General features: G+C 41.6%; 3 protein-coding genes across 4 annotated transcripts; 2 read left to right on the plus strand and 1 right to left on the minus strand.

The window, feature by feature from the left end:
* Nucleotides 1-17,967: 17,967 nt before the first annotated feature.
* On the plus strand, nt 17,968-52,873 carry cthrc1a (collagen triple helix repeat containing 1a). Of its 2 annotated transcripts, none has more exons than XM_043689410.2 (4): nt 17,968-18,263; nt 26,037-26,261; nt 47,590-47,806; nt 52,642-52,873. In XM_043689410.2, the coding sequence occupies exons 1-4, from the start codon at nt 18,150-18,152 to the stop codon at nt 52,785-52,787; spliced, it is 702 nt and encodes a 233-aa protein (XP_043545345.1). In that variant the 5' UTR covers nt 17,968-18,149; the 3' UTR covers nt 52,788-52,873. The 2 variants fall into 2 exon arrangements, with proteins under 2 accessions (XP_043545345.1, XP_043545346.1); XM_043689411.2 differs by having other exon boundaries at nt 18,031-18,263; nt 26,040-26,261.
* A 4,431-nt stretch (nt 52,874-57,304) lies between these two features.
* On the minus strand, nt 57,305-105,698 carry LOC122549124 (solute carrier family 25 member 32-like). Its single transcript, XM_087986302.1, has 7 exons — nt 105,453-105,698; nt 97,000-97,150; nt 94,970-95,055; nt 85,932-86,092; nt 68,051-68,164; nt 61,294-61,439; nt 57,305-58,373 (listed from the first exon to the last, which is right to left on the minus strand). The coding sequence occupies exons 1-7, from the start codon at nt 105,619-105,621 to the stop codon at nt 58,244-58,246; spliced, it is 957 nt and encodes a 318-aa protein (XP_087842428.1). The 5' UTR covers nt 105,622-105,698; the 3' UTR covers nt 57,305-58,243.
* Nucleotides 105,621-180,878, plus strand: dcaf13 (ddb1 and cul4 associated factor 13). Its single transcript, XM_043688437.2, has 11 exons — nt 105,621-105,943; nt 107,916-108,115; nt 117,077-117,184; nt 117,772-117,861; nt 123,305-123,460; nt 128,068-128,145; nt 128,256-128,338; nt 130,975-131,139; nt 155,425-155,560; nt 172,930-173,093; nt 180,318-180,878. The coding sequence occupies exons 1-11, from the start codon at nt 105,874-105,876 to the stop codon at nt 180,403-180,405; spliced, it is 1,338 nt and encodes a 445-aa protein (XP_043544372.1). The 5' UTR covers nt 105,621-105,873; the 3' UTR covers nt 180,406-180,878.
* Nucleotides 180,879-259,947: the final 79,069 nt, after the last annotated feature.

Below are 259,947 nucleotides of genomic sequence, written 5' to 3' on the forward strand. Positions count from 1 at the left end.
TTTGCTTTTGTGGGTCATCTGATGAATTCCCTATGCAGCAAGTCTTCATTGCTGCCACTATGTGGCCAAGCAGGAAAGTTGTATTTTTCTTACTATTTGCATATTTGAAGCATTTTAAAATTGCCAAAAATGTAGGTTTCTAAGAGGTTTTGATCTGCGTTGAACCAAATTAAACATTTACTGAAGGAAAATATAATTTCCTATTATCTTTATGCCTCCAAAGCAATAAGGTATCAAGAGTACAAGATAAGCAAAATGCACTGTATGACTGCAATCAGTGTAATTCTTGTACAGTGAGAACTGGAAACATGACTGAATATCTCTGATCTAAAGTGGATACTGGACACTGGATCTGGTTTTAAAGGGATGTTTATAAGCCAAAAGTATTGATTACAGTGTTAAAAGGGCACAAGAACTGCTGGCAACTGTGTGTATATTGAATGAGCCAAACTACCAATTCTTCAAGTTAAGCTATTTTAAAGAAACACCTGTTTTTTTTTAAATAAAGTACACATTTAGTAAATTGTATGAAAGTTGAAACTTTAAGGATGTATGCCCTGAAAATGAGTTTTACTTTGGTATTTATTAGTGTGACATAGCCAAAATCACTGGAGACAATTTCACCGTGCAATCATACTTATTTACTCTAAGTATAAATAAGTCTGCTTGATTAATGGAAAGTCACTGGAATGCATATTTTAGTTACTGGATGTTTAAATGGACACACTGGAAAACAATAAACACCAAGATTCTTTCTTGCAAATGCGGCTCAGACAAGTGCAGCTGAATAGTACAAACTGTCACTGGAATGTTTTTAATTTCTTATTTATAGTTTTTCTTTTCCAAATGCAGTTGATGTTTGCTGCTATTTTATATATTTAAAGTGTTTTCTTGATGGTGGTGGCTGGTGATTCACATGTTTTTGCACAAGTTTGCATTTTTTTGTTCATCACTCTATAATCTGATTACTAATTATGTGCTTTTGAAAATAAAGTACTTGTTGTGTAAAATGATTTTAATAAAGTTACTGCTAATTTAAAAAAAAGCAGGTTTGTGCACCTGTCTAATAATTAAAACATTTATTACTGCTTTGAGTTATTTTTGTGTGGAGCTAACCTGTGCTAGCAACTCTATTGTGAAAAGACTGAGAAATCTTCAAACCACAGTGGCTATTACCAGTCTTTCAATTAGTGTTAAACCTGTAGCTTGGTCAATATAGAGATCAAGGATATTAACATTTCAAGTGTAACCCTTCATTAGACCTGAATTAATTAAACAAATATTTAAAAGTAGAATAAATATTAGAAGTGAAAGATTATTTTGGATTATTTGTGAAACAAAAGAAGGAAATAATTGGAAAGATGAAATGACTTATGCATCTGTTCATTGAAAGAGCCTAAAATGAATGAATGAATGTTACTATGAAGCCTGTCCAAGGATGCCTACCTTGAAGAAGTTCTCCTCCTCTTTCTCAAGGATCTCAGTGAGTCACTCTCTCACTGCACCCCCCCAGATTGGCTGAAGAGCTTCAAGGAAGAGGAGACAAATAAATGGCATCAATGCAGATTTTGCCAGTTTGCTCATTTCCCCTCTCCCAGCTTATCCCAGATCCAACCTTCCACCCCGGCAACGCCCTCATGTCCTGTCCTACCTGTCCGTCTTCCTTCCCACCTATCCACGCCACGTTCTTCTCTGACCTAGGATAAATAGACAAGGTCTTTTCCCTGGGGTGGGGGAGGCCAGAACTAGAGGGCATAGCTTTATGGTGAGAGGGGAAAGATACAAAAGAGACCTATGGGGCAACTTTTTCATGCAGAGGGTGGTGCATGTATGGAATGAGCTGCCACAGGAAATGGTGGAGGCTGGTACAATTGCAACATTTAAAAGTCATCTGAATGGGTATATGAATAGGAAGGGTTTCTAGTGATATGGGCCAGGTACTGGTAGTTAAACGAGATTGGGATGGGATATCTGGTCGGCATGGATGAGTTGGACCGAAGGGTCTGGTTCTGTGCTGTACATCCCTATGACTCTATCACCATTACCCCACCTTCATCTACCTATCACACTCTCAGCTACCTTCGCTCTCAGCCGCAGACCCCTCGCATTTATCTCTCCACCCCCTTGTCTCACAAGCCTCATTCCTGATGAAGGGCTTTTGCCCGAAACACTGACTCTCCTGCTCCTCGATGCCGCCTGCTCGGCTGTGTTTTTCCAGCACCATACTTTTAAACCCTAAAATGAATGAGCAAAACAGAATATGTGACTATGGAGATTGTGCCTCAGTCTAGAACTGTGGAAGAAAAGAAGCGGGCAAAACAAAATTAAACAGAAAGCCTCGGTGATGGAAAAATCAGCTTCACCCTGAGAAGCTGACTCTTCTGGCAGCACAGTGGTTTCACAAAAATGTTCAACACCTAAGTACCACTTTTGCTGTCTCATCCCCACGCCACATCAACTGTGCTTACAATGGATCAGACTTTAAAGGGTTGGAGTGCTGAACATAAATGCTCAGTTTAAATGAGATTATATTGTCTGTACTTTTGGATGTAAGATACCTCCATCAAACAAAGGCCTTAGCTATGCATTAACGTAAAAGATCCAGTGATCAGGTGTCCTGATGTTCAGGTCAATATTTATATGTAACTAAAATCACCATTACCTGCTGAATTGGTGAGTTGTTTTTTGTGAACTGTCCGTAAAACAGTACCAATAGTCTAGAGTATGTTACAGGTTAATGATGGTGCCATAAACAATTAAGTCATTTCAGCCTTGAGTGATATTACTGCATAAAACTATCATGGGTTTGTCATGTTGCCTCTCAACTTCTTGAGTAAGCCTTTCCATACTCCAAACGGCCCATCCAAAATGCCACTGCTGCACTTGGAACCCCCAGTATGCCATCCTACACACTTATAAAACTCTTGTTTTCAACTCAACCTTCATTTATTCTCTGTCACTATTTCCCAATGTTTGCAAATTCTTTCTCTGCACCTCTTTTTGTTTATGGGCTGAAATTTATGAGGGAGGGTGTGATGAGGAGAACATTGTTCATTCATCCCTCCAATATTGAGTTGACTGACTTAAAAAAAAGCTGCCCAGCAATAATGAGTCATTCTATTCTCAATCACTTTCCCTTTTCTCAACAGCATTAATGGAGTAATGTCAGCTGTTTGTACACTGAAAAATACTTAAAAATTATGATTTAAATGTTCCTGGGATGAATCTGACCTCAAGCTCTCAAAAGGTTCTGTAAACTTCAATCAGAGGCATGATGTTATGATGTCATTGTCCATTTAAGGATCTGTTTCTGCATCTGGCAATAATACATTCAAATACATAAAGCAGAATGAAGGGGCGTACATTCTTTCACACCAATGGTTAAGGCAGGAGTGAGGGATTATCTCCTTTGGGCTATCATTTGTGTCTACGATGCTAAACACCCACCCACCCCCCCACACCCCGCCTTGTCTGACAAAAGTCCTGACCTACTTGTCAATCCAGCATCCATAGATCTCACCTCCAGACAGCATGTGGTTCTCACTGTGGCTACACAGTTCTGGTACTCCAGAGACCACTCAGATGCTAACTGATCAGAAGCCCTAGTGTCAGCTGCTAAAATTGTTCCCAGCACATTATTGCTGGGCAGCTTTTTTTTAAGTCAGTCAACTCAATATTGGAGGGATGAATGAACAATGTTCTCCTCATCACACCCTCCCTCATAAATTTCAGCCCATAAACAAAAAGAGGTGCAGAGAAAGAATTTGCAAACATTGGGAAATAGTGACAGAGAAAAAAGAATTGGAAAGTGGGGTAGCTTGTGTCTTCAAAAGAGAACATTACCTTTGCTTCTTCTGCCAAGTCATGCACCACCCTAGTTTGGAAATATATCACTTCCTACACTGTTGTTCAGTGGAAAATCTGATTCAGTGTGCCTATAGGTACACCAGACAAACTGCAGTGGTTTAGAAAAGCAGTTCAGCATTATCTTGGACATTAGGAATGGGTAACAAATGTTTGTCTTACAGGCAATGTTCACATTTGATTAAAAAAACATTGCTTTGAACATATAAAACTTCAATGCATATACAGTTGTAATTTTGAGTCTAAATTGCCACAGGAAGAATTAGAATCTGAAATTTTCGTGAAATTGCAGAGATGATTTAGAGAATCGGGCATATAGGTTTAATGGGTCTTTATGATGAGGATAGTTTCCACAAGCTATAGTTATTTGATAGAAATGCAAGCTTGGATGGTACAAGATTAAATTATTATTCATGGATTCAGTAGACTACTTGAGGAAGGTAGGTATGGTAGGAGTAGGTACCATAAAACCTTTAATGAGTGTTGCAGGAAAGTGATTGACTAACTAGTAGAAGACAATGAGTTGGGATAAGAGGATATCTTCAGGATGGCATCCTGTGTGCCACAGGAACCAGTGGTGGAGCCATAATTATTTACAAGAGATATGAATTACTTGGTTAAGGAGACTGAATGTGTTTGTAGATGACACAAAAATATGTGGGAAGGCAATGGTGAGAAAGATACAGAGTGATACAGATACAGTGGACAAAACAACTTGACAGATGGAATATAATGGAGGAAAATGTGAAGTTATACAATATGACAGGAAGAACTGAGGAACAATTATTAAGTGGTGAATAGTTGCTGAAAGATATAGAACAAAAAAAACTAGCACACAGGTTCAGCAGGTTATAGGGAAGTCAAATAAGTTACCCTTATTTCAAAGGGAATGGAGAATAAAAATAAGGAGGATTTGCTAAAGCTGAAGAGTCAGAAGTGTGGTACTGAAGAGGGAGGAGGCTGAGAGAGAAATAGGGAGGTGGGGATGGTAGCTGGGAGGTGATAGGAGGGTGCAGGTGGGGGATAATTGTATAGGTCATTGGGGAGGTTGGATCTGAGATGAGGTGGGGAGGGGAGATTTGGAAACTAGTGAAGTCACTGTTGATGCTGTGTGGTTAAAGAGTCTCAAGGCGGAAGATGAAGCATTCTTCCTCCAGTTGGCAGGTGGCTTTGGATTGTTGGTGGAGGAGGCCCAGGACTTGCATCTCCTTGGGGGAGTGGGAGGGGGAGCTGAAGTGGTCGGCCACAGGACAGTGGGGTTATTTAGTGCATGTGTCCCAGAGATGTCCCTTGAAATGCTTCGTGGCTACAGATGGAGCCCAGAGAGAGAGAGAAAACAGCCCCAGCCTATTCAGCCTCTCCCTATAGCTCAAACCTTCCAACCCTAACAAAATCCTTGTAAATCTTTCTGAACCCTTTCAAGTTTAACAACATCCTTCCTACAGGAGGGAGACCAGAATTGGACTCGTTATTCCAAATGTGGCCTAACCAATGTCCTGTAGAGCCGCAATATGACCTCCCAACTCCTATATTCAATGCTCAGACCAATAAAGGAAAGCCAACTAAACGCCTTCTTCACTATCCTATCTACCTGAGACACCACTTTCAAGGAACTATGAACTTGCACTTCAAGATCTCTTTGTTCAGCAACACTCCCCAGGATCTTACCATTAAGTGTATAGGTCCTGCCCTGATTTGCCTTCCAAAATGCAGCTCCTCATATTTATCTAAATTGATCAGCCCACTGATCAATCTGATCAAGATCCAATTATACTCTGAGGTAACCTTCTGATCTTCTTAAAATGTTTTGAGGGAGTCTGGCCTGGTCCATAACATTAGTAAATTAGTGAATCAAATGGATTTTTCTGACAACATGGTCAAAAATAGAGTCCTTTACTTTGTCAATTATTTGTCAGTGGGTCATGACTTTGAAAAAAAGGCCAATTTTTCCCATTTTCCAGCTAGGTATCATTTTCAGAGAATTTCATGAAGAATTTCCTTGGCAACTTACACAATCTTCTATTGCTCACCTCATTAATTATGCACTATGGCTCCATAGCACCCTCCTCCATCAATCGTGCTGGTGCCATAGTTCAGTACTGCTACTACTAAGATCATGGCTGAGAAAGGAAAATTAGCACCATAATTTGGACAGAGGGACGTGAAGGTCCTGGTGAATGGGGCGATGGACAGAAGGGCTGTCCTTTTTCCTGTGCACGAGCAAAGGAGGCTATGCCATCAGACATAGCCAGCCCACCAACAGATCATGCTTCCACTCTTTTGAGATTCAATTTGGGTGAACTTAAGGTTGAGGAGGCAAGGATCAGACAAGGCTCTAAAGAGTTACAAGGTAGTCAGGAAGGAACCGAAGAATCGACTTGGAAGAGCTGGAAGGGGGCATGAAAAAGCTTTAGCAGGTAGGATTAAGGAAAACCCTAAGGCATTCCACACTTATGTGAGGAGCAAGAGGATGGCCAGAGTGAGGGTAAGGCCAATCAGGGATAGTGAAGGGAACTTGTGCGTGGAGTTGAAGGAGGTAGGTGAGTCCTTAATGAATACTTCGCTTCAGTAGTCATTTCTGAGAGGAAGTGAGGACTGCAGATGCTGGAGATCAGCGCTGAAAAATGTGTTGCTGGAAAAGCGCAGCAGGTCAGGGGAAGAAGGGCTTATGCCCGAAACATCGATCCTCCTGCTCCTGGGATGCTGCCTGACCTGCTGCACTTTTCCAGCAACACATTTTTCACTTTTGAGAGGGACCATGATGTTTGTGAGGACAGCATGAAACAGACTGATATGTTAAGAAGGAGGATGTGCTGAAAACTTTGAAAAACATAAGGGTAGATAAGTCCCCTGGGCCAGATGGGATATACCCTACATTAGTACAGGAAGCGAGGGAAGAGATTGCTGCATCTTGGTGATGATCTTTGCATCCTCACTGTCCACTGGAGTAGTGCCCGATGATTCGAGGGTGACAAGTGTTATTCCCATGTTCAAGAAAGGGAATAGCAATAATCTTGGGAACTACAGACCAGTCAGTCTTACATCTGTGGTGAGCAAACTATTTGAGAGGATTCTGCGAGACAGAAATTATGATTCCTTGGAAAGCCATAGCTTAATTAGAGATAGTCAGCATGGCTTTATGAGGTAAAAACAATGGCTGCAGATGCTGGAAACCAGATTCTGGATTAGTGGTGCTGGAAGAGCACAGCAGTTCAGGCAACATCCAAGGAGCTTCTAAATCGACGTTCTAAAGCCCTTCATCAGGAATAATGAGAGCAGGTCATGTCTCACAAACCTTATTAAATTATTTGAGGATGTGACAAAACACATTGATGAAGACTGAGCAGTGGAAGTGCTGTACATGGATTTTAACATGGCATTTGATAAAGTTCCCCATGGTAGGCTCATTCAGAAAGTAAAGAGGCATGACAAGCAGGGAAATCTGGCTGTCTGAATATAGAATTGACTGGCCCATAGAAGACAGAGGGTGGTGGTTGATGGAAAGTATTCAGCCTGGAGCTTGGTGACTAGTGGTATTCTGCAGGGATCAATTCTGGGACCTCTGCTCTTTGTGATTTTTATAAATGACTTGGATAAGGAAGTGGAAGGGTGGGTTAATCAGTTAGCCAAATACACGAAGGTTGGTGGAGTGGTGAATAGTGTGGGGGGGTTGTTGTAGGTTGCAATGGACATTGACAGGATGCAGAACTGGGCTGATAAGTGGCAGATGAAGTTCAACCTGGAAAAGTGTGAAGTGGTTCATTTTGGAAAGTCGCATTTGAAGGCAGAATACAGGGTTAAAGGCAGGATTCTTGACAGTGTGGAGGAACAGAGGGATCTTGAGGTCCATGTCCTCAAAAGTTGCCACCCAAGTTGATAGAGTTGTTAAGGAGGCATATAGTGTGTTGGCTTTCATTAGCAGGGGATTGAGTTTAAGAGCCGCAAGGTTATGCTGCAGCTCTATAGAGCCCTGGTTAAACTATACTTGGAATAATGTGTTCGGTTCTGGTCGCCTCATTATAGGAAGAATGTTGAAGCTTTAGAGAGGTTGCAGAGGAGATTTACCAGGATGCTGCCTGGACTGGAGGGCATGTCTTATGAAGAAAGGTTGAGGTAGCTGGGGCTTTATCTCATTGGAGCGAAGAAGGATGAGAGGTGACTCGGTAGAGGTGTACAAGATGATGAGAGGCATAGGTAGAGTGAATAGTCAGAGACTTTTTCCCAGGGTGGAAATGGCTATCATGAGGGGGCATAATTTTAAGGTGATTGGAGGAAGGTTTACAGGAGATGTCAGAGGCAGGTTCACAGAGAGTGGTGGGTGTATGAAATGCATTGCCAGCAGTGGTAGTAAAGTCAGATATATTAGGAACATTTAAGCAACTCTTGGTTAGGCACATGGAAGTTAGTAAAATGAAGGATATGTAGGTTAGTTTGATCTTAGAGCAGGATAAAAGGTTGGTACAACATTGAGGACCGAAGGGCCTACTGTTCTATGTTCTAACAATTTGGTGACAACATCATTGCCATGTGTCCACAGTTGACAGAGAAAGGAACACCCCAGGTCACTGGCACTTGGAGGATTGCCATATATCAGGCTCCTGATCAGGTCAAGGCAGAAAATGGCCCATGCTGTCAGCCACTATTATCATTGTGCAAATGCACAGACAGATACAGGAGCAGCTGGCACGTTTGTCAGATACACTTGGTAAATGTTACTCATACTGTACAGGATCTGACATTCATATGCCTTAACGCCTCCATGGACAGATTGGCAACTTGCAAGGAAAACCAGATCCAACAGAATAATTAGTGTCTACCAGAGATCCCGCAGACCTGCACTCCATCACTTTAGCCATAAATGCTCAGCATCAGTGGCAAATGAGTGATGAGGGACCCGAGAAGTCCCTTCCTTTCAAGGTAATGAAAGGGAGAAATCAAAGGGAGTAGGAACCACACACAGACCCAAACAAATTTTCTGTCAGGAACTCCAAAGACCCTGCCCCCTTCATCTTCACTCCGCTGGCACTCCCAACACTACAGAAATTACAGCCATGGAGGGTAAGCCTTTCTATTGGTAGGACACTCTCAGCAGATGTGGGTTATCTGGCCACAAACACCCCAGAGCTTTCAGCTTAAATCTGCCAGGCCAACCCAGTCCACTACAGAGCAGGCTCAATCAACCCTAGCTCCGGACCCCAGGACTAAACCTAGATGTAGTATCAAGGATACTATAAGGACAAAAAAAAATGAGAGCACATAGGAAGCATGAGTGACACATCATTGCAAATACACTTTCACATCTGTAAAAATGCATGAACCTTCAATCATCATACATCTGATCGACTGTGATTTTAGCTGTAGGACCAGGTTATGCGACAACTGTGTCAGAGTTAAGCAGACTCTTCATTCATCCTAATGAGTAAAGAAGTTAAATAAAATGTAAAGAACTACGAATTTAGGAAATCTGAAACAGAAATTGCTGGTGAAACTCACCAGGTCTGGCAGCATTTGTAGGGAGAAAGAAGAGTTAACATTTAGAGTTTGGTGACTCTTCATCAGAAGCTAGCAGGTAGGAAAAAGTGGTACTTATGTTGAAGGTGAGATTGGGGATGGGGAGGGCTGGGTGGGAGGGCGATGAGTGGATGGCTACAGATGGAGCCCAGAGAGAGAGAGAGAGAGAGAGAGAAGGCAATAGGCAAACAAGGGGTTATCGCTAGTAGGCAGGACTGAAGGGAAGCTGAATAAGTGGTATTGAGAGCTGAGAATAGGAGAAAATGGGAAGGCTGTGCTAAAAGCAACCCTTGCAACCTGGTAATAGGCCTGAGAGTGGATGAGAATAGGTTGGCGGACTTAAAAACAGCCATGTGTGTGGGGGTCGGTAAAAACATGCAAGGACAGAATCGGACTCTAAAGTTATTGAACTCAATAGAATTTTTAATTTGGTGAGGCATTGTTCATCTCTGAGAAGCATTCTGGAAAGTAGTAAATATTAGTCATCCGTTAACCTTCATTATTGCAGCCAAAATGTAACCCTTTGATGAGGAAATCAAACATAATGAGAGAGCCTTGTAATAGAACTTTGTCTCTACTCATTCCTCTCTTCTGTCCACCATAAGATATAGGAGCAGAATTAGGCTATTCAGCCCGTCGAGTCTGCTCCACCATTTGATCCATGGCTGATATGTTTTTCGAACCCATTCTCCTGCCTTCTCCCTATAACCCTTGATCTCCTTACTAATCAAGAACCTATCTATCCCTGTCTTGAACACACTCAATGACTTGGCCTCCACAGCCTTTTGCGACAATGAGTTCCATAGATTCAATACCCTTTGTCTGAAGAATTCCTCCTTATCTCAGTTCTAAAGGGCCGTCCCTTCACTCTGAGACTTTGCCCTCAAGTTGTAGTCTCTGCTACTCATGGCAATATCTTATCAATATCCTCTCAGCCTTACATAGTCTCACTGAGATCCCCCGAACTCTTCTAACTTCCATCAAGTACAGACCCAGATCCCTCAACAGCTCATCATATGACAAGCTCTTTATCTTGGAAGTAAAGCTTGTAAATCTCCTCTGGACCTCATCCTTCCTTAAGGGGCTGAAAATTGCTCACAATATATGTGTGTGGCTAATTGATCATTCATGAGTGCACTCTTCTCTGGACAAAAGGTTCATGCAACCTAGTGTCTTCCAAGGGATTGCACATTTATTCAGGGATGGATTATGTCCATAATATTTGATCCTTGGAATTAGGTAGAGACTTGTGAGTAATCAAGAATATTGACGTCATGGCAGCTCCCAGGATATCTGGCACAGATCTCCAAAATGTGGAAATGGTGATCGCAGATAATCACAGCACATTGAAATCCCTTCCTGTAAATAAATTCAGCATTGTTAAAATTTGGTTTTCTCAAAAAAATGTATTTACAGTCTGCACCTTGAGGAAGCTACTAATGTTGCAAAATCTACTGTCCAGATTGTAGCACCAACCTGGTCATGAGGGAAAGAGGTGAAGAGGTGTGATCCTGCACAAATTACATATGTAGCATCCTTGATACATTTGTGAATTAAGGATTAGTGATTCCACACATGTCCCGAAGGGATTTTTGGAATAATATAGTCTCATAATAATCAAACACTGCTGTTTCCTTTACAGCCACCAGGATGGGATGACTACCTATTCCTTCAGAGTTCAACAGAGGAAACAATTCCATTATAGTGTCCCAGGACTTCCTCAATCTGTGTCATCCCTGTGCTTCAGTTATCTGGAGGAAATTACAGCAAGATTGGCAAATTCTGGCACTCTTCATCCTCTTTTCTGGGCACCTCAGGAGTGCAATTGAGTAGAAGTGGAGATGGTCCTACTGAAATCAGTCATTTCTTGGAGTTTATGTATTGCGACTTACCATTTGTCATACTCCTGGATGTTACCTGCATTCCACTGTATTAGTGCAAGTGCTGTGAGTAGAACTGCTCTTTAGAATCATTACCAATTGACTTCAGTTTTCCTGGAGCTCCTTTGTGACATTGTTTTGGAGGGCAGTGTAGACATTGATGGTGGTTACTTTATCTTCTCTCTCCCAGGATACCATATGGTTACTATGATGGGAAACAATATATGTAATTTTGGGGTGACCATATCTGGTTGCAGGAAATTTATCGGTCTCATCATCCATGCAGTTATTTTCATCTCTGCATAATGTCACTCAGGAGCTGAGCTGTTAAGTTTAGCCAGTCACATGAACAAGTAATTTCAGTGTGCTTTTAACTAACATCTTGTAATACATGACCCGACTAAACCTAATTATAACTAAAATACTTCGATGAGGTAGGAATGTTTATGGCCAATAAATATGGATTTTGATTATACAAAATCATAATCACCACTGAATGGAGTACAGTGTTGTATTTTAAAATACAAATACTTCATTTCAGACATGTACGTACTGTAAGATGCAATGCATTGTCTACTTGCAATAGGTGAACTTGTGATGCAGTGGGTAATCTCCCTGTCTCTGAACCCGATGCTCCAGGTTTGCATCTTAATTCAGGACCTAATGGCCATGGAAGATGTGTTGATAATACAAGCAACACATTGATTATCAACCTGTAAGTTCTTCCAACACACATTGAATGGCAGGCAGTAAGATGGGAGAGATTCCTGGTCAGCAGTGTGATAATAAGAAATTGGAGCCACTACCATCATTCTCCTTAACTCCATGTCACAAACACGCATGCAAAACTATATATTACTTTATTCACTTGTCGGAGATGGGTGTTGCTGGCTGATCACCATTTATTGCCTATCCTAGTTGCCCTTGAGAAGGTGGTGGTGAGTTGCCTATTTGGAACTGCTGCAGTCCATGTGCTGTAGGGAGGGAATTCCTGGATTTTGCCTCTGTGACACTGAAGAAATATATACAGCTCAAGATCGTGAGTTGAAAATGTGTTGCTGGAAAAGCGCAGCAGGTCAGGCAGCATCCAGGGAACAGGAGAATCGACGTTTCGGGCATAAGCCCTTCTTCAGGAAACCCGAAACGTCGATTCTCCTGTTCCCTGGATGCTGCCTGACCTGCTGCGCTTTTCCAGCAACACATTTTCAGCTCTGATCTCCAGCATCTGCAGTCCTCACTTTCTCCTCAAGATCGTGAGTGCCTTGTAGGGGAAATTGAAGGCAGTGGTATTCCCATATATCTACTGCCCTTGTCCTTCTGAATGGTTGAAGTCAATCGCTGGTTTAAAATTTGCTATTGACGGAGGTTTGCTGTGTTACTGCAGTGCTTGTAGATGATTTTGCTCCCACTGTATATCAGTGGATGAAGGAGTGAATGGTGAAAATGGTGGATGATGCATCAGTTAAGAGGGCTGTTTTGTCTTGGATGGTGTCAAACTCTTGAGTTACTTGAAGCTGCACTCATCTAGTCAAGTGGAGAGCATTCCATTGTACTTCTGACTTGTGCCTTACAGATGACAAGAAGGCTTTGGGCAACCAGTGCAGAGATGAAGAGACATTTTATATGCAACATGTTACTATCATCTGAATGTATCAGTTGAAAGGATGATGAACACAGATTCAGTAGTGAATTTCAAAAAGCCATTGGAGACACAGTTAAAAAGGCAAGTGTAGTCACCTTTGCAAAAAAATAGGGAAATAGGATTGATTGGCTCTGTTCTGTAAGATTCTATGATTCAACTAAACAGGGGCTTTGAGTGTTCAAATAAAATTTGAAAAGATGGTGAATGCCCACCTAGTAAAATATGGGTTTATAAATGAAAGACAGCACGAATTTGTTAAAATTAAATCATGTTTGACTAACTTGATTAAGTTTTTCTTTAAGTAATGCAGATAGTGTGATTGATATTGCAAAAGGGATTTGAATGAAGTACCGAGATAATATTAAAACTAAAGTCAATGATATCACAGAAGCATAGGCAGTCTAGATATGAAACTGGCTGTAGGCCATAAAGTGATGAACAGCAGTTATTTCTAATGGGAATGAGGTGGCCACCATAAAGACTTGAGTTTATAAAATACAATTTCAACCTTTCTAAATAACACTAAACTCAAACATAGTAAACAGAGAAGAGGACATGGATAGACTAAAAAAAAGGTTCATCTTGATAGGAAGAATAAGGAGGGTGAACATTAACTTAATGGCACAATATAAAAGGAGTGCAGGAGCAGAACACTCTGTGGGGGTTAGCTGCATGCAGCAACCAAAATGTGACACTCCAAGTTGACAAGGCTAATACAGACAAATGTCATTATGAAAAGAGGAATATAGTTCATAATCAAGGGAATTGTGTTCAACTGTTATGATCAGTAGTTAAGCCTCAGCTGAAGGATTGTCATGATGGACCTTTCAGAAACTAAAACTTAAGAAAAATGTCAAGGCTTTAGAGAAGATGCAAGAGAATTTAGCACGATGGCACAGTGGTTAGCACTGCTGCCTCACAGCACCACAGACCTGGGTTCAATTCCCACCTCAGGCAACTGTCTGTGTGGAGTTTGCACATTCTCCCCGTGTCTGTGTGGGTTTCCTCCGGGTGCTCCGGTTTCCTCCCACTGTCCAAACATGTGCAGGTTAGGTGAATTGGCTATGCTAAAATTGCCTATAGTGTTAGGTGAAGGGGTAAATGTAGGGGAATGAGTCTGGGTGAGTTTCTCTCCGGAGAGACAGTGTGGACTTGTTTGGCCAAAGGGCCTGTTTCCACACTGTAAGTAATCTAATCTAATCTTTATTGGGGTTTTTCAAGGAAGTCTCAACCAGAGTGGGTAGAGGGAAATGAGTAGATATGTTGCATTTGAATTTCCAGAAGGCATTTGACAAGGTACTTCACAGCAGATAAAGTCATAAAATAGAAGACTATGGTTTTGGAATTAGTATACTAGCTGGAGAGAGAATTGGCTAATGAACAGGAAACAGAAAGTGCTCATCATGGGTTCTTTTACAGGTTGGAAACTAGTAACCAGTGGGATTTCACAGGGATCAGTGCTGCGAGTGCAAATGTTTACAATATATATTAAAGACATGGAGGATGGATGCAGATGTACTTTAGCCAAAATTGCAGATGATTCAAAAATAGGAGGAAAGACAAGTTGCAAGAGGGATACAAACAGTATACAGAGATATATTGATAGGTTATATAAATGGATAAAAAAATGGCAAATGGAGTATAATGTGGGAAAATGTGAAATTGTTCATTTTGAAAGGCAGAACAAAAGAACAGATTATTATTTAAATAGACAAAACTGCAGAAAGCTGTAACACGAAGGAACTTGGGGGTACTTGTGCATGAAACAGAAAACCAGCACACATTACAGCAGGTAATGAGAAAGGCTAATGGAATATTGGCCCTTATTTCAAGGGGGTTGAAGAATAAGAGCAGGGAACTCTTACTGCAACTGTACAAGGTGTTGGTGGACCACATCTGGTGAGCAGTTTTGGTCCCCTTATTTAACGAAATGTATTATTTTATTGGAGGTAGTTCAGAGAAGGTACACTAGGCTAATCTCTGGTATGGAGGGATTGTCTTATGAGCAAAGGCTAAACAGGTTGGGATTCTACTCACTAGAGTACAGAAGAGTCAGAGGTGATCTCATCGAAATATATAAGATTCTTCAAGGGTTGACAGAATAAATGCTGAGAGGACGCTTCCCCTCATAGGAAAGTCTAGGATCAGAGTGCAATGACTCAGAGTGACCTCAAGTTCACCTGGACCACCTCAGACACCTCCCTCCCCTTCCTGGACCTCTCCATCTCCATTTCTGGTGACCAACTCAACACGGACATCTATTTCAAACCCACTGACTCCCACAGCTACCTGGACTACACCTCCTCCCATTCTGCCTCCTGTAAAAATGCTATCCCTTATTCCCAGTTCCTCCTCCTCTGCCACCTCAGCTCCCAGGAGGACTAATTCCACCATAGAACACCCCAGATGTCCTCCTTCTTCAAAGATCATAATATCCCCCCCCCCCCCCCCCCCCCACACACACACACACACACACACAATGCAGTCGACGATGGCCTCAGTGCATCTCCTCCACTTTCTGCACCTTCACACTTGAACCCCATTCCTCCAATCACAACAAGGACAGAACTCCCCTAGTCCTCACCTTCCACCCGACCAACCACTGGATATTTGGCATCATCCTCTGCCATTTCCGCCACCCAAAAACAGACTGCACCACTCGGAATATATTTCCCTCTCCACCCCTGTGTTCCAGAGAGACCATTCCTTCCGCGACTCCCTTTAGTTCTTGCTCCCTCACCAACCCACATCCTCCACTCAAGGCACCTTCTCTGCCACCACAAGAAGTGCAAATCCTGCATCCCCACCTCCCCCCCCTCACCTCCCTCCAATGCTGCAAAGGGTCCTTCCAAAACCGACAAAGATTTACCAGTACTAACACACATACCATCTACTGTGTCCATTGCTCTTGATATGGTCTCCTCTACATTGGGGAGGCAGGATGCCAACTTGCAGAACATCTCAGAGACCATCTTTGGGACACACATTAAACAACCCTACCACCCTGTGGCTGAACACTTTAACTCCCCTCCCACTCCACCAAGGAAATGCAAGTCCTGGGCTCCTCCACCGTCAAATGTTCAGCACCCAACACCTGGAGGAAGAATGCCTCATCTTCCACCTTGGGACCCTCCAACACACGGGTTCAAAGTGGATTTCACAAGTTTACTTATTTCCCGTCCCATCACCTTATTGCAGATCCAACCTTCCAACTCAGCTCCACCCTCTTGAACTGTCCTACCTGTCCATCTTCCTTCCCACCTATCCACTCAACCCTCCTCTCTGATCTATCACCTTCTCCCCCACCTTCATCTACCTATCACCTTCCTAGCTACCTTCCCCTCAGCCCCACACCCTCCTATTTATCTCTCAGCCCCCTTAGGCCACCCCCTCATTCCTGATGAAGAGCTTATACTGGAAAAGTTGACTCTCTTGCTCCTCGGATGCTGCCTGACCGACTGTGATTTTCCAGCACCACACTTTTTGACTCAGAGTGAGGGCCGCCAATTTAAGATTGGGAAAGTGATTTTTTTTCTGTCAGAGGGTTGTGAGTCTTTTCAACTCCATCAATAATCTATGATCCTATGAGCTGTGCTGGCAAAGTCCTTGTGAATATTTACGACTGAGACAGATGGATTCTTGATAAGTGGGAAGTCTAAGGTTATGGGGAAAATGCAGAGAAGTGGAAATGAGGAATGTTGGATCAGCCATAATCCCATTGAATAGCTGAACATGCTCAAGGAACTGAATAGCCTATTCCTGTTCCTATTTCTTATAGTTTTATGGTCGAGCAGAGTGAATGTACTTCAGTTATGTGGACAGATTTGGTGTTGTTTTCTTGAGAATAGCAAAGGCTAGAGGGCGACATAATCAGGGTTCTTATAAAGTAACGAAGGACAAACAGTTTCCAGTGGGAGAGAGCCAGTGACCACAGTTTGAAAGTACTTGGCAAACCAATAATGGCAAGATGATGAGATTATGTTTTTAAGAAGAACATTCGTGGTGTTTTAAAAGGACATTAAGAAACTCAAGTTGTGTGGAAGGTAATGGAAGGTGGTTTGCAAAGACAGAGCAGTCAGAGTGACTTTTTACAGATGTATTTATTTATAATGTGGCTGGCCGAGCGAGCATGTATTGTCCATCCCTAATTGCCCTGAAGATGGTATTGAATTGCTACAAACATGGGGAGAGGAGGTCAGCGTGTACACTCTCAGTGCTGTTGGGAAGGGAATTCTAGGATTTTAACTGAGCAACGCTGAATAATCCCATTGTTTTATATACTGTTTTCATTTTAGATTCAAAAATTCTGTCTGGCTAATACATCTTCCTTGTGAGCCACTGCATCTAAATTGCATTTACCCCACAATCCATTGTTTGATTTGCTTGGAGCAAGTTTGGTGTAGTGTCCCTATTTCTGAAGTTCACGTCCCACCTGCTCAAGAAGTGTGCAACACTGTCTGCACAAGCTGATTAAGAAATATCATGCGGACGTGTAATGGTTCTGTGGCCAAACCTTAGTCTCAATTCCGCCTCAGGAAATGGGGAAGAGAGGACTGAGGCTCGCTGCGCTTCAAGCCAGATTGAGCAGATATTCAGCGCCCACTGTAGACTCAAATTCAGGGCAGCCGCCGCCAAGGGTCGGGTAAAGAGCCACACTTGTGCAAAGCAACTACAGTCTTTGTATAATAAAGCATGTTTTGTAATGGTGGCTGGAGAGGAATTGGGGGGCATAGTTTGTGGTTAAAATGCTATTAGCACAAGTGGAAACTGCACTAAGATGCATTGAAATTCGAAGAGCAGCTTTGGGCAACAATATTTTTTAACTTTTTTAATGCTTCTCCATAACATTCACGCGTTGCAATCTGTCTAAAACCGCCACGTTTCAGACTGCTGCGTTTGAAACCTGCGCTCTGTAACTGTAACGGAATAAGGCACAGATCCCTCTTTGTCCCAGAACGAGTTTTTAACGTGCCTGCAAACCACAAACTTGTTTTTCCAGCTATGTCTTTATTTTCATTTCGCCAACTAAATGTTTCAGACAAAGATTGAATCTGTAGTTTGGAGCATTCCGAAGACCCCTAATTTAAGTGGGGCTGGGCGCGCACACACACAAACACAGGGCAAGTGAGTGAGTGTTTAGTCTGGGGCATTCCTGAAATCCCTGTAGATTGTTGATGATTCCTGGTTTGGAGCAGACGGGTGGTGAGAGGCTGTGAGTTCAGGGCTTGGTTTTCAAGTTCCCACTGTCAGATATGGGCTCGCTATTTCGGCTGCTGTTCCTCGCCTGGCTCATCCTGCCTTTACTGGGCGCAGAATCAGGCAGGAAACGCGGGGCTCGTCAACGCGAAGAGGAGTTCATGGACCGGGTAACAGTCATCTTTTAATCCATTTTCTTCTTCTTCGAGAAAAAAAATGACCTGTACTTTTAGGGAACTGGGAAGGCTAAGTCCGGAGAGGGGAAAATAGCCACTTGTTGCGATAAGGCTGAGTATATAACTCCTACGCCCCTGTCGAACACTGTAAGTGCTCAAAACACATCTAAATGTGTGCCATCCCATTGCCTGGAAAGAGAAGGGGATGAACGGTAAAGGAGAATGCAGCTTTGGTAATTAGTGGGATGTTTTGTAAAATATAGGGGACTTTATTTCGCTTGGAGCTGGAACTAAAGATTATGAAACAAGTAGGCGAAGCTACATTATATTTAATTTAGACTGTTATTTTTGCAAATATATTTTCTTATTAGAATCTTATTAAATATGAAACTGCCCGTTAATTTTACATGTTGGAATGTAATGTTTTATTATTATTCGGTCCTGTGGTGTGGCCAGCTGAGCCAGCATTTTTGCCCATCCCTGGATGCTTTGAGAAGGTGGTGGTGAGCTGCTTTCTTGAGCCGTTGCAATGCAAGTGCTGTAGGTAGATCCATGATGCCCTTAGGAAGGGAGTACCATGATTTTGAGCAGTGACACGGAAGGAATGGTAATATATTTCCAAGACAGGATAGTGAGCAGCTAGGAGGGGAACTTGGTGGAACTCCCATGTATCTGCTGTCTTTATCATTCTAAATAGTAGTAGAAATTGGTTTCCAATTTAGGAGCCTTTATGAATTTTTGCAGTGCAACTCGTTGATACTAACTGTAGCTACTGAACATTGGTGATGAGTGATTGTTATGCCAATCAGATGGGCTGCTTTGCCCTGGATGGTTCAACTTCATGAGTGTAATTGGAGGAAGTATTGCATCACATTCCAGTCTTGTGCCAGGGAGATCGTGGACAGGTTTTGGGGGTCAGGAGGTGAGCTATTCAGATTTCTGAGCCTTTGACCTGCTCTTCTAGCAATAGTATGGCTAGTCTAGTTCAGTTTCTAGTCAATGGTAACCCACAAGATGTTAATATTGGGGAATCCAGCAATGGTAATGCCATTAAATGTCAAAGTGTGATGATTAGATTCTGCCTTAGTGGAAATGGTCATTGTCTTGCATTTGTATGGTGTGAATATTACTTGTTATTTGTCAAACCAAGTCTGGGTGTTGTCCAGATCTTGCTGCATTTGGGCATGGCCTGCTTCAGTAACTGAAGTCACTAATAGTGATGAATATTCAGTTAATGTGTTGTCAACTTTCCAAGATTGGCCTGAGTCACGAGGAATTGAAGATCCCAGAGACAAAACACAGACACATTGAAACAGATTGTGGTTTTTTTGTTTTTGTAATTTTCTTTGAACATTTCTTTGTCAGTGAGACATTGTAAAGTTAAGAATTTTGAAAATGGGAGAGGTCTTGTTATTTTTGCTTTCCAATTGAGAAGCCATTGCTTCACCAAGGTTATGAGGATGGGGTTGGGTAAAAGGCATTATTGAAGTGTGTGATCAGCCATGATCATGCTGAATGTCAGGGCAGGCCTATTGGGCTGAATGGTCTACTTCTTTTCTAAACTGCAAAGATGGGTGTATTGGCTGACCAATTACTGGAGGAGTAAGGGGTGCATGTCATGTGATGATGCCTCTAGGCATACATCTTATAAGAGTTGGCAACCCTAGTTATATTAGAAGTACTCCTTTGGAATGACTAGGAGTGTATCACTAACATTGGGAAATATATTTAATTTGTATTCAAAAACAGAAGTTGCTGGAAAAGCTCACCAGGTCTGACAGCATCTATGAAGAGAAATCAGAGTTAACGTTTTGGGTCCGATGACCCTTCCTCAGAACAGATGGTAGCTAGCTCGGAAGGGTCACTGGACTCAAAATGTTAACTTTAATTTCTCTGCACAGATGCTGACAGGTCTGCTGAGTTTTTCCAGCAACTTCAGTTTTTCTTTCTGATTTACAGCATCCACACAGTTCTTTTGGTTTTTAATTCAGATTGTTTATATAGAGTTAGAATTAGTGCTGAGGTAATAAAATGTCATAATCTATATGCTTCTCTATGAAAGCATTTTGTTTCTGGCTTGAATGTTGTAGGAGTAGAAAACAACATTAACCTAACTTCAGCATTACATTAACTGTAACAAAATATTTGTATATTTTGGCAAAGTTATAAACTTAAATTTCTGATGAACCTTTACATTTTTGCAATACTATATTAGATTGGAATCAGCTGATCAAAACTGTGCCATTGAAAATTCAAGGAAATAGTCCCAAATGGTTTCCTTTGAAGCATGGGGAAATTATTTCTCGGTTATTGCTCGAGCGGATAGAGCTTAATCATTTCTATCAGACATGTATAAAGTGCAAAATACTGGGGGAGGAGTCGACTGTTTCAAAGTAAGGGCAGTGAGACACAGTCAACAGACATTGCAAAGGCCTGAGGGATGTACAAGTAGCGGAGGATTCTCAGAATTTCTGATATAATGATGTCAACAGCAAGTGCAGATGACCATCTCTGAGGATCAGGTGAGTGAATAGGAAATAATTTCTTTATTTAACGAAAGTGGTTTTCAGTGGAAGAACGTAGAGATAAAGGAGTATGAGATGTATAGTCAGTAGCTGGTGAAATGTTTTTGTTCATATTAAGAACATGTCTTACATTTATTTCAGGTAAGTTAATTTAGTTATCTAATAAATAGACACGCAAAAGGACACCACAGTGTTGTGCAATGGTCATCCTGCTCCATGTAGAAACTTCCAGACCATTCTTGTGCCCTTTGAGTGAAATAATTTCTCCTCACCTCAGTCCTAATTCATCAACTTCTTATCCTGAGACTTGGCTGCTATTTAGATTCTCAAATAACTGTCAATGATGTTTTTACCATGTCAAGCCCCTTCAAAATCCTACATGTCTCCCTAGCATCACTTCTCATTCTTCTCAACTCCATAAGAAATAGGCCTAATGTTCTCATGAGCAAAGTGAATAACCTCAGACCTCCCTTACATTGCACTTCTGTCACCTTGTTTGCTGTTTATATCTCTTTACAGCTTCTCTATATCCTCCCACAGTTTACATTTTCACTTAGCCTTCTACCAACAACAAATGTAAACACATTAATCTCTGTCTTCTCATCTAATTCATTAATATAGTTTATAAATAGCTGAGATCCCAGCATTGACCCTTGTAGCACTCCTTGCTCATTTTCTGCCAAATTGAAAGTGCCCTACTCTCTTCTATCTGTTACTTATTATTTATTACGTGCAATGCCATGATTAACCCTTTGTCCAGCACATTATGCAATGTCTTTTGGAAATCTAATTACTGTATTTACTGGTTTCCCTTTATAAAACATTCTAGCTATATCTTCAAAAACTCAACTGAACCAGTTCAGCAGGATTTCCCTTTAGTAATACCAAGTTCACTTGCTCTACTGATGCTAAGCTTTATTCTTAGAATCATACATTGAGTCTGCAAGGACTTGAAAAACACCTGACCTTCAACCTAATACAATTTACCAGCACTTGGCCATAGTCTTGAATGCTATGATGTGCCAAGTGCTCATCCAAATACTTTTTAAGGGATGTAAGAAAACAGGCCTTACCGTCCTCTGAGGAAGCGCATTCTGGACCATCAGTGCCATCTGGGTAAAAAAGCTTTTGCTCACATCTGTCCTCAACCTCCAGCCTCTCACCTTGAACCTATGACTTCTTGTGACTGACCCTTCAACTAAAGGGAACAGTTGCTCCTTGTCTATTCTGCCCACATTCTCATAATCTTGTACACTCCCATTAGATCACCCCAAAGTCTTTTCTGCTCAACAAAAACAATCGAAGCCTATCCAACCTTTCCTCATAAACTTTTCATTCCAGGCAGAATCTTGGTGAATCACTTCTTCTAGCGGACTCACATCCTTCCTGTAATGCAGCAACCAGAACTACGTACAGTAGTCTCACCAAAGCCCTATACAATTTCTCCATGACAAATAAATATCAACAGTAGGAAAAAAAACACTCGCCATTTCCTGAAGCTCTCAAAATTATTGAGTTTAGTTTGACAGCCCAGCTTCATGCACACACATTTCCTGACATCAAAATCCTTATTGACCTTATTAATATCATGATTACGGAGTCAGTAGTAGTGGTCAGTGCAGCAAAGGTTAGTCACTTCAGAGATACAATGTGAGCATTTAATTCAAAGTTTGGGAGAAGATTTGTAGCTCGGGTGCTCGTTGTTGTGGTTCTGTTCGCCGAGCTGGGAATTTGTGTTTCAAACGTTTCGTCCCCTGTCTAAGTGACATCCTCAGTGCTTGGGAGCCTCCTGTGAAGTGCTTCTGTGATGTTTCCTCCGGCATTTATAGTGATTTGTACCTGCCGCTTCCGGTTGTCAGTTCCAGCTGTCCGCTGCAGTGGTCGGTATATTGGGTCCAGGTCGATGTGCTTATTGATTGAATCTGTGGATGAGTGCCATGCCTCTAGGAATTCCCTGGCTGTTCTCTGTTTGGCTTGTCCTATAATAGTAGTGTTGTCCCAGTCGAACTCATGTTGCTTGTCATCTGAGTGTGTGGCTACTAATGATAGCTGGTCATGTCGTTTCGTGGCTAGTTGGTGTTCATGGATGCGGATCATTAGCTGTCAACATGCAGCTAATTAGCCTGCAGACATGTCTTGAAGCTGAGATGACTGACCTCCAACAACTACAACCATCTTCCAATGTGCCTGGAATGACTCCAATCAGCACAGAGTTTACCCCTCATACCCATTGATTGCAGTTTTGGTAGGGCTCCTTGACACTCAGTCAAATGCGACCTTATCACTTCCACCTCATCTCTGGAATTCAGCTGTTTTATCCATGTTTGAACAAAGGCTGTAATGATGTCAAGATCTGAGTTCTGGTGGAACCCAAACTGGGCATCACTGAGCAGGTGCTGCTTGATAGCTGTATTGATATCTTCTGTCACTTTACTGATGATCAAAAGTAGAGTGACAGGGTAGTAATTGGTTGTGTTGGAGTTGTCCTGCCTTATGTGTACAGGACACGTCTGGGCAATATTTTACATTGTTGGGTAAATGCCAATGTTGTATCTGTATTGGAACAGTTTGTGTAGGGGAGCAACAAGTTCTAGAACACAAATCTTCAGTACTCTTACTGGAATGTTGTCAGAGCCAATAGCCTTTGGAGTATCCCGCAGCTCCAACCTTTTTGATAACATGGAGTGAATTGAATTGGCTGAATGGGTAGGTCATGGTGGCTCACTGGTTAGCACTACTGCCTCTCAACACCAGGTACCTGGGTTTAATTCCAGCCTCAGGCTACTGTCTGTGTGGAGTTTGCACATTTTCCCTGTGTCTGCGTAGTTTTCCTCTGGGTGCTCTGGTTTCCTCCCACAGTCCAAAGATGTACAGATTAGGTGGATTAGCCATGATAAATTGCCCATAATGTCTAGCGATATGTAGGTTAGGTGAGCAGGGGGGTGAGTCTGGGTGGGATGCTCTTTGGAAGTTGGTGTGGACTTGTTGGGTCAAATGGCCTGTTTTCACACTGAACGGATTCTATGAAAAGACCATTTCTTCAGATCTTCAGAAGGGTCACTGGACTCAAAACATTAACTATGTATTTTCTCCGCAGATGCTGCCAGACCTTCTGAGTTTTTCCAGCAATTTCTGTTTTTGTTTGTGGCTGAAGACAGGTATCTGCCAGCTTCAGCCTTATGTTTTGCACTTGTGTGGTGGACATTTTTATCATTAAGGATGCAGATATAAGGAGGCTCCACAATGAGTTGTTTAATTATCCATTACCATTTAAGACTGAATGTAGCAGGACTGCAGAGCTTAGATCTGATCCATTGGATGTAGAATCAATTGCTGTTTATGCTGTTTAGCAAGCAAGTAGGCTGACATCTCATTTTTTATGCCTAGTGCTACTCCTGACATGCCCTCCTGCACTCTCCATTGAATTAGGGTTGATCCCCTGGTAATAGTTGAGTTGGGGATATGCCAGTTCATGAGGCTGCAGAATGTGTTAGAGTATAATTCTGCTGCTGTTGACAGCCCACAATTCATCATGGGTGCCCAGTTTTGAGTTGCCAGATCTGCTCAAAGCCTGTCCCATTTAGCACGGTGTTAGTACCACAAAACACAATGGAGGGAAACTCTCAATGAGTCTCCACAAGGACTATTCGCTTGTCACTCTTATCAATACAGTCATGGATAAATGAACCTCCAGTTGGCAGATTGGCAAGAATGAGATCAGATATGCTTTTCCCTCTTTTTTTTGTTCCCTCACCACTTGCACATGGTGAGCTAACCTCACCAATCCTTCTTGTCTCATGGCTGTACCCACCATTGCCAGTTTGAGCCCTGGCACCATATCCTTCATCACCCAGTATCACCCACACCCCTTCCCACCTTCAACAGGTCCGTTGACTGTCAAACAAAACCTTCATCTTACCCAACTTTAATGTAGACAATTGCATTGATGTCATTGTTCTGGTTAAAACTTGGCTCACAGGATTTGTTGCCTAACCGTCTCCCCCTCTCAAATCATTGAGGTCACCTGGCCATAACTGCAAATCTCTCTCTTGTTTCCCTACCTCCTTCTATGACAACTTTTGCTTTCAGCACTTCACCTTGTTTCATTTTCCTTACCTCTCCTTTACAAATCTTATAATCCATTGCTCCCATGAGGTTCCTCATTGAATTTTCTCAATTCTTCTTCCTTACAACTCAGGGGAGACAATGGTATTATCACTGGACTGTGAATTTAGAGATACAGATAACATTCGAGGACCTGAGTCCAAATCCTGCCATGAAAGATGGTGGAATTTGAATTCAATAAAAATATCTGGAATTAAGAATCTAATGATGACCACGGGCGTCACAGTGGCTCAGTGGTTAGCACTGCTGCCTCACAACACCAGGGTCCCAGGTTCGATTCCAGCCTCAGGCCACTGTCTGTGTGGAGTTTGCACATTCTCCCCATGTCTGCGTGGGTTTTCTTCGGGTGCTCTAGTTTCCTCCCATAGTCCAAAGATGTGCAGGGTAGGTGAATTGGCCATGCTAAATTGCCCATAGTGCGAGGTTCATTAGTCAGAGGAAATTGGTTGGGGTGGGTTACTCTTCGAAGGGTCAGTGTAGACTGGTTGGGCCGAATGGCCTGTTTCTGCACTGTAGGGAATCTAATCTAATGAATCGATTGTCAGAAAATCCCATCTGATTCACTAATGTTTCTTAAAGAATGAAACTGCCATCCTTATTTGGTCTGGCCTATGTGTGACTCCAGACCCACAGCAACGTGGTTGATTCTTAACTGCCTTCTGGGCAATTAGGAATGGGCAATAAATGCTGCCTAGCCAGTGATGCCCTCACCCCATGATTGAATAGAAAAACTCTCGGATTAAAAATCAATGTGTTGTGTAGTCATTATGTTTATCACCTCATCTTGCACTTTCTCCTTCAGATTAATTGAGGTCCTGCAAGCTTTCCCTTCAGCCTCTTGTCACGTGGCCACCCCATCAAGTTGCCATCTTGTGAATTTTCCACTGCAAATCTCAAGCATAGACAAAATTATCTCCATCCACTTCCTTGTATTTCCCATTGCCCACATCTCACTTGTTTGTGTATCTGTACCTCTTTTAAACCAACTCTGTTACTTGTGATGAATCCCAGTAGGAGTAATATGATGATTTTTTTTGCTGCATTTATTGTAATGGGTTTTCCATGTGGCCAGAGAAGCCTGACTAAAACTGATTATCTTTGTTCTCTCTCCTCAAAGCAGCACAATGATGTATGTGTGCAGGGTTCACCAGGTATTCCTGGCCGGGAAGGTAATCCTGGAACAAATGGGATACCAGGAACCCCAGGGATCCCAGGTCGAGATGGAGCTAAAGGAGAGAAAGGCGAGTGTATGCAAGAACGCCTTGAGGAGCCCTGGAGAATCAACTACAAGCAATGTGCCTGGAAAGCACTCAACTATGGCATAGATCTCGGCAAAATCGCAGTAAGTGTGGTTATGCAGACTAGATGTAACGCTGAGTCACTAGCTCACAATATTCCACATTAATTTGTTAGTCTAGCAATTTGTGGCAAAGAAGAGACAAACCATAAATCTTGACTCTTCACAAGTTCCCAAACCCAAAAAGAATCACGTTCTACCTCCCCAGAAGGGAAATAATATGTCTCATTCCAGCAGTTCCTCATGTTTTTCTTGTTATCTGTCTGGCAAGATAGGCTACATTGTCAGGCAGCATGCTGCTGCAGACACAGCAACATCCAGCAATTTACAGTTCACTGTTGTATTTAGGTTACTGTGGCTCTGCGTGCAAACAAAGGCAACTTCACCTTATTCTCTCCTCACGGAAACAAGTCAGCAGAGTGAGCCTGAAGGTTTAGAATAGATTGTGGGCTTCTCCAATTCTGCATACAATCAGGGACTGTACATAGGCTTGTACTGCACCTCATTTCAACTCTGCTATTTTCTTGATCTGAAGAGAGTTTAGTGTGTCTTACTGTGAGCACAGGAAAATGCATCCTGCAGGCCAATGCATGGTAGTCTGACAGTATTAACAAACAAACAAGGCACAAGAGTAGGCCACTGGACCCTTGAGCTGCTTCCCCATTTAATGAAATCATGAAATGTGTGATGTGATTGCAATCTCCAATCTATAGTCCACCTTACTACGACTAACCTTTTAACCCTTTGCTTGCCAAAAATCTAACCACTTCTGTCTTTAAAAAATATTCAAAGTCTGTGCCTCCATAGCTTTTCCAGGAAGTAAATTCCAAAGAATTAGAGACTTGAGAGAAAGCAGTTTTAATTACTTTTACAGAGTGATCCTTAGTTCTACATTCTCACATAAGTATACACGTGCACATTCTGATATACAGTGTCTCTCTCTCCCTCACACACATTTACTCTGATGTACACTGTTGTTCTCATGCACGCTGATGTACATTGTCTCTCTCACACACAGACACGCAATCTGATGTACACTGTCATACATACATTCTGATGTACACTTGTTTCTCTCTCACTCACACACACACTCTGATGTACACTGTGGCTCTTTCACACTCACTCTGATGTAAACCGTCTCTCTCTCTCTCTCTCTCTCTCTCAAACACTCTATCTGATGCATACTGTGTCTCTCAGACACACATACACTCTGTAACTCTCACACATATACTCTGATGTACACTGTCACACAGACACACTGATGTACACTGTCTCTCTCTCTCTTGCTCACACACTCTGATACACAATGTCTCTCTGTTACACACACACACAGATGTACACCGTGGCTTTCACACACTCACTCTGATGTAAACTCTCTCTCTCTCTCATACACTCTTATGTACACTGTTTCTGAGACACTAACACACACTTTGATGTACACTCTCTCTCATAGACACACATTCTCTGTACACTTCCTCACACACACAGACTCTGATGTACATGGTCACAGACAGACACACTCTTATGTAAACTGTCTCACACACACTCTGATATGTTCTCCCATAACAACTGGAATCAGTGAGTGGTAAAAATAGGCTCTTCTATTCAGCAATCACAGCACAAGTTTGAGGTGGCAGTAGAATCCAGAAATACAGTTCTTACAAGAACTCCTTTATACACACTTCGTACATATATTAAAATTCCATTACTATGGTGTTACATTGTTCTATCTATAGTACACAAAGATTTGAAGGGCTTCTGTCATGGGAGACAGGAGAAGTTGTTGGAAGGTATCCTGAGGGACAGGATGTACATGTATTGGAAAGGCAAGGACTGATTAGGGATAGTCACCATGAATTTGTGTATGGGAAATCATGTCTCACAAACTTGATTGAGTTTTTTGAAGAAATAACAAAGAGGATTGATGAGGGCAGAGCAGTAGATGTGATCTATATGGCCTTCAGTAGGGCATTCAACAAGGTTCCCCATAGAAGACTGGTTAGCAAGGTTAGATCTCATGGAATACAGGCAGACCTAGCCATTTGGATACAGAACCAGCTTGAAGGTAGAAGACAGAGGGTGGTGGTGGAGGCCTGTGACCAGTGGAGTGCCTCAAGGATCGATGCTGGGTCCCCTACTTTTCATCATTAATATAAATGATTTGGATGTGAACATAAGAGGTACAGTTAGTAAGTTTGCAGGTGACACCAAAATTGGAGGTATACTGGACAGTGAAGAATGTTACCTCAAAGTACAACAGGATCTTGATCGATGGGCCAATGGGCTGAGGAGTGGCAGATGGAGGTTAATTTAGATAAATGTGGGGTGCTGCATTTTGGGAAAGCAAATCTTAGCAGGACTTCTACACTTAATGGTAAGGTCCTAGAGAGTGTTGCTGAACAAAGAGACCTTGGAGTGCAGGTGCATAGCTCCTTGAAAGTGGAGTCACAGATAGATAGGATAGTGAAGAAGGCATTTAGTATGCTTTCCTTTATTGATCAGAGTGATGAGTACAGGAATTGGGAGGTTATGTTGTGGCTGTACGGGACATTGGTTAGGCCACTTTTGGAATATTGTGTACAGTTTTAGTCTCCTTTCTATCGGAAAGATGTCATGAAACTTGAAAGCGTTCAGAAAAGATTTACAAGAACTGTTGCCAGGGTTGGAGGATTTGAGCTATAGGGAGAGGTAGAATAGGCTGGGTCTGTTTTCCCTGGAGCGTCAGAGGCTGAGGGCTGACTTATTGCGATTTGTAAAATCACGAGGGGCATGGATAGGATAAATAGACCAAGTCTTTTCCCTGGGGTTTAAGCTGAGAGGGGAAAGATATAAAAGGGACCTAAGGGACAACCTTTTCACACAGAGAGTGGTGCATGTATGGAATGAGCTGCCAGAGCAAGTTGTGGAGGCTAGTACAATTGCAGCATTTAAAAGGCATCTGAATGGGTGTATGAATAGGAAGGGTTTAGAGGGATATGGGCCAATTGCTGGAAAATTCAACTCGATTAGGTTAGGATATCTAGTCAACATGGACAAGTTGGACTGAATGGTCTTTTTCCATGCTGTACATCTCTGACTCTATGACTGTATGTGCTAAATGCTGGCTGCTTGTTCTGATGGGTTTAAGAGTGTCTGTCCCATGTGCTGGCGTAATTCGGAGTTGTTAGCCCTTTAGTCTTTAATTTAGTAAATGTTAGTAAAAATACTAAGCCTAGAAATTGTACCTGTACTTAATTAAAGAATAAAGGATATTAAACTGATCACCACAGCTGGGTTGTGAGATTTGTTTACTATTTGCCGGTGTAAGTTTCATTCTTTCCTGCAATTTCATGGGAGCACTGTTTTGTCAGTTTCTGAAAGGGATAATATGCCAATTACTAATTGGGGAAACTTTTTGATGTTCTGTAATTTATTCAGGTCCACACGATGGTTGGTAAGGGCTGATTAATATGAGAAGGTTTCATGGAGACTTAATGGGGCTGGTGTTGTTTACGGTATTAACGCCTATTCAGAGGTAGCTCAGCCGAAACACTGCTTGTAGCAAAGGGTGGTAAAGCAGTAAAGGTGGAAGGGGTTGTTTTAATTTGTTCTATCCTATGATAGTAAAATATGCTACAAAACTGCAGTTTTGAGTGAATGAATGAAACTATGTTATCATAAATAACATTCTGGATTAGTGGTGCTGGAAGAGCACAGCAGTTCAGGCAGCATCCAACTAGAGCAGTTGATCTTCTGTAATTACACCGGCACCACTCCCCACCTCTTCCTCCGCTACATTGATGACTGCATTGGCGCCACCACGAGGAGGTTGAGCAATTCATCAACTTCACCAACACATTCCACCCTGACCTTAAATTTACCTGGACCATCTCTGACACCTCCCTCCCCTTCCTGGACCTCTCCATCTCCATTAATGACGACCGACTTGACACTGACATTTTTTACAAACCCATCTCTTCCCACCCTACCTCTTGCAAAAATGCCATCCTGTATTCCCAATTCCTCCGCCTCCGCCGGATCTGCTCCCAGGAGGACCAGTTCCACCACAGAACACACCAGGTGGCCTCCTTCTTTAGAGACCGCAATTTCCCTTCCCACGTGGTTAAAGATGCCCTCCAACGCATCTCGTCTACATCCCGCACCTCCGCCCTCAGACCCCACCCCTCCAACCGTAACAAGGACAGAACGCCCCTGGTGCTCACCTTCCACCCTACCAACCTTCGCATAAACCAAATCATCCGCCGACATTTCCGCCACCTCCAAACAGACCCCACCACCAGGGATATATTTCCCTCCCTACCCCTTTCCGCCTTCCGCAAAGACCGTTCCCTCCGAGACTACCTGGTCAGGTCCACGCCCCCCTACAACCCACCCTCCCATCCTGGCACTTTCCCCTGCCACCACAGGAACTGTAAAACCTGCGCCCACACCTCCTCCCTCACCTCTATCCAAGGCCCTAAAGGAGCCTTCCACATCCATCAAAGTTTTACTTGCACATCCACTAATATCATTTATTGTATCCCTTGCTCCCGATGCGGTCTCCTCTACATTGGGGAGACTGGGCGCCTCCTAGCAGAGCGCTTTAGGGAACATCTCCGGGACACCCACACCAATCAACCACAGCGCCCCGTGGCCCAACATTTCAACTCCCCCTCCCACTCTGCTGAGGACATGGAGGTCCTGGGCCTCCTTCACCGCCGCTCCCTCACCACCAGACGCCTGGAGGAAGAACGCCTCATCTTCTGCCTCGGAACACTTCAACCCCAGGGCATCAATGTGGACTTCAACAGTTTCCTCATTTCCCCTTCCCCCACCTCACCCTCGTTCTAAACTTCCAGCTCAGCACTGTCCCCATGACTTGTCCAGACTTGTCCTACCTGCCTATCTCCTTTTCCACCTATCCACTCCACCCTCTCCTCCCTGACCTATCACCTTCATCCCCTCCCCCACTCACCCATTTTACTCTATGCTACTTTCTCCCCACCCCCACTTTCCTCTAGCTTATCTCTCCACGCTCCAGGCTCACTGCCTTTATTCCTGATGCCCGAAACGTCGATTTCGAAGCTCCTTGGATGCTGCCTGAACTGCTGTGCTCTTCCAGCACCACTAATCCAGAATCTGGTTTCCAGCATCTGCAGTCATTGTTTTTACCTCTATCATAAATAACAGGTTAGTAAAGGGTTATGAATGTGTGAACAGGAACCTGGTATTAATGAATATAGTGAGCTGGTGAGTGAATTAATAAAGATAACACAGTATCTCTCACTCACTCACTCACTCACTCACTCTCACACACACTATCTGTACATGGTCTCTCTCACACACTGATGGATACTGTCTCTCTCTTTCTCTCTCTGTCATAGACACACACACACTCTGATGTACACACTCTCTCTCTCTCTCTCTCTCTCTTTCACACACACACAAGATGTACACTGTCTCTCACACTGATGTACGCTGTATCCCTCACAAACACTCTAATGTACATTATCTCTCACACACGCACTCTGATGTGTACTGTCTCTCTCAAATGCACTCTGCTGTATGCTGTCTTTCTTTCACACACTTTGCACCCTGTCTCTCTCTCACGCTAATGTACAGTGTCTCTCACACAGTCTTTCTCAGACACAAACACTCTCTGATATGCATTATCTTTCACACACACGCGTGTACACTGTGTCTTACACATGCAAACACACCCTGATGTGCAGAGTCTCACACACGCAGTGCACCTAGTAATGTAAATTCACACACATGCACAAACTAAAACACAAATGTACAGTATCACTCACACTGTCTCAAAGACATGAAGGAACACATGTCCCTCACACATATACACATGGATGAAAACAGGTCACTCTGCAATGTACAGTGTTGTATCCATACACTGATCCATGTGGGCAAGTAGATTTTATTCCATGCCGTGACCCCCACCCCCCCACCCCCAACACACAGTCTCTCTCTCTCGCTCTTTTCTCTCTTTCTCACTCTTTTTCTCTCTCTCTCTCACACACACGTACACACACACACACATCACCTACATGTAATAAATACAGACAAACCCTCAGAGAGAGACGCATACACATACATGCACATTCTGACACACTTAAATTTCTCAATCACTTGGCAGCCTGTAACTCACTCTCTGGCATCTGTCATCTCAAACTCAAATACAAATACAAACATCACAGCTACTCATTGGATACCAGTCCTGAGTATCAGTTAATCAATTTATAAACCCCCTGAACCCCTCAGTTCGATTCCAGTCTTCATGGTATACACGATAGTGAAAAAGGCATTTGGTACGCTTGCCTTTATGGGAGTTGGGACATTGTTACGGCTGTACAAAACATTGGTTAGGCCACATTTAGAGTACGGCATTTAATTTTGGTCTTCCTGGCATAGGAAAGATGTTGTTAAACTTGAAATGACTCAGAAGAGATGTACAAGGATATTGCCAGGATTGGAGGGTTTGAGCTATAGGAAGAGGCTGAATAATCTGGGACTATTTTCCCTGGAGCAACAGAGGTTTTTAAAATCTTGAGGATAGGGTGAATATTAAGGTATTTTCCCCAGAATAGAGGCAGTTAAAACTAGAGGGCATAGGTTTAAGGTGACAGGGGAAAGATTTAAAAGGGACCTAAAGTGCAACATTTTCACGCAGAGGCTGTACGGAATGAACTGGCAGAGGAAATGATGGAGTCAGATACAATGACAATATTGAAAAGGCATTTGGATCAGTATATGAGTGGGAAGGTTTTAGGGATGGGCCAAATTCTGACAAATGGGACTAGATTAATTTAGGATATCTAGATGGCATAGACGAGTTGGAGTGAAGGGTCTATTTCCATGTTGTACATCTTTGTAACTCTTAGTAACATCCCCTCCATGTTTACCCTTTTGAGACCCCTCAGGATCTTAAATGTTTTGATAGTCATAATTCATTCATTTTATGGCATTCCTCTCTGATACTTCAAATGATCCACTGCTGTCCTTTAGGGAAGGAAGCTATTGGCTTTACCTGGTCTGGCTTGCATGTGACTCCAGACCTACAGCAATGTGGTTGACTCTGACTCTTACCTGTCCTTCAGGCAATTAGGGATGGGCAATTAATAATGTTGGCCTAGCTAGTGACACCAACAACCTGTGAATGAATTAAAAATAAAATTGTTGAGAGGTTACTAGGCAGCAAGACCTGTTCCCACGCGGTACCTGACTGTAATCCAGAAACCGAACTAACTTGTATAGCAGACATTCATTGAGAGCCTTTTGCCACAGGTAATACACCACCCATGTCTACAGACAGTGTTTTAGCTGCTTGCTTTGGCCTGGAGGAGACCTGTAATATGTGGCCAAGCAAATAAATGGGAACAATCTTTGTATGTAGTGAATCTGAGGAGTAGCAACACGAAGACAGTGTAAAGAAACAAGTGACCAATTTTCTCTCTTTGGTTTTACCTTTGTTCAGTTTTTTTTCCATTTCATTTCAATATATTATCTATTCCAATTCCACTCTGAATTTATTTAACTTCAGTATTCTTTATTTCATGCTTCTACATCTTCGGTTGTAGGTTTAAACTTTTTTATTCTTAACACAAAATTTGTTTTTTATTCTTATTTGCCTTTTTCATAATTTCACCTTTTTTTTCTGTTTAATTCACTTTTCTGTGACTAGTGTTTGAATATTGCTTAAAGAAGACAAATGTCATTGGGAGATTCACAATAATACCAATGAACAATGTCTTATTACTGTATGGGGGAAGAGTGCTGACTGGAAGAAGGGTTGCCATGGAGAATGCACCAGTAAATTAATGCCACGCATTGTTGAAATTTAAAACAGAAAATTAAACCAAATGTTAACTGCCAATCATCAACTAACTGGCGAATTCTCTACGGTTACAGCTCGACCAATCATACTCTACATGTCAATTGAACAGCACTCTCTGCTCATGCAGTACAAAAACATTGCTCCCCTTAAAGTTCTGCATCAATTAGCTTCTGTTCATTTGCCATTGTTAGTCTTTTAATTTGAGCTCCTTCCCTTCCTTTTAAATTTTAAAAGGCTGCACTTGAGATATTTCTGATTTTTGTAACTTACTAATAATGCTGTATTTCTTCCTATCATTAATTTTTAAACAAACACCAGCACCAGTCTTTGAAACTGGAAGGATATTGAGAAAGCACATCAGACTATGTACTTCATAAACAGAGGCACTGCATAAGAATGTAATAAATGTGCTATCACACTTTTATATTCCACTGGTTCAGCCGAGTCCAGTTCTGCACTCCACACTTAAAGAATAGTGCTATTTTAAGGCCTTGCAGGAGATGCAAAGAGACTTAGTAGAATTATGCTAGCAACAAAGGGCTTCTGTCATATGGTCAGAAAAGATTAAGGGGAGATTTAATAGAAGTGTTCAAAATTATGATGGGCTTTGGTGAAGTAGATATAAATGAACTGTTTTCACAAATACAAACATCACTAATGAGGACACAGATGAAAAATAATTGACAGAAGAGCCAGACAGGAGATGATAGGAATTTTCTTCATTCAGTGAGATGTTATAATCTGGAATGCAATGCCACATTCCAAATTCTTGCAAATTCCAAAGCAACTATCAACAAGGAAGATGTATACTTGAAAAGGATATTTTAGCAGAGTTATGAGAAGAAAACCAGGAAATAGACAAACAGGAAACAGACAAGCTGTACTGGACCATGCTATGAATCTAAGAAGAAGGCTGTTAAATTTCCAGCTATTTTGACAGCCTTCAATAAAGTGTTTAGACTTATCAAAGTGAGGTCGAAGAATATTGTGCCATTTTACACCTTTGGGCTGTGAAAATTAGCTTAGTTATATGAATGAGGGGAAGGATTTCCTTCAAGTTTTATTCCTCAATTCCTTTGATGTGTCAAGAAGAATATTGTTTAATATACATCTGGTCAAAACTATAGCTATGCTTTCACAGAAACTTGGTCAAAATAATACTGGTGAGTACTTATCCTGTTACAAATTGGTGGAGAGATGCTTTTTGTTGCTAACACTATGCCACCTTAAAAAACTAAATGTAGCATAGGTTGAATGAAAAAAACATCTGACAGAATGGTAACTGCTGAGGTGCAGTAGATTCAATGCTCTCTGATCCTAAAACTGAAGATATGGCACAGATTTGCAACCTGACACAATCCTGTCCACTTCTGGGTTTAATCAGGAATTTTGTAAGTGAGTGAGAAATCCTTGTGAAGCTTGGCAAGTAAGTCTAGTATTTGAAATTGGTACCTAATTGTGAGTTCAACCCAAGATTCTGGCTTTGACAGCCACATCACGTTTCCCAACCTGCGTAACTCACTCGAGGCAAGAGCACATTGGAGAAACAGTGTTCAATGAGTGCGGCAAGTGGGGAAACCTTTAAGCAGTGAAATGCTTTTACTGCTTCCTTGCCAATATGAAAAGCTGTGCTCACAGCACTTGTGCTGCAGCCCTGATTTCAATCATTCAAGATGATTTCCAATTTCTTGAAAACACCTCATCAGGCACAGCAGGAGTATCCAGAGGCCTGGGTTCAAGACTGGCCTGCTCGAGAGGTATTTAATTACATCACTGAACAAGTTGATTGGAAAAATAGTTTCACGAACTGTGGATTTGGATCTTGACTGCTGTCAGCATTCACTGAAACACGAGAGTAGCTCATGAAGCTGTAACCTGGATCTCTGAAGAAGGGCAAGAGGAGCAGCTACACAGACAGAACAAGCACCAGGGTCAACAGTAGGAAGCTCTGCTGCAATGCCAGTTGCCAAATCCTCAGTTACTAACGCTGTGCAGGCCAAGAAGACCCAGGTCAAAGGGTTCGATAGCCCTAACACAGTCAATAGCCCAGAAACTTCTCTTTCTCAACTTGTGTGAATACCAGTGCCTCATGAGGTTCAATTTCTAACAGCAGGTTATTGTTGGCATCTGTAGCCTGAAGAAAATGGGCCGTTTGGGCATGCGTTGTCAGTGGGTACTAAAAATGCTATCACTGGAGGGTTATCTTACCTTCTTTTCCCACCCCAACAACCCTCAACCAACAAATCTCTGTCTCTTTCTGCAGTTCTGTACTCTCTTCACCCACACAGAGGGAAAGCAGGGACTAATGAGCATTAGAAATGACTTGTAGGGAGAAGATGGAATGACACTGTGGAGTATGTTGAGTAATGGTTGTGAGCTATCAATAAGAGTGAAGACACTGTTCAGATGGGAACAGTGAATGCCTGGAGAGAGAGAGAGAGGAATGAGTGCAGCTGCAAGGTGTGTTTTGCTGGGAAGTCAGTGAGGTTTGGCACCTGCCCAATTGCATTTTCTACCTCATTGGTCATTGAACCTCCTGTGGAACCCCTGTCTCTGGGTTTGAGGGATGATATTCCTGCTGCTGACTTCCTCCTCCAACTCCATCCATGTCTGCTTGATTTTAAGAGGGCAACTGTTTCCACCTATTGGTGAGAAGCAGCACTTCACTGAATTCCCTAGAACTTCAGGGAAGAATGAGAGAGCCAATGACAGTGTTCCCAAAAGTCGCTTCTCTCTCTCGTTGCCAATGTCTCAGGAAGCAAAGTAGAATTCACCCACTTAGGGACTGCCAGGGTTCCTTTAACTGGAGAAACGCCCTTTGACAAATTGTACCTTTACTCTAAGATTGGCTCTGGAAACCTGAAAGAGAGATGCTAACGCTGTGGCTAGTTAAAGAGCCTGGGCAAAACCTACTTTCCTAAGAACAACTTTCCTAATTTGCTTTCCATCCCTCTGTCCCCAACTAACTAACCAATTACAAGAAGATCTGGTTTTTTAAAAATTACTTAGTGTGGAAACAGGCCCTTCAGCCCAACAAGTCCATGCCGAAGCGCAACCTATCCAGACCCATTCCCCTACATTTGCCCCTGCCCCTAACACTACGGGCAATTTAGCATGGCCAATTCACCTAACCTGCACATTTTTGGATTGTGGGAGGAAACCGGAGCACGTGGAGGAAACCCATGGGGAGAATGTGCAAACTCCACACAGTCAGTCGCCTGAGGTGGGAATTGAACCCGGTCTCTGGCACTGTGAGGCAGCAGTGCTAACCACTGTGCCGCCCACAAATGCATTCAAGCTCATCATTAGATTCTTAATTCCAGGTTTTTTTATTATTGAATTCAAGTTCCACCATCTGCCATGGTGGGATTTGAACCCAGGTTTTTCGGTCATTATCTGGGTTAACAGTCCAGCAATAATACCACTAGGCTATCACCTCCCTATATTAAAATTCAGTCCATATATTACATAGTAATGAATGGTGGTAAGAAATTTGTTGGCCATAATTTTTGAATTTGGAATTTGTTATTTACAATCGCCTATGTCTGCTCAGAATGAGTGGCTAATACAGAATTCATAAACCCACCTCACCTGAATGATTATTATGTTAACTGGTGTGCTCCCCAGCTCTCTCTCCTTCACAGTGCTGACATGTTCTGCACACAGTAGGTGGCCTCAGCAGCATTGTTTGATCATCACATAGTATTGACAATCCGTTCTTTTTTAAGGGCATACTGTCTCTTAAAGGGAAGCTGAATTTTAAAAAAAAGTACTGACAGATATTTTTAGGAACTGTATACCAGGACAGACTGAGGCTTCTGTAGTGATGGATGCAACACTGAAGGTGGACATGAAGAGACACGCCCTGGTTCTGAGGTCGTCAGGATACTCTCAGGAACCACCTTCAGAAGTTAATGGGACCACATGACGAAGAATGTCAATTCCTGAAGTCTGGCATCATTTTCACAAGAGCCAATAATGCAAAAGATACATTTTGTTGAAGCTGTTAAACTTGCAAGAAATATCAAAGTAAACTGAAAAATAGTACAGTATGAACGTTGTCATGATCACTGAGACTAAAAGCTTTGAAAAATATTTTTTTTCAGCAGTATTCACTACCAAACAAATATTTCACTAAGGATCTAAAAATCTCATACTTATGGTCAACTCCTGTGAATTTATCTTTGTGTGATATTTTTCTGCTCACCACAACAGCATCTGTCACCCATCCCTCAATTCAACTGGCACTCAGGACTCTCCTCTAACATAGCTGTACTACAAACAGCAGCTAGCCACTAAACACCATGACCAGCTGTCCCTATTAGCTATACACTTAGAGAACAAATTTGACTGGGACAACACAACGATCATTGGACAAGCTAAACATAAGACAGCCGAAGAATTTCTAAAGGTATGGCACTCAGCCACGGACTCCACCAACAAGTACATTGACCTAAAGACAACATACCGGCCACTACAATGAACAACAGGAACCGGCAACCGGAAGCATCAGAAACCAGAAGACACAGTACAGCAGCGCTTCGCTGGAGGCTCCAAAGCACAGAAGATGTCACCTAGACTGGTGAGGAAATGTCTGCAAATCAACTTCCCAGCTCGGCAAACATACCTACAACCATGATATCTTTACTACATCTAAACCCCACACACGCGCACGCCCAAACACACATGCAAACATGCACACACAAACAGCCAGAGACATACATACACATTTAGTCATGCATATGCCTGCACACAGACTCATACAAATGCAAACACACACTGACAAACACATAGTCATATACATACACACACATGCAGTGATATATATATATATATATATATACAGACATACACATGCACACATACATAATTGTTGATCATGTCAGCTGTGCACACTACTCTCCAAACTTCCAAAAAGCTACAGCTATAAAAGGCACACCCACCAGCCAAGTGCAGTGCTACACAACCATTAACATCTGTCTTCCCTCTTGCAAGAGAAGTCAAAGCTAACAACAGAGTACTGCAGCAAGAGACCAGGATGTTTGCATTTCCTAAGCTGTTGGTTCTGCACATCATGGGACATGCTGCACATAGGACAAGCATCGAGGAGTACATTAAAGATTGGAGCATTGCCTTATGGCCCTCCTCAATTCCCAGAGTACCCTAAACTTGGGCATGAAGAGCAAGCCACACTGACAAGACAAAGAAGTATGGAGGGATCTGCTCCAACTTGGCAGAAATAATTGCTCTCTTGGCAATGTCTGCCCTGCTATCATGCTGCAGAGTCACCATACTTGTGAGTATGGAGCAGTGTTCTCAGGCAAACGCAAAGCTCAGCAGAACACGTCCACAGACACTCCAGAGTATTTTCAGATGTGTTCTATTAGAAATTCCAAAGGTTTAATTGAACAGTCATCAAAGTACACACCCCTTTAACTAATGCTATTGTGCGGTCACTTCTTTTTAACTAGAATGGACTGCTTCGACATTGCAAGGACTTTATTGCTCAAATTTAGGATCCTGACATTACATTTGCCGTTTGTCTTTTTGACATCTGGGTAGCATCAATTTGATGTGCTGAGATATATACAGGGGATGTATGTGCCCTTTTTCATGGAGAATGTTGGACAGTCTAAGTTAGACAATACAAGCAGCAAATCCGATAGTGTTTCACATCCAGAATTTACAGAACAGAAATAGGAAAGCAGGTGGACATAAGAACATAAGGAATATAGATAGAAGTAAGTTGGCATCCCTTTGAGTCTTGTCACAGTCTTCTACCTGACACCAATTTCCTGATCCATTTCTATATATCACTGTATTCCCTTCTTGTGAATTTGATGCCTCAAAGATAAAATAAGAGGGAATGTTCTACATTGAGGGAATAGACAATTTTATTAGCTTGAGGAAGAGTTAGCAAAAGTGGAGTAGAAACAGCTACCGGAAGGTACATGGGTGTCAGAGCAATGAGACATGTTCAGCAAAGAAACTTGAAAGGTGGATTTTTTTGTCATCTTTCCTTTAAGTAATACAGATAGCTTGAATATATTGTGACATCTGTGACTTTTTCCAGTGGAAAGTCTGTAAACTCTGGCTAAAAGTAATGCATTTTGTCTTTAATGAAAATTATAGCATAAACAATGCTCCACTTTTCTCCACGTTAGGAACTCTTTAAAATTTCTTCTTTTTTTAAATCATCTATGTGATGATAAAAGGAAACACTACAAGAATACTCCAAAGGTTTCGTGTAGAAGTTTTCATATTGACCTTGAGTCCTAAGAAAAACGCAACCAGAATCCCTACACTTAGTGCAACCAAAAATGCTCTAGCTTCCTTCAAAAGGTTGGCAGCGAGAAAATACAAGGTGAGGGAATCCAGAGTTGAAACTTTATTGCTGGAACAGCACAGCAGGTTAGGCAGCATCCAGGGAACAGGAGATTCGACGTTTCGGGCACAGGCCCTTCTTCAGGACCAGCAGAACCAGCAACTCACCTGAAACAATCTTTTATAGTATCCTGCCTAATTTGCTGCAGAAACAACCACTTGTAGATTATATTTAACAGTCACTTACAAATCCAATAGAGCCTCATCAAAACCCTCAAATGATGAAAATGATCGTCTTAATTCAAAGACAGGACGTCTTGGGACAAGAGGGGGTTTGAGGCTTTCAAAGTCCTGAGTGAGCTCGATAGAGTAGATAAGGGGAACGCTATTCCAGTTGAAGTGATGTGCAAGCAAAGCAAGGATAATGTGAGAAAAACCTTTTACGCTCAGTAAGTAGTTAGGGTATAGAATGCCCTGCCTAGAAACGTAGTGGAGGTTGGTTCAGTCGAGGCATTCAAAAGGGCATTAGATGATTACTTGGATAGAAGTAGTGTGTGGAAAAATCAGTAAAAGACATGAGATTGACACTAGAGAATAGAACTGGTGCAGGCACAATAACCTGAGTGGCAATCTTCTACACTGCAACAATTCTATGATTTGGGGATAAAGATTATGATATTTTCAGATGATACAAGTTTGACCATGTGATTGATTTTGAGAAAGAACATCTGAAGACATCAGCAGACTGGTCAGAGATAGAAAAGTGCCAATGCGATTCACTCATTAGAAACTCTGAGGAAATAGATTTGAGGAGGACAAACAAGACAAGGGAATAGTACAATACTGAGAAGTGCAGAAGAGCAGCAGGGCTTTTGAGTATATGTCCCTGATGGAAGCACGATACATAGACAATGTAGTTAACAAGGTATAAGACATATTTTTCTTTCCTAACCAAAGCAAGAATATAAGAGAGCTTATTAAGAGCCATTGTCACAGAGTGGATCATGCACAAGTTGTAGAAACTGTCCATTGTTGTCAATGGGAGGAAATTGGCAAGATTCTACAGTGGTCCAGCAATCCATAGTTTTTTCAATTTATTTGTTTGTGGGATATAGGTGTCGCTGGCCATAATCGTTTCATGGTCACCATTTGTCTTTTAGTTTCAGATTTGTTTTTGACTTAAAATTGCAGCATCTACCTGACAGAATTTGAACCCATGTCCTCAGAACAATACCTGGGTCTTATGGGCCAACAGGCAAAGGATAAAACAACTCTACCATCACTTCCCCAGCTCAGATTATTGCCAAGGCAACAAAGGTGAAAATTAATCAATGATCCACTAATCAGCTCTTAGTGCAGAAATTGCATTCAAAAAATGGCCTGGATTCAAGTTAATAACATAAAGCCAAAGATACTCAGGGGAATGTAGCACTGACAGCCCAGTTTCTGAGACTGGCTATACTCTAACAAAGGGCACGCAGGGTTGCAAGAGTTCAATTGTGACAGGGGATTCTCTAGTTAGAGGCACAGAGGGATGTTTCTTGGCCAGCAATGAGATATCAGAATATTGTGCCTACCATGTGCCAGGGCCAAAGATGTCTCAGAGATGGTGCTGAATATTCTCAAAAGGAGGGAAGGACCAGCAGGAGATACTAAATGAATATTTTACATCAATGTTTATGTGGAGAAGGGCATGGAAATTAGAGAACTTGGGGAAATAAATAGCGCCATCTGGAAAAGTGTCCATATTACACAGAAGAAGGTAATGGACATCTTAAAGTGCATAAAGGTGGATAAATTCCTGCGACTGGATGAAATATACATCTGAACTTTGTGGAAAGCTAGGAAAATTGTTGCTGGGCTGCTTGTTGAGATATTTGTGTCATTGATAGTCATAGGTGAGGTGCTAGAAGACTGGAAGCTGGCTAATGTAGTGCCATTATTTAAGAATGGTGGTAAGGAAAGGCCTTACATTAGTGGTGGGCAAGTTGTTGGAGAGGATCCTGAGGGACAGGCTTTACATGTATTTGGAAAGACAAGGGCTGATTAGGGATAGTCAACATGGCTTTGTGCGTGGGAAATCGTGTTTCACTAAGTTAATTGAATTTTTTGAACAAGTGACGAGAATTGATGCAAGTAGAGCAATGGATGTTATTGAGACGTACTTCAGTAACGCGTTTGACAAGGTTCTGCATGGTAGACAGATTGATTAACAAGGTTAGATCACATGGAATCCAGGGAGAACTAGCCAACTGGATACAAAATTGATTCGAAGGTAAGTGATAGAAGATGGTGGCAGAGGGTTGCTTTTTGGACTGGAGGCCTGTGACCAGCAGTGTTGCATAAGGATCGGTGCTGGGTTCTCTGACTTTTGTCATTTATTATAAATGATTTAGATGTGAATATATCAGGTATGGTTATAAATTTGCAGATAATGCCAAAATTAGTGGCTCAGTGGTTAGCACTGCTGCCTCACAGTGTCAGGGACCTGGTTCGATTCCAGCTTTGAATGAATGTCTGTGTGGAGTTTGCACATTCTCCCCGCGTCAGTGTGGGTTTCCTCTGCGTGCTCCAGTTTCCTCCCACAGTCCAAAGATGTGCAGGTTAGGTGAGTTGGCTGTGCTAAATTCCCATTGTGTTCAGTGAAGTATAGATTAGGTGCATTAATCAGGGGGTAAATGTACAGTAATGGGGCATGGGTTTGAGTGGGATGCTCTTCAGAGGGTCAGTGTGGACTTGTTGGACTGAAGGGCCTGTTTCCACACTGTAGAGATTCTAATGGTATAGTGGACAATGAAGAAGGTTACCTCAAGAGCACAAAGAGACCTTGATCAGATGGGCCAAGGAGTGGCACATGGAGTTTAGTTTAGATAAATGTGAGGGGCTACATTTTGGAAAGGCAAATCAAGGCAGGATTTATATGCTTAGTGGTAAGGTTGGGGAGTGTTGCCGAACAAAGAGACCTTGAAGTGCAGGTTCATAATCCCTTGAAAGTGGAGTCGCAAGTAGACAGGGTAGTGAATAAAGCGTATGGTATGCTTGCCTTTATTGGTCAAAATGTTAAGTACAGGAATTGAGAGGTCATGTTGCGGCTTTAGAGGACATTTGTTTGGCCACTTTTGGAATACTGCGTTCAATTCTGGTCTTCTTGCTATAAGAAAGATGTTGTTAAACCTGGAAGAATTTAGAAAAGACTTACAATGATTTTGCTAGGGTTGGAGGGTTTGAGTTATAGGGAGAAGCTGAATAGGCTGGGGCTATTTCCTCTGAAGCATTGGAGACGGTTGGGTGACCTTATAGAGGTTTATAAAATCATGAGGGGCATAGATAAGATAAATATCTTCTTTTCCCTGGTGTGGGGGAGTCCAGAACTAGATGGCACAGGTTTAAGGTGAGAGGGGAAAGATTTAAAATCGACCTAAGGGTCAACTTTTTCACACAGAGGGTGATAAATGTATGGAATGAGCTGCCAGAGAGAGTGGTGGAGGCTGGTACTATCACAACATTTAAAAGGCATCTGGATGGTTAAATGAATAACAAGGGTTTAGAGGGATATGTGCCAAGTGCTGGCAAATCGGACTAGATTAATTTAGGATATCTGACCGGCGTGCATGAGTTAGACAGAAGGGGCTGTTACCTTGCTTACATCTCTATGGCTATGACTCCAACAGTGAATACTGAAAATCTGAAACAAGAACAGAAATTGCTAGAGGAAACTCAACAGTTCTGGCAGCATCTGAAGAGAGGAAGGAGAGACAACATTTCAGGTCCAGTGAATCTCAGAATCAAACAATGATACAGTGCAGAAAAGGCCCTTTTGCCCATTAAGCCTGCACCAACACATGAGAAACACCTGATTTTCAACTTAATACAATTTACCAGCACTTGACCCCAGCCTTGAATGTTATGATATATCAAGTGCTCATCTAGGCGGTTTTTAATGGCTGAGAGGCAATTTGCCTTTACCAACCTCCCAGGCAGACCATTCCAGACTGTAACTGCCCTCTGGGTAAAAAGGCATCCCTCCTAAACCTCCTGCCCTTCACCTTAAACCTGTGATCTCTTGTGACTGACCTTTCAACTAAGCAGAGGCAACTGTTCCTTATCCACTCTGTCCATGCCCATCAATCTTGTACATCTCAATCAATTCACTCCTCAGTCTTCTATGCTCCAACATAAATACCCCAAGCCTACCCAACCTTTTCTTATAACTTAAATGTTCCATCACATGCAGCATCCTGGCAAATCTCTGCACCCCCTCTAATGCAATCACATCCTTCCAGTATTGTGGCGACTAGAACTGCACACAGTATTCTAGCTAGTAGTCTCACCAAGATTCTATTCAACTCCAACATGATTTCCCTGCGTTTTTAATCTATGTCTCAATTAATAAAGGCAAGTGATCCATTTGCCTTTTTCACCATCCTACTAACATGTCCTTCCGCCTTCAGCGACCTACGGACAAACACTCCAAGGCCCTTTTGTTTCACAGAACTTCTTAGTGTCATGCCTTTTATTGAATATTTCCTTGTCAAATTACTCCTTCCAATGTGTATCACCTTACACTTCTCAGGGTTAAATTCCTTCTGCCACGTATCTGCCCATTTATTTCTTCTTGTAGCCCAAACACTCAAACTCTTTGTTAACCACCCTACCAATATTTGTGTTGTCTGCTAATTTACTAATCCAATCCCTTACACAGTCATCTATGTTATTTATAAAATTATGACTAATTGTGACTCAGCATTGATCCCTGTGGTACTGCTGGACCTTGGTTTCCAGTCACTATAGAAGGCTTCTGTCATCCCCTTTGTCTCCTACATCTGAGTCAATCTTGAACCCACTTCATCAAATTAGCCTGTATCCTACATGCATCTGCCTTTTTGATAAGCTCATGGGACCTTGTCAAAGGCTTTGCAGAAATCCATGTGAAATATATCAACTCCACTCCCTCATCTACACACCTGGTCACTTCCGTCAAATTTGTTGGGCATGACTTCCCTCTGATGAAGCCATGTTGACTATCCCTGATCAAGTCTTGCTTCCTCAAGTGGAGATAAATGCTCTACTTCTGAATTTTCTCCAGTAGTTTCCCAACTGTTGATGTGAGTCTCACTGGTCTCTAGCTCCCTGGCTTCTTTCTGTAAATCTTCTTAAATACGAAACAACCTCGGTTACCTGAACATCAATTATCCGAATTTCGGATTATCCGCACAAGATCTCAAGGTCCTGTAAAAAGGTTATCCATTATCTGAACAAGCAGTTATCCAAACAAAATACTCCCTGCCCGTCTCGTTTGGATAATTGACGTTCTGTATTGGAACCATATTAGATATTTTCCAGTCCTCTGGCACCTCCCATATGGCCAGAGAGGATTTAAAAATGACGTGAACCTTCTTCAGAACTGGAAGTAGCTAGGAAAAGGTGTAACATAAGCTGAAAGGATTTGGAGGAGGAGGGTGGGGGTAAAGAATTTCAGATAAGGTGGAGATAGAGCCCAGAGAGAGAACAGCACTTAGCCAAATAAAGGGATGAATAATGGTACACTCAGGAAGGAGAAAAGGTGATAATGGGAACTACAAGTCGATGAGAGTGATATGGCTGTGCCAAAAGCAGTTCATCTGATGACGAAATCTGATACATGGGGAAGAGTAAAGATATGGAAGAAGTGTGAAGGCCCTAAAAATACTGAACTCAATATTGCAGGGTCCCCAAGCAGAAAATGAGATCCTGGTCTTCCAGTTTTCGCAGAGCCTTGCTGGAGCACTGCAATAGGCCTGAGAGAAATGTTGGCCAAGGAGCACGGTGGTGTGTTGAAGTGGCAGGCAACTTCAGAAGCAATGCCATCTCACTTTCTTGCTCGTGCTGCAAAGATGTTCTCTGGAATGTATATTTTCTTTTCATACACACAACCAAAGACAAAATATACTTCTTATATACATGTCTTCACGAAATGTAACATCTGAACTGATTTGATGTGAATTGTTCAGTTGGAACAATCTTCCAGATGTCTATTGCCTAAAAATGGTTCCCAAGATATATTGGGGGAAAAAAAACAGTTCTTTCTTTAAACTGAACACTTTGTGAGTTGATCTAACCCACTGGAAAGGGAATACATTGGGTGAAATGCCAGAATCCCAACCATCCCAATGCAAGTTTCAACTGACTACAGTAAGATCAGCTATATTGTAAAACCTCCATTACACTCAATCTTGTCATTTTTACAACAGCTGTATCAGATTAAATTGACTTCAAATTTATGTCTTCAACTCCTAAGAGATTTTAGACCTAAAATACAACATATCAAATCAACATGTAACTTATAACCAAACATACATTTTGTAACTGTGCAATCTGAATCTGGAACAGTTTTGAAATCTGTAGTCAACAGATGAAGTACATTAACTTCATTTCTTGCTCTTAAATTAATCTTGTAGCAAAACAAATTACAGTAATTAATGTTTGGATGGTAAGTACTAAATAAGAGTTCGTAATAGTGAAATGCAGAATATCCAATGCATTTTATACCCTTTGGATAATGAATGTTTTCTTTGATTTTTGGACTCTTTGCTCCAAAGAGTGTTGGAAGTCGGGTCATTGAATATTTCTTGTACTGATGTGGATATATTTTGGACTAGCAAGGGAGTTTATGGCCATCAAGGATAGATGGGAATGTGGAGTTGAGATGATGTCAGATCAACAATGATCGTATTGAATAATAGAGCAGAATATGAGGGCCAAATCTCAGATTCCTCCTCGTAATTCTACATTCATAAGCCCTTTTCCGTGAACATTTATTCTCTTTAACTTTTGTCAGACATTAACATATTGTTGGACACATTTCCAGAACTACTGCTTTACCTGATTAACCATTTTGTTTTCATTTTTATATCTGATTTCCAGTATCTGTCGCACTTTGCTTTTATTTTGGTTTCTTTGCATTCATTTTTGTGATACAGTTCCTTTCTGTATTAACATATGGAAAACCGGGTGTCTTTTTCAGCTTTTATTGATGGTTAAACTTCACATATGAATAGGTGAACTTCTAATAGAAAGGAATGTGATTTACAAAATCATATGTCAAGAGAGCGGCAGTAAACAAAATGCTCATTTTGAAAGGTGGTGCAATGGCCTCCTACTGTGCTTTAACATTCAGTGATACTAATATATATAGGATGTTTTGAGAGTGTTGACTTTATGCCTGTTTGTGTTTTATCTCAGGAATGTACATTCACCAAGCTGCGCACAGACAGTGCCCTCAGAGTATTATTCACTGGTTCCTTGCGTCTGAAATGCAAAGGTGCCTGCTGTCAGCGCTGGTACTTTACATTTAATGGGGCTGAGTGCAATGGTCCATTGCCGATTGAAGCCATTGTCTATCTAGATCAAGGAAGCCCAGAATTTAATTCAACCATAAATATACATCGCACATCTTCAGGTTTGTTTTGAGACATACAGTACTTATGATTTCCTTGTTGCTAATTATTTTCTCTGTAAAGTTATACTGTGTAAGAAGTTATGATGGGTTGGGTTATGATCCTAGCTGATGTTACTACTGGACAAGTCAGATCACAGATTGAAGACTGAAACTTGGCTTGACAAGAAGTTTTGTTATTTAACAAGATATTCTTTCAAAGAAACATGAGTAAACAATGCTGCATATTTGGTTTTAGCAAAAGAAATGATCACATATAAGAAATGAAGATAAAACAGAACAAATCAAGCTATTTACACATAACACAATTTGAAATACAGTCTGTTCTGCTATAACACATGCTTTTTCAAAGCAAATTGACTTTAACATGATTGAAGAATTTAGATGGTTATTTGTAGAATACAAACTTTCCTAATTTGTATTGGCTATAACGTGATTCTGGCCCAATTAGTTTAAATAGCTCATCCATTGCATGATTTTCTTATAGTGCAAGATCAAATGAGAACAGAACAGTCGTGTTATAGCAGCACTGACAGCATTTTGGCACACATGGCAGGACAAAACTTGTCTATCCCAACACCATCACTTTACCAGACAATTCCCTTCTCGACCACATCTGTAGGCGTGACAAAACTGTTCTTTCAATTATTTATCTTGAGAACTTGGCCTTTCCCTTGACACTAAGCATTTCAAATAACTTCTTTAGGTTCGAACCAAACAGTTCTGGTCTAGAAGTTTAAAATGAAAACCTATTGCCTAATTGTTATAAACTAACTCCCTTCTCCAGGAGAAATTGTTCTTACATCTAGCCCCAACCAAAGTCCTTTCCAAACTAAAATCAAAATCTTTGCAATTTATGGGTTTCTCCTAAGGTAAAAGAATCAATTTTTAAACAACAGCAAGCTAATCTCTTTCACTATTTGTTGTCTCCAATTGTGAGGCTCTCTCAATGTAAACACACTATCATTATCTCTCCAGAGTAACTCTAGCCGCCTGCTCTCTGATGTGCTGGGTTAAAGTAATAGCTCCAGAAAAATTGAAAAGTGAATTATCAAACTCTTCATTCACAGATTGTATAAATCAAGCACCTTATATTATACATTTACCAACATTTCAAATTAAAGGTCTAATTTTTTCAGCAGGGGCATAAGCAATACTTTAGAGTTGCACAGATAGTGAGGAAACAAAAATTATAAGCCTAGAATTGAATCTTTGAGTACCATTCAGCAACAAACAAGCATTAGAGGGTTTATGATGGTACATGCAACCACATTTACACAAGGTGTGTCATTCACTCCTTGTTGACTTGGACCCCCTCTGAAATAATTCCTGCCAATGATAATTGAGGCCTAAAAGTGGGAGAATCCAAAGGGATTCTACAAATACCTTGAGGACAATAGAGTATCTAGACAGAGAATAGAGCACCTTAAAGATCAGGATGTCCACCTATGTGTGGAACAAGAGGATGTGGGGGGATATTAGATGAGTATTTTGCACCAGTGTTTATGTGAAGAAGGACAAAGAAGCTAGAGAACTTGGGGAGATAAATAGCGCCATCTTGAAAAATGTTCATGTTACAGAGGAGGAGATGTTAGATGTCTTAAAATGCGTAAGGGTATATAAAGCACTGGGACCTGATCAGGTGTACCCTAGAACTCTGGGGGAACCAGGAGAAGTGATTGCTGGGCCCCTTGCTGAGATATTTTTGTCATCGATAGCCACAGGTAAAGTGGAAGGCTGGAGATTGGCTAATGTGGTACCACTATTTAAGAACGGTAGTAAGGAAAAGCCAGAAAACTACAGACTGGTGAGCCTGATGTCAGTGATGGGCATGTTGTTGGACGGAATCCTGAGGGACGGGATTTACATGTATTTGGAAAGGCAAGGTATGATTAGGGATAGTCACCATGGCTTTGTGCGTGTGATATCATGTCTCATGAACTTGATTGTTTTGAAGAAGTAACAAAGAGGATTGATGAAGTCAGTGTGGTGGACATGATCTAAATGGATTTCGGTAAGGCTTTCGACATGTTCCTCATGGTAGACTGGTTAGCAAGGTTAGGTCACATGGAATACAGCAAAAACTAGCCATTTGGAGACAGAACTGGCTCGGAGGTGGGAGACAGAGGGTAATGGTGGAAGGTTGCTTTTCGGACTGGAGGCCTGTGATCAGCAATATGCCGCAAGGATTGGTGCCACGTTCACTGCTTTTTTTCATTTATATAAATGATTTGGATATGAATATAGGATATATGGTCAGTAAATTTGCTGATGACACCACAATTGGTGGTGTGGTGCTTAGAGAAGAAGGTTACCTCAGAGTACAATGACTTTGATCAGATGGAACAGTGGGCCGAGGAGTGGCAGATGGAGTTTAATTTAGATAACTGTGAGGTGCAGAATTTTGGAAAGGCAAATCAGGGCAGGACTCATATACTTAATGGTAAGGTCCTGGAGAGTGTTGCTGAACAAGGAGACCTTGGAGTGCAGGTTCATTGTTCCTTGAAAGTGGAGTCACAGGTAGACAAGACATTGAAGAAGGTGTTTGGTATGCTTTCCTTTGTTGGTCAGCGCACTGAGTATAGGAGGTAAAAACAATGACTGCAGATGCTGGAAACCAGATTCTGGATCAGTGGTGCTGGAAGAGCACAGCAATTCAGGCAGCATCCGACAAGCAGCAAAATCGACGTTTCGGGCAAAAGCCCAATTCCTGATGAAGGGCTTTTGCCCGAAACGTCGATTTTGCTGCTCATCGGATGCTGCCTGAATTGCTGTGCTCTTCCAGCACCACTGATCCAACACTGAGTATAGGAGTTGAGAGATCATGTAGTGGCTGTATAGGACATTGGTAGGCCACTTTGGAACACTGCATTCAATTCTGGTCTTCCTGCTATAGGAAGGATGTTGTGAAACTTGAAAGGGTTCAGAAAAGATCTACAAGGATGTTGCCAGGGTTGGAGGATTTGAGCTATAGGGAGAGGCTGAACAGGCTGGGGCTGTTTTCCCTGGAGCATCGGAGGCTGAGGGGTGACCTTATAGAGGTTTACAAAATTATGAGGGGCATGGATAGGATAAATAGACAAAGTCTTTTCCCTGGGGTCGGGGAGTCCAGAACTAGAGGGCATAGGTTTAGTGTGAGAGGGGAAAGATATAAAAGACACCTAAGGGGCAACTTTTTCATGCAGAAGGTGGTATGTGTATGGAATGAGCTGCCAGAGGATGTGGTGGAGGCTGGTACAATTGCAACATTTAAGAGGCATTTGGATGGGTATATGAATAGGAAGGGTTTGGAGGGATATGGGCCAGGTGCTGGCAGTGGGACTAGATTGGGTTGGGATATCTGGTCGGCATGGACGGGTAGGACTGAAGTGTCTGTTTCCATGCTGCACATTTCTATGACTACAGTCCTTTATTACAAGAGGTTTTGAATATAATGATAAGGATGTAATGCTTCAGTTATGCAGGGCATTGGTAATATCACAACACCAATACTGTGTAATTGTGTTGGAGTGGTTTATAAGGGTTTTACTCGATTAATAATTGGAGTGAGTGTGCTGTCTTTCAAAGGAGAGCAAGGGTTGATTTGATTCAAGTTTGTAAGATCCTGAATGGTCTTGACAAAGTGAATGCAGAAAAGATTGGATGTTGGCACTGAATCAAGAACCTTTGAGCACTATTTTAAAATTAGGGATCATCCTTTTAGGGCAGAGATGAGAAGTATTGTTATCTGTCAGAGAACTGCACAACTTTGGAACAGTCTGCCTCAGAATGCAGTGGAGGCAGAGTCAACAAACGTTTTAAGCAGAGTAGAATGATTCCCTTGCCAAACAAAAATATTATAATTATTAGGGGTGGTTGGAAGTAGGGAATTTAGAACACAAACAGGTCAACCTTAATTTTATTGTATGATGGAACAAGCTTGATATGCTAAATAGCCAGTTGCGCTCCTAAGTAATATGTTTGTAGGCCCATTCTTTAAATTGTTGACACCAGAGAAGTGCTTGATGCAATCAGTTCACTCAGGCACTGAACAGCTGAACCCAGATCTCCCATTAAAATCCTAAAGCCATTTTAAATTCATCCAAATGTGCAGTCAAAGCTCTTCTAGTTTCCACATTAAAAGTGCAGGTTTTGGCAGACGCCTGCAATCTCATTCCTCCGTCTCTCAACCTCATGGTTGTTCCCATGTTTGCATCTTGCCTAATTAGTTTTTTTCCCACAATCATCAGTGCATGTGCTGTACAAGTGGGTCAATTTTGCATGGTTTTCTAGCTCATGAATTTCTAGGTTTTCCCAATGCCCTGTCCCTTCAATTCCAAAGCAACAACATATTCAATTCAAAACATTAACTATTTTTCTCTTCACAGATGCTGTCAGACCTGCTTTGTGTTTCCATCTTTTTTTTTGTTTTTACCCTAATTTGTAAGTCCAGGTTTCTCATAACCCACTCTCTAAACTCCATTTTCTCACAGTCAACTGTCCAGGCCCAGCTTTTTCACTGCTGAATTTCTAAGCCTGGGTTTCCAGCTCCTGGTCAATCTTCAGTGATAGACAAAATTCAAGAATGTGGAAGTCAGAATTAGGATTTGCAAAGAGGTACATTTTTCCTGCCAATAAATTGCATATGAACAACTGCATTCTTACTGCCAGATGAAAAATAGCAACTTGGATAATGCTTCAGTGGTCTTCACATAATTTTGGAGCCAATGGGAAATCTTAATGTGCTTTATTATGTAACGTATTGCTTCAAAAGAAAATACTTATATTGCAGCTTTGCTTAAAACAATCCTTGGTCTATTCTTTGCAATGTTCTAACAGATTTCTATTCCTTTTTTCAGTGGAAGGGCTCTGTGAAGGAATCAGTGCTGGACTGGTGGATGTTTCAGTCTGGGTTGGGTTGTGCTCCGATGGCTATCCACAAGGTGATGCTTCTACTGGTTGGAACTCAGTATCACGGTTGATAATCGAGGAGTTACCAAAATAGTTTTGTCTCTACAAAATAAAAACAAACAAGAGCCATTCTTGTTCTATCAGTACAATTTAAATAAAATCTGTTAACTTTCATCAAAATCTATGTGGAATTTAAGTAAATTTTTTGGAAATCTTAAAACACCCAATAAAATTAAAAATAAATAGGAAATTCCTTTCACTAAATGGTAAAGACATGTGACAGTTGTACCTTGTGCCTGAACTTTCAGTGTGGAAATACAAGTGATATTTAGACTACACAGAATAATTTTCATGTGAGATGACTATTGTCCTTATATAGCCAATTTTTATTAAATATAGTAAATGACTTAATGGATATCATTCAAAGTCATTTTATTAATCTTCTGGTTTAATTTGAACAAAATATACCTTCTGAACTAATTTTAAGTATTGTATTGCTTAATATTATAAAATTGTAAAGACTCATTATAGCATAAATGCTGTCCCCTCCACACTTCATTTCAGGTCTGATGAAGAATCATTTAGACTCAAATAGTTAGTTTGCCCTCTCTGCATGGATGCTGCCTGACCCGCTGTGATCTCTAGTATTTGTTGTTTTCATTGTTGAACTGTTTTTCCGCTGCCTTCAATTCCATGTTCACTTCTTCGGGCAGGAATACCCCCTCGTTCCACTGATCCCAATACCAGTCTTCAGTATTCACCCTCCACTTGTACCCCTTCCACAACCCTTTTACCTGCCTTTGATCTCTTCATTGAAAACTGCCAATGTGACAGCGGCTGTCTCAGTTTCTCTGCTCCGCTAACCCACTCTAAACCGTCCTCTTCCCCATTTTGCTCTTGTAAGTCCAACCTTAACTTTGTCATCAAAACGGCTGACAAAGGTGGTGCTGTTGTAGTCTGGCACACTGATCTTTACTTTGCGGAGGCTCAACACCAGCTCTTGGACCATAATCCCACATCCGAACATCAAGCCAGTGATGCCAGGACTGTCACCGACCTCATTACCTCTGGAGATCTTACCCCCACTGCCTCCAACCTAATAGTCTTCCAACTCTGAACAGCCCACTTTTACCTCCTTCCCAAAATCCACAAACCAGACTGCCCCTGTAGGCCCATCATATCAGCCCACTCCTGCCCTACTGAACTCATTTCCTCCGACCTTGACTGCATCCTCTCTCCACTTGTCCAGACTATGCCCACCTATATCTGCAATTCCTCTGATGCCCTCCATAGTGATAATTTCCAGTTCCCTGGCCCTAACTTCCCATGACCATGGTTTCCCAGGGCCCTAAACTACATCTGGCCTATCACCTGTTCTTCTACCCTTGCCCCTTCCCATCATTTAGGAGAAAGTGAGGACTGCAGATGCTGGAGATCAGAGCTGAAAATGTGTTGCTGGAAAAGCACAGCAAGTCAGGCAGCATCCAAGAAGCAGTAGAATCGACATTTCGGTCTTGAAGAAGGGCTCATGCCCAAAACGTCGATTCTACTGCTCCTTGGATACTGCCTGACCTGCTGCGCTTTTCCAGCAACACATTTTCAGCCCTTCCCATCATTCACAACAATGTGATCGGGTTCCCCTTGTCCTCACTTTTCATCCCACCAGCCTCCACATTCATAGAACATAGAACAGTACAGCACAGAACAGGCCCATCAGCCCACGATGTTGTGCCGACCATTGATCCTCATGTAAGGTAAACCTAATGTATGAACCCTCAAATTTCTGTGACCATATGCATGTCCAGCAATCTCTAAAATATCCCCAATGACCTCGCTTCGACAACTGCTGCTGGCAACGCATTCCATGCTCCCACAACTCTCTGCATAAAGAATCCGCCTCTGACATCCCCTCTATACTTTCCGCCAAACAGCTTAAAACTATGACCCCTCGTGTTAACAATTTCTGCCCTGGGAAAAAGTATCTGGCTATCAACTCTATCTATGCCTCTCATTATCTTGTATACCTCAACTAGGTCCCCTCTCTTCCTTCCTTTTTCCAATGAAAAAAGTCCGAGCTCAGTCAACCTCTCTTCGTAAGATAAGCCCTCCATTCTAGACAGCATCCTGGTAAACCTCCTCTGAACCCTCTCCAAAGCATCCACATCTTTCCTATAATAGGGCAACCAGAACTGCTCACAGTATTCCAAGTGCAGTCTAACCAAAGTTTTATAGAGCTGCAACAAGACCTCACGGCTCTTAAACTCAATCCCCAAGTTAATGAAAGCCAAAACACCATATGCTTTCTTAACAACCCTGTATACTTGAGTGGCAATTTTAAGGGATTTATGTACCTGCACACCAAGATCCCTCTGTTCCTCTGCCAAGAATCCTGTCTTTAATCCTGTACTCAACTTTCAAGTTCGACCTTCCAAAATGCATCACTTCGCATTTATCCAGGTTGAGCTCCATCTGCCACTTCTCAGCGCATCTCTGCATCCTGTCAATGTTACGCTGCAGCCTACAACAGTCCTCTATACTGTCAACGACACCTCCAACCTTTGTGTCATCTGCAAACTTGCTAACCCATCCTTCAATCTCCTCATCCAAGTCATTAATAAAAATTACAAAGGGTAGAGGCCCAAGAACAGAGCCCTGTGGAACACCACTCACCACTGACTTCCAGGCAGAATACTTTCCTCCCACTACCACTCGCTGTCTTCTGTCGACCAGTCAATTCTGTATCCAGACAGCTAAATTTCCCTGTATCACATTCCTCCTGACCTTCTGAACAAGCCTACCATGAGGAACCTTATCAAATGCCTTGCTGAAGTCCATATACACCACATCCACCGCTTGACCCTCATCAACCTGTCTAGTAACATCCTCAAAGAACTCAATAAGATTTGTGAGGCATGACCTGCCCCTCACAAAGTCGCGCTGACTGCATTTAATCAAGCCATGTTCTTCCAGATGGTCATAAATCCTATCCCTCAGAATCCTTTCTAACACCTTGCAGACGACAGACGTGAGACTGACTGGTCTGAAATTGCCAGGGATTTCCCTATTTCCTTTCTTGAAGAGAGGAATTACATTTGCCTCCCTCCAGTCCTCAGGTACGTCTCCGGTGGAGAGCGAGGATGCAAAGATCTTCACAAGCGGCAAAGCAATCACATTTCTCACTTCCCAAAGCAGCCGAGGACAAATCTGGTCTGGCCCTGGCGACTTGTCAATCTTAATGTTTGTCAAAATTTTCAGCACATCAGCTTCCTCAATCTCTATCCGTTCTAGCATGCTTACCTGCTCCTCAATGGTTTCATTCACTACAAGGTCCTTTTCTTTATTAAAGACAGAAGCAAAAAACTCATTTAAGGCTTCCCCCACCACCTCAGACTCTATATTCAAAGGCTCATTCTCTGCCATTTCAGACAACTCCAGCAGAACATGACCACCAAACACATCTTCCCAGCTCTCCCCACATCTGCATTTTGCAGGGATTGTTCCCTCTGGGACACTGTAGTCCATTCCACAACTACCACTACCATCCTTCTCCACAGTACCTTCCCAAGTAATGGCAGAAGGTGCCACATCTGCCTCTTTACCTCCCTAATGCTCACATCTCATGTAAGTAGGGCCTAAAAACAGTCTTTCCAGGTGAATCAGCATTTCACCTGTACCTCCTCCAATCTTGTATATTGTGTTTGCTGCATCTAATGTGGCCTACTTTACATTGGAGAAACCAAACACAGACAAGGTGACCTCTGGTCTGTGCTCAAGCAGGAACCAACTTTGCCGTAGCTGGTTATTTTAACACAGCATCCTGCTCGCATGCCCATGTCTGTCATCAGCATGCTGCAGTGTTCCAGTGAATCACAGCACAAACTGGAGGATCAACATCTCATCTTCAGACTAGGCTCTTTACTGCCTTCTGGACTTAATGTTGAGTTTAATGCTTTTAATTTATGAACTATTTCTGCCCTTTCTTTTAGCTTATCATGTTATCCCCTCCCATCCCAGTTACTGTCCTTCCAGATCTGGCAGGAGACACACCATTGGTCTGCCATTCTCACATGCCGATCACTCAATCTGAACCATCATCTTTTCTCGAACAGCTCCCCTACACCCACTACTCCCCTCCTTCCACCCCCACCCCCACCAAATCATAGCATAAGTGCTGTCCTCTCCAGACTTCAACTCAGCTCTGAAGAAGGGTCATCTCGACTCGAAATGTTAGCTTGCCCTCTCTCCATGGATGCTGTCTGACCTGTTGTGATCTCCAGCATTTGTTATTTTCAGTCCAAAGACAGGCCAGTTAGATGGATTGGCAATGGCAATTGCAGGTTTACAGTGTAGGATGCTCTTTGGAAAGTTATTATGGACTTGATGGGCCAAATGGCCTTCTTCCACAGTGTAGGGATTCTACGATACTATGGCATAGTTTGCATATTACGGGAATATTTGTAGATGACTCATTAAAATACTGAATTTTCATTGTATTAAAAAATCTTGGAAAATTTGAATAACACGAGTTTACTGTAAAATGAGACTTATCAAATTCAGTCTGGATACACAAGCCTTGGTGAACTAACTAGAGATCAGATGACAACACAAGTAGCAGTTTAAATGTTAAGATTTATTCTACATGAACCTGTTCATACATCTTAAACATTTGTATTTGATTCAAAAGGATTATCCATTAGTGCATTTAATGCTACTCATTTCAGACCAGGAATTAAATAAGTATTTTAGGCAGGAATAAGCTTCAATGTATGAATTCTTAAAATTATAATTTGGGAGCTGAAAACCATCAACACCGGATACTCAGACTCTAAGCTTCATTCCTTTGTAATGTAGATGTAATTACACAGGCCCAAAAATTAACTTCTTTATTTAGCTCTGCCACTTGGTGGAAAGTTCACCACATTATACAGATTTAGCAGGATTACATTACATTCATATACAGGCTTGTAAATTTTCCAGAATACAGTACATAAACTTTCCCCATTTAATCATAATTAACTTCTAATAATTTATTAAGCAAACATATAAATCTCCATTAAAAGTGCATTATTATAACAAATGTACTTTATTACAAAAGACCATTGCAAGAACACAAAACCACTATCAATTCAACTTGACATCAATTGCTGTGTAATTTGCTGATTTTAGTTTCTAGAAATTGAATTCTTTATAAAGTAAAATGTTAAGTATTAAGCATTTTACAGAGGTAACATCTGATACTCAGAAGTTTACCTTTGAATTTGAGGATGGACAATAAATGCCAATTATATCTACTCATGTCATAAATTAAAGAGATTGAACTTTTAACAATATCTGCTGGCTATGCAAACTTATACAATATGAAATAAAATAAATAATATTTTTAAGACCAGTATTTAGAAATACTACTACAGCTTGGGGGAGGGGGTGGGAAAGACAGTAGGAAGCTGAAAGTGTTAACTAGATAGTATTTGATCATCTTCTCATGCCTGCAGTTTTGGTTGGTGAAATGATAAGTCTCGGTGATTCAAATGCTGACAAACAGTCCAAAGTTCAGCACTGACGGAAACTAAGTAAAAATTGAGATACATTCTCATATACCAGAAATGTGATGCAACATGCAGGTGTCACTTTAAGCACATTTGGAACAACTCCTTTATAAAATCCATGAACTCCTTCATTCCTGAAAAAGAAAGTGGCAATTTTCAATTTCATAATTACACATTGAAGTGTAACCTTCCATTTTCTTCTAAGAAATTATTTTAGTCACAACACAAAAAAAACTTAGTTTTCCATCCATAGTGTTCTTTCTGTTATATTTTTAATGTTGGAAGCTAACATCAGGTACTCTAAATTTCTTGCCCTTACTAATCATCGAGTCAAGATGGCTTGTAGTTCTTCACAACTAATTAGAATCTGTTCTACCTTTTACTGTTATGGAGGCAAAAACAGTTCTGAATTTAATCAGGCATATCACACAGACAGCAAATAATATCACCGATTTATCTGATATTAAGTGAAGGAAAAATATTAGGATATCAGGATTATGTCTGTAACACCCAATTCAGTGACTGAAGTGCCCGAACATCCCATCTGAAAGATGGCAACTCTGATGACAGCATTAAAAACCAAAAGAACTGCAGATACTATAAGATGTCAGTTCTTAGGAAGGGTGACTCAACCGGAAATATTAAGGTTTGTGTAAAGATTTGTAGCTCAGGTGCTGGTTGTCGTGGTTGTGAGGATATTCGTCGAGCTGGTAGTTTGATTTACAGACGTTTCATTCCTTGTCTAGGTGACAACTTCAGTGTTTTACAGCCTTTTGTGAAGTCCTGCTGTACTGTCTCTTCTGGCATTTATTTGGTTCCATTCTTGTTATTTCCGGTTTGTTGTAGTGGCCAGTATATTGAGTCTAGGTCAATGTGCTTGTTGATGGAGCCAGTGGCTGCGTGCCATGCTTCTAGAAATTCTCTGGCTATCCGATGTTTAACTTGTATTTGATCATTGTGTTGTCCCAGTCGCATTTGTGAAACATTAACACTGATTATTCTCCACAGATGCTGCTAAGACCTGCTGTGATTTTCCAGCAATTTCTGTTTTTATTTGGTTATGGCATTCCCTTGGAGGACTTAAAATTTAACACTGCCAGGTTCTTAATCATCTGCCTTAATTTTGGAAGATTGGCTGAAGCAGCTTTTAGGCAAAGAGATTGAGAAAACCTTGCAGAAATTGTACTTGCATATATACTCAAGTCTTGGAATAGTGCTTGCACCTGCAAACCTTTACGCAGTTGACCCATGCCAAGTTGAAGAGTGGAAGTAAGGAAGCCATATGCTCAATGAAAAATGTTAATCCAGGTCAATATGCTTGCTATATGACCAGCAGTTATACGATCTGCAAAAGATCCTTTTAATTGGACTAACGTATACATTAAAAGTGTGCACTGGCCATGTTAAATTGCCCAGTGTTAGGTGCATTAGTCAGAGGGAAATGGCTTTGGGTGGGTTACTCTTCGGAGGGTCGGTGTGGAGTTGTTGGGCCAAAGGGCCTGATTCCACACTGTAGGGAATCTAATCTAATTTGTAAACAGCAACATTAATATAAATGAAAATTTAAAGGCACTCTTTTCCCCCAGCAATCCAGTCTATTAAACAATTGCTACCTCAATCCCACACTCACCATAACTTACCCCGTCACTGGAGCTGTCAAAGTGGCTGGCTGTGCTGCTGGATTTTAACTACTACCTTGGAACAAAAAGGGCTTGGTTTTGTTTCTCCCAATTATCCTGCACTATGAAGGAACAGTTGAATTTCAGGTACTTCTGCATTTCAAAAGGAACTGGGATAAGAATTACAAGTCAGAAATATAGAGCTCAGTCCTAACAGAAAATCAGGCAATCTGTGATTGCCACTCCTCAGAATATTTGGGCTACTATCTTTGGCATCCAGTGCAAAATATTCATCAAATCCAGAGTTTCTTTCGCTCAGAAATTCTGGTCTCTAGATAGCTGGAGACCGGATGTGCCCTGAAAGCAGGATATCAGAATACTTTGGCAGTTCAGGTGCAATTGCTATGCAGTAGTTGGCCAGCAAATTTAAACTGGGGGTGATGATACATCTGCCAACTCTACCCTCCCTCATCCACCCATCTGCCAGCATACCCCCTTATCCACCAGCCCACTACCTTCTCCTGTTCCTATTCACTTTCAGCAGCAGTCAACATTGTTTTAAGATCACTAAAAAATGGGGCATGGTTTGTGTCACTCCATTTTAGTGCTGCCTGGGTAGTTTGCTGGATTTCATCTGTTGTGATGCATCCTGCATCTGAAGTCCAACTAAAAAAATGTCTGGGAAGGCAAGTAGGTGACATTTTAATCTGATCTAGTCAGAAATTGGGATTCTGACTCAGATCAGACCAATTCATTTCAGGAGCTTATTGATTTGTTAGCTTTATCTGCCAACATTCAATTCCAATTTATTTGGGACAGATCCAATCTCACCCCACTGAAATCATCTCATCTCCAATTAGTATCTTTAAACTAGATTGTCTGCTATTCTTCTTCGTCACTAACTTAAATCTTTGATACTATGATCACTGCTCTGAAATACTTCTCTTGATTCTCCTGATCCCTGCCTCAATCCCCAGAACAGGTACAAGAACATCTCTTTTCTCATTGGACTGTAAAAATACTGATCAAAAAAATTATTCTGTCACATTGTGGAATCTCTTCCTCTCTCTGCCCTTTACTGTATTATCTTTTATATCTACGTTAGGATAAATGAATTATTGGATAATTTTTGCGCTTCTCAATTTCTTGCAGATTCGCTTCTTTATATTGTTCCCATCAATTGGAATGCTTAGGGAGAGGATTGTAAGCCCCAAACAATTATAAAAGAAGGGTAAAGGAAAAGAAAATTTGGATGATCAATTTGTTTAGCATTATTCCAGTCAATTAATTTTCCAGTGATAATGCTGCATATCTTTGGCTTAACAATTTTATCTTCCAGACAATGCATTTCTCATTGGCAAAACAAACAGTATAGCACAATCTTGAGTACAACGTAATATATAAATGCAGTTTTATTCAATCTTTATGACTTTACCTCCATGTTCTTCCTATAGCATTCATTACTCCAGAATACTGGGTATGCTGATCCTGTAGCCGAGCACGCACTACTTGGTATGGATATGTTGCTGTTACAGCAAAAACTTTGGATAATGCTGCCATTGTTACATATTCTAAGGGATTCTAGGAAGACATAGCAGAAAAAAGATAGAAGTTTTACAATTACAATAAAACTGACACAGGCCTACTGATTAAACTATATTACATTATATCATTTCAATTAATTGAATGCTTTAGAACACTCAGATGATTTAACTAGAGTTTGAGGTAGTTCAGATTTTTATGTTCTTCTTTTAATTTATTGCATATTAAGAATGGACATTGGCAATTCTGGTGTAGATGAAGGAAACCAGAATATCTGATGGATCCTGATCACTGCAATTGAATTGCTATTCAAATTCTAATTAGACAAAACTTATTTACAATGCAAGAATATCACAAAGTCTGTTGGCAGCCAGTTAACTCTACAGTTATCTGTTTTTAACTAAAATTCAACTATCAAATGAAAGAATAAAACAAAGAATGAGCTTGTTGGCAATCAAACGAACAAATACAGAAATTGCTAGCAAAACTCAGCAGCTTGAAAGCATCTGTGGGGGAAAGCAGAGTTAATGTTTCAAGTCAAGTGACTGTTCTTCAGACTGGATTCTAAAGAAAGGTCAGTGGAATTGTTGTTAAAACTCTGTCTTCTCGCCAAAAGGGACAAAAATGCTGAAAATTCTATTATAGACATCTTGTGTTTATAAATCCCATCTTTCATAATAGCAGAAAGTGTGGACTGCAGATGCTGGAGAGTTGGAATCAAAAAGTGAAGTGCTGGAAAAGCACAGCAGGTCAGCAGGATCTGAGGAGTAGTAAAGGTGAAATTTCAGGCATAAGTCCTTCATCAGGAATGTGGAGGATCGGGGGGGCAGGGAGGAAGTGAGTGGATGTAGGTGGGAGGTAATTATGTTAGGTCAGTGGGGAGGGTGGAGTGGATAGGTGAGAAGATGGACAGCTAGAACGGTTCAAGAGGGTAGTGCCGGTTGGAGGGTAGATCTAGGATGAGGTGGGGTGAGAGAAACTGGTGAAGTCACACACTGTCAATGCGGTGTGGTTGTAGGGTCCCAAGGCAGAAGATGAGGTATTCTTTCTCCAGTTGGCAGGTGGCTTTGACTTGGCGGTGGAGGTAGCCCAGGATTTGCATGTACTTGGGGAAGTGGGAGGGGGAGTGGAAGTGGTTGGCCACAGATTAGTGAGGTTATTTGGTGTGTGCGGACCGGAGATGTTGCCTGAACAATGCGCAAGTTGGCGTTCTGATTAGATTAGATTACATTACAGTGTGGAAACAGGCCCTTCGGCCCAACAAGTCCACACCGACCCGCCGAAGCGAAACTCACCCATACCCCTACATTTACCCCTTACCTAACACTACGGGCAATTTAGCATGGCCAATTCACCTGACCCTGCACATCTTTGGACTGTGGGAGGAAACCAGAGCACCCGGAGGAAACCCACGCAGACACGGGGAGAACGTGCAAACTCCACACAGTCAGTCGCCTGAGGCGGGAATTGAACCCGGGTCTCAGGCGCTGTGAGGCAGCAGTGCTAACCACTGTGCCACCGTGCCGCCCACTGATTTTCAATAGAGGCCCGTCACCCCGATGTAGAGAAGACCACATCAAGAGCAACAAATGATGAGTTGGGTGGACGTGCAGGAAAATCTCATCAGATTTGAAATTATCCATTACAGCCTTGGACGAAGGTGAAAAGGGAGACATGGGGCGCAGGTTTTGCACCTCGTGTGGTGGCAGCGGAAGGTGCTGGGTGTAGAGGGTGGGTGGTCAGGTGCATGGATTTAATGAAGGAGTCGTAGAGGAAATGGTCTCTATGGAACACAAGTAGGTGTGAGGAGGAAAATATATTTTGGTGGTGGGGTATGACTATAGGTGACAAAAATGGTGGAGGATAAGGATAATGCCCTGTATCCGCAGATTCAAGGGGTGGAAGGTGAGGGGCGGTGGGGTATCCTTATTGCGGTTAGAGGGGTGGGGTTCGAAGGTGGAGGTGTGGGAAATGGAGGAGATGCAATGCAGGGCATTGTTGATTATGTGGAAGGGAATATTGCGGTCATTGAAATAGAAGGACATCTGGGATGCCCTGGAATGGAATTACTCCTCCTGGGTAGAGAGAGCGCAGAGGGGGGAGAAATTGGGAGTAGTGGATTACGGTTTTACAGGATGTGGGGGTGGGAAGAGATGGCTTTAAAATATGTGGCTGGCGACAGACGGAGAGGTCCAGGAAGGGGAGGGAGGTTTTGGAGATGGTTAATGTGAACTTGAAGTCAGGTTGGAAGGTGCTGGTGAAGTTGATGAACTGCTCAACCTCCTCGTGGGAATGTGAGGTGGCGCCACGACAGTTATCAATGTAGTGGAGGAAAAGGTGGGGTATGGTGCCGGTGTAACTCCGGAAGAGGAACTCTTACATGTATCCTACAAAGAGGCAAGCATAGCTGGGGCCCATGTGGCTACCCATGGTTACCCCTTTGGTAAGAAGAAAGTGGGAGGATTCAAAGGAGAAGTTGTTGAGGGTGAGGAACAGTTTTGCCAATCGAATGAGAGTGTTGGTGGAGGGGGATTGGTTAGGTCAGTTGGAGAGGAAGAAACAGAGGGCTTCATCTTGGGGAATGGAGGTGTTTAGGGACTGGATATCCATGGTGAAGATGAGGTGTTGGGGGCCGGGGAATCAAAAGTCATGGAGGTGGTGGGGACTGGATAGTGTCTCGGATGTATGTGGGAAGTTCATGGTCCAAGGGGGACAGGATGGAATTGAACTATGAGGAGGTAAGTTCGGTAGGGCAGGAGTAGGGGGAGTCAATTGGTGAACTGGGACAGTCAGGTCTGTGGATTTTGGATAAGAGGTAGAACTGGGTGGTGCGGGGTTGGGGAATGATGAGGTTGGAGACTTTGGAAGGGAGATCTGCTGAGGTGATGAGGTTGTGGATGGTTTGGGAGAGGATGGTTTGGTGATATGGGGAGGGGAGAGTCATCAGTGAGTTGGTGCCTGGCTTCAGTGAGGTAGAGGTCTGTGCATGTTACCATTGCACCCCCTTGTCAGTTGGTTTAAAATAGTATCAAGACATTACCATAAGAATCAATTTCTCAACAGTGCATTAAAATGAAATATATTTACTTTACCTGTATCAATTTAAAAGGCTAATTAAAGTACCTTAGATACAGGATTCTGGATGCAAATACTAGCAAATAGATGAGATTGTTGCAGACATGCTAGTTTTCACAAATTTTCTGAATGTGATGCAATTTCTAACTTTAACTTTGTAAGTGAACTCAAAGTTTTCCCAGGTATTTCTTATGTCAATGCTCCTCTGCATTGACTTTTAAAGAAGCACTGTTATAATAGAAAAGTCAGTGGTAGATTTCATTATGAGAATGAATAGGTGTAATGTCAATAATATTGCACATGATGCTGAAAACACCAATATCATGCAAGAAAACTATTTTGCAAAAAGGATAACTGGATATAGAGGCCCAAATTTGAAAGTTGCTGACAACTGACCTCAAACTCAGAAAACCTTGGATTTTGGTTAACTGAGATCAGGAGAATAAAAAAAACCAGAAAAGGTAAACCTAATGTGTTTTAAAGGAAATCAAGGCTTATGTAACTTAATGAACAAACCAGCTGAAAAATGCAATAACAACACAACACATTACAAAAATAATCTAAATGAGATTGGTGACAGAGCAGAAACCATTAGTTCTGGAACAGAGCCCAAAGTTTTTCGACGCCCCCTTCCTTACAGGCGTAACTTGACATTTTGTTTGGGCCACGTCTGATATTCAGGGATGTTTTTTCATTCTCACCAACCCATTTATTATTATATGATGCAGCCATGGGGAGTAATATTACCTTCTACATTTACATTGACATGTGGGTTAACTGGACTCGTAAAGAAGAATAAGAATTCATAAACATCCTGAACTGCCCATCAAATTTAAATCCACAACACTCCAGGTAAGCATTAAAATTCCTAGAAGCCACAGTATTTAAATTGACACAACAGGCATAAAACAGAGACAGGGATCACACCATATGAAAAAAAGCCCTTCTGCTCATCACATCCGCACAAAACCACCACCTAACTATTCTAATCCATATTTCCAACATTTACCCTCAGCCTCGTATATCTTGGCATCATAGGTGCACATTATATACTTCTTCAATGTTACGAGGGTTTCTGCCTCTACTACCCTTACAGGCAGCGAGTTCCAGATTCTGACGACACAGTCAACCGTCACCTTCCGCTTCCTGCCCACAACTAATTGTGGTTCTAACTTACCAAAGTTCTTTGGATCGAATGGGGTCTGACCTTGCTATTAGTCTACCATGCTAGGCCTTGATGAAGTCTAAGTAAATTTCATCATACATTTCACGTCTTCAAAACATTAAAATTCGTCAGACATGAACTCCCTGAACAAAACCATGCTGACCATTCCTGAGATTGATCCTTCCCTCCTCATATACAGATTAATTCTGCTCTCCTTCTGTAGTGCCTCCACTGACTCCCCCATCCACACATCTTACTTTCTCTCTCTCCCATCCCCTTTTGGAGCCTTCCTCTCTTTCCTCCTATGCAGTCTTTTACTTTTTCCACCTCTCAATAAATGCAAACACCCTCCATTGCCACCTCTGCATGCAGCCACCCTCCACAATTCCCACTGCTGCAACCCTCCCTCTTCCCTACCATGCAACTCCCTTCTATCTTGCAGAGAAAAGTAACTGCACTAGCTAAGGCTGTTGAGGTGATTGTTGACCAGGCAACAGCAAAGGCTTTGGCCGAGTATCAGGGCTTGGATCTCTCCCCTGAAAGGAGAGGAAATTTATGTTCCACAGAGTCATTGTTACTCTCCCAAGATAGCACTGCAGCAATTTACTGGATTTATTGGAGAACATGTTGGTGACTCATGTGCGGTGTGGGAAGGTTCATGGAACAATGTTATCCATTCCCCTGGCACCTATTGCGGTGACAGCAGCAGTCTAAGCTTCCAACAGAACATTCATAGTTTTGATACAAGTTGCTTTTTTTTCTTGATTTGGAGATGCCGGTGTTGGACTGGGGTGTACAAAGTTAAAAATCACACAACACCAGGTTATAGACCAACAGGTTTAATTGGAAGCATTCGCTTTTGGAGCGCCGCTCCTTCATCAGGACGTTGTGGAGCACCACCTGATGAAGGAGCGGCGCTCCGAACGCTAGTGCTTCCAATTAAACCTGTTGGACTATAACATGGTGTTGTGTGATTTTTAACTTTTTTTTCATGAAGCTGAGATTTTGGCAATCAGCTGTCACATTGTGGGTGTTCCAGGGTATTCTGGTAAAGGTGATCATCTGTTCCACATTAGAAAGGACAAGTTTGAAGCTTATCCAAAGTTGAAGCTGGACTCATCTTTGGACTATGAACTGGACATTTCCTGTCCTTGTGTGTAAAAGAGGTGCAATGATTATTTGAGAAGGGTTGGTCCAATTTCCCTCCCATAAAATAAAACAAATTAATCAGGTAATGGAAAGAGAAGATGGAAGAGAGAAGTAAAAGAAAACTCAAGTCACTGAACAGGTGGATTTCCCTGACGTACTCCAAGGAATTTTTAGTTCCTCTATGGTGCAATGACTATTAAAATAAAAAAGAATTTTAAATTTCCCAAGCAGGCCTGCATTTGTGCTTCATTTTTGTTCCTTCAGTTGACATAGGGTCTTTCTAGATAGTGCCACTTGACCATGATAAGAAACAGGAAATTCAAAAGGTGTGGGACTGTATTAAGCATTATTCACCTTTATCACCAATCACCGCAAATTGCTGGAATTATTAACTCATCATAGGATCATACAGATGTACAGCATGAAAACAGACCCTTTGGTCTAACTCATCCATGCCAATCAGATATCCTAACCTAAGCTAGGTCCCATTTGCCAGGACTTAGCCCATATCCCTCTGAACCCTTTCTATTCATATACCCATCCAGATGCCTTTAAATTTAAAAGCCTCCACCATTTCCTCTGGCAACTCATTCCATATACTCACCACCATGTGTGTGAAAAAAATTGGCCCTTGGGTCTCTTTTAAATTTTTCCCCTCTCACCCTAAACATATGCCTTCTAGTTCCCCCTCACCCATCCCAAGGAAAACACCTTGTCTATTTACCCTATCCATGCCGCTCATGGTTTTATAAACCTCTAACGTTACGCCTCTGACGCTTCAGGGAAAACAGTCCCAGCCTATTCAGCCTCTCTCGATAGCTCAAACCCTCCAATCTTGACAACATCCTTGTAAATCTTTTCTGAATCCTTTCAGGTTTCACAACATCCTTCCAATAGGGGGGAGACCAGACATGCGCACAATATTCCAAAAGTGGCCTAACCAATGCCCTGTACAGCCACAGCTTGACCTCCCAGAAAGAGGATGAAAAATAAAGACTATATTATTTTGTGAAAGCATTGTACTGAAATCAGAGGGAATACTATGCTATATCTTGATAAGAACTGTGCACAAAGATTAGAAGAAATCAGCATTAATGCACACTAATGCTTTAAAGAAATTACTAAATCTACATAAATTAAGCCTTAATTAAGTGTTCTCAGATCTGAAGAGAGATTTCTGGTTGCAACAAAACAGACCAGAATGTTTTAATAATGTAATTTACTGTACAATTACAAATTAAACTTACACTTAACAACTCACCAATTTTGCATCTACTGCCACATTTTTATGAAAGCTGTATTCTTTCTTTAGTTCTTCATAAGCCATAAACTGAAGAGCACCATGTGATGTACCAAAAAGGCCAGGCACAAATCCCTGAAGAAAAAGAGACACACAATTCAATCATAGTATCTCCGTTTATGTATAATTAGCTTCATATAACCAAGACTTGATAAACAGCTAAAAACATGTAAATAAAAACAAGGACTCCCATTTGTGGCCCACACGGACATGGACAAAGATGGCGGCGCAGCAGCAGAGCTGAACCCAGGGTTCGGTTGCTACTGCCTGCTTTGTTTTTCGTCTTTTTACTTTTTTTTTAACCTTTTCTCTTTATTTTCATTTTTTTAAAAGCTTGGAAAGTGGCAGGTGAAGGTAGTCTCCGGCAGTACAGCAACAAGGTCATGACAAGCCCAACACAGCTCCACCTCAGCCCAGGGTCTCCCGATGAGCAAGTGCAGGTTGTCTTCCTGCTGAGCTCTTGTGCTCCAGGCCAGTCAATATTCTTTTGCTCTCTGTCCTTTTCATCTTTTTCTCCTTTTCTTCATCTTCCCATTGTTGCAGGGAAGTTGGAGTGGTGTTGGCACAGCTTCCTGGATTCACATGCTGATGCGTGGACTCCTGGAATGGTGGTGAGACGTCAGATGCAGTGATGGGCAGAGCAGGGATTTCTTGCTGTAATAGGCCTGGAGAATAGCAGCATGATAGGTTGTCGACTACAATGGTGTCAGTGGCTCAAGTGTGGTCTCCTGGATGCAGTACATCCAGAGTAGGAATCTTGCCGAAGTCCTGGAGCCTTGTTTTAGGACCCTGGCCAATGAAGATGAAGTCTGTTTATGTATTTTCTTTTATTCTTCCTGTACCTCAAAATAGTGCTGGATTGTGGCGAAAGAACACTTTTCACTGTATCTCCCTACATACGTGACAACAAATAAATCATTGAATTGTTCATTTGTTCAGAAGTGCTGATATTGGAAAACTGAAAGAATATACCAAGTGTTGAAGAAACTCAGCAGATCTGGCACCATCGGTAGAGTGAAAAGCAGAGTATCTCCACTGATGCTACTACACCTGCTAAATTTTTCCAGCACTTTGTTTTAAGAACATTTAGCAAATTAACCACAGACAACAAACCTTCACCAATGTATCCAGTTATGCTTCTAAATAAAGGAAACTGGGTTGAGTTGTATACAAACAAAATACAATATCAGACTTACATTAGGCAAACATTACCAATAATGAGGTCTGAAAGAAAACAGTTTATATGTTGTAGGATTGTATTTCATTCTCTTAAGAGGCTTTGATAGTGAACAATAAAAATAGATAGATCGGTGATGCTATTAGGCTTTTAAAAACAACTTGAGACTTATTACCAGCACTACAACTCCCTTCCAAGCACTTAACAAAGGTCTCAAGATGCTTCACAAGAATGCAATCAGACCAAAACTCTCATTCAGTCAAAGAAAGAGACACTTGCCCAGCTGATAGGACAGTCTTAAGGATGCAAGTGATTGCGGAGGAATTTCATAACTTTGAGCCAGGCAGTAGAAGGCACGACCATCAATTTAGAGACAGAAGATGTAAGGAACACACAAGAGATTTGAATTAGAGAAATGCAAACTCCTTAGAAGGTTGCGGGGCTAAAGGAAGTTAATGATAGTGAAGGATAGGCCATGGAAGGACCTGAACATAACAATCTGAATTTTAAAAACTAAGTTACTATTGGACTGGAAGCTTATCTTGGCCAGTGAATATAGGGATGATGAGTGAATGGGCTTTTGTAAGAGCTGAATACTGGCAGAGTGATTCAGCAGAATTTAAATTAATGGCAGTAGGGAGTCAGTCATGAAAACACTAATAACGGGAAACTCTAGATGTAATAAAAGCATGTTTGAGATTTCAGCTGATGAATTGAGATAGATCAGGTATGGGTAACGTCAGGGTGAAAGTAGATAATCCTTTTGAGGTGAGAGGATATGTATAGGGTTTGAAGTTAAGCTTTGCATCAAAGAGAACACAGAACTGTAAGCACTAATCTAAAGCAGTGGACAGATATTGTTTGGAATCAGTAGCTAGGGGATATTTACAATGATGACCAAAGACAATGGCTCCCAATGTTTAAAAGGAGGAAATTCCAGTTCATCCAAGCTGGATGTTGGACAAGCAGTCTGAGATAGTAGAGGGGTCATGGGAGGAAGTGGTGAGATGAAAATTGTGTATCACCAGCATACACTATATAAGGGACAAAATATTTTTCCCATTTTTGACTATAAACTAAAGTGGTAGTTGGACTGCTATTTAGATGAAATACAAGGAAAGTTTCGCAAATTGGAATAATCAGGTAGTGCACATTTTTAGCTGTAGAAGACAACGTTACTTTCTGAAGCAGTGAGAACACCACCTTTAAGACCAAGAGGCATTTGGACTCTTTGAGTTAAAGAAAGGCTGCCTCAGAACTGCCCTTGGATTGATAGAGCTGCATTTTGTTCATATCTCTACATAAAGAGTAGTCAAAGCACTCCAGACCTCACAAACAGAAACATGATTCACTTTTATCAGTATCAGCAAAAAGGGACAAAAACCAAGAAATTTTAAAAGAAGGACTGTTAATATAAAGAAGGATATAGTTACAATTGTAGCAGCCTACAACTGCTCAAGGGAAATAAAAATCATTAATAAATGGAGGCCAGAAATACAGGTGCAGCAACTGAATGAAACAGGGCATCAAAATTGGCCAAAAAGAGACATATGCTGGGAACACCTGAGCTAAGACAGTACACAAGAGACAATTCTGCCGGTGGCAACTCCTTACAAGATCCAAGCCAAGAAAATTGAAACCAGAAAGGCACATGTACACATCAGGAAGTGTGAAAGGGTAATTCAACCCTTCCTGACACACAAACACCACTAGATGTACGGAGCAGATATTGCCTCAGTAAAGCAAAAGACCGGGATTATATTCTGGGATAAAACCAGACTTCCAGGCCCCAAGAGCAGACACATCAAAGATTAAGCAAACCATTGAAAGCCATTAGTAGCATTTCAAGGTGATAAATCCATTTAATGTAATATGTATAACACCATAAGACATAAGTCATAGGAGCAGAAATTATGCCATTCAGCCCATTGAATCTGCTCTGCCATTCAATCATGGCTGATATGTTTTCTCTCCATAACCCTTGATCCCCTTGACAATCGAGAATCTATCTATCTATCTTCATCTTAAATATACTCAATGCCCTGGTCTCCACAGCCTTCTGTGGCAGTGAATTCCATAGATTCACCACTCTCTGGCTGAATAAGTTTCTCCTTATCTTCTTTCGAAAAGGTCTTCCCTTTACTCTAAGGTTGTGCCCTGGAGTCCTAGTCTCTCTTACCAATGGAAACATCTTCCCAACATCCACTCTGTCCAGGCCATTCAGTATTCTGTATGTCTCAATTAACTCCCCCTCATCCTAAACTCCATTGAGTATACTCCCAGACTTCTCAAACATTCCTCTTATATTAAGCTTTTCATTCCTGGGTCCATTCTCATGAACCTCTTCTGAACATGCTCCTGGGCCACTACATCCTTCCCGACATACAGGGCCCAAAACTGTGTTCAATACTCCAAATGTGCTCTGACCAGAGCCTCAGAAGTACATCCCTGCTTTTATATTCAAGTCTCGCAAAATAAATGCCATTAGTGCATTTGCCTTCCTAACTACTGACTCAATCAGCAAATTTACCTTGAGAGAATCCTGGACTAGAACTCCCAAGTCTCTTTGCACTTCAGACTTCTGAATTTTCTCCCCATTTAGAAAATAGCCCATGCTTCTGTACCTGCCTAAATCCTTTTACAGCCTCCCCACCTCCTCAATACTATCTGCCCCTCCACCTACCTTTGTATCATCTGCAAACTTAGCCAGAATGCCCTCAGTTTAATGTACAAACTAAAACGTTGTGGTCCCAACACGAGCCTTGTGGAACACCATTTGTCATTGGTTGCCACCCTCAGAAAGCCCCACTCTCTGCTTTCTGCTAGGCAGCCAATCTTCTATCCATGCTAGCACTTTGCCTGTAACACCATGAGTCCTTATCTTATTCAGCAGCTTCCTGTGAGGCACCTTGTCAAAGGCCTTCTTGAAGTCCAGGTAGATAACATCTATTGGTTCTCCTTAATCTAACCTGCTTGTTACTTCCTCAAAGAATTCTAGTAGATTTGTCAGACATGAACTCCCCTTGATGAAGCCATGCTCAATTTGCCCTATTTTACCAAGTATTCAGAAAACTCATCCTTCAAAATGGATTCCAAAATCTTACCCACAACCGAGGTTAGGTTAATCGCTCAGTAATTTTCTATCTTTGGCCTTCTCCCTTTTTAAATAGGGGTATCACATTAGCAATTTTCTAATCCTCTGGGACCCTCCCTGAGTAGTGATTCCTGAGAGATCACTACTAACGCCTCCGTTATCTCTTCAGCTATCTCGTTTAGAACTCTGGGGTGTAGTCCACCTGGTCCAGGCAGTTTATCCATTTTCAGGCTATTCAGTTCTTCTAGCAACTTTTCCTTGGTGATGGCCACCATACTCAGCTCTGACTCTCTTGAATTTTTGGCATATTACTAATGTCTTCCACCGTGAAGACTGGCACAAAGTAATTCTTCAGTTCCGCTGCCATTTCCTTGTTCCCTACTACTATCTCTCCAGCATCATTTTCCAGGGGTCCAATGTCCACTTTTGCCCATTATAAATCTAAAGAAACTCTTACAGTCTTCCTTTATGTTACTGGGAAGCTTACCCTCATATTTAATCTTCTCCCTCCTTTTTTTTGTTGCCTTCTGTTGGTAAGAGAACCCAGCCTGGCAGCACTCAGAGTACCCCCACTCTCCAGGCTTAGCTCAAGGGATGATGGGATACAGCAGTGGGAGGGAGGGAGCAGCTTGCCCTCCGACCATAGAGAGTGAGAGAAAGTCCTCCATGAAGAGAGGAACAGACTGAACCATTTATCAGACCAGCAAAGTTATGAGCATCTGGGTAGTATTTCAAGTTTCTAGAGATACCGGATAGTTAGCAATTGAGCTGTTAAAAGTGTAAAATTTAACTCTTAACCTTTGTTGTCTTCAAATGAAGTTGCAACCTGGTTCACTGACTATAGACTTGTACTGTGTAGTCCTTTCTTGATACATGCTAAGGTACTTGGGTAAATTAATATTATGTACACTGGCTGAGGAATCTGCAGGGTCTTAGAGACTCCCTGTTCCAGACAACACAGTGCACCAACTATCAAAGAGAACAACCACCACTGGCATACAATCAACAGCACATCATTGTTAGAAAGAAGCTGAGAGACAACTTAACACACTCTTGGGACTTTTGATCTTCAAAAATTTCCCTTTCCCCATCTAAAGTTTTCCACCATAATATTTACATCAAACTGCCTGCCTTTTGTCTATTGTATTCATAAATGAAGGAATGTGTACTTGAAGTTTTAAATGAGTATGGTTTAAGACACTTGATAGATCAGTTTCCTTTTTATGTCATTTGTTAAGGTTAAATATGTTAACATCAAATAGAATTCTTTAGTCAATGACAAAACCTGGCATGAATTGTTTTTGCCATAACGTCAACCATCTTGGTGGCTTAACTGAAATTTTCCTCAAGCCATCAAATGATGTGTAATGTGGTGTTTAATTATTCACTTATTCCTATTGGTTCAGTCGTGACAACATACAGAATATGACTCTGCTTTTCACAGCAGAGAGCGGGGCGAGCTGGGCGGAAGTGAAGTTGGAGCGCAGAGCTAGTCGGGAAGGTAAGTGATTGATATTTGAGTGGGTGTGTTCTAGACCCCAGGCCCTACATAGTAGGGCCTCCCTCCCATCCTCCTCCGCTAACCTAACTTTAAAGTCCACAGGTAAGCTATTCAGTGTTCTTGTTTTGGAGACGAAGTGTAGAGTAATGGCAGCGCAGGCAGTGGAATGTTCCTCCTGCAGGATGTTTGAGGTAGGGGTGACCACCGATACTCCTGCCGACTTCATCTGCAGGAAATGCAGTCAGATCCTGCTCCTCACAGAACGTGTTAGGGAACTGGAACTGGAGTTGGATGAACTGAAGATTATTCGAGAGGCTGAGAGGGTGATAGATAGAAGCTACAGGGACATAGTTACGCCAGAGAACAGAGGTAGCTGGGTAACAGAGGTGGGAAGGGGAGGAAGCAGGCAGTGCAGGGATCCCCTGTGGTCGTTCCCCTCAACAATAAGTATACCGCTTTGGATACTGTTGGGGGGGGACGGCCTAGCAGGGGTAAGCTGCAGTGACCGGGTCTCTGGCACGAGGTCCGGCTCTGAGGCTCAGAAGGGAAAGGGGGAGAGGAGGAGAGCGCTAGTTATAGGAGACTCTTTAGTTAGAGGGACGGACAGGCGGTTCTGTGGACATGGGCGAGACTCTCGGATGGTTTGTTGCCTCCCGGGTGCCAGGGTCCGAGACGTCTCGGACCGTGTCTTCAGAATCTTTAAGGGGGAGGGTGTGCAGCCAGAAGTCGTGGTGCACGTTGGCACCAACGACATAGGTAGGAAGAGGGGTGGGGAGGTCATTCAGGAGCTCAGGGAGTTAGGCTGGAAGCTAAAAGCTAGGACGGACAGAGTCGCCATCTCTGGGTTGTTGCCGGTGCCACGTGACAGTGAGGCAAGGAATAGGGAGAGATTGCAGTTGAACACGTGGCTGCAAGGATGGTGTAGGAGGGAGGGCTTCAGGTATTTGGACAATTGGACTGCATTCTGGGGAAGGGGGACTTGTACAAGCAGGACGGGTTGCACCTGAACCAGAAGGGCACCAATATCCTGGGAGGTAGGTTTGCTAGCACTCTTCGGGGGGGTTTAAACTAATTTGGCAGGGGGATGGGATCTGGACTTGTAGTCCATCAAGTAGGCTAGCTGTTTGTCAGGATGTCCAAGAATGTAGGGAAGCTGTGGAGAAGGTAGCACTGACAGGGAGTACTTGCGGACACAGAGATGGGCTCAAGTGTGTATACTTCAATGCAAGGAGTATCAGAAATAAGGTGGGTGAACTTAAGGCGTGGATCGGTACCTGGGACTACGATGTTGTGGCCATCACGGAAACGTGGATAGAAGAGGGACAGGAATGGTTGTTGGAGGTTCCTGGTTACAGATGTTTCAGTAAGATTAGGGAGGGTGATAAAAAAGGAGAGGGGGTGGCGTTGCTAATTAGAAATGGTATAACGACTGCAGAAAGGTAGTTCGAGGGGGATCTGCCTTTGGAGGTAGTATGGGCTGAAGTCAGAAATAGGAAAGGTGCAGTCACCTTGTTAGGTGTTTAATATAGGCCCCCCAATAGCAGCAGAGATGTGGAGAAACAGATTGGGAAACAGATTTTGGAAAGGTGCAGAAGCTACAGGGTCGTAATCATGGGTGATTTCAACTTCCCAAACATTGATTGGAAGCTCTTTAGATCAAGTAGATTGGATGGGGCGGTGTCTGTGCAGTGTGTACAGGAAGCTTTTCTAACTCAGTATGTAGATTGCCCAACCAGAGGGGAGGCCATATTGGATTTGGTACTTGGTAACGAACCGGGACAAGTGATGGGCTTGTTAGTGGGTGAACATTTTGGTAATGGTGACCACAATTCTGTGACTTTCACCTTGGTTATGGAGAGAGATAGGTGCGTGCAACAGGGTAGGTTTTACAATTGGGTGAAGGGTAAATACGATGCTGTAAGACAGGATCTGAGGAGCAGAAGTTGGGAGCACAGGATGTCAGGGAAGGATGTCGTGGAAATGTGGAACGTTTTCAAGGAACAGATACGACGTGTCCTTGATATGTACCTACCTGTCAGGCAGGAAAGAGATGGTCGTGTGAGGGAATATTGGTTGACGAGGGAGGTTGAATGTCTTGTAAAGAGGAAGAAGGGGGCTTACATAAGGTTGAGGAAACAAGGTTCAGACAGAGCATTGGAGGGATACAGGATTGCCAGAAGGGAGCTGAAGAAAGGGATTAGGAGAGCTAAGAGAGGGCATGAAAATCTTTGGCGGATAGGATCAAGGATAACCCCAAGGCATTTTATGCGTATGTGAGAAACATGAGAATGACGAGAACGAGGGTAGGTCCGATCAAGGACAGTAGTGGGAGACTGTGCATTGAATCAGAAGAGATAAGTGAGGTCTTGAATGAGTACTTTTCTTCAGTATTTACAAACGAGAGGGACCGTATTGTTGAAGAGGAGAGTGTGAAATGGACTGGTAAGCTAGAGGAGATACTTGTTAGGAAGGAAGATGTGTTAGACATTTTGAATAACTTGAGGATAGACAGGTCCCCCAGGCCTGACGGGATATATCCTATGATTATGTGGGAAGCAAGAGAGGAAATTGCAGAGCCGTTGGCAATGATCTTTTCGTCTTCACTGTCAACAGGGGTGTGGTACCAGGGGACTGGAGAGTGGCGAATGTTGTGTCCCTGTTCAAAAAAAGGGAATAGGGATAACCCCGGGAATTACAGGCCAGTTAGTCTTACTTCGGTGGTAGGCAAAGTAATGGAAAGGGTACTGAGGGATAGGATTTATGAGTATCTGGAAAGACACTGCTTGATTAGGGACAGCCAGCACGAATTTGTGAAGGGTAGATCTTGCCTTACAAGTCTTATTGAATTCTTTGAGGAGGTGACCAAGCATGTGGATGAGGGTAGAGCAGTGGATGTAGTATACATGGATTTTAGTAAGGCATTTGATAAGGTTCTACATGGTAGGCTTATGCAGAAAGTTAGGAGGCATGGGATAGAGGGAAATTTGGCCAGTTGGATAGAAAACTGGCTAACCGGTCAAAGTCAGAGAGTGGTGGTAGATGGTAAATATTCAGCCTGGAGCCCAGTTACAAGTGGAATTCCGCAGGGATCAGTTCTGGGTCCTCTGCTGTTTGTAATTTTTATTAATGACTTGGAAGAGGGAGTCGAAGGGTGGGTCAGTAAATTTGCAGATGATACGAAGATTGGTGGAGTTGTGGATAGTGAGGAGGCTGTTGTCAGCTGCAAAGGGACTTAGATACGATGCAGAGCTGGGCCGAGGAGTGGCAGATGGAGTTCAACTCTGCCAAGTGTGAAGTTGTCCATTTTGGAAGGACAAATAAGAATGCGGAATACAGGGTTAACGGTAGGGTTCTTAGTAAGGTGGACGTGCAGAGGGATCTTGGGGTCTATGTTCATAGATCTTTGAAAGTTGCCACTCGGGTGGATAGAGCTTGTAAGAAGGCCTATGGTGTATTAGCGTTCATTAGCAGAGGGATTGAATTCAAGAGTCGTGAAGTGATGTTACAGCTGTACAGGACTTTGGTTAGGTCACATTTGGAGTACTGTGTGCAGTTTTGGTCGCCTCACTTTAGGAAAGAAGTGGAAGCTTTGGAGAGGGTGCAGAGAAGATTTACCAGGATGTTGCCTGGAATGGAGGATAGGTCGTACGAGGATAGGTTGAGCGTGCTAGGCCTTTTCTCATTGGAACGGAGAAGGATGAGGGGTGACTTGATAGAGGTGTATAAGATGATCAGGGGAATAGATAGAGTAGACAATCAGAAACTTTTTCCCCGGGTACAACAGAGTGTTACAAGGGGACATAAATTTAAGGTGAAGGGTGGAAGGTATAGGGGAGATGTCAGGGGTAGGTTCTTTACCCAGAGAGTGGTGGGGGCATGGAATGTGCTGCCTGTGGGAGTGGCAGAGTCAGAATCATTGGCGAACTTTAAGTGGCAATTGGATAGGTACATGGATGGGTGTTTAAGCTAGGACCAATGTTCGGCACAACATCGTGGGCCGAAGGGCCTGTTCTGTGCTGTATTGTTCTATGTTCTATGTTCTCATCCCCTAGGTACAGCACTTAGAGAAGAAACGGAAGGGAGATCCTTAGGGATAGCTGCATGTAGCTGTGAAGAAATGGGAAGAGAAGCTACTGCAGCAGGATCTCTGACTTTTACTAGACAAATCTAAGTGGAAGCTGGCACAGCTAGACCCACACAATTAGAGAACAAATGAGATATTGAAAAAGTTGATGAAGTCATCCACATCAAGAGCTTTGAGCATATTGAGAGGATGAGAAAGAGGAACCAGGTGAGTTGTAAAGAAGGGCTACTGTACTTGAAACATTAACTCTTTTCTCACCACAGATGCTGCCAGACTAGCTTAGTTTCTCCAACAATTTCTGTTTCTGTTTGTTTCAGATCTCCAGCTTTCACAGTTCTGTTTTGTTAATCTGAGGAAAAAAGGATGAGGAAGCTATGTCTAACTTTGAAAAGAGTTACTTTGGTACTGATATATGGAGTTCAAATACAAAGTTGCAGGAAAGTTGCACAGATTTGGAATGAAACATGTTCAAGGACTTTGAAAAAGTAAAGATTTCTGCCACCTACAGAGTTGTTAAGAGTCTGTTTTTGAGAAGGGCAATGACAACACCTGAAAAGTAACAGGCTAGTACTTGAGTACGTGGGCGGCACGGTGGCACAGTGGTTAGCACTGCTGCCTCACAGCGACAGAGACCCGGGTTCAATTCCCGCCTCAGGCGACTGACTGTGTGGAGTTTGCACGTTCTCCCTGTGTCTGCTTGGGTTTCCTCTGGGTGCTCTGGTTTCCTCCCACAGTCCAAAGATGTGCAGGTCAGATGAATTAGCCATGCTAGATTGCCCGTAGTGTTAGGTAAGGGGTAAATGTAGGGGTATGGGTGGGTTATGCTTCGGTGGGTCGGTGTGGACTTGTTGGGCCGAAGGGCCTGTTTCCACACTGTAATGTAAGATATGGAACTATTAAAAATATCAACTACCAAGATGGCCAGAAAGAGATGCTCAGTAATTTATTGCAAAATAAAGATCAAGAGCAGTAGAAGATATCATGGATTAGATGACCTCGGAAAGGACATGATTAGATTAGATTCTCTACAGTGTGGAAACAGGCCCTTTGGGTCCAACCAGTCCACATCGACTCTCCAAAGAGTAACCCAGTCTGACCCATTTCCCTCTGACGAATGCATCTAACAATATGGGCAATTTAGCATGGCCAATTCACCTGACCTGCACATCTTTGGACTGTGGGAGGAAACTGGAGCACCCAGAGGAAACCCACGCAGACACTGGGAGAATGTGCAAACTCTACACAGACAGTCGCCCGAGGCTGGAATTGAACCTGGGACCCTAGTGCTGTGAGGCAGCAGTGCTAACCAGAGCCACCGTGTCGCCATGAAAGGAGAATCTAGATAAAAACATGGAGTTTGGGTTCGGGAAGAGGGGAGATTTGGGAAAGTTTGGCTCAGTGAATAAACAGAGGTATATATTAGAGGGAACTGAAAAGCCACTCTCAACTTATGTGACAAAGAACATTGAACTTTGATCGTTGAGTTTGAGCCCAAAATGATAGTACAGAGAAAATTACCAGTTAGGGGAAAAACAGGTAAGGTTACATTTAAGTTCCAGTTTTGGCAAATGAAAACATAGCCCTTGATATGATTAATCGCTAAACTAGTTGTGCACTATAAATGTATTTGGCTTGAGGAAATGTAGTTAAGAGTCATATCAAGGGAAAGAATAGAGTAAAAGGTTTTTAAAGAAGTAAACTAAAGGTTAAAGGTTTTGGACAAAGCAAAGATGGAGGGAAGCTACTGTTTGAAAGGAATCACACTGCAGTCGAAGCACTGTATGAATGACATTTTGGATTCTGAAAATGTTGCTCAAAGTGACTTGGAGGAAATAATCTGAATTGCCCTTATTTATATGCCACTGAACATAAACAGTGTCTTAAGCAGATTAAATAGACATCTAATGATGGGTGCTCATGATTACTCTGTAACAAGCTGTCCAAGAAATCTCTTCTGGGTGCTGGTAAATATTCTTGTGTAATAGAACATTATTCCTGAAAATGAGATTTGCATTTGGCATGCACTAAATTTATGACATGTTGAATTCAATCTAAATCCTGACTGGTTAGTGAAAACATACACAAATCAATTAGTTTACTTCCAAAATGGATAGAACAGCACAGAAGGAACAAGTAAATTAAAACAAAGAACTGCAGATGCCGAAGATCTGAAACGAAAACCAGAAATTGCTGTAGAAACTCAGCAGGTCCAGCAGCAGTTGTGGAGAGAAAACAGAGATAACATTTGAGTCTTGCAACTTTCTTCAGAACTTACAGTAGCTAGTAAAAGGTGTTATTTAAGGTGAATGGTGGGGGGGAGGGGAATGCCCAGGTAATGACAGCCCATGTAATGACAGGTGCCAGTATGTAGGAGTGGATAAAGAACATGAAAAGTGGCATCCAGTCCTTAAAATTATTGAAGTCAATACAGACTCCTGATGGTTGCCGGGTTCCCAAGCAGATGACCGACTGTTTTACTGTTTTTCAGATTCAAAATATCCCGTTTGGAGGTACCAGTCACTTCCTCTTCGCCAATGATATGCAGTCCCTCTACATAGCCATCCCCATCAGGATGGTCTCAGGGCTCTCCTCTTCTACCTGGAAAGAAGCCAACCTCCTCAGCTTGGTCGAGTTCATTCTCACTTTGAGCAACTTCTGCTTTAACTCCTCTCACTTTCTTCAGATCAAAGGTGTGGCATAGGCCCCAGTTATGCCACCATTAACCACTTTGTGGGGGTTATGGAACATTGCTTGTTCTAATGCATTCACCGCTCACAATGTGATCTCCTTTTTAATGGAGAGACGACACACAGACTGCATGACTACTTTGCTGAACATCTATGTTCTTTCCACAAAAACAGCCCCAAGCTTGCCACTTCAACCATGCTCCCTGGCCAACATTTCTACCTCAGACCTGCTGCAGTACTCCAGAAAGGCTTAACACAAGCTAGAAGAACAGCATCTCATCATCCACTTTGGAACTCTGCAGCCATCACGATTCAATAAAGAGCTCAATAATTTTAGGGCCTGCACAACTCCTTTCATGTCCTTTTGCCCTATAAAGAACACGGGCTGCTTTCAGCATAGCTGAATCGTTTTCATCAACTCATAGTGGCTACAATCAATTTTCTCCTTCCCTGGCCTAATATCAACCATCCATCAGTCTAACAGTCTATCTTTCACTCTGGGATCAATCTCCACCTATTCACTCACTCTTGTCATCAGCTTAAATACCACCCTTTTGGAGTTATCATCAGTTCTGAAGAGAAATCACTGCATTTGAAATGTTAACTTTGCTTTCTCTTCACAAATGCTGCCAGCCCTGCTCAGAAATAAGTAATTTTGTTAAATCTTTTAAAATGTGTGTTTTTAATTGTTTGATTTCACAGAACGGAATACAACCTATCCTCTCTCTACGTTTGATTGTGTCTAAACTAAACTATCAGAAAAACTAAGAATATCAGTGATAATTCTTTGATGCTTTTTTTCCCAAACTATTGGTTATTGATTGCTCAGTGGTAGAATGCAATAGCTACAATGAGACTTTGGAAAGTTAGTTGGTCTTAGCTCAGAAGGCAGTGATGTGTTAAAATTGACTACTGTCACAGTACATGAGGAGTCCTTTGGTAGCACTGACAGACATCTTTGTATCCTCTTTGGCCACAGGTGAGATCCCACAGAACTGGAGAATAGCTAATAATTTTGAATTGTTTAAGAATGGTAGCAGGGATAGTCCTGGAAATTACAAGCCGGAATCTCACGTCAGTGGTAGGGAAATTTGAGGAAGTGACAAGGTTGATTGTTGGCGCAAGGGCCATAGATGTCATATACATGGATTTCCGTGAGAGATTTGATAAGGTTCCCCATGGTAGGCTGATGGAGAAAGTGAAGGTTGCAGGGTGTACTAGCTAGATGGATAGAGAAATGGCTGGGCAGCAGGTCACAGAGAGTAGTAGTGGAAGGGAGATTCTCAAAATGGAGCACTGTGACCAGTGGTATTCTATAGGGATCCATGTTAGGACCACTGTTGTTAGTGATATACAATACAAAGGGAGGAAGGTATAGGTTGTCTGATTAGCAAGTTTGCAGATGGCACTAAGATTGGTGGAGTGGCAGATAGTGAAGGGGACTGTCATAGAATACAGCAGAATATTGATAGATTGGAGAGTTGGGCAGAGAAATGGCAGATGGCGTTCAATCCGGGCAAATGCAAGGTGATGCATTTTGGAAGATCCAATTCAAGCTCGAACTATATGGTAAATGGAAAAGCCCTGAGGAAACTTGATGTACAAAGATATCTGGGTGTTCAGGTCCATTGTTCCCTGAAGATGGCAATGCAGGTTGATAAAGTAGTCAAGGTGTCATGTGGCATGGTTTCCTTCATTGGATGGTGTATTGAGCACAAGAGTTGGCAGGTCATGTTACATTTGTACAGCACTTTGGTTCAACCACATATGGAATATCGTGCACAGTTCTGGTCACTTTGCCAAAAGGATGTGGATGCTTTGGAGAGGGTGCAGAGGAGGTTCACCAGGACGCTGCCTAGTATAGAGGATGCTAGCTATGAAGAGAGATTGAGTAGATTAGGATTATGCAGAGAATCTACATGTTCAGATCCACACATCACTGAAGGTGGCAGCATGGACAGATTAGCTATGCTGTAGCTGTAGCTTTACGGAACTTTAGCTAGGCCACATTTGTAATTTTGTGAACAGTTCTGGTCACCTCACTATCAGAAGGATGTGGATGCTTTGAAGAGCATATAGAAAAAGGTTTACGAGGATGTTGCCTGCTATGGGGGATTTTAGCTATGAAGAAAGATAGACTAGGTTTGTCTTCACTGGAATGCAGGATGGTTGAAGGGCAACCTAATTAAAGTTTATAAGATTGTGAATGGCATGGATCATGTGAAAAGTGTGAAGATTTTTCCCCATGGTGGAAGGGTCAATTACTAGGGGACACAGGTTCAAGGTGCAGGGTGTGTTTAAAAGAGATGTGCGAGGCAAGTTTTTAAACACAAAGAGTGCAGAGTGCCTGGAACGTGTTGCCAGAGGTGGTGGACGCAGACACATTAGCAGCATCCCCACCTGCTCGAATACATGAATATGAAGGGAATAGATACTGTAAGTGAAGATGGTATTAGCATGGAAGGACAAAATGTGGCAGCACAGCCTTGAAGGGTCAAAGGGCCTGTACCTGTGCTGCATTGTTCTTTGTTCTACTTTACTTTGAGTATTATTTATGAAATAATTTCTATAGGCATTACAATAATTTAACCAATGTCTCATGTTCAGTTTATTATTGTGAAAGCAAGTTAACATTACCAAAAATACACACCTTGTTAATCTTGATTTGCTACCTAGGAACTCCAGCTGTGAGCAAACAGCTGTGAACATTAAGCCAGGATAAGCTCCCTAAGTTAATTGACTTCAGACACTGCTTTGTTCATTTTTACATAATCATGGCTGATGGGTGAGATACGGCAATGCAACTGGCATCCTCATGGAGAAATACAAGGTAAAGTATTATAAGAGCTCAAAAAGCACTACATTAGTAAATTTATTGTGTTAGAATCCTCACTAATTTTGCATTATTGTTTTATTTTGTTTTATCAATTTCAATAATGCCTATGGAACTGTGAACTGATAAATGAGAGCTGAAAATGACCTTTAGACTGTGGGCAGCTGCTTGCATTAAAAATAAATACAGGTCATTAACGAGGTCAGTAATTAGGAATTAGTTATAGCAAGTCAAGGAGAAACTTTATGCTCAAACAGATGGCAGAAGTTAAATGAAAACTGAACTTTGTGGGGAGATGATCAGTTTGATGGGAAGACACTAGAGTTTTGAACTGGATATTGGACTTTTTTTGTTTAAAAAGTGGTGTTGATGCGACAGCATGAAGATTCAAAAAACTCCCTGCCTAACATCCTATTAACAGTTAATTTCAGAGAACAGATTCCAAGTTGCAAGTATTATTGACTTCACCTAAATGAGATGAAAAGGTGTCCCTGATCGGCATCTTCAGAAAATCAATTAAAAACCAATCTTTGCTGTGGAACAATGCATCATGAAAACCACTTACGTAATCTGACTAGTTTTACTATTATCTTTTATTTATCCTTTAACTATGTTTGTCTGTCTTTTGTGTGAATGGGGATGAAGACAAACTGGCTTTAAACACAGACTTCAGTTAGATTAAACAACAAAGTAATTTTGCTTTGCAAAAGTTACTGTATTATTGTTCTGGTTCTGTTCACCGAGCTGGGAATTTGTGTTGCAGACGTTTCGTCCCCTGTCGAGGTGACATCCTCAGTGCTTGGGAGCCTCCTGTGAAGCGCTTCTGCGATCTTTCCCCCAGCATTTATAGTGGTTTGTCTCTGCCGCTTCCGGTTGTCAGTTCCAGCTGTCCGCTGCAGTGGCCGGTATATTGGGTCCAGGTCGATGTGATGGTTGGTTGAATCTGTGGATGAGTGCCATGCCTCTAGGAATTCCCTGGCTGTTCTCTGTTTGGCTTGTCCTATAATAGTAGGGTTGTCCCAGTCGAACTCATGTTGCTTGTCATCTACATGTGTGGCTACTAAGGATAGCTGGTCGTGTCGTTTCGTGGCTATCAGTTATACTTAGTAGCCACACACTCAGATGACAAGCAACATGAGTTCGACTGGGACAACACTACTATTATAGGACAAGCCAAACGGAGAACAGCCAGGGAATTCCTAGAGGCATGGCACTCATCCAGAGATTCAATCAACCATCACATCGACTTGGACCCAATATACCGGCCACTGCAGTGGACAGCTGGAACTGACAACCGGAAGCGGCAGAGACAAACCACTATAAATGCCGGAGGAAAGATCACAGAAGTGCTTCACAGGAGGCTCCCAAGCACTGAGCATGGGCACCCAGACAGGGGACGAAACGTCTGCAACACAAGTTCCCAGCTTGGTGAACAGAACCACAACAACGAGCACCCGAGCTACAAATCTTCTCACAAACTTACTATATTGTTTAATAAACTGTTAAGTCTTTTGTTTAAACAACAAGCTGGCATTGGGAATTGATTATTCACAGAATTTGGGATTGGTTGTTCAAAGTAAGTCTGGTTAAGAACTGTTGGAGTCAATTCTGAGGGTTTTTGAAGGTTTTAATTTTATAGTATTGCAAATACAGAGGGAGATAGGCTGATTTGGTTTAACTGTCTGTCTTTGTGTCATACAACTCAAACTTATACTTATAGCTATTAAAAAGAAAAAGGCCAAGTTTTTGTGATCAGCAGTAATAGAACATGCTGGCCATTGTTAATACTTACACGTCTTCACAGACTTTAAGGGATTTTGCAATCAAAATTGCAGTTATTACACATCAAAAATTGCAGTGCACTAACAGTGGAACTGGGATCTCAGTGTAAAATGTTAGGTTTCCTTAACTAGCCAAATTCAAGAATTCTTGTGGAGATTCTAAGTGTCAAGCCAGGAAATGTAAGATTCAGTCAAATTCTTTACAGAAAGTGAAATAAAGAAAAGGAAAATGAAATAAGGTTAAAGAGCTAGAAAAAAAAACTTAGAGCTCTAAAACGTCCCAACAATAATTGAAATCTGAAGGAATGAGACTCCACATTTTATACAAGTTAATTTTCCATGTCAGAGAAGGTGTTTGGTAACTATAAAGACTTATGCAGGCTTCAAATATTTACAAACACTTGAAGAGGTAAGCTCTAACTTTTATTGTGTTTCATATGTAAAGTTTCCATGTTTTGACTGCTGAGTCTCTCAACAAGACATAAGCATAGCACAACTTGAGGATCAGGGCAACTTATACACCAACTTCCTGTTTTCTGGTTTTACTGTGCACATGTAGATTCTGCGATCCAATTTACTCCTTGATAACCATGAGTACTAATCACGTCATCATTACTTTCACTGCAAAATCCTGGCTGGTCAACTTTACAATTTCGGGATCCAATTATTAGTTCTATTACCTCACCTTGTAGAGTCCACGAACACCTTCATTCTGATATATTTTCAAAAGGGCATGCACCATGCCTCTGTACTGTTTCTTTGATGGATCAATCCCTGCATCATACTGCAGGACTAACCGAGTCTTCGTTACCCAAATTGGATTTGTAATACACAGCGTCACTGCACCTGAAAAATACATGTACCTGGGCTGAAGGAGACAAATAAGTACTAGTCTAAAAGAATTCCTTAAGGAGATTAAAACTTTAGAAGGTGACTTCCTCAACATCTGCACTTTAAATAATCTGAATAGAATTCCATTCTATACTTTCCAAAAACGTTTTACGTCTAGCACAATGAACTCACATAAAGCGTTGCAGTTGTCTACCAGAAATACTTTGAACTGGCAAAACACTTAAAAGGTCTTTCCACTTTTGTGGTTGTTTTTGCAGTTTTCAAATCTCTTTGGGCGGCACGGTGGCACAGTGGTTAGCACTGCTGCCTCACAGCGCCAGAGACCCGGGTTCAATTCCCGACTCGGGCGACTGACTGTGTGGAGTTTGCACATTCTCCCCATGTCTGCGTGGGTTTCCTCCGGGTGCTCCGGTTTCCTCCCACAGTCCAAAGATGTGCAGGTCAGATGAATTAGCCATGCTAAATTGCCCGTAGTGTTAGGTAAGGGGTAAATGTAGGGGTATGGGTGGGTTGCGCTTCGGCGGGGCGGTGTGGACTTGTTGGGCCGAAGGGCCTGTTTTCACACTGTAAGTAATCTAATCTAATCTAATCTTTTCACAAAAACATACGAGATGCATTCCATGAAGTGTAAGACAATAGGATTGGAAGCACCATTGATAAACAGAAATAAAACATCTCTAATACTGGACCAATTTCCTCCTTGCTCCACTAATTAGATTAGATTACTTACAATGTAGAAACAGGCCCTTCGGCCCAACAAGTCCACACTGACCCACCGAAGCGCAACCCACCCAAACCCATTCCCCTACATTTACCCCTTCACCTAACACTATTGGAAATTTAGCATGGCCAATTCACCTAACCTGCACATCTTTGGACTGTGGGAGGAAACCAGAGAACCCGGAAGAAACCACAGACACAGGGAGAATGTGCAAACTCCACACAGACAGTTGCCCAAGGCTGGAATCGAACCTGGGACCCTGGTGCTGTGAGGCAGCAGTGCTAACCACTGAGCCACCATGCCACCCCAATAATAATGGAACAATTTCCTCCTTGCTCTAATTAGAGGCTCTATATTTTCCTCTATGTAAAATATTGTTAAGATTGCAAAGCTTGTCAATATTTCTCTTAGCAATAGTTATTTGACACATAACCGCTGGTACTGTAACAAATTCCTACAATGATCGCTCATTTTAGAGAAAACCTCAAGCTGTGTTAGAATGATATTAAGCATGTTTGAATCAGAAAAATTAATTTTTCACTCAAGTAATTCTAAACTGTGTTTTTGTGAGGGTGAGACAGGTGAAGTAAAAAGAGAACTAAACTGAAAGGGTATTTCACCAATGAAAATACAACTAATTGCCATATATAGGGAAGTGCTTCCAACAGGGCACTTTTTAATATACAGCATATCAAAATAGTGTCCAATTACAAAACAGAGATAGTGACAGAACAGTTTAATGCAAGAGTTTACATCTTGCAGTCAAATCAAACATGAATGTAAAAATATTGGTTGAGTACAATATGTTTCAATATTACATTATTCTATGAATATCATTACTTTTTCTTCCTAGCATTATCATTTTAATCAGAATACAATAAGCTACTTTCTGACAGATCAATTTCAAGTTATTTATCGATCACACAGAACACGCCAGAATCATCAACTCAAATGTTGCACTTGCAATGATGGCAAATCTGACTGCATTTCCATCATTACCCTGTAGAACTGACAACAACTTCTGGCATCCACCTACAAGGTGCACAGTTGCAGTGCATGGAAAAGGCAAACTTGAACTGATGAGACCTTTATAAAATTCACTTACTAAAAGGAAATTTATAAGTTCCATTAACTAATGAAGACACAGAAATATCAGCTTTTGTAACATCAGATAGGCTTTATTAATGAAAAGTGATACTATTTGGAATGAGAAATGCACCAGCAACATTCCATAATTAACCAACAATGTAACTAAGAGACTGTGTAACTGCACAGTTTAAGAACGTAGAACAGTACAGCACAGTACAGACCCTTTGTGCCGACCTTTTATCCTATTCTAAGTTCAAACTAACCTACATACCCTTCATTTTACCATTATCCATGTGCCTATCACTTGAGTCACTTAAATGTCCCTAATGTATCTGACTCTACTACCACTGCTGACTGCATTCCACGCACACACCACTACCTCTGACATCGCCCCTAAATCTTCCTCCAATCACCTTAAAATTATTTCCCCCTCATGATAGTCATTTCTACTATGGGAAAAAGTCTCTGGCTATCAACTTGATCTATTCCTCTCATCATGTTGCACACTTCTATCAAGAGGCCTCTCATCCTTCTTCATTCCAATAAGAAAAGCCTCAACCTTACTTCATAATACAAGCCCTCCAGTCCAGGCAGCATCCTGGTAAATCTCCTCTGTACCCTTTCTAAAGCTTCCACATCCTTCCTATAATGCAGTGACCAGAACTGAACACAATATTCCAAATGTGGTCTAACCATGGCTTTATAACCTCGTGGCTCTTAGACTCAATCCCCCTGCTAATGAAAGCCAACACACCATACGCCTTCTTAACAGTTCTATCAACTTGAGTGGCAACTTTGAGGGATCTATGGTCAAGGATCCCAAGATCCTCTTGTTCCTCCAAACTGCCAAGAATCCTTCCTTTAACCCTGTACTCTACATTCAAATTTGACCTTTTAAAATAAATCACTTCACACTTTTCCAGGTTGAACTACATCTGCTACTTCTCAGCCCAGCTCTGTATCCTGTCAATGTCCCATTGCAATCTACAACAGCTTTCCATACGATCCACAACTCCACCAACCTTTGTGTCATCAGCAAACTTACTAACCTAATTGAAGGGAAGTCCACATTTGATATATGGGAAGCTTTCAAAGATAGGTTAAAGATAGTGCAGGATAGGCACGTCCCGTTGAAAGCAAAAGGATAGGGAAGGCAAGATTCGTGAACCGGAGAAATCATACGACATAAGGTCCAGGCAGCTAAGAACAGAACGGACCCCAGAGGAATATCGGGAGAGTAGGACCAATCTTAAACAAGGAATCAAGTGGGCTAAATAATTTTATTTCAAATAGAATTAAGGAGAATCCCAAAGTCTTTTATTCTTATATAAGAAGCAAGCAGGTAACTAGAGAAAGGATTGGTCCACTAAAGGATAAGGATGGAAGGCTGTGTGTCAAACCTGAGAAAATGGGTGAGATTCTGAATGATTACTTTGCATCAGTTCACTGAGGAGAGAGACATGATGAATGTTGAGTTTAGAAATAGAAGTTTGATTACTCTGGATCATGTTGACATAAGTAGGGAAAACGTGTTGCGTAGGCTAGAGGTTATTAAGGTGGACAATTCCCCAGGATCGGATAGGATCTCTCTCAGGTTGCTGAGGGAGGTGAGAGAGGAAATAGCTGGGGCCCTGACACATATCTTTGTAGCATCCTTAAACACAGGTGAGGTGCTGGAGGACTGGAGGGTTGCTAAGGTTGTCCCCCTGTACAAGAAGGGTAGTATGGATATTCCAGGTATCTACAGACCAGTGAACCTGATGTCAGTGGTGGGAACGTTGCTGGAGAAGGTACTGAGGGATTAAAATCTATTTATATTTGGAAAAGAATGGGATTATCAGTGATAGGCAACATTGTTTTGTGCGGGAGAAATCATGCCTTACCAACTTAATACAGTTCTTTGAGTAAGTGACCAAGTAGATAGATGAATGAAGGGCTGTAGATGTCACATACATGGAGTTTAGTAAGACGTTTGATAAGGTTCCCCATGGTAAACTCATGGAGAAAGTGAAGTCACATGGTGTGCAGGGTGTTCTAGCTAGGTGGATAAAGGTGGCAGTTGGAGTTCAATCCAGGCAAATGTGAGGAGATGCATTTTGGGAAGACTAATTCTAGAGCGAATTATACAATAAACAGAAGAGCCTTGGGAAAAGTTGATGAGCAGAGAGATCTGGAAGTTCAGGTACATTGTACCCTGAAGGTTGCTGCACAGGTGGATAAAGTGGTCAAGAAGGCATATGGTCTGCTTGCCTTCATCGGACGGGGTACTGAGTATAAGAGTTGGCAGGTCATGTTAAAATTGTGCAAAACATTGGGTCGGCGGCATTTAGAATACTGTGTGCAGTTCTGGTCGCCACATTACCAAAAGGATGTGGACGCTTTGGAGAGGGTGCAGAGAAAGTTTATGAGGATATCACCTGGTATGGAAGTGTTAGCTATGAATAGAAGTTGAGTAGGTTCGGATTGTTTTCATTAGAGAAAGGGAGTTGAGGGGGAACCTGATTGAGGTCTAAAAAAAATCATGAAAAGAATAGAGATAAGCTTTTTCCCAGGATGAAGGATTCATTAACAAGAGGTCACGCTTTCAAGGTGGGGGGTGAAAAGTTGAAGGAGAATACATGCGGCAAGTACTTTACACCGAGGGTGGTAGGGTCCTGTAACACATTGCCAGCAGAGGTGGTAGAGGTGAGCACAGTAGATTTATTTAAGATGCTTCTGGACAGATTCATGAGTAGGTGGGGAGCCAAGGGATACAGATGCTTAGGAATTGGGTGACAGGTTTAGACAGTAGATTTGGATCAGCTCAAGCTTGGAGGGCCGAAGGGCCTATTCCTGAGCTGTAAATTTTCTTTGTTCTAACCCACACTTCCACTTCTTCATCCAAGTCATTTACCAAGTCATTCCTGAAGAAGGGCCTGTGCCCAAAACGTCGAATCTCCTGTTCCCTGGATGCTGCCTGACCTGCTGTGCTGTTCCAGCAATAAAGTTTCAACATTTATCAAAAATCACAAAGAGTAGAAGTCCCAGAACAAATCCCTACAGAACACCACTGGTCACCGTGCTCCACGTTGAATACTTTCCATCTACTACTGCCCTCTGTCTTGTATGGGCCAGCCAATTCTGTGTCCAGACAGCCAAATTCCCCTATATCCCATGCCTCTTTACTCCCTGAATGAGTTTACCATAGGGAACCTTATCAAATGCTTTTCTAAAATCCAAATACACTACATCCACTGCTCTACCTTTATCAATGTGTCTTGTCACATCCTCAAAGAATTCAATAAGGCTTCAGGCATGGCTTGCCCCTCACGAAGTTATGCTATCTCTAATCAAGCTATGTTTTTCCAAATAATCATAAATCCTGTCTCTCAGAATCCTCTCCAGTAATTTGCCACCACCCATGTAGGACTGACTAGTCTGTAATTCCCAGGGTTATCCCTGATCCCTTTCTTGAACAAGGGAATAACATTTGCCACCCTCCAATCAAGTTACATCAATAACTTGGATGTGTTCTGCTAAACGTGGGAAGAACGTTCATGCCACTTACCTGCACTGTTTGGTCAGCTACAAAGAACCAATCTGGTTATAAATCTGTCAGAAAAGTAGCATATAGAAACGTGAAATTAAGGGATCTTTGGATTTTCGCATGACTGGTACAAAGATGCGATGCTTTGCAATATATTGGCATGAGTGCACCTTATCCAAACTTCTGTACTGTAATGGCTCTTTTGACAAATATGTTTAAAAAAGACAAATTTTGAATGGACCCAAGGATGTCAAAGTCAGTCAACTTAAAAGTTGTGTTGAGAACGGTACCTATTTTAGCAGCACCAAATTATGACAAGCCATTCAAATCAGTAACATCAGTGCCATTCCATTATAAGATGGTGAATGTGGATCAACGGACTACCTGCTTTTTTTTGAAGAAATTGATTGCATGCCAACAAAAATGTTCAATGTTGGAGAAAGAGATGTTTTGAAATATAGATCACTGGATCACTTACTATGCCAAAGAAAAATGAAAATGGACCACAACCACTTGAATTTATTTTTGGAGAAATTCCAAGACAAAACCTATGATTGTCTCCACTGAGTTTAATCCTCCGGCTGTACAATTTTAAAATGTTTCATGTGCCTGGAAATGACAATGTTGTATCTGATACTTTATCATGAGCACACATGAAGGAATCAGAATGCTGTGATCCAAATGGACTTATGTAAAATATGGTTGCTATGAAATCCATTTTATATTTAATGTCAATATACTGTTATTGCTAATATAATATAAAAGCTGTGTTAAGCATTTTTGATGGGGGCTGAGAAAAGAGGAGACAGTTAATGGAAAATTGTTTATTCGGAGCTGGTCTATGACAATTGGTGCAAACATTGCAGGTCATACAGTCAGACAGCACGGAAACAGACCCTTTGGTCCAACCTGTCCATGCCGAACATAATTCCAAACTAAGTTAGTCCCACCTGCCTGTTCCTGCCCCATATCCCTCTAAAATAGACAGGCAAGAGGCTGGAAGAACATAGCAAGCCAGGCAGCATCAAGAGGTGGAGAAGTTGACGTTTCAGGTATAACCCTTCTTCAAGGCACCTTTCCTATTCATGTATCTGTCCAGATGTCTTTTAAATGTTGTAATTGTACCAACACCCAGATCAATATCATCCTTCTTATAACTGGGTGATCAGAACTGTACACAATATTCCAGAAGGGGCCCCACCGATGTCCTGTACAAAGTCAATATGACTTCCTGACTCCTGTACTCAAAGGACTGAGCAATCAAGGCAAGCGTGCCAAACATCATTTTAACCACCCTACCTACGTGGTGCAAACTTCAAAGAATGACGTACCTGAACCCCTAGGTCTCTCTGTTCTACAACAATGCCTGAGGCCCTACCATTAATTGTATAAGCCCTACCCTTGTTTGTTGCACCAAAATGCAATACCTCACATTTATTCAGATTGAACTCAATCTGCCATTTTTCAGCCCATTTACCCATTTGATCACGTTCCTTTTGTAATCTTAGAAAATCTCTTCACTGTCTTGTTCTTGGTGTCTTCACTTGGTGTCATCTGCAAACTTACTAACCATGACATCTATATTCTTGTTTAAATCGTTTATATAAATAACAAACAAAAGAGGGTCCAGAACAAATCCCAGTGAATCACCACTGGTGACAGGCGTCCAGTCTGAGAAGCAAATTTCTGCCACCACTCTCTATCTCCTGCTATTAAACCAATTATGTCTCCAATTGCTAAGTTGACCTTGAATCCCATGTGTCCTAACTTTACTAATTAGTCTACCATATGAAACCTTGTTGAAGGCTTTACTAAACTCCAAGTAAACAACTTTCATTGTTCTGCTCTCATCAATCCTTTTTGGTAACTTCCTCAAAAAACTCAACCAAGCTTGAGACACGTTATTTTTCTAGCGCAAAACTATGCTTACCAGCACAAATCAAGTTTTGCCTCTCTAAACGTCCAGAAATCCTATCTTTTAAAATCACCTCCAACAATTTACGCACAACTGGTAAGACTCTCAGGTCTGCAGATCCCCGGTTTCTCCTTACAACCTTTCTTAAGCAATGGTATATTTCGGCTATCCTAACAAGGGCTTTTATTTAATTGAGATTACGAACCTGGCTGGCCCGGGGCCCCTTGGGAGAGGAATCCCGCATATGGGTTTTATTACATTTGATGTTAACACATTCCGACCATGTACCTCACTACCCAATTTCTGTGTTTTCCTTTTTTCTTTTCCTCTTTCTCTTATTTGAATAATGTAAGAGACTTAAATATACACTCTGGTTGGTTGTAGGTTAGATTAGTTAGATTAGTAATTAAATTTTGGTTATTATATATTTAAGATTTAATTGTATATCAATGTTTGTACTTGAGAGTTTTGTTTATTTTTGTAAACTTGTAAAAATGTTAAATTTCTAATAAAAATATCTATTAAAAAAAAAAGCAATGGCACAACATTATCCACTCTCCAGTCATGAGACACCTTACCAGTAGTTATAGATGATGTAAATATTTCTGCTAAGGGCCTCGCAATTTCCTCCCTTAGTTCCCACAATGTTCTGAGACACATTAGATCAGGTCCCGGACATTTATCCACTTTTATATTCTCTAAAACCTCCCGAACTTCCTCTTCTGTAAGGTTCTCTCCGGAATTGTTTTTACAACATGAAAAATCTATTTCCCTGCATTCTCTAGCCACTATTTCTTTATCCACAGTAAAAACTAACGCAAAATATTTATTTAGTGTCTCTCCCATCTCCTGGAGCTCAACACAATGATTTCCTTGATCTTTAAGGAGCCCTACTCTCTCTAGTTACCCTCTTGCGCTGAATGTATTTGTAGAATCCATTAGCATTGAAAGATAAGGTTCTCTCTCATCCCCTCTTTGCCTTCCTGATTTCTTTAAGAATGCCCCTACAGTCCTTATATTAATTAAAAGATTCAATTGAACCAAGTTGTCTACATTTAAAATAAGATTTTCTTTTATTCTTGACTAGAATCAATATCTTTGTTCATCCATTGTTTATTAATCTTACCAGTCTTGCCCTTCACTCTAACAGGAACAAAATGCCTCTGAACTCTCATCATCACACTCTTGAAAGCCTCCCAGGCATTCTTTTATCTGCAAACTCCAATCGTACTCCAATCAACTTTTAAAAGTTCTTATCTTATACCATTAAATTTGTTTTTAAGTTTATACAATAGGATTAATGAAGAATGAAACAGCTTTATGATGAGATAAAAATTTATTTTGGTGAAAAAGTGATCAACTCTTAACTGATGAAAAATAAGAAACTGATTGATAGTTTGCTGGTCATAACACATTTGACAAATTCTTCACCATCCAAACCTTTAAGACTATAGTAGCCCCAGAACAATTGAGAATTGATTTTAGCTTATGAAACCCAGAAACTCAAATTTGACATTAAAAGGCAATGCATGTTTATGAACAAATGTAATATTGAAACATCAATTGGTAACCTTACTTCTGTCCCCTAGCCAAACCAGTTTAATTCTTCCAGCTACTTACCGGCTTCAGCCGCTGAGATAAGGTGTTGAGTAGCACTAAGTTGTTCTGGATGACCATTCTGTTTGTAGGCCTTGATAGCATTATAACTGAAAGCAACATATCTATGTTTAGTAATTTGGCAGTGACTGCCAACAGAGAGAATGTTACTATTATTACAGATTTTGAAAATACTTCATTTCACCTACTTCAATATAACCTACTCAGTTTTAAGAAATCAAAAATTACTTGAGTAACTATCACTGCAAGAGCCAAATTACTCACTTTGCCTTAACTAATTTGATTAACGCAGAGGAAAATAAATATTTTAGAAGTTCTTCTGCTGTAGCAATTATCAATTGCACACATGCACAGAACGTAAAGCATTTTCAATAATTTGCAAGTGATTCTGAGACTTCCTTGTATTTGTTTGGTACTTTTATCTAATCATTCAACTGCAATGAATCTGGTTACGGCACCCAAGTCTGAGAGTATAATATAGTACTATTTGTGGATACACTGAAGTGTGGGTTGGACAATACACAGACACATTGAAATAGCTGAAATTGTCTGGCTTAGAACATCAGATTCAATTCTGTGAACTGGACAATGCACACTTGGGAAGATTACATCCAGGCAAGAGTCTGACAGATGGTTGGCCCTGCTGCAGAAAGGAGACTTTTTTTGGATTGATTTTAAGATTTGTAATATTTTCCTGCATGGTTGAATTCTACTAAAATGTGATTACAATAGATTTTATTTTTAAGTTTATACAATAGGATTAATGAAGAATGAAACAGCTTTATGATGAGATAAAAATTTATTTTGGTGAAAAAGTGATCAACTCTTAACTGATGAAAAATAAGAAACTGATTGATAGTTTGCTGGTCATAACATAAATGGCAGTTTTACATCCATGGTAGCCACAAGATATTATTGCAGAAATTCAGGCTTTAAATGAATAAGCCACACCATCAATCAGGTTTATTTGTCATTTATTCTGTTCATATTTTAGAAGGAAAAAGACTCTCACCTTTCATAGCCAACAGACATCTCAATTTGTTTTAGTCAATGAAGTACTTTTGAAACACAGCACACAGGATACAGGAATCATCAATTCCATCCTCACCTTACTGCTCGTCTTCAACATAGTGCCACAGAATCTTTTACAAGCACCTGAAAGTTCAGACCATGCCTCAGCTAAACCCTTCATCTGAAAGACGGCAACTTTGACAGTGCAGCAGTCTTGAGGGAATGCACTGGAGTGTCAGACTTAGGTTTTTTTTCCTGAGCCCAAGTCCTGCAGTGACTGACACTTCAACCTAGAACCTTCCGATTTGCAGATACAAACAAATATGCTGAATATCTGCATACATTTCAAATTTTTGGCTCAGATCTGCATCGTGCTGCTTATCAATCACAGCTGCATCTCAGTGGCAAGCTGCTGAGTATTAGCCAGGAATTTCTTTATAGGGAAGGGAACTTGTCAGAAGGACTGTCTTAGGACACCCTCACAAATCCCAAGTATCAAATTTACAGGAGGGTTGTGGGAGCATATGAATAAGTCATCCAATATTTTGTCCAAACAAGCATCCGATTTTCTTTTTTTATTATTCTTTCAAGTGATATGGGTATTGCTGGCTAGATTTATTATCATGGAGAAGGTGTGAGCTGTCTTCTTGAACCACTGCAGTCCTCTGCAGGTCGTGTACCTATGATGCTGTTTAGGTACGGAGTTCCAAACTTTTAACAAAACAATGGAGGAATAATATAATTCCAAGTCAGGATGGTATGCAGCTTAGTGGTGGAGTTGTCCATATGTACCTGCTGCCCGAGTCGTTCTACGTGTTGGATGATGGTACTAACTGGCCCTGGAACTGCTGGATTCACTGATGGTCATCTTGCAAAATTCTACACTACAAGAATTTTGAATGAAGGTTGCGATGGTCTTTGACAGTCAATGGAGACTCAGTGGACTGAATGGCCTCTATCTGCACTCAATGGTTCTGTGAATTCTAGTTGAGCCTAGTGGTAGTAACATTTCTAGTACTTACAAGAAGAAGTATAATCCCCAAGATAAACCTGCACCCCAGATATTTGGGGTTACTCCTTGGTAAAGGCCTCTAATTCCTTCCTGTTTCCAGATACTTCTGACACAATGAACAATTCCATTGTATTTTGGCCTCATCTGCAACCCATCACTCACTGCAAAAAGAAAAAAAAACACATTCCACATTCAAATAAGTTAGGTTTCCAGTTCATATATTATTTGTTAGTCTTTTATCAAACTACTGAACATTTCTAATATAATAAGTGACAACTTACAGTCCTCAGGCAGAACTCATAAATGTTCATCATTCAGTTAAACACTTCTACCTCAGTGGCATGAGTTAATCACTCTAACCCTGTTGACATGTTGGTCACACTGCTCTTTTTCTCTGTGGATAGTTAGCTTGCACATTCCAATAACCTCTTGATCAATATTACCTGGAGCTGCTTGGTCAATCATTGGGGCAAGGTCTAAAGAGATGCCAAGCAAAGTGCAGTCCATAAATCCACAAAAGCTGGAAAGAAAGAAGAAACTGCTTCTCACCCACTATCAAGGTGAAAGAAGGCTGAAATAGAGCAATGGGTTCTGGTGATCATGGATTGACATGTTAACAAAATCTGACACCAATCAACCATTTTTTTATCACAAAAATAGTATTCCACAGGGTGGTTCCCCAGCCAGGAGAGACTGTGACCGTCTGACATCACCAAACCCGGATGATGAACCTATCTAAATCAGGCGGACAATGATTCTGCCCCAAGGTCCCAAAATTAAATAATGTCAGGCACATGCTTCTCAAAGTCCACCTTCAAAGTCTGCGATGATCAAGATTGCAGGCAGAGATAGGGCTGCAAAAGCGAAGTCCCTAATCCACAATCTGCACAAACAGGTCAGATGCATGAATGCTACTGGGACACCAGTTTTGGGAAAGAGGAGCCCTTTGGTACCATTAACCTGTAACTGAGCTATTTTTGTTTGGGATATCCACTGCTCATCACAAATGGCAAGGGAGCAAGGAAGGTTAACTGAAAATAGGCAACCCCACTTTCTCCTGAGAGAACTCTGCCCAATAGGATCATCACATATTCAGTCAAACAAAGAAAACTCTAAATTTTCCAACTTGTGATATCAGGATGGTCAAGGATGATCTTGAGAGTGACCATCCCTAAAGATGATCTGTAATCCTTTCACACAAATTATCAAGACTCCAAATTAACATCCCTACCGACAGTGAGACCCACATTCTTGGGGATGAGTAGCTGAAAGAACAAGAAAGGGGGTAAAACCACCTGGAAAGATTAACAGCAACCCTCACATCCACAGAAATGGTTGCCCTTGGATCAACCTTCCCCCTACATCCCTATTGTACAAATGAAAACGTCATGATATAAGGACCATTAGCTCAAGCATTTAACCATCATCTGCACTTATGCCTAGATCTTTGACCAAAGATGTTGTTGTTATTATAATAAATAATATTTTCTACCAGAAAGACAAAAACAAAATCACATGGAGCGATCAAAACTCTATGGTGTCATGCTTGGGGTAGCAAGCTGAAAAAGAATGCTTGTCCCCTTCCCCAATTTCGGGAATGAGGAAGCCATAATTACTTTAAAAAAAAATGAAGAAAACGATGCTGGAGAAACTATCAAGGTGTTTTCATCTTATCTATAGCAAGGAAACTCCTGACAAGTAATTTCCTGAAATACGTATTTTTGGTGGCTGAAGAAATCCTTCCAGAACAAAGATGTTTTTTGGAGGTGATGGGTTTCATGGCCACTGGCTGGAGAATTGGCAAGAACCAATCTGCCTCTTCAGAGAAGGCCTGCTGTGCTGCATACCAATCAGACAGTTCAACAACAGGTCTTCAACAGCAAGATCCCAGTGGCAGGTAGTCCAGACTGCCAAAGGATACTGCTCTCCAAAGAGGAGGCAGGGATTGCTGCAGAAACAGATTCGGGACTGGAAGAAGTGATGGCGGAAACAGTTTTGTAGGGGAGGGCACTGAATTCATTCTCAACTCCGACCACCCACCCAAAAGGCCACGAAAATTCAATTGGGACAAAGGTGCTCCTGTGTGTGTTGAAGTGATAGAATCTGTCAAGAGCTGATTTGCCAATCACAACTGTTTCTTCCACAGTTGATAGGTTACTTGATATGATGCAGTTGAGCCTATCAGCATCAAGTACAAAACAGAAACTGCTTACTTTAGGAAGTGGTATGGGAAAGTGAGTGTTATCTCTTCAGTCATCCCCATCAGGGTGCACCTCTAGTATGCCTGTGACATAAGCACAAGCAACAGATCCAGAGTTTCCACTATGGTGGTTTGTGATGGAGGGTGTGGGGAAGAATGAGTGAAGTTACATATTAGCAATCAGGCAAGCCAATCCTCCCACTTGTGAGTTGGTATGGTCAGCTAAGCTGCCATTCACTGGGGCCAGGAGAAGTTTCCCTGTGCAATGTGATGGTTGTATCTTCCATCTGAGTGGATATTGCTGCTCTGACACTTACTGTCAAAACATTAATGATCCCCTTGCTTACTTTAATTTATACATTTATGTTAAAGAAAATTTCAACTTCACTAGAATTTTTTTCTCCTTAATTGAGTTTCAAAGTTATTTCGTTTCTGCAAAACAAAACCATTAATAATCATCTGCACAGTTTATTTGTGGGTGCGATACAGAAACATGTTACGCTTCTTTGAGTGTGAATCTTCCAGTCTGCCAAACTATTTGATTGACATGCATATACTTAGTTCTTTCCATCAGATTTAAGGTTCATACTTATAGACAAAAATACTAAGAGTGTTGTTTTTAATTTCCTGGTCTTTTTATAACATTGAACAATGCAACTATTTTTCATTCATTTATGGATTGCAGGTGGGTAGGCCAGAATATATTGCCCATATACTGCCAATTGACATAGCTGCCATTTGGTCATCTCTCTACTCCAGATTTAATGGACTTTACAATTCACCATTTGCTGTGGTGTAATTCAAACTCATGTTTTTCTATTCATTCATAAGCTGTGGGAGTCAATGGCTAGGCCACAATCAGGGCAAGAAGGGACAAGGTAGGACTAATAAATTAAACTGCATTTATTTCAATGCAAGGTGCCTAACAGGGAAGGCATATGAACTCATGGTTAGGAACATGGGACTGTGATATCTTGGCAATTACAGAAACACGGCTCAGGGATGGGCAGGACAGGCAGCTTAATGTTCCAGGATACAAATGCTACAGGAAGGATAGAAAGGGAGGCAAGAGAGGATAGCATTACAGCTGTGCTGAGGGAGCATATTCCCAGAAATACATCCAGGAAAGTTACTTGGGTGGAACTGAGAAATAAGAAAGGGACGATCACCTTATTGGGATTGTATCATAGACCCCCTAATAGTCAGAGGGAAATTAAGAAACAAACTTGTAAGGAGATCTCAGCGATCTGTAAGAATAATAGGGTGGTTACGGTAGGGGATTTTAACTTTCCAAACATAGACTGGGACTGCCATAGTGTTAAAGGTTTAGATGGAGAGGAATTTGTTAAGTGCGTACAAGACAATTTTCTGATTCAGTACTACTAGAGAAGGTGCAAAACTTGACCTAGTTTTGGGGAATAAGGCAGGGCAGGTGACTGAGGTGTCAGTGGAACACTTGGGGGCAGGTGACCATAATTCTATTAGATTTAAAATAGGGATGGAAAAGAATAGACCAGATCTAAAAGTTGAAGTTCTAAATTGGAGAAAGGCCAATTTTGATGGTATTAGGCAAGAATCTTCACCTCCATCCCCCATCACGAAGCCCTCCGCTTCTTCCTTTTCCACCGACCCAACCAGTACCCTTCCACTGACATCCTCCTTCGACTGACTGAACTGGTCCTCACTCTGAACAACTTCTCTTTCCAATCCTCCCACTTCCCCCAAACCAAAGGAGTAGCCATGGGCACCCACATGGGCCCCAGCTATGCCTGCCTCTTCTTCGGATATGTGGAACAGTCCATCTTCCGTAGCTACACTGGCATCACCCCCCACCTTTTCCTCCGCTACATTGATGACTGTATCGGCGCTACCTTGTGCTCCCATGAGGAGGTTGAACAGTTCATCTACTTTACTAACACCTTCCACCCCGACCTCAAATTTACCTGGACCGTCTCAGACTCCTCCCTCCCCTTTCGAGACCTCTCCATTTCTATCTCAGGTGGCCGACTCAACACGGACATTTACTATAAACCGACCGACTCCCACAGCTACCTAGATTACACCTCCTCCCACCCTGCCCCCTGTAAAAATGCCATCCCATATTCCCAATTCCTTCGCCTCCGCCGCATCTGCTCCCAGGAGGACCAATTCCAATACTGATCAACCCAGAGGGCCTCCTTATTCAAAGACCGCAATTTCCCCTCAGACGTGGTTGACGATGCTCTCCACCGCATCTCCTCCACTTCCCGCTCCTCCGCCCTTGAAGCCCGCCCCTCTAATCGCCACCAGGACAGAACTCCACTGGTCCTCACCTACCACCCCACCAACCTCCATATACATTGTATCATCCGTCGTCATTTCCGCCACCTCCAGACAGACCCCACCACCAAGGATATCATTCCCTCCCCTCCCCTATCAGCGTTCTGGAAAGACCACTCCCTCCGCGACTCCCTTGTCAGGTCCACACCCCCCACCAACCCAACCTCCACTCCCGGCACGTTCCTCTGCAACCGCAAGAAATGCAAAACTTGCGCCCACACCTCCCCCCTCACTTCACTCCAAGGCCCCAAGAGATCCTTCCATATCTGTCACAAATTCACCTGCACCTCCACACACATCATTTACTGCATACGCTGCACCCAGTGTGGCCTCCTCGACATTGGGGAGACAGGCTGCCTACTTGCGGAACGTTTCAGAGAACACCTCTGGGGAACCCGCACCAACCAACCCAACCGTCCTGCGGCGGAACACTTTAACTCCCCCTCCCACTCCGCCAAGGACATGCAGGTCCTTGGCCTCCTCCATCGCCAGACCATGGCAACACGACGCCTGGAGGAAGAGCGCCTCATCTTCCGCCTAGGAACCCTCCAACCACAAGAGATGAATGCAGATTTCTCCAGATTCCTCATTCTCCCCCCCCCCGACCTTATCTCAGTCCCACCCTCAGACTCAGCACCGCCTTCTTGACCTGCAATCTTCTTCCTGACCTCTCCACCCCCACCCCCTCTCCGGCCTATCACCCTCACCTTAACCTCCTTCCACCTATTGCATTCTCAACACCCCTCCCCCAAGTCCATCCTCCATACCTTTTATCTTAGCCTGCTTGGCACACCTTCCTCATTCCTGAAGAAGGGCTTATGCCCGAAACGTCAATTCTCCTGCTCCTTGGATGCTGCCTGACCTGCTGCGCTTTTCCAGCAACACATTTTTCAGCAAGAATCTTCAAAAGCTGAATGGGGGACAGATGGTCGCAGTTAAAGGGACGGCTGAAAAATGGGAAGCCTTCAGAAATTATATAATGAGAATCCAGAGAAAGAATAGTCCTGTCAGGGTGAAAGGAAAGGCTGGTAGGTATTGGGAATGCTGGATGACGAAAGAAATTGAGAGTTTGGTTAAGAAAAAGAAGGAAGCATATGTAAGGTATAAACAGGATAAATCAAGTGAATCCTTAGAAGAATATAAAGGCAATAGGAGTATACTTAAGAGGGAAATCAGGAGGGCAAAAAGGGGACATGAGATAGCTTTGGCAAATAGAATTAAGGAGAATTCAAAGGGCTTTTACAAATACGTTAAGGACAAAAGGGTAACGAGGGAGAGAATAGGGGCCCTCAAAGATCAGCAAGGCGGTCTTTGTGTGGAGCCGCAGATACTAAATGAGGATTTTGCATTAGTATTTAGCATTAGTATTTACTGTGGAAAAGGATATGGAAGATATAGACTGTAGGGAAATAGATGGTGACATATTGCAACATGTCCAGATTACAGAGGAGGAAGTGTTGGATGTCTTGAAACAGGTAAAGGTGGATACATCCCCAGGTAAAGGTGGATAAATCAGGTGTACCCGAAAACTCTGTGGTAAGGTAGAGAAGTGATTGCTGAGCCTCTTGCTGAGATATTTGTATCATCGATAGTCACAGGTGAGGTGCCGGAAGACTGGAGGTTGGCAAACATGGTGGCACTGTTTAAGAAGGATGGTAAGGACAAGCCAGGGAACTATCGACCATTGAGCCTGACCTCGGTGGTGGGCAAGTTGTTGAAGGGAATCCTGAGGGACAAGATGTACATGTATTTGGAAAGGCAAGGATTGATTAGGGATAGTCAACATGGCTTTGTGCATGGGAAATCATGTCTCACAAACTTGATCCAGTTCTTTAAAGAAGTAACAAGGAGGATTGATGAGGGCAGAGTGGTAGATATGATCTATATGGACTTCAATAAGGCGTTCAACAAGGTTCCCCATGGGAGACTGGTTAACAAGGTTAGATCTCATGGAATACAGGGAGAACTAGTCATTTGGATACAGAACTGGCTCATAGGTAGAAGACAGAGGGTGGTGTTTTTCAGACTGGAGGCCTGTGACCAGTGGAGTGCCACAAGGATCAGTGCTGGGTCCTCTACGTTTTGTCATTTACATAAATGATTTGGATGCGAGCATAAGAGGTACAGTTAGTAAGTTTGCAGATGACACCAAAATTGGAGGTGTGGTGGACAGCGAAGAGGGTTACCTCAGATTACAACAGGATTTGATCAGATGGGCCAATGAGCTGAGAAGTGGCAGATGGAGTTTAATTCAGATAAATGCGAGTTGCTGCATTTTGGGAAAGCAAATCTTAGCAGGACTTTTATACTTAATGGTAAGGTCCTCGGGAGTGTTGCTGAACAAAGAGACTTTGGAGTGCAGGTTCATAGCTCCTAAAAAGTGGAGTCACAGGTAGATAGGATAGTGAAGAAGGTGTTTGGTATGCTTTCCTTTATTGGTCAGAGTATTGAGTACAGGAGTTGGGAGGCCATGTTGCGGCCATACAGGACATTGGTTAGGCCACTGTTGGAATATCGCGTGCAATTTTGGTCTCCTTCCTATCGGAAAGATGTTTTGAAACTTGAAAGGGTTCAGAAAAGATTTACAAGGATGTTGCCAGGGTTGGAGGATTTGAACTGTTGGGAGAGGCTGAACAGGCTGGGGCTGTTTTCCCTGGAGCGTTGGAGGCTGAGGGGTGACTTTACAGAGGCTTACAAAATTATGAGGGGCATGGATAGGGTTAATAGACAAAGTCTTTTCCCTGAGTCCAGAACAAGAGGGCATAGGTTTAGGATGAGAGGGGAAAGATATAAATGAGATCTAAGGGGCAACTTTTTCACACACAGGGTGGTACGAGTATGGAATGAGCTGCCAGAGGAAGTGGTGGAGGCTGATACAATTGCAATATTTAAGACGCATTTGGATGGGCTAATGAATAGGAAGGGTTTGGAAGGATATGGGCCGAGTGTGGCAGGTAAGACTAGATTGGGTTGGGATATCTGGTTTGACTGAAGGGTCTGTTTCCATGCTGTACATCTCTATGACTCTAATGCCCATCCCTAATTGTCCCGAGGGCAAAAGAGAATCAACCACATCACTGTGGATCTGGACTCACTTGTACCTGGGTCTCTGGATTAACAGTCTAGCAATAATAGCATTGCCTCCCATAGAACACAGGCCTGGACTTCTGGTGTGCTCCTATGGTGACATTACCATAATACCATCACTTTCCTTGTAATGCCAAAACAGAGAGTGAAGATGAAATTATCCTTCCTCTTGGCTGTTTTATGCATTGTGTAACTGAAAACGGGAAAAAAATATTTGGGGAAAGGAACATGTCAGATTTATTACAATAAATCAGCAAAAACAACTGATTTATAAATTCTAAATTAAAAGTTGCATCTTATCCACATTGGGATTTGTGCTACCTTATCTAAAGGAAATCCTAAACAAAAACCAAGCGACGCTCCGAAAGCTCGTGTGCTTCCAATTAAACCTGTTGGACTATAACCTGGCGTTGTGTGATTTTTTAACTTTGTACACCCCAGTCCAACACCGGCATCTCTAAATCATGACAACTTCACTCCCAACACTTGAGCAGCGGTAGAGGCGGAACGGAAGTCAAACCCACACTCTGGATGCGAGGGTTCGAGAGGAGAAATGTCCTACCCCATCTGCTGGAAGGTGGGCGGTTCGGTAAGTGTCCTGTTTGTTCGCAACCCACCTAAGGATTCGTCCGGCAGTGACATTCCCCCATCCCCTCCCCTGTTCATTTTCAGGCCCACACCAGCCAGGCCACCCTGTTCTGTCTCGTCCACTATCCTGCCACATGTCGTCCTCCGAGGCTGGGTAACACCTCGGACACCCCTGAGTGTAGATGGCAGACTGTCTGCTGGTCACTATCCTTTTCTGCTTTAACGGAAAGTGTGGGTGAGGCACGGTGAAATTCAGGACTCCCTTTTACCTGCGAACCTGATCTTGACCAGATCGAGCGGATGCAACGCCAGCGTAGAGACCACCCCGCCGCTGATACCAGCTACCAGGTTCTCATATTTCACCAGCTCCAAGAACTTCAGCAGGGCAGCTGTCCAGCTCAGCTCAGCATTGGGGGCCTGCCCGGCTCCTGAGGACATTCCTCTTCTCGGTGAGAGCCCCTTGGAGCCAAATAACAAGCGACACCAATAGAAGAGGGGGCAACTGCCAGGCACGCGCGTCAGAGGGCAAAGGGCAAGGCGCCGCCATCGCTCCGCCCCTTGCGTCAACGTTTTCACGGCGGGGCCTGGTAATTCGTGGCCTAACGAATAGACGGCGGTCACGGCTAAATTTGAAAACGAGTTGGAGGATTACATAGTCGTTGGGCGAGACTGGAATTGGCTCCCCGTACAATGAAGGTGAAAATCCTCTCCCGCAATCCGGACGATTACGTTCGAGAAACGAAGAATGATATTCAGAGAGGTAAGCAGGCTGGAGGTCGGTCTCCTCATTTACTGTCACCACAACAACTGTGGGCTCCCACAGTCCAAAGATGTGCAGATCAGGTGAATTGGCCATGCTAAATTGCCCGTAGTGTTAGGTAAGGGGTAAATGTAGGGGTATGGGGGGGTTGCACTTCGGCGGGTCGGTGTGGACTTGTTGGGCCGAAGGGCCTGTTTCCACACTGTAATGTAATCTAATCTAATCATTTCTTGTGGCACACGACTTGGTTAAAGGCCTCCAGTCTGAAACATAACACTTCGCCGCCACCACCTCCTACTTTCAAGCCAATTTTGTATCCAATTGGCTAGTTCCCCGTGGATTCAATGTGATCTAACCTTATTCTACCATGCTGAACCTTTTGCAGATTTGTGCATGGTGCTGAAGATATGCATCAGCAAACATCCCCATTTCTGATCTTGTGATGGGATGTATTATTTAATATATAATATTTCATCTGATTCATCTGAATATCTGAAAATGGTTAAGCATAGAATATTACCTTGAGGAGCTTTAGCACTTTAGTTGTACAGTGATAGCATCCCCACCTCTGGACCATTAGACTTGAGTTGAAGTCCCTCCTGCTCCAGAAGTTTGTGATTAAAATCCCTGAATGGGGTTGATTAGAAAAGTCTTATCCAGTAGGTTGTTGGCTTCTGGACAGAGAAGAGATCCAGAAAGGAAAGATGGAAACAAGTGTTACAGACAGACAGCATGACACAAAGGAAGAATGAACTCCTTCTGAGCTGTCATCATTCTCTGGAACTTGGCAGGTCTCAGCATATATATAAATCTCCACTATAAAATATACCTTGAGAAACTTGAGAGTTCTTGAGGTCAAGTGGTAGTATCCCTATCTCTGAGCCAGAGTTCAAGTCACACCTGCTCCAATGGCTTATCATAACATCTCTATACTGAAAAATATCCGCAAATTCAAATCAGCTCTCGCCTTACTCCTGATAGGTTGACTTGGGAAATTCAATCGTATCTTGAGGAAATTTAGGGTATTGTGCAGTGGTAGTGTTTCTTGTGTTGTGGGCCAGGAGGCCTGGGTTCAAGTTCCAACTGCAAAAGTGTGCAATGACACATCTGAACAGTTCTTCGACTTATTAACTTTGTTTTCTTTCTTTTTCTGCTTTCCACCAGATTCTCTCCCTAAGTATCTTTGTACCTAGCATGGTGCTGTAACTGGCAACTTTAAACTTTTCACTGTACATGTGATAATAAACCTAACTCAATTCAGAGGTTGAGTAAAATAAACCTTGTCTCTACTGAGACATCCTTGGACACAGTGATAGTGACCCTCCATCTGAGCTAGGAGGCTGAATCCAAGTCCCACTTGTCCCAGAGGTACTTTATAACATTTCTGAAAAAGTAGATTTTTTTTTAAAAAAGTCCTTTAGGAATTATTGCAGTAATATCCTGGAAATGAGAGACTGACCTCCAACACCTGCTGCTATTGCCCTTCTTTCGTGGTGGCTCAGAAAATTGTACATTCCTTCATGACAAATGGTAACTGGAAATCAGGAAGTGACAGACTTAGTAAATGCAACTTTTGTCTTTCACAGTGGAACAAAATTCCAGTAATGATGGAAACTTAAAATAAAAATACAACTTTTTTGTACTAGTGTCCACATGGAGAAGGGCATGTGCCCGAAACGTCGAATCTTCTGTTCCCTAGATGCTGCCTGACCTGCTGTGCTGTTCCAGCAATAAAGTTTCAGCTTTGATCTCCAGCGTCTGCAGACCTCACTTTCTCCACATGGAGACCCATGATTGCGTGTGTGATTTGGGAAGGAGGTGCATCATATTAAAGGAAGGTTATTGGTGTGTGGTCTAATTACATGCCACTACTGATAGAATATGTTTACTTTAATAACATATACTCTAATAACTTTGTCAAAATAATTGACTTTGTTCTCATTTGTTAAATCTCCAATTTTTATATGCTCAGTTCCAAGGAATTATGATCCTGTACTGCATCCTTTCGAGGTACCAAGGGAGTACACGAGAGCACTGAATGCAACCAAGCTGGAACGGGTTTTTGCTAAACCTTTTGTAGCATCATTGGATGGTCATGGAGATGGAGTGCATTGTATGGCCAAACACTTTAAGAGTTTGTCCAGAATAATCTCTGGAGCTTGCAATGGCGAGGTGAGTGATGTATGATTTATTGTCATAAAATACAGTTTGGTTTATGGTGGCAGAGTAGAGAGAACTTAAGTTGGTTGTGGGCAGTGACAAATAGATTTGTCATAGTCTATGGTGTGATTTTTATTAATTCATTCATGAATGTGTGAAAGCCTGGCTAGGCTAGCATTGATTACCCATCCCTAATTTTTCAGAGGGTAGTTAAGAGTCAACCACATTGCTGTAGTCTGGAATGGCGTGTAGCAACTAAAAACATATAACAAAGTACAAATACAAAGCAAGCTTAAAGCAGTACAGAGGAACCTTCTGGATGTAGGGTTGCTCGCTGAGCTGTAACGTTCGTTTTCAGACGTTTCGTCACCATTGTAGGTAACATCTTCAGTGAGCCTCTGAATGAAGCACTGGTGGCGTAGCCCGCTTTCTATTTAATATTTGAGTTTCCTAGGATTGGTGATGTCATTTCCTGTTCTTTTTCTCTGGGGTGGTAAACGGGATTCAAGGCAATGTGTTTGTTGATAGAGTTCCAGTTGGAATGCCATGCTTCTAGGAATTCTTCTGAGTGTCTCTGTTTGACTTGTCCTAGGATGGATATGTTGTCCCAGTCGAAGTGGTGTCCTTCCTTATCCATATGTAAGGATACTAGTGAGAGAGGGCCATGTCGTTTTGTGGCTAGTTGATGTTCATGTATCCTGGTGGCTAGTTTTCTGCCTGTTTGTCCAATGTAGTGTTTGTTACGGTTCTTGCAAGGTATTTTGTAAATGACATTAGTTTTGCTTGTTGTCTGTACAGGGTCTTTCAAGTTCATTAGCTGCTGTTTTAGTGTGTTGGTGGGTTTGTGGGCTACCATGATGCCAAGGGGTCTGAATACAGAGGAACCTTTGATTATCCGGCATTCAATTATCTGAATATTGGATTATTCGGCAAGATCGCAAGATGCTTGGCTAAACTATTTAATTAGATCTGATTAGATTAGATTACAGTGTGGAAACAGGCCCTTCGGCCCAACAAGTCGACACCCACCCGCCGAAGTGCAACCCACCCATACCCCTACATTTACCCCTTACCTAACACTACGGGCAATTTAGCATGGCCAATTCACCTGATCTGCACATCTTTGGACTGTGGGAGGAAACCGGAGCACCCGGAGGAAACCCACGCAGACATGGGGAGAACGTACAAACTCCACACAGTCAGTTGCCTGAGGCAGGAATTGAACCCGGGTCTCTGGCGCTGTGAGGCTACAGTGCTAACCACTGTGCCACCGTGCCGCCCATGCAATCTGGCATTCAGTTATCCAGAATTCGATTAACGGAATGCAATACTTTCTGTCCATGTCCTTCGGATAATCGGGGTTCCTCTGTACATTATTGTCCATTTTAGCACCTAATTTCCAAATCGTAATAATGTATCAAACCTTCATGTGTACCTACTGTGTGAATGGTTAAATTTTGAGAGTTCAGGCTGTTCAGAAAGGGAGGCTATCTGAGACAAAGTCAAAAGCTTTCTATCCTTTTTTTTGTGGAGATTGGATCCTGGAAGGGGACACCAAAATAGGTCTCCATTTCCCATGTTTTAACTTCAAAATCACTAAGCACATTTTTTAAATTTTCTTAATTTTGTTTTCTGGACTTTAATTCCTTTGTTTTCATTTTTATTTGCTAAAAAGTTTTTTTTAAATTTTATTTCTTTTTTTGATTCACTATATCATTCAAAATGCATTCTAATAATATAACCCTTACCATTATTTGATTGTACTCCTCTGAATTTGGCTCCTTTCTCCTCCGCAGACCAGCCTTGTTCCTGCTTCATGTTTGTCTGTACCTATCACTATTATTTCACAATTTTACTAGCTTGCTACAATTCCTTGTGTGCTATGTGAGGCATCAATTCAAACAACAATGTTGAATACAACATAAAGAGCCACATTATGGCACATTGGAAGAGATGAAGTGTAAAATAAATACTTTCTCGTTAGATGTATTATTATAAGCCCCTTGTAATTATGTTCAGTGACTGATTGATTGTTTGATTAAACTGAAAAAATAAATAAAATGCGTGGTCTATCAAGCCAAATTTCACTCTGCAATCTCAATTCCAGATTTATCATCAGCTGAGATTCCAACACAAAATCCACTGCTTTGTGAAGTTTTGATGTGAAGGTCCCAGTGTTCAAAGTCTGAAATCAAATGACACCAGGTTACAGTTCAACAGATTTATTTGAAATCACCAAGCTTTTGGAGTGCTGCTTGTTCATCAGGTGAAATGGAGGAAAGTGTACAAGCACAGAATATATAGACAGAGAGATAATGGCAAGATGATTCCAGGCAATTAAGAGTGTCAACATAAAAGTACAAATAGTGGGAGTGGTGTGTCAACAAGTTGAATAACAAGTCTTTGCAGGTGATCAAAAGTGTCAAATGGTGTAGTAAAGTGTCACCAGCTGAAAAACAAGTGAACGGATGACCTACCAATTGATTAATTGGGGCAGAGAGATAATTACAAAATATCATTGATTACTTATTATTATCTTGCTACATTAATCAGTTTATATAGTTTTCCATTACTTGTTATTTTGGTTAGACCCTCACCATGCAACTCTGATACCTATTTATGTTATTCCAGCCATTTGGTTTGTCTCTAGCACCGTCTTATTTTTGATTAATTGCATTTGTCTCTCTGCCTTAATTGATCGGTTCATAGGTCATCCCTTTGTTTGTTATTTAGCCTGGCAACACTTCACTCATACTATTTGTACTTAGGCCGTAAGACATAAGAGCAGAAATTAGGCCATTCAACCCATAGAGTCTGCTCTGCCATTAAATCGTGGTTAAAAGGTTTCTCAACCCCATTCCCCTGTTTTCTCCCCATAATCCTTGATCCCACATGACAATCCAGAAACTACCTATCTCTGTCTTAAATATACTCATTGCCTGGCCTCCACAGCCTTCTATAGCAGTGAATTTCACAGATTCATCACTGTCTGACTGAATTAGTTGTTTCTTATTTCCATTCTAAGGCTGTGCCCTCGCGTCCTAGTCTCCAACCAATGGAAACATCTTCCCAACATCCTCTGTCCAGGGCATTTAGTATTCTGAAAGTTTCAATTGGATCTGCAACTCCTCATCCTTCTACACTCCATCGAATGTAGACCTAGAGTTCTCAAACGTTCCTCATATGTTAAGTTTTTCATTCCGGGTGGATTCACTAACTTCCTCAGAACACACTCCTGGGCCAGTACATGCTTCCTGAGATATGGAGCCTAAAACTGCACACAATACTCCAAATGTGGTCTGACCAGAGCTTTATAGAGCCTCAGAAATGCATCCCTGTTTTTATATTCAATTCCTCTCAAAATAAGATTAGATTAGATTAGATTCTCTACAGTGTGGATACAGGCCCTTCAGCCCAACAAGTCCACACCGCCTGCCCCTCCGAAGACAAACCCACCCAAACTCATTCCCCTACCCTATATTTACCCCTGACTAACACTGTGGGCAATTTAGCATGGCCAATTCACCTGACCTGCACATCTTTTGGATTGTGGGAGGAAACCGGAGCACCCAGAGGAAACCCACGCAGGGAGAATGTGCAAACTCCACACAGACAGGCGGGAATCAAACCTAAGATCCTGGTGCTGTGAGGCAACAGTGCTAACCACTGAGCCACCATGCCGCCCCTAAATAAATGCCAATGTTGCATTTGCCTTCCGAAATACTGTCTCAACCTGCAAGTTTACTTTTGAGAGAAGCCGAGACTAGAACTCTCAAGTCTCTTTGCACTTCAGACTTCTGAATTTTCTCCCCATTTAGAAAATAGCCCATGCTTCTATTCTTCTTACGAAAGTGCACAACCTCCCATTTTCCCATGTTGTGCTCCATCTGCCACTACTTTACTCACTCTCCTAACCAAATCCTTCTGCAGCCTCCCTGCCTCCTCAATACTACCTGTCCCTCCACCCGTCTTTGTATCATCTGCAAATTTAGCCAGAATGCCCTCAGTTCCTTCATCCAGATTATTAATGTATAAAATGGAAAGTTATGGTCCCAACACTGACCCTGGCGGAACACCACTTGTCACCGGCTGCTATCCTGAGAAGGACGCTTTCATCCCCACTCTCTGCTTTCTGCCAGACAGCCAGGTTTTATCCATGCTAGCATCTTGCCTCTAACACCATAGGTTCTTATCTTACTCCGTAACCTCCTGTGTGGCACTTTGTCAAAGGCTTTCTTGAACTCCAGATAGATAACATCCATTGGATTTCCTTGATCTAACCTGCTCATTACTTCCTCAAATAATTCTCGCAGATTTGTCAGGCATGGCCTCACCTTGATGAAACCATGCTGACTTTGCCGTATTTCACCATACACGTCCAAGTATTCAGAAATCTCATCCTTCACAAAAGGATCCATGATCTTAGCCATGACCAAGGTCAGGCCGGTCTGTAATTTTCCATCTTTTGCTTTACTCCCTTTTTAAACAAGGGTGTCACGTTAGCAATTTTCCAGTTATCTGGGACCCTCCCTAATTCTTGCAATTCCTGAAAGATCACCACTAATGCCTCCACTATTTCTTCAGCTATCTCCCTTAGAACTCTGAACTCTGTAGACTCTCTGGTCTTAGTGATTTATCCGCCATTCAGTTTTTCTAGCACCTTCTGCTTTGTGATGGCCACCATTGTCAGCTTTGCCCCCTGAATCTCTGGAATCTTTGGGATATTACTTGTCTTTTACCATGAAGGCTGATGCGAAGTAATTGTTCAATTCCTCATCCATTTCCTTATTCCATACTACTCTCTCCAGCTTCATTTTCCAGTGGTCCAATGGCCACTTTTGCCTCTCTTTTGCCCTTTATATATCTAAAGAAACTCTTATAGTCTTCCTTTATATTACTGGCTAACTTAACCTCACACTTAATCTTCTCCCACCTTATTTCTTTTTTTTTTGCTGCTGTCTGTTGGTCTTTGCAAGCTCCAAATCCTCTGGTTTCTCACTGCCCTTCGCCACATTATATGCTTTCTTTTTTGCTTTTATGCTGTCTCAGTTTTCCTTAGTCAGCCATGATTGCCTCATCCTCCCTATACCATGCTTCTTTTTCCGAGGGATGATTTTTAGCATGTGTCTCCTGAATTATTCATAGAAACCCCTATTCCACTGTCGTTCCTGCTAGGGTCCTCTACCAGTCTATTCAGATCAGGGCCTCCCTTGTGCTTTTGCAGTTGCCTTTATTCAGCTTTAATACCATTACCTCTGATTCTGTGTTCTCTCTCTCAAATTGCAGAGGAAATTCAGTCATGTTATGCCTCTACAAATTCTCTACAAACCAGCCTCTACAAATTCTCTGGTTGTCCTCTGTTTAGCTTGTCCAATTATATCATAGTGTTGTCCCAGTCAAATTTATTGTCCTTGTTATCTGTGTGTATGGCTACTAGGGACAGCTGGCTGTGGCGTTTAGTAGCTAGTTGGTATTCATGGATGCGGATGGCTAGGTGTCTGCCTGCTTGTCCTATATAGTGTTATGTACAGTCTTTGCATGAAATCTTATAAACTCCTTTCATCTTGCACATGATGGGTATTGGGTCTTTTGAGAGAAGTCTGGCTGTTTGTTCTGAGATGTTTTTATATAAAGTAGCAAGTTAGATTGTGGCAGTCCTCCTCATGTTTGTCTGCAAGGCATCAGTGGATGAAGTTGCGGGGATTTCCGTTCTTGGCAAAGACTTTGTAGAAGTGTTCTTCTCTTCACCTTTTGAACAGGGTCCTAATGCAGCTTCTCCTGTGTGTGTTTGGATGGTTGCTGTTGTAGTTCAGGATGTGGTCTGTATGGCTATCTGTATGCTTTAATTGTGCATTCACCGTTCTGTGTTCTTTCTACCATCACATCCAGGAATGGGAGTTGATAGTTTGTTTCGCTCATATATTTGATTCCTGTGAGCATGGATTTGATAATCTGGTGTGTGTTCTTGATCTCTGTTCTCTTATTTATTTAAAGAGTATCATCCACGTATCTGACCCAGACTTTGGGTTGGATTTGTGAGAGGGCTGTTTGTTCCAGTCTTTGCATCCAGTCTTTCCAGTCCAGCTTCTGTTATGAGCCTGGAGATGGCTTAGCCCATAGGTGTCCCATTGATTTGTTCATGTTTCTGGCTGTTGAATATGAAGTGTGTCATCAAGCATGGGTCTAATAGCTTGAGTATGCAGTCCTTGTTGATAGGTTCCCTATCATGTCGTCTGTTCTGTTTGTCCAGGAAGTTGGCTTTTGTCTCTCTGGCAAAAGTTTTGCCAAATTTGTGCCTGTGTGCTTCCTTCTGCTTCACATGATAAAGGAGCAGTGGTTTGAAAGCCTTGATCTCACACAAGCCTGTTGGATTATACAGGCTTGGATTATGTGACTTCTGACTCTAAGAAGTATTCTAAAACACCAACTTGTGCATGATGAATGTCATAAAAGCAACATTATTTGAAACGCAGAAAAATAAAATACTGTAGATGATAGAAATCTGAACATCACACAAAAAATACTGGAAATATTTGTCAAGTCTGGCAAATCTGTAGAGAGAGAAAATGGAAAGGCTTTTGAGATAGAAACAGAATTAACATTTCAGGTCTGTCAGATTCAGGTCTCTTGAAAATTCATAACCAATGAGAGAGAAATCCTATTCTCTGACTATTACGCAACTCTCTCTATGTTGCTACATTCTTTGTCCTGATGGTTCTTCACCCCATCTTGAGCTGTTGTTTTGCACTGCTTCTTTTTGTCTCATAATGTATGTGTGGCCTCGACCTCTCATAACTAAGAATCTGTATTTTCTTCCTCATCCCCATTCTCTTGTAGACTGACCATCTTTGACCTGGAAGCAGTACAGCATGAAAAATGTGTAATTTAAGATGTCAAAGAAGTCTGTCATTGTTTTCAATAATGTTTGGAAAGGCCATTATATGAGTTTGCCCTGATAGTAGTTTTCTTCCAAGTGAACAGGAAAAAGAATTTTGTAATAAATGTGTAATCTTTGTTAGCAAATGTAACGAGTGAACCACAGATTGGTGCCAGGGGCTCCACTATTGGTGATCTATTTTGACAACTGAATGAAAGGACAGACTGTAATGCAGCCAGATTTGTTGATGTAAAGTTAGGCTGGAAAGCAGTTTGAGGAGGATACAAAGAAGCTTTAGAGGGATATACATAAGTTAAGTGAGTCAAAAAAAATGGTAGATGGTGAATGATGATGTAGGAAGATGAGTTTGTTCATTTTGGCAGAAGAATAGTAAAGCAAAATATTATGTAAATGGGAAAATAAAACAATGTGACACTGTACATAGATAAAGATAGCCCTTGCACATGATACAAAAAATATTGATGGTGTAGTGAGGAATTCAGAAGACCAATGGAAAGCTCGTCTTTATTTCAAGGAGAAAGGAGTACAAAGTAGGGATGTCTTGCTTACATTCGTGTAACACCTTTGGAGGATATCAGTAGTGTTACAAGCAGTTCAGAGATATACACTTAATTAATTCCTGAGGTGAAGACGTTATCTTCTGAAGAAAGCTTGAGCAGATTTGGCCTATGTTCATTGGACTTTAGAAGATTGAGTGGTGATATTATTAAAACATTCAAGATTCTGACGGGGCTTGGTAGCATCTGTGCTAAGAGGTGTTGCGGGTGGGGGGGTGCTGGAGGGTGGTGTAGGGTTAGTGGGGTTGGGGTGGGCGGGGAGTTTGGTTGCGGTGCGGGCAAGAGGCGGTGTTGGACGGGGTTTGTGAGGCTGTCTTGGGGGTGGGCAGCGGTGGGGAGAGCGGTGTTATGGGAGGGAGAGCGGCAGTGTGCTGCTGCCTAGTCTGAACTGGGAGCAGACTTAATAGAACACTCCGAACCCCAGAGGAAAGACATTGAATCGATTAACTGAATAATCAATTATCTGAACACAATAGTGCTCGCCCATCATCATTCAGATAATCGAGGTTCCCTGTAAGTGGTTTTGAGGAGATTGGAGAAAAATATTTTTCACCCAGAGGATGGTAGAAATATGCAATGTGCTGCCTGAGAGGGTAGTGGAAGCCAGTACTCCAGCAATACTGTATTTTAAGAAGTATCTGGAGGGGCATGCCAGGGCATACACTATTGACCAAGTGCAAATAATTTAATATTAATGTAGTCTGGTGGTCGGCATCACACATGGGTCTTCGTTCTCTGCTATCTGACTCTGACAGTGAATACTTGACCATTGATTATGTTCATGGATGTGTTGGTTGAATGTTTTGACATCGAAAGTTGTGGGTTTTTGTATGAGGGTTGGGGGAGAAGGTGTAGGAAAGAAAGTGCCACATCAGTTTAGCAATTAATATTTTCAGGCTGTGGAGGAGATTTAAAGGGCTGAATAGTCGACTCCTCCTCCTATTTCTTCTGATAATATTCATGTTACTGAGCACATCAGGAAACACTTGTGGAGAGAGGCCAGTAGTTAATCTTTCACGCTGTGATTGTTCGTCAGAAGTGTGCAGCTGGTCTGTGAGCAAGCATGGTTTTGTTGTGGATGTATAGTTAGTTTTGTTTCCTCAATCAGAATGTAGATTGAAGAGATGCCAAAGCTATAAGCAACTTCATGAACTGAGCTGAGTGCATTTTGCAGCTACAGCATTCTTTTTTGGGGCTAAGAGAAATCCATTTAAATCATTATTCATATGTGAACATTGGTGCAGATGTTATTCCAATTACCTCCATCACTCTTTAAAAATAAATTTTGCGATTTATAGCTCTCGTTTATATGACATTAACTGGAGATTTTGCAATTTGTTACATTATCTGGTTGTTATACATTCTGTATGAACTAAATTGCAATTTTAAGAATTTCCAACTCGTCAAACTTTTCAAATAGATAATTGCACTCAGTTTTTTTTTATTTCTGTCTGTTCCTCTGAGAGTTTTTCCCTCTCTGTTTTTGATATAATTTGGCTCTTATTTGTTCTCGCATAGATTAAAATTTGGAACTTAATGAATCGTCAATGCATCCGCACTGTACAAGCACATTCTGGTTTTGTCAGAGGGCTCTGTTCCAGATTCTGTGGTACATCCTTCTTCTCAGTAAGTATTATGGTATATCTTAAGTGTTTTGAGAGCGAAATCAGATGAGACTTAAGACTGTATTCTCTTTGCAAAATTATTTCACCTTTTTTAAATGTGTGATTCATTAGATATTAAGTAAGTATCTGCTATTTTGAACCTTTGATTTAAGTTTTTAATTGTACAGAATAAAAATAACTTTGTTAAAACCTATTTGAGATTTGGTCAAAATTCATGGTTGTATGCCTCAAACCATAATCAGCTCTCTTCTTGTCCCTCAATCAATGACTTATACTAGGTCAAGTATAACATGACGCCCTATGTCATGGATTTAATCAATCTTCAAATTGGAGTAACTGCAAGCACTGAAATATCTTTGAGGGAATTTTGAATTAACTTAACCTTGAAATTTTTCAAAATATAAAATACACTATGAATCTCCTGTTTCGACTGATATCATTTTCATCTATATTATCTGTACTGCAGTTACAAAAAAAAATTTTTAGCTCTCTAAATATGTACCTCACTCGTACAGGACAGATGATAATTATATATTTTTTTTGAAAATTACCTAATTCTAATAACTTAACCTAATTACTTTTTTAAAGGTTGGTGATGATAAGACCATCAAGCAATGGAAAATGGAGGGTCCTTCATTTGAGGAGCAAGAAGAACCAATACACACAATACTAGGCAAGGTGTGCCACATTTTATTAAAGTTATATAGGAAAAATTCATGGCTGGCATCAATAACTTAACGAAATTGATCATTCTTAGTCATACAGTCATAGAGTTGTACAGCATGGAAACAGACCCTTTGGTCCAACTCGTCCATGCCGACCAGTTATCCCAACCCAATCTAGACCCAACTGCCAGCACCCGGCCCATATCCCTCCAAAACCTTCCTATTCATATACCCAGGAGAAAGTGAGGACTGCAGATGCTGGAGATCAGAGCTTAAAAATGTGTTGCTGGAAAAGCGCAGCAGATCAGGCAGCATCAAAGGAGCAGGAGAATCGACGTTTCCAGCAACACATTTTTAACCTCTATTCATATACCCATCCAAATGCCTTTTAAATGTTGCGATTGTACCAGCCTCCACCACTTCCTCTGGCAGCTCATTCCATACCCGTACCACCCTGTGTGTGGAAAAAGTTGCCTCTTACATCTCTTTTATATCTTTCCTCTCTCATCCTAAACTTATGCTCTCTAGTTCTGGACTCCCTGACCCCAAGAAAAAGGCTTTGCCTATTTAGCCTATCCATGCCCCTCATAATTTTGTAAGCCTCTATAAGGTCACCCCCTCAGCCTCCGATGCTCCAGGGAAAACAGCCCCAGTCTATTCGGCCTCTCCCTGTAGCTCAAATCCTCCAATCCTGGCAACATCCTTGTAAATCTTTTCTGAACCCTTTCAAGTTTCACAACATCTTTCTAATAGGAAGGAGACCAGAATTGCACGCAATATTCCAACAGTGGCCTAACCAATGTCCTGTACAGGCGCAACGTGACCTCCCAACTCCTGTACTCAATACTCTGACCAATAAAGGAAAGCATACCAAACGCCTTCTTCACTATCTTATCTACCTGCAACTCCACTTTCAAGGAGCTATGAACCTGCACTCCAAGGTCTCTTTGTTCAGCAACACTCCCTTGGACCTTACCATTGTATAAGTCCTGTTAAGATTTGCTTTCACTTCGCATTTATCTGAATTAAACTCCATCTGCCACTTCTCAGCCCATTGGCTCATCTGGTCTAGATCCTGTTGTAATCTGAGGTAACCCTCTTCGCTGTCCACCACACCTCCAATTTTGGTGTCATCTGCAAACTTACTAACTATACCTCTTATGCTCGCATCCAAATCATTTATGTAAATGACAAAATGTAGAGGACCCAGCACCGATCCTTGTGGCACTCCACTGGTCACAGGCCTTCAGTCTGAAAAACAACCCTCCACCACCACCCTCTGTCTTCTACCTTTGAGCCAGTTCTGTATCCAAATGACTAGTTCTCCCGGTATTCCATGAGATCTAACCTTGCTAATCAGTCTCCCATGGGGAACCTTGTCGAATGCCTTACTGAAGTCCATATAGATCACATCTACTGCTCAGCCCTCATCAATCCTCTTTGTTACTTCTTCAAAAAACTCAATCAAGTTTGTGAGACATGATTTCCCATGCACAATGGCATGTTGACTATCCCTAATCAGTCCTAGCCTTTCCAAATACATGTACATCCTGTCCCTCAGGATTCCCTCCAACAACTTGCCCACCACCGAGGTCCGGCTCACTGGTCAATAGTTCCCTGGCTTGTCCTTATCACCCTTCTTAAACAGTGGCACCACATTAGCCAACCTCCACAGCATCTCACCTGTGACTATCGATGATGTAAATATCTCAGCAAGAGGCCCAGCAATCACATCTCTAGCTTCCCACAAGTTCTTGGGTACACCTGATCAGGTCCTGGGGATTTATCCACCTCTACCCGTTTAAGATATCCAGCACTTTCTCCTCTGTAATCTGGACATGTTGCAATATGTCACCATCTATTTCCCTACAGTCTATATCTTCCATATCCTTTTCCACAGTAAATACTGATGCAAAATACTCATTTGGTATCTCCCCCATTTTCTGCGGCTCCACACAAAGGCCGCCTTGCTGATCTTCGAAGGGCCCTATTCTCTCCCTAGTTACCCTTTTGTCCTTAATATATTTGTAAAACCCCTTTGGATTCTCCTCAATTCTATTTGCCAAAGCTATCTCATGTCCCCGTTTTGCCCTCCTGATTTCCCTCTCAAATATACTCCTACTTCCTTTGTACTCTTCTAAGGATTCACTTGATTATCCTGTCTATACCTGACATATGCTTCTTCTTTTTCTTAACCAAACCTTCAATTTCTTTAGTCATCCAGCATTCCCTATACCTACCAGCCTTTCCTTTCATTTTAACAGGAATATTCTTTTTCTGGATTCTCATTATCTCATTTCTGAAGGCTTCCCATTTTCCAGCCATCCTTTTACCTGCAGAACATCTGCCCCCAATCAGCTTTCGAAAGTTCTTGCCTAATACTGTGAAAGTTGGCCTTTCTCCAATTTAGAACTTCAACTTTTAGATCTGGTCTATCCTTTTCCATCATTATTTTAAATCTAATAGAATTATGATCGCTGGCCCTAAATCGTTCCATTGACACCTCAGTCACCTGCCCTGCCTTATTCCCCAAAACTAGGTCAAGTTTTGCACCTTCTCTAGTAGGTACATCCACGTACTGAATCAGAAAATTGTCCTGTACGCACTTAACAAATTCCTCTCCATCTAAACCCTTAACACTATGGCAGTCCCAGTCTATGTTTGGAAAGTTAAAATCCCCTACCATAACCACCTTATTATTCTTACAGATAGCTGAGATCTCCTTACAAGTATGTTTCTCAATTTCCCTCTGACTATTAGGGGGTCTATAATGCAATCCCAATAAGGTGACCATCCCTTTCTTATTTCTCAGTTCTACCCAAATAACTTCCCTGGATGTATTTCCAGGAATATCCTCCCTTAGCATAGCTGTAATGCTATCCCTTATCAGAAATGCCATTCCTCCTCCTCTCTTGCCTCCCTTTCTATCCTTCCTGTAGCCTTTGTATCCTGGAACGTGGCCAGTCCTGCCCATCCCTGAGCCATGTTTCTGTAATTGCTATGATATCCCAGTCCCATGTTCCTAACCATGCCCTGAGCTCATCTGCCTTCCTTGTTAGGCCCCTTGTATTGAAATAAGTGCAGTTTAATTTATTAGTCCTACCTTGTTCCTGCCTGCCCTGATTGTTTGACTCGCTTCTGTTCTCAACTGTACCAGTCTCAGATTGATCTCTTTCCTCATTATCTTCCTGGGTTCCACCCCCAACCTTACTAGTTTAAATCCTCCTGAGCAGCTCTAGCAAATTTCCCTGCCAGTATATTAGTACCCTCCCAATTTAGCTGCAATCTGTCCTTCTTGTACAGGTCACTTCTACCCCAAAAGAGATTCCAATGATCCAAAAGTGTGAATCCTTCTCCCATACACCAGCTCCTCAGCCATACATTCATCTGCTCTGTCCTCCCTATTTTATTGCATCGTTTTGGAATTTTGGGGAAAAAAAAGTCAAAACAACAGCAGTTTTAAAAGGAAGAACAGATAAAGGAAGCACATTGTGAGGGCAGTGCAGGAGAGAGAGAGAGAACATGCACAGTCACTGCCTTTACTGTTTTGAATTTATGTATTGCTGAACATCTGAGTGCATCTGGGGAAATTAACAAACAGTGAAATTCACAACTAATCTTGGAGGAACCTGTTTGGCCGAAGTTCACAGCACAGAATCAGATAAGTTAATCATTGTTTAAAGTGTGTCCAGTAGAAAGGCTGCAGTATTGAGTAGAGTGGGTTCTTTCTCGATTATATGTTTTTGGAGATATGTCTCTTGATTAGACTTAAAATATAAGCCATAACTGTTAATTTAACCTGGGGCAGTGTATTGTAGGGGAATGAGACGGTGTTATTTTCTGGGTCTGTAGATTGTGATGGAGCAATAATGGCCTTTAGTACAGTGATGTGTACTTCTTGTCAGATGTGGGAGTTTAAAGAGAGTTTAGGGATCTGTGTTTAAAAAGGGAGTAAGGCAAAAGATGGAAAATTACAGACCGGCCTGACCTTGGTCATGGCTAAGATCCTGGATTCCTTTCTGAAGGATGAGATTTCGGAATACTTCAAGGTGTTTGGTAAAACAGGGCAAAGTCAGCATGGTTTCATCAAGGTGAGGTCATCACTGACAATTCTGCGAGAATTATTTGAGGAAGTAATGAGCAGGTTAGACCAAGGAAATCCAATGGATATTATCTACCTGGAGTTCAAGAAGGCCTTTGACAAAGTGCTGCACAGGAGGTTACTGAGTAAGATAAGAACCCATGGTGTTAGAGGCAAGATGCTAGCATGGATAAAACTTGGCTGTCTGGTAGAAAGCAGAGAGTGGGGATGAAAGGGTCCTTCTCAGGATAGCAGCCAGTGACAAGTATATATTAATGATCTGGCAATGAAGGAACTGAGGGCACTCTGGCTAAATTTGCAGATGATACAAAGACAGGTGGAGGGACAGGTAGTATTGAGGAGGCAGGGAGGCTGCAGAATGATTTGGATAGGTTAGGAGAGTGGGTAAAGTAGTGGCTGATGGAGTCCAGCATGGGAAAGTGTGAGGTTGTACACTTTGGTAAGAAGAATAGAAGCATGGGCTATTTTCTAAATGGGGAGAAAATTCAGAAGTCTGAAGTGCAAAGAGACTTGAGAGTTCTAGTCTCGGCTTCTCTCAAAAGTAAACTTGCAGGTTGAGACAGTAGTTAAGAAGGCAAATGCAATATTGGCATTTGTTTGAGAGGAATTGAATATAAAAGCGGAGATGCATTTCTGAGGCTCTATAAAGCTCTGGTCAGACCACATTTGGAGTATTGTGTGCAGTTTTGGGCCCCATATCTCAGGAAGGATGTACTGGCCCAGGAGCGTGTTCTGAGGAAGTTCGATAATCCACTCAGGAATGAAAAGTGTAACGTATGAGGAATATTGGAGGATTCTAGGTCTACATTCGATGGAGTTTAGAAGGATGAAGGGTTGCAGATCCAATTGAAACTTTCAGAATACTGAATGCCCTGGACAGAGTGGATGTTGGAAAGATGTTTCCATTGGTCGAACAGATCTAATTCATCAACCTTATGCCACATTTCTTGAGAGAAGAAACCTTCTCAGGATTGTCAGCAAACAATGTTCTTTCTAGGAACACCTATCCCATAAAAAAATAAAGGAAGAAGCAGGTTGATGGTTTAGTAAATTAGCTTCATAGTTTGTAAAACTGTTTGAGCAGCGAATAAGTGTGAAAATGCAACTACTTTGTCACCTACCTCTATTGAAAATAGTTTGAATCACTGCCTTCTCCAATAAACTGTAGATCAAACAGAACAGGAGTCACACTAAGAAATATGTTGGAAGTTTCATACTGCCAGCAGTCAGCAAATGACTATTTTCACATTGTTAAAAGTACAATGCATTTTACAATGGCATTGTGCTGTACCATTTTTGTGCTGTGTCCATGTTTAGTATTCCAAGTAAACACGATGACTATATTTGTGCTTAGACTGTTTACACAGGAATTGATCACCATTGGAAGGATGGTGTGTTTGCAACTTGTGGACAGCAGGTGGACATTTGGGATGAGCAGAGGACCAGCCCAATCCGCTCGTTTACTTGGGGTGTGGACAGTATCAGCAGTATTAAATTCAACCCAATAGAGGTAATGGTGGTACTTCTGAGAAAAACTGTTATTTACTGACAGTATGCAAGACAACATTTGACTAAGAAAATAAACATTTTGTTTAGATGTTATCATGCAAGAAATTGTGCTGTGCTTGCAAAATTTGTGAATGTATTATTGAACTAAATTGGTTTTGAGCCTTCCTGTTATCAGGCTATAACTACTATTATCTGCTGCTTTGAAAACTGAAATGTGTGGAACACTGTTCAGTAGGGGGCAGGAATGATTTGTTTTCAAATACTAGTCATACACTGAATTGTTTGGAGAGCACACTAAACCTATACTGTCATCCCTAGGAGACTATCTTTTAGTTTGATACTTGTTAATACATTTCTCAAACCATAATTTGAAAATTAAATGCTGTCTCATGTTCTTGATTCAACTTTCTTACGTTTGATGTATGTTTAGTTGCTTTGAGTAGAGCTAATGCTGGTTGTTGTAGGGACCAGTGCTGTATCCATTCTGGGTTTTGACATTTGCCAGTTTAGGTCAGTTAGTATGCTGTGATTTTAGGTACCTATTTAATCCAATGGGACCATTTTGACTGAAGTAGTAATAACAAGCGATCGTATAATAGGGACTTGTAAAAGTTCAATTAATTTTAATTGACTTATTTACTCCTATTTCTGCTGGTTAGGAAGTCATGGACTAAGATTGTGAGCTTGAAAACATTGGCTAGAATGACTTCATTTCAGGGACGCCTTTTGAAAGATCATTCACTCCGCCCTTCTGTTGTACAAGAGTGTGGGCCCAGGTTGTCTGCTCATTTTTTTTTTAAGAAAGGACTTTTTTAAGAAATAGTAAATAAGTCTATTAAAATTATTTGAACTTTTACAAGTCCCTATTAAACGATCGCTTGTTATTACTACTTCAGTCAAAATGGTCTCATTGGATTAAATAGGTACCTAAAATCACAGCATACTAACTGACCTAAACTGGCAAATGTCAAAATGACTTCTGACATGTATAGTCTTATTTGAATGGTTACAGCTTGCTTCCTTGTGGGATCATAGTGCTTTTTTAAATTTGTCATAAGATGTGGGCACATGCTGGCTAGACCATTATTCATGAACAACTTCTGGCAATTGTTTTAATGCTTGGCTCAATCAGCTCTTAGCCAAGCACATCTTAAAACCTATTATTTATAAATTAAATGTTGCCACTTTATTTGGTTCCGGATATATTGTAAATGTGGATAACATGGGAATGCAACTTCATGGACATAGTTAGCTTCCAGAAAATCAGTATAATTTTACACTTATTCCTCTGCCTCAAAATTGCCTCGTATTGCATTTGGGGAAGGTGCTGTGAAATCAGCAGCAATAAAATTGTCATTAGCCATATCACAGAAGAATTCATTGACATTTGGCATATAAATAAGGAAAAATGTTTGACTTATTAATCTTAATTGAATTTATTATTTCCTTTTGATCCTCACCTGACTACATATTAGAAAGCATAAGCTTAATAACAGATGTTTGTAAAAAGATGATCTCAAGTTCCTTGTAGTGACCATTACCACATGAAATGCCAGTCACAACAAAATTAAAGAGACATTAATTACTCGGATGTTCATATATCTAGTTGTTTTTGCCAATGTAACTTTTTTTTTGCAATTAGTGACTGCAAGATTAATTTTTAAATAGCAGAATTTAATAGCTGGTTTCTTTAATTCACTTACTCTAATTCAGTTAAAGTAAATGCATAGCTTTATGAAACTCTGAACATTTTTATTGCTTGATGCATTATTTTCATTTGAGGTTGTCAATAGTTTGAACTGATCCAATCTCAAAGTGAATTATGTTCACGAGTCCAGAAGAATGAAGGGAATCTCATAGAAACCTATAAAATTCTAATGGGGTAGACAGGATAAATGGAGGAAGGGTGTTCCCAATGAGTGAGGAGCTCGTGGGGGTCACTGTTAAAGGATACAGGGTAGGCCATTTAGGATTGAGATGAGGAAAAATTTATTTCTTCCATATGTTCTTCCAGTTTCCCTATTAGAATCATAGCGTTGTACAGCACAGAAACAGACCTTCCAGTCCAACTTGTCTGTGCCGACCAGATATCCTAAATTAATCTAATCCCATCTGCCTGCATTTGGCCCCTATCCCTCTAAATCCTTCCTGTTCATACACCCATTCAAATACTTTTTTAAAACTCTGTAGTTGTATCAACATCCACTACTTCCTCTGGCAGCTCATTCCATACATGCACCATCTTCTTCATGAAAAAGTTGCCACTTAGGTCCTTTTTATATCCTTCCCCTCTCACCTCAAGCCTCTGCCTTCTAGTTTTGGATTCCCCTACCCAAAGACCTTGGTTATTCACCCTATCCATGCCCCTCATGATTTTATAAACCTCCATAAAGTCACCCCTCAGTCTCTGATACTTCAGGGAAAATAGCCCTCACCTATTCAGCATCTCTCTTGCTCAAAACCTCCAACCCGGGAACATCCTTGCAAATCACTTCTGCACCCTTTCAAGTTTCACAACATAGTTCCCATCTGTTGTATCTGTGTAGCAATGCAACCTGGTACTCTAATGTTTATGATAGGTCCCATTTTACTTTAGCTGAGGATTCATCTCTCCGCTCCTCACCACCACCCTAAGAGCAACTGTGGCACCATCTTGCTCTTATTTCTTATCATCTTATAACCCAAAAATCAGGCTTAGCATCTCAATGTAAATGTTTTGCCAATAGTATGGCTGCTTCAGTTTTTGATTGACCAGTGATATTGGTCTTCTTTGCATGAGCCATGCAACCAGGTGATATCCTCAAGTTACTTAAGATTGTCATTCTACAGTGTTCAGCACAATTCTCAGTTCCTCAGATGATGAAGCCATCTGTGGTTACTTGCAGCAAAGTTTTTTCGTTGCTGTAATGAAAGTGCATTGAATTTGAACCAACAATGTGAAAAGAAATTGTATAAGATACATCCCCTTGTTCTGGGAAAGCTTCTCTGATTTTCACATTGAGACAAGTGATGTTCTTCAGTAAACTGCAGTCAATTTTGCATCATGTACATTATTTATTTGAAGGAAGCATGATATTAAAAATTGAAAGACGTATAATAGTAATAAAAGTGTAAAATGAGAGCTCAACCAGTAAATAAAATCAGAAATTTCTCAAGTGTAATGAAAAATCTGAAATTTTGTTCCAAATGTCTCTGAATGCCAAGGACACTGTACTTGAAATTGCCAAGACTGTGATTCAGTGAGTGTTTTGAGAGATGGAGTTGAGATATGAATGATCAAAATCAACTTGACTTTATATGTTTTTTTATTTCTAAAATGTCACCTCTTTCAGTGAGAGCTACTTTTTTATCCTAGCACTTCAGCTGAATTACTTGTTCCTGTTTCTTTGTAAAGTCCAAACCCATTACAGTGGCTATTGGAACAAGCTAGAGGCTGGGAATTCTACAGTGCAGAACTCTCTCATCAAAGTCTGACACCATCCAGTACAGAGCAGCCTGCTTATTTAGTACATCATCACATTAAACATTCGCTACTTCTACCTGTGATGTACAATGGCAGCAGTGTTTGCTGTCTACAAGATGCAAGGCAGCAGCACAGCAAAGCTCTTTCAACAAACCTTCCACCTTTTGTCACCTTGAACAAGGGCACCAACTTATAGGAACATCACCACCTACAAGCATCACTGCAAGTCATATCATCATGACTTGAGACAATAGTGCCATTTCTTCATGGTTCCTAGATTAAAATCCTGGAACTCCCTTCCCAACTGCACTGCGCATGTACCTGCACCAGATGAACGGCAGCAGTTCAAGATGGTGGCTCACCACCATCTACTCGAGTATAATTGGTGGGCGGCACGGTGGCACAGTGGTTAGCACTGCTGCCTCGCAGCGCCAGAGACCTGGGTTCAATTCCCGCCTCAGGCGACTGACTGTGTGGAGTTTGCACATTCTCCCCGTGTCTGCGTGGGTTTCCTCCGGGGGCTCCGGTTTCCTCCCACAGTCCAAAGATGTGCAAGTCAGGTGAATTGGCCATGCTAAATTGCCCGTAGTGTTAGGTAAAGGGGTAAATGTAGTGGTATGGGTGGGTTACGCTTCGGCGGGTCGGTGTGGACTTGTTGGGCCGAAGGGCCTGTTTCCACACTGTAAGTAATCTAAAAAAATTAAAATGTTGGCCTTGCCTACAATGCTTATGTCCCAGAAGTGTAAAAAAAAAATTGGCAGTAGGAAATACTAACATTGAATAAAAAGAAGCATCATAATTCAGTCACTATAAACTAGTGACATTTGTTGATCTTTAAATCTGGCCATTTTTCAGTTATCAACTTTTATGGGACTGTTAAGCTTTTTTGTAGCTGTAGTTCAGCATTTCCTAATGTGTCTTGTAAGTTGAGTTTTCTCCTCTGAGAAAATTGTGCATTAAATTCAGTTGCTACATATACTTTAAACATATTTTGCAGTACAAATGATAAATACTTGTCTTTTTGTTAGCTATGCCTCATGGCTCATCTTGATTCTTGAATAAACTTGATTACATATTGCGAGTTTTGGGGATGGCAATGATATCGAATGGTGTTAAATATTGTATTAATTTGTGTTCCATCTTAGACTTACCTTCTTGCAAGCTGCGCTTCAGATAGAAGTATTGCTCTGTATGACATGAGACAGGCAACCCCCTTGAAAAAGGTATAGTATTTCATTTTTCAACTGTTATATTGAATAGAATTAAATTGCCACATACCTATGTTTGTTTTGTTATGTCTTTTATTTTCTCTCTCTCTCGTATATTTTAACAGGTAGTCATGGACCTACGGACTAATGCTATATGTTGGAATCCCATGGAGGCCTTTATTTTCACTGGAGCAAATGAGGATTACAAGTAATTCCTTTTGCAAAAATATTATCAAGGTTTAAAGTCAAAAGCAAGGAAAAGAGATTCTGTGAGAATTCCATGACTGTTTTAATATTTAGTCCTAGAAAATCATACACAAGCAATCAATACAGTTACGTTATAAAGGAGGATGGGATGCAAGGAATAGCAAGTCATAACGATGTACAGCATGGAAACAGACCATTTGGTCCAACTCATCCATGCTAACCAGATGTTCTAAATTAGTTGAGTCCCTTTTGCCAGCATTTGGTTGATATCCCTCCAAAACCTTCCTATTCATTTATCCATCCAGATGCCTTTTAAATGTTGTAATTGTACCACACTCCACCACTTCCTCTGGCAGCTCATTCCATACAAATGCCACCCTTTATGTGGAAAAAGTTGTTCCTCATGTCCCTTTTAAATCTTCTCTCCTCCCCGCTGCACCCCAAATCAGGTAAAATACTTTGTCTATTTATCCTATCCATGCCTCATGATTTTATAAACCTCTATATAAAAAGGCTGCTCCTCATTCTCCGACTCTCCAGGTAAAACAGCCCCAGCCTATTCAACCTCTATAGCTCAAACCCTCCAACTCTGGCAACATCCTTGTATAGTGCTGGTTGGAGGTCCTGTGCAGCAAAGAAGTCTTGTTTAAACTAGTGCTTGAAAATGTTGGCATATTGGGGTGCAAATGTGGTTTCCCTGTCTGTTCTGTGTGTCTGGATGAAGAACTGGTTGTCTAAGGTGAAGATGTGGTCGAGGATGAAGTGCATGAGTTGTAGGATGGTTCTCAGAGATTGGCAGTTGTTGGTATTGAGTACTGAGGCTGTCACAGCGATGCTGTCATCACGAAGGAAGCTGTTGTAGAGTGCCGAAACGTTCATTGTGACATTGCAAGTTCCCGGTTCGACTAGTCCATTGGTGCTGGGTTTCTGTAAGAAATCTGTATGTCGTGACAGAAGCTGAGGGTCCTTGTACAATGGATTTCAAGATGCCCTCAACATAGCCAGAGAGGTTCTCTTGGAGTTCCGTTGCCTGACATAGTGGGATGACCAGGTGTGTTGGCTTTGTATATCTTCGGAAGGCAGTAGAAATCCCCTGTGTGGGAAGTATGTGGGATGAGTGCATAGGGAGCTCTACATGTCTGGATTAAAAGTCTTGATCAATCTGTTGAGTTCATAGGTGTGTTCTTTGGTTGGATCGGTTCGTAGTTGCCTGTAGTGTTCCTGGTTGTTTAGTTGTTGGTACACTTCCTTGCACTATTCTATTCTGAATGATGATAGCTCCTCCTTTATTTACTGGTGTGATGACAATGTCGTGATTCGTTTTGAGAGCATGGATGGCATTGCGTTGTGCTCGGGTGATGTTTTGCTCTACCTTGTGGGTGCAGCTGACGAATCTGGCATTTGCACATTTCATGACAGTTTAAGCATACATGTGAAGCCCAGGACAATGGCCCTGTGGAGGGGCCCAAATTGACTCTACTTATGTAGATATGTCAAAGTACTCTTAAAATGTGTTGCTAATTTCTGATAGGAAAGTCAAAGCAAAGGAATAGGAACTAAAGAAGTAGATCGAAGTGCTGAAAATGTTTTTCTAGCTGAAGGAAAGCATGCTTAGGTTTGCCAGAGTTTGATGTTAGGTCCATGTCTTTCTGTAGTATGTATAAGCAGACTTGGATTGTAGATGGAATTGTACACACTGTGTGATGCAGTGAGCATGATAAAAGCAAGCTTTATGTGAGCATTGGCAAATCCAGTTCAATGCAGTTAATTTTGAAGAGATGCACTTTGAGAGAAATAACAATGGAATGGAATATCATTTAGTTGGTATTATTTTAAGAGGAGTGCATGAACCTGGTGGTGCATGTTCACAAATCTTTGAAAGTTTGAAGACAGTTTAATATGCATATTGAATAACCTATCTGAGAATAATTGAATACAAAGGTAAGGGAGTCATGCTAATCCTTTACATCTGTTTGATTCTACCTCAGGTGGATTATTATGTAAATATGGGTCACCCCACAGTACTAAAGGTGCTGAGGCCCTAGCAAAAGAACAAACATTTAAACCAATTATTCTAGGGTTGGGGGAGTTGGTAAAGTTATTCTCAAAGCACAAAAGGTTAAGGTAAGTGATAAGTAAAATTTGCATTAAAGCAAAGTAATGTAGGTGCTGGAAATCTGAAGCAAACACAATGCTGGAGAAACTCAGCAGTTGTAAAAGCATTTGTGGAGAGAGAAGTATTATTCAGTGTGACTTCAGAACTGATGGTTTCTTTCACTAAAGTGAAGAACTTCAAAAACTGCAGAACTTTCAAATGGGAAGGTTCACTACTAGAAGTATTAGTGATGGTGAAGCAAGATCAAAAGAGATAAATGACTTAAAGAAGAACTTGGCAGATAGTGTTTAATGTCAAGTTGCATTTTTGTTGATTAATGTCTGTAGTCATCTTTAATCTGTGTGAAGAATGTGTAATAGTCTTTTAAATGCTGCTGATTTTATTTTGTTTTTTTCCCCCAAAAACACAAGGGCAAATAGATTTGTATTTTCCTTTTCCTTTTATTGTATTTTTAAAAAGTATCTAAAATTCAGTATCTGATGGCAAACTGATTCTTCATCAATTTTCTTTTCTTGATACAGTTTATACACATTTGACATGCGCTATCTTGATAGCCCTCTAACAGTGCACATGGATCACGTTTCAGCAGTACTTGACGTTGATTACTCTCCAACAGGAAAAGAATTTGTCTCGGCCAGCTTTGATAAATCCATACGTATTTTCCCTACAAACAAAGGGCATAGCAGGTTGGTGACATTAGAAGTGTTTTTTTAAGTGTTAATGCATTGATTCAGAATAGTAAGTTTCTGCATGTTAATGCTGTGTTTTTCTGTGTTATTTTCTATTTTCTTTTATTCTGGACCATCAGTTTGGGTGTGCTTCTCAGTATCAAAGATTAAAATTCTCCAGAGTAATGTGTATAATAATATCATGTGAAGCTATTTTGCTTAGCTGTTGATTCAGGTCTATACTTTGCAATTCAATGTTTCTTTATTAAACTTTTTTTTGTAAGTATCACTTTTTATTCCATTACTGTTTACTTGACACATTATCCTTTAACAATGGAGTTGGAGTTGAATGAAGTTACACTGGGATACAAGTGACCCTGTAAATTTGAGTACTTAAATTCATGGAGTCTGAGTCAGTTGAAATTTTCAAGACTGAAATAATTGATTTTTATCAGGTTATCAAGTAATCATCTAATTGACAGTGCTTCTCTGCCAGTTCAACTTTTCTAGTCTGTGAGAGTGCATCTCTGAATCTCTCTCTCTCTCTCTCTCTCTCTCTCTCTCTCTCTCTCTCTCTCTCTCTCTCTCTCTCTCTCTCTCTCTCTCTCTCTCTCTCTCTCTCTCCGGAGTTCTACAGGGGCACTGTGTTAGATCTATGGTTCTAAAGCAGGTGTGGATTTAGTGGATGAAGTGTCAGTTACGAATAGTACTCATGAAAGAGATGCTTTGTGAATGAGGCAAACTCAATGACCCGTTATCAGATTTCTATGAAGAATAATGACCAGTGTGGTGGATAAAAAAACGGGGCAAGTGAGGATGTAATATTTGAAAGTAAATGCTGCAGCAGGAAAGAAAACTGATTTGTGAGGACTGATGTAAATGAGAGAGGTAAACTCCAGAATATTAACCAATTTTGACTTTTCTCAAACATTTCTGAAAAGTGCTGGAAATGTACAGGTCATACAGCATCTTTGAGGAGAGAAGAAGAGTTAATGTTTTGAATTCAATGACTTCTTCAGAAGTTTGACTTTTTTACTCTCCTTTTCTGACCTGGTTATTGAAATGCAACCTAACTTGATCTGGGTTCATATCGTAATTGTCCTGTCTGATTACTTTTGTTCTGGATTAGTGGTGTTGGAAGAGCACAGCAGTTCAGGCAGCATCCGAGGAGCAGTAAAATCGACGTTTCGGGCAAAAGCCCTTCATCAGGAATACAGGCAGAGAGTCTGAAGGGTGGAGAGGAGGGTGGGGGTGGGGAGAAAGTAGCATAGAGTACAATAGGTGAGTGGGGGAGGGGATGAAGGTGATAGGTCAGGGGCAAGGATGGAGTGGATAGGTGGAAAAGAAGATAGGTAGGACAAGTCATGGGGTCATTGCTGAACTGGAAGTTTGGAACTGGGGTGAGGTGGGGGAAGGGGAAATGAGGAAACTGTTGAAGTCCACATTGATGCCCTGGGGTTGAAGTGTTCCGAGGCGGAAGATGAGGCGTTCTTCTTCCAGGCATCTGGTGGCGAGGGAGCGGCAGTGAAGGAGGCCCAGGACCTCCATGTCCTCGGCAGAGTGGGCAGGGAAGTTGAAATGTTGGGCCACAGGGCGGTGTGGTTGATTGGTCCGGGTGTCCCAGAGATGTTCCCTAAAGCGCTCTGCTAAGAGGCGTCCAGTCTCCCCAATGTAGAGGAGACCGCATCGGGAGCAACGGATACAATAAATGATATTGGTGGATGTGCAGGTAAAACTTTGGATGTGGAAGGCACCTTTAGGGCCTTGGATGGAGGTGAGGGAGGAGATGTGGACGCAGGTTTTGCAATTCCTGCGGTGACAGGAGAAGGTGCCAGGATGGGAGGGTGAGTTGTAGGGGGGGGCGTGGACCTGACCAAGTAGTCATGGAGGGAACGGTCTTTGCGGAAGGCGGAAAGGGGTGGGGAGGGAAATATATCCCTGGTGGGGGGTCTGTTTGGAGGTGGCGGAAATGTCGGCGGATGTTTTGGTTTATGCGAAGGTTGGTAGGGTGGAAGGTGAGCACCAGGGGCGTTCTGTCCTTGTTACGGTTGGAGGGGTGGGGTCTGAGGGCGGAGGTGCGGGATGTGGATGAGATGCGTTGGAGGGCATCTTTAACCATGTGGGAAGGGAAATTGCGGTCTCTAAAGAAGGAGGCCATCTGGTGTGTTCTGTGGTGGAACTGGTCCTCCTGGGAGCAGATACGGCAGAGGTGGAGGAATTAGGAATATGGAATGGCATTTTTGCAGGAAGTAGGGTGGGAAGAGGTGTAATCCAGGTAGCTGTGGGAGTTGGTGGGTTTGTAAAAAATGTCACTGTCAAGTCGGTCATCATTAATGGAGATGGCGAGGTCCAGGAAGGGGAGGGAGGTGGCAGTGATGGTCCAGGTAAATTTAAGGTCAGGGTGAAATGTGTTGGTGAAGTTGATGAATTGCTCAACCTCCTCGCGGGAGCACAAGGTGGCGCCAATGCAGTCATCAATGTGGTGGGCGGCACGGTGGCACAGTGGTCAGCACTGCTGCCTCACAGCGCCCGAGACTCTGGTTCAATTCCCGCCTCAGTGACTGACTGTGTGGAGTTTGCACATTCTCCCCGTGTCTGTGTGGGTTTCCTCCGGGTGCTCCGGTTTCCTCCCACAGTCCAAATATGTGCAGGTTAGGTGAATTGGCCACGCTAAATTGCCTGTGGTGTTAGGTGCGGGGTAAATGTAGGGGAATGGGTCTGGGTGGGTGCGCTTTGGCGGGTCGGTGTGGACTTGTTGGGCCAAAGAGCCTGTTTCCACATTGTAAGTAATCTAATCTAATGTAGCAGAGGAAGAGGTAGGGAGTGGTGCCGGTGTAATTACGGAAGACCAACTGTTCTATGTAGCCAACAAAGAGACAGGCATAGCTGGGGTGGAGGAAGTGGGAGGATTCGAAGGAGAAATTGTTTAGGGTGAGGACCAGTTCGGCCAAACGAATGAGGGTGTCGGTGGAAGGGTACTGTTGTGGACATCGGGAGAGGAAGAAACGGAGGGCTTGGAGGTGTAGAGGGATTGGATATTCATGGTGAAGATGAGGCATTGGGGGCCGGGGAAACGGAAGTCTTGGAGGAGGTTGAGGGCGTCGGTGGTGTCTCAAACATATGTGGGGAATTCCTGGACTAGGCGGGATAGGACAGTGTCGAGGTAGTTAGAAATGAGTTTAGTGGGGCAGGAGCATGCTGAGACAATGGGTTGGCCAGGGTGGTCAGGCTTGTGGATCTTGAGAAGGAGGTAGAACTGGGCAGTGCGGGGTTCCCGGACTATGAGGTTGGAAGTTGTGGGTGGGAGGTCTCCTGAGGTGATGAAGTTGTGTATGGTCTGGGAGATGATGGTTTGGTGATGGGGGGGTGGGGTCATGGTCAAGGGGGCGGAAGGAAGAGGTGTCCTTGAGTTGGCATTTGGCTTCAGTGGTGTAGAGGTCAGTGCGCCAGACTACCACTGCGCCCCCTTTATCTGCTGGCTTGATGGTGAGGTCAGGATTGGAGCAAAGGGATTGGAGGGCTGCGCGTTGTGAGGGTGAGAGGTTGGAGTGGGGGGGAGGGGTAGACAGGTTGTGGCGGTTAATGTCCCGGCGGCAGTTGGAGATGAAGAGGTCGAGGGCGGGTAATAGGCCAGCGCAGGGTGTCCAGGTGGATGCAGTGTGTTGGAGGTGGGCGAAGGGGTCCTCGGAAGGTGGGCGGGAGTCCTGATTGTGAAAGTAAGCTCTGAGGCGGAGGCAGCGGAAGAAGTGTTCGACGTCACGGCGTGCATTAAATTCATTGATGCGTGGCCGGAGGGGGATGAAGGTGAGTCCTTTGCCGAGGACTGATCATTCGTCCTCGGTGAGGGGGAGGTCTGGAGGGATGGTGAAAACTCGGCAGGGCTGGGAGCTGGGATCTGGTGTGGGTGTGGAGCTGGGAGTGGGGGCGGAGCTGGTAACTGGAGTGGGTTTCTTGTCTTCCTTGTTTCATGTCTTTCCCACAAGATGAATCATCTGTTTAGCGTTCACCCAGTGGAGTCCACTTATGGTCTTGTACTTTTCAGAAAGATCACCCCTCATTCTTTTTAAATTCCAGTGGATACAGGCTCACCATGCACATCCTTTCTTCATAAGACAACCTCCCTAATCCCAAGTACACCCTCTCTGAATTGTTTCTCATATATTTAAGTACTTTTTTAAATAAGGAGACCAAATCTCTATACCGTACTTGAGATCTGGTTTCGGAAAGGTCCTGTACAACTGCAATTAAACATGCTACTTTTATAGTGGGTGGCACGGTGGCACAGTGGTTAGCACTGCTGCCTCACAGCGCCTGAGACCTGGGTTCAATTCCTGCCTCAGGCGACTGACTGTGTGGAGTTTGCACATTCTCCCCGTGTCTGCGTGGGTTTCCTCCGGGTGCTCCGGTTTCCTCCCACAGTCCAAAGATGTGCAGGGTCAGGTGAATTGGCCATACTAAATTGCCCGTAGTGTTAGGTAAGGGGTAAATGTAGGGGTATGGGTGGGTTTCGCTTCGGCGGGTCGGTGTGGACTTGTTGGGCCGAAGGGCCTGTTTCCACACTGTAATCTAATCTAATCTTTTATAATCCATTTCTCCTTGCAAGATGTGGCAACATTCTATTTATCTTCCCAATGAATTATAGCTGCATGCAATGTTTTGTGATTCATGTACCAAATCCCTTTCTACCTCAGAATTTTGTAATCTCTTGTGCTCTCTTGCAATGTCTCTACAGAAACATTAACGGGGAGGTGCTGGAGAAGATAATGTGTAACATCAGAGAGAATAATATATGGTATTTTGTCACATTAGAATGGATGTTACGTAAAGACATTTACTGGAAGGAACAATGGAGGGGAAGTATAGTAGATTGAAGCAAAGAGAAAATGGATGACAGATTAATTGCATCAATTCATTATATCTTTGTGTAAGGGAGCTAGGGCAGATTGTGGTGAAGATCCAAGGCAGTCAGTCAACTGGGACGAACGTGATAGCAGTGAACAAAATACCATTGATGACAAATTGCCATTGTCAGTCCAGCCCATGGGAAGTATGTGACTAATCCAGACTTTTGAAGGCTATGTTAAAGGATAATGAGTTCAGTTTGAAATCCCATATGGATTCCAGAGATTACTTATCAGTATGATTTCAAATTCAAGGTTCACATTGTCCACAAAATACTGTATCTATACCCTGGGTGCATTGGCCATTAATGATGCTGTTTCTAATCCAATCACTTCGCTGAATCATAGTCAAAAAAGTGTGGTGAAGGCAGATGAAATAGAGACATTCAGGAGAGCTTTAGAATTATAGAGTCCGAGAGCTGTATAGGATGTAACATACCCTTTGATCCAACTCATCCATGCCAACCAGATATCCTAAATTAATCTACTCCCATTTGCCAGCATTTGGCTCATATCCCTCTAAACCCATCCTATTCACATACCGATCCAGATGCCTTTTGAATGTTGTAATTGTACCAGCCTTCACCACTTCCTGTGGCAACTCATTCTATACACGCACCACCCTCTGCGTGAAACCTTTGCTTCTTGGGTTCCTTTTAAATCTCTCCCTTCTCACCTTAAACCTATGCTATCTATATTTGGACTCTGCTACCCCGGGGAAAAGACCTTGTCTCTTCACCAAATCCATGCCCTTCATGACTTTGTAAATCTCTATAAGGTCACTCCTCAGTCTCCAATGCTCCAGGGAAAATAGCCTCAGCCCATTCAGCCTTTCCCAAGAGCTCAAAACTTCCAACCCTGGCAACATCCACATAAATCTTTTTTTCTAAATACTTTTAAAGTTTCACAACATCCTCCCAATAGCAGAATTGAATGCAATACAGTAGTTCAACTCCCCCCCCCCCCCCCACACACACACACACACACACACACACACACACACACACACACACACACACACAAAATACCTGCAGGTGACACATTCCAAGACCTACCATGGAAGCCAGAGACCACAGATAATAGCAAACCCATTCATTTAAATGGGAGACTTATCTCCCCAGCAACCCCATGGTCCCTGGTTCTGGAATGTTCCATGTCATCTGTTTAGGCCGCAGTAAATACAGATAACAGAAATCACGGAAATGGACTCCGTCGATAGGGCGGTCACCCTATATTCCAAAAGTGGCCTAACCAAAGTCCTATACAGCCACATGATATCCCAACTCCTATACTCAATGCACTGACCAATAAAAGCAAGTACACCAAACACCACCTTCACTATCCTGTTCAGCTACACCTGCACTTTCAAGGAACTGTGAACCTGCACTCCAAGGTCTCTTTGTTCAGCAACACACCCCAAGACCTTACCATTAAGTATACAAGTCCAGCCCTGATTTGCCTTTTCAAAATACAGCACGTCACATTTATCCAAATTAAGCTCCATTTGCCACTCCTTGGCCCATTGGCCCATCCAGTCAAGGTCCTGTTGAACTCTGGGATAACATTCTTCACTGTCCACTACACCAACAATTTTGGTATCATTTGCAAACTTACTAACTATACCTCATGTTCACATCCAAATAATTTCTATCAGTGACAAACAGCAGTGGATTCTGCGTTGATCCTTGTGGCACACCACTGGTCACAGGCCTCCAGTCCAAAAAACAACCCTCCACCACCACCCTCTGTCTCCAACCTTCAAGCCAGTTCTGTATCCAAATGGCTAGTTTTTCCTGTATTCCATGTGATCTAACCTTGCTAATCAGTCTACAATGTAGAACCTTGTCAAACGCCTTACTGAAGTCCATATAGATCATGTCCACCACTCTGCCCTCATCAATCCTCTTTATTACTTCTTCAAAAAACTCAATCAAATTAGTGAGACACTCTATTCCCTGCACAAAGCTGTGCTGATTATCCCTAATCAGACCTTGTTTTTCAAATACATGTACATCCCGTCCCTCAGCTCTTTCCCCAATAACTTGCCCACAACTGATGTGAGGCTCACCAACCTATAGTTTCCTGGCCTGTCCTTAACATGTTTTCTTAAGTAGAGGCACCACATTAGCAAGTATCCAGTCTTCTGGTACTTTACCTGTGGCTATCGATGATACAAATATCTCAACCAGGGGCTCAGCAATCACTTCCCTAGCTTCCGACAGAATTCCTGGATACATCTGTTCAGGTCCTGGGGATTCATCCACCTTTATGCATTTTAAGTCCATCTCTTGTATAATATGGGTATGTTTCAAAAATTTGCTATTTATTTCCCCACGTATCTGGCTTCCTTCTCCATTAAACACTTATGCAAAATACTCGTTTAGAATCTCCCCCATCTCCTGCAGTTCCACACATAGGCAGCCTTGCTGATATTTAAGGGGCCCTATTCTCTCCCTAAGCACTCTCTTGTCTTTAAAGTATTTGTGGAAACCTTTTGGATTCTCCTTAATCCGACTTGCCAAAGCTATCTCATGTCCCCTTTTTGTCCTGATTTCCCTCTTAACTATACTTCTAGGGATTCACTCCTTACCTGTTGTCTATACCTGACATATGCTTCCTTCTTTGTTTGACCAAAACCTCAATTTCTCTTGTCATTCTGTATTCCCTACACCTACCAGCCTTACCCCCTCACCAGAAAGGAATATATTGTCTCTGGACTCTTGTTATCTCATTTTTGAATGCTTTCCATTTTCCAGCCTTTCCTTTACCTGCAATTATCAGCCCCCAATTGACTTTTGAAAGTTGTTACCTAATACCATCAAAATTGGCCTTCCTCCAATTTAGAGTTGTAACTTTTCGATGCTTTTCCATCACTATTTTAAAACTATTAGAATTATGTTCACTATCCCCAAAGTGCTTCCCTGCTGACACCTCAGTTACTACCCCTGCCTTATTTCCCAAGATTAAGTCAAGCTTTACTCATTCAGTAGGTAGATTCACATTGGACAATGGATTCATGGTCATCATTACACTCTAATTCCAGATATTTGTTGAATTCAAATTCCATCATTTGCCATAGCGGGATTCAAACCTTGATCGCCAGAACATTACCTGGGTCTCTTTTTATTATCACTGGACAGTTAACCCATTGGCCATCGCCTCCCCTACTATTCTGACAGATAACTGAGATCTCCTTATAAATTTGCCTCTTCATTTCCCACTGACTATTGGAAGGTCTGTTGTATGATCCCAATCATCCCTTTGTTATTTCTCATTTCCAATCCAAATAACCTCACCTCCCTAAGTACAGCTGTAATGTTATCCCTATTCAAAAATACCAGTCCCCTTCCTCTCACTCCCCCACCCCTGCCCCCACAACCTTACTGTAGCATCTATACCTGTGAACATTAAGCTGCCAATCTTATCCAATCCTGAGCCAAGTCTTTCGAATCGCAATGATATTAAAGTCCCATGTCCCCAAATGTGCCCTGAGTTCATCTTCCTTACCTATTAGGCCTTTTGCATTAAAATAGATGCTGTTTATCAGTCCTGCCTTGTTCTCTGCTCTGCCTTTTTGACACGCTCCTTTTCCCAAATATGCCAGTCTGAGACTGATCTCTTTTCTGACTATCTGCCCGAGATCCCCACCTTCTAGTTTTATATCCTGCCAAGCAGCTGTAGCAAATATCCTTGCCAATATATTATTTGCCTTCCAATTCGGGTGCAATCCATTTTTCTTATAACAGTCAGTTTTACTCCAGAAGAGATTCCTATGATCCAAAAAATGTAAATCATTTTCCGCTGCACCAGCTCCTCAGCCACGCATTTATCTGCTCTATCCTCCTATTCCTATTTTCACTAGCATTTGGCAGGGGGAGCAATCCAGATATTACTACTACCCTCGTGGACCTGCTTTTTAAATTCCTGCTTAATTTCCTGTATTCTCTCTTCAGAACCTTGTCCTTTTCTCTTCCTGTGTTATTAGTTTCGATGTATACAACAATCTCCTGCAGGTCCCCCTCCCTTTTTGTGAATATCCAGCACCCTCTCTGTGATATCTTTGATCCTGGCACCAGGGAGGCAGTGCACCATTCTCATATCTCATTGCTGGCCGCAGAAACTTATGTCTCAGCCTCTGACTAGAGAGTTCCCTATCACAGTCGATTGTTTGGAACCTGACATACCCCATGTTACAGTAGAGCTAGTCTCGTTACCAGAAACCTCGCTGATAGTGCTACATTCCCGAGAGTCCATCACTCCCTATGCTTTCAAAAATAGTTTACTTGTTTCAGATGGGGATAGCCACATTACGCCTGCATTACCCATCTACCTCTCCTACATTTTCTGGAGGTAACCTGACTGTGTATCTGTGGTTTTTCTACCTTCCTGCAACTGCCATCTATTGCACCCTCTCCCAGCTCCTGTAACTTCCTCATTGCCTCTAACTGCTACTCCGAATGAACCATGCAATCTGACATGATTTGCAGCCAAACACACTCCTGCAGACCTAATCATCAATAACATGAAAACTTTCCCTAATCTCTCACATCCACGGGAAGGGCATATCACTCTACTAAAGGCCATCTTTGCAGCTGAACAATCTATAGACTCAGAAAAAAGCACGGTCTCACTGCTGTATAAGCACCTCTAGGATAACTTAGTCCACATGTATTATATTTTTAAAGTTTAACCAAGAGGCAGATCTCAATAAAACATATCATCATAAAAAATCTTCACTCGACTCGCTATTTTAAATTTACAAAAAGTAAGCTTATACATTTTTAGAAAATGCCACTTCATTACTCCCCTGCTGTAAGCTCTGTCACACAGGTTTCTCCAAGGTCAGCTGTGAATTTCACAGATTATTTTTCTGAGAAAGAACTCCAATGTTCAGAGATATTTGAAACTAAAGGTTTCAAAACAGGAGAGGCAGACAGCTGTGCAGGTTTACTGCTCCATTTATTTCACCTCCCACATGGTCAGTATTGTGCTCTTGCTGTCGTGCTCCCCTGCTCGCACTCTCTCGCTCATTCTTACAGCAGTAATTGAGAATACGAGGAAATCAGCTACAAGACTGAAGATACCACAACAATCTCCATCCTAGTTTACCCAGAATCCTCTTAATCAAAAATGTTTAGTATTCGAGGGAAAAGTCAGAAGAATGTCACTAGAATGGCTCAATCAGAGTGTCAGTGCAGACTTATCGTCCATCCATAATTGCCCCTGAGAAGGTGGTGTAAGCTGCCTTCTTGAACCACTGCAGTCCATGCTGTGTGAAGATATCCACAGTGCTGTTAAGGAAGGAATTTGAGGATTTTGAGCCTGTCACTGTGAAGAAACAGTGACCCAGGATCTTGAGTGGCTTAGAAGGGATCTTTCAGCTTGTGGTGATCTCATGCATCTACTTCCCTGTTCTTCAAAGCAGTGGAGGTTGAGAGTTTGGACGATGTTGACAAAGGAGCCTTTGTAAATTGCTATGTTGCTGTATTTACATGGTACACATTGCTGATCCTGTGGCTACATGGTGGAAGGTCTGAATGTTAAAGTAGCCAATAGATTGGCTACTGATCAAGTAGTTTGTCTTGTTTTGGATGGTGTTGAGAATCTTAAGTGATGTTGCAGCTACACTTCGCCAGAAAGGATGATTCTCCCCAAGGACTGTAAATTAGTCACTCTGGCCAATACTATCACAGGTCAATATACCTGAGACAGACGTTTTGGTGAGGACACACTCCTAAGGTTTGTTATTCTCACTTTTTAATTGGTTCTCTCACGATTTGCAGCTGAACCAGTGTAACAGCTATGACCTTTCAAACTTAGCTGGTAGTGGTGTCAGTAAGCCACTCTTGATGGACGTTTGAAGTCCTCCACCCAGAGGACGTTCTGTGCCTTCTGCTTTTTCCATTTGGTGGTCACCATGGAGGTGAACAGGTTCCTCAGAAGGCAGTGTCGTGAATGATAATCAGCCTATGGTTTCCTTACTCATGTTTGAATTGGTGCCATGAGATTTGATGACAGCCAGAGTCAATGTTGAAGATTCCTAAGGCAACTCTTTCTTTTGGAGTACGATGTGCAGTTTTGGTTGCTATGTTACAGGAAGAATATTATTAAACTGCAGAGAATTCAGAAAAGATTTACCAGGATGTTGCTGGGAAGAGACAGATTGAGATCTAAAAATTGAAAAAAAACTTTTTTTCACTGGAGCATAGGAAGTCGAGTGACCTTTGTTAAGGTTTACAAAATCATGAGGGGCATAGGTAAGGTGAGTGACTGTGGTCTTTTCTTTATGGTGGGTGAGTTAGAAACTATGGGGCATAGTTTTAAGATGAAAGGAGAAAGGTTTAAAAAGGATGTGAACGGCAACTTTTTTACACAGTGAGTGGTTCATGGGTAGAATGAACTGTCAGAAAAAGTGGTGGATACAAGTACAGTTACAACATTTAAAAGAATTTGGTAAGTTCATGAACAGGAAATATTTGGAGGGGAATAGACTAAACACAGGCATGTGGGAGTAGTTTAGTTTGGGAATATGGTTGGCATGGACTGGTTGGATTGAAAGGCCTGTTTCCATGCTGTATGATTCTGTGATAGTGAACAATATTGCTGTGGCTCTGAAGTTAACTGTAGGTCCGCATGGATAGAATTGCATCTCGAAAGGATATGTTTGAACCAGATGAGTCCCAAAAAAGTGATTCAACCACCAAATGTGATACAACCGTAGCAACATTATCGTCAATACCCTGTGGGTTTACCATTGATAAGAAAGCGCCTAATCAAATTAACATCATGGCTAAAACAGGGCAGAAGCTAGCACTCTGCAGTGAGTGATGCAGCTATTGACCATCAAAGAGTGCCATGCCATTTGACCTGGACAGATGCAGCTACAACACTGTTCCAGATGTTTGCTACCATGCACTACAAGCTTTAGATTAGATTACTTAGTGTGGAAACAGGCCCTTCGGCCCAACAAGTCCACACCGACCCGCCGAAGCACAACCCACCCATACCCCTACATTTACCCCTTACCTAACACTACGGGCAGGAGAAAGTGAGGTCTGCAGATGCTGGAGATCAAAGTTGAAACTTTATTGCTGGAACAGCACAGCAGGTCAGGCAGCATCCAGGGAACAGGAGATTCGACGTTTCGGGCACAGGCCCTTCTTCAGGAATGAGCAGAGAGTGTTCAGCAGGAGAAGATAAAAGGTATGGAGGAGGGACTTGGAGGAGGGGCGTTGGAAATGTGATAGGTGGAAAGAGGTCAAGGTGAGGGTGATAGGTCGGAGTAGGATGGAGGCGGAGAGGTCAAGAAGAAGACTGCAGGTCAGGAAGGCGGTGCCGGGCTGGAGGGATTCGGCTGAGACAAGGTGGGGGGAGGGGGGATGAAGAAACTGGTGAAGTCCAAGTTCATCCCCTGTGGTTGGAGGGTTCCCAGTCGGAAGATAAGACGCTCCTCCTCCGACCGTCGCGTTGTTGTGGTTTGGCGGTGGATGAGTCCAATGACCTGCATATCCTCGGTGGAGTGGGAGGGGGAGTTGAAATGCTGTGCTACAGGGTGGTTGGGTTGGTTCGTCCGGGTGGCCCAGAGGTGCTCTCTGAATCGCTCCGCAAGTAGGCGGCCTGTCTCCCCAATATAGAGGAGGCCACACCGGCTGCAGCGGATGCAGTAGATGATGTGGGTGGAGGTGCAGGTGAATCTGTGGCGGATATGGAAGTTTCCTTTGGGGCCTTGGAGAGAAGTGAGGGGGGAGGTGTGGGCGCAAGTGTTGCACCTCCTGCGGTTGCAAGGGAAGGTGCCGGGAGTGGAGGTACCCCCCACCGACCCAACCTCCTGACCTGCAGTCTTCTTCTTGACCTCTCCGCCTCCATCCTACTCCGACCTATCACCCTCACCTTGACCTCTTTCCATCTATCACATTTCCAACGCCCCTCCTCCAAGTCCCTCCTCCCTACCTTTTATCTTCTCCTGCTGAACACTCTCTGCTCATTCCTGAAGAAGGGCCTGTGCCCGAAACGTCGAATCTCCTGTTCCCTGGATGCTGCCTAACAATACGGGCAATTTCGCATGGCCAATTCACCTGACCTGCACATCTTTGGACTGTGGGAGGAAACCGGAGCACCCGGAGGAAACCCACGCAGACACAGGGAGAACGTGCAAACTCCACACAGTCAGTCGCCTGAGTCGGGAATTGAAACCGGGTCTCTGGCGCTGTGAGGCAGCAGTGCTAACCACTGTGCCACCGTGCCGCCCACACTGTTGTGACAGTTACCACTGGACTTCCGTATGCAACCTGTTCAGAATCATACAGTACAGAAACAGCCCTTCAGCCCATTAAAGTGCCAAAACTATGCTATTTTTACACTTGTTCCACTTTCCAGCTCCAGTTACAACTTGAAGGTGATATTCAGGTAATAGAGGTTCCTCTGTATTAATTATCTGAATATCGGATTATCCAAAGGAGATTTCGAGGTCGCAGTAGAAACATTACATCAAAGACATGTTTCCAACATTCATCACGTCTTTTGTTTACAATGATTAAACAGGCACCGTCTCCAAATGACTGACCTCCCGCCCTCTCTCTCTCTCCAAACACTTGCCTTGGAGGTATACAGAGGGGTGTACCCTAAACCTCCCTTCCCCAGATAATCTGTCCAGCATGGACCTGTACAGGGTAAAGGTGGAACCCGTCAAAGCATTGCAGTAAAAAGGTGTGTGCACGTGCTATTTGGAGACTTACCCCACAAAGCCGGCAGCAGCAGTCTTGTTGTTGGTGTCCAGTCTGGCTGCCCCAGAGAGGGGCTGGGGGTGGAAGGGGGTGGGAGGGACGCGCACGGCAGAGGCAGGTTTGGATGGCATTGGGGGTGTGGGCGGGGGTGTGTTGGACAGGACTGGGGTGGGAGCTCACGCACGGTGTGCATTTTGCCTCGTCTCCTGAACGGGGAGCAGCTTAAATAAACTCTGAGCCCCAGAGGAAAGGCATTTAATCAATTAACCCAACAATCGATTATCCAAGCAAAATAGTGCCCCACCCCCATCTCATTCGGATAATCGAGGTTCTTCTGCACATAATACCCAATTATGTGTTATCTACAAGGTGACTCCTGAAACCAAGGTTGCTTCAATGGGATCTCCCTCTGTGGCTTCCATCAGTGAGAAGGACAAGAATAACAATAACACAGGAGTACCATAACATCAAAGTTGTCCTCTATCAAAATTTGAAATTTTGGAATATTCTTTGTGTCTTTTCTCAGCTGATGTTCCAATAATAATAATTGTTTACAACTGGGAGAAATTGAGGACTGCAGATGATGGAGATCAGAGTCAAAGAGTGTGGCACTGGAAAAGTACAGCAGGTTAGGTGGTATCTGAGGCACAGGAGAGTCAGCGTTTAGGATATAAGCCTTTCATCAGGAATGGGGGAAAGGGAGCTGAGAGATAAATGGGGGGGATGGAGGTTGGGGGGAAGGTAGTTTGGAAGGTGATAGATGCGGGTTCAGGTAATAAGGACAGGTTGGAGGGGAGGGTGGAACACACAGGTCGGAAGGAAGATGGACAGGTAGGACAGTTCAAGAGGGCGGTGCTAAGTTGGAAGGTTGGATCTGGGATAAAGTGGGGGGAGGGGAGATAAGGAAACTGGTGGTCACTGTTAATGCCATGTGGTTGGAGGGTCCCAAGATGTAAGATGAAGCATTCTTTCTCCAGTCGTCAGGTGGCTTGGATTTGTCAGTGGAAGAGGCCCAGGATTTGCATGTCCTTGGCGAATTGGGAGTGGGAATTGAAGTGGTCAGCCACAAGGAAGTGGGTTTGTTTGGTGTGTGTATCCCAGAGATTTTCCCTGAAATGCTGTGCGAGTTAGCGTCCTGTCTCCCCAATGTAGAGGTGACCACATTGAGAGCAACGGACACAGTAGATGAGGTGTTTGGACATGCAGGAAAATCTCTGCCGGATCTGAAAGGATCCTTTCGGGCCTTGGACAGAGGTGAGGAGTGGAGCTGGGGGCTCAGGTTTTACACCTCTTGACGTGGCAAGGGAAGGTGCCACGGGTGGAGGTTGGATTGGTGGTGGCGAGATCTCATGAGGGAGTCGCGGAGGGAATGATCTCTGGAATGCAAATAAAGGTGGAGAGGGAGATATACCTCCTGGTGAGGTCTGATTGTAGGTGTTGGAAATGGCAGAGGATAATGCACTGTATCCGGGGATTAGTGGGGTGGAAGGCTCTAACCTTCTTGCAGATGTGAGGTTCAAGGGTGGAGGTGCGAGAAGTGAAGGAGATGTGCTGGAGGGCATCATGGAAGGGGAAATTCCACCTCAGGAAGGACATACTGGCACTAGAGCATGTCCAGCAGACATTCACACGAATGATACCTGGAATGGTAGACCTAACATACGATGAACGGCTGAGGATCCTGGGATTGTATTGATTAGAGTTTCAAAGGTTAAGGGGAGATCTGATAGAAACTTACAAGATAATGCATGGCTTAGAAAGAGTGGACGCTGGAAATTTGTTTCCATTAGGCAGGGAGACTGGGACCTGTGGGCACTGCCTTAGAATTAGAAGGAGTCAATTTAGAACTGAAATGAGGAGCCATTTCTTCAGCCAGAGAGTGGTGGGCCTGTGGAATTCATCGCCCTGGATCACAGTGGAGGCCAGGACGTTGGGTGCCTTCAAGGCAGAGATTGATAATTCCTTCCAAAATCAAGAATTTAACGGCTAGGGGGAGAGTGCAGGCAAGTGGCATTGAAATACCCATCAGCCATGATTGAATGGCGGAGTGGACTCAATGGGGCGAATGGCCTTGCTTCCACTCCAGTGTCTTATGGAAATTGCAGTCCTTGAAGTCAGAGGACATTTGGGATGTCTTGGAGTGGAATTGCTCCTCCTGAGAGCAGATGTGGTGGAGGCAGCGGATTTGGGAGTAAGAGATACCGTTTTACAGCAGGGGAGTGGGCGGAGATGTAGTCCCAGTAGCTGTTGGAGTCAGTGGGTTTGCAGTAGATGTCCGATTTGAGTAGGTTGTCAGAAATGAAGATAGAGAGGTCCAGGAAGGAGAGGAAGGTGTCGGAGATGGTCCAGGTGAACTTCAGGTCAGGAGGGAAGGTGTTAGTGAAGTTGATGAACTGTTCAACCTCCTCATGGGAGCATGAGGTGGCACTGATACAGTCATCAGTGTAATGGAGGAAAAGGTGAAGAATGGCACCATGTAACTGCAGAAGATGGAGTGTTCCACTTATCTGACGAAGAGGTAGGCAGAGCTGGGGCCCATGCAGATGCCCATGGCTACCCCTTTGGTCTGAAGGAAGTGGGAGGATTCGAAGGAGAAATTGTTGAGAATGAGGAGCATCCTTGTAAATCTTTTCTGAACCCCTTCAAGTTTCACAACATCCTTCCGATAGGAAGACCAGAATTGCAGGGAATATGCCAAGAGTGGCCTAACTAATGCCCTGCACAGCCGCAACATGACTCCCATCTCCTGTTCGATGCTCTGACCAATAAAGAAAAGCATACCAAACACCACCTTCATTATCCTATCTACTTTCAAGGAACTATGAACCTGTACTCCACAGTCTCTTTTTGTTCAGCAACACTCCCTCAAACTTTACCGTTAAGTGTCCAAGTCCTGCTAAGATTTGCTTTCCCAAAATGCAGCAGCCCGCATTTATCTAAATTAAACACCATCTGCCACTTCTCAGCCCATTGGCTCATCTGATTAAGATCCCATTGTAATCTGAGGTAACCGCTTCACTGTCCACTACATCTCCAATTTTGGTGTCATCTGCAAACTTACCAACTATACCTCAAGTCTGCCAATTGAATGAGTGTGTCAGTGGAGGGATACTAGTTGGGTTGGCGGGAGAGGAAATAATGGAAGGGCTTGGAGGCCTTCAAGGAGGTCTGCAAATGCCAACATCATAGCATCAGCAGCACCCAAACTTCAGTGGTTCAAATTCAACCCTCTCAGTGAGTAGAAATGGGCATTAAATTTAAGCTGGTCAATGTTGACTACTTCTTGGAAAACAGTTTGTAACAGTTGTAAAGTATATCCTTTGGAATTGCTGATGACTGGGAAAGAATATAAGGATTCTTTTGAACATTGAGAACTATTACTTGGCAATTTTAAAAATATCAAGCTTCATGATAGTGCATGTGATTGAGTGGTTTTGAAATTGGCTTGATTTTGAACAAACAGCATTTTATGTTTTCATGGAATTTTCTGATTTTCAGTAATGAACTAGACTTTGGCAATTAATTAGATTTTGAAAGCTGTTCTTCCACTTTGACTCAGATGTGACAATTTGGCATGGGGAAGGGGAATGGAAGTGAAACACATCCATGTCAGAGATAGGTGAAATATTCTCAGAAAGGAAGCAAGGAACACTGCCCGAGTAGGGAATATTTGTCGGGTAAGCCTCTCTGAGACAACAATATTTGTTGGTCACTGTTTCAAGTGAGTTTTGAACATTTTCAGAAAGGCAGCAATTTTTTGTGACCATGGAAGAAGTTTGCTAACCTGAGAACTATGATGATAATTTTTCAAGAAGTAATTCCTTCTCTGTCAGCCTATTGATTGTAGAGTAATGCTGTAATTTGGTGCAAGAAATACATTTGGAGTCCTAAAATAGTAACATTGAAACATTTGGAGTTTGAATTTGGACAACTGACACTGAAATGTTTGAAATGTGATGTTTTACTGAAGTAGTCAGCAGCATGAGCTGAATTTGAGAAATATGTAGATCAGAAAATACTGGATGTGCAATGTCCAATTTTTTAATAAGTTTGGGATAATCAGCATTGCAGAGTATGCATCTATTAACATGAAATTCAAGTCATTTTTTTCAAAATGGGATTGGGAAAAAATTCTATACTTGCCTAACACTGAATCTTTTCCAAGATATCTGACGATGTGTAGGTTTGGTTTCAGAAAGCATAGTCTCAGAGGCCAGGGCATAAAACTTTGGACAAGCCTTAAGTATGCGATTATAGAATCAAAGGATGATGGGACTGGAAAATTTAAAGGGCTGATTATCCGAATTTCTGGTTATCCAAACAAGATCTCATGGTCCCATAAAAGCAGCATTAGGCAACTCAGCATTCGGTTATCAGTTAAACGGCAGGGTGTGCATCGCCGGATAACCAAGAAATTACCGCTTGCTTCCGGTTATCTGAACGATCATCTCGTTTGGATAATCAAGGTTCTACTGTATTCTGAATTGAACTGTTTAATTCAAATGCCACTTACAGACAATTGGACTGTGCTGTGAAACTTTGTGAGTCGGCAATCATTTGAAATGAGTGAGAGTTTCCCCTCCTCTGCTCCCAAGGTGTTGTCAGAACCCCATTTTAAAATGTTACACCTTGTTCAATCACCTGTTACTGGGTTTATAAGAACAAAGTGATTTTAAGAAGGTTTAAACATCCTGTGGAGTGGTTTTTTTTTTCCTCTTTTAATGGGTTGTGGTTGTTGCTAATGAGTCCAGTACTGTTACCCATTCTGGTTTTGCTTGAAATGAATGGTTTTCTAAACCATTTTTAAGAGAGCAGTTAAGAGTCCAACATATGACTGTGCGATTATAGGTCAGACCTATTTAAAGGAGGGGATAGCAGGATTCCATCATTTAAACAATGTAGTGAACCAAATTGATTTTTGTAAAAACATATGGTTATTTAATCACTATATCACAGTCTAGATTTAGTTGAACTATTAACCAAATCCTCTTGGTAACTGGTTCAGTGACATTGTCATGATGCTGCTATCGCTATCTCAAGTTAATTATCAGGTAATATTTTACAGAAGTTTTTGAACTCCTCTCTTCAGCCCATGTTTATACCCCAGCAACAAATACAGCAATCAGTTGTAGAACCACCACATGGCAATGATGATTGAAGACCTCCCAGAGATATCTAAATCTCTCGACGAGGCTTACTTCGAGGTCTGTGAACCCCTTGATTTACAGCTGACAGCAAACCCCAGGCCATTAATCTTACACAAAGCTGCATTTCTCAACTCTGTGCTTAATGCATGGGGTAGAGGGGTGTTGGCTTGTGACTATGTAAAAGTGGTATAGCCTACGTGACTTTATGGATCACTAGCATGACTTTGCATTTAGTGGTACATTTCTAATAGGTGTGCAGTCACTGCTCATAGGCATAGAACTTTGAAGGTGGCAAAATATTTTGATAGGGTTCTTGGGAAAGCATAAGGGACCTTTTGGTTTTGTAGAGCTATTGTGTACAAAAGCAGTGAAGTTATGCTGAACATTTATAAAGCTCTGGTTAGGCCACAACTAGGGTTATTGTCTCCCGTTCTGGTTATTGTAGTTTTAGCAAGGATGTGAAAGTTCTTGAGATGGAACAGGAGATTAACCAGAATAGCTTCAAGGATGAGGGGCTTTTAGCGACATAATTAGTTCGGGGAAGCTAAGGTTGTTCTCTTCCTAAGCCAGTTACATTGAGCAATGATCCCTTCACATAAGATAGACAGTGAAAACCTGTTCACATTGGCTGGTGTAAAGGGGCTCAGAGAAATCGATTGAATGTTTTTAGGAATATAGAACTTAAGCAAAAAAGGAGGCCTTTTGGCCGTTCAAACCTGTTCCCCGTTCAATAAAATCATGGCTGACTTAGTTGTGCTCTCAGGTCCAATCTTCAGCCAGTCACCAGTAACCCTTGACTTCCATTTTCTATCAAAAGTCAATCTAATGTTTGACAAGGCACAAGGAGATACGAGGAAGAACTTCTATGCAGCTTTTGAGCAACCTGAAGGAATGATGGCCTGAAACTCTGCCAACCAAAATGATGGAAGCTGAGGTGCTCAATGATTTCAGAAATAATTTAGATTAGCATTTGAGGAAAATAAACTTGCAGGGATAGAATGGGGCTGACTGAATTGCTCCACGAAAAACCTATAAAGTTGATGGATGAAATAGCCTCCTCCTTTGCCTTTATGACTTTTTAATGCCCAAGTCTGGATAAATTGCTTCCCTAAGGCTGAAATTTTCAATACTCTATAATTCCATTTACTGAAAATAATCAAAAAATGTAAAATTATCTGAAGTTGTCTTTGTTTTATAAGTTAGAAAGTGTAAGGAGTTGGCCTGATGAAGGATGCTACAATTTGGGGATGCATGTTAATTGAAGCAATCATTTGTCTGCAAACTTTGTTTTCTACGAGTATATTCAGTCGTACTTTTTATTTTCAAAAGGGAAATTCAGTTTTATTTCAGTGGTTGTTCGTTGTGAATTTATTGTGCTGAAAACTTGTATTTATAAAAATATGCATTAATTTATGGATGTGAATGTAACAGAGCTAATATTGATGTTGAAACAAAAATAATTGGTGTAGCATTGATTAATGATGCATATTGATTTGATACAATTTTAAAAACCTTTCATCACAGTTTAGCAGAAATTTTTAGTTTGCTGAGCATAGATTAATGTACTTTACAGCATTCATAAATGAAGTCCTTATTTTAGAAATTGAGCAAAATGAATTTACAAAATTATCTCTTTTTGATGTAGCAGTTGGCACTTCTTCCAATTGTTACCTTCAATAAAGATAAAAATGTTGTTAAGGGGATAATGTAAAAAGTAAAGAAACAAAAGCTATGATAATGGCAGTAAAACTCAGCAATACTAACCTTTTCTTCACTGGGACCTCAGGAGTCCGTGCACAGAATGAAATGCGAAGATAAATTGCTGTCAATAATTCTGTTTTCCTCAGAATGTACACTGATGAAGTTCCACCAGTGTGCAAGTTCTGAATAATCAAGGGATGGACACAGGCTTCCTGTTTTACATTTAATCTCACTTCTACAAAATGTGAATCTTAAATTAAATTTAACTACTTTTGACAGTACACTAAGTTAGCAGTTGCTGATAAATACTGTCACTTGACCTGAAAAGTTGATTTGAAAAAAATCCATTTAAAAGTAAGTTTTATTTCCAGATGTTTAGCTTTTCTTCTACCTTAACGATCATAATAATTTGTTCCACGAAATGAAAACTTTTTAATTGAGTGGGTGGATTTATTGCTTTTATCTTAGTTTGCTGTGTGTTGAATGTTTCATTGTGGTTTGCTACTTACCCTGTTTGTTGACATTGCTGTGTTGCATAGATCCCTGTGCTGATTTAAAGTTCCATTGAGAAAGGAGAATACTATGCCACAGTGATTGCTAGAACATTTCATATTCAGCAGGAAGTGCCATTTCTTCATTACTGATCATAAAATTCAACCCGTTGGATCCGTTTAGAGCTGTGGTGAACAAGAGAATCATTACAAGCTTCAGCTCTTCAAAGAAATGGGAACAATGGTTTGATCTGAAAACTCTGTGCTAATGTTGAGTCGTAAAGTTGTAAATAGAAGGAAGAGGTGTCTTTTTCTGGCATCAACTGAATTTCATCTGACTAGTGGTGGAGGCAGAAGTTAGAGAAGGCATAGTTTGAATGGGGTGGAGATTTAAATTAGCATTACCAGGTAAATGATATCCTGGCAAGTGGTTCCAACCATGTCATGAAATTTCTAATGCCCTAAAGTAGCATTTGACACCATCCTAACTGCATAATGTGTTGATATTTTATTTAGACCACGAACTGGAGTGAGAGACAGAAATGGTAAAATGGTCTTCAGTTGTCTTTATTCAGGAGAACTTGGTATTACAGGTTTCTGAACTGAAGCTGCAGCATTGAGTGGAAGTGACATAACCATATCATAACCTGATGTGGAGGAGCTGGTGTTGGACTGGGGTGGGCAGAGTTAAAATTCACACAACGCCAACAGGCTTATTTGGAAGCACTAGCTTTTGGAGCACTGCTCCTTAATTGGGTAGTTGCAGAGCAGGACCATAAGACATTATATAAGAATTATATTTGCAGATAATTTTATTTTGCTCAAAAAATTGCACAATCTGCAGGCAGACAATCCATGTAATATTTTGTAAATTCCACTTTGGAAATAGAACAGCCTGACTCAAGATTGGGATATAGACAGACTCTAACCTCACACCTTTAAAGCATTGTCTGAGCTGAGATGTCACTTTTTAAAATATAAAATCTTAAGTTATCTTGCGAATGTGACTTAAAAGAAGTTCTGGGATTTACATATTCGTGAACTGAAACCTGCAACCCATTCTAAAAGATGAAAGACTTAACAGCAATCTAGGTTTGTTCAATATATTATTTCAGTTACATGACACTGTAATCTTTTGCTATAAATTCTGTGTCTTAAGGTACTGCTCCACAACTATCTGATGAAGGAGCAGCTCTTCAAAAGCTAGTGCTTCCAAATAAACCTGTTGGATATAGCTGATGTTGGAAGATTTTTAACCATATCATAACAGACAGCTTATTAATATGATCAACATTTACAGGGTGCAGTTATCAATTCATTTAAAAGTACTTGAAACTGATCCATTCAGACAAGTACTTGAACTGTCGGTTCAGTTAAGTGGTTTAGACCAAATGTGGACTAAATGTAAACTCTGTGGTTACCTCCTGCTGCGCACTCAAGGGTTTTTACTATGTTAAACAGTCACACCTACCTGCTCTCTTTAGTTTCCTTTATATGACTATGGGTGCCACTGGAAACTTTGACTCTGATCTAATGAAGTTTCGATGATCAAATTAATTCTCCCTTTTTTATTCTGTCCTGCCTGAGGGTTTCTGCTGAACCTGACACATGTATTTAGTTAATGATACTTTATAGTTTTGATGATTGACTTATAGTTGGATTAAGCTATTAAGAAAAGTGAACTTGTACACATCCGTCCAGCAAGTACTGTTAATTGTATGTGCTTCTTTGACTAAAATAACTTCCTTACGACTTGGCATTAGAATTTTAAAGGTATGCGTTTCCGGGACTAAAATCAACAGAATTTGATGTTTGTGGTTCAGTAGGAAAGTTCTACATCATTCTGTATATAATTTTAATTACTTAGATACCTAAGCTTCATAAACCTAACTTTATATAAATTGTTCAGTTTTGATAAGTACATTTGTTAAATTATATTATTTCGTTTTGATGGGCTTCACACCTATAATAATAGTGGGGGAGGGTAGTTATTTAAGTTTGAAGGGAAATTGAAAAATCTAGAACCAAGCAAGGTATCGAGTAAAGTATGTCAATGGGTCAGGAAGGACATTAAGAAGAACAGAAAGGAATAAGGCATTAACATTTCACAGAACATGGAACAGTACAGCACAGTACAGGCCCTTCAGACCTTGTTGTGCTGACCATTTATCCTACTCGAAGATCAAACTGTCCCACATACCCTTCACTTTACTATCATCCATGTGCCTATCCAAGAGTCGCTTAAATGCCCCTAATGTATCTGACTCTACTACCACTGCTGGCAGTGCATTCCACACACCTACCACTCTCCTGTGTAAAGAACTGACCTCTGACATTTCTCCTGAACCTTCCTCCAATCATTTTAAAATTATGCCCTTGTGATAGCCATTTCTGCTGTGGAAGAAAATTTCTGACTACCCACTCTATCTATGCCTGTCATCATGTTGTACACCTCTATCAAGTTGCCCCTTGCCCTTCTTTGCTCCAATGAGAAAAGCCCTCCAGTCCAGTCCAGGCAGCATCCTGGTAAATCTCCTCTAAAGCTTCCACATGCTTCCTATGATGAGGTGAACAGAACCGAACACAATATTCCAAGACTTTGGGGAAAATTAGAAAAAGTCCAAGCTCAAGGCACTATATCTGAAGGCAAGAAGTATTCATGAATGTATTTTCGACAAAACAAAATGACATTGTATTTGCTCAAGATTCCTTTTAAACAATCCTGAATTGTTTAGAATCAGATGAAAATGGCAACTATTTAAATTTGCTGTTCACTGAACTTAATCAAGAGCCACTTTTAATCTAATAAAAGGGGTAAATGTAGGGGTATGGGTGGGTTGCGCTTCGGCGGGTTGGTGTGGACTTGTTGGGCCGAAGGGCCTGTTTTCACACTGTAAGTAATCTAATCTAATCTAATCTAAATGCCATAAGGAAAATGTTGTTGACTCATTTTCCTGTTGTCTAATTTCACAAATTTTGATTTTTTTTTAAATGTTCCTAAATACTCTTTGCAATATATAGAGATGTTTTATCTTGTATATGAACTAGATTCCACAGTTATTTAACTTATTGTTGTGCTGTAGAAAGGAATGACACAACAGCAATTTGTGCAGAAAAGTGTTCATATGTCATTTAGATGTAAAATTCCTGATATGTCATGCTTTTCTTGAAAATGTAGCACTCATGGTTATAAAATAGATGCCAATTTAGCATTTTATATTGCCTTCATTTATAATCACACCAATTGTGTGTTCATTTATTTCTGTCTTATTGATCCACTTTAAGCTTTCTTTCTTTCTTAGCATCATGTTTTGATAAATATAACATTTTTATCTTCTAGGGAGGTGTACCATACAAAACGTATGCAGCACGTGATGTGTGTAAAGTGGTCTGCTGATAACAAGTATATACTTTGTGGTTCTGACGAAATGAATATCCGTTTGTGGAAGGCTAATGCTTCTGAAAAGCTTGGTGTAGTAAGTTACAGTGTTTTAAAATATTTCTTCCAGTGTTCATTCTAAAATGAAATTACATCATTACTAATTCCTGATTTACAAGTGTTATACAGTAATCTTGTGATGTTTGCTTGTATGGTTATATATGATAGCATTCCTTTAAACTTTGTTATATGAAGAACTTGGCTGTATAAAATTGCAACGGTTCATTTTATACAATGGGTATGAATTATAGTGGAAAGTTCGAAACCAAATAAATTCTAACCCACAAAATACAGCAGTACTTCACAGGAGGCTCCACACCACTGAGGATGTTACCTAGAAAGGAGACGAAACGTCTGCAAGCCAAATTCGCAGCTCAGTGAAAATGCCCACAATTACTGCAACCGGCACCTGAGCTACAAATCTTTACACAAACCATGAATAATAATCGTTGTTAAGTACAGAATGTTGGTGCATGTTTTCTGTTACCATGGATCTTTCCAACAGACAAATTGGGGGCTCTGCATACTTTGATACCATTCTTAACTTTTGTGATGATTCCAGGATAATTGGGATTTTATTTCCAGCACTCTGTCCCACTAGTAAGACACTGTATCCACATGAAGATCCCATTGTGGAACTACTTTCTGCCACAGTTTAATTTGACCTACCCTTTCTGTAAGAAGGCATTTAGCACTTATTCAAAATTGCACAAAAAGTAAAAACGACGAGCTTGCATTTATATTACACGTTCCATGAATACAGGACAGGCCAAGGCTCTTCTTTCGAGATGGGAAATTTGCACAAAATGGCAGATTTCAACCATCCCAGTGTCGGAAATGTGCAATTTAAAATCTTGTATTTCTGACTATCCCCATTTTTAGAAAATAAATCTATCCATTTCATTGGTAGTTCCAATTTATTTCAAAACTGGCTGGAAATATTTATAACTGTCTAAATGTCAAAAGCTGCTTACTATGAGTAACTCTCATTGAATCTGACCATTTCTTTTTAACCTGACCAATCATGAAACTGCTTGCTTTCAGCAACAGACAGTTTTTTTTCTTCACTGCAGCTCTCTCATTTCGGTGAAGCGTTTGGCGCTGGGTTGGAAGTGAGGTTGCGAATGGAAAACTGATTCGGCTTGGGAAGGCATGAGTGAATAGAGGTCTGAGTGGGGATTGCAGGATGTGAGTGAATAATTGGGAGCAGGTTGTGTTAGTGGGAGATGAGGTGATTACAATCTGTGGGTGGGTAAGAGAAGGCTCTTGACTGACTTCTGTCATTGTGAAACATGGAGAGTTCGGTTGAAATCTACATGAGTACAGAAAATAATATTTTTATAAAGTATTATTTAAAACGCTTCACATATATGTTTATATTCATCACAGGAACATTATTAAAATGTACCAAGTGCGACATGCTGTTTTGATTTTGCTGGAGTCATCGAATCAGACAGTCATACAGTGCAGAAATAGACCCTTTGGTCCACCTAGTCCATTCCGACCAGGTTTCCTAAACTGAACTAGTCCCGTTTTCCTGCATTTGGCACTTCTCCCTCTATCCCTCTAAACCTCTCCTATCCGTGTACCTGTCCAATTGTCTTTTAAATGTCGCAATTGTACTTGCCCCTACCACTTCTTCTGGCAGCTTGTTCCGTATCTGCATTACCCTTTGTGAAAACATTTCCCCGCAGATCCCTTTTAACTCTTTCCTGTCTCAACTTAAACTGACCTCTAGATTTGGACTTACCTACCATGGGGAAAAGATCTTTGTATTTATTTTATCTATGTCCCTCAAGAAGATCACCCCTCAGCCTTCTACACTCCAAGGAAAGCAGTTCCAGCCTATCATATAAATTGACAAGACTTTTTCATGTGTGTAAATATAGAATTTATGGACATCACCTTTCAAGTGCAGCCTTTGATGCCCATCCTTAATGGCCTTTCAAAGGTGGTGATGAAATAAAATTGGATCACATTAGAAAATATTTGTGAAGAACTGCCATATTACTTCACTTCACCCAGCAAGATCATGTTTTATTATTGGTATGAATTTTCTGTATTATGTGCTTTAACTGCATTGAATGGTAAATTGCTAAGATTGTAAGATGTAGGATCAGAATTAGACCATTTGGCCCATTGAATCTGCTCTGCCATTCAATCATGGCTGATATGTTTCTCAACCCTATTCTCCTGCCTTCTCTCTTTAACCTTTGATCCCCTTACTTATCAATAACCTGTCTATCTCTGTTTTAAAAGATATTCAATGACATTGCCACAGAAGGCTATGTAGGATATGAGTTCCACAAATTCGCCACACTCTGGCTGAATAAATTTATCCCCATCTCAATTCTAAAGGATTGCCTCTTCACTCTGAGGCTGTGTCCTCCGGTCTTAGTCTCTGCTACGAGTGGAAACATGTTCTCCATGTTCATTGTATTTAAGCCTTGCAGTATTTCATAAGTTTGAATGAGATTGGCCACTTGTCTTTCTAAACTCCATCGAGTGCAGACCCAGAGTTTTCCACTGTTCTTCATACGATAAGTCTTTCATTGCCGGTATCATTCTCCTGAATCTCTTCTGGACTGCCTCCAAGAACAGCACATCTTCCCTTGGTTATTCAAAATGCAGTTTGATCAGAGGCTTATTACCTCAACAGTACATCCCTGCTCTTCTATGCTAGTCCTCTCAATGAATTCTAACATTGTATTAGCCTTCCTAAGGGCAGCACTGTGGTTAGCACTGTTGCTTCACAGCACCAGAGACCTGGGTTCAATTCCTGCCTCACGCAACTGTCTCTGTGGAGTTTGCACATTCTCCCCGTGTCTGCGTGGGTTTCCTCTGGGTGTGCCGGTTTCCTCCCACATTCCAAAAATGTGCAGGTTAGGTGAATTGGCCATGTGAAATTGCCCGTAGTATTAGGTGAAGAGGTAAATGTAGGGGAATGGGTCTGGGTGGGTTGCTCTTCGGAGGGTTGGTGTGGACTTGTTGGGCCGAAGGGCCTGTTTCCACACTGTAAGTAATCTAATCTAAATAAAAACTGCCAACTGAAACTGCACGTTACCCTTGAATCCTGAACTAGGATTCCCAAGTCCGTTCGTGCTTCAGATTGCCAAAGTCTTTCTAATTTAGAAAATATTCTACACATCTATTCTTCCTACCAAAGTGCTTAATCTCTCAGTTTGTCATATTGTATTCCACTTGCTGCCACTTTGTCCACTCTCCTCGCCTATCCAAGTCCTTCTGCAGTCTCCCTGCTTCCTCAGCAGTCACTGTCCCTCCACTTACCTTTTGTGTCATCTGCAGACTTAGCAACAATGCCCTTAGTTCCTTCATCCAAATCATTGATGTATAACATGAACGGTGGTGGTTCCAAAACTGACCTCCGTGGGACTCGACTAGCCACTGACTGCCATCCGGGAATAAAACCCTTTATACTCACTTTCTGTCTCTAGTCAGCTAATCTCTATCCATATCAGTACCTTGCCCCTAACATTATAATCTCTTATTTAGCAGCTTCCTTGTCTAAGATTACGTTTTACTGACTTTTAAACAGTAGTTTGCATTTGAATACTGTTTTAACATATAAAATAGTAATGCAAATAATGCAATATATATAAAACACAATATATTATAGTATAAAGTATATTATACTACTACAATACTTTATCGTATTGTTACACAATAGCTTTTAATAATTCCACAGATGCACTTATGGCCATCACCATTTCCATGTGGAGAACTATACATCCATGTGCAAAATCACCTCGTAGCATTTCTGTGGCTGGCATTGTAGGTGGCTGTAGGCAAGGAACATAGAAAAGATATGGACAGATTCAATGAGTGACAATGATTTGGTAAATGGGGAAAAATGTGGGAAATGTGAAAACTAGGGCAAAATAAAAAACATGTTGCAGGTCTTGGACACAGGGATCTGGATGCCTGAGTATGAGAGTGCTAAAAGTTAATATGCTGTTAGAGCACACAATTTGGAAAGCTAATGAAAAGATATTATTATTGTGAGAGGAATTGAATGTACAAGTAGAGGAATATATCCTCCTACGGGACATTGAGATCACTTAGAGACATACAGCATGGAAACGGACCTTTTCGGTCCAATCTGTCCATGCCAACCATGTTATCAAACTAAGTTAGTCCTACCTGCCTGTGCTGGGCCCATATCCCTTCAAACCGTTCTTGTTCATTAACTTGTCCAAATGCCTTTTAAACATTGTAACTGTACTGGTACCTGTATCCACCACATTCTCTGGTAGTTCAATCCGCACTTACTACGTAAAAAGGTTGTCCCTCATGTTCTTTTTAAATCTTTTTCCTCTCTCCTTTAAAAATAGGCCCACTAGTTTTGAATTACTGCCCTATTTGGATTACAGTGCCAAGTATTAGTCACCTTATTTAAGGAAAGATGCAAATATGTTGGAAATAGATCAGAAAATGTTTACCTGACTAATATCTGAAATGAATGAGTTGTCTTGCGAGAAAAGCTGGTTCAGCAAGGTTTGTATCCACTAAGTGAAGAACAAGAGTTGACTTAGTTGAAAACACAAGGTCCGAAGAGGTGTTGACATGGTATATGTAGAAAGAAAAATGTCTCCTGTTGTGGGATAATGTGGAACTAGGGGTCACTCTTTAAAATTATGGGTTGCCCATTCACAAAGATTAGATTAGATTAGATTAGATTACTTACAGTGTGGAAACAGGCCCTTCGGCCCAACAATCCACACCAACCCGCCGAAGCGCAACCCACCCATACCCCTACATTTACCCCTTACCTAACACTACGGGCAATTTAGCATGGCCAATTCACCTGACCTGCACATCTTTGGACTGTGGGAGGAAACCGGAGCACCCAGAGGAAACCCACTCAGACACGGGGAGAACGTGCAAACTCCACACAGTCAGTCGCCTGAGTCGGGAATTGAACCCGGGTCTCTGGCGCTGTGAGGCAGCAGTGCTAACCACTGTGCCACCGTACCGCCCTCAGAATTTTTTTTCTCTGAAGATTGAGTGTCTTTGGAACTCTGCTTCCACCACCCTTTCAGAAAGATTCTTTGAATATGTTTAAGACAACAGTAGATAAAGTCATATTAGGCAAGGGGGTGACACATCATCAGAAGTAGGTAGCCTTGAACACTCAGTATGATGGAGCAGATTTGAGGGTTTCATGGCCTATTCCTGATCCATGTTTATATGTAACACATCACCTATGCCAATACAAGTCTCTTTATACTCCTTGAAAACCAATTAATTTAATGAGCTAGTAATCACACAATCAACTCCAGAAAGGGGAACTGGAACAAAAACTAAATCAACCAAGGAACATATCAAGTTTAAAAATTAAGACATTGTAACTGATAGTGCACTGCAGCCCCGTGGCACCCACAAGTTGTGAAAGGTCTCTAATGTACTGGGCGGACATAGCATGCTCCCTTTCCAAGGGCACCTGACACGACATAACTGGAAAAGTGCAGATAGTCAAATAAACAATCCCTTCAGTGGTCGACCACCTAGACATCTTAGCAGTCACTTTGGCCAGGCTCAAACAGATTTGGAGATGGTTCACTGAGCTGCCTATTCACCTACACACTGGGTTGCAAAAGTATTGCTACATTCTTTTTGATTATCCAATAAACTAATTGCCCTTATGAGCCATCCTTTAAAGCGGCAATGTAACAAATGTGTCTAGCCAGCCAACTGCCCTGCCAAGATGTCAGAGTTGCTGTGATGACATATACATTTTCATGCATGTTTTAGTCTCTTTGTAATGGGCCGTAACTTCCACCTTCTATCCCTGACATATTAGACCAGGGATTTCTCAAGCTATTGATGCCAACCATTGCTATGTTGATGCTCAGTCTTTAAATTTCTGAAGTTAACCCTTCCAGGACACCTTACATCTTTACATTATTTTTCTATCTTCATTCTTCCTCTCTCAAGCCGTTGTTCTTTCTTTCCTCTTTTTTTTTTTGCCTCTGTATCTGATTTGACTTTTAGTTCATCCACTTCAGTTTGCCCCTTTTAGTTGTTCCTGTATTCTTGATTGTTTAATGGTGAAGTAAATAAAGTATTGGACTCATCGTTCATGGAGGTTTTGCCCTTGGTGCATCCATTCTCACTGAACCAAGCTATGCCATAGAGAAGTTTTGAGCTGAAGAATACATGATAACCTCTAAATAACAGCATATTCTGCAAAATACACAGCTCAGCAAGGTTTAGGCCTGGAGTTTGGACAGTGTTTGGTAATGAAGGGAGTTGTGGTGAAAATTTCATTACATTGCATGACATTACAAATTACATTGCTTTACAAATCAAGGTAAGGGTTTTATGGTGAATGGTATGGCCTTAAGAAGTGTAGTGGAACCAAGGGATCTTGGAGTTCAGGTTCACTGTTCTCTGAAAGTGGAGTCTTGGGTAGAAAGGGTGGTGAAGAAGGCTTTTGGCACACTTGCCGTATCAGTCAGGGCACTGAATATAGAAGTTGGGAAGGCTGCACTTGGAGTATTGTGTTTAGTTTTGGTCACCTCGTTAGAGGAAGGATGTTATTAAACTGGAAAGAGTGCAGAAGAAATTTACAAGGATGTTGCATGGACCCCATGGTCTGAGTTACAGGGAGAGGTTGGACAAGCTTAAAGCGTCCTTAAAGCGTAGGAGACTGAGGGGGGGGGGGGCCTTTTGAGATGTAAAATATCACAAGGCGTGGATAGGCTGAATGTCCTCAGTCTTTTTTCCAGGATGGGGAATCGTGGACTGGAGGGCATCAGTTTAAGGTTAGAGGGAAAAGAAGAAAAGGGAACCTGAGGGGTAACCTTTTTAAATAGAGTGTGGTACGTATATGGAATGAGCTGCCAGTGGAAGTGGTTGAGTTAGGTACATTATTTAAAATATTAGATAAAAAGACGAAGCTTGATCATCTGAACAACACGGGCGGCAGTATTTAATTCGGATAATTGAATGTTCAGATATTCGAACGCTGGATAACAGTTTAGCCAAGGATCAGGACCTTTCGATATTGTCCAGATAATCCGAAATTCAGATAATCGAATGCCGGATCATTGAGGTTCCTCTCTACATTGGATAGGAAAGAATTAGATAGATATGGGCCAAGTGCAGGGAAATGGGGTGAGCATGGGTGGACATCTTGGCTGGCATGGACCAGTTTGGGTCAAAGGGCTTGTCTCTGTGCTATTGCACACTGACTCTATTGGTTCCTATAAAGGTCATACTTCATTTCAAAGTTGATTATCTATACACATGTTCAGGTTTCAACTTCAAGCAGTTACTCCTGGATCAAACTCTTCCAAAGCTATAGCTTTCAGTATTCATTGTTAAAATGTACAACAAAAATTTATCTTTTTCCTGTCAAGCATCTTTAAGATATTTTTCTACACTAAAAGAATTATATAAAAAAATTAAAGTATGCTGCTTATTTATAAAATTATCTTGCAATATGCAACTATGTTGTTCAGGGCACAAAACCGAAGTAATTATATAAACTATGATTTGAAGTGCCTGATGTTTGAACCACTTTGAAATGGTCTATTTTCAACTTTCAGATAAAATGGAAGATAGCTAAAGGGACTGCTATAGCCCAGGAATCAGAATGCGCCCAGAACTGTGACTCCTATAACAACACCAACTGTACCTTTATGACCATGTTGCTTTGTCCACAATAGATTACGAGTGTCTGTCCCACATAGCCATGGTTTCACCCTAGCTACGTGCTCCTCCAAATTATACTTCCTCCCAACTATGTCCAATAATCTGACCTGATGGAAGACACAAATGGATAACCAGTTTTATTCCCCAAAGCAACATAGCCTGTTTTTGCCATGATTTACCTTGGTTTCTGAGATTGATTCAAACTAGCCACCAATGTTATTGGTCTGCACACTGACCATATCAAGCTGAAGTCTGTGACATTGCTCTAGTACAGGGAGTTTTAGCTGGAATGTCTCGAATGCCTGAGATTGTCACTTGATCAATGCATGTATTCTTCCTGATAGACTGGAACATTCAAATTCCACAGTGACAACTGAAAAATTGAAGATCAAGCAGTTATGTATAATCTGGAATAAAAACTAGAATCAGTAATGATTGACATGAAACCAATTTGTCATAAAATTTAAGTGGTTCTCTATTCTCCTTTAGGGATATCATATTTCCTTTTAAACACTTGTCGAACGACAGATTTGACTGACTTAAATGACTAAAGCCTTAAAACCATAACTGTGATTGACTTAGGATTGTTGCATTTAGTAACTATGAAAAATATACCTGCACATTATTCTCATCAGCAGTTTAGCAGAGTTTCCTGGCCTGATAATCTACTGATTATCTAGCAAAAAATTCCCACTTGGTTGCCCATGTTTTGAAGGCTTTCATAAATTACTTTATTGATGTTCTTTCTTTTTTGTCTAGAGAAGCATTGCAGTTGTACTTGATCAGCAGCAATTTCCTCTTCTTAAATAAATTGAATTAAAGAAAATCATTGCTTTTAATTATAATAAAAGCCCTTACAATTTAGATTGTTTTGACATTTTTCAGTAAAAAGAATCAGGCAGGATTTATTAAGACAAGAAGCTATTTAAGCAGACTTGGGGCGAAAATCAAGTTGACTGGATGGAGATGGATACGTTTATTTAACTGGTAATGGAATTTGGAGCTCCTTGTTGATTGAGGTGCAAAAGAGAAGGCTGCGAATTAATTAGAGTAAAATGATTTTTTTTTGCTTGGCAGATTTAAAAGGAACTCTATTACATTGTACCTAATACTGTGGTATTTTTCTGAGGTTAGTCAGTGTTATTAAAGAATTGCACTGGGAAGAATGTTACTTAAAAATGAAAGCAAACCTGTTTGGATATAATCCTTTTGAAAATTACTGTCATAAAGTACAAATTTGACAGTTTTTACTGATTTTCCTGTATCAATGAATTATTTTTAATTTAAAAAGCTGTAATTTGATGGGGTAATTCCAGAGGAGTTACTTTATAAATAATAGCTTCTATCAAAAGTCATTTGTCAAATTGGTGAACAGTTCTTCGGTACAAGTGTTTTGTGGAATTAATGATTGAAACTCGAGATTTATCTGGGGTGATCTGTTCAAAGACTTCAAGATATTAACAGGAAAAGTCAGGATAGATAAAGATTACATACATGGTTAGAAATTCTCGAACAGTGGACATGGTCTGCAACTCAGGGACAGTGTGCTTAGGAAAGATGTTAAGAAGCACTTCTACACACAAAGTGGGAGATGTTTGTAACTCTTCCATAAACGGCAGTGGATTCTGGATCTGTCATTAATTTTAAATCTGAGCTAGAAATGTTTTTGTTAAGGAAAGGTATTAAGGGATATAGGTTAAAGCAGGTTAATTCCCAAATCAACCATGATCTCCTTTTAATGGTGAAACCGGCTTGAGGGATTCAATGGCCTTTTCCTGTTCCTACATTCCTATGTAACACACCAAGGACAGAGGTCAGTGTGGGAACAAGGAGAATTAAAAGGACAAGTAGCAAAAAACTCGTGGTCATGCTTAGAGTTGCCAACTCTCGAAGCTTGCCCTGTAGCCTCTGGGAATTGAAGGTTAATCTCCAGGATGTTGGTGGTGGGGAAAAAAAAAGGTTTTGGAATAGCTGTGTACCTTACTCCTGGATTTGGAGTGATGTTGTTTACTTGTTATGAAATACATTGAAGATGGGCTGAAAAAATTATTTTTGGTGAATTAATAATAGTCATATGAAATAGGAGCAAAAGTAGATCATAGAACATAGAACATAGAACATAGAAGAATACAGCGCAGTACAGGCCCTTGGGCCCTCGATGTTGCGCCGATCCAAGCCCACCTAAACTACACTAACCCACTATCCTCCATATACCTATCCAATGCCCTCTTAAATGCCCATAAAGAGGGAGAGTCCACCAATGTTACTGGCAGGGCATTCCATGAACTAACGACTCGCTGAGTGAAGAACCTACCCCTAACATCAGTCCTATATCTACCCCCCCTTAATTTAAAGCTATGCCCCCTTGTAATACCCGACTCAATACGCGGGAAAAGGTTCATACTGTCGACCCTATCTAACCCCCTAATCATCTTGTACACCTCAATCAAGTCACCCCTAAACCTTCTTTTCTCTAGTGAAAACAGCCCCAAGTGCCTCAGTCTTTCCTCATACGATTTTCCTTCCATACCAGGCAACATCCTGGTAAACCTCCTCTGCACCCGTTCCAATGCCTCCACATCCTTCCTATGAAGGATCATTCGACCCTTCAAGCTTGTTCCACCATTTAATAAGTTCATGACTAATCCATTTGTATTTCAGGTTTCACATTCCCATTTTCTTCCAAAAACCTTTTGATTCTCCTGTTGAACAAAATTTTTGCGAACAGTCTTTAGCATATTCAATTATCATATTTCCTCCATATTCTGAGGTGAGAATTGCACAATCCTCTGAAAGAAGAAAATTCTCCTCATCACTGGTCTGAAAAAGCAACCCCTAATTTGAAAACACTGCTTTCAAATTCTGGTCTGGCCAATGAGGTAACATCCTTACCTCTCACTTTTTAATTGAAGCTACTCCTCAGTTAGCACTGCTGCCTCATAGCACCAGGTCCTGGGTTTGATTCCCACCTGTCTGTGTGGAGTTTGCACATTCTCCCTGTGTCTGCGTGGTTTCTTCCGGGTGCTCTGGTTTCCTCCCACAATCCAAAGATGTGCAGGTCTGGTGAATTGGCCATGCTAAATTATCGACAGTGTTAGGTGCATTATTCAGAGGTAAATATAGGGTAGCGGAATGGGTTGGGTGGGTTTTTCTTCAGAGGGGCAGTGTGGACTTGTTGGGCCGAAGGGTCTGTTTCCACACTGTAAAGAATCTAATCTAATCTACTAAACTCCAGTGAAAATAACCCCTTTATGTTGAAAATATACTTTCAAGGCAACCGTGAAATCCAGATATCAGTGTAGTAAGCCTACTGTGAATAAAGTTTCCAACACATTTGTATGCTTCCTTAAATTAGGATACACAAACAGGAGGCTAGAAGAACACAGCAAGCCTGGCAAGATCAGGAGGTGGAGAAGTCAATGGTTAGGGTGTAACTCTTCTTCCTAATTCTTCCGAATTACTTAAATTAGGAGACCAAAACTGCACACAGTATTCGAGATGTGATCTCACTAATGCTGTGTACAACTGAAGAATAGCATCCTTTTTATATTCAATTCCTTTTCATCATACAGGATAGCATATAGCAGCCTGCTTGACTACATGCGATACATCACATAATCAACAGAGAAGCCATTTAGCCCATTGTGGTAAAAACAATGACTGCAGATGCTGGAAACCAGATTCTGGATCAATGGTGCTGGAAGAGCACGGCAGTTCAGGCAGCATCGAGGAGCTTTAGCAAAATCGACGTTTTGGGCAAAAGCCCTTCATCAGGAATAAAGGCAGAGAGCCTGACGCGTGGAGAGATAAGCTAGGGGAAGGTGGGGGTGGGGAGAGAGTAGCATAGAGTACAATGGGTGAGTGGGAGAGGAGATGAAGGTGATAGGTCAGGGAGGAGAGGGTGGAGTGGATAGGTGGAAAAGGAGCTAGGCAGGTCAGACAAGTCCGGACAAGTCAAGGGGACTGGAAGTTTGAAACTAGGATGAGGTGGGGGAAGGGGAAATGAGGAAGCTGTTGAAATCCACATTGATGCCCTGGGGTTGAAGTGTTCTGAGGCAGAAGATGAGGCGTTCTTCCTCCAGGCGTCTGATGGTGAGGGAGCGGCAGTGAAGGAGGCCCAGGACCTCCCTCACATCCTGGCACTTTCCCCAGCCACCGCAGGAACTGTAAAACCTGTGCCCACACCTCCCCCCTTACCTCTAGTTTTTTCCACCACATTTTCAGGCAGTGCATTCTGTATCCTAACAATTATATTTTCTTGCATCACCTTTGCTCCTGTATCCTCTTGTTCCTTTTCATAAGAGGAGAACAGTTTACGCCTTTCCAGCCCACTCATGATTTTGAAAATCTCTATCAGATCTTATCTTAGCCATTTTCTCTGTTAAGAACAGTCCCAACCTCTTCAGTCTATCCTCTACTGGAATTCCTCATGCTTCGAAGCATTCTTGTCAATCGCTCCTGTAATCCCTCCAATGCATTCACATACTACTTATAATCGGGCATTCAGAACTATACATAATATCCCTCCAGCTGAGGCTTAAAGTGTCTGAGAATTTATTTGTTCTTTTATTTCATGCCCCTGTTAATAAAGTCAAGTATACTGTATGCTTTATTTACTGCTCTCTCCACCTACCACTCTTATTGACCTATGCCCATTCACATCCAGATCCCTGTGTTCCTGCATGCCATTTAGCAATGTACCCACAATTTTATATTCGCTTTCAATGTTCTTCCTGCCAAAATGTGTCCCCTCATACTTCTCTTCATTAAACCTCATCTGCAACGTCTCCACACGCTCCATGAACTTCACAATATCCACCCTGTCCTCATAGTTTACAGTACTTCCAAATTCTGTGTCATCCGCAATTGTGTATGTTTCCACCAAGCATAGTATTTTGCTTTTGCAAGAGTCTGCACTATTAAATGAATGGGGAAAAAAGTTGCTTTTCACTCTTGGAAAAGGAGCAAAGTTCACAAGATATAGGAGCAGAATTAGGCCATCTGACCCATAGAGTCTGTTCCACCATTCGATCATGGCTGATATACTCCTCACCCTCATTTTCCTACCTTCTCCCTGTAACCTTTCAGCCCATTACCAATGAAAAATCTGTCTAATTCCTTGAAGTTACTCACTTCCTAATATCCACCACACTTTGGGGTAGCAAATTCTACAGATTCACAAACCCCTTTGGAAGATGTAGTTTGTCCTCAACTCTGTTCTAAATTTGCTACCCCTTTATCATAAGATTATGACTTTACATCCTAGAATGCCCCACAAGAGGAAGCATTGGCTCGGCATCTACTTTATTCATATCTTTTATCATCTTGAATATCTCAATTTGATCTCCCCCCTTCTAAATTCCAGAGAGTATAGGCCTAAACTATTCAATCTCTCTTCATGTGACAAACCCCTCCTCCCAGGGGTCAATCTGGTGAGCCTCCTCTGAAGTGCCTCCCAATACCATTACATCTTCCCTCAAATAAGGGGACCAAAACTGCGCACAGTACTCCAGGTGTGGTCTCACCAATGTCTTGTACAGTTGCAACAATACTTTCTTACCTTTTTAAATTCTATTCCTTTAGCTATAAAAGCCAGCATTCCATTTGCTTTATTATCTGCTATATCTGCATGCTAGTTTTCTGTGGCTCATGAATGAGGCACCCAGATCCCTCTACATCGGAGCATCCCAAAATCACTCCCCATTTAGATAATAGGTTGTCTTTCCATTTTTTTTCACCCAAAATGCATGGTCTCATACTTATCCATATTAAACTCCATCTGTCACATTTTGGCCCACTATCCTATCTATACTCATTTGTAAGGTTCTTATTTCCTCATTGCAATGCGTTCTCAGTACATCAAGCAGCCTTATCAATTTGGTTATACGATTATTCCAATAAGCAGTAATGCATCTATCAATATCTCTTTTAAAAAAAAAAGCTATATGGTGGTGATGCTTAGACCAGCAATTGGGAGTAAAGTGATATAGTGCAATAAAAGTTGGGTCAGATCAGAAATTTTGGGGGTGGAGAGGGAGAGACCAAGTGTCAGAAGGCCTGTTAGCGTGAGTTTAGTGAGGGCTGGGGTTAGTGGTAATGGCAGCCCATCATAAGCAGGTTTCCACCTCCTTCTGACATGTCTCAATACAATAAAAATGACTGCTTGAGCTAACACTTAAATTTTTATTGTCAAATCCATAACACACTCACTCTCCTGCTTGTGATTATGGATTTACTGTTTACTCCACAGTTCCCGGTTGATGACCTTTAATCAGGATTGGAATCTGAGACATAGCTAATTGTTACTTACAAAAATATAAAATTTAACATTTAAAGGTGTACAACAACATTTCTGAACAGGTTGATTGGAAAATGTCATTTTTTTTAAAAAAAGGTTTGAGGTTGAAAGTAGTAATGAATGGTTGATTGGTGGAAAATTATACTGTAGTGTTCTCCAGTGGTTAGCACTAGGATCTTGTTTTATATGTGTCAATGATCAGCAGTAGGATCTCAAGGGCATTGTTTCAAAATTTTTCAATAGCATGTAACCTGAAAACTTAAGAAACAGACTTAAAGGACAGCATAGATATGCTATCGACAGACATCTGGCAGATGAAATTTAATACAGAGGTGATAATATGCATGATATTTTGGTCAGATGAATGAGAAGAGGTAATGTAAAGTGAGTACAGAAGAGCAATTTGGGGTTATATATCATCAAATTCTTAAACATGGCAGAATAATTTAAAAGGCTGTTTGAAATACCTTGCGGTATTGTTGGCTTTCTACCAGGGACACAGACTCAAGTATGAGTAGGTTATGCTAAGCCTTTATGAAACTCTAGTTCAGACTTGAGGTGATTCACTTTGGTAAGAGTAACAAAAAGATGGGGAACTGGGCTAATGGTCGGATACTTGGTAGTGTGGATGAGCAGAGGGATCTTGGTGTCCATGTACACAGATCTTTGAAAGTTGCCACCCAGGTAAATAGTGCGGTGAAGAAGGCATATGGCGTACTGGCTTTTATTGGTAGAGGAATTGAGTTCCGGAGTACTGAGGTCATGTTGCAGTTGTATAAGACTCTGGTGCGGCCGCATCTGGAGTATTGTGTGCAGTTTTGGTCGCCATATTATAGGAAGGATGTGGAGGCACTGGAACGGGTGCAGAGGAGGTTTACCAGGATGTTGCCTGGTATGGTAGAAAGATCGTATGAGGAAAGGCTGAGGAACTTGGGGTTGTTTTCATTGGAGAAAAGAAGGTTTAGGGGTGACTTGATAGAGGTGTACAAGATGATCAGGGGTTTAGATAGGGTCGACAGTGAGAATCTTTTTCCACGTATGGAGTCAGCTATTACAAGGGGGCATAGCTTTAAATTAAGGGGGGGTAGGTATAGGACAGATGTTAGGGGTAGGTTCTTTACTCAGCGAGTCGTGAGTTCATGGAATGCCCTGCCAGTAGCAGTGGTGGACTCTCCCTCATTATGGGCATTTAAGCGGGCATTGGATAGGCATATGGAGGATAGTGGGCTAGTGTAGGTTAGGCAGGCTTGGATCGGCGCAACATCGAGGGCCGAAGGGCCTGTACTGCGCTGTATTCTTCTATGTTCTATGTAAGACAAAAGATTCAGAGGAACAGAGTTTCGGTGGAGTTTTGGGAACAGGAGGGAATTACAAAGACATTTTTATACTCCAGTCACTTCAGCAAGTTGTTTTATTTCTCTGGTTCAGTTTGTATCCAGTTTTGTTGCTATGATTTATTTCGCTGGCTCTATTCCAAGTAACTAATAATTTCTATGTGCTACCATGAGGAAAAAACCTCTAATTATTCAGAACTTTGGTAAGGTGATTCAATGTGTTGTATTACAGGAATATAAAGAATACTCACGTTGATAAATATTAGTAATGAAGCAACTTAAAACCCTTATGTTGAACCTCAGGAGATGGGAGAGATACTAAATGAATATTTTGAATTAGTTTTTACTGTTTTTAAGAAAGAGGTTAGAGAACTCAAATATTGATGTTTTGGAAGCAGTTCACATTACAGAAGAGGAAGTGCTGGTCATCTTAGAAAATATAAAGGTGGATAAATTTCCAGTATATCCCAAGACTTAGTGGGAAGTTAGGGAGGAAACTGCGGGCTCATGCAGAAATATTTCTATCATCTATGAATATGTGAGGTGTCGAAAGATTGGAGAGTGGCAAATGTGCCATTGTTTAAGAAGGGATGTAAGGAGAAGCCTGGGAACTGTCGGTTTGTGAGTATGACTTCGGTGGTGGTAAGTCGTTGGAAATGATTATGAAAGATAGGATTTATCTGCATTTGGAGAGGCAAAGAATGATTAGGGATAGTCAGCATGCCTATTTGAGGGAAATAGTGTCTCTCAAACTTGATTGAGATTTTTGAGGAAGTAACCAAGAAGATTGATGAAGACAGTGTGGTGGACATTGTTTACTTGGATTTCAATAAAGCCTTTGACAAAGTTCCACAGGGTAGACTAATTAGCAAAGTTAGCTCACATGGGATTCAGGGTGAGTTTGCTAATTGGATACACAATAGAGTTAATGACAGGAAACAGTGATGGTGGAAGATTGTTTTCAGACTGGAGGCCTGTGACCAGCGGGGTTCCACAGGGATCGGTGCTGGGTCCACCTTCGTTTGTCACTTATATACACGATTTAGTTGAGACTGTGGAAAGCATGGTTAGTAAGTTTGCAGATGATACCAAGACTGGTGGTAAATGGACTGTAAAGAAGATTATCTAAGATTACAAAGAGATCTTGATCATTTGGGTTAGTTGGCTGCAGAGTGACAAATGGAGTTTAATTTGAATAAATGTGAGGTATTTTGGGAAAACAAACAAGGACAAGACTTATATAATTAAAGGTATGAGCTTGGGCATTGTTGTAGAACAGAGACACCTAGAAGTTCAGGTAAATAATTTTTTGAAGTTTGCATCACATGTAAATAAGATGGTTAAGGCATCTAGCATGCTTGCTCAGGTCTTTGAATATAGGTGTTGAAATGTTACGTTGTGGTTGTACAGGACTTTGGTGATGCCTCTTCTGGCTTACTCTGTCCAGTTCTGGTCACCCTGTTATGGGAAGTCTATTATTAAGCTGAAGAGTGGTCAGAAGGGATTTAAGAGGATGTTGCTGGGAATGGAGGGTTTGAGTTATAGGGAGAGACTGGGTAGGCTGGGACTCTTTTCACTGGAGAGTAGGAGGTTAAGAGGTGACCTTAGTGGTTTATAAAATAACAAAGAGTACAGATAAGGTGAATGGCAGGTTTCTTTCCATGGGATGGAGGTTTTCAAGATTAGGGGGCATATTTTTAAGGCAAGAGGAGAAAGATTTTAATAAAGATATGAGACTATTTTGTTCTGCAGAGTAGTTCATATGGGGAGTGAACTTCCAGAGGAAAGGGTGAATATGGCTACAGTTACAATGTTTAAGTACATTTAAGAGGAAATGTTTGGAGGGATATGAACTAGGCACAGGCAGGTAGGACAAGATTATTTCAAGATTATGGTTGGCAAGGTCTAGTTGATCCAAAGGGTCTGTTTCTGTGCTGTATTATTCTAATGACTTTATAACTAAAATAACAATTAGCAATGGGGGTGAAGAGATGTGAAGCTTGAAATTCCGAACCTGAAAAACGTACTTGCATTATGTTCTTGAATAATATGTATAACATTTTTGTTGCATTTATATCATTTATTTTACTGCTTTAGCTTTCACCAAGAGAAAAAGCTAGTTTGAACTACAACCAAAAACTGAAAGAAAAATTCCAGCATCACCCTCACATCAAACGCATAGCCCGTCACCGCCATTTGCCGAAAATGATTTACAGTCAGTCAAAGGAACTCCGTATCATGAGGGAAGCTCGTCGCAGAAAGTATGTTTCACAACCTAGTATTCTAAAAATTATCTTTACTATACCTAAATCTTATTTTGAATCTGTTATAGTTAAAATGTTGTTAAAATCTCAAAATGTACTATTACAAAACTTTTTTTCCAAAATAGCCAAAGGTGAGCCTTTCATTATTAAAGTCTAAGAGGGGATTATCATCACAGGAGGGAGTATGAGTTTGGAACCTCAAGAACATACCCACCTCATGTATTTCAAATCTCTCTGGTGGAGTTAATGGAAGGAAAATGCTTTCATAAAATGACGGCAATAAAGGAGAAAATTGTTCAGTATACTTCACCTACAAAGTGATACAAACCACAAATGAGCAACTAATGGTGTGAGCCATAAATTATTTAGATCATTGTAACCAAAAAACAGCATTTTTTACTTTGTTTAATCTGTACTTTCTGCATTCTGTACACCGCTTTACCATTGGTCTGCTCAGGTTAAATTGACTGACGTAATCACTTTATAATCAATCATCTATATAATCTACAGATCATCTGCATTTTTAATGTCAGGGTCCAGCTGGGTTGAGATGCAGATCTTCTTGTGTCCGGCAATGTTCTATAGCACTAGTCAATTCTCAGATTTTAATTTTTTCCCATTGGAATAGCAGGGAAAACGTATTACGTAAAGTGATAATTATAGTATTGGAAAGTTTTAAATGATTGGTAATGACAAAAAGATGCAACAGGAAAATAAAATAATTGTTTCTGTACCACGGCTGATAATACTTGTAGTTGCATGGACTTGAGCAACATATAGAAACATAGGAGATAGCAGCAGGAGGAGGCCATTCGGCCCTTCGAGTCTGCTCCGCCATACATCACGATCATGGCTGATCGTCCAACTCAATAGCCTGATCCTGCTTTCTGTCCATAACCTTTGATCCCATTCACCCCAAGCGCTGTATCTAGTTGCCTCTTGCATGCATTCAACGTTTTGGCATCAACTACTTCCTGTGGTAATGAATTCCATAGGCTCATGACTCTTTGAAGAAATGTCTCCTCGTCTCTGTCCTAAATCCTCAGACCCCTGGTTCTGATCACACCACCATCAGGAACATCCTCCCTGCATCTACTGTCTAGTCCTGTTAGAATTTTAAAAATCTCAATGAAATCAATCGTCTGAACTCCACTGAAACCAATCCTAACTTAGTCAGTATCTCCTCATAAGTAAGTCCCGCCATCCCCTGAATAAGCCTGGTAAACCTTTGCTGCACTCCCTCGAGAACAAGAGCATCCTTCCCTGGAAAAGGAGACTAAAACTGCATACAATATTCTAGATGTGGACTCGCCAAGACCCTGTATATCTGCAACAACACATCCCTCCTCCTGTACTCAAAACCTCTTGCAATAAAGGCCAACATACCATTTGCCTTCTTGACCGCCTGCTACACCTGCATGTCTACCTTCAGCAGCTAGTGCGCAAGGGCACCCAGGTCCTCTCCCAATTTACAGTCATTCAGGTAATAATCTGCCTCCTTGTTTTTGCTTCCAAAGTGAATAACCTCATCTGCCATTGATTTGCCCACTCACCCAACCTGTCCAGATCATGCTAAAGGATCACTGCATCCTCATCACAGTTCATTATCCCACTCAATTTGGTATCATCTGCAAACTTTGCGATGTTATATTTTGTTCTTGCATACAAATCATTAGTATATATTGTGAATAGCTGGGGCCCTAGCACCGATCCTGTGGCACCTGACCACTAGTTACTGCTTGCCAATTTGAAAATGATCCATGAATTCCCGCTCTTTGTTTCATCTCTGCCAACCAGTTTTCTATCCATCTCAATACACTTGCCCCAATCCCATGTGCTTTAAGTTGCACAATAATCTCTTATGTGGGACTGTATCAAACACTTCCTGAAAGACCAAATATACCACATTGTCTGGCTCCCCATTGTCAACTCTACTGAATCCCTCCAGTTGGGTTTATTGTTCTAGCCACTATATCCAAATGATTCTTATCACAAATCTTCAACCAGCAGCTGAAAAAGGAATGCAAAAGTATTGTTTTTTTTCCCCCAATTACATTAATTTAAATTAACTAGAACTTATTTGCTGAATAGATCCTTACTTGCTTTTAGCACTTCTGTGTGATCAGAGTGAAATAGATGATTAAGTGCTCCAACCTAAGAAATTTGATCTTTTACTGAAGGTGGAGGTTATGCTTGATCCTTCACTCATTATCCCAAAGGTTTTTTTTGTATGAGCGACAACATGCTTCTTACAATATGAGGCGGGTACAGCTGAGAACAGAAGTGAGTCAAGGCAGGCAGGGACAAGGTAGGACTAATAAATTAAACTACATTTACTTCAATGCAAAGGGCCTAATCGGGAAACCAGATGAACTCAGGGCATGTTTAGGAACTTGGGACTGGGATATCATAGCAATTACAGAAACATGGCTCAGGGATGGGCAGGACTTGCAGCTTAATGTTCCAGGATACAAATGCTACAGGAAGTATAGAAAGGGAGGCAAGAGAGGAGGGGAGTGGCATTTTTGATAAGGGATAGCATTACAGCTGTGCTGAGGGAGGATATTCCTGGAAATACATCCAGGGAAGTTATTTGGGTGGAACTGAGAAATAAGAAAGGGATGATCACCTTATTGGGATTGTATTATAGACCCCCTAATAGTCAGAGGGAAATTGAGAAACATACTTGTAAGGAGGTCTCAGCTATCTGTAAGAATAATAAGGTAGTTATGGAAGGGGATTTTAACTTTCCAAACATCGACTGGGACTGCCATAGTGTTTAGATGGAGAGGAATTTCTTAAATGTGTACAAGATAATTTTCTGATTCAGTATGTGGATGTACCTACTAGAGAAGGTGCAAAACTTGACCTACTCTTGGGAAATAAGGCAGGGCAGGTGATTGAGGTGTCAGTGGGGCAGCACTTTGGGGCCAGCGACCATAATTCTATTCATTTTAAAATTGTGATGGAAAAGGATAGACCAGATCTAAAAGTTGAAATTCTAAATTGGAGAAAGGCCAATTTTGATGGTATTATGCAAGAACTTTCGAAAGCTGATTGGAGGCAGATGTTCGCAGGTAAAGGGATGGCTGGAAAATGGGAAACCTTCAAAAATGAGATAACAAGAATCCAGAGAAAGTATATTCATGTCAGGGTGAAAAGGAAGGCTGGTAGGTATAGGGAATGCTGGATGACTAAAGAAATTGAAGGTTTGGTTAAGAAAAAGAAGGAAGCATATGTCAGGTATAGACAGGATAGATCGAGTGAATCCTTAGAAGTGTATAAAGAAAGTAGGAGTATACTTAAGAGGGAAATCAGGAGGCAAAAAGGGGACATGAGATAGCTTTGGCAAATAGAATTAAGGAGAATCCAAAGGGTTTTTACAAATATATTAAGGACAAAAGGATAACTAGGGAGAGAATAGGGCCCCTCAAAGATCAGCAAGGCGGCCTTTGTGTGGAGCCACAGAAAATGGGGCAGATACTAAATGAGTATTTTGTATCAGTATTTACTGTGGAAAAGGATATGGAAGATAGAGACTGTAGAGAAATAGATGGTGATATCTTGCAAAATGTCCAGATTACAGAGGAGGAAGTGCTGGGTGTCTTGAAACAGTTAAAGGTGGATAAATCCCCAGGACCTGATCAGGTGTACCCGAAAACTCTGTGGGAAGCTAGAGAAGTGATTGCTGGGCCTCTTGCTGAGATATTTGTATCATTGATAGTCACAGGTGAGGTGCCGGAAGACTGAAGGTTGGCAAATGTGGTGCCACTGTTTAAGAAGGGCGGTAAAGACAAGCCAGGGAACAATAGACTGGTGAGCCTGACCTGAGTGGTGGGCAAGTTGTTGGAGGGAATCCTGAGGGACAGGATTGATTCGGGATAGTCAACATGGCTTTGTGCATGGAAAATCATGTCTCACAAACTTGATTGAGTTTTTTGAAGAAGTAACAAAGAAGATTGATGAGGGCAGAGCAGTAGCTGTGATCTGTGTGGACTTCAGTAAGGCTTTCGACAAGGTTCCCCATGGGAGACTGATTAGCAAGGTTAGATCTCATGGAATAAAGGGAGAACTAGCCATTTGGATACAGAACTGGCTCAAAGATAGAAGACAGAGGGTGGTGGTGGAGGGTTGTTTTTCAGACTGGAGGCCTGTGACCAGTGGAGTGCCACAAGGATCGGTGCTGGGTCCTCCACTTTTTGTCATTTACATAAATGATTTGGATGTGAGCATAAGAGGTACAGTTAGTAAGTTTGCAGATGACACCAAAATTGGAGGTGTAGTGGACAGTGAAGAGGGTTACCTCCGATTACAACATGATCTGGACCAGATGGGCCAATGGGCTGAGAAGTGGCAGATGGAGTTTAATTCAGATAAATGCAAGGTGCTGCATTTTGGGAAAGCAAATCTTAGCAGGACTTATACACTTAATGGTAAGCTCCTAGGGAGTGTTGCTAAACAAAGCGACTTTGGAGTGCAGGTTCATAGATCCTTGAAAGTGGAGTCGCAAGTAGACAGGATGGTGAAGAAGGCGTTTGGTATGCTTTCCTTTATTGGTCAGAGTATTGAGTACAGGAGTTGGGAGGTCATGTTGCGGCTGTTGGTTCGGCCACTGTTGGAATATTGTGTGCAATTCTGGTCTCCTTTCTATCAGAAAGATGTTGTGAAACTTGAAAGAGTTCAGAAAAGATTTACAAGGATGTTGCCAGATTTGGAGGATTTGAGCTACAGGGAGAGGGTGAACAGGCTGGGGCTGTTTTCCCTGGAGCATCGGAGGCTGAGGGGTGACCTTAAAGAGGTTTACAAAATTATGAGGGGCATGGATAGGCTAAATAGACAAAGTCTTTTCCCTGGGGTGGGGGGAGTCCAGAACTAGAGGGCATAGGTTTAGGGTGAGAGGGGAAAGATATAAAAGAGACCTAAGGAGCAACTTTTTCACGCAGAGGGTGGTAAGTGTATGGAATGAGCTGCCAGAGGAAGTGGTAGAGGCTGGTACAATTGCAACATTTAAGAGGCATTTGGATGGGTTAATGAATAGGAAGGGTTTGGAGGGATATGGGCCGGGTGCTGGCAGATGGGACTAGATTTGGTTGGGATATCTGGTCGGCATGGACAAGTTGGACCGAAGGGTCTGTTTCCATGCTGTACATCTCTATGACTATGCTTAAAACCATGCCTTGCACTTTTTAGATGGAATTTTGAACCCAAATCTATGCTAGGCTTTGCTGGAACTTAGTTTGAATCCCTCTAGTCTGGTTTATCATTCTAGCCAAGATACCCAAACTATTCTTATCAAACTTACAAGTAACTTCCTTTATGGATATGACAAATATAAAATTTGTCACCTTTTGCATCCTACCTAACTTGTCTGTTACCTTTGCCTTTGGTTTAGTTGATCTCCTCCTTCCTCCCTCTGTTCCTTTCCATTGGGTGGGTCTACACTTCCTTGATTTCATTCTTGTCTATCTCATCATAGGCAAAGAATCATATGCAATTACTCCCATGCCCATTTCCATACTGTAACCTTCGTTATTCCCCAAGAATCTAACTTTCGTTTTCTCCACTCAAACATTACCGAGGCCAAGAATCACGTGCCCTGATTCAGTTTGGCCAACTTAGCACACCTTTTATACATAGGGTTTACCTGTTCTGTCTGACCTTTAAAATCTTGGGATAAACCTGAAACATAAATCCCAGCATGGCCAGCTTTTTAGATAAAAGTGCTTGTAGTATGTAACAGGAACAGATAATGCACTAGGTTACAGTTTTTCACAAGACAAGCTCCCCGAAATCCAAATTCGCCTGTATTTCCATGTGTTAATATACAAGCACACACATGGGATTTGTATTAACATATGAATTCAGGTTAGTGTGCACACATCTGAATATAGGTAAAAACAAGGACTGCAGATGCTAGAAACCAGAGTCTAGATGAGAGTGGTGCTGGGAAAGCACAGCAGGTCAGGCAGCATCCGAGGAGCACATCTGAATATGTGCAGATATTTATTTTATGCAGGTTAGCATATATGTGAACCCATATTATACTGCTGAATGTGCAGGTAAATACGCCAGCTGCAAGAGAATAGGAGGTATAAAGATAGTGGTGTCTATCCTTCCTTATTTAGCAATTTGTAAAATATTTGTTGATATTAATCAGGCAGTTTTAAAAGCTAAAACACAACACTATGTAGGATTCCTCTAATTTGACCTGAGACTTGTTTCAGCAGTAAACTGAATTATAAATTCTACTAAACTAAATTGAATTGACAAACTACCCTGTGCCATTTCAGAGTTCCATTCTCCTCTGTGACTCTATAACTCTACTTGAATTGACATATCAGTCTTCAGTTATATTTGCTGTTAGTTTTGTTTTCCATAATTATGTTAATCCAGCAGGGCCCCGTCAATATTTGTTATGACCACACTGATTTTTATATTATGGGCTTTCAATTTAACTGCGGTTTCAATTCCCACTTCAAGTGGTCAGTCTGGTACCAGTAGGCCAAAAAACATTGAGGTATGAAAAATTGGGATAAAGCAAGTTAAATTTTTTAAATATTGCGTAGCAAGACATAGACCTCTACAGAATACAAGCTAATCAGTCTCATGGATTAGTGTTGCTGTTGATTTGTACTCTGAACAAGCCTCCTACTACTTTAAACAGGCTTCCTCTCACCAGCAGTCCCTACACCATACTTTTCTGATCCAAAAATGGCTACCACACAATGGCTAAACTCTCAGCCATTGTGTGGTAGCAAGGACCATATCTGTGATGTTGTTGAGTAAGGAATTTTCTCCTATATTCTTATTTTACTGGTGACCGTTTTATATTTATCATCTCTGGTTTTGTATATCCTCAAGTAGAAATGCCTTCTGTATGGAGGGATTTGATAGGATAGATGCTTATAAGAAAAAGACATTGGCTAGTCTTTGCAGAAAGAAGCTAGGATGGGGCTTGATATGGGTTTGTGATAACTGTTTGCGGGAAGTATTCATACTGCACAATCCCATTAACCATCACATTCCACAAGATTTCTGTTGGCACTTGTAGAATGTCATTTCACCAGTCAAGACATTATTGTTTGTTTTAATTGATAAACTAAAGTAGACTTTTCTATGTATAACTTTTGATCTCTTTAAAATAAGTTGTCACAATTTGTTGCAGTTACGGAAGTATATTCATGTTTATTATGGCTCATTACAAGCTCACTTTTCTTTCAGGGAATTGAATCGGCGCAAGCACAGAAAACCAGGCTCTGAACCATTTGTGTCCGAGAAGAAGAAGCATATTGTGGCTGTGGTAAAATAGTTTTTCTCTGAGAACAAAACATATTAAGCATTGGATAAGATTACAGAAGTAATTTTGTTAAAACTGGATGGGAGGTAAAAGTAATGTTGCCTCAGTCCTGCAGATACTCATTTCAGAAATTGGGATAAACATTAGAAATATATCTTCATAAATAATTTTATGTATAAGCTGTTTCAATGGACATATTTAAATTATCTGGATATAAATTTTCTAGTAATGTATCATGTGGAACTAAAACTATGCCAACCATCTAGCAACTGAGAACTTTTTATATTATTAAAGCCTCTGCTCAATAGTTTCTAGAAATTCTATTCCTATCTATTAATGGTAGTAATATTAAAGTATAAAGTCAAGATAATTGAATTCTAAAATTGAAATGATTGTTATTATTTCTTTCAGTGTTATTCAAATAGTCTTGGAAAACCTTTTTAATGATTTAATTGACAAATAAATGAAAATGTTTAAGTATCTGATTCACATTTTGTGATTTGTCTTTTGACCAAATGATTTTTTCACTCTTTCTAGCCCTCTCTTCCATAAAAATTCAAACTTATACCAATCATTTCATATACTGATAAACATGGAAAGATGCATTTAGTATGTTTATTTAATATTATGCATTTATTATCTTTAACATTATGGATACTTTGAAAAGAATTATCGATAGATGCATTCTCTGGAGGCAAGTAAACTAATCACACACAAAACCTGGAACATTAAAATTTTTGATGTTTCCTTTTTATCTCCTCCACTAATGCAAAATATAAAAATATAAAATGTATGAGCATGCCCTAATCAGTTATGGTTCAAGTCCCATCATGTCAAGAATCATAATCCTGACACTACAGGACACTATTACTTCTGTGTCAGTTATGACCCAGTATAGGAAAGTGTATATTTCATTTCAAGATTATTTTGAAGTAAAATGTTCTGCACAGCATTTCCAAAGGCGTTTAACTATTTCCAAAGAAGAAGAAGAGTGCTGATTTAGTATAGTTGAGACTCAGATCAATAGACTTTTGGTCTCATTAAAAGCAAAGGATAAGACAAACCATCTGGGAAGTGAAGTTGAGGCAGAAGATGATGATAAAAATCATTTTGAATTGTGGAATAAACTCAAGAGGCCCTATGATCTACCTATTTTTATGTTCATAAATATCTAAGATCTGATTATTACTATAAATGGAATCAAACCTGAATGGATATTGATGAGAGGTTAAATGTAATGTGTGTATTTAAATCTGTGACTAAATCCTTATAAAGCAAAGGATGAGCTATAATATGCTAATTGATGCAAAAACAATTTTCATTTAAATAGCACTTGTGACATAGTGAAACATACCAAGATGCTTGATTTTCATTTTATTGTCCAAGCAGAAAATTTCATCCGCAAGTTCATTTTGGGCACTGCTCATTTCCTGAAAAATTTCATACAAGTAATTAACAACAATGACCCCATTCTCATTTATATATCGGCTCTTGTTAACAGTTCTTATGGAGAAGGGCATAAGTAAGTTCAGAAGCCGATTTGACCTGCATCTGAGGGTTTATAGTTTTTCCCTGAACGCATCCAGCAATATTACTGAGAGAAGGATTGATTCTCATTGTTCATGACACTAGTTGTGTCAAAATTCTTCAAGAGCTGATTTTTGTCAAATCTAGTACATCAAATACACCTCCTGTCTGGTTTAGTAATCTCTTTATCTTTTAAGACTCTGTTCTCCTAAGAGAGCAGCACCAGCAATATACTCAATTGTAGGCATGGAAAAGAATTTTATGATTGTTGGGGTCTGTTCAAAGATTTGAATTACCTGTGATGATATATGATAGGTTATGCTTATTCACAGGAACATTATCAAACAAATTTTGATCTTGAGCTGTGTAAGGAGACTTTAAAGTCAATGACCAAAAGCTTGGTAAAAGAAGTAGGCTTTTAGAAACTTTGTTCGAGAGGATAATGAGGCAGAGGGGTTTGGCGAGGGAATTCCAGAGCTTTTAACCATGATAGCTGAAGGCATACTTTAAGTAGAGGATACAAATGATACCAGAATTCAAGGATTTTGCCAATACCTTGGAGAGTTGCAGGGTGTCATGACTGAATGAGAAAGGTTCAATCAGTTCCATTCTTTTTAACTCCCTCCTGGTTGATCACAACAAATATAGCTATAACACATTTATTAAAACAGCAGTAGTTAAAGAACAGACTACAACATTTTCTTGTGTGAAAGAAAGAAATTTTACTACTTACTAACCCCAAGGAAAAAAATGAAATGCTTAAGTGAACACAGGTACAAGAAGTGTAGGGTTTAAAAAGGAGGAACTGTCCAGTAGAGTCAGGAACACTATATGCTATGCAGGTTGTAAGTGTTTACAGGCCTTGAAGTTTTTTAATTCATTCATGGGATGAGGACATCGCCGGCTCGGGCAGCATTTGTTGCCCATCCTTAATTGCCCAGAGGGCAGTTAAGAGTCAAACCCACATTGCTATGGATCTGGAATCACAAGTAGACCAGACCAGGTAAGGATGGCAGTTTCCTTCCCGAAAAGACATTCGTGAACCTGATGTTTTTCTTCTGACATGGTGTTACGACACAGGGTAAGACCTCCTGGTTAATTTAAAACCAGCAAAACAGAGAAGATTTATCCCATGCAGTAATCTGTAAAAATGAAATGGCTAAGAACTATTTAAAGTAAAAATTAACAACTTTATTTCTTAAATTATAACAGAGAATAATTAACCTACTACTATTTACAATTTCTTTCTCTAACCTATCTTTTAGCCTCCCTTCGATAATATTAGTTCGTTAAAACTCCCAATTAAAATTTACAAAACAACACTTCTTATCTCAAAACCAGGCAGCTGTAGGTTCTTATCTTCGGATCTTCCCGTGTCGTCTTTTATTCTTGTTGGGAATTTCTGCTTAACAGGTTACTGAATGAAAAGGGACTTTTAAGAGAGAGATTTTTTCAAGCAGTCTCTTGCATGATAGGACGTGGTAGATCTCCTCTCAACTGTTCAGTTTTCCCCGGTCTTACACTGTAGAGCATTGGGTTGTGTCATTGGCTTTTAGGATTGTCAATATACTCAATTCAAACTTGACTGGAGTTTGGTATATTTCGGGTATAACTTAAACTGATTGGCCGAATTCGAATTTGTTTTTGTCTCCAAGCAATGAATTAATCGAGTAGTTCGACCCAGTTACGATGTTACCATTTTTGAGTACACTTGGTGCTGGGTCCGATAGGTCTGCTGCTTTTAACTCTCTTAAAGGTATACACACATCATCATAACATTGGTCATTATTAGACTCTTAATTCTAGATGATTATTAAATTCAAATTCCACACCTGTTGTGGCAGGATTCAAACAGTCTAGCAACAATACCACTAGGCCATTGACTCTCCAAAGTTTTAGAATTTTATCCTGAGACAATAGAAGTTTAAGTCAAATCCCCACTGGATCTTGTATGTTTTAATTAAGTCATTTCAAACTCTTCTAATCTCCAGAGGATACAGGCCTGGCATGTCAAGCTATATAAAGCAATTAGCTAATTACAGACTATGAATAGCTTCCAGCATATTAACGTCCTTCTGAAAGTACAGTGACTAGCACTGTATACACTACTCCAGAAGTCATCTCAGCAATAGTTTGGATAACTCAAGTTTAACCTCTCTATTCTTGCACTCAATTCCCCTTGCAATTTTACAACATTCTTCTAGCTTTCCTGATTATTAGCTGTACCTGCATACTAATCTTTGGAGATTTGTGCACTAGGACTACATGATATTTGTATAGCTCTGCAACTTCTCACCATTTTGATAATATGCTTTTTTAAAATCATTTTTGCCAATATTGACAATTTTACACTTTCCTACATTGTACTCCATTTGCCAGATCTTTGCATGCATACTCAATTTATCTACCAGAGGAGTTGGTGGAGGTGGCTACAATTAAGACATTTAAATGGCAACTTGAGGGGTACATGAATAGGAAAGGTTTAGGCAGATATGGGACTAGATCAATTGAGGATATCTGGTTGGTGCGTGCTAAAAGGTCTATTTTTGTGCTGTATAATACTATGAATCTATATCCCTTTGTAGGCTCCCTATGTCCACTTTATATCTCATTTTCCTACCTACCTTTGTGTCATCAACAAATTTAGCTGCTGTACCTCAGAGCCCTTCATCCAAATAACTTTACATAAATTGTAGAGTTGAGGGCCCAGAACCAACCCCTATTGCACATCACTTGTCACATCCTACCAGCCTGAAAAGACACATTCCTCCTCTTTGCTTCCTGTTAGCCTTCCTGTCTTTTCATGCCAATATGTTACCCCTGTACCTTGAGCTTTTATGTTGTGCAATAGCCTTTGATGTGGCCTCTTTTGAAATGCCTTCTCGAAATTTAAGTACAATACACGTGGGCGGCACGGTGGTACAGTGGTTAGCACTGCTGCCTCGCAGCGCCAGAGACCCAGGTTCAATTCCCGCCTCAGGCGACTGACTGTGTGGAGTTTGCACGTTCTCCCCGTGTCTGCGTGGGTTTCCTCCGGGTGCTCCGGTTTCCTCCCACAGTCCAAAGATGTGCAGGTTAGGTGAATTGGCCATGCTAAATTGCCCGTAAGGGGTAAATGTAGGGGTATGGGTGGGTTACGCTTCGGCGGGTTGGTGTGGATTGTTGGGCCGAAGGGCCTGTTTCCACACTGTAAGTAATCTAATCTAATCAAAACATCCACTAGTTTCCCTTTATCTACAACACAAGTTACTTCTTCAAAGAACTCTAAGTTAGTTCAACATAATTTCCCTTTGACAAAACTATATTGGGTCCTCCTGATTGTTTTGAACATATCCAAATGCCTGTTATAATGTGTTTAGTAATACTTGTAACATTTTCCTTATGACAGATGTAAAGTTAATTGGTCTGCAGTTTCCTTCATTCTGCCTCCCTTTTTGAATAAAAAAATTACGTTGGCTATTTCCCAATCTAAAGGAACCTTCCCCAAATCTAGCAAGGTTTAATAAATTAAAACATAGTTTTTGTTTCAAAAATACACCTTGGATATAAATATTTTTAATAAATATAATCACTAATGCAATTTGATTCTGTAATATCTTTGCCTGTGGAGAGGAAACAAATATTGGAGTTTGACTACCTATTGAGGGTGCATACATGAGGATCAGTGGTCGGCCCAACATCGTGGGCTGAAGGGCCTGTTTTGTGCTGTACAGTTCTATGTTCTATGACTCTCCTAACAGTTCCAACAAACTCGAGGCATTTCTTACTTATGCAAGATACTATTTACATATGTTTAAGGCATCAGGTGGGTCCAATAACTGAACAGACCCCCATTGTACTTTAATTGAAAGACCTTCGATGGTGGTCTTCCTCCACTTCGCCTTGCCAGCAGCTGCACAAAGCTTTAGACTGACCCGGAGCACGTAGTCCTGATTTTGGAATATGCCAGCCTGCAACACTGCAGCACTAGAAGACCAAGAAGTTTCAGGCAGACAAAGTGGGTCTTTCGTGTGTGTGTGTGTGTGTGTGTGTGTGTGTGTCACAGGGAACAGAGTCCTCCATCACTGAGCTGCTTAGGGCAAATCTTGACAAAAACCATTGCATCTCTCTTCCTTTGCAGAGGCACAAACCAGAAGGAGATGTAAGACAGTTTCTATCCATCACATTTGCTTTGAGGGCAGTGCGCTATGGTGCAGAGTCCAGGCATATATGAAAGATATCACAGGTAGTATCCCTTCTCACCATCAGCCAAACAATGTCTTGGTGCTTGTTAGAAAGTCTGATAATGAGGCATTCTGCCAAACAACTTTTACAGTCTGCTCCAGAACAACCTGATAGGATCCACCTATAGGATCCCTGATAGGGTCTCGAGGACTCTATGTATTAACCACTTTTTGATGGACTTGTGGTCAAAGATGTTTCTCTTTGCATTTTATTCATAAAAGACAGTCATATGGGACAGTCCAACTACTTCAAGCATGCCACAGTGCCGAGGCCAGTCCCATTCTTCACAAAATCGGGGACAGATAGATCCTCAGTATGCAATGATACTTGGTGTTTGTGTACCAAGGTTTACACACAGCTTGATGTGGTTGCACACAAAGGGTGACCATCAGGATAAGGGTGGCAATAGGTATCCAAGCAAAAGGCATGGTGTCTCTGTGGACATGGTCCCTCTTAGAACTCCGGATGAAATGGAAGATGGCTCAGATGAGTGCAGTGGCGCAGGTTTGGGAGTGGATCAGACTTGCACCAAGTACAACAGAGAGAGTATCTTGCACCTGATTACCTGGTTTTTACTCAAAATGGAGAGTTCTGATTGGGAAGCTTTCTGATTCCCACCCATTGATTGAAAACGCACTCGTGATGTTGCTGTAGAGCAGATGGATCCAAATGTGGAATCCACCCCCATAGCTCATTTGAAGATTATTCCCCACATGTAGGTGTGTGATATCCTGTCAAAATATTTTTCCTGGTCTGGGCTGATGAGGCAGGTCCACCCTTGCCCTGTATATAGGTGGTTGTATTCCTGAAAAGCGCAACATTCTCAGAGATTATCCTGCATGGTATAGCACGGGATTGGTCAGAGTGAATCACCAAACCCAGAGTAGACCTCACCCAGTTTGCAATTACCTTAGACGCACATCAACAATGTCATTGGCTGCTTCCCTGATAATTGTAATTCACTTGAATTCCTTCCTCCCTTTCAATTCCAGATTTCCAGCTATTTCTAAAAGTGACTTGTATCCTCTTTAATGAAGACTGATGCAAAAGAATTGATTAATTCCACTGTCATCTCTATCTTCCACAACTAACTCTCCAGGCTCATTTTCTACTGGACCAACCCTTACTTTGTTAACTCTTTCTCATTTAAATATCTAAGAAACTTTTTTAATTTTTAAAATTTTTGGCAACTTTCTCTCAAACTCTAATTTTTCCGTCCCTCTTGTTAATCTTTTAGTAATTCTTTGATATTTATATTCTGTCCAATCTTCAGACCTGCCAACAATCTTTGCAGAATTGTATGTCTTTTTGATCATATGTTTGATTTTTTTTAGTTAACCACACATTTCGATCATGTGGCCTTTTCTTATTTGTTGGTATATATTTGTTCTGTGCTTTGTGGAATATCCCCTTAAATGTTTGGCACTACGTTTCTCTTGACCTATCTCATACTTTTTGTTGTAGGTTTATTTCAAAAATTGGTATTCAATAACTGGGGGATGGGGAGGGAGTCCTTTTGCCTACCTTAGTAAGAAAAAGTAATAACGCCTCACTTTCTTGGATTAGAAGGGAAAAGCAGTCATTATTTAAATTCACCCCATTCCACTTTTTGTCCATGATATATACCTTTTTCTTGTCTTCATCCTTTCATAGGACTTGAGTGATGCTGGTGTCATCCACCCTGAATTGCCTTTCACCTGAATGGCAGAGACAGTTAAGAACCAAATACGTTACTGTGTGCCTGGAGTCACGTATAGGCCACTGTGGGTCAGGAAGGTAGATTTCCTTCCTTAAATGGTGTCAGTGAGCCAAATTCCAGATGATAAAAATTGAATTTAAATTTTACCAGCACCTGTTGTGAGCTTTGAATCTGTGTTTGCAGATCATTAACCTGTGCCTCTAGATTACTAGACCAGTTATGTTACCACTCCATCACCATTTCTTAAAGTTTGAGTCAAATGGAGAAAAGCGTTGTTGCAGTTTGCTTTGGTGGTAAGTCATGCATTATGATGATAATTAAAATCCAAGATGTAGAAAATAATTCACTGTCTGTCATTGACTAAATTGGCAATTATATTGTGTTTGGATAAAAATGCTTTTAATATAATGATTATCATTTACCTCAATATAGTTGTAATGTTTTCAAAAATATTTGTAACTATATAATAACATGTCTACAAAGCCATAAGTTCGGTTTAAATTGTACTCATCTAAATAATTTTGAAAGTACAAGCAGTAATACCTCACAGTTCATTGCCAAATTCTTTTATGGGATGTGGGCATTACTGGCTAGGCCATTGTTTATAGTCCACCCTAAATTACCCTAAAAAAGGTGGTGGTGAGCTGCCATCTTGAACTGCACAGTCCACATGCTGTCAGGCTGGAAATTTCAGGATGTTGACCCAGCAACACTGAAGGAACAGCAATATATTTCCAAGTCAGAATGGAAATGGCTTGGAGTGGAACTTGAAGATGGTGATGTTCCCTTCTAACTGTTGCCCTTGTCCTTCAAGATGGTTGTGTTCATGGTTTGGAAAGAGCTATCGAAGGAGCTTTAGTGAGTTTCTGCAGTGCATTTTGTAGATGATACACTTGCTGCTAATGTGCGTTGACACTGAAGGAAGGGATTATTAAAGGTTGTGGATAGAAATGGCAATCAAATGAGCTACTTTGTCCTAGATGGTATCAAGCTTGACAGTTGTTGATGCTGCTGTCATCCAGCCAAGTGGGAAGTATTCCATCACACTCTGAACACTTGCTTTGTGAATGAGGACAGCATTCCTAGCCTGTGACCTGCTCTGTTGACACCATATCTATATAGCTGGTGCCATTCAGTTTCTGGCCAATCATAACATCCCCAAGATGTTGAAAATGGAGGTTCAGTGATGGTAACGCCATTGAATGTCAAAGGCAGTTGTTAGATCTCTCTTGATTGAGACAGTTATTGTTTGGCATTTATGTGGTGTGAATGTCACTTGTCTCTTGTCCTCTCAAGGCCTGAATGTTGAGCTGCTGGACATGAGCTGCTTCGATACCTGTAAATGGTATTGAACATTGTGTGATCATCACCAAACATTCTCAATTCTGATCTTATAATGGAGGGATAGTCATTGAAGAAGCTGAAGATAGTTGGACATAGGAAACTATCCCTGAGGAATTCCTGCTGAGATGACCTAGAGCTGAGATAATTGACCGCGAGCAATCGCAAGCACAACGATCTTCTTTTCTGCCAGTTATGACTCCAACCAGCAGAGATCTTTCCTCATGATTCCATTTGACATCAATTTTGCTAAGGCTCCTTGATGCCACGTTCAGTCAAATATTATCTTTATATCCAAGGCAGTAACTCTCAAGTTGACTCTGAATTCATCACTTTTGTTCATCTTTTGTCCAAGACTTTAATGGGGTCAGGGACCAAATAGTTCTGGCAGAATCCAAACTGAGCATTGGTGTGCAGGTTACTGAGCAAGTAACACATGATCACACTTTCAATGACATTTGTCATCACTTTACTGAAGATTGAGCATAAATTGATGGGATAGTAGTTGCCCAGTTTGGGTTTGTCCTTCTTTTGGGAAAATTCTGGGCAATTTTCCACACTATCAGGTGGATGCCATTGTTATAGCTGTACACTGGAACAGTTTGGCTAGGGCACATACATAAGTCTTCAGTACTATTGCTGAAATGTTGTCAGGGCCCTTAGCCTTTGTAGTAGCTAGGACCTTCAGCCATCCCTTAATCTCATATGGAGTGAATAGATTTGGCTGAAGATTAACATCTGTAATACTGGGGACCTCAAAAGCAAGCTAAGATGGATCATCCACTCAGCACTTCTGGCTGAAGATTGTTTCAAATTCTGATCTAAATCAAATTAGATCTGATCGGTTGATCATGGAATTGCTTAGGTCCGTCTAACATGAGCAGCTTATGTGGTTTGGCACACAAGTATTTATGTTTAGTAGTTTCACAAGGTTGACACTTCATTTTTAGGTCTGCCTGGTGCTGCTGCTGCATGGCCCCTGCAGTCTTCACTTATCCAGGGTTGATCTCCTGGCTTGATGGTAATAGAAGCACGGGGGAATATGTTGGCCATGAGGTTGCAGATTGTGTTGGAGTACAATTCTGCTGCGGCTAATGGATGGGTAGTGTTGAGTTGCTAGAACTATTTGAAGTCTAGATAAAAACAATGACTGCAGATGCTGGAAATCAGATTCTGGATTAGAGTGGTGCTGGAAAAGCACAGCAGTTCAGGCAGCATCCGAGGAGCAGGAAAATCGATGTTTCGGGCAAAAGCCCTTCATCAGGAATACCATTTCGCACACTGATTATAGTTATAGTGCCACACAATGCAGTTTAAGGTATTCTTAACGTAAAGGCAGGATTCTGTGTCTACAAAGACTGTCTCGTGGTCACTCTTTATACTTGTGTTGGACAGATGCATCTGCTGTATTTTGGTGCAGATGACGTGTGTTTTTCCCTCTTGTTCATTCCCTCATCACCTGCAAAGAACCAGTCTAGCAAAAATATCCATTAGGACTCAACCAGATCGCTTAGTAGTCCCGTTGCCAAACCACTTTTGATGGTGGACATTGAAATCCACTATCAGAGTAGTTTGCACCCAAAATGCTTCCTCCAAGTTCAACATGGAAAAGTACTTATTATAGAGTCATAAATCATAGAGCTTTACAGCACAGAAACAGACCCTTCAGTCCAACTTGTCCATGCCAACCAGACATCCTAAATTAATCTAGTCCCATTTGCCAACATTTGACCACCATCCCCTAAACCTTTCCTATTCATATATCCATCCGGGTACCTTTTAAATGTTGTAATTGTACCAGCCTCCACCAATTCCTCTGGCAGCTCATTCCATACACGCGCCACCCTCTGCATGAATAAGTTGCCCCTTAAGTCCCTTCTAAACCTTTCCGCTGTCATCTTAAAGTCCTATGCTCTCTAGTTATGGATTCCCCTACCCTGGGAAAAAGACCTTGGCTATTCACTTCATCCATGCTCCTCATGATATTGTAAACTTCTATAAGGTCACCCCTCAGTCTCTGATACTCCAGAGAAATAGCCCCATCTTATTCAGCCTCTCCGTATAGCTCAAACCCTCCAACCCCGAGTCAGACTTTGTAAATCTTTTCTGAATCCTTTCAAGTTTAACAACGTCTTTCCAAGAGCAGGGAGAACAGATTTGAACGTAGTATTCCAAAAGTGGCCTAACCACGTCCCGTATGAGCACAACATGACATCCCAATTTTTATATTCAGTGCACTGACTAATAAAGGAAAGAGTACCAAATGCCGCCTTCACCACCCTGTTTACCTGTGACTCTATCTTCAGGGAACTATAAAGCTACCCACACCTCCCCCCCACAACCCCTCCAGTGTCCCTTTGTTTGGCCACACTTCCCTGAATGCTACCAGTAAGTGTATAAGTCCTGCCGTAACTTGCCTTACCAAAATACAAATGCCTCACATTTATATAAATTAAACTCCATCTGCCACTCCTTGGCCTATCTGCTCATGGTCCTGTTGTACTCTGAGATAACCTTCTTCACTGTCCACTACACCACTAATTTTGGTGTCATCTGCAAATTTACTAACCATTCCTCCTATATTCACATCCAAGTGATTTGTATAGATAACAAAATACAGTGGACCCAGCACCAATCCTTGGAGAACACCACTGGTCACAGTCCTCCAATCCGAGAAAAAACTCTCCACTACCACTCTGTGTCTCCTACCTTCGAGCCAAGTTTGTATCCAAATGGATAGCTGTCCCTGGATTCCATGTGATCTAATCTTGCTAACCCAGTTTACTGTGTGGAACCTTGTCAAATGCCTTGCTGAAGTCCAAGTTCACAATATTAATCAATCTTCTTTGTCACTTTTTCAAAAAACTCAATGAAGTTAGTAAGATACAATTTTCCCATCACAAAGCCATGTTGACTATCCCTAATCAGTATTTGTCTTTCCAAATACATGTGAATCCTGTCCCTCAGAATCCCCTCCAACAAATTACCTACCACTGATGTCAGGCTCACTGATCTGTAGTTCCTTGGCTTTTCCTTACCACCTTTCTGAAATAATGGCACCACATTAGCCACCTTCCAGTCTTCTGGGACCTTCTCCATGGCTATTGAGAACACAAATATCTCAGCAAGAGGCTTAGCAATCATTTCCCTAGTTTCCCACAAATACATCTGATCAGGTCCTGGGAATTTATTCAAGTTTATGCATTTTAAGGTATCAGTCCCTCCTCTGTAATATGGACATTTCTTAAGATATCACTGTTTGGGGAGGATCCAAGATGGCAGCGATCTGCTAGGTATGTTGTGCTGAGCTCTGCACCATAATCCAAGTAAAATGGTACTTTCACCCTCTGCTCACTAGCTACTTATAAGAAAAATCAGGAAATTAAAGTAAAATAAAGTCCCAAGAACCTTTAACCACTAACTTTAACGTTTTGGAAAGAAGAAGAAGATGACTGAAGGAAAGGGATCACAAGGATTGCAGCAAGCAGAGCACTCCCCACAGTATCGGACACGCTCGAGCCACAGCACTAACTCCAGCTTTTGAACCCACTGGAACAGCAGAACTTAATCTCGGAGTTCGTAAAACTCCAAGAGAAAATCGAGTCGACACTGGAACCGATCTCTGCTGTGCTACAAAAGCATGAGCAGGGGATCCAAAAGCTTGATCAATGCATGGAGGTGGGTGAACAGAGGACCGCAGTGTCAGAGACCATGGCGGAAAACTTGGAGGGGCGGATCCAAATGCTGGAAAGCCAAGTGCATGCCTTGCTAGACCAGGTCAACAACCTTAAGAATTGAGGTTGAAAAAAGAATGTACATATAATCGGGTTCCTGGAATGCGAAGAGGGTGAGAATTAGGTCAGCTTCCTGGAGCAATGGCTCCTGCAGCTTCTGGGACTACGATTTGAGTCAAGCCAGCTGCGAGGAGAGCAGGCCCACGAGATCGCGAAGCGCAGGTCCAGGTTGGATCAGTGCCTTTACCTGGTCCTAGCATGACTCCAGTGCTATAAGGAGAAGCAAATGATTATGGAAGCCTCTAGAATGCTGGGAAAAGACTCACAGACCCTGGGGTACAAGGGCTCAAACATTATGGTTTTTCAAGACTTTTCTGTGGCTGTAATTAGAAAAAGGAAATCCTTTGATGAAGTCAAGAAGAGGTTGAGAGACCTGAACATTCAATACTCTGAGGTACCCGGCAGTGCTGCGCTTCAGCCATGGAGGGTCTGTTTACAATTTTGACTCAGCAGAGAAAGCAAGGGATTTCCTAGACTCTTTAAAATAGACTGACTTGGTCAAAAAAATAATTATGGACAATAGCATATCCTTTGCTCTCTTGGATGTTTATTTTATATGCCTGGCATTGTTCTGATAATCTGTGGAGTTGGGGGTGGCCCTTTTTTGTCTCTCTTTCTTTCCCTTTTTTATTAATTCCTGCTATAACCTTTTGTTCTCTTTGGGCATGGGGTGGTCATATTTTTTATTAAAGACAAGTGGGGTTGATGTCTGGAGGGGATGGGTTGAATGCTCACATTTAATTTCCATGTGTGTAAAGTGTAGGTTTTCTTTGTTTTTGTATTACTTGGGTTTGAGGCGTGGCTCTAGCTGGAAGGAGCCATGATGGTATGAGGGAGTAGGATGAGTGCCCCCTATTGGAAGGGGGGTAATCTCCAACTATTTGTTTTCTGTTTAATTTAAGAGTAGTGGTTAGTTTTTTTTGGTAGTGTCTGTAGCGGCAGTTTTTAGATTTTATAAGTGCTGTTTTGTCTCCAATCGATGCAATATGAGTAGGCTTCTTCCTCTCGCTAGTGAGGGGGGGAGGGGGGTTGCGCCGTGGGCTGCTTTAGACAATTATAGCTAGTTGCTCGTTTAGATGGTGCACCTGGAATATAAAGGGGAGTCATCTGCCAGTCAAAAGAAACAAGGTGCTCTTGAATCTCAGAAAGAAGAGGGTTGATATTGCTTTGCTACAAGAAACACATTTGAATGATAAAGAACATTTAAAATTACAGCAGGGAGGCTTTGGCAGGGTTTTTTTTTCTTTCAATTCTCAAAGCAGAGGAGTGACTTTATTAATACAGAGGAACTTCCCATTCCAGGTAATAAATCAAATTAAGGATGTACATGGGCAGTTTGTTATCCTCAAAGCCTTAGTACATGGGGAGGAATATGGCATCTTGAATGTCTATTGCATCCCGGCACATCCCCTTAAGTTCTTAATTGATGCATTCCCTAAATTGATGGCTCTTGGGATGCGTCATATGATCATAGGGGGATACTTCAATCGTTTCATGGACCCGAGGTGGATAGGATGCCAAGGGGTCTCTTGGCTATTTCCCCGCAATCCAAACAGTTGGTGGACTTGTGTGGGGAGTTGGGTTGGTGGATGTGTGGAGATGTCTCCACCCTAGTGGTAGGGATTTTACTTTTTACTGCAACCTGCATAAATGCCACACAAGGATCGATATGTTCTTTCAATCTGTATGGATTCGGTACTATCCTATAGCCATTTCAGACCATGCGGCAATGTACTTGGATGTTAATTTCAGGGATAATAGAATAGATATATGGCATTGGCGCATGGATCCATTTCTTTTGAAAGATAGCAAATTTATTGAATACTTCACAAGGGAATTTAAAACTTTCTGGGCCATTAACTCAGGTACAGCCAATAACCCATTGATGCTCTGGGAGACCATCAAGGCTTATTTAAGGGGTTTAATTATTTCATACTCAGCAACCAGGAAGAGGCAGAGAGAAGAGCAGCAGTGTATACGAGAGGCCTGACTGAAGGCAGCCAAATTAGCGTACTATGACTGTGACTGAGTTACAGCAAGTCACGGCTGTCCGGGCTGCTCTGAATTCAATACTCACCCAGGTAGCGAAGAGAAAGGTCTCCTTCACGAAGCAATGATTACTTAAATATGGTGATAAGCCAGGTAGATACTTGGCATATCTGGCCAGGAAGAAGAGTTGCTCACAATCCATTATGTCCATTAGGGAGAGTATTATCACCTGTGAATCTAAAAAGATTAATGCAATATTTAGGAAATTTTATGCAGTGCTATACCAGTCGGAGGGTTGTGAGGATGGGCTAGCAAGGATGGAATCCTTTTTTTGAGAACTTGGATCTCCCAAGTATAACTGAAGAGCAAGCTTCTCTTTTGAAAGCGCCCTTAAGAGATACAAGAGGCGGTAAGGCAGCTCCAAAGTGGCAAAACATCGGGCATGGATGGATTTCCGAGCAAGTTCTATAAGGAGTTCATAATTGGCTGAGCCAATATTGGGTATGTGCAACCACCCATACAGCCAGGACAGCCCTCTGCCCTTTCTTAGGAAAGCCAATATCTCTCTTAATCTTAAGAGAGGGAAAGATCCTGAGGACTATGCCTCATTTAGACCTACCTCGTTGCTGAAATCGACTTTAAGATCCTGTCTAAAATGCTAGCGTTGAGATTGGAGAAGGTCCTGCCCTCTATCGTAAATGAGAACCAGACAAGCCCTATTAAGGGTTGCAGTTGTTCTAACAATATCAGGAGAGTGTTGAATATGGTACAGGTATGTCAGCAGAAGTCAATCCTGGTTTGATGGTCTCCTTGGATGCAGAAAAGGCGTTTGACTGGGTGGAATGGTCATATCTTTTTAATAGCCTGGAATGTTTTGCCCTTGGGGGTGGAGGGAGGGGCTTTGCCAGGTGGGTGGCAATGCTGTATAGCGACCCTATGGCGCAGTCCTTACGAATGGCATAACATCAAATAACCTTAGCATTGAGAGAGGCAGCTGACGAGGGTATCCTCCTTCGCTTTAGTTATCCTCTATTCACTTTAGTAATCGAACTACTGGTTGGAAGGCTATTTGGAAGGACTAAAATAATTGCCTCAGCGGTAGGAATGGGAGAGCATAAAATCACTCTTATGCTGATGATGTTCTTTTTTTGGCTGACCCCACAAAGTCTATGCCCTGGCCAATACAAAAGATTAATTTATTTGGCACTTCCTCAAAATATAAAATTAATTTTACAAAGTCGGAAGCCATGCCCGTGGGGACCTGGTGGGAATACCTGACCTGGAAGAGGGAACCCTATTTCCCTTTTGGTGGTCACAGAAAGGTTTTCTGTATTTGGGTATTTTCATTACCCCCACTTTTCGCCAACTATACAGGGCCAATTTTGTGCAGTTGTCTGAGAAGATAAAGCAAGATCTTTAATGCTGCAAGAGGTTAGCAATGTCATGGTTAGGTCAAATAGCTCTGATTAAAATGAATGTTCTTCCTTGCCTACTGTACCCCATGATAATGCTCCTGTTGTTGTTGCCCAGAGAAGTGCTGGGAATGCTGCATGGCTGGCTTGGATCTTTTATTTGGTGTCATAGGCATCCTCTCATTAAATTTGGCAAGTTGCAACTCCCATAGGGAATGGGAGGGGTAGATCTTTCAGACTTTAAATTATACCAAATAAGCTCCTTATTGTCTTACATTAGTGATTTGGTGTGTAAGGATCTGAGGTCGATATGGCTTGACATTGAGGCCTCCCAGGCAAAGTGTCCCCTGCTTAATTTGCTGTTTATGGATGGGATGAAATCTGCTGCTGAGCAATATAAAAGCCTGACTGTTATAAACACAGTCAAAGCATGGGGAATGGCGCGGCAGGGTGAGGGTAATCTACATAAGACCTTACTGTTCACCCTCTTCATTGGAACACCAGGAATTAGGCCAGGATCAATGGAAGCATGGGAGGCTAGGGGAGTCTCCTATTTGGGAGACGTGCTTGAGGGAGAGGTCTTGATGTCTTTCGACATGCTGAGTCACAAATATGGACTACCCAGTAGGGACCTCTTCCATTATTTTCAGATTAGGGATACATATAGAAAGGGACCACGGTCTTGGCTCAGCACTATAAGTTTGATGTGGAGAGAAGAGTGTTTCAGTTCGCAGGCACTCTCTCAGTCAGTACCCTATACCATCCTACAGGGAGGGGACACTTTGGAAAATATGGAAAGACTTTATGGAGTTTAGAACCAGGAATTGGGAGCAGAAGTCTCCTTGGAAACATGGGAGGATATCTGGGAGAATGTGAAAAAGATCTCCACTTGCATTGAAGTGCAGGCCTTGCAACTAAAGATTCTCCACAGAGCCCATATGGCCCCAGAGCAGTTAGCAAAATTTAAGAAAGGAGCAGCTTCAGGGTGCTCTAAATGCAAAACAAGTACCAGCACGTTTACATATTGTTTGTGGTCATGCCACAAGATCCATTGGCACTGGGGTGCCATAGCGAATGAATTGGAGGGGGTCCTAGGAACTGAAGTCCGGTATCCCTTCTTCTGCGATTGCCGAATTTACCTTCGCTAGATGAACACAGGAAGACTACTCAACATTCTCACGTATTGTGCAAGGAAGAACATTTTAATGAGCTGTATCTCAGAAAAAACCCCAGGTCTCACAGATGTGGCGCAGATTAGTGATGGAGCACCTCCCCTTATACTTTCTTACGAATATGGTGCACCAGAAAACGGAACTGTTTTATGAGCTGTGGCAGCATTTTTTAAGTCATAGACACGGACTTGTCAGCCATACTGTATCGCCATTGTATAGCTGTGAAGGCCGGATTTGGCGGCCCAGGGGCCTTGTGGGGAGGAAGCCTGAATAAATATGGGTATAATAACTGATGCTCCCTCTGACAGTGCGTCAAGTGGTGTATTTTAATTTGATTTAATTTGATCTAACTTAAGTTGGTTTACTTGAAGTTAATTTAATCTAATTCATTAAGTTTAACTATATATCGAATTGTAAAGTGGAAAGACTGTTCTATACCTTTGTGATGGTTTTGGTTTGTTTTGTAGAGTAGTAGGTAGTTTATTGTTAATGTTTTTGTAACATATGATTGTTATATTATCTTTTCTACTTACCTACATAATTTTGTAAGAAAAAACATTTTTCAATAAATAAAAAGGTATCACTGTTTATTTCTCCAAGTTCTCTTGCTTCCATATCCTTCTCCACAGTAAATACTGTGCAAAATACTAATTCAGTATTTCACCCATCTCTGCGGTTCCACACATAGACTGCCTTGTTGATCTTTAAGGGATCCTTTTCTTCCTCTAGTTACTCTATTGCCCTTAATGTATGTATAGAATCTCTTTGGCAAAGCTATCTCATGTCCCCTTTTTGCCCTCCTGATTTCCCTATTGAGTATACTCTAATTAATTCATCAGCTGAGGGAAGTTAGTATGTTGTATATCAGCAAGAGATTTCCTTGCCCACGTCTATCCTGATGCCATGAAACTTCATGGTGTCTGGAATCAGTGTTGAGGACTCCAAGGGCAAATCCCTCCCAACTGTATACAACTGTACCATAACCTTGGATTGGCCTATCCTGCCAGTGAAGCAGGACATATCCAGAGATGGTGATGGTGGTGTATGAGACATTGTCTACCAGGTTTGATTCGATGAGCATGACTATGTCAGGCTACCACTTGACAAGTCTGTGAGACAGCTCTCCCAGGGTTGGCACTAGCCTCCAGAAATTAGTGAGGAGGAATTTGCAGGTTGAACAAGCTGGGTTTGCAGTTGTCATTTCTATGTCTAGGTAAGTGCCTAGTGGTCTGTTAGGTTATGCTGTTTTTAGACTTCATAGCTGTTGATACGATCGAAAGATTTACTGGATCATTTAATTGGCTATTTAAAAGACAGTACTGTAGGAGCAAATTATTGCAGACACTGGAATTAGTACTAAAAACAAAAAATGCTGGAGATCACAGTGGGTCAGGCAACATCCATGAAGAGAAAACAAGCTCACATTTCAAGCTTAGATCAGAGTCATCTCAACTCGAAACATTTAGCTTGCTTTCTCTCCATGGATGCTGCCTGACCCACTGTGATCTCCAGCATTTTTTGTTTTCAGTAAAAGTCAATGAAATTGCTATGAATCTGGTATCTAGAGTGGATGGAATATAATCTTGGAAAAAGTGAATTTGTCCACTTTGAATTAGAATTAGATTTCAATTTTATTGTCACATACTCAAGCACAGGGATACAAGAGTGTAATGTGAAGAAAATAAATAAAATTAAAAGTTCAACATTACATTCCTTATAAAGCAGGAAAAATAAAGGAATAAAGTTACAAGTTCAACATTGCAGTCCTGAAGTGTTTAGTCAAGTTGGCCTCGCATTCCCAAGGACTTGATCCACAATGGGCTGGGAGACCTTGAGCTGTCTGCTCATAAAACATAGAACATAGAACAGTTCAGCACAGTACAGGCCCTTCGGCCCTCGATGTTGTGCCAACCTTTTATCCTACTCTAAGATCAAATTAACCTATGCATTCTAAATTTTACTATCATCCATGTGCCTATCCAAGTGTTGCTTAAATGTCCCTAATGAATCTGACTGTACTACCACTGCTGGCAATGCATTCCACCGACCAACCACTCACTGTGTAAAGAGCATACCTCTAACATGGAGTCATAGGGATGTACAGCATCTCCCCTAAACCTTCCTCTAATCACCTTAAAGTTATGACCCCTTGAGATAGCCATTTCTGCCCTGGGAAAATGTCTCTGGCTAACCACTTTATCAATGACTCTCATCATCTTATATGTTTCTATCAAGTCACCGCTCATCCTTTTTCACTTCAATGAGAAAAGCCTTAGCTCCCTCAACCTTTCTTCATAAGACATACCCTCCACTCCAGGTAGCGTCCTGGTAAACCTCCTCTGCACCCTCCCTAAAGCTTCCACATCTTTCAACTAATGAGGCAACCAGGACTGAACACAATATTCCAAGTGTGGTCTAACCAGGGCTTTATAGAGCTGTAGCATAATCTCGTGGCTCTTAAACTCAATCCTCCACTAATAAAAACCAACACACCATACACCTTAACAAGCCTATCAACTTGCATGACCGCAGATACTGGGGGACCTTTCTCACTTTCACAGTGACTCAATCTCCTCCATGCTGCACAAACTCGCTTTCCACTACTCGTTCTAGATTAAAGTAAGAAAAATGAGCAGTGAAAGAAGGAAAAACTGTACAAGCACTGCTATTCCGCAGCCAGCTTGAATTAGAAAAACTTTGGTTGGACAAATATTGAAGTGTTTCTGAGTGAAAGTTTGACAAATGTTGAAGTCCAAAGGGACTTGGCTCTCCTTTGTTATGGATACTGAAAATTAATAGACAGGTGCAACAAGGAACTGCAAATAGTATGCTGATTTTAATTGCAGTGGATTTGACTACGGGAATAACGTTGTATTGCTGAAATTGTAAAAATCGGTGATGAAATTTCACCTGGAGTACTGTGGTTAGTTTTGGTCTTCTCACTGACAGAGGGACTAGAGGGAATAGAGCTTGACCAGATGGATACCTGGGCTGGTGGAACTGACTGTCTCTTAAGGAGAGATAGAGGAAACTGTGCCTGTAAACTCTACTGTTTAAATGTTTGCAAAATAATCTCACTGAAACATACAATTTTGTTTACAGGTCTTGATAGAGTAGAGGTTGGAACTTGGGAACAGGTATAGGCTATTCAGCCAGTCAAGCCAACTCTGTCATTTAATACTATCATGACTGAACACCTCAATGCCTATTACCCACATTATCTCCATAACCCTTTATGCCATTGAAATCAAAAATTATCAGAAAAGATGTTTTGTCTGCCTTGGATTGTAGAAGCAGGGGATACAGTCTCAGAATAAGAGGTGGGCCATTTAGGATTGAGATGAGGTGGACTTTGTTCACATAGAGGATGGTGAATATTTAGAATTTTCTACCATCGAGGAGTGGATGAGCATGTCATTGAGCATGCTCAAGAGCTTGAGAACAAAATGGATTAACTTAAAGCTACACTTATCTTCCAGAGGGAACTGAGAGGCTGCTGTGCGCTCTGTCTTACAGAAACATGGCTCACTCCTGCTAACCTGACCGTGGCTTACAACCTAAAGATTTCTCGGTATATAGCATGGATCACACAGAATCCTCCCTGGTTCCTGGATTTAGACAACAGTGAAATGCCATCCCTACTCTCTGCTGTGTGAGTTCACCTCTGCTATCTTGACAGCGGTTTTCATATTACCCCATTCGGAAGTGAAGAGTGCTCTTGATGAAGTATACACCACTACAAATGCAGTTGTGACAGAATACCCTGAGGTCTTTTTCATCGTAGCCAGTGACTACAACAGAGTGCTACAAAATACCATTGACATGTCTCCTGTCCTACCAGGAGGCTGAACATCCTTGAACATTACTATACAACCATCAAAGATGCCTCCCGCTCCAAAATCCATCTGTCCTTTGGAAAATCAGATCACAATGCAATATTCCTCTGTCCAGTTTACAGGCAGAAGTTGAAATGTGAGCACCCAGTATAGAAAGTAGTACAGTGCTGGTCTGAGGCAGCAGAAGAGCTTCTGCAGGACTGCTTGGAATTGAAGGACCACCCATATTCAAGAATTCAGCAGTCAACCTAGATGAGTATGCCACCTCTGTCACAGGCTTCATTAACAAGTGTGCAGAGTCTCTCTCTCTCTCATTTCACCTCTTCCCCCCAAACCCCCCCCCCCCCCCAAACCCCAGGTCATCTCCTCTGCCCTGAAACTCTTCAGCCACGTCCTGAAGCAAACTCACTTCCACAACTGCATCTCCTTCCTCAGTGCCTGCCTATGGAACCGACTGATCCCGCATGGATTCTGGACTACGTTCAGACCAGCACAATTTGGACCTGAACAGGACAACCAGTATGTACTACAAATCCGAAACCTTCAGAAACAAGTCTTTTTCTGGATCCTCCACTCTATATTTGCAGCCCTATGCAGCCACCTAATCTCCCTGCAGTCAGTCCTTGCCCATGGCCACACTCTCCCAGACCTGCAAAGGACCTCTGCTGTCTTACATTCTCAGCCTGCTCCTGTCCCGCTGAACTCATCTTTGTATAACTTGACACCGTCCTGTCCCCCTTTGTACAGGACCTCCCCACCTATGTTCGGGACACGACACATACTCTTCACATCCTCCAAACCTTTTCCCCGGCCCCCTACGCCTTGTCTTCACCATGGACATGCAGTCCCTATACACATCTATACACCACCATGAAGGCCTCCAAGCCCTCCGTTTCTTCCTCTCATGTCATCCCAATCAGTACCCTTCCACTGACACCCTCATCTGCCTGGCTGAACTGGTCCTTAGCCTTAACAACTTCTGTTTCCAATTCTTCTACAGAATAAAATAGTGCAGAAAAATACATTTTTTCCTGATGTGCTGAATGCATTTTACACTCAGTTAAAATAAAAGATCAGTGAATCACATCTGCCCCGACAGCCTCGGATGCACTTATATTCTCAGTCACTACTGCAAATGTCAAGAAAGCCTTCTTGAGAGTGAACTCATGGAACGCAAGTGGTCCACATGTAGTTCCTGGCTGTGCACTCAGATCCTGTGCAGACAAGCTGACGGGAGTACTCGCTGATATCTTTCATCTCTCCTAGCGACAATCTGAAGTCCCTACCTTCAAGAAGACCACCATAATCCTGGTACCAAAGAAAACAAATGCATGTACTTCAATGACTACTGTCTGGTGGCTCTGACCTCTATAGTTATGAAGTGCTTCGAGAGGTTAGTCATGGCCCACATCAACTCTAGCCTCCCAGCCTGCCTTTATCCGTTACAATCTGCCAACTGGCGCAACAGGTTCATGGCAGGCACCATCTCCCAAGACCTATAGTCATCCCCGGAACATCTAGTCAATAGGGATACCTATGTCAGGTTTCTACTTATTGGCTAAAGCTCTGTCTTCAACACTATAATCCCAGCCAAACTAATCTCCAAACTCCGAGATCTAGTCCCTTGCTCCATCCACTGTAACTGGATCCTTCACTTCCTGACCCACAGACCACAATCAGTGAGGCTAGGCAACAACACCTCCTCCACAACAGTCCTCAAAACAGGCGACCCACAAGGCTGCATACTCAGCCCGCAACTTTAATCCCTGTGCACCCATGACTTTGTGGACAAATTTTGCCTGAATTCCATCCATAAGTTTGCTGCAACACCACTGTGGTAGGCAAGGTATCAGACAATGATGAGACAAAATGCAGGAAAGAGATAGAGTGCTTGGTGGCATGATGTATAGATAACAATCTCTCCCTCAACATCAGCAAATTTAAAGAGTTGATCATTGACTTCCGGAAGCAAGAGGAGGGCATGCCTCTATCTACATCAATTGAGATGGAGAGGGTCAGGAGCATCAAGTTCTTAGGAGTGACGATCACCAACATTCTGGCATGGACCACCCATGTTGATGTGATGGTCAGGAAGGCCCAACAACAGCTCTTCTTCCTCAGGTGGTTAAGGAAATCGGCATATCCATAAGGACTATCACCAACTTTCACAGATGCAAAATTAAAAGTGTTTTCTCTGGATGCATCATGGCTTGGTACAGCTGTACTCAGGACCATAAGAAACTACAGAGTTTTGAACATAGCCCAGTCCATCACACAAGTCAACCTCTATTCACTGATTTCATGTACACTTTTGCCTGCCTTGGAAAGACAGCCAACATCATCAAAGACCCCTTACATCCCGGTTATAATCTCTTCCATCAGGCAGAAGATACAAAAACCTAACACATACTAACAGGTTCAAGAACAGCTTCTTCCCTTCTGTTATTAGACTTCTGAATAGACCAATAGAATATAGAACATAACAGAGCACTCAATGTTGCGCCGCCCTATGAAACCAATCAAAAGACCATCTAACCTACACTATTCCATTTTCATCCATATGTCTATCTAATGACCATTTAAATGCCCTTAAAGTTGGCAAGTCTACCACTGTTGTAGGCAAGCCGTTCCACACCCCAGTACTCTCTGAATAAAGTACTTATCTCTGACATCTGTCCTATATCTATCACCCCTCAATTTAAAGCGATGTCCTCTCGAGCTAGCCATCACCATCCAAGGAAAAATGCTGTCACTGTCCACCCTATCTAACCCTCTGATTATTTTATATGTCTCAATTAAGTCACCTCTCAAACTGTTTCTCCCTAATAAAAGAAGCCTCAAGTGCCTCAGCCTTTCTCATAAGATCTTCCCTCCATACCAGGTAACATCCTAGTAAACCTCCTCTAAATCCCTTTCAAAGCTTCCACATCCTTCCTATAATGCGGTGACCAGAACTGTACATAATACTCCTAGTGCAGCCGCACCAGAGTTTTGTGCAGCTGCAGCATGACCTCATGGTTCCAAAACTCAATCCCTCTAATAAAAGGTAAAACACAGTGTGCTTCCTAACAACTCTATCAACCTGAGTGGCAACTTTCAGGAATCTATGTACATGGACATGCTCATCTACGCTACCAAGAATCTAAGCATTAGCCCAATTCTCTTTATTCCTGTTGCTACTCCAAAGAGAATCACCTCACACCTTTCTGCATTAAACTCCATTTGCCCCTCTCAACCCAGCACTGAAACTTGTCTAAGTCCCTCTGTAACCCACAACATGCTTTGGCACTATGCACAACTCTCCTGACTTTAGTGTCATCTTCAAATTTACTAAACTATCCTTCTACACCCTCATCCAGGTGCTTTATAAAAATGGCAAACAGCAGTGGACCCAAAGCAGATTCTTGCGGTACACTACTAGTAACTGAACTCCAGGATGAATATTTCCCATCAACCACCACTCTCTCTCTGTCTTCTTTCAACTAGCCAATTTCTGATCCAAACCACGAAACCACCCTGAATCCCATGCCTCAGCATTTTGTGTAATAGCCGATAGCTAGGTCTTTCCCAGCTAACTTGTCACTCTCAAGCGCCCTAACTAAGCCTTCACATCTCATCCTAACCTTATCAAACACCTTACTGAAATCTATATACGCAACATCAACCATTTTACCCTCATCTACCTGTTTGGTCACCTTCTCAAAGAACTCAGTAAGGTTTGTGAGGCACGATCTACCATTCACAAAACCATGTTGACTATCCCTAATCAACTTATTCCTCTCTAGATGATTATAAATCCTGTATCTTATAATCTTTTCGAACACTTTTCCCATAACTAAAGTAAGGCTCACTGGTCTATAATTACCAGGGTTACCTCTACTCCCCTTCTTGAACAAGGGGACAACATTTGCTATTCTCTGGTTTTCTGGCACTATTCCAATATACAATGATGACATCAAAGCCAAAGGCTCTGCAATCTCTTCCTTGGCTTCCCAGAGAATCCTAGGATAAATCCCATCTGGCCCAGGGGACTTATCCATTTTTAGATAAGTCCCCTGAATTGCTAACACCTCCTCCTTGTGCTCCTCAATCCCATCTATTCTAGTAGCCCGTATCTCAATATTGTCCTCAACAACATCATCTTTATCCAGTGTGAATACTGATGAAAAATATTCTTTTTTTTAATTCATTCCTTTATTCCTGATATACCTGTAGAAAACCTTAGAGTTTTTCTTGATCCTATCCGCCAACAACTTCTCATGTCCCCTCTTGGCTCTTCTTAGCTTTCTCTTTAGGTATTTCTTGGTTAACTTGTAACTCTCAGCATCCTAACTGAGCCTTCACGTCTCATCCTAACATGAGCCTTCTTTTTCCTCTTGACTCCTCAAATTTCAAATCTTGTTTTCTGAGCACTTTTGTTGCAGTTGTAACTTTGTATTTGTCATTCTGTTTAACACCCTTTGATTTTTGAAAAGTATGATCTGCAAGAACTGCACACAAAATATTTCACTGTACCTCAATACATGTGACAATAAGAAATCAAATCAAAAAAGATAGAGAAATTGGTGGACTTTTCAACAGTGAAAATATCAGGGACTATTGGGATAGTGGGGGGAAAAGGTCATTTGTGAGCTGATGAGTTCTTATGACAATTGATAATAGTCACCATTGCTGAAATTAGCTTCCTTTAATTTCAGATTTATTGATTACATTCAAATATTAGCCTCTGTCCCCAGATCAAAGACTGAATCTCGAGGTGATAATTCCACCACAATGCCCCATCACCCCATTTATAAGGTATGGCATCCTGACACAATTGTTCCATGATCCTTCCAAGACAACAATCACAGACAAGTGCTCATTTGCTGCATTAAAAATTACTCACACTGTTAATATGCCAAGCTTGCCAGCAGTTCTGATGGACTTGCACTTCAATCCAGTTTTGTTTACAATTTAGCTTGAAGGCTAGGAGTGAATGTAATCTAAGTATATGATCCTGGGATATCATTAAATGAGTTTGGATAATGCTTCTTTCATCTATTTGATCTTATCCTCTCAGTAAGCCAAATTTGGGTGCATTTTCATTACAGAGAGCAGTGTCCTGGCCTCAGTCACCCTGCTGAGCAAACCGTTACAATTGCTGAGATCACTGTTCTCAATACATCCAATTTATTTCCAATTCGGTGAACCTGTGCACTTTTTCACATTGAGGATGTTGGGTTATGTTTCTGTGTTCTGATCAGCATTTTGTACAAGGTTTGCTCTGAACCGTCTCCTTTGGAGAGTGAACAATCCTTAACTCAGAGATCTTCACATGAGAATAGACAACAGAAAGAGGGGCAGGAGAAGGCCATGTGGCCCCTCAAGCCTGTACTAGCATCCTATACAATCATGATCTTAGTCTCAACTCCAATTTTTGCCAACTCCTGATAAAGTCTTGACTCTGTTCAAACTATTTATCTAACTCAGCCTTGAATATGTTCAATGACCCAACCTTGACAGCTCACTGGGGAAGAAAATTCCAAAGATTTGCGACTCTTCGAGAAAAGATGTTCACCATAAAGTCATAGTCAAAGAGATTTACAGCACGGAAACAAAGCTTTTGGTTCAACTTATTCATGCCAACCAGATAACCTAACCTAATTTAGACCCATTTACCAGCACTTGGCCCATATCCCTCCAAACCCTTCCAATTCATATACCCATCCAGATGCCTTTTAAATGTTGCAATTGTACTAGCCTCCAACACTTCTTCTGGCAGCTCATTCCATACACGCACCACCCTCTGCCTGAAATAGTTACCCCACAGGTCCCTTTTATATCTAGACCCTCTCACCCTAAACCTATGCCCTCTAGTTCTGGACTCCCCCACCCCAGGGAAAAGACCTTGTCTATTTATCCTACCCGTGCCCCTCATAATTTTATAAACCTCTATAAGGTCATCCCTCAGCCTCCGACACTCCAGGGAAAACAACCCCAGCCTAGTCAACCTCTCCCATAGCTCAAATCCTCCAATCCTGGCAACATCCTTGTACATCTTTTCTGAACCCTTTCAAGTTTCACAACATCCTTCCAATAGGAAGGAGAGCAAAATTGCACGCAATATTCAGAAAGTGGCCTAACCAAAGTCCTGTACAGCCGCAACATGACCTCCCAATTCATGACCTCCCAATATGACCAATAAAGGAAAACATACCAAATGCCTTCTTCACTATCCTATTTGCCTGCAATCCTACTTTCAAGGAACTATGAAACTGCACTCCAAGTCTCTTTGTTCAGCAACACTTCCTAGGACCTTAAGTGTATATGAAATTCACAATTTATTACTCTGAAATTGTGAACCCTAATTATAGATTCCTTGATGTCCTCTCTCCCTGTCAGGTCACTCAGAATCAAATATGTTTAGTAATATCATTTTTTATTCTTTTAAACTGCAATGAGTACTGCTCAACCTGCTCAATCTTTTCTCATTATAGGAAAGGAATCATAGGAATCAATCTCATGAACCTTCTCTGAAGCAGGTATATTGCTCTTTAATTATGCAGATAGAAGTATATGCTATGATCTCAAGATGATCTCACTAATGCATCAAAATTTCCTTACTTTTATGCTTCATTCCCCATCCAATATAGGAGAACAATTTGTTTGCCTTCTTAATTACTGCTTTCCTGCACATTAACCTCATAATAAATGTTAACTGATTTGCTGTCATGTTTTAGAAGCTGAGGACAATTCAATTTCAGTTACAAATAGCCCAACTCCAGCATTCTGCACCAATCATGTATTTCTAAGAGTTCTATCAACCTGCACAACTGACAGGTTATGGGTTTCACCTCTGAGGCCAAAATCTCTCAATCAGGTGGCAAGAAGCTCATATGCGTTCATTTGCATTTCAATTATTCCCCAACATGCCAAATTAGCATTCTGTCCGCAAAAAAAAATCCCAAGCTTGCAGTTGCCTGCTGCTTCAATATGCCACCTTGTTCCCTGGTCAACATCTCTGCCTCAGGCTTGCTGCAGTGCTCAAGCGAAGCTCAGTGCAAGCTGTAAGAGCATCACCTAATTTTCCGCTTGGGGACCTTGCAGCCTTTTGGACTCAATAAAGAGTTCGACAACTTTAGGGCTTCAGCTCTCTCATGTCCTTACTTCAAAGCCACACACAGGCAGGAGGCGGGAAGATCACAACAAGCCAGGCAGCATTGGGAGGTGGAGAAGTTGACATTTCAGGTGTAACCCTTCTTCAGGACTGGGGGTGGGTGTAGGGGGAGCTGCAGATAAAGGGGGTGGAGGAGGCTGGGGTGAAGTGAGATAGGTAAAGAGGCAGAGGGTTATCACTTAGTTGGTCAATGGGAGGAATTAATCCGGTAGGTGGCTGGGAGGAGTGGAAGGGAGGTTGGGGCTGGGAAGAGAGTCAGAGGATGGGAAGAGAAGTTATTTGAAATAGGAAAACTCAATGTTCAGTCCTCTGGGCTGTAGGCTGCCCAGGCGGAAGATGAGGTACTGTTGCTCCAACTTGTGGTTTGGTTTGTTGTGGCAATGGAAGAGGCCAAGGATGGTCTTGTCTGAAAGGGAATTGGAAGGGGAATTAAAATTGGCAGTGACTGGGAAGTCTGATTGGCCCCTGCAAGCCCACTTGAGATGCTCAGTGAATCATTCCCTAATTTCACGTTTGGTCTCCCTGATGTAGAGAAGACCACATTGGGAGAACCTGATACAGTAACATAGGTTGAAAGAGAGGCAGGTGAACCTCTGTCTCACCTGGAAGGACTGTTTGGGGCCCTGGATATGAGGTGGGCAGTGCACTGGCAGGTTTTGCATCTTTTCCGGTTGCAGGGGAATGTACCATGGGGTCCAGGAAGGTCAGTGGGGAGAATGGCGCAAACCAAGGACTAACGAAGGGAATAGTCCTTGCCGAAGGCAGAGAGGGGTGCGGAGGGGAAGATGTTCCTGATAGTGGGGTCTAGTTAGAGTTGGCGGAAGTGTTTAATGATGATGCGTTTGATGCAGAGACTGGTGGAATGGTAGGTGAGGACAAGGGAGACTCTGTCTTCATTGCGTTTTGGGGGGAGGCTTTAGAGCAGTGGAGCGGGGAGTGGAGGTGGTGCGGTGGAGGGCTGTCTGGATGATAGAGGTAGGAAATGTACATTGTTCAAAATAGGTGGACATCTGGGATAATTGGGAGTGGAATGTCTCCTCGTGGAGGCAGAGGAATTAGGAGAGTGGAATGGAGTTCTCGCAGGATACTGAGTGGGAGGAGGTGTCGTTCAGGTAGTTATGGGAGTCTGTGGGTTTGTAGTGAGTGTCTGTCTGGAGGCTCTCGCTGGAAGTGGAAATGGAGAGGTCAAGAAAGGGGAGGGATGTGTTGGAGATGGACCAAGTAAATTTGAGGGTGGGGTGAAAATTGTGGGCGAAGTCGATGAACTGCTCCTGTTCAGCCAGGGTGCAGGATGTTGCACCGATGCAGTCATCGATGTAACAGCGGAAGAGTTGGGGCACAGTGCCTGTGTAGGTACTGAAGAGGAACTGTTCAATATAGCTGACAAAGAGGCAGGCATTGCTGGGGTCCATCTAGTTGCTCATGATCACCCCTGGATTTTGAGGAAGTGGGAGGAGTTAAAGGAAAAGTTGAAGGTGAAGACCAGTTCAGTGAGGCAAAGGAGGGTGTTAGTGATGGGGGAACTGGATGGGTCCGTTGGAGGGAAAGAAGCCGAGGGCTTAGAGGCCATCCTTGTTGGGTATGGACGTGTATAAAGACTGCATGTCCATAGTGAAGATAAAGCGCTGGGGCCCAGGGATCTGGAAGTTACTGAAGAGATAGTGGGCGTGGTTGGTGTCATGGACGTAGGTGAGAAGTTCCAGAACCATCAGGAAGAGAATGGGGTTGAGGTAGGACGAGATGAGTTCGGTGGGGCAGGAGCATGCTGAGACAATGGGTTGGCCGGGTTAGTTGTGCTTATGGATCTTGGGGAGCAGGTAGAACCGGCAGTCTGGGGCTGAGCGACTATGAATTTGGAGGCAGTGGTGGGGAGATCACCGGAAGCAATGAGGGCAAGGATAGTGTGAGTGATTTTGGCATGATGGATCACAGTGGTGTTGTGGGCAAGGTGGGGGGTAGGACATGGTGTTGGAGAGTTGGCGTTCAGACTCCTCGACATAGAGGTCTGTTCTCCAAACTACTACATCCGCCTTTGTCAGCGGGTTTGATGGTGAACTGGGGATTGGTGCAGAGAGTGTGGAGCGTTGCACGTTCAGAGGGGGTGAGGTTGGAGTGGGTGAGGTCATGGAGAAACTGAGGCACTGGATGTTACATCGGTAGTCAGCAATGAAGAGGTCTAGGGCGGATACAAGACTGGATGGGGGTGACCAGGTGGAGGAGGAAGCTTGGATGTGGGAGAAAGGGTCCTCAGAGGGAGCTTGGGAGTTTTGGTCAAAGAAGAAGGCATGGAGGTGGAGGCAGTGAAAGAAAAGCTCCATGTCGTGGCAGGTCCGGAATTCATTGAGCTGGGGGTGAAGAGGCACTAACGTGAGCCCTTTTCTTAGGAGATACTGTTCAGCCTCAGAGAGTACGAGGTTGGGGGGATAGTAAATATGTGGCAAGGCTTGAGGGTGAGGTTTTTGGGAGGGGTTCCTGAGGTGGCTGATGGAAGGGTGATGGCATGTGGTGAGTGAGGGTTGGAAGTGGTGTAGTTGCGGGGGAGTGAATGTGGGAGAGAAAGGAGATTGGATGGGGTGGGCTGGGGAGTGGGATGGGAAAGTGGGAAGGGGTGCAGGGAGGGATGAGGTGAAGTGGGAGAGGTGGAGAGATCGGCTGAATTGTGGGGGTGGATGGGTGAGGAGGGAGAGCTGGTGTGCTGGCTGGCTGCAGGTCAGCAGTAGAACCCAGGGGGTGACCCTGAGAAATGTAGTCCGAGTCTTGGTTGCAGAGTGATTTGCTGTTACACACAACCCAATGTTAGCCACTAACAGTTCCCATTAATAGCTATTCACCTTCCTAGCCTGACTGTTATCCACTTCTTTGTCTGTCCAACTGTTTTTCTCTGTCTTTGGGGTCTACCCCCACCTATCATTTACTCCTTACCTCCTCACCCAATCCTATCTTCTGCATGTAAACCAACATTTTGCTAGGTAACATCAGTTCTGAGGAAGTGTCACTCAATCTGAAAAGTTAACTCTGATTTCTCTCCACAGATGGTGCCAGACCTGCTGAGCATTTCCAGCAATTGCTCTTTTTATGCCAAATTAATATCCTCTTTCCTAACTAACATGGTCAATCATAGCAGCCAAGCAATATCTTAATATTCAGTCAGTCTTCCTTAATTTCCTAATACTCATGGAATAACAAAGTAATTACCTTGCATTTGGAATATTTTATTACCAAACACTATCTTAAAGGCTTTCATTTGGGCTTATTTCAAAATTGGATTCCAACAGACAGGGACAAAGACAAATTTCTTCACCCAGAGAGTGGTAAGTCTGTGGAATTTTCTACCGCAGAAAGTGGTTGAGACCAAATCATTGACTTGTTGTCGAGAAGGAATTAAGTATAGTTCTTTGGGCTAAACAAATCAAGAGGTACAAGAAGAAAGCAGAGACACGGTATCGAGTTGGATCATCAGCTATGATCAAATTGAATAGTGGAGCAGGCTGAAAGGGCTGCATAGCCTACTCATGCTGCTATGCATGTAAGTTTAGTATAACTGTTTTCCTGCTTTCTCCTCTCTCTTTTCTCAAAAAGGGATGCGATAAATGGGTTTTCTCCTGACAGCTGATAGTGTTTTTTGTTTTGAATGACAGTTGTTGGCAATGATATTATTTTCCAATTACAGTCCCTCTAGAAACATTGTTTGTTTCTTTGCTTGTCTTGTGGTCATCCCTTTCTCAGTGACACCATCATCTCTTTTATTACTGAATCTGCTTATCACCCTGTCACAAATCTTCCATTTGTTCTTCCTCTATTTCCCTCCCTTTTCCCTACTTATGTATTTGTTTAAAGCTTGTTATCCCTAATGTTTTCCAGATCTGATCAATGCTCATTGGCCTGAAACCTTGGACAGAAACTTATAGGGTTTTGAACAATGTGGGCTGTGGTGAGAAATGTGACAGATTTGGATGAGAAGTCCAGCAAGGCCCATCTTAATGTCAGGAGCAATTTGCTCCATCTCGAAACTAAATTCTTGGCTAAGCAACAGGGTAAACACCATGTCTCTTTATTATTCCTATCTTTTTAATTGTGGCCTGAAATGATAAAAGAGTTATGTTAAAATCAAGGGTTGCTGGAGGTGCTTATCCCAACCCCTACACACCAGGCATTGTCATCATAGAACATTGAACATTTCAGCGCAGTACAGGCTCTTCAGCCCTCAATGTTGCACCAACCTGTGAAACCAATCTGAAGCCCATGTAACCTACTCTATTCCATTCTTGTCCATATGCCTATCCAAAGACCATTTAAATGCCCTTAAAATTGGCGAGTCTACAATTGTTGCAGGCAATGCGTTCCACGCCCCTACTACTCTCTGAGTAAGGAAACTACCTCTGTCATCTGCCCTATATCTATCGCCCCTCAATTTAAAGCTATGTCCCCTCATGCTAGCCATTGCCATCAGTGGAAACAGGCTCTCAGTGTCCGCCCAATCTAACCCTCTGATTATCTTATATGTCTCAATTAAGTCACTGCTCAACTTTGTCTCTAACGAAAACAGCTTCAAGTCCCTCAACCTTTACAAACAACCTGTTGCCAGCCACAACTGGTTTCCATTAGCAGCTATTGATTGTTCTAGATTGATCTTCACCTGTTTGTTTGTCCAGTTGTTTTTGCCTCTCTCTGGACTCCATCTCCACCTACCTCCCCCTCTTCCACCCTACCTTCAGCAAATACCAGTGTTTTATAACACAATCTTTTATATTCTATATACTAATCTTTTCCTAGCTAAATTCAGTTCTGAAGAGTCGTCACTGGACCTGAAACGTTAACTCTGCTTTTTCTCTATAGGTGTTGCCAGACCTACTGAGGTTTTCAAGCAATTTCTATTTTATTGCTGGAGGATTATTGCATGTTTTGAATGTAAGTAATCTGACACTTATTCTGTAAGCTGTAAGTTGTCACTTTTAGTTGAACAGTCAGATGCCTTTTATAAGTGAATTAGCCACCCTATGCCTTTTGCAAAACAATGGAAGCATCCAGAGAAGGATGACTGAAAGCAATATTCTGACCAAAACAAGAATCATAAGTAGCATCTCAGCAACCCTTGTGAACAAACACCACTGAATTTCTTTCCCAGTTTCCACTTCAATCCATTCATTTTTTTTCATTCTGTGTCTCCCTGTGCATTTGTGTGAAAATATGTTTATAAGGGGTTTAAAGTTTTAAGTAGCAGTGTTATATGCTGATGGTGCATAATTGTTTAACTATGGCTAGAACCTAAATACCTATAATAAATAATCATTCTTGTTAATTGGGGAAACCTGGTCTATGCTTTCCACCTATCACATTTCCAACGCCCCTCCTCCAAGTCCCTCCTCCCTACCTTTTATCTTCTCCTGCTGAACACTCTCTGCTCATTCCTGAAGAAGGGCATGTGCCCGAAACGTCGAATCTTCTGTTCCCTAGATGCTGCCTGACCTGCTGTGCTGTTCCAGCAATAAAGTTTCAGCTATGCTTTCTGTCAACCTAGATCTGAAAATCAGGTAATTCAGGGAATTTTGCATATCCTGTAGAATGTTTAACTTTTGTCCTGACTCTGGGAATAATGGGGCTTGATGTTCAGTACAGGCAGTTTCTGGGTTGCAAAAGGATTCCATTTCTCTGTCCATTTGCAAGTGAATTTGAACACAAGTTGGAACCAGTGCAGAACAATATCAATCAGTTGTTTGTAAGTACAGGTGCAGTTTGTTTGTCAGATATTTAAAATTACTCCCTTTATGAATCGCCTTCATAAGTCAGTATTTGTAAATCAGGGACCCTCTGAAATTGAAGTTGCTGAGAACAAGAAATTGATTTGTATATGGATTAGTCAATGCCAAAGACATTTTTGCCTGCCAACAGCTGTGCAATTGGTTCTCAAGTAACTAAACCACTTGGAGATCGGAACAAGTTAGAGAGGGAGATAAGTGTTGAGTTCTTCTCAAGCTCCAAAGTGGTCTCACTTTCTCTATAATTAAACTGTAAACCTGCAGAAAACCAAGTAAGGTAATAAGGGAGATGAAAGTGGATGGCACAGCAATTGTTTTTGGTGCTGTGTGAATAAGTAGGCAGCACAGAGGGCATGTAGGTTTAGAGAGTTGGGGGTTGTATAGCTGTCCAAAAATTTAATTTCATAACAAAATCTTTAATGCAACACTTTTGAATTGATTGGTTGAAAATATAGTCAGAATGTGAGAAACACACTTGAGGAAAAGAACATCAACTTTTTCAAATATGCTTCTTGAATCCTAGTCTGAGAAGTGCGTAATGGAAAGCTTAGGTTATTTGTCTCCTTTTAGCAATGCTTACATTCTGTACTACCTTCACTTTTCAAAAAAATCTATAAATTTGGTCTAGTGAGATTGCCTCACTAAAGTTGATCATTTATTGGATTATTTTCATTTAAGGGCTTGACTTGGTCACTGCTTATTGAGGCCATGTTAATGAACCTGTAACAGATATTATGGTTTAAACCTTTTTTGAATTTGTTAACTACATTTACGTATTTCAAGTCTGTTTGACTTTCCACAATAACTACCAAGTCATTAACCTTCAGTTTTTCCAGTTGCTTCTTTCTTCAATATAATTTGAGTATAGTTTATTGTTAATTCATTTATTCATTGAGTGTGTCTTAGGCCCAATTAGCTTCTCTTTTTCATTAATATCAAATAATTGGCTACCTAGTAGAGTACCAAAGGGATGAGAATGATTGTGTAGGGATAACATCACTGAACTAGTAGTCTAGAGACAAACAGAGAGAATGTGCTGAGCAAGTCTGGCAGCATCTGTGGAGAGAGGACCAGAATTTTGAAGAATCATTGTACTGGCCAATAAAATATGAACTCTATTTCTCTTTCTACAGATGCTGCCAGACCTGCTGAGTTTCCCCTGCACTTTTTTTAAATTTCAGACTTTCAGCATCTGCAGTATTTTGCATTGATTGTGCAGAAGAAAGCCATCTCCTCGGCATTCATTACATTCAGAAGCTTCACATCTTTTTAAGCTATGACTGTGTTTATAGTAATCTCAATTCTGCATCAGTTGATGCTGCATTCCCATTCCACTTCAGAATTTGATTGCAATGGGAAGAACCCTTTTCTCTTCCCAAGGCAGGTTTTTTTTTAATTCACCTGTGGGATGTGGGCAATGCTGGCTGTGTCAGCACTTAGAGTAATAGAGTCATACAGCACAGAAGCAGGCACTTCAGCAGCCCACTGTGTCTCTGACAACCAACAAACGCCAATTTATATTATTACCATGTACCTGCACTTGGTCCATAGCCTGTTATGCCCTGACACTCTTAGTGCTCATCTAGATACTTCTTAAATGTTGCAAGAGTACCTGCCTGTAATACCTTCCCAGACAGCATGTTCCATATTTCTACAACCCTCTGGTCAAAAAATATTTTCCTCAGAACTCCTCTGAACTACTTGATCCTCATCTTAAACTTGTACCTTCTGGTCTTAGACATGTCTGCCATAGGGAATAGATTCTCACAATCTACTCTGTCTATGCCTCTCAATGTTGTATACCTCAATCAGATCCTTCTCAGTCTCCGCTGCTCCAAGGAAGAAAAAAACCCAGTCTCTCCTCATAACTAATACTTTTCTTCCTGGTGAATTTACACCGCACCCTCTCGGATGTAATCACATTCTTCTCATTGTGTGACAACCAGAGCAGCACACAGCATTTCTGTGGCCTCATCAATGTTTTATAAAATTGTAACAAAACATCCTTGCTCTCAGCTCCAACATTCCACACCCTGGCTAGTGAAGGCAAGTGTCCCGTATGCCTTCTTCACCACCCTATCTATTTATGCTGACACCTTTGGGGATCCATGGATCTGTACACCAAGGTCAAAGAACAAAGAACAACACATCGCAGAATACGTCCTTCGGCCCTCAATCTTGCAGCACCCTGTGAACTAATCTAAGCCCATCCCCCGACACTATCCCATTATCATCCATGTGCTTATCCAAGGATTATTTAAATCTCCCTCATGTAGCTGAGTTAACTATATTGGCAGGCAGGGCATTCCACGCCTTTACCACCCTGAGTAATGAACCTGCCTCTGAAATCTATCATGCCTTTAGGTCCTTTCGTTCCTCAGCAGTCCCTAGGGTCCTATCATTCATTATATATATATATATATATATACTCCCCTTGTTGGCCCTCGCAAAATTCATCACTTTGCACTTACCAGGATTAAATTCCATCTGATATTGCTCTGCCCAATTTACCGGCTGATCAATATCAGACAGCAGCCTCAGCCCATCTTCCTCACTATCAATAGTGCCACCAATTTTTTTTTAATCATCTGCACACTTACTAATTATACATCTACATTCATATTGAAGTCATTAATGTACATAACAAACAGCAAGGAGCCCAACACCTATCCTTATGACACATTTTTGGTCACAGGTTCTAATCACAAAAACATTCCTCCACCATCACCATTTGCCGCCTGTCTGCAAGCCAATTTTGGATCCAGTTTGCCAATTTGTCTTAGATCCCATGGTGTCTTACATTTGGATTATGTGGGACCTTGGCAAGGACCTTACTGAAGTCCATACAAACCACATCGATTGCACCACTTTCATCAGTATATTGAATTACTTTCCTAAAAGAACTCAATTAAATTTGTCAAACAGAATTTCCGTTTAACAAATTCATTCTGATTATCCCTGATCAATCCTTATCTTTCCAAATGTTCATGAATCCTGTCCCTCAGAACTTTTTCCAATAATTTCCCTACCACTGATGTCAGACTATCTTTTCTGTAATTAACCAGCCTATCCTTGCTACCCTTCTTGAACAAAGGAACACATTAACTCTCCTCTTGCCATCTAGCATTTTACGTGTGACGAACAAAGTATTAAATATCTCCAACAGGATCTCAGCAATCCCCTTCCTTTCTTCCCATAGCAGACTGGAATGTATCTCAGGCTGTAAGTTTGCTCCCTGAGTTGGAAGATTTATTCTCAGATGTTTCATCACTCTGCTAGGATATATCATCAGTAAACCTCCAATGAAGCTCACCAAGCCCTGAAGAGTTATGCACCTATTTACCCAATAAAACATCTAATACTTCCTCCTTATTAATCTTAATGGTTTCTAATACCTCACCATCTCAACTGAAATTCCTGTCTTTCTCCTACATGAATACTGATAAGTATTCATTTAAGAACTGATCCTCATCCTGAGGCTCCATGCATTGATTGAATTGAATTGAATTTATTGTCATGTGTACCAAGGCACAGTGAAAAGCTTTGTCTTGCAAGCAATACAGGCAGATCACATAGTTAAATAGCATAAATAAGTAAATAATAGGTAAACAGCAAAAACCAAACACAAGTACAGGCGAATGCTCAGAGTTTGTGAGTCCATTCAGTATTCTAACAACAGTAGGATAGAAACTGTTTCGAAACCGACTGGTGTGTGTGTTCAGGCTGCTGTACCTTCTCTTTGATGGTAGAGGTTGTAGAAAAGCATTGCCAGGGTGGAATGGATCGTTGAGAATGCTGGCGGCCTTTCCTTGACAGCAGGCCTGGTAGATGGACTCTATAGATGAGAGGTTGATGTTTGTGATTGTCCGGGCCAAGTTCACCACTCTCTGTAACCGTCTCTGATCTTGAATGGTATAGTTGCCATACCAGGTAGTGATACATCCAGACAGAATGCTCTCGATAGCGCACCTATAAAAGTTGGCAAGGGTATTCGCTGTCGTGCCAAATTGTCTCAGCTGCTTGAAGAAGAAGAGACATTGTTGGGCCTTTATAACTAGTGCGTCCACGTGAAGAGTCCAAGAAAGCTTGTTGTGGATGACCATTCCCAGGAGCTTGACACTTTCCACTCGTTCCATCTCTGTGCTGTTAATGTTAGGGAGGCATGAATAACATCCCGCTGAAAGTCAATAATGAGTTCCTTGATTTTGCCAGCATTGAGAGCTAGGTTGTTCTCAGTGCACCATTTTTCCAGGTCTTTCACCTCCCGCCTGTAGTCTAAGATATGATCGACTGCGATTCGCCATCTGAGATTCGACCGACTATGATGGTGTCATCAGCGAACTTGTACATTATATTAGTCTGGCGATGCAGTCATGGGTATACAGTGAGTACAGTAGGGGGCTGAGTATGCACCCTTGGGGGGGCTCCAGTGCTGAATTTTAATGAGAATGAAATATTATCCCCAATCTTCACTGGTTGTGGACTATGGCCTAAAGATTGAATCTTTAGTCTCTAATAGGTCCCACACTTTCCTTGGTAATCCTCTTAATCTCAATATTCTTATAAAAAGAGAAGTGTTTCCTTGGGATTTTCCTCGATCCTATCTACCAATGATGTTTCATGGCCCCTCTTTGCCCTCCTGATTTCTTTTTTAAGCATTTTTTAGACTTATGAAGGACCTCCTATTTTTAATGTGCTGACCTACTGTATGTTTCCTTCTTTTTCATTTCAAATTCACAGCATTCCTTTATATCCAGGGTTCCCTGGACTTGCTACCCTTGACCTTCACTTAGAGGAACATGCTGGCCCTGAATTCTCACTATACCACTTTTAAAAGATTCCTTCTTTCTAAATGTAGACTTACCTTCAAGTAGGTTTCTGCTTATCTCTAGTTATCTTCAAAAAGGTGGTGATGAGCTGTCTTCTTAACTGCTGCAATCCATATGCATGTGATTGGTACTTGCACAGCATTTCTTGAGAAGTTATTGCCCATTGAACAAGACAGATGTTGTTTGGGGCAAGCAGCAAACTGAATTGTCTAGTTCTTGCATTTATTTATGGACATCTGCTTCTGTATATGTTCCATTTTCCATTCCTACACCAATTATTCATGAATTCCAAATGTTCTGTCTGAAATACAGTTATGTGATGAGTTAGCAAGCATTGTAACTTTTGGTTAAAAGCAGTTCCATATTTCAAAGGTTGTGTTGGAATGATTATTTCTGTTTGTCACTTGTCATGAATGTATATGTGTGTCTCTTAAACTTGTGCACATCTTCTTTGTAACACAGCCCAGATCACCAGATAGACCCCATGCAGTGACTTACAGAATAAGATAAATAAAAATAGGTCTCTGGGTGAACAATCTCTTGATCAATTTCAGCAAAATATCAGGAGCTGGTCATTGACTTCGGAAAGTGAAGTGGAGGGCACGCCCCGAACTGCATCAATGCTGCTGAAGTGGAGCTAGTCAAAAGTTCCTGGCAGTGATGATCACCAATAATCTGTCCTGGTCCATTCACGTTGACATGATAGCCAAGAATGCACAACAATACCTCCACTTCCTCATAAGGCTAAGAAAATTTGGAATTCCCACAAAGACTCTTACCAATTCTTATAGATGCATTCCACTCTGGTGAAAAGCCACTTGCTATTCACCTTAATTACACACCTTATGTTTCTAAATCTCTATAAGGTTATCCCTCAACCTCTTTTGCTCCAGAATTTATGGTCCTACCAAGACCAGATCACCGTAGAGGATTGTCCAAGTATAAAAGTCACTGCCAGACACTGGCTGAACTCCATTCGGGTCATCCAGGGATTGCCAAACTGAAGATGTTGATGAGAGGTGATGTCTTGTGGCCAGACGTAGTTGCATTGGTGAGGCAGTGCCCAGAGTGCCAATAAAGGACATAAATTACTAGCAGGTTCCCAACATTCATGGGAATGGCTGGGTAAACTCTGAACTCCACTACGCATCGACTATGTGGTTCTTTCATGGACTCAATGTTCTTGGTCATTGTGGATACCCATTTAAAGTGATTGGATGTACATAGAGTTCATTTCTCAATCTCAGGGATGATGATTGAAAAGCTGCAAGTATAATTTGCACTACATAGATTCCCAGAAGTGGTCATGGACAATAAGATGTCATTTACCAGCAGGGAATTCAAGTCTTTCCTAAAGTCAAATGGCATTTGGCTCCATATCATCCATCATCCAATAGGCTGGTGGAAAGAGCAGTCCAAACATTGAAGGCAGGCTTAAAGCAACAGCCTACAGCTTTACTTGATACCAAACTGTCCCAGTTCCTGTTTAGTTATAGGACCTCCCCTCAGTAAAATTGCATCAAGAAGGCGATGCTGGCCATATGTCTCCTCTGAGCGAGATAGACAGTTTACTTCCGGAGACAAAGATTGGTACGGGGGTATGAGGCAAGGTCAATATGAGGTTAGATCCTGTGACATACAAAGTTTGGGTAGGTAAGGCGGTCCTGAACAAACATGTGTATTACATGAAGGCTGCCACCTCACGACTGGGGCAGGAGCAAAACAAAGAACGTAGAAAAGTACAGCACAGAACAGGCCCTTTGGCCCACAATGTTGTGCTGAGGATTATTCCTAATCTAAACTAAAATAATCTAACCTATGCACCCCTCAATTCACTGCTGCCCATGTGCATGTCCAGCAGTCGCTTAAATGTCCCTAATGTCTCTGCTTCCACCACCAGCACTGACAACACATTCACAACTCTCTGCATAAAGAACCTACCTCTGATGTCTCTTCTGTACCTTTCTCCTAATATATTAAAACTATGACCCCTTGTGCCAGTCAATCCTGCCCTGGGGAAATGTCTCTGGCTATTGATTCTATCCATGCCTCTCATTACCTTGTATATCTTGATCAGATCACCTCCCCTCCTCCTTCTCCCCAGTGAGAACAGTCTGAGCTTAGTCAACCTCTCTTCATAAGACAAGCCCTCCAATCCAGGCAGCATCCTGGTAAACCTTCTTTGCACCCTCTCCAAAGCCTCTGTATCTTTCCTATAATAGGGCAACCAGAACTGGGCACAATATTCCAAGTCTGATCTCATCTTGTAGAGCTGCAGCAAAACCTTGCAGCTCTTAAACTCAATCCCCCTGTTAATGAAAGACAAAACACCACATGCTTTCTTAGCAACCCAATCCACTTGGGTGGCAACTTTGAGGGTTCTATGCACTTGAACATCAAGATCCCTCTGTTCCTCCACACTGTCAAGAATCCTGTCTTTAATCCTATATTCAGCATTCTTGTTCAACATTCCAATATGCATCACTTCGCATTTATCCAGGTTGAACTCCATCTGCCATTTCTCAGCTCAGCTCTGCGTCCTGTCGATGTTGCACTACAGTCTGCAATAGCCCTCAATACTATCAAGAGCACCTCCAACCTTTGTGTCATTGGGAAATTTACGAAGCCACCCCTCAATCTCCTCATCCAAGTCATTTATAAAAACTACAAAGAGCAGAGGCCCAAGAACAGAGCCCTGTGGGACACTACTCACCACTGACCTCCAGGCAAAATACTTTCCATCTACAACCACTCTCTGCCTTCTGTCAGCCAATCAATTCTGAATCCAGACAGCCAAATCTCCCTGTATCCCATATCTCCTAACTTTATAAATGAGTGTCCCATGGGGAACCTTATCAAATGCCTTGCTGAAGTCCATATACATTACGTCCACTACTTGACCTTCGTCGACCTGTCTCGTCACCTCTTCAAAGAACTCAATAAGATTTTTTGAGGCATGACCTGCCCCTTGCAAAGCCATGCTGACTGCCCTTAATCACACTATGCTTTTCCAAATAGTCATAAATCATATCCCTCAGAATTCTTTCCAAAATCTTGCTGACCACAGACATAAGACTAGCAGGTCTGTAATTGCCAGGGATTTCCCTATTATCCTTCTTGAAAAGAGGAACAACATTCGCCTTCCTCCAATCCTCCGGTATGACTGCCGGATTGGCTCGAGCCAGTTGGTCAGATTCCATGTACTGTGCACATGTAAATAAAGGGTGACTTAGTGTGATGGGATACCAGCCTCCATAAAGTTATTTCACTTCCTATAACTGGGTGACCCAAACTGGACACAGTACTCCAGAAAATGACTCACCAATACCCTGTACAACCACAACATAGTGTCCCAACTCCTATACTTCTATACTCTCCTTTACGCAGAGAGTGGTAAGGGCGTGCAATGCCCCACCTGCTAATATAGTCAACTCAGACACATTAGGGAGATTTAAACAATCCTTAGATAAGCACATGGATGATTTTGGGATAGTGTAGGGGGACGAGCTGAGAATAGTTCACAGCTCGGTGCAACATCGAGGGCCAAAGGGTGTGTTCTGCGCTGTATTGTTCTATGTTCTATGTTCTAACAATGAAGGCAAGCATGCTAAATGCCTTCCTAATCACCCTATCTATATGAGATGTAAACTTCAAAGAATTATGTACCTGAACCCCTAGGTCTCTCTGCTCTACACTACTGAAGACCCTACTTTTCACTGTATAAATTCTGCCCTTATTTGTTTTACCTAAATGCAATACCTTGCAAGTTTTCCAAATTAAACTCCATCTGCCATTCTTCAGCCCATTGATCCAATTGATTAAGATCTCTTTGTAATCTTAGCTATCCTTCTTTACTGTCTACTATACCACTAATCTTGATGTCATCCACAAAGTTACTAACCATGCCTTCTATATTCTCATCTAAATCATTTATATACATGAAATACAAATGTTCATTATGCAATGCTGTTGAAAACCATGATATGGAGGTGCTACTGTTGACTGGGGTGGACAAAGTTAAAAATCACGCAAGACCAGGTTATAGTCCAACAGGTGTATTGGAAAGTACAAGTTTTCAGAGTGCTTTGTCAGGTAGCTCGTGGGGCAGGATCATAGGACACAGAATTTATAGTAAAAGATCAAAGTGTCATACAACTGATGCAATGCATTGAACAAACCTAGATTGCTGTTTAGTCTTTAATCATTTAGAGTGAGGATGCAGGTTTTGATTGATTAATGTGTAAGTCCCAGAACTTCTTTCAAGTCACAGTCCTGAGATAACTTAAGGTAGTATATGAAAAAAAGACATCTCAGCTCAGATAATGTATTGAAGGTTAGAGTTGGTCTTTATCCCAACCTTGAGTCAGATTTGTTCTATTTCCAAAGTAGGAATTTATGAAATGTTACATGGATTGACTGCCTATAGGTTGTGTGCTTTTTGAACAAAATAGAATGTATTAGCAAATACAAATTCACCCAAGACTTATTTATGTGCATGAGTACGTGTGTGTGTGTGTTGGAGAGACTTGGGATAAAGACAGACTCTAACCTCACTCCTTTAACACATTGTCTGAGCTGAGATGTCACTTTTTAAAAATAAAACCTGAAGTTATTTCGGGACTGTGACTTAAAAGAAGTTCTTGGATTGACATATTAATCAATCAAAACCTGCATCCCCATTCTAAGTGATTAAATACTTGTAGCAATCTAGGTTTGTTCAATACAGCACATCAGCTGTATGACACGTTGATCTTTTACTATAAATTCTGTGTCCTATAATCCTGCCCCTTGATGAAGGAGTAGCACTCCGAAAGCTTGTACTTCAAAGTAAACCTGTTGGACTATAATCTGGTGGACACAGTTTAAAATCAATTTTAACTTTGTCCACCCAGTCCAATGCCAGCATTTCCACATCATATAACCTGGTATTGTGTGATTTTTTTAACACTGAAAACCATGATGAGGTTAAGTAGTACTGAATTCAACTGAATTGCATAAAATGACTTGCCATCTCAGTGGCATGGCTGTCCTTTCTTGATCTTTCAGGCAATCAAGGGCCAAACTGTTTGAGCAGTATGTTCATGTTTGAGTGAATTATGCCACTGTGCTGCCCTCTTGCCTTCTTTAATGGTACTACATCACATGACCAACTCACTGGCATTTTGTCTGGCTTCAGCACCTTCTTTCTCATCAAATCAGTTTTGTTTTCTCAACATCAATGTTTCATTCTAGAACTTGCTATTTCTGAGTTGAGTGCCAGTTTAGGACAATGGAAATTCACTAATATCAATGCACCAACTTCCTAAAAACTGCTTTGGTAACTTAATTTACTATAGATCATATGCCCTGGTGTACAGCATTGGAACAATGTAATTTATTTACTGGTTGAATAAGCATGCATTTCCCATCCCTAATTGTCCTTAAGAAAGCAGTCCTTAAGAAAGCTGCCTTCTTGTACAGCTGAGGTCCCACGTAGTTTGGCTACGCACAAAGCACCAGTGTCTCAATGTGATAGATACAGCTGAGTGGCTTGCTAGGCCATTTGAGAGAGCATTGAAGAGTTAACCATATTGCTGTCGGTAATCGGTCACACTTGGCCAGACGAGCTAAGGACTCCAATTTCCGGATCTAAAGGATGACAGATGATTGTTTATGAAAATCAAACAAGGGTTTAATGATCATCATTGATTAGTTTTTAATATCAGATTTATCAAATTCAAATGTCATCATCTGCCACAGTGGTGTTTGAATCCACATTCCCAGAACATTGACTTGGGTCTTTGGATTACTAGCTGAGGAAGCTAGCTTTGGATTACTTCCTGAGGAAGGACTCATGCCCAAAACGTCGATTCTCCTGCTCCTTGAATGCTGCCTGACCTGCTGCGCTTTTCCAGCAACACATTTTCAGCTCTGATCTCCAGCATCTGCAGTCCTTACTTTCTCTTTGGATTACTAGCCAATCAAGACTAACTAAGGAAGGCAATATATGCTGACCAAGCCAACAACACCCATATCCCAGGAGTGATCTTTTAAAATATTACAGTCTGCTCCTTTTTGTTCACTATGATAAAGAATTAAAATATAAAGGACTTTGAGTGAAAATTTAGCAACCCAGAAATAAGACAGGAATTACAGCAGAATTATCCTCTCAAAGAACATAAGGTTGTCCAATGTTAGGTCCTTATTCTGAAGTCACAAATCAAAGCAATTGTTTTTTCTCTTGTTGATTCAATGCTAAAGACTCTATCTCATACTTTACATGCAGTGAATGTAATGTCCTTTGATTATAATATAATGAAAATAATGTTAGACAAATGCATAGAATATTGATGACTTAGATAACTGTCAAAAGAGAAACTTTGGAAATAGGGGAAAAAAAAACAGATAAATGGCAGTGCAGTTAAATAAAAAAAATCTCTTAAAAATATCAGCTTTGAATGTGAGCAGATCTGGGGACAATGCAGGACAGATCAGACAGCATGCCAAGGATGAATTAAACAATGTCATGTGTTGACTCAAGGTCACAGGAGGTGGTCCAGCTTCCTAGGAATGACTGATGCTGATGCAAGAGAAACTGTCTAGCTCATCTCATTCCAAGTTGTTAATAAACTGTAAAAGATTGAAGTCAATTTTAAGGACACAAGTTCTAAGTCACATCCATCAAGTTCTATGCTTTTTTTGGTTTTGTATTGTAATAATGTTGTGAATGGATAAGCTATTGTGAAAAAGTAATTTTATACATAAACATTTTAAGCTGGAGAGGGTTCAGAAATGATTTACCAAGATATTGCCAGGAATGGAGGGTTTGAGTTATAAGGAGAGGTTGGAAAGGCTGGGACATTTTTTCACTGGAGCAAAGGAGGTTAAGGGGTGATCTTATAGAGGTTTATAAAATCATGACAGGTATCAATAAGGTGAATAGCAGGTGTCTTTTCCCTAGGCTGGGGGAGTTTGAGACTAAGGGGCATATTTTTAAGGTGAAAGGAGACAGATTTTAAAAACATATGAGGGATAACTTTTTTATGCAGCTTAGTTCATATGTGGAATTAACTTCCAGAGGAAGTGGTGGATGCAGTACAGTTATAACATTTAAAAGACATTGGATAAGTACATGATTAAGAAACGTTTGGAGGAATATGTGTCAAGCACAGACAGATGGGACCAGATTATTTTGAGATTATGGTTGGCATGAATTGGTTGGACTGTTTCAATGTTATTTGACTCTATGACAGTCTAAAAACAAAATTTTGTCCTGTTCACACAGCTGATTGATACTTGTCACATGTTTCTTGCTAGATACAAGTATTGGTTTAAATTTATGGCTTAATTAGTTAAATGTGATAAAACTGCAAGTAATTCTAAAGCAATAAATCTGAACTTGGCATGAAGATGGTTAAAGCACAAATGAATTAGGAGGGCATGTGTTGTGTTGCAGCTGTTGCATGTGGGAATTAGTGAATACCAGTGTGATCCACAGCAATGACATCTGCAGTATGTGCCTGCAGATAAATTGGAGTCAGAGCTTCAGACAATATAATGCATAAGGAAGGAAGAGTGATACCCAGGCATCACATTCCAAAAGGCAGTGGCACCCCTTAGTCTTTGTGCTTCAGATTTGATCAAGGAGAAAGGTCAGAATTGTGTGAGCATGAGTGAGACAGGCATGGGGACTGAGAAGGTACCAATGGTGGAACCTCAGCACTTGTACTTATCCACAGATCGGAAGTCCTTTCAACTTGTATGCATCAAAGCTGAGACTGCAAGGGAGAATGAGCAAACTGACCATGGTGTAGGGGGCCATGCAGGTGGAGAAGTAAAAAAGAATGTAGTAGGGGACAGTATGGTTAGGCGGACAGGTAAAATTCTCTTAGAGTGTGAGTCTCAAAATTTGTGTTGCCTGCCCAGTGCCAGATTTAAGGGTATCATTTTACATTTGGAGGGGACCTCACAGTGGAATAGAAGGTTATGATTGTCATGGTCATATGAGTGCCAATAACATTGTTAGGCATAAGAAGAGCTTCTGCTGAGTGAGCATGAGCATTCAGGTGCTAAATTAAAAAGCAGAAACACAAAGGAAATCATTATTAGATTTTTAAAGATTATTAAAAGTAAATTGGCACAGGGTAAATAAGAAAGAATGTGCCTCAAAGACTGATGTGAGAGAACTAAGTTTCTATTTATGGGGCACTGTCATTAGAACTGGGGAAGGAGAAAGCTAGACGATTGGTACAGACTTCACCTGAACTGGGACCTCATAAAGCTAGTGTTGTAGAAAAGGTTTTACACAATCAGCTGTGTGAACAGGACTGAATTTTGTTTTTATACTGTCATAGAGTCAAATAACATGGAAAAGATTTTACACTAAGTAGTAGAGGCATAGAATCTTGTTATGGGAAATTTGGCAATAGTCATTTATTGGTACTGAACTTGTGTATTGCCCAAAAAGGATATATAGGTAGTTCTTCTATAACGCCATAGTTACATTCCAGTGAAACCTCGCTTAATAGAAAATTGCTTAATAGAAATAATGGGGCCTATGGAAAAAGTGGTAGATCAGCAAAAAATATCACTTATAATCGCTCAAAAATCACCCAAGAGTCTAACACGAAGTATAGCACAGCCTGAATGAAGGTTGAAATTATATTTAATAACCAGACAAAAGTAAATTTAACACAGTGCATTAAAAATGTAAGTAAGTTGCTTTCTGTACAGTACCTCTCACAGAAAGCTGCTCTGTCGGCAGCTGACATCAGTGCATGTGCAGAACAGCATGTAGTCCTGTGCTCACATTGCACAGGTGCAGAACAGCAACAGATGTCAGTGCATGTGCAGAATGGCATGAAGACCAGTACCAATATCATGAATGCGTGGACACTGGCGCATGCGCAGAATGGCAAGAACACCGGCACAAGTGCAGAACGGTGCAGAGAATTTGGAGTGCACATCAGCACTTGAGCTGAATGAAGTGCGTGAACTGATCACTGCTGGAATCATGCATTGCAAATGCAGGTAAGTGTTCTCCAAAATACTGTTCTCTAATTCTTCAGCGTTGTTATAGCCAAATCGCACTGCCGAAATGTAATCCCAGAACCACCTGTATGCTGTCAAAAATTTGTCTTCTGCACTCATTAGGACAGAATCACAAGAATATCAAATCTCAAGGGATCAACAATTTATAATGCATCAGGAGAAGGTATTGAAAAGCAACCAATCAGATCTTTCTTCTCATACAAGATAAATTGCTTTTCCTTTTGAGGTCTGGAATTCTTGTGATTCTATCCTGATGAGTACAAGATAAAAAACGTTTTGACAGCATGTTTCTTTTTTTAGCAATACTCAAATTTGGTAAGTTGAGTAGTCCACCAGCTAATAGCAAGTAAAAATAGTAAAAACATGGAATTAAAATTCTTTATCTGATTCTTTATCTGCACTGGCTTTATTACAACCTCATAAACATGACTTGAGCCGTTTTTTTCACTTTGCAAGTTTGATGTTTGTCTTATGAGGAGAGCTTGAATAAGTTGGGCCTGTGCTGATTGGAGTTTAGAAGAATAAGAGGTGGTAATTAAAACACACAAGATTCTTAGGAGATTTGTCAGGGTATATGCAGAAAGGTAGTTTCCCTTGTGGAAGAGTATAGGACCAGAGGGCATAATCTCAGAATAAGAAGTATCCCTTTAAGACTGAACACAGTTCAGTTCCAAAGGTCATTGGTCCATTCATGATTTGATATGATATACAGTGAGTAATTTTCTGACCGAAGTAGCCATTATCCTGCTGGATGTCTTTGAAGCACCTTATTTCAATATAAGACATAGAAGCATAAGTAGACCATTCACCATTCAAAGGGATGAGGAGAAATATCTTCTCTCTGAGGTTGTTGAACCTGTGGATTCTTTACCAAAAAGGGCAGAAGAGGATGCATCATTAAGAATATTTAAGGCTGAGATCAACAAATGTTTAATCAATAGGGAATCAAGGGTTGTGAGAAAAAAAAAAATCAGGAAAATAGCATTGAGGGTTATCAGGTTAGTCATAATCTTACTGAATAGTGCAGCAGAGTCCAATGGGCTGACTGGCCTATTTCTATGTCTTATGGCCTTATGTTGAAATGAAGTCTATCGAAGCAATTCTGAGGGATAATGGCTACCCTGATCAGATCATTTCTCACTGTAAACTACAGTAAATCATAAATGGGCCTAAAGCCTTTGGACCTGAATGGTGCCCAGTCTACCTCAGATTATCTAGGAAGGGCAAGATATTTCAAAGATTTGAGCAATGCGTGAAGCTTATTGTTTCACTCTGCTAATGTGCAGTAGCAACATGAATGGTGCTCGCCACTAACAGGATGTACTGTCAAGCCAAAAAGACATCTGCCTGTCACACAAATGTGTAATGTGATGTATGACTTTCAATGCCAGTCTGATGTCAGGCCATGCATCCTAAAGATTGGCAGATTGTTTCAGGTATCATATCCCTGAAGAGTCATTGGACCCGAAATGTTAACTCTCCTTTCTCTCCACAGAAACAGCTGAGTTTCCCAGTAATTTTTGATTTTGTTTGTGAGCATATCCCTTCAGTCAATTGCAATAAACAAGAGCTTGATCACACCCAATTAGCCCATACTTAGAAAATTCAAAACACAGAGTCCAATATTAGATATGATTCCTCAGTTGGTCAACATTTGCTCCATAATTCTGAGTGAACAATGAATTATGCTGAAAATAAATTTATGATTATCAGTTGTCTCAGAGTATCCTAATGGCAATGGACAAATCATATTAATTTGTGAAAGTTCAATACACATGATCACCAAAATTTCCATGATATTATTTGACATGTCTGCCCCTGTTAAACATCTCTACAACAGAAGACACTTCATAAGTGCCAATGAAACATCCACTACACCAATAAGAACATTCCATTAACTGGAAAACAGGGCAGTTATGAAAATAAATCCTTTGATTAAAAACCTCAATATGTATTCGCTACTTCATATAAAGAAAAGAAGTATTAACGTAATAAACCCTTGGACAAATTCCTTCCCCCTACAATATGCACTCACATTTTCAGATGTTATTCACATTGCAATATTTATTACAGGTAGATACTGCTACTCTAAAAAGTTTCACAGTTTGATATTTTTACAGAAAGAATATTCCTCATAAATCTCAGGGATTCAAGACCTCCAGCTCTCACTATCAGTGATTCTCAGAATTTGTGCGATGATTTATTACTAGAACAGAAATATCAGAGATTGTAAGTATTTTTTTAATCAAAAGTGCATTGAAGTAGGTTCTGTTAAGTGAATCAACATTTTGTCAGAAAACTCCTGTGGCAAAGTCTTGCTACTTCTTTTTTGCTGCAGATCCAGCTTAGATGATGTTAGATTTTTATTTACTTTGTGGGCCAGTTGTGCAATGGTTGCTATATGCCTTTATTTATGGCCACTGTGATTTAGAAAATCATGCAAGCTACTGTTTACTATCGGTTCAGGAAAAAAGATGTACTGATTGAGACTTGAAATACTGCCAAGAGGAATTGAAACAGATGTAGCTGACTTCCAGACTGCATGTATCAGCAACTGAACAGAATTAGTTGATGTAATAACATAATAGCAATATCATAATGTTAACTTTAATGAGTCAATGCAAATGAGTAGAAAGATATGCTATTGTTGTGGTTCTGTTCGCCGAGCTGGAAATTTTTGTTGCAAACGTTTCGTCCCCTGTCTAGGTGACATCCTCAGTACTTGGGACCCTCCTGTGAAGCGCTTCTGTGGTGTTTCCTCCGGCATTTATGGTGGCCTGTCCCTGCCGCTTCCGGTTGTCAGTTTCAGCTGTCCGCTGTAGTGGCCGGTATATTGGGTCCAGGTCGATGTGTTTGTTGATGGAGTTTGTGGATCCCTAGCCAGAGAAACAATAGCCAACCTGCTGGACATACAGAACAGACAACAGGACGTTGAACCTATCAACAAAGACGGCATACTTAAACTACTGGACTTGTGCCTCACAACACACTTCACATTCAACAACCAGATATACGAACAAATCAACGGAACACCCATGGGCTCACCGATCTCTGGACACATAGCAGAAGCAGTAATGCAAAGGTTAGAACAAACAGTCTTACCACAAATTCAATCCAAACTCTGGGTCAGATATGTTGATGACACCTTTGTAATCATTAAAAACACAGAAATAGAGAAAACACACCGGACCATCAACGCCACACTAACAGGAATCCGATTCATGAGAGAAGAAGAAAAGGATAACCAACTCCCATTCCTAGACGTGATGGTACAGAGAACACCGAACGGAGAATTCACCACAAAGGTATACAGGAAAGCCACACACACAGACCAAGTCCTGACCTATGAAAGCAACCACCCCAACTCACACAAACGAAGTTGCATCAAGACACTATTCAAAAGGGCCACAACACACTGCAGCACACCAGAACTGCAAAAAGAGGAAGAGGAACACCTGTACAAGGTGTTCGCCAAAAACGGATACCCGCGCAATTTCATCAACAGATGCCTAAGAGAAAGAGAACGGAGCGAGGAAATGCCGCAACCCTATGGACTAGCTACACTACCATACATCAGGAGCATTTCAGAACTGACAGCCAGACTAGTGCGACCACTAGGACTTATAACAGCACACAAAGCAACAGCCACCCTCAGACAACAACTCACCAGAACGAAGGACCCGATACCCAGCATGAGCAAAACTAATCTAGTGTACAAAATCCCATGCAAGGACTGCACAAAACACTATATAGGACAAACAGGAAGACAGCTAACGATCCGCATCCATGAACATCAACTAGCCACGAAACGCCACGACCAGCTATCCTTAGTAGCCACACACGCAGACGACAAGCAACATGAATTCGACTGGGACAACACTACCATTATAGGGCAAGCCAAACAAAGAATAGCCAGGGAATTCCTAGAAGCATGGCACTCATCCACAAACTCCATCAACAAACACATCGACCTGGACCCAATATACCGGCCACTACAGCGGACAGCTGAAACTGACAACCGGAAGCGGCAGGGACAGGCCACTATAAATGCCGGAGGAAACACCACAGAAGCGCTTCACAGGAGGCTCCCAAGCACTGAGAATGTCACCTAGACAGGGGACAAAACGTTTGCAACAAAACTTTCCAGCTCGGCGAACAGAACCACAACAACAAGCACCCGAGCTACAAATCTTCAGTCAAACTTTGAACAGTTCTGCTATATATAACAAGTGACTTTAATCAGTTTAAAACTGGAAAAACCAATCAACTAGATTAATTCAATTTATTTCTGAATTTTTAAATAAATAAAATTGTAAATTTTAATTGTTAACATAGTCAATTAAGTAACTGAACATCAACCAACTATGTGTAATAACCATCTGGTAGGGGTGTGTTGAATTAGACTGTGGACAGAAATCATAATGTTTAGATGAAGATGATAGTAACTCAGTTATAAAGGTAAAGTCCTTCATGTTGAATTGAGCTGATTTGAAACACTTTGAATGTTTAGCCTAATTATAGCAGTTCATATGTTCCGAGATGGAATGCATTATGGCAAAATTACTGAAACAACTAAATAGAACATGGAACATAGGACTGTACAGCACAGGAATGAGCTGTTTGGCCCATGAGTTGTGCCAAACATGATGCCAAACTAAACTATAGGTAATCCCTTCTGCCTGCCCTTGGTGCATATCTCTCCATTCCTTGCAATATTCACGTGCTTATCTCAAAGTCTCTTAAACATCCCTATCATATCTGCCTCCACTACCAAGCCTGGCAGCGTGTTAAGAACATAGAACATAGAACGTAGAACAATACAGCACAGGACAGGCCCTTTGGCCCACGATGTTGTGCCGAACATTTGTCCTAGCTTAAGCACCTATCCATGTACCTATCCAATTGCTGCTTAAAGGTCACCAATGATTCTGACTCTGCCACTCCCACAGGCAGCGCATTCCATGACCCCACCACTCTCTGGGTAAAGAACCTACCCCTGACATCCCCCCCATACCTTCCACCCTTCACCTTAAATTTATGTCCCCTTGTAACACTCTGTTGTACCCGGGGAAAAAGTCTCTGACTGTCTACTCTATCTATTCCCCTGATCATCTTATAAACCTCTATCAAGTCACCCCTCATCCTTCGCCGTTCTAATGAGAAAAGGCCTAGCACTCTCAACCTATCCTCGTACGACCTATTCTCCATTCCAGGCAACATTCTGGTAAATCTCCTCTGCACCCTCTCCAAAGTTTCCACATCTTTCTTAAAATGAGGCGACCAGAACTACACACAGTACTCCAAATGTGGCCTTACCAACATCCTGTACAGCTGCAACATCACCTCACGACTCTTGAATTCAATCCCTCTGCTAATGAACACTAATACACCATAGGCCTTCTTACAAGCTCTATCCACCTGAGTGGCAACTTTCAAAGAGCAATGAACATAGACCCCAAGATCCCTCTGCTCCTCCACCTTACTAAGAACCCTACCGTTAACCCTGTATTCCGCATTCTTATTTGTCCTTCCAAAATGGACAACCTCACACTTGACAGGGTTGAACTCCATCCGCCACTCCTCAGCCCAGCTCTGCATCATATCTAAGTCCCTTTTGCAGCTGACAACAGCCCTCCTCACTATCCACAACTCCACCAATTTTCGTATCGTCTGCAAATTTACTGACCCACCCTTCGACTCCCTCTTCCAAGTCATTAATAAACATTACAAACAGCAGAGGACCCAGAACTGATCCCTGCGGAACTCCACTTGTAACTGGGCTCCAGGCTGAATATTTACCATCTACCACCCCTCTCTGACTTCGACCGGTTAGCCAGTTCTCTATCCAAGTGGCCAAATTTCCCACTATCCCATGCCTCCTGACTTTCCGCATAAGCCTACCATGGGGAACTTTATCATTGCCTTACTAAAATCCATGTACACTATATCCACTGCTCTACCCTCATCCACATGCTTGGTCACCTCCTCAGAGAATTCAATAAGACTTGTAAGGCAAGACCTACCCCTCACAAATCCGTGCTGGCTGTCCCTAATCAAGCAGTGTCTTTCCAGATACTCATAAATCCTATCCCTCAGTACCCTTTCCATTACTTTGCCTACCACCGAAGTAAGACTAACTGGCCTGTAATTCCCGGGATTATCCTACTGTGTAAAAAACATGCCCCTCATAGCTCCATTGAACTTTCCCCCTCTCACCTTAAATGCATGCCCCCTAGTTTTAGACATTCTAACTCTGGGAAGAGGATTCTGACCGTCAACTCTATCATAATTGTATAGATTTCTATCAAGTCTCCCCTCAGCCCCTGCTGCTCCAGAGAAAACAACCCAAGTTTTCCTCGCCTCTCCTTATAGTTCATATTCCCCAATCCAAGTAGCATCCTGGTAAACCTCTTCTGCACCCTTTCCAAAGTCTCCACATATTTCCTGTAATGTGGTGACCGTCTAACCAGCTGCAAAATGACATCCTGACTCTTGTACTCAATCCCCTGACCAATAAAGACAAACATGCCATATGCCTTCTTTGCCAGCCTATCTACCTGCATGGCCACATTCAGGGAGCTATGGATTTGAACCTCCAAATCCCTCTGTACATGAATTCTGTTCAGGTTCCTAACATTAACTTTTCCTGAACATTTGATCTTCCAAAGTGCAACATCTCATACTTACATGGAATAAGCTTCATCTGCCACTTCTCTACTCATATCTGCGACTGATCGATATCCTGTTAACCTTTGAAAACCTTCTACATAATTCACAATTGTATCATCTACAAACTTACTAATCCACTCATCTACATTTTCATCCAAACCATTTATATATTTCACAAACAGCAGAGATCCCATTTATATATTTCACAAACTCCAGAACACCACTAGTTACAGACCTCCAACTTGAAAAACACCGTTCCACCACTATCCTCTGCCTTCTATGGGCAAGCTAGTTCTGAATCCATGCGGCCAAGCCACCATGGATCTCATGCATCCTTATCTTGTAGAAGAGCCTACCATGAGGTCGAAAGCCTTACTAAAATCCACATAGACAACATCTATTGCTCCACCCTCCTTGAAAAATTCAACCAAATTAGTAGGACATGACCTGCCCTACATAAGGCCATGCTGACTGTCCTTAATTAGACCATGCTTTTGCAAATGTACATAAATCCTATTCCGAAGAATTATCTCCAATAGCTGCCCAACCACTGATGTGAGATGCACAAATGTAATTAATATTGTTTAGGTCTGATTAAGGTAAATCAAATGTCTAATCCTTATACTCTCTCTGCAAAACTAACAGTCCTTTAAATGTCATCCGAAATAGAATTAACTATCACTATTTAGTCTGTGTCTATTTAAATTACATATGGATTTACATTTAGCAGAATGCAATCAACTGTCAGCTGTAATCATTTGATTACTCATTTGCTGTTGAATTGTGAGTTTGAATTTCATACTAGGATAATGAATTTTTGTTTTAGATTAAGAATTCTTTTAGTGTGTGTGCTTCACTGTTTTGTTTTTCAAAAGAACAGGTCAGAGGTTGGGAATTTTGTAGCGAGTACCATCTACAAGAATGTCCACCGTCTACAAGGCACAAGTCAGGATGGTAAATGAATTCTCTCCACTTGCTTGGCCTATTGCAGCTTCAAAAGGCTCTTGTAGCCTCTGGCCTGTTCTCGTGACCATAATACTTCAGTTTCTAGTCAGGGTGTTGATAATGGAGGGATTTCGAAATGGTAATGTCACTGCATGTTAAAGGACAATGGTTACATTCTCTCATGTCGGAGACGTTAATTGATTGGCTCTTGTGTGGTGTGAATGTTATTTGCCTCTTCGCAGCCCAAGGCCTGGATATTGCTCAGGTCTTGCTGCACCTGGACATGGACAGCTTCAGCATCTGAGGAGTCACAAGTGGTGTTGAATATTATGTAGGCATCAGTGAACATTCCCACTTTTGAAACTTATACTAGAGGGAATAAGTTTGAAAATGGGCTGGGAACACTACCCTGAGGAACTCCTTCAAGAATTTTCTGGTACTGTGATTATTAACCTCCAACAACCATAACCATCTTCTTTTGTGTTAGGTATGACTCCAACCAATGGAGAATTCCATCCCACCCCGATATCCAATATTTCAATGGTTTTAGTGAATCTTGGTGCTTGATCAAGTGCTGCCTTGATACTAATTCAGCTCTTGAGATCAACTCTATTGTCCTTGTTTGGATGAAGGTGCAATGCGATCAGGGGTTGAATGGTCTGGCAGAATCCAAACTGTTTGTCAGTGAGCAGGTTATTGTTAAATAAGTGCTTTTTGATAGCATTGTCATGCTCCATCAATTTTCTTATCACACTATATCACTGAGATAAGTTACATTATTTGCATTAAATCTTAAAGTCCGTTTATCGACTTAATGGCACTTAAGAAGAATGTGGTCAATGTTTTGGTCAACTTACCCCACTCAGCATATCACCAAAACATAGGAATATTCAATATAATTGGAGAGATCTTGCTGTACGTGCAGTTCCTGCTACTTTTGCCTGCATTACAACAATCACCACAGTTACAGTAATTCATGGCTTGTGAAATATTTTGAGTGAATGAATATATTTCTTGTGTTAAAGGTGTATTAAAATATGACTGCAATGTTCAATTTTTCAAAATATTTCACAGACCTATTTGAAAGAGGGCAGTAAGAAATGTAATATGAAGAAGTATTGTATTCTACCAGCATTGATACCATATATTAAGCAAGTGAAAATTTAGAAGCACACGTTTCGTATTCCTAGAAGCCTACAACAATGTAAAAACAAAAGCAAAATACTATACATGCGGAAACTTGAAATGAAAATACAAAAGAATCTCAACAGGTCTGAAAGCATTGATGATGAGAAAAACCTGACTTAACATTTCAAGCCAATGACTCTTTATCAGTACAATCTGATGAAAGGACATTGGCCTAAAACATCAACTCTGTTTCTCTTTTCACTGACGTTGTGAGATCATGCCGAACATTTCCAAAATGGCCTATAGGAAGAATAGTTACAGGATAAGGGGCAGGCAATTTAGGACTGAGATTAGGAGGAATTTGTTCTCTCTGAGAGTGGTGAATCTTTGGAACTCTGTACTCTAGAGCGCTATGGAACTCAGTTACTGAGTAGGTCCAAGACAGAAATGAATAGTTTGCTATTTATTAAAGACATCAATGGATATAAGTATCGAGTGGGGAAAAATGCATTGTGGCAGAAGATCAGTAATGATCTAATTCAATGGAGGAATAGACTACAGGTGCTGAATAGCCTACATTTATTTCCTTTGCTATTATGTTCCTTATGCCGTACAAAGTAAATTGCAGTCTATGCAACTAAAGGTAATGGCAGCGCAGATATAAAATTAGCTAGGAGAGAGAAAGCAGACACCAATGAGGAATAATTTTTGCATGTACTGGACGGAATAACACCATGGTTTCTCCACTATTAGAAGAACTCCTTTGTTTCATATATATTAATGTCCTGTTAAATTGGCATAATTTCATAGTTTACATGCTCAAACTGTAGTTATATGCTTCAGGAGGGCATCATTAGATTAGTGGAATGCGAAGACACATCACAGATTAAATTTAATACAGAGAAATGTGAAGTGATGTATTTGAAAGTGGGCCGAAGGAAAGATAATATAAACTGAATGGTGCAATTTTGTGGTGGGGTGAGGAACGGGGAGACCTTGGTTTATGTACACAAATCATTCTAGGTGACAAGGCTGCTAAAACTTGCCTTATATATGATAGTGTAGAGAACAAAATCAAAGCAAATGTAAATCTACAAATATTACATTATTCCAATCTATTCTCTGTTATTTCTTCAAAGAATTCAATGTAATTGATTAAGCATGGCCAATAAATAAATTCTAAATATATGCTAATTATTATATTTTCAGTATCTCGATGTTTTTCTTTCAATTGTTATGGACCAGACCAAACCCAAACTTCAATTATATCAAGTAGATAGCCCAGATCACAATTTTTAATCTTCTTTAAAGGCAAGTGTAAGGTGCTATGTTCCCAGATGAAATTTAATCAGTTACACTACTCAGCTTTAAGCAAAACACATTTCATTTTTACCCTACAGTTAAAATATAAACAATAGAAAGAAGAATTAATATAAGTTCAATTCTATTGGAAAAAATAACAGCACAATAAATTATTTAACTATGAAACAGCAACTATTCCAATGTAGTTACAGCCCATAAACACACCTTTGGAATAGGCAAATTGAGTAAAATAGATTATCTCACATTCAATGTTTCTCCAGTCTGAAGGAAGAACATCAAGAGAAAATTCTGGTGGAGAAAGAAAAATGTGACAGTATCCAGAACCAATTTTAAAACCCCAACAACTACTGAAAGCTAAACTAAAACTGGTTCTGAGGGAGCCTGACTCCTCCCATTCATACTGCTTCTATTGATCTAACTTTAAATAAAATCCCAGGGCCTCACAAGCTGTTCACTTTATTGGCATGGAAGAGGCAGCTTTGAACCTCTGTCTCAAAACCTCTCTTTGAGAAAAGGGACAAGATATACCTCTTAATGCCATAGTATCATCACACTTCTTCCCTTAAAAAAAATGAACCATCAATGTACAAAGATGGCTTCATTTTTAAAAATCTTTAATTTTACCTGTAGTATTTATACACTATAATATATATATACATTACATTGACGTTAGCATGCATATATTCAATACTACAGTCTATTTCAATCTATTTCTTCCGTCTCCCAACACCTTTGACTTCCTTAATCAAAATTGTAACAATACTTTGGCAATTACGTTCCACCATGTGTGAAATATTGCTGTTGATGAACATTCAACTTTCTGGAAAAATATCCAATAGGTCTTTCTATCTTCTTATCATCTTCTTGCAAGAGGACAGGACCAGCACCACATCACTTGCATTGATAGCCACCTTGAATGGCTTTGCGTAATTAACTTAGGCTAACACTGTCAAATGCCTTTTGATATTCCTCCATCTACAGAAATTTTCTGCACTTCTTCAAGAAGTCAGTAAGTGGAGCAAACATGCTGCTGAAATTTGGTATGGACTTTTGATAAAACCACTCAGTCCCAGGAATCACAGTACTTCCCTCATCATCGATGATATGGAAAACTTCCCCAATAACCTTTGTTTTCACATCCTGTGCGGCCATCTGTCCATGTCCAATGATATGGCCCAGGAATATGACTTAGGCTTTTGCAAACTCACTGTTAGCCAGGTTTATCACCAAGCCCACCTTCTGAAGTTGATCAAACAATTCTGATAGATGCTCCAAATGTTCTTTCCATGTGTGACTAAAAATGACCAGATCGTCTACATACACCACACCATAGGGTAATTCCAAAATTAATTTATTGGTTAGTCTTTGAAATGTGGCTGGTGCATCTTTCATACCAAATGGAATAATTTTAAACTAGTAAAGTCCAGTTGGTGTCAGGAAAGCTAAACTTTCCATAATTTTCTTGGATAAAGGTACCTAACAGTATCCTTGAATAAGTCCAGCTTTGAAATATAAGTTGCTTATTTCCCAACACAGTCTTCTAGCTGTGGAATAAGATATGATTCAAATTTCATAACTGCATTGACTTTGTAGTAATCAATACATAGGTGTTGATTTCCATCTGGTTTTGGCACCATTACTATGGGTGAGCTCCATTCACTACAACTCTCTGATTATATTTTCTTTGAGCATGCGTTCAATCTCTTTTTGAACCTGTGCCAATTTTAGAGGGTTAACTCTACAAAAATGTTTCTTAATTGAAACAGTATTCCCTATACCTGTTTCATGCATAATCATTATAGTACTTCCCAGCTATTCCCACGTATCTTTCCATGTGATTGTAATAATCTTTCAGGTCATTTCAATTTTCCTCTGGAAGGTAACTCAATAATTTAACCCAATTTTTGAGAACTTCTTTCATTATCCAACTTAATTTGAAGAATATCAAAATCAAATTTATTTGGATTTGGTTCTTCATTCTGAGTTGTAATAAATACCACATTGTCCTTTTGCTTTCCTTCCCTCTCAAAATACAATTTGAGCATATTCACTTAACACACTCTGAGTTTTCCTTCTATGTGGCATTCTTATCAAATGATTCACCTCACTCAATTTCCTTTCAGTTTGATATATGGCCCATTAAACCTTGCTTTTAAAGATTTACCTACCAACAGTAGTAATACTAACACATTATCTCCTCTAACAAAACTACAAATTTTTGATTTTCTTGTCTGCTTCATTCATCATATGCTGTGTTACTTTCAACTGATGGCTAGCCAACCCATCCACCCTATTTAATCTTGCCTTATAATTTTACACATAGTCCAAATATGCGGTCTCTGAACTCTAACTTACCAGTATTTCCTTAATTAATTTCAGTTGTCCGCTTAACTCAAATCCAAAATCTAATTCAAATGGAATGAATTTAGTTAATTCATTAAGAGCATCCCTAATTGCAAAAAGTACAAATGAAATTCCTTTATCGCAATCCTTTGGATAGTCTTGACTGTAAGCCCTAAACATGGTCTTTAAAGTTTAATGCCACCATTCTAATGTTCCTTGAAATTCTAGATGTATGCAGTTTATTTAAACTGTTTTATTTCTGAGCTATCCATAACTTCCTTGAAAATTTTTGATGTAAAATTTGACCTTTGATCTGATGTATTTCTGTGGTTAGTCCCTATCTAGTAAAAAGTTTGAATATCTCTTCTCCGATCCTTTGAGCCACAATATTGCATAGTGGTATGGCCTCCGAAATCGAGTAGGCACATTCATTATGATTAACAAATATTGATTCCCACCTTTGTTTTAGGTAGGGGTCCTATGAAATCATTTAAGAGCCTTGTAAAATATTTCTTAACTGCTAGAATATGTATTAATGATGCTGGCTTTATTACTCTCTAAGGTTTTCCTATTACCTGACATGTATGACATGTCCAGCAAAATTCAACCAGCGCGCTATGCAGTCCAGGCCAATGAAAATAACTTTGCACTTCATCTTGAGTTTTTCAAAAATATATTTTCATTGGAAAAAAAGATTTTCTTAATATTACAACAAGTACAAAATAATACAATTCAAACCAAAGTAAAACAAAATCCCAACCCACCCTCATGTACAAATGTATAAACATATATAAAGTATAGAATAAAAAAACCCAAACTGGCTATTTAACTAAATAAATAACTAATAACGAACAACAAACTAATAAATATTCAACCTAGCAAGATATTATTTCTTGCGCATAACATGAGAATATTGAAAAGTTTTTTCTTATGTGTGCCTGCAGGAAATACAGTGGGCAGGCCCAAAAGGAGAGAGATAGGGTCCTTCTCCACTCTTACACCCAAAATCCTCTCCATTGCGCCTGCCACAGCATTCCAATATGTTTGAAGCCTATCGCAAGACCAGGGACAATGGGTAAGAGTGCCCGTACAGATCTTGCACTTGGGACATGCTGAAGATACCACTGGTTTAAATTTTGACAAACAGTCCAGAACCAAGTGGACTCTATAGAGAATCTTCAACTGTAAAGCATGGGTCTTATTGCAAATTGATATCTTCCTTGCATTCTCCCAAATATCCTCCCATACCTCTGAGGAGACTTCAACACCCAGGTCTTTCTTCCAGATCTTGCAGAGTTGATCAAACTCATTTGAGAGGGCACCCCCTCCCCAATTGATGACATAAGGTACTGACAGTAAGTGAACTCTTAGCACTCAGCAACCCCTTCTCTATGTCGGATTTGCAGGGATCAGTCAAAGGTATGGTCGTTTTTTGAATAAAATTCCTAACTTGAACAACGAAAGAGGACTGTATTAGATAATTCATACTTTCACACTAACTGATCAAAGGATATCATTACTTCTCCCTCAAATAAATCACTCATGCAGGACACATCCCAACGTTTAAATCTTGAATCTATCATCCCCAGTTGAAAACCTGGCATATCCACTAAAGGTATAAACAAAGATGTTTTGCCAATATTGCTTTCCCACTGCCGAATTGCCCTCCATGCTTTCACAGTAATATTCCCTAACTGTCCTAATTCTGTCCAAAAACAGCAAACTGATAAGGGGGTACCTTGCCTGGGAGACTTCAGTATGTAGCCATATTGAAAGAGGATTCCCCAAAAGCTCAGTCACTCACATAGGACAAAAGCGAGCTTAGTTGGTAATTTTTAATGTCCAGAAGGTCCACTCCCCCCAATCTGTGAGGCAGTTGCAATTTAGCTAATTTACTGAGGGACCACTTACAATGCCAAATAAAGGAGCTGAACCAGCCGTTCAGCCTCCTGGGGGTTTATTTCTTGAAAATCAGGGGGAGCATCCATATAGGGTATAGCAAACGGGGGAGAATATTAATCTTAATAAGCGCTATTCGACCCAACCATGAGACTGGAAGTGCCTCCCATCTTTGAAGATCTTGTTTAATTTTTTCAAATAATTGGATAAAATTGGCTTTGAACAGCTGATCCAGAACTGGAGTAATGAATATGCCCAAATATACAAACCTTGCCCCGTAACCACTTAAATGGGAATCTATAGTCGCCCACAAGACCTAGCTCCTTCGTAAGCCGAGCCACAGGCATAGCCTCTGATTTTGCAAAATTAATCTTGCACCCCGAAAAGGCGCCAAATACGCGAATGTATTGTATCAGGCGAGGCACTGAAACTGTTGGATTTGTCAAAAAAATTAGAAATCTTATGTAATTTTGATCCCACATCTGGAGTTGATATATTGGGATCCCAACGAATGGCCTCCGCCAAAGGTTCAATCACCAACATAAAAGGCAATGGTGAAAGGGGACAGCCCTGCCAGTTGCGCCTAAAATATTAAAATTGCTTGATCATACCCCATTGGTGATGACCACCACGATAGAGCCACCGTAGAGAACCTTTACCCATCTTATAAAGACTTTGCCCAAACCAAACTGCTCCGGAGTATAGAAAAGGTACAGCCACTCAACTCTCTGCATTTAGAGAAATCACCAATCCCTATATGGAATGTTGTTGACATGCTTGAATTACATTAAGCAGCCTCCTAACATTATTGGAGGATCTGCGACCCTTAATGAAGCCTGTCTGATCCTCTTTAATAATAGATGATAACACAGTCTCCAGCCTTAATGCGAGAGTCTTAGAGAGGATTTTAAAGTCCATATTTAAGAGTGAGATCGGCCTGTATGAAGCACAGTCTTCCGGGTCCTTCCCTTTTTTTTAAAGGTAAGTGAAATATTGGCCTCTCTCAGAGATGGTGGGAGACAATCATGACTGTATGATTCATTAAAAATATTGAGCATCCGGCCTGACAGTATACTTATAAATTCCTTATAGAATTCACTGGGAAAGACGGGCGCCTTTCTACTCTGAAGCTGCCTCACAGCTTCCTGCACTTCTTGCTCTGATAACGGGGCATTGAGAAAGGACTGTTGTTCGGGAGTCACACCCAGGAGCTTCAGATCCCTAAAAAAGGATTCCATTTTGGCCTGCGCCTCAGTAAAATCTCTGGGACGCCACATTAATCTTTTTAGAATCACATGTTAGGTTCCCAGATCCTTCACCAATCACCATAATGGCTTGTGGGGCACTCCTTTTTCTGGCGAGATATGCTAAGTATTTACCAGGCTTGTCACCATGCTCATACAACCTTTGCTATGCAAAAGTCAGCTCCTTCCTTGCCGTCTGCATGAGTATGGAATTTAATGCAGACCACAGTGCTGTGATCCTCTGTAGTTTGATCAATGAGGGTCTGTCAAAGTAGGCTTTCTCGGCTGCCTTCAACCGCAGGCCACTCACCTTCCTTACCCTCAGGCAGAGGGTATGATCGGAATGATTTTTTTCTGCCCCTTTTCTCAAGATCATCCACTTGGTCACGCAAATTACGGACCTGTGTCTCCAGGGCTTGGATCCAATTCTTGGATAAACTGGCATCAGCTTCCACCACTGTGACTCTGTGTTTCACCTCATTTTTTCTAGGTCTCCCAGCTGCTGCTCATGCTTCCGCAGCATGAGAGAGATTGGAGCCAGCTTCTCTTCAATCTGTTTCCCCAGCATCTCGCGAGATTTCACAAGCTCGTTCACCAGGGCCTGGAAGGAATCGACTCGAAGAATCCTGCAAGCTGAGCTGCAGACCCGGCCTCGGATGCTCCTCCTCTCTTTTTGGCATCTCTGGACAGCTGGAAATGCAGGTAAGTTAACTTTTAGAGGTTTCTTGGGACTCCATGATCTTTATAGAATGCCAAGATATCGTGATGGTCTAGGTTATAGAACATAGAACATAGAAGAATACAGCGCAGTACAGGCCCTTCGGCCCTCGATGTTGCGCCGATCCAAGCCCACCTAACCTACATTAGCCCACTATCCTCCATATGCCTATCCAATGCCTGCTTAAATGCCCATAATGAGGGAGAGTCCACCACTGCTACTGGCAGGGCATTCCATGAACTCACGACTCGCTGAGTAAAGAACCTACCCCTAACATCTGTCCTATACCTACCCCCCCTTAATTTAAAGCTATGCCCCCTTGTAATAGCTGACTCCATACGTGGAAAAAGATTCTCACTGTCGACCCTATCTAAACCCCTAATCATCTTGTACACCTCTATCAAGTCACCCCTAAACCTTCTTTTCTCCAATGAAAACAACCCCAAGTGCCTCAGCCTTTCCTCATACGATCTTTCTACCATACCAGGCAACATCCTGGTAAACCTCCTCTGCACCCGTTCCAGTGCCTCCACATCCTTCCTATAGTATGGCGACCAAAACTGCACACAATACTCCAGATGCGGCCGCACCAGAGTCTTATACAACTGCAACATGACCTCAGGGCTCCGGAACTCAATTCCTCTACCAATAAAAGCCAGTACGCCATATGCCTTCTTCACCGCACTATTTACCTGGGTGGCAACTTTCAAAGATCTGTGTACATAGACACCAAGATCCCTCTGCTCATCCACACTATCAAGTATCCGTCCATTAGCCCAGTACCCCATCTTTTTATTACTCTTACCAAAGTGAATCACCTCACACTTAGCTACATTGAACTCCATTTGCCACCTTTCTGCCCAGTTCTGCAGCTTATCTATATCCCGCTGTAACCTGCCACACCCTTCCTCACTGTCTACAACTCCTCCGACTTTCGTATCATCCGCAAACTTGCTCACCCAACCTTCTAACCCCTCCTCCAGGTCATTTATAAAAATGACAAACAGCAATGGTCCCAAAACAGATCCTTGCGGAACACCGCTAGTGACGGCACTCCAAGATGAACCTTTGCCATCAACTACTACCCTCTGTCTTCTTCCAGCCAGCCAACTCCTAATCCAAACCTCCAACCCACCCTCAATGCCATACCTCCCTATTTTTTGCAGTAGTCTACCATGGGGAACCTTATCAAACGCCTTACTAAAATCCATATACACCACATCTACCGCTTTCCCCTCGTCCACCTCCTTAGTCACCTTCTCAAAGAATTCAATATGGTTTGTGAGGCACGACCTGCCCTTCACAAAACCATGCTGACTATCCTTGATCACATTATTCCTATCCAGATGTTCATAAATCCTATCCCTTACAATTCTCTCTAAGATTTTGCCCACAACAGAAGTGAGACTCACCGGCCTATAGTTACTAGGGTTATCCCTACTCCCCTTCTTGAACAAGGGAACCACATTTGCTAGCCTCCAATCTTCTGGCACTACTCCTGTAGACAACGAGGACATGAAAATCAGGCCAATGGCACTGCAATCTCCTCCCTTGCTTCCCAGAGAATCCTAGGATAAATGCCATCAGGCCCAGGGGACTTATCTATTTTCACCCTTTCCAGAATTTCCAACACCTCTTCTCTACATACCTCAAAGCCATCCATTCTACTTAATTGTGACTCAGTACTCACATTGACAACAATGTCCTGTTCCTGATTGAATACTGACGAAAGGTATTCATTCAATGTCTCCCCAATCTCTTCAGCCTCCACATGCAACTTCCCACTACTATCCTTGACTGGACCTATTCCTACACTAGTCATTCTTTTATTCCTGACATACCTATAGAAAGCCTTAGGGTTTTCCCTAATCCTACCAACTAAGGACCTGTCATGTCCCCTCCTTGCTGCTCTTAGCTCTCTCTTCAGGTCCTTCCTGGCTACCTTATAACTCTCAATCACCCCAATTGAACCTTCACGCCTCATCTTTACATAGGCCGCCCTCTTCCATTTAACAAGGAATTCCAATTCCTTATTAAACCACGGCTCCCTCACACGACCCTTTCCTCCCTGCCCTGACGGGTACATACTTATCAAGGATACTCAATATTTGCTCCTTGAACAAGCTCCACATATCAATTACGCCCTTGCCTTGAAGCTTACTTTTCCAAGCCACACATCCTAAGTCATGCCTCACCGCATCATAATTTCCCTGCCCCCAGCTATAACTCTTGCCCTGTAGTGCACACTTATCCCTCTCCATCACTAGAGTAAAAGTCACCGAATTGTGGTCACTGTCCCCAAAGTGGTCACCTACCTCTAATTCTAACACCTGGCCTGGTTCATTACCCGGAACCAAATCCAGTATGGCCTCACCTCTTGTTGGCCTATCTACATATTGTGTCAGGAAACCCTCCTGCACACATTGGACAAACACTGACCCATCTAACAAACTTGAGCTATAACTTTCCCAATCAATATCAGGAAAGTTAAAGTCCCCCATAACAACCACCCTATTACTTTCACTCTTCTCTTGAATCATCCTCGCAATCCTTTCTTCTACGTTTCTAGGACTATTAGGAGGCCTGTAAAAAACTCCTAACAGGGTGAGCTCACCTTTCCTATTCCTAACCTCAACCCAAACTACCTCAGATGGCGAGTCTTCATCCATCGTCCTTTCCACAGCTGTAATACTATCTTTGACAAGCAATGCCACACCTCCCCCTCTTTTACCCCCACCTCTGACCCTACTAAAACATTTAAACCCTGGAACCTGCAACAGCCAATCCTGTCCCTGTTCTACCCATGTCTCCGTAATAGCCACAATATCGAAGTCCCAGGTACCAACCCACACTGCAAGTTCACCTACCTTATTTCGTATACTTCTTGCATTGAAGTATACACACTTCAAACCACTTTCCTGTTTACAGGCACCCTCCTTTGAAATTGATGCCATGTTCCTAACCTCCCTCACTCCAGGTCCTGCACCCTAAAGCTACAGTCTGGGTTCCCATGCCCCTGCAGAGTTAGTTTAAACCCCCCCCAAGAGCACTAGCAAACCTCCCACCAAGGATACTGGTGCCCCTCAGGTTCAGGTGCAGACCATCCTGTTTATAGAGGTCCCACCTTCCCCAGAAAGAACCCCAGTTATCCAAATACCGTAATCCCTCCCTCCTGCACCATCACTGTAGCCACGCATTTAACTGTTCTCTCTCCCTATTCCTCGACTCTCTATCACGTTGCACGGGTAACAAACCAGAGAGAACAACTCTGTTCATTCTAACTTTGAGCTTCCAACCTAGCTCCCTGAAAGCCTGCCTAACATCCTCAGTGCTCCTCCTACCTATGTCATTGGTGCCAATGTGGACCACGACTTCGGGCTGCCCCCCCTCCCCCTTAAGGACCCGGAAAACACGATCAGAGACATCACGTACCCTTGCACCTGGGAGGTAACATACCAAACGTGAGTCTCTCTCGTTCCCACAAAACCGCCTATCTGTGCCCCGAACTAGCGAGTCCCCAATTACTATTGCTCTGCTCTTCTCCACCCTTCCCTTCTGAGTAATGGGGACAGGCTCCGTGCCAGAGGCCTGAGCCCCATTACTTACCCCTGGTAAGTCCCCCCCCCCCACAAGTATCCAAAACGGTATACTTGTTCTTGAGGGGAACGGCCGCAGGGGGTCCCTGCACTGGCTGCTTCCTCCCAGTCCCCCTCACTGTCACCCATCTATCTGCCATCTTTGGAGTTACTACTTCCCTAAAGCTCCGATCTATGACCCCCTCTGCCTCCCGAATGATCCTAAATTCATCCAACTCCAGCTCCAGTTCCCTAACACGGTCTTGGAGGAGCTGGAGATGGGTGCACTTCCTGCAAGTGTAATCAGCAGGGATGTCCATGGCATCCCTCACCTCAAACATGTTGCAAGAGGAACATTGCACTGCCTTCACTGCCATCCCTCTGAAAGTAACCTTTTATAAAAAAAACTGGGTCTAAAGAATACAACAAGCAAAATGCAGCACTTACCTACTTACCACAACGGGTCTTATTATTTAGGTTAGAGGAGGAGGGTGGGTGGGAGACACTACCTCTGTAGTGCCTCGGGTTCTTCTCCTGCGTGCTTTTAAAGGGGAAAAAAACCTACCCGGCTGCCCCTCTGGTCTTCGTCACTTCCCCCTGCTGCTCCCGCTCTTTCTGTAAAGAGAGAAAAAATCACCGCTGCCCGCTACCGGTAAGTAATTTTAAAACAAACTGTCTTACCTTAGCTGCTGCTCGCACTCAAAGTCAAGGTTGGGCAGGTTGAACGTTTATCCTGCTTGTGTTGCGATGCGGAGCTCTGCAGTGCGATCTTCTTAGATCACCACCATCTTGGATCCCTGTCTTGAGTTTCAATGATAATTTATAAGGAAATAATCTCTCCCAAGTGTGATTTCAATGCAAATTTTTGATCTTGTTTTTATGATAAACATACTAACTGGCTGCTCATCTATTCTTGTCAAAGTGTTAGATTAGATTAGATTAGATTACTTACAGTGTGGAAACAGGCCCTTCGGCCCAACAAGTCCACACCGACCCGCTGAAGCGCAACCCACCCATACCCCTACATTTACCCCGTACCTAACACTACGGGCAATTTAGCATGGCCAATTCACCTGACCTGCACATCTTTGGACTGTGGGAGGAAACCGGAGCACCCGGAGGAAACCCACACAGACACGGGGAGAACGTGCAAACTCCACACAGTCAGTCGCCTAAGTCGGGAATTGAACCCGGGTCTCTAGCTCTGTGAGGCAGCAGTGCTAACCACTGTGCCACCGTGCTGCCCACAAACATTATTGTAGGCTCCTTCCAAAAAACGGCTTCATTTGCCATTACGCATAATTTGCTCTTCTTTATTGCTGAGTAGTAAATATCCATTGTTCACACATATTATCAAAAGATATTTTATTCCTTTAATCCAGATCCCAAGGATACATAGGTGAGTTTAGGGCTTGAATTAGAACCTGGGAATATGATGTTATTGCTATTACTGAGACTTGGTTGAGGAAAGGGCAACTAATTGGCAACTAATTATCCCAGGATACAGATGCTTCAGGTGGGATAGAGAGGGAGGTGAAAGGGGTGGAGGAGTTGCATTACTGGTCAGAGAGGATATCACAGCTGTGCTGAAGGAGGGCAGTGGGAAGATTCAAGCAGTGAGGCAATAGGGGCAGAGCTTAAAAATAGAAAGGGTGTGGTGGCAATGTTTGATTGTACTACAGGCCTTCCAACTGTGAGCGTGAGCTAGAGGTACACATAAGTAAACATGTTTTGGAAAGATGTAGGAGCAACAAGGCGGTGGTGATAGGAGATTTTAATTTTCACTTAGTGTTAGAGATCCAGATGGAGCAGAATTTGTAAGGAACATCCAGGAGGATTTTATACAGCAGTATGTAAATAGTCCAACTAGGGAAGGGATCACACTGTACCTGGTGTTGGGGAATGAGCCCATCCAGGTGGTTGGAGTTTTGGGAATAGTGATTACAATTCTGTAAGTTTTAGAATACCCATAGACAAAGATGCAAGTGGTCCGAAAGGAAGAGTACTAAATTGAGGGCAGGCCACCGATAGCAAAATTTGGCAGGAGCTGGAGAATGTGGATTTGGAGCAGCTGTTTGAAGGTAAATCCACATTTGATATATGGGAGGCTTTTAAAGAGAGGTAGACGAGAGTATAGGACAGACATGTTCCTGTGAAAATGAGGGATAGAAATGGCAAGATTAGGGAACCATGGATGACAGATGAAATTGTGAGACTAGCTAAGAGGAAAAAGGAAGCATACATAAGGTGTAGGCAACTGAAAACAGATGAAGCTTTGGAAGAATATTGGGAAAGTAGGACCAATCTGAAACAAGGAATTTAAGAGGGCTAAAAGGGGTCATGAGTTATCTTTATCAAACAGGGTTAAGGAAAATCCCAAAGCCTTTTTCTTTCATATATAAGGAGCAAGAGAGTAACTAGAGAAAGGGTTGGCCCATTCAAGGACAAAGGCGCAAAGTTATGCATGGAATCAAAGAAAATGGGTGAGATTCTTAATGAGTACTTTGCATCAGTATTCACCAAGGAGTAGGAAATGATGGATGTTGAGGTTTGGAATGGATGTTTGATTATTCTCTGTCAAGTCGGCACAAGGAAGGAGGAAGTGTTGGGTATTCTAAAAGGCATTAAGGTGGACAAGTCCCCAGGTCCGGATAGTATCTATCCAGATTACTGAGTGAAGCAAGAGAGAAAATAGCTGGGGCCTTAGTTTGATCAGGTTCCCTATGGTAGGCTGATGGAGAAGGTGAAGTTGCATGGGGTCCAGAGTGTACTAGCTAGATGGATAGAGAACTGGCTAGGCAGCAGGAGACAGAGAGTAGTAATGTAAGGCAGTTACTCAAAATGGATAACTGTGACCAGTGGTGTTCCACAGGGATTGTGTTGGGGGACAACTGTTGTTTGTGATATACATAAAATGATCTGGAGGAAGGTATAGGTAGTCTGATTAGCAAGTTTGCAGATGACACTAAGATTGGTGGAGTAGCAGATAATGAAGGGGGCTGTCAGAAAATGCAGCAGAATATAGATAGTTTGGAGAGTTTGGCAGAGAAATGGCAGGTGGAGTTAAATCTAGGCAAATGCGAGGTGATGAATTTTGGACAATCCAATTCAAAATCAAACTATACGGTAAATGGAAAAGCTCTGGGGAAAATTGATGTACAGACAGATCTGGGTGTTCAAGTCTGTTGTACCCCGAAGGCCGCAACAGAGGCTGATAGAATGGTCAAAGCGGCATACGGCATGCTTTCTTTCAATGGTGAGTACAAGGGTTGGGAGATCATGTTACAGTTGTACAGGAGAAAGTGAGGACTGAGATGCTGGAGATCAGGGTTGATGAGTGTGGTGCTGGAAAAGCACAGCCAGTCAGGCAGCATCTGAGGAGCAAGAGAATTGATATTTCGAGCGTAAGCCCTTTCTGATGAAGGCTTATGCTTGAAATATCGATTCTCCTACTCCTCGGATGCTGCCTGACTGGCTGTACTTTTCCAGCATGACACTCCACAGTTGTATAGGACTTTGGTTCGGCCACATTTGGAATACTGTGTACGGTTCTGGTTGCCACATTACCAAAAAGGGATGTGGCTTTGGAGAGGGTGCAGAGGTGGTTTGCCAGGATGTTGCCTGGTATGGAGGGTGCTAGCTATAAAGAGAAGTTGAGTAGATTAGGATTATTTTCGTAAGGAAGACTGAGGTTGAGAGGGCACCTGATTAAAATCTACAAAATCAAGACAGGATGGAAAGTGGGCGGCACGGTGGCACAGTGGTTAGCACTGTTGCCTCACAGCGTCAGAGACCCGGGTTCAATTCCCGCCTCAGGCGACTGACTGTGTGGAGTTTGCACGTTCTCCCTGTGTCTGCGTGGGTTTCCTCCGGGTGCTCCGGTTTCCTCCCACAGTCCAAAGATGTGCAGGTCAGGTGAATTGGCCATGCTAAATTGCCCGTAGTGTTAGGTAAGGGTTAAATGTAGGGGTATGGGTGGGTTGCGCTTTGGCGGGTCGGTGTGAACTTGTTGGGCCGAAGGGCCTGTTTCCACACTGTAATGTAATCTAATCTAATCAAAAAGCTTTTTCTCAGAGTGGGGGACTCGATTTCTATGGGTCACGAGTTCATGGTGAGGGGGGAAACGTTTAAGGGAGAAATGCATGGAAAGTTCTTTACTCAGAGGGGCGCTTTGCCAGCAGAGGTGGTAGAGGCAGGCACGATAGTGTCATTTAAGATGTATCTAGGCAGATACATGAATAAGCAGGGAGCAAAGGGATACAGACCCTTAGAAAATAGGCAATAGGTTGAGAAAGAGGATCTGGATTGGCACAGGCTTGGAGGGCCCTCTCCACCCTCTCCAAAGCCACATCCCTTTTTGGTAATGTGGCAACCAGAACCGTACACAGTATTCCAAATGTGGCCGAACCAAAGTCCTATACAACTGTGGAGTGTCATGCTGGAAAAGTACAGCCAGTCAGGCAGCATCCGAGGAGTAGGAGAATCGATATTTCAAGCATAAGCCTTCATCAGAAAGGGCTTACGCTCGAAATATCAATTCTCTTGCTCCTCAGATGCTGCCTGACTGGCTGTGCTTTTCCAGCACCACACTCATCAACCCTGATCTCCAGCATCTCAGTCCTCACTTTCTCCTGTACAACTGTAACATGATCTCCCAACCCTTGTACTCACCATTGAAAGAAAGCATGCCGTATGCCGCTTTGACCATTCTATCAGCCTCTGTTGCGGCCTTCGGGGTACAACAGACTTGAACACCCAGATCTGTCTGTACATCAATTTTCCCCAGAGCTTTTCCATTTACCGTATAGTTTGATTTTGAATTGGATTGTCCAAAATTCATCACCTCGCATTTGCCTAGATTTAACTCCACCTGCCATTTCTCTGCCAAACTCTCCAAACTATCTATATTCTGCTGCATTTTCTGACAGCCCCCTTCATTATCTGCTACTCCACCAATCTTAGTGTCATCTGCAAACTTGCTAATCAGACTACCTATACCTTCCTCCAGATCATTTTATGTATATCACAAACAACAGTTGTCCCCCAACACAATCCCTGTGGAACACCACTGGTCACAGTTATCCATTTTGAGTAACTGCCTTACATTACTACTCTCTGTCTCCTGCTGCCTAGCCAGTTCTCTATCCATCTAGCTAGTACACTCTGGACCCCATGCAACTTCACCTTCTCCATCAGCCTAGGGAACCTGATCAAACTAAGGCCCCAGCTATTTTCTCTCTTGCTTCACTCAGTAATCTGGATAGATACTATCCGGATACTATACAACATTTTCCAGGAGCATTACCAACATAAGTTTGTAGGCTGAAATACACATTTAGGAAATAGGTTTACAATAAAACATAATACTAAATTACATAACAAGATTATGTTAGAAGAAATAATCAATAGGTTAATAAAAAAGTAGTAGTTCTTCAGGAGCATCATAAATGAGAGATGTAGAGATGCAAAGAAGTTCAGGGAGGGAATTCCAATGTTTAGAACCTTGGTGGCTAAGGAGCAGCTTCCCATCAATTAAAAATTAGGAATGTATATGAGGTCAGAACTTGGGATTGTAGAGATCTTCTAAGTTTCCTAACAGAGTACAGAGACTGGGAATAGCAAAGTCATGGAAGAATTTGAAAAACAGTATTAGAGTTTGCAAATAAAGTGTTGCCAGTCTGGAAGCCAATGTGGATCTGTGAGCATAGGATTAGTGGGTGAATAGACTTGGCACAATGGAAATTGTGTCTTAGTGATAAAGTGGACATGGTGTTAGAAAATCATTTTAGGATCAAATATAACAAAGTTATGAATGCTCTGGTTTAGCTCAAGACACTACTTTTACACTTCTCTGACAGCTACATATGGAAATTTCAACATTTTTCACTCCATTACCTGGTTTTGTTAAATGCATTATTTAGGCTGAAAAATTCATTTTATATAAGTACACTCTGAAAACAAATTTTGGAAAAGATGATTTGAAATAGTTTCAGTAACATGTACCAATGTTGGAGAAATACTAATGTTAATTATTATTAACCTAAAATATTAAATAGAAAATATTTGGTTAATTGGTAAGCCTATTTTTGGGTTGATATTAGTAAACAATGATAAATCAGAATTATTATGTAATAAGGAAGCAAGAAGAATCCCAGTTGGATTGAAGCTGTCTATTTTCTCTACCAATAAAGAAATATTTATCAGTTGAGGACTTAGCATTGTTGATGATGTATTATATTTAGGAAGGGTGAAAATAATTCTGTTTTGTAATTTTGTATTTCAAACTGATATGGACACAGTAAATAAGTTGAATTTATTTTCATGCAATCGAATCGATATTACTGAATGTTCCTGTCTACAATATAGATTAGTTAAGATTAATTTATATTTCCCAGTATAAATCTTACTGCATTTTAAAGAATGAGAAGGTGAGATTTCTTAAAATTGGAGGGACTTACAAAATAATCTGGAATGTTGATAACATTAACTCTCTGTGTCTCATTTTGTGCTTAGAATTATTATTTGAAATCTGCATATACAATGGGACAATGATTAATATACCATAAAATTCTTAAGAAAAGGAAATTTGCTTGATGTATCTAGGATGGTTTTTTGAACCAGTATGTAAAGAGTCCAATGAGGAAAGCAGCCATACTAGATCTGGTACTACAGAAGGACATCAAAGTTTCAATGGAGAAGTAACCATAGTTTTTAAGTTTTAAGTTACTTATAGATAAAGACAACAGTAGTCGTCAGGTGAAAGTATTAAATTGGGGGAAGGTAATACCACAATATTAGATAGGAACTGGAGAATGTAGTTTGGGGGCAGCTATTTGAGGTTAAATCCATATCTGACATGTAGGAATGTTTTAAAGACCATTTAATTCAGTTCAGGACCAGAATGTTTATATGAAAATGGAGGATAAGGTTGGCAAGATTTGGGAACCTAGAATGACCAGAGAAACTGAGAGCCTAGTTAAAAAGAAAAAGTAGGCATTTGTAAAGTTTAGGAAATAGAAGATAGACACGGCGCTTGAAGAATACAAAGATAGCAAGAAAGAAATCAAACAAGGAATTAAGAAGGCTAAAAGGGGCTGTGGAATGTCTTTGCAAACAAGATTAAGGAAAATGCATTTTATACATACATGAGGAGCAAGAGGGTAGCGAGGGCAAGGGTAGGGCCACTCAAGGACAAAGGAGGGAATTTATGTGTGGAGCCAAAGGGAGTGGGTGAGGTCCTCAATGAATACTTTTCATCATATTCACAACAGTGAAGGACATGGTGGATGGTGAGTTTCAGGAGGGGGAATGTTGATATTCGAGGACACATCAAAATGATGAGATTTATCCAAGAACGCTGAGAAAGGCAGGTGAGAAAATTGCTGGGGCCTTGCATAAAATATTTGTATCCACTTTAGTCATAGGAGAGGTCCCAAAGGACTGAAGAATAGCCAACATTGGTCTTTAGTTTAAGAAGGGCAACAGGGATAATCCAGGGAATTGCAAGCAGGTGAACCTTACATGAGTGATAGGGAAGTTATTGGAGAAGATTCTTAAGGATAGATTCACTCACATTTGGAAAAATATGGACTCATTAGCAATAGACTTACGGCTTTATGCGAGGAAGCTCGTGTCTCACAAACTTTATTGAGTTTTTTTAAGGAAGTGACAAAGATGATTGATCATCATATACCAGGGTGGTATATGATGTCTATTTGGACTTTAGCAAGACCTTTGGCAATGTTCCTCATGGCAAACAGATAGAAAATGTAAAGTTACATGGGATCCTCAGTGAGCTGGAAAGATGGATACAGAACTAATTTAATCATAGAAAACAAGGAGTGTGGTGAAATGTGTTCCGCAGGGATCAATGTGGGGACTTTTGTCATTTTTAATGCATAGATAATGATTAGGAAGAGAATGTAGGTGGTCTGATTAATAAGTTTGCAGATGACATGAAGATTGGTTAGGAGCTCCAGATAGTAAGGTTGCCAAAGGGATATAGATCGGTTGGAAAAAGTGAGGACTGCAGATGCTGGAGATCAGAGCTGAAAATGTGTTGCTGGAACATTTTCAGCTCTGATCTCCAGCATCTGCAGTTCTCACTTAAACTGCTGCGCTTTTCCAGCAACACATAGATAGGTTGGAGACTTGGGAAGAGAAATGGAAGATGCAATTTAATCCAGACAAATGCGAGATGCTGCATTTTGGAAGATCTAATGCAGGTGGGAAGTATTCAGTAAATGGCAGAACCCTTAGTAGCATCAATATACTTAGCAACCTAGGCTTACAGGTTCACAGTTCCCTGAAAGTGTATATACAAGTGGATAAGGTGGTCAGGAAGACACTTGCCTTCATTAGTGAAGCATAAAGTATAAAAATTGGCAAGTCATGTTGCAACATAGTTTGGGGTCGCATTTGTAATAGTATATACAGTTATGCTCGCCACATTACCGGAAGGATGTGGAGGCTTTGGAGAGGGTACATAGATAGTTTACCAAGATGTTTCCTGGTCTGGAGACTATTAGCTCTGAGGAGAGATTGGACAAATTGATTTGTATACATTTGAACGTTGAAGGATAAGGATGGCCTGATTGAAGTTTGCAAAATTATGAGAGGTACAGATACAATGGATAGTCAGAGTCTTTTTCCCGGGATAGAAATGTCAATTACATTGGTTTAAGGTTTTTTAAACAGAGGGTGATAAGTACCTGGAATGTGCTTACGAGGATGGTAAAGATGAATACAACAGTCACATTTAAGATGCATCTTGACAGGTATATAAAAAGGCAGGGAAAAGCAGATTATGAACTGCATACAGGCAAAAAGCTTTTAGTCTAGAAAGGCATTATGTGCTGGCACAGTCTTGCTGTACTGTTCTTTGTTCACTCTACATCACGAAACAGGTGTTCAGTCAACTTTTTAAAAAATTTACTAATGGGAAGAGGGGTCACTGATTGGGGAGCATTCCTTACCCATCCCTAATTGCCCAGAGGGCAGTCATGAGTCAATCACATTATTGTTGGTCTGGAGTCGCATGAAGGCCAGACCAGGTGAGGGTGGCAGTTTCCCTTCCCTAAAATACATTAGTAAACCAAATGGGTTTTTCTGACAATTGATTCATAGTCAACCCTAGACTCTTAATTCCAGATATTTATTGAATTCAAATTTCACCATCTGCCATGGCAGGATTTGAACCCGGGTCCCCAGAACATTATTTGGATCAGTAGATTAACAGTCCAGCAATAATATCATCAGGCCACCGCCTCCTCTAAATTGAGCTAACTAATACCATTAAACTCAGTTTGTTCACGTTTGAGTGTATGGTAGCTCCAGGAAGAAGTTGTCTGCGATTAAGGTTTAAAAGTTGAAGTCACAAGTGATTTAAATCCGATGAGATATTAGGTACAGGGATTCTGGTGCAAGTACTTAATGAGTGGTGTTTTGGGAACCATACCAGGGGTTTTGAAGCTATATAGAAGCAGCATTGTTTATTTTCAGTACATGAAAGTGTTTTTTGGGATTATTGGGATTACATTACTGCAGCGCCCTTAAAAATTTTGAATTTGTATTAGAAGTAGAAAGTTTAAATTGTTCTCTTTTAGCTGCCTCACAGCACCAGAGACCCGGGTTCAAATCCCGCCTCAGGCAACTGTATGGAGTTTGCATATTCTCCCCGTGTCTGCGTGGGTTTCCTCCGGGTGCTCCGGTTTCCTCCCACAGTCTAAAGATGTGCAAGTTAAATGAATTGGCCATGCTAAATTGCCCGTAGTGTTAGGTGAAGAGGTAAATGTAGGGGAAATGGGTCTGGGTGGGTTGCTCTTCGGAGGGTCGGTGTGGACTTGTTGGGCCAAAGGGCCTGTTTCCATACTGTAAGTAATCTAATCTAATCTAATCTATATTCCTTTAGTAGAAAATTTCCATTTTGTTGTAAAGCAAAATATACAGCATAGTCTGCTTATGGTTCAGGGAAGAACCACTTCTTTAAAAGCAAATGAAACAAAAATATAATCCATCAAGCTAGGTTCCTGACTGGGACCTCGCAACATGATCTCCTGTACTCAATATGTTGACCAGAAAAGGAAAGCATACCAAACACCTTCTTCACTATCCTATCTACCTGTGACTCTATTTTCAAGGAGCTACGCACTCCAAGGTCTCTTTGTTCAGTAATATTCCTTAGGACCTTAACATTAAGTGTATAAGTCCTGATAATATTTGCTTTCCCCAAAATGCAACACCTTGAATTTATCTAAATTAAACTCCATCTGCCACTCCTCAGCCCATTGGCCCATCTGATCAAGATTCACACGGATGATCCCTGGAATGGTAGGTCTAACATATGAGGAACGGCTGAGGATCCTGGGATTGTATTCATTGGAGTTTGGAAGATTGAAGGAAGATCTAATAGAAACTTACAAGATAATACATGGCTTGGAGAGGGTGGACGCTAGGAAATTGTTTCCGTTAGGCGAGGAGACTAGGACCCGTGGACACGGCCTTAGAATTAGAGGGGGTAAATTCAGAACAGAAATGTGGAGACATTTCTTCAGCCAGAGAGTGATGGGCCTGTGGAATTCATTGCCACAGAGTGCAGTGGAGGCTGGGAGGCTAAATGTCTTCAAGGCAGAAATTGATAAATTCTTGATGTCACAAGGAATTAAGGGCTACGGGGAGAATGCGGGTAAGTGGAGTTGAGATGCCCATCAGCCATGATTGAATGGTGGAGTGGAACTCGATGGGCCGAATGGCCTTACTTCCGCTCCTATGTCTTATGGTCTTCTGGTCTTATGGTAATCAGAGGTAACCTTCTTTGCTGTCCACTACACCTCCAATTTTGGTGTCATCTGCAAACTTACTAACTATACCTCCTATGCTCACATCCAAGTCGTTTATATAAATGATGAAAAGTAGTGGACCCATGACATATCCTTGTGGCACTCCACTGGTCGCAGGCCTACAGTCTGAAAAACAACCCTCCACCACCAGCCTCCAAATGGTTCTCAAACTGCTCTTCCCATTTCTGATGTGCAGCATTGTAAAGCCCGCTTTCTGTTTTCTCTGGGCGTTCAATACGGCCAGACGCCGAGAAAAATCAGTGAATCAATGTTTCCAAGGCGTTGAGAGTGTGCACAGGAAATACATGTGTACATCAATTGACAGTGTTCTATGGGCTCCAATGCTAAATCGAGTCTAGCTCAGAAACCCATTCATTTTTACACTTGGATGCATTCAAATATCAGCATCTCCGCATGCTATCTTTTGACTTCTTAAAATTCATAAAATACAATTAATCACGAACACTTGCTAATTACTGATACTCGTATTTGGAAGTGAACGGGGGGTCTTCCGAAAGGACCATTTAGAAGTATTTTCAGCGTGAAGGAAACGATAGGAAATACGTTATATGTTGTGGGGTAGAGAGGAGGATCGACTTTCCGGGCTAGACTCCTTATTATAACGTTAATTTATATTTTCTAATTTTCTTTTACTTCTACCACTTCTACTTTTCCCTGCATGTTCAGCAATTTTGTCGCATTTCATCACATTACTGCCTTAAACTTTATGGGTGGTAAGAAGGTTTTGGGCAGTTAGGATGCGATTACTTAGCGCAGAACACCCAACTTCTCCGTTAGCTCTTGTAGTTGCTATTGTTTCTGATCAAAGGTGACATCGCCCCCTCCTAAAGTGCATCGATGATGGGAGATTCAATAGCGCGTATATGACTTGAATGTTATTACTTATCTAGAATTACAATCTGTACAGTGTAGAAACAGGCCCTTGGGCTCAACATGAATAACCCATCCAGACCCATTCCCCGACTCTACATTTACCTCAGACTAATGAACACTATGGGCGATTTAGCCTAACCTGCACATCTTCGAGCTGTGATAGGAAACTGGAGCAACCGGAAGAAACCCACGTAGATACGAGGATAACGTGCA

The sequence above is a fragment of the Chiloscyllium plagiosum genome, unplaced genomic scaffold (assembly GCF_037043375.1).
Source record: "Chiloscyllium plagiosum isolate Xiang-an unplaced genomic scaffold, Cpla_swu_hap1 HiC_scaffold_4, whole genome shotgun sequence".
Classification (NCBI taxonomy): Eukaryota; Metazoa; Chordata; class Chondrichthyes; order Orectolobiformes; family Hemiscylliidae; genus Chiloscyllium; species Chiloscyllium plagiosum.

What these genes read in the sequence shown, in the direction of transcription:
- cthrc1a (XM_043689410.2), top strand. Translation starts at nt 18,150, where the DNA reads ATGGGCTCGCTATTTCGGCTGCTGTTCCTCGCCTGGCTCATCCTGCCT. An exon ending in TAGATCTCGGCAAAATCGCA is followed by an intron (nt 26,262 to 47,589) that starts GTAAGTGTGGTT and finishes GTTTTATCTCAG; the next exon opens with GAATGTACATTCACCAAGCT. An exon ending in TATACATCGCACATCTTCAG is followed by an intron (nt 47,807 to 52,641) that starts GTTTGTTTTGAG and finishes TCCTTTTTTCAG; the next exon opens with TGGAAGGGCTCTGTGAAGGA.
- LOC122549124 (XM_087986302.1), bottom strand. Translation starts at nt 105,621, where the DNA reads ATGTCCTCAGGAGCCGGGCAGGCCCCCAATGCTGAGCTGAGCTGGACA. An exon ending in GTGTTCGTGGACTCTACAAG is followed by an intron (nt 68,165 to 85,931) that starts GTGAGGTAATAG and finishes CTTTTTCTTCAG; the next exon opens with GGATTTGTGCCTGGCCTTTT. An exon ending in TGGCAGTAGATGCAAAATTG is followed by an intron (nt 61,440 to 68,050) that starts GTGAGTTGTTAA and finishes ATGTCTTCCTAG; the next exon opens with AATCCCTTAGAATATGTAAC.
- dcaf13 (XM_043688437.2), top strand. Translation starts at nt 105,874, where the DNA reads ATGAAGGTGAAAATCCTCTCCCGCAATCCGGACGATTACGTTCGAGAA. An exon ending in TACACACAATACTAGGCAAG is followed by an intron (nt 117,862 to 123,304) that starts GTGTGCCACATT and finishes ATTTGTGCTTAG; the next exon opens with ACTGTTTACACAGGAATTGA. An exon ending in AGGCAACCCCCTTGAAAAAG is followed by an intron (nt 128,146 to 128,255) that starts GTATAGTATTTC and finishes ATATTTTAACAG; the next exon opens with GTAGTCATGGACCTACGGAC.